The following is a 218,422-nucleotide window of genomic DNA, read 5'->3' as shown; positions in this document are numbered from 1 at the left end:
TTTAAAATTGTGGCATGTCCTGAAGTAAACAAACAAGGGACAAGAGTAGACGATTAAGGTGACAGGGTGTTGATGCAAACCTCTCTCCAAGGAGGGGATATTTTGAGACCTAAAGACTGAAGAACAACCCAAGGGGCAAGTGCAGGAAAAGATCTCAGGCAAAAAGCTCGAGAACAAACCAGTAAAGCTTGGAGCTGGTGAGAAAGGGAGGAGTGATGAGGTCAGTGGGCAGGGCCAGCTCCTCCAGAGCACACAGGAGCCACCAGGGGTTACAAATTAGGGAGTGATTAGAGACCAGCTAGGTTTTAAATTACTTTCTGCTGTGCGGAAAACTGGTTGGAAAAGGCTAAAAAGTGCAAAGCACGTAAGTTAGACTTCCACTGCTTTCTGCCACCATTTGTCTTTTCTTTTAAAAATTAATTCCTCAACACTCAAAGACATGATTTTCATCTACCTCCAGTTTCTGCACGCCCCAGCAGACAAACTGAAGCCTTATCTATTCTAGTGACTCAGTTTCCAAATAAACCACAGACTGGGGCCTTAGCTTGGGAGCAGGTAAATCAAGGAGCACGCAAACCTTCTCTTAAGTGACTAACCTGAAAGGAATTTAGGTCGGCAGTTTTGGTGAAGCCATAGTCAATAGGCTTATCTGGGAGTGGGATTTTTGGAATTTGTCTGAAAAGCTGTTTTAGTAAAACTTCTTCACAAGACCTAAGCTAGTATAGGAGGAAACTGGATTTGGAAAACTACTAACTAGTTAATCTTTGCATGGGCTCATTATAACTTTTGCAGTTGTGCTTCACTCTGAAGCTTACCACGTTCTTACCAGACAGCACCTGGCCTGTTCCTCGGTGAGTCAGCAGAATACTGCAGAAAGTAAGAGCGCTGGCATGCGGGGAGGGAAGCAGCACAAAAGGCGATGTTAAGTGTGCCTGTAACACTCTTATTTTAAAAATGAAGTCCTAAGGCAGATGTGACAAATGTTCATTGTCAACTCTGGGTGGTGGTACATGGTACATAGACCTTTGAATTCTTTGTACTTTGCTGTATTTTTTAATGTCTGAAAATAATGATAAATCAAAAATCAGCACTGTTTTCCAAAGAAGCAAAAGCACATTGATCTGGATAGTATCACATCTCTTCCAGACATTGTTTTCATAAGTGATTAGACATGTATTAGATTGAGGCTCCCAGTCTTCAGCCTCAGATATTTGCAGAACATTGTAAAAATAAACAGGAGGAGGACTTCCCTGGCAGTCCAGTGGTTAAGAGTCCACGCTTCCACTGCAGGGGGCATGGGTCTGATCCCTGGTCGGGGAAATTCTGCATGCTGTACGGTGCAGGCAAAAATAAATAAATAAACGGGAGGAAGGATTGTAATCCAAACGAGTGAATACCACCTCATCCTGACCTAGCTTGCTAGAGGCATGCATATGCCTGTCTTCTGGGATGATGAAGAATGAAATTAGTGGAAAAACTAGTTAGATGAGAGACACAAGCCTACCATCTGGTTCAGGTGATTAGACTACCAATCAAATTGCGATCAAATGCATGGATTTCTGTCGCCCTGTTAGGTTTACTGTTTTGTGGCTGAACCCTTCCCTTATCCAACACCACCACTTTCCTCAAATACGTGTACCAACTTGTCATATGCTACAGCGTCCACTAGCACAGCTGGACAATAATTTGGCATTTGTATTAAGAGCCTTAAAAATGGGTGTGCCATTTCCATTAAAAGGACATGCAGTGCACTGAGGACACGATGTCACACATGTTCTTCTGTAATGCAGCACCTGAATGTAATTATGAGGAAACTATCAGATGAAACCCAATTGAGGGACTTTCTACAACTGGCCATTTCAAATAACTAGTACTCTTTAGAAACGTCGGTATCGGGAAAGACAAAGTCTGAGGAACTATTCCGTATTGAAGGAGACTAAAAAGACAAAGTAATTAATACAATAGGTGACGTTGGATTGGATCCTGGATCAGAAAAAAAAATATTGCTACAAGGAATACTAATGGAACATATGGCAAAATTTGAATATGGACTTACTAAATTTCCTGAATTTGACTGATATACACCCTTAGTCTTATGAAACACACACAACTATTTATTGACTCATGCAATTTTATATATATATATACACACATATATATGCATATATACATATGAAAGAAAGCAAATATAGCAAAATATTAATGGTGAATCTAGGTGATGGGAGTTTATCGCACTATTCTTACAACTTATATTTGAAATTTCTTCAAAATAAAAAGCTAGTAATAAAAATGTGTGTACCCTTTGGCCCGTAATTCTATTATTAGGAATCTATCCTAAAAATAAGTTTTAAAAGTATTTTGTCTTTATAAAACGTGGGCTCGAATTTCTCCCTTAATTTTCTGAATAATTTTCTGTAAGTGGATCCTGGTAATGATGTTGAAAAATTCACATGCTCATTCAGACTTACAAATAAATTCTGTAGGTCCACCCTAAAGAACGTGGAGCGTAACTCCTCACTCCTTAAGTGCGGGCTGCACATAGTACACCTTTCCAAAGAGTAAAGTATGGAAAGGGGAAGAAAAGAGTAACTTTACAGTGGAGAAACCTGACAAGCACTGCTTCAGCCAAGTGATCACGGTCAACAGCAACAGTCAAAAACCAGGCTGACAGCATGAACCCGTGATGTGATGTGATGAAAATGGCACTTTCTCTCTGTGCTCTTCCTCCCCAAAACCCACAACCCCTGACCAATTATGTGAAGAGCCCCAGAGGTGCATCTGTAATATACCTAACAGTATCCCTCAAACTGTCAAGGTCAACAAAGAGGGAAGTTTGAGCAACCGTCACCCCCAAGAAGAACTTACGAGACACGTCAACTAAATGAAAAGTGGTAACCGGGATGGGGTCCTGGAACAGGAAAAGGGCATCAGGGGTGTCACCGAGCAGGACCCTGTGAGGCCTTCCCAGAATAGACCCTCACCCATGTCTTCCGCCTGCCCTTTGTCTGCAGAAAAACTTCAGTCAAGGAGTACATTTAATCAGACAAGTGGGAAAATGCAGAAAGGCAAACAGTCAAGCAAGACAAAATAATAATACGTTAGCCATTACAGTCAAGGACTTTTAGCTCTCCCTCAGGGCTATACAGTTAATGTTCTCAGCCGGGTCCTTCCAGCTGTTCTGCAGACACTGAAGCCCCCACCAGGTGGGAGAGGTTAGCTGCTCGCTGCCCACAGCACACAGGCCTCAGACCGGTTGGAACTAGAAGGTTGATGATGCTGATTCCCGATGACCTCACCAGCAACCAATCAGAAGAAGCTCCACGAGCTAATCATGCCCTGTTCCTGGAACACTGTAAGACTCCTCACCACCCCCTCCAGGTGGGACACACTGTTTTGAGGGCATTACCCTGCCGTGGCCCCCTGTGCCTGGCAAAGCAATAAAACTATTGTTTTCTACTTCACCCAAAACTCCGTCTCCAAGATATAATCCGGCACTGGTGTACAGAGGCCGAATTTCCGCAACAGAGGGAAACTAAGGAAACTGGTTAAACTGTGGGCTTTTGTCAACACATTAGCCTCGGTTAATGAAATATAACAAATGTACCCCAGAAAGGGAGGAGGCTAACAATATGGGAACCTGAGCTCAATTCTCCGTAAATGTAAAGCTGCTCTAAAAATAAAACCTGTTAATAAGTAAAATATTGACGCATTTGCTTCCATTAGGGCCAGGAAAGTAAGACAAATTCTGGTTGGCAAAAGTAAACTTTTTTAAAAAACGCAAGGGCTACAAATCTCAGTTAAAGTCAGGGGCACGACAACAGACGTCCCTCGCGCCTCGGAGCGGGCTGCTGGGGAAAAGCCCGGGAGAGGTCACGAGACGTCACGAGTGAGCGACAGGAGGCGAGGCGGGGCGTGTGGAGGGGCGTGACTTCCGGGCCGCTCTCTCCCCACTGGCTGGGCTGCCCGGCGACCTGCGCAGGAACCGGAAGCTGCGCTCACAAAACAGAAGAGGTCGGAAGCGCGTCTGGCTTTCGTCTCCCGTTCGCCCGCTGCCCGCGTCGGTTCTGAGCTTCGGCCGGTCACCCGCTGCCTCCCGTCGCTTGCACCATGGCCCTCAGCGATGCCGACGTGCAGAAGCAGGTGAGCGCCGGGCTGGACCCCGAGAGGTGGGCGGATGCCGCCCCGGGCCTGGGGGAGCTCCGCGGCGGCCTCGTTGGCCAGATCTCCCCGTCCCCGGGACCCCGCCTCGGGACTGTGCGGTTCGAGGCCGCGTCGGGCTTGGCGGGCGAGCGGCCGGCCTGGGGTCGCGGCGTTGCTCGGCGCTTTGGAGTTCGCGGGCGGCGGGCGTTGACCGCCCAGGCCCGGACTTCGGGGAAGGGCACTCAGGCCGCAGTTTAGAGAACTTGTCTCTTTCTGGCAGAAGTTCTCGGAAAACCCTGACTAACGCTCACTCAGTGCCTTGTGAGCCTTCTTAGATGAGCAGTACGGTGTTTTTTCCTTGGATGTTTCCAGTTCCTTTAAAACGATTCTGCACTTTATTCGTTAGGTGATATGCTCTCGGAAGCGTGGTGGTTCTTCCTTTTAGGGGATCTTAGGCTGATCACGGAGGGTAACAAAAATAGCGTCTGTGCGGCACTGTAGGAAATCTTACCGTATGCTTACAGAACAGCGCGGGTTTTGAACATTAATCAGCGCTGCGTCTGAGTTTTACTGTAGGAAAAAGGACGCAGTGCGCTCCACGTAGTCCAGCGGTCACACCCCTAGTACCAGCTCTCGTCCTCCTCTTCTCCTTCGTTTTCCGCCTTGTTGTGATGTATTGAAAACTAGGGCTTCCCCAGTTAGAATACACGGCAAAGGTAAAGCAGTGAAACTAGGCCAGAACCACGTTTTCTTTCTGTAAAATAGTAAGAACGAGGAAATGTATCGTCTGTACTCCTCCACACTACGCGCGGTCCCCATCAGGGCGGTGCCTGTTTTCCCCGTATTCCCGGCAGTGACCAGGCCTGAGTATCGAGCACCGAGTAGACGTCTAGAAATCTGGGTTTCCTTCAACTTCCTGCTCTTTTGGAGTTAGTAAAATCTTAATATAGTTATTTCCTGCTTTTCATCACAGTTGATTTCTGGAAACTACATTGCAAAGCCGAATGGTGAAACTGTCTTTAGTCCTCATGCAATTTGGGTCAAGTCAAATCTTGTTACTCTCTTTGCTGTCAAGATGTCTGCTTCAGTAAAGCAAAGTGCTGATTTCTGTAAACATCACTGCTTTTAGAGCTGGGAGAATCTGCAGACTTTCATGGATTCTGAGACGAGGGGGAAACATAGATGTTTTTCAGGCACCATTAGGTGTGGGTCAGTGAAACCCTAGGATGCTCTGTGAGATTGCACTGGAGCTGCCAACAGTGCTAAGCCAGTGTCCTGTAGGAGATACATTGTGTACATACATCAAAAATGGAGTGCTGCTTCTTGTTGGTTTTTCCGTCACAAGTAGGTAATGTATTTAAAAAGAGCCCCCTAGAATCTACTAAATCTTCTTAAGGATGAACTTGAGTGCTGGAAATAAAATACTAATACTTAAATGTAAAAAGAAAAAGAAATCCTGGGCTTCCTGATTTCTTCTCCACTGTATTAAAGTATTTGTGTATGTTGCTTTTTTTGTGTGAGGAGTATGGTTATTTATTTCATCAAACTTTCAAAAGAATCTTGACTCCAGAAGTGTAGAACCCAGTAGCTTTAGCAGGAAGAAGAAAAGTATATTTTAAGGGCAGATTTTTCTGCCTTAAGGGTGGAGTTAAATGTCCTGAAGGGGCTGACTTTTCTCTCGTTGGAACTCCTAAAGGCAGAGTGTGTTCTTGTTGACTGTAAACGGGTTTCTGTGACCTGGGCTCCAATGAGCGTGTTTTGCTCTAGGCTGTGCTGATCTCGTCAGATCTGGTTGCAGAGGGTCCGGCCCGAGAGATAGAGGCAGGTAAGGCAGGTTTGAATGAGGGTTCCCCTCTAGAGGCCAGTGTCTTGTAGCGTTTGTAAGCACCTGAGTTGATTACTGTCTTTAAACTACTTTTAAAGTTCCAGACAGTGCAGCGTGAGTTTGATCTGAGCTTGTGACGACTCCATTCCACAGCACAAACAGAAACACACACACAGGCACAGATGTGTGGAGGTTGATCCATTTAGCAAGTTCACTGTGGTTTTTCTTAACAGTGTAGATTTGGGTTAGGCACCCCAATTTTTCAAGGCTTGAGATTTTATAAGTATTGTATTACCTATAAAACGGGCTCTGATTGTCGTCATTATTTTGGCTCCTCACTGGTAGAGAGCTCCTAAGAATTTTGACAAAAAATAAGTCTTCGCTTCTAAAACCGTGCTGTGTATTTTCCTCAAGACTTTGATGCCATGAGGTTGTATTCTTTTTTTTTCTTTTAAAGCACCTGCTCTGTATTTTCCCTTTTTTAAAAAAAATATGTTTTGGCTGCGTTGGGTCTTCATTGCTGCACGCGGGCTTTTTTCTAGTTGCGGCGAGCGGAGGCTACTGTTCGTTGCAGTACGCGGGCTTCTCATTGCAGCGGCTTCTCCTTGCAGAGCACGGGCTCTAGGCACACAGGCTTCAGTGGTGTGGCTCGCGGGCTCTAGAGCGCAGGCTCAGTAGCTGTGGTGCACAGGCTTAGTTGCTCCGCGGCACGTGGGATCATGGGCTCGAAGCCACGTCCCCTGCGTCGGCAGGCAAGCAGATTCTTAACCACTGCGCCACCAGGGAAGTCCCTAGGTTGTATTCTTAACTCACTTTTTTTAATTGTGTAAAACACATTACGTGAAGTTTCCCTTTTTGACCATGTTTTGGAGTATAGTTGCCCTACAACGTCGTGTTAGTTTCTGCTGCATGAAGTGGATCAGCCACACGTATGCCCGGATCCCCTCCCTCCTGGACCTCCCTCCCACCCGCCCCCATCTGGGTCACCACAGAGCACCAAGCTGAGCTCCCTGCGCTGTATAGCAGGTCCCCACTAGCTATGTCTTACACGTGGTGGTGTATGTATGTCAAACCTAATCTCCCAATTCATCCCACCCCCCCTTCCCTCGCTGTGTTCACATGTCCATTCTCTACATCTCCGTTTCTATTCCTGCCCTGCAAATGGGTTCATCTGTACTGTCTTTCTAGATTCCACACATACGCGTTAATACGCGATATTTGTTTTTCTCTTTCTGACTTACTTCACTCTGTATGACAGACTCTAGGTCCATCCATGTCTCTACAGAGGACCCAATCTTGTTCCTTTTTATTCCATTGTATCTTTATCCATTCATCTGTCGATGGACATTTAGGTTGTTTCCACATCCTGGCTATTGTAAACAGTGCTGCAATAAACATTGGGGTACATGTGTCTTTTTGAATTATGGTTTTCTCAGGGCCTTTTTAACCATTTTTAAGTGAATGATTTAGTAGTGTTAAGTATATTCACATTCTTGTGAAACAAATCTTAACTCACTTTTGTACAGACTCTAAAAAGTAGTTGGGGTACCTCAGAAGGCTTGAAACTCCCAACAGATTCTCACTCACTCACAAATGTTTATTGAGCACCTACTGTGGGGGAAGTAAACCCTTAACCCCGTGTCCTGGGTTTACGGTGGTGTTTACCTTTATGCGGGACAATTAATACGTGAAATGAGTTAATAACCTAGAGGCTCTACATTAAATTTTTTTAAGCTGCTTTTTTTCCTTTTTAATTCACTATTCCTTTCAGGTAGAGCCCCTATGAAATGAAACTACCAGTGAGTTTGATTAGCTCTGTTGCTTGTATATTCATTTGGGTATATTTTACATCTGCCACTAGAGACAGTACTCTGTTTATGAGTATAAATTAGATCAGTCACCCCAAGCCCCATTCAGAAGACTTTGGGGACTTCATTCTCCAATTGTAGCCAGAGATCTAAAACCCTTTAGCAAGTTCCTAGCCTTATAGTTTAGTTGAGGAGAGGCACAGGCAAGCAGGCAATTAGGACTGTGTGTTTAGGCGGAGAAGTGCAGAGTGTCCTGGGTGCAGATAAGTGAGAGGTTCAGGAGATTTTCCAAAGGAGGTGACAGTTAAGCGAGCTGAGGCTCGAGAAGATAGCTGGGCTGGGGGTGGGGGAGTGTTCCAAGTGGAAGGAACAGCATGTTTGAAATCTCCAAAGTGGAAAGAATGGCGAGCTCAAGGAACTGAAAACCTGAAATGAGAGTAGCATGGGGACCTCCCTGGTGGCACAATGGTTAAGAATCCGCCTGCCAGTGCAGGGGACATGGGTTTGAGCCCTGGTCCGGGAAGATCCCACATGCCGCAGAGCAACTAAGCCCGTGCGCCACAACTACTGAGCCTGCGCTCTGGAGCCTGTGAGCCACAACTACTGAGCCCGCATGCCACAACTACTGAAGCCTGCACGCCTAGAGCCCGTGCTCCGCAGCAAGAGGAGCCACCGCAATGAGAAGCCCATACACCGCAACGAAGAGTAGCCCCTGCTCGCCACAACTAGAGAAAGCCCGCACACAGCAACGAAGACCCAACGCAGCCAAAAATAAAATTAATTAACTTTAAAAAATGTAGGATGACAGGAACTAGGAGTCTGAGGAGTGGCCAGTGGTGGAGGTTACATTTCATGTGATGCTGGAGAGATGAGCAGTGACCACATGGCAGACCTTCTAAAATCTCTGCACTTTATCCTAAGGGGGGGTGTGGTACGTGATGAGAGGGACGTTTGTAAAGGATCTTCCTGGTTGCCAGGTAGAGCTGGTTAGCAAGGGAACAAGACTGAGGGCCCGGAGAAGATATGGACACTGTTGCAGTAATTCCGCCAGGAGATGATGATAGCAAAGATGAGACTGTGCCTGTGAAGGTGGAGAGAGATGGACAGATTAAACAGGTGTTAGAAGAGAGAGCTCGTAGGACATGGTGATTGGACCTGGGGCCTGAGATACGGGAGGGGACTACTTGGTGTTGGTGCTGGTCATCAAGGCAGAGGTCAAGGGGGACGTGGGAGCAGAGCCGTCAGTGTTCTTTACGGAGCGTGTGGGATTTCAGTTGCCGTGGGTAGGGTCTCCTGAAGGAGCTGTCTGGGAGGCGGAGGAAGAAGTGTATGGCCTCAGAGGAGGCTGAGGAGGAGAGCAAGGAAGTGGCGGGAGCAAAGGGAAGCACATGCTCAAGAAGGGTGGTGGTCAGTGTACCAGGAGACGCTGCAGATGCAGTAAGATAAGCGCGAGGAGATGGCCGTCATCTTACAAGTGATTTCACTGGGTTGCGGGGAGGGGAGTCAGGCTGGAGTGCCTTGAGAGTAGGAGGCTGTCTGGTACACTCCAGTAGAAATGGAGAAGGGGGAAGGACGGTCTGGCTGAAGGAGGCCGGAAGTAGAGGAGGACGTGTATTCAGTCCTTCCTCCCCATAGCCTCCAAGTTCCTTGAGAGTAGGATAATGGCCTATTTACCTGTGTTGTTGAATATTGCATCGGGTCCATTTGCTGGAGTAAATTCCAGATTGTAAGTTACCTGAGAACAGAAAGGCATTCCATAAATGACTGTTGGAAGAATCAGAAAACGTAGATATTTTTTCTTGTCATATTCTAAAGGAACCTTTTCCTTCTCCTTATAGATTAAGCACATGATGGCTTTTATTGAACAAGAAGCCAATGAGAAAGCAGAAGAAATAGATGCAAAGGTGAGATTCCACTTCCTAGGTGTAAGAAGTTATCAAAGTTTCGTGCTGTCTTGCTTTGCTAATTAGTACTTGGTAAAATTGATTAACAGAGCGTTCATTGCATAGGACCAGTAAGAATTTCTTTAACGTTAAAAGTAAATTTTCCTTTCTAAACATTCTTTAATTTTTTGGCCTGCGCCACGTGGCACGCGGGATCTTAGTTCCCCGGCCAGGGATCGAGCCTGTCCCCCTGCAGTGGAAGCATGGAATCCTAACCACTGGACCGCCAGTGAAGTCCCAAAATTCTGATTGTCGATAAGTGTCCTGAAATTTTATGGTAGGGAGTAGAAAAGTAAGGGATGGATTAATTTTCTCATGGAATCCAAACTCAGACATTGAGCAACCGCGGCTAATTGATAGCTGGTCAGGGGAGGATGTAGTATTTTCTCATTGTTATGTTGCTTTTTTATTTGTGCTTGCTGCAAAAAAGGTAAATACACAGTTTGGCATATGTAAGGCATAAAATGAAAGCCCCTGTCCATCACGAAGGCGGCAGTCAGCATCTAGAAATTTTACAGATATTTCGAGTTGCACAGTGTTTCTGTACAGTATATAAAATTGTTCTTTTCTCTAGGTATAATCATGGCAGGTCAGAATATATCACCTAATACTTTATTTTCACTGTCCTTTTACTTTATTCTACAGTGGTTACATTTGTTACTTAACGGTAAAGCCTTAAAGTTGTGTGTGCCTGGTATCCTAGGGCCAAAACTAAACTTTTGAACTGTTTGAGTAATTTATCATCTAAGAAAGAAAAGACTTATTTTGCCTGTCACTGAAGTGAAACAGTTGAGAGGGTATTGTTTTATATATTTTTTATTGAAGTATAGTTGGTTAACAATATTACATTAATTTCAGGTGTACGGCATAGTGAGTCAGTATTTTTATAGATTATACTCTATTTAAAGTTATTACAGAATAATGGCTGTATCTCTCTGCTGTACAGTATGTCCTTGTTGCTTGTTTAACATTGTTTTGATGGCCTTAGGAGCACTGCAGTTTCTCGTATGACTAGTTTCCTTATTTCTCTCTGGGACAAATACAGAACTTCTATTTCAGTTGGTAAATGCATTTCTATTTAAACGAGTCTTATCTCATGTGATAGGTACAGAAACAAGCTGTTAGGCATTTATTTTAGAATTTGAAAGTTCCAGGGTCTGTGCCAAGCATTCAACATCTGAATCAGTAACTTTAGCTAGCTTCCAAAGTCATAATTTCTTACTGCCTGAAAATCACAGACGGCTGATATACTAAGATACCCTTTGTAAAAAGTGACCGCTCAATACTTAACACTAATAGAACTAATAACTCAAATTCATGTGGTTTATGATGTAAAAGGACTGTTAGATTTTGACCTACAAGGGAAAGAACACTATTTTTATTTTCTTATTTTATAAGGGAGGACACTTAGACAGATTACTTGACCAAATTTTTTAGACAGTAACTCATATCTTCTGACTCCAAATTCTGTGTCCTTTTCATTAGCCCTCTATTCAACAGATGGATCAAATTTAAAATACATAATTTTTTTCATACACAGAATCTTCTGATTCTGTTCATTGAAACTTTGTTGGTGGATACTAGGCATAGAATAAGGTGAATATAAGCAACCACCCTGGTCATCAGCTGCTTAAAATAAAACTGTCAAACTCTGTATAATGAAGTAATAATAATAAATTCCTTGGTAGGCAGAAGAAGAGTTCAACATTGAGAAAGGTCGTCTTGTGCAGACCCAAAGACTGAAGATTATGGAATACTACGAGAAGAAAGAAAAGCAGATTGAGCAGCAGAAGAAAATGTGAGCTTTGAAAATCACCGGGACGAGCGGGTAAAGCAGGTGCTTTGGAGCCAGGCAGTTACGGGTTCCGGTCTGAAACGGACCATTCACTGATTAACTAACCTTGGTCAAGTTACTTAACTTCTCTTTCCTCATTTGGGAAAACGGAAGGCTCACAGGATTATTGAAAGATATAGTTGAAATAACTGATAAGAAAGTCTTGCCACTTCATAAGCATTCAATAAATATTTCCTTATCTTTGAAAAGAAGTGGATAAAAACCGCTACATGTATTTCAGGGAGTTCTCTTTTGGATCTGTACGAAGAGAAGTGTTTGCACATATGTAGGAGGTTGTACCTTTCTTTCTCTACGTTGGTTGTTTTTTATGCTGTAATGATACTACTTTTCTGTGCCTTTTGCAGTCAGATGTCTAATTTGATGAATCAGGCGAGGCTCAAAGTCCTCAGAGCGAGAGATGACCTTATCACAGTGAGTAATTAGCCCCTTTAGCTATAGAATTATAAAATGTTTATTCATGTGTCTGTTACAGAGAATTCACTAGTTAATGTTAGATTAAGGAGCTGATGAATGATTTTGAGAGAGAAAACATTTGGTCGGCAGATCATTACACTAGGTATTGTAATAAATACAGAAATGAATAAGATGTGTGTCCAGTCTTCAAGGACCTGCTGCTCTGACAGAGCATGTAGCTCCTGGGTATATAGCACGTGATGGGGGGACCATACAGTATCTGAGGGCGATGGGGACTAATAAGGCTAGAAAGGTAGGATGGAGTTACTGTGGGGCCATGAGTGCACGTGAAGAGCTTTGCTTGCTTTCAGTAGAAAGCTGTTGAAGGTTTCATTTTATTTTATGAGGCCTGTCATAAATAGGGTTCATGATATGAGGACGTAGACTAAATTTAACAGAGAAGAGGTTAGACAGAAAACCATGTGGGGAGTATTGTCACCCAAAGGAGAGGGCAGAAACATACGTTCGATCCCTGGTCGGGGAACTGAGATCCTACAAGCTGTGTGGTGCGGCCAAAAAAAAAAATTGAGAAACCAAGCGGAGGCCTCTGTTTCCACTATTACTCATTGTTATTGTGGAGGCCCCAGATTTCTTACAAAACGGAGAGACAAGTTATATAAATATTGGGAAGGAAGAAACAGTTATTTTTTTGAAGATACAACTGTATATTAAAAAAATACAACATCTGAAAATAACTAAGAACTAGTAATTAGTTCAAAAAGGTGACTGGCTACCAAGAGAATATACAGAAATTGATAGTTTTACTGCATGCCAACAGTAAGCAATTAGGAGTAAATGTTGGTGAACAGGAACTATATGGAAAAGCTATAAAACTGAAAATATAATACTTGACTAAGCAGAAGACATACCATCTTCTTAGATGACTAGAGAAACAAACTAATATTGTAAGATATTGGTTCTTGTCAGGTGAGCCTGGCATGGTGGCAGCAAGGACTGAGTTGGGTGTCAGTGGTGACATGTTTTATAGGAGGAAGCCCCGGACGTTGGCTACCGACTCCTCCACCTCCTCTTCTTTTTTTAAAAAAAATTATTTTTGGCTGTGTTGGGACTTCGTTGCTACGCGCGGGCTTTCTCTAGTTGTGGCGAGCGGGGACTTCTCTTGTTGTGGAGCACTGGCTCTAGGCGCGTGGGCTTCAGCAGTTGTGGTGCGCGGGCTCAGTAGTTGTGGCTCGTGGGCTCTAGAGCGCAGGCTCAGTTGTTGTGGTGCACGGGCCCAGCCGCTCCACGGCATGTGGGATCTTCCTGGGCCAGGGCTCGAACCCCTGTCCCCTGCATTGACAGGTGGATTCTCAAGCACTGCGCCACCAGGGAAGCCCCTCACCTCCTCTTCTAAGGCTGACGCCAAACCCTGAGTTTCAGGCCTGGCTGCCTAGGAGGGTGGTGGCTCCATTAACATGATAGGAAGTCAGGAGGGCGGGCTCTTTTGAGAATAACCACCAGATCACGTTGGACATTCTTTGAGGGGACAGGAAGCCTTCAGATGGAAGTGTCTGCCAGGAGGTTGAGTGTGAGGACACACAGAGGTGACTCACTAACATAACTCCCATAACACTTAATAGAGCCCAGAGTAGCCAGAGTTGATCTGCTTCTAAAATTGTCGCAACTAAATGTCTCTGCTTTCGATACTAACTTGATCTTTTAGTTTTTACTCTCATATTTTCATTTCATAACTAGCTGGGTTCCTTTGGCAGTCAGCCGTTTGGACTGCAGGGTTTGCCTGTACTGGTCCTGCACTGGTGCTCAGTGCTGTAGGAGTCTGCTGTCTAACTGGGACTAGACCAGAGACTGTATCTATACGGCAGCCTTTTGAGTGTGACTGTAAAGAATGTCATTACCTTGGAGACAGGACGGAGAGAGCAGCCTGAAACAAAAACAGAGGCCTGGAATTGACAACACGGGCAGGAAGTGGAATTGTCCAGGAGAGCGGGGAGTGTAGGAACTGAGGCTGGAGAGAGACACTAGGGTTCAGTTGGAAGAGCCTTGAACGCCTGCTGAAGAGTGTGGGACAAATCCTTTGACCAGCTCTCTTAACTCTAATAGGCACAGAGATCACCTGGAGGGCCTTGTTAAAACTCAGACTCCTGGCCCCATTGCCAGAGATTTTCTGTATTCTTATCAGGAATAAACAGCCCAGAGTAATCTTGTGGCAGGAGGTCTGAGAACCACACTGAGAAATACTGCTTTAGCCTTAGATTTGTTTTGGAGAAAGAGAACTGGTGACTTGGGGAGGGGAAATGAGGTTATGGCTTAACTTTGACTTGCAGGTCAAGACCACATGGCAGCAGAGGACATGAAGCGACGGCATCCACAGATGCTGAAAGGTGTGGTCTGTGGGACTCGGTGACTGCAGGTTGTGCGGCGTCCAGAAAGACCTAAGCTTTCTCACCAGGTCGCTAGGCACTTGGATAGGTGATGAGGGTTCGAAATACAGGGGGAGGAGCAGGTGGGGAATGGTGATGAATCTTGGCATTTGAATCGCCTTCGGAGTCCAGGCGAACCTAGGAGAGGCTGGGGCTTCCACTCAGAGAGCACACAGGTCCCACGTGGAGCTGCGTGGCATGGGTGAGCTCGCAAGCTTGTGGATGTAGAACTACAGGGCCAGGGGAGCAAACCGAGAAGCCTTCAGCTTACGGCAGGAAAAAGAGCTGCTAAGGAACATGGGGGGAAGCAGTCGTGTTAGAGGAGAAGTCGTGAAGGAGAAGCCAAAGGGACAGAAGACTTGAAGAACAAAATGGTAATCGAATACAGCGTCTCATGCTGCGGCGAGTCCAAGGGGGAAGAGCGCAGTGGTCTTTGGAGTTGGGGATCGAGGTTTCTTCTGACTCGTACTAGAGCAGCGTCGTTGGGCTGGTAGAGACAAAGCCTGGCGGTGAAAGCTGGACAGGCGAGCACGCGGTGAGGGGCTGAAGGCAGCGGGCGTGTGAACTGTCGGGGTTTCTTGTTTTTCTTTTATTTTTTCTCATTTTGTTGAACTGTCCGTGTTTTGGTAGATGGCAATGCCAGTTATTCTGTAGCGTGCAACTCGGTTTCAGAGCACAGCCTGAGCTTTGGTTTTGCTAATGTATAATGAGAATTTTGTTAAAATAAACATTTCTATAATTTCAGTTGTTCTAAAGCGCTTCTTTCCTTAGTCCTTTGCGGCCTAACATCTTGCCATCAGGTGATGTGCTGTTTAGTGAACCCCAGTAATGAAGCGGCACGGAGGGTGAGGAAACCGGCTGTGAGATGATGGGGGACAGGGCTACATGTGCATGTTTCTGTGGATTTGGCTCTTTTAAAACGTTTAATTCTCCAGCTTTATCTGTAGAATAAGAAACTGTGAAAGGAAGGGGATTTGTCAAGCAGTTGGCTAGAAAAGGATGTTGACAGAAGATAGAAGGAAGGAGGAAATGCAGAACCAGGATGAAAATGAAAAGCAAACAGGCAAGCTATTCTGCTACCAGAAGTGCACGGTTGCCCATAGTCCTTTAGTTACTTTTCTCAGCTGTCTACCCTTTTCCCCTGCCTGCCCTGAGGCTCTCCAGGTGTAAGAGCCCATGCTTTGGAATCCCTGTGAGGTGTGTTTCTATTTCACCACTATCTGCTGTTTGGTGGGCGAATTTTTTTTTCCTAGTATTTCTTTATTTATTTATTTGGCTGCATTGGATCTTTTTTTTTTTGCGGTACGCGGGCCTCTCACTGCTGTGGCCTCTCCCGCTGCGGAGCACAGGCTCCGGATGCGCAGGCTCAGCGGCCATGGCTCACGGACCCAGCCGCTCCGCGGCATGCGGGATCCTCCCAGACCGGGGAGCACATGGGCTCTCTAGTTGCAGCGTGTGGGCGCTCCAGTTGTGGTGCATGGGCTCTAGAGAGCGTGGGCTTAGTTGACCTGCGGCATGTGGGATCTCAGTTCCCAGACCAGAGATCGAACCCGTGTCCCCTGCATTGGAAGGCTAATTCTTTATCACTGGACCACCAGGGAAGTTCCGGCGGGTGAATTTTTTAACCCTTTTGAACCTTCCTTTTGTAAAATGGGGAAAGCATATACGTGAAGCTTCTTTAGAATTAAGTTGGTCCACATAGGAAAAGTGACGGTGCAGTGCCTCACACAGGACAGGCCTGGGGTAAGTAACAGCTCTTTACCGTCACTTCCTAAACCTCACACTGTGTAAGGTGTTGTTGAAGGGAGATAAAGAACAGACCGACCTTTAGAAATTCTGATTTGCTGGTCCTGAAGTAGAGGTTTCTGGTGCTGCGGTTTAAGAGACGAAACAGAAATGTCTCTGTGGGAGGCGCCCTGACTCTTCACACCGGGCAGGAGCAAGGAGACATGATTTTGATGTTGTCGTCATAATCGGGTTTTAGTTTCTTGCTTTCCAGGAGCAGAATCTAATATTTTCCGGATCCTAGAGGCAGTTAGGTTCAGGTGGACAGATAATGAAAATGCCCTTCTAGACTCTCAAAATACTGATCTGTAGGCTGACACGTGAACGGCAGTAACCTACACCCCTCCCCACGGGGAGTCAGACTACAGCCAGAAAGCTGAGTTTAGAATCAAAGAGTGTCACTGGGGTATTACTTAAGTTACCTTCCTGACCTGTGGGGCATGTCTCTTAGGTGGACAGGAGTGATTTAGACAAGGGACAATGCAGTTTATGTCGATTAGGTTCCAGCTCTCTTGGCTGGAGTTCAGTTTATTCCAAGTTCCTACTCCCTTGATTGGAGTTCTGGGTGGTGTTGAGAGTCCTCATTTGTCCATTTCCAGATTTCTCAGTGGGTTATTTTCACAAGTGGCTGGCATCACTCGTTACAGCTTCACTTGATGCGCACTCTTTTAGAGTAAACCTGTCTCCGTACTGTTTGTGTCCACCCCTACCGGCATGACCAGTGTGGACAGTCAATTCCCGCACAAAGAGGACTGTGCTTGAGGGGTCTCTTGGTGAGGAGGCGCTGAGGTTTCTTTCAGCCAGATGTCTTATATCATAAATGCTTCAAATCTTTGTGCCGTAGCGTCCTAGATTCTAAAGGCTTCAACTGCTCGGGAGTGGTTCCGGGCTGGGTGCGGGTCCAAGGGAGACTCTCAGAACCAAATACAGGGCCACCTCCTTCTCTCCACCCTCACTCCTCAAATCCTGATTGGTTTCTGAGCGAGCATGTATGTTCTCCCTCTTTAAATCCCCCAAATCATTCCAGAGATCATATTCAATAAGGGAGACATGTATGTGGAAGATTTACTAGGACGAACTGTTCTCAGCGGCGTTGGGTGGCCAGCAGTGGGATTGAGAGGCTCTCTCTCTGCTATTTAAACGACCTCGGTCCTCTTTTACCAGTAAGCCTGTGCGTGCTTACCACGTACGAGCAGATGCCAGCGCGCTCTTCTCAACCACGTGAGATTTGTCTCCGGAGTCCCTTTCAATGTCTGCTTTCGTTATAGAAGCCAGCGTTTACTATAGACCATTGGAAAATACAAACTAACATAAAGAAAATGGAAATCATTGATAGTCCAGCCTCCCGCAGGTAAACACTGATGACACTTTGTTCTCTGTGCAGAGGCTGCTTTTTCTAATAAAAAATGGAAGCATCTTGCCCAGCTGCCTCAGTAGCTTGCTCTCCACGGCTGTGTCACGTGGCTCTTTCTGTGTTGGTCAGTCGTGATCGGTAACCTGGGCGCTTCTGCCTGAGCGCGAGTCCCCTGGGAGCCGCGGTAGCGCTCTCGCTCGCATCTGTGTCCTTCGGGCAGCATCTGCTTTATCGTACCCCTCAGAGAGCGCGTGTGGAGAGAAAACACGGCCGTAAAGTGAGAAGTGATTGGACACGGGCTGGGCCAGCCCCACGTGGGTTCCAAGCTGACTACCCAGGTGTGTAGATAACTTTTTCTTTTTGCACTCTTTGTAGGACCTACTAAATGAAGCCAAACAGAGGCTCAGCAAAGTGGTAAAAGATACGACCAGGTACCAAGTGCTGCTGGATGGACTGGTCCTCCAGGTAAGTTTGTAGGTCGGATGCACCACTGAGAGCCACGTCCCTGCAGAGTCGACAAGTGGGATAGAAGCCAGCTGTTTCTCCTGTGTTCTCATTTTAGCTCTTCTCCTTGTCTGGTCGGGAGATGCGTGGGAGGACGGTGGTGTCTGGCTGGTGGGGGAGACTGATGTTGTCTCACTTGTCCTTTGTAACCTCCAGCTGTAAACTTTCCCGATTTAACTTTACCACTAAAATGCTTGCTTTAGATATTGAGGTTCAGATCACAGGCTGTATACATTTTAATTGTTTGCTGTTCAGCTGTTAAGTACAATACTTGTCCTCAACCTAGTTGATGTAAGACTCCCGTATGAATTTCGTTCCCATCACCAGAGCATTGGGTATATTTATCTGGTTTGTGATATGAAGATCTTGCCATGTTCTCATACTATGTAGGCCATCTTTGGGGGAACTTAATTAAACAAGAGGACTGCTTTCCCAAACTAGATGAAAGAGTTATGAAGACATTTTATTTACTGCTGTTTTATTTTATAGTTTGCAGTTTTTACTAATTGTATCTGATTGTGCGTTAACAGGGTTTGTACCAGTTGTTGGAGCCCCGAATGATCGTTCGTTGCAGGAAACAGGATTTCCCTCTGGTGAAGGTAGAGCTTGAAGAAATCCTTTTTCTTTTTGAAGATCAAAATGTTAGGGATGAAATGCACGCTGTAATAAATGACAGCTCAACTACGGAGACTAGAAGAGTCTTAACATGTTATAGATACTAACTTAAGTGTACCTGAGCCTCTTACTTATCTTCTTAAACAAATCAAGTTGCCATCTGAGTTAGTACCCTCCTCCCTTTCTGGAGAAAACAGTACCTACTGGATTGGAGCAGAGGATAGGCAATACCATCTAAATAAAAGAGACAGAGGCGGGGGGAGGGGCAGGTGGAGACGGTGTTTAATGGAGACAGTTTCAGCTTGAGAAGGTGGAACGTTCTGGAGAGGGATGGTGGGGACAGTTGCACAACAATGAACGTACTTAAAGCCACAGGACTGTACACTTAAAACTGATCACGATGGTGAATTTCACGTGCATTTTACCGCAGTGTTAAAAATCAGTGAGCTGGGAGAAGTGGAGGTGTAGGACAGATGGAAGAGGGTTCCTCACGCTGCACTGCACTGAATGTGGCGTGGAAGTCCCATCTTCGGACAGCACTGTAGGCTCCAGGAGACACGTGAGAATGTTTTCTTGAAGGAACTTTAGTCTTTTTCTGACACGATTACTAGTTGAACAGATTGACACATACATTGGGGCTCAGACAGTATCTGTGCTTGTGTGACGGGCTTATTTCACTTGGCAGTAATGTCTTCAGGGTTCCTTCACGTTGTAGCGTGTGTCAGGACTTCTTTCTTTAAGGCTGAATCCTGTCTATAGACCGTGTTTTATTTGTTCGTTTATGTGTTAATGGACACCTGGGTCGTCTCTACCTTTTGAGTATTGGGAGCAGTGCTGCTGTGAACACGAGTGTACAAGTATCTGTTGGGTCTGTGCTTGTACTTCACTTGGATAAGTATCCAGAGGTAGACTTGCTGGGTCCTGAGGTGATTCTGTGTTTGATTTTCGAGGGACTACGATACCATCTGCCACAGCGGCTGTACCGTTTTACATTGCCACCAGCAACATGTCTGTTCTTTTACTTGAAAAATACGTAGGAATATCTTTGTTTGTACAGACTGTTGGTTTTATGGATACCTGCTCCACAGTTTCTGATAAAACCTCTCTTTTTTGTGTTTTTCCAGGCTGCGGTGCAAAAAGCAATGCCCGTGTACAAAATCGCCACCAAAAGAGACGCTGATGTCCACATTGATCAGGAGGCCTTCCTGCCTGAGGAAATGTAAGGAGCATTTCTGCTTTTAACGCCTGAGCTGCTCTGGGCGCCCCGGGCAGGACGGCGGTGTGGCCATCCACGCGTGCCTCGTGCTGGCGCCTGTTGGTCTCCCCCTTGTTAACCAGCTTCTTACGGCTCAGCTTGCCTAGAAGCAGCATGGATTCTGTACCCAGAACTGGAACGTGGGTCCACGTGTGTCCTAGGTAGTGAGAAAGGTGATCGCTCCCTCTGACAAGGAAGTAGCCATGTCTGGCTGGCAGATCCCTTGGTGTGGAACGCCAGCAACCATGGTGCTTCTGCTGAGTGCCGGGAGACTTGGCGTGGTCGGGCGGGGTGGTAGGAGCTCCTGGCCGGGGAGAGCCCGGGGCATTTTCCCTGTGCGCCTGCCCGCTGATCCACCCCATGGGCCAGCATTGCGGAGGCCTTGGGACACATGAATTTCGGATTGCAAGACCTAGTTCTGAGTCCCGATTGGCCTGTTGCTCGCTGCAGGACCTCGAGCCCACATCCCATCATCTGTCAAAGGGATCAGTCTTGCTTGCTTCATAAACTGAGGATCAGAGGTAGATAGGGTATGTGTGTGACGGTGCTTTCAAGCTGAGGGCCTGTGGGAGCGTGAGCATTATTGAGCGTTACTGTCAGAGCGAGGTCTGCTTCTCCACTCTGCCAGGTGTTGGCCAGGTAGGGTTGGACTAGTTACTTAGTCTTCCTCATCTCTGACCTGGGATAACAGCACCCGCCTCACTGAGCTCTTGGGAGCTGAAGTGGGCTCATGTCTGTGCAGCACTGACATCAGAGCTCAGGATCCACAGTGACTCTGCTGGCGGGTAGTCCGCGTGTGGAGACCATGCAGGACTCGGCAGTTCCAGTCAGGACCACTGTGCCTGGTGCTTTGTGTTCGGGTGCTTAGAGAAGCAATCCCGTACGTGCCCTACGTGTTTGAATGGAAGCAGGAGCGCTCACACCCGAGAGGGAGTTATGCAGGGACACCAGCCGTTTGCTGACAGGTGACTGGAGCCCAGTTCAGGCTCTGGAGCCACTTGAATTAGGTGGTTCTGTTTTCAGAGCCTTTGAGATTCAGAATTGCAGGTGAAGGACTCTGCAGATTTAAACTGGAGTTTTATTCAGTAAATTGGTCCTTTTATCCACCTCTTAAGCCTGTTTCCTGGTTTATAGGTCCCTGGGGAATAGGAGACACAGAAGGGCCTGGACTTGGCGTTCAGGAGTGCCTGGTGCACAGCAGACACCCCCCTTCCCCTGCTGCCCGCGTGGGGACAGGGGCTGTTCAGAGAAACAAAGAGGAAATGGGGGAGGAGGATGGAGTAAGAAAATAATATTCACGTCAGAGCCCTTTGAAATTTTCTAGAGAAAATTTGCAAAATTTTTCCCAGCCTTTGCCTCAGAGCCTGCTTATTTCAAGAAATATTTTGTAAAAAATTGAATTGTAATGTAGCTAAAGAATTTCATACCTGAGGCTCCTTGTAGTAGGATGTGACCTATCGGCCTTGCACCACTGAGGACTGGGTTTGGCACCTGCTGGGATGGAGTCTTTTATCTGAGACACAGGCACTGAGGAGGATTGCCTGTCAGCACCCCTGGTCCCTGCAGCACTGGCCTTTAAGAAGCATTCAGATGAGGACTGTATGTATTGATTTGCAAACTGGGACGCAGTCTTCCCCCTTTTCGTCCAGTTGGGGAGGGCTGGTTGTTAGAGTAACGTAAAATCAGATTGGCACATAGTCACTTGGTAATGAGTTATTATCAGCCTCTTTACCTTGAAGCTTCAGAAGCTTCTGAATTAGTTTCAAACTTATTGCATATGTTTATTGCTGCTAAGAGTGTTGAGACCATCCACACACCAAGACAGCTATTCTCCAAGGGAGGAAGGTAATTGTACAACGTGTGTCTGTTTCCCTCAAATCTATGAACGTTGTTTCCGGTGTTCTTTGTAGAGCTGGCGGGGTTGAGATCTACAACGGGGATCGCAAAATCAAGGTCTCCAATACCCTCGAAAGCCGGCTGGACCTCATAGCCCAGCAGGTGAGTGTGGGGACACGTCTCATCAGTTAGTTGGCCTGTCGTTACCTTGAGGAGGTGCTGCGGAGAACATGTCAATTGGCCATATTTGGACTTGGTTGATTCTTTCTATGTTTTTTGACATTTTCTTAAAAGGAGTGGGGATTCAGGCATTTAGTGCCATTTGCTGGGAGGATATGTTTACATGAGGGTGGCCTTGGGGTCACAACGAGGGCTTTGTGTGTCTAGGATTTTTTTTTTTTTTTTGGCGGTACGCGGGCCTCTCACTGCCGTGGCCTCTCCCATTGCAGAGCACAGGCTCTGGACACTCGGGCTCAGCGGCCATGGCGCACGGGCCCAGCCGCTCCGCGGCACGTGGGATCTTCCCAGACCGGGGCACGAACCCGCGTCCCCTGCATCGGCAGGCGGGCTCTCCACCACTGCGCCACCAAGGAAGCCCTGTGTCTAGGATTTTAATGTACCTATTTTACTGCATGTGGAGATGCTGACCCAAAGCCCCAGAACCCCAGACCGCAGCAGGAATGATGGAAAGTCAAGCAACTGCTCTTAAAGGAATTGCCACAGGGCGCCAGGCTCTTCAGGTGTTTCCGGGTTTACAGGAAAGCAGCCAGAAAACTTGAGTTGCCCCGAGTGCAGGGCCTCTTCCAGGGGTGTGGTCTGCTGCCCCGACCTTCACCATCGTCTTCTGGTTACTTACACCTCAGAGCCATGCTACCCACCAGCCACGCGTGGCTAATTTAACTAAAGCTAGGTAAGGGGCGCAGTTCGCTGCCTCGGTTGCACTGGCCGCACATGGCTGGCGGCTGCGTCCTGAGGTTGAGTGCTTGGGCTTCTCCAGTTGCTGCGGCGCCCCTCAGCACAGACCTGCGCTGTCAGCTTTCCACCCGGCGTGCGCTCAGCACCCGTTGAAAGAACGAGTGTAGGTGCTCCAGAACGTCGACTCTTCTCCCCATACCGGAGTGGGACGGAAGCCTTAGACGGCCACGGTGCCCGTCATTTGTTCTCTTTCCCCTTAAGCAGTGGCCTTAAGCCCACGTTTGCGATCGCTCAGTCTCTTGGTCGGACTCGGGTGGTGCTTGGCCAATTACTGGGCTTCGTGACTTCGGGGCGGGGTTGAGGCGCGGGGGACGGCGCCGCCTCACGCAGGAGCTTCTTTCTTCACAGATGATGCCCGAAGTGCGGGGAGCCTTGTTTGGGGCAAATGCCAACAGGAAGTTTTTGGACTAAGCCTGAGGGAGGTGGCGTCCACCCACTGCGTGACGTGGACGTTTCTGACAGTTGAAGAGACAAGATGGCCTGCGTAGCTTCCTCTTTGCTGTCCTCCTGTCCTGTCCTGCATCTGTCAGTGGAAGCCCTGCTGTAGCTAACACCCCGGCTGGTGGGGACCAACGGGCGAGAGTCTCACTTAGTGCGATCAGGAAACCTTCCTCTGGCGTGTCTCAAAGTAACACAACTTCCCGCTGTTCTGCAGCACAGAGGCGAGGGGTCAGGGGGTGGGTGCATGAGTGTCCCCAGGCCTCCTGCTCTCCTGGGGTCCAGCCTCGGGGGGGCGGAGTGGTGGGCTCTGGGGTCAGGTCTCCACTCTTTGGGCTTCAAGTGCATGTGGGGCCTCATTTCTTCCAGCAGCAGCAGCTTCACTGTTAACCTGTTTGGGCCTAGAAATGTCTGTAAATGTGATTTAAGATCGAAGCCGTGAATATGCTTTATTTATTAAAACGTAACACGTACGTGGATGTCACTGATTTATTACACAAGGCGCTCCCTGCAGGTTGTGGTTTGGTTTGAGACGGTGAAGTTCCCAGGCATCTGGAAAGAGGAAGCGTTTTCCAAACCCCTGGAGCATTTGCGGGCTGACAGCCGTCAGCAGTTGAAACCACGAACCCTCTCTGTGTCCCTCAGGCGCATCTACTCCTTTCTACCAAAGCCTCACCTAGGGGCGCCCTCCCAGCCCCTTAAGACTGTCCGCACACAGATGTTCCCTTCCTCCCGGGCCCCAGAGCACCTGACAGACAGTCATGTGGGCCCGGTCCCCGCAGAAGGGCCTAGACCAATCTCCCAGGCCCGACCCTGCAGCCCTGCCCGGTTCTGCCGTCCTGAGTTTGAACATCCTAGAAGAGCACAGAGGCCCCTTGGGGAGCCGTCCCTCTGGCCTTGGGTTCCTCTCCCTGTTCCCTGGGGCCCTTCTGTGTCCAGCTTGGGGAGAGGCCTCACCTGAGAAGGGCGGCTCCCAGCCCCCAGGAGAGCCCCACCAGGCCCTGGGTGCGGAGCAGCTCCCTGGCGATGAGGGCCGCGGCCGGGTGCCTGCGGGGGGAAAGGGGGCCCCGCGGGGCAGGGCTGGCAGCGGAACCCTGGCATTGGGCTGTGGGGAGGGAAGGCAGCCCCTCGGGCCCTGCCCTTCCTAGAGCTGAGGGTTGTCCTAAGGTGAGGACATCAGTTCTTGGCTCCAGGGAGCTCTCTCGGGCCTGTATTATCTAGTAGGATATCCCTCCTGCTTAGGCTGCTTCCCAAGGCCACGGCCACTGCCTGCCCGGCTTGCTTTATAGGAAACTGCGGTAGGACCCCCTCCTCCGCCACTTCCTTATCCTCCTGTTAAAACTGTGTTTTTGATCTTTCTTCCATTCCTCAACCATCTCTACACTTATCTGCATAGTTTCACGTGACTTGTACTTTGGGACACAGGAATCCCCGTATATCTTCTGCGTGATTTGTAGACCAGCAGATTATCTTTGTTCAAAAACTGCCCTTCAGACTTAAGGGGTGCCTCCTTTCTGTAGAATTCCAAGACTAGGGGAGCATGTCCCATTTTATGGAATGAGATTCTTCAGACGTCAACCCTTTTTAGTGGAGTAATTCAGAGCACGTGATCTGATGAGTCAAAGTTTTCCCCCTGAAACTTGGTTATTGATGCAAGCGTTTTGAATGTGGGTGAGTCTCATTAATGACCACAGCATTCGATGCACTGAAGTTGTGTGAATATTAGTTTTTTAGATTCTCAGTGTTTGAGACACTTGGCCTAGATTTTAAGCCCTAAAAGGAAACTACTTCTTTTGCCTCAATTTTGACTGGTATCCAGCAGAGCAACAATGCATACTAAGAAGGTACTTGCTGCCCCTTTTACCATATTTCATGGGGTAGAAATCTAGGCACAGGTCTCAAACGAGTAGCTTTAAGAAGGTGGTCAATCAGTAAACAGTATTTTGCACATTGTCTGCCTTAGATGTACATAATTTACCCATCCATCCGTATCCTGAGTTTTACTTCTTTTTGAGTGTTGGAGAAGTACTAAGACTTCTCGTCCAGGATGAAAAACGAAACGTGACAGAACCTTGCCCTTTGCAGATCGAAACACAGCAGGGCTTCCAGTTGTCTGGACTTCACTCTTTCTGCAGTTGTTTGCTTCAGGCTGGCCTGATCCAGCCTGGAAACCTGGCTAAATTCCAGCTCAGCACGTGTGGCCAGCTGGTGGGAGGGGAGACGCACACCCAAGGCCTCACAGGTGCTGTGTCAGTCCCGTGGCCGACACGCCTCGCCCTGAGGAGACACCCTCCGTGCCCCCCACTGGCCTCCTTTCACGGGACACACCCCTGTCCTCGATAGATGCTTTGATACCTGACCACTGTGTCTTTGAGAGGACCCGGATTTAGGAAAGGGCCAAACTCCTTTTCCAGAGAAAAGCAAAAGAATAGGAATGGCCCTCTTCTCCCTCACTGCCTTCCCGCGGAAGGCCAGCTTCCATAGCAACACTGAAGTGTGTGTGAGCAGGCCACTGACGTTGCTTAAAATCTTTAGGAAATCGGGCCTAAATGTTAAGGCAGCAGGACAGAGCTAACAGGGAAACATTCTCTCCCCCTCCCGAACTGAGTCTCATCCCTGCTGTTTGTCCTACAGCTGGAGGTGTTGAAATCCACAAAATAAAGACTTCTGCTGACCTGGAGCGCTGACTGGGTCACAGTCTGGCGGATGAGTGCGAACGTGGGGAAATCTGTTCTGACAGCCCCTTATCGATCCTGCGCGAAGGTGGGAGAGGCCTTACCCAGGCGCTGCAGCAGAATCTTGAGCATTTCCAGGGGACAGGTGACCACCGCCTGGCACAGCCCAGCCCCACACCCGGCGAGCATCTCCAGCCTCAGATTCCACTGCGCCCCGTGGGCCGGCGTCAGGCCAGCCCTGCTGCCCCACCCAGGCCCGTCTACCCTCCCTAGGTATTTAGTCCGCCTGGGCTGGCTGCCACTCACCCCACTGGGTCAGTAGTCAAGCTCAGTCTCCTTAATGACAAGAGACTAAATTTAAAACAGGCTGCCAGGGAGGCTGAGACCAGGACCATGAAACAACCCACTGCAGGACTGCTTCCTTCCTGATCCCCCAACAACTGTCACTGGGGCAACGGGAAGCACAGAGAGAACTACAAAGTGTCTGCAGTTGATCTGTTTCAATTCATCAGCGTAAAAACAGACAAAGAAAGATGGACCAGAACCCAGAGCCCAGAAATGAACTCCTGCATAGACGGTCACCTAATGGTTGCCAGGAAAGCCAGGGATACTCGATGGAGAAGTGGCAGCCTCTTCAAGGAACGGTGCTGGGAAAACCGGATATTCACATGGAAAAGAACGGAACTAGACCTCTATCTTATACCACTCACAAAACTATCAAAGTGGATTAAGGACTTACATGTGAGACCTGAGATCATAAAACTCCCAACAGCGGGAGAAGTTCCTTGACATCGGTCACCTAAAGCACAAGCAAGAAAAGCAAAAATAAACTAAAAAGCTTCTTCACAGCAAAGGAAACCATCAACAAAATGAAAAGGTAGCCTACTGAATGGGGGGGGAAATAATTGCAAAAATATACCTGATAAGGGGCTAATATCCAAAACATACAAAGAACTCATACAACTCAATAGCAAAAAAAATCCCAAATAATCCAATTTAAAAATGGGCAAAGGACCTGAATGGATATTTTCTGAAGAAGATATTCAAATGGCCAACAGATACGTGAAAAAATGCTCAGTGTAATTAATCACCAGGGAAATGCAAATCAAAACCTCTAAGCTATATCACCTCACACCAATTAGACTGGCCATCACCAAAGACAACAAATACCAAAAGTTGGTGAGGACATGGAGAAGAGGGAGCCCTCATGCACTGCTGGTGGGAGTTTAAGTTGGGTATTTTCCCAAAGAAAACAAAAACAGTAATTCAAAAAGACTTACGCGCCCCTGCGTTCACAGCAGCATTTTTTACAGTAGCCAAGACGTGGCAACAACCAAAGTGTCCATGGATGTACGAATGAATGAAGCAGACGTGGTGTGTGTCTATTTATTTATTACATACAATGGAATACTACTCAGCCATTTAAAAAAAGGAAGGAATTCTTGTCATGTGCGACAACTTGGATGGACCCTGAGGGCATTACGCTAAGTGAGGTAAATCACACAGAAAGAGACAAATACTATATGATCTCACTCATGCGTGGAATCTATAAAAATGCAAACTCATGGAATAAGAGTTTGGATTTGCGGTTCCCAGAGGCAGAAGATGGGGACTGAGTGAACTGGGTGAAACGGTGCAGAGCTGCAGTTACAAGGCCAGTGCGTCCCGGGGACATGATGCACAGCATGGTGACTGGAGTTAACGACACGGCTGTGTATGTGAGGGTTTGCTAAGAGAGCAGATCCCAGGAGTTCTCATCACAAGAAACACATCTTTGTAAAAAACAGAAGGGGACTTCCCTGGCGGTCCAGTGGTTAAGACTCTGCGCTGCCAACGCAGGGGGCCCAGGTTTGAGCCCTGCTCAGGGAACTAGAGCCCACATGCAAGCTACAACTAAGGAGCCGGCGTGCCACAACTAAGACCCAGCGCAAATAAATAAATATTTTAGAAAATAAAAGAACTCTTAAAAAAAACCATTTTTGTTAAGTCCGTGAGCGGATGGGTGTTAACTACATCCTTTTGCAGTATATGGATGTCAGGTCGCCAGGCTGAACACCTTAAAGGTACCCAGCGCTGAACATCAGTTGTCCTCAATAAAGCTGAAAAAAGAATTCGTCTGCAAAGCCACCGCAATGAGAAGCCCGCGCACCGCGACGAAGAGCAGCCCCTGCTCACCGCAACTAGAGAAAGCCCATGTGCAACAACAAAGACCCAGCGCAGCCAAAAATAAATGATTTATTTAAAAAAAAATTCGTCTGCTGGTTGATGACGGAACATATAGATCCTATACGGCCTGTCTTTCCAGGTTAGAAATCACTTTCCATCTGCCAAACCACACCAGCGCTCAGCCACCTACGCACATTTACACACTTGCTGACAGGTGAGCCAACACGTGGTTGCCACCCGCTCCCGCCACCTTCCAGAAAAGAGCGCGATGCACCCGCCCTCCGGGAGCTGCTGCCGGAAGTCACTGGTTGCCACCTTGATGGCCTTCTCTGGGGTGACCTCGGTCAGGTTCACCGCAGCTCCTGGAAGGAAACCACGAGGGTGGGGCGTCTACAGCCATAGGGACCCAGCCAGTGAGCTTCCGGGATGAGTGAGGCCCCTGGGAGTCGGGGGGCTCCTCTGCCTATTTCCCAGAAACGCCCTTTCTTTTCTGCCGCCCCGCTAGGACTGCGTGTGCCCAACGGCTCCTTCGTGCACTTCCCACAAGTCACCTGCGTCTTGTTCGTGCCACCCACCCCCCGACAAGTGACCAGTTCCCCAAATTCAGCCTGATCGCGAGGTCCTGCGGGGCAGGGCTGGCAGCCGTGTGTGTCCCAGGGCTTTGCCTTTACGCTCGGGGCCACTGGCGCACCAGCCCCTCTCAATCCAGCCTCGTGTCCATCTTGCAAGGCTCGACAGCCACGGTGTGCGGCCCTGGCTGGGGACACTGCGGGGGCGGGACCAGCAGGGGCTGGTGCCGGGGAGGAGCCCCTCCCTCTGCAGCTGTCCCGGCTCTGGGGCGGGGGGAGCAGAGAAGATGAGGCTCACTGGCCTCCACCGCCACACACAGTGGTACCGGGACGGGGCCCCCGCGCCTCACCACATGCAAATGTGTTCCCGCTCCCCTCGCAGAAGCAAGGTCAAGCCCCCCAAGTTTGTGCCAACCCGGGTCCTGAGGAGCCCGCTTTGGCTCGCGCCCAGGAAGCCCTCCCGCCGAGCTGTCTTCCCCGGTAGCCCACTGCTGTGGACGCGGAGGCCAGCAAGGTCAGGGTGAGCAGGCAGCCGCCCCGCCCTGCCCAGGCCTGCTGGGCCCCGCACCCCGACGCACCCCTGGCCCCCAACATACATTCCTTTGTAGATTTCCTGTCCACGCTGGTTCTGTAGCCGAGCCTCGGCCAAGTCGATGGGAAACACACGGGTCACCCCCAGGAGCCCTGGCACGCCTCCGTTGATGAGCGTTGCTGTGACACTAGGCCCGGGGTCGGGGGTGGGCACAGTGGGGGAGGCTGGCCGTACAGCCAGGATGGGATCAGGGGACCGAGGGCAGGACGGAGTGGGGAACGGGCATGAGAGGCTCCTCGGCCCCTGCCCCACAGGTGTTCAGAGGCCACTCTCCTCAGCCCGACCAACCCTGCAGGGCGAAAGCACCTCCCCCAGCCCCACGGGGAGCCAGGAGGCCGGGCGGGGGCTTCTGGGAGGGAGGCCAGCTCCGCACCCAGGGGGTTCAGCTCCTTCAGGGCTGCCTCCGGGCTCTCTGGCCGGTCCCCACCCTGGAACCACGTGTAGAAGTTTCAAATGATTTTTCAAGCAGTTTTATTTCCAGCTTAAGGTCAGGACTGAGTGTGAATCCTGGCCGTGCTGTTTGCTTCAAGCCGTCACCTGCCTCTGATCTCTCACCCCCAGTCCCCCAGGTGAGGCTGGCCTCACTCCAGGGTTTGTGAGGATAAAGAGGTTATGTGTTTGGTAAATGAGAGCCACAATCAACAATAAGAACACACGCTTCTGATAAAGGAAGAGAACCAGGGTTAGAGCTTGAGATGATCTGATTGTGGCCAAAAGGAAAGGAAGTCACACTATATACACGGTGAGGTCCCTCGTCCTTGAGTTTGGGGCCTGAAAGTGGAAAACGGCTCCTCGGAACCTAGCACAGAGTCCCTCTGTCTCGGGCAGAGGGAGATCCTTGGAGGTAGATGACCTGAGAGAGGATAACAGGACGTTTTCCTCAGGAGCGGACCTTGATACACAAGCCAGAAACGGAGGCAACAGACAGACTGTGACTTAAGTTTTGCAGCCTGAGAAGATGCAGGGCCAACAATTACCAGTTCCGTGGCGTCCAGGGCACCGGGGGACAGATGCTCTCCCTTGGGACCGGGAAGGGAAGCCGTTCACCTCAAATCCTGGTCGGGGATCATCGGGAAGCTCCCAGGGCCGCGGCTCCAGTGCAGGGGGAGGTCGGTCGCCTGGGAACCCGTGCCAGCTGCCCACGTGCTCAGTCCGCTCTCTTCCTGGACCTCTTGGGCCTTGGGATCAAAAGGTCAGAAGAAAGGGGGTGAGGATGCTGGCGCTGGGAGGGGAGTCCCGGCGTCTGGAAGGCCCGTCCTCGTTCCCGGGCAGCCGACACGGCTCAAGCGTCTCCAGCGATTTTGTTTTGGGGAAGAAAAGAGATCGGCATCTCTCTTGGTGTATATTGTCCCTTTCGGAAAAATGGACTGAGTGCCAGGCGCTGGGTGCCCCAGGTCCGGGCGAGGACGCTGGTTATCAGCAGCCACACGTGAAGGAGGAGACAGGCGGTAGCCAAAGCAAATCCTGGGGGACAGCCAGTGACCTGCCTCTGCCCAGAAAGACACAGCAGGGAAGGCGGAGACTCCGGGACGGGGAAAAGGCGACCTGAGGCCCCAGAGGGCGTGAGGGCGAGGGCTGCGGGTGTCCGGGAAGAGCATCCGGTGGGGCAGGCGCCGTCCCTGCGAGCAGGGACACCGAGTCACGGAGGTGGCGGGGCCGAGGCCTGACCTCCTGAGGCCTCTTGCCTTTGGCTTTTCTTCTGAAAGAGTCCACTGAAGAGTGCTGAGTCTCAAGGTGACGGGACCACCGGCCGCTGCGTGGAGAGCAGATGGCGAAGGTCAGAGGTGAGGGCGGACAGACAGGATCCAGGCCGCACGGGAAGGTGGGCGGGGTGCGTGGGTCGGAGCTGGGACAGGGAGGTTGCAGGCACCGGGTCTGAGCGCTGGCAACATGGGAAACTGGGTCTGTGGGAGGAACAGGGCTGGAGGAGACTGGTGGGGGGGATGCTCGATCCCTGCCCTCAGGATCCCTCAGTAAACGAGGTTATTAGCACTGGTTTGCAGTGCTCCGGCCCAAGAGCCTTAAATCATCCCCGACATCAACAAAGGGACCGAGCACCTGCCAACCGCAGACCCGGGCCTGGAGTTGGGGAGAGGAGGTGGCCGGCGCCAGGACTGGAGCCTTAGGAGCCCTAAGGCCAGGAGATTAGTGTCCTGGCTGTCCTTCCAGACACTTGCTAGGCTGTGGAGAGGACGTGTTTAATTCCAGCTGCAGGAAACAACGGGCCGCACGGAAAACCCTTTCTGTGGGAATCCAGACATTCAAATAATTGAGAATCTTGCAGCCGTATCCCCTGCTGTTTGTGGAACTAAATTACTCGTTTATAAATTGTGGTTCACTGCCCACTGGAACAGAGGTACCTAGAAGCCAGAAAACCCAAGGGCACCCGGATCCCAGGGCCAGTGGAGCCGCAGGTGCCCCTCCACCAGACGACGGGCCCATGTCCCCAGCCACATGCAAGGAGCTATGGCCTGGCATCGCCCTCGAGCCGTGAAGGCAAGGTTTGTGGGTGGTGAGTGGATTGTCAACAGTCAGCAGAAAGAAAACCGGCAGCCAGGGCTGCCCTGGAGTCACGTCCCACAGATGCTCAGCCCAGGGCGACCGAGGCCCGAGTGCCTGCCGCTCTGCCAGAGCTTGTTGGGTGCCTGCCTGCCGTGTGCACGGAGGACTCAGCTGAGAACAAAAGCAGGCCCCCCCCACCCGCTCCCTGGCCCCAGGCAAGGGCAATTCTTCCAGAAAGCGGGCCTGAGGCACCCAGGGGCTCAGTGTGCACTGCAGGGACAAGGCCGCCCGGGTGCGGGCGCCTCCCTCACGAGAACCTTTCACCCCTTTGACTTGCAAGGCCCCCCAGCCTCCTGGGACCTGTGTCGCTGGATCCCAGTGCCCTAGGACACCCCTCCCTCCGCACACCGCCTGTCTGAGCGGCCCAGCTCCCCCGTCAGCATCCTCCCCGCCTTCTGGTCATTCCCTGCCACTCAACCCCCAACTCCCCAGCCCCCGGTGGCCTCTCCCTCCCGTCCCCAAAGTCAAGCAGTCTATGCCTTCAGGCTTCCTCCGGAAAAACAGGGCCACGCACATGCTGGGCGGGGACTCAAACAGAAACTGGGTCAGTGTTGAGAAACCTTTATGGCACCTTGAGTAATTTCATGTTTTAGAATCTAACAATAAAGATGTGCGCTTTTGTTTTTTTAATTCTATTTTTCTAGTAATCCATTTTTGCTGTATCTCACAAAATTACTGGTCCACAGTAGGCTGGGGGGAAACAAGCCGCTCTTCATGGGTAGAAATGCTGCCCAGAGGCAGCTCCCGGCCTCCGCCCGGCACCCAACCTGCTGCTCACAGGACCCTGCCCCTGCCTGGGGTCCGCCTTACGGCACCCCCGCACCGTGCCACCCCTGAGCCCCCCACTCACTGTCCCCCCGATGGGACGGAGGTCCTTTGGGCCTCTGCTCCCCGCATCGGCCCTTTCAGCCGCTCCAACCTTGGCCTCTGTGGGCCCACCTGACGCCCAGGTACAGGCCCAGCCCTGGGCTCCAGCCACAGTCCGCGGCTGGCATCCCATCCAGATGCTCGGTCTTGGGGAGTGCCCCGAGCCCCATGCTGTGCCCCCTCCCACGGCCCTTGGCTCCCCAAGCATGCGAGGTCCTGACCACCTGCTGGAGGCCCCCAGGGCGCTGCACTTCCACGTGCTACGGTGCCCGTGCAGCAAGGGAGACGAGGCCGTGCCACCGCCTCCTGTCTGCCAGAAGCAGCTCCTCTCCTCCTCACTCTAAGCTCGACATGGACAGTCACCCACCTTCAGTCAGAGCTTCTGCCTCTCTACTCCCTCGACAGAGGCCAGATCCCCGCCCGCTGTGGGACGACTGCTTTGCGAGACCCCCACTTGCCTACAGCAGCCCCTTTACCCCGAGCCATCTCCTCTCCTGTTTCTCCAACAGGCGGGCTTGAACGAAGCCCCAGAGGCTATTACTCGGGGGCGGGGGGGGGGGCAGCCCCACCTCCCCAGAGGCCTGGAGTTCAGGGAGGAGGACGAACAGCACCGGCCTGCAGGCCTGTTCCGGTGCTCTCTCCACACAGATACCTTCTGTCCGTTTAGGGGGACAGGGCACTGCAGGCTGGTTTGCAAGGTCCCTGCACTTTCACGAACATCACAGCTGAGCTGGGAACTCAGTGCTGCCCTAAGGATTCTTCCAACTCAGGGGCTGGAAAGCTTTAGAGAGGAATGTGATGGTCTTAAAGACCAGCTTCCCGAGCAGTCAGGCTGCGGCTCCGGACGCAGGGGACTTGTTGCTCAAGTCAGCACCCCCCGCTTTAGCCAAGTGATCTCACTCAGTGCGTTCCGTCTCCACGTCACAGCCCTGCTGAGGACCACGCAGGGCAGCGCGGCAGAGTAGGCTTTGCAGTCAGGCTGCTTACGAGCTGCATGATCTCATTTACCACTCACTGGCTGTGTGACCTTAAGCAAGTTACTTAACTTCTCTGTGCCTGTTTCCTCAACTATGAGACATACTCCGACGTAGAGAACCTGGCACAGCACCTGGCACATACGAGGCGTCCACTTAATGATACTGTCCCTCCCCTTCCTGGTGGCAGTGGATGCTGACACAGGGTGTGAAGTTGGGTCCAGAGGGCACAGGCCAAGGACATTACGATAATCCAGGAAGAGGCAGGAGAACCTGCAGTGGGAGGGAAGGGATGCGAATGCTTTCTGTGAAGCGGCAGCATGGCCAGATGCCATGTGTGAACCCCCAACCAGCAGGAGGGGCATCAGGAGGGCTGCGGCGGTGAGGACACGGGGCAGAGAGAAAAGCCTGGCTGTTGGCATGAACTTAAAGCATCGCCACAGAAGAGACACCATCGCACACGAGCTAGGGTGCTACAGACAGAGCTGGAGCTGCTGGCTGGGCCTGGCGCCCTGTGGGTGGAATGTGAAGTGGTGCCGCATCCGTGGGAAACAGGATGGCGGCCCCACACGAAGTTAAAACCTGAGTTACCTTATGACCCAGCAATTTCACCCCTGGGTGTGCACCCAGATTTGAAAGCAGCGTCTCGGACACGTAACTGTGCACCACGTTCACTGCAGCCAGAAAGGGGAGCAACCCAAACACCCATCGACGGGTGGCGCCTAAACACAATGTCGTCCATCCACACAGTGCAGTGTCGTCGCTCGGCCTCAAAAGGACAGAGCTTCTCACACCTGCTATGACACAGACGCACTGTGAGGGCACTGCGCTCGGTGAAATAAGCCAGTCACAGAAGGGCAGATACTGCATGAGCCCACTTATCCGAGGAAACTGAATCAGTCAAAATCACAGACACGGAGTGGTAAAGTGGTTCCCAAGGGCGGGGGGTTAGTGTTCAATGGGGACAGAGCTTCAGTGTGGGATAAACTTCTGGGGCTGGATGGCGCAGAGGCGGCATGATGCTGCGAGCATGCCCAGTGCGGCCACAGCACACACTTAGCAACAGTGAAAATGGAAGATTTGGGTGTATTTTACAGTAAGAAGCAAAACACAGAGGTGAGTAGAGAAGGTCTTAAATTACATTTAAACATGAATGGGGGGCACTGGGGAGCGGAGGAAGGTGTCCACATTAACGTGAATTACGGTAAAATGGTTAAGAAAGGGTTTTATAAACAATATACAAGGTGTAGGAAATAAAGTCTGGAAATAAAATTGCAAATTGTTTACTAACTGAAGAATTTAAAACACTGGCAAATGAAAAATTACCAAACAGCAGCAGGACACATGGGTGTCAAAGTCCAACAGGAATTTGGAAAGGGGATCAGCGTCTCAGAATTGATGGAAGCACCAGTCGGCTGCAGTGACAACTGAGGTTACAGGTAAAAAAGTGTGGTCGTCTGGAGGAGGCGTCCAGAGGAGAAGGGGTGGGAGTGGGGTGAGATGGGGCAGTGGGACAAGCCTGGGCCGTTCCGGGAGGGGCTGATGCACTGCCAGGGGCCACGGAGGAGCGGAAGGCTGTGAAGTGGGTGTGGCCAAGGCAGCAGCTCAGTCCCCACCTCCAGGAAGGGAAGGAGGAGCCAGATGCCAGGAGAAAAATGCCAGGTGAAGAGCTGGGATGAGTTGGGATGAAGGTAAAGACAGGAGACTGGGGCAACGTTTATGGCGAGGGGACCCAGGGGAGGAGATGGGTGCGGCCAGAGGACTTGCGGGGGGTGGGGGGGGGGTGGAGCGAGGACAGTCCGGCCCCATGGACCTCGGGACGCTGCAACCCAGGGCCCAGGGTCTGATCTTAATGAGCCCTCACGGGATGCCTGTGCGCACCGAAGCTGCAAGTTGTGGGGAGTGGTTTGCAATGCTGACGGTACAAAGGTCACCAAGAGAGCTCTGAAAAACCCCGATGCCAAGGCTGCGCCCCAGACCAGGGAAAAACTCTGTGGGGAGGGCCCAGGCATCTGCTTTTTTTAAAGTCCAGGTTTTTAAACCCCTAATGGGTGGCCTAGATCGGCAACCACTGGTCTAGGGCATTGCGAAGCCGAACATAAGGTCACTAAAATTTGCTGAATCAATCACAACAGCAGCGGCGGGAGACGCCACAGGGAATAAACGGATGGACGGCAGAAAGGACTGGACAGCAGGTCTGCTGGGTTTAGACCCCAAAGCACCCACCAGTCCAAGGGTGGGACTCGAAGCAGAGACAGGAGAACGGGGGGGGGGGGGGGGCGGGGGGGGGGTGTCAGGAGGGCGGGGCCGGGGATGCAGGGGCGGCAAAGGGCTCATCAGCCCTGAAGCCACGCGTACTCTGCACCCTGCCTCAGGCCCACAGGCGCTGGCTGAGGCCCAGCTCGCTGTGATTTCTCAAGTCTGGGACAGGAAGCCGGAAGCTGCACTTCTAACGAAGCCCCAGGCAGTGCTGTAGCCCAAAGGCACACTGGAGCCCCCTGCCTGGGCCAAGGGACACACAGGACTCCTCCCAAGGCCAGCTCCACCCCTGCGCCTTGGGGATCACTTCCAGAGGCTGTTTTCTGTACTGTGTCACCTTCACTGCAGTTCAGCCTGGCTGGGAGCAGAGCCGGGGTGAAAGGGGAGAGAGGGACTCAAGCCAGAACAGGGCTCAGAGGAGACAGAACGGAACAGGCCTGAGAGGGCCTGAGGCCCTGCCCCTCAGGGTCTGGCCCTGCGCCGGCGTCTCTCCCGACCCACCATGGCAGCTCAGCACTGCGTTCTGCTCATATGTTGCTCTCGTCCAGCCTTTCTGCCCTGCTTTTCTCCCTTTACTGTGAAGTCTGCAGACAAAGCCGTATTTTTCCTTCTGTCCTGTTAGTAAGTACGCGAGCGTCAGGCGCACAGAAGGGGTTTAATAAATACTTACTGAGAAGGTGACTGCGAGTTAGCCTGTTTTCATCTTAGTTCCTGGGGCTGGGCCACGTCCTTGCCTTCCTCCTGCCGACTCAATTCCTCCCCAAAGCAAAAGCTGTGGACACGCTCCAAGGAACCAACTGCAAGGCTCTAAAAAATAACACCCAGCCTTAACTGGCCAGAACAGCTCCGCCATCCTGCCACTTGCTGTCCGGAATGAGGTTCAGACCCAAGCAGCTAGGAGCGGGCAGTGCTTTTCCAAGTCGGAAGACATCTCAAAGGCACCTGAACTGGTACCCACGTCAGGGATGCAGAGGGAGTGGGGCTTCAGAACACAGCCAAATCGGGAGACTTTCCAGCTGCCTCCTTGGCTAGTATATCACCGTCCATCTTTCACTCAAGATTTTTGCTAGAATTGCCTAAGGAAACTAAAGGAGTGAACCCTGGTAGCAGAAAGGGAACAAGAACAGGAGCACATATGTTCCCCTTTTAAAAACCCAAAGGGAAACCATGAGGCCAGGAGACGGATCTCCAGGATGCAGTTGAGGGGGAGGGGACAGGGTGGGCTGCGGCAGCCTGGACACTCAGCCCGGACATGGCCCAGAGGCATTTCTCCCAAAGTCCTCTCCACAAAGTTTCAGGGTGAAGGTCGCCTCCAAGGGCCCGACCCTGGGTTAATCTCACCCTGGAGGTGCCACTTGTTTATACAATTAAGACGTCTTCCCTCCCAATGACAGGAATAGGTTTAGAGACAAAAGCCATTACTGTCTAACAAGACCTCTGGATGTTTCCAAATGTCAAAATGGAAAGTTCTGGGCTTCCCTGGTGGCGCAGTGGTTGAGAGTCCGCCTGCCAGTGCAGGGGACGCGGGTTCGTGCCCCGGTCCGGGAGGATCCCACATGCCGCGGAGCGGCTGGGCCCCGTGAGCCGTGGCCGCTGAGCCTGCGTGTCCAGAGCCTGTGCTCCGCAGCGGGAGAGGCTGCAGCGGTGAGAGGCCCGCGTACCACCAAAAAAAAAAAAAAAAAAAGGAAAGTTCTGTCAGTATTTTGAGACTAACCCGCATTTATCACTCATGGCTGGCTTCCTTCCTTTTCCCTAAATCTTCCCCACCAGCTTTCTTTTCACGCTCCCATCTATCTAAAGTAAGCACGGGTATGGTACCCATGGGGCTTAACAAGTGTAAATGTCAAACAATGATTCTGTAAACAGGGATAGATTAACACCATCTGATGGATCAGGTTTTGAAACAGAGTTGACCAGTGGAAGACACTTTGTTTTGGTCCCAAGGAGATAAATCTGGGAAACACCCTAAAGGCATTCAGCTAAGAGCTAAGTTCCTACTAAAAAGTCAATCTCTGGCTAAAACTGTCTGAGCATTCTGGCCTTCATTTGGTGAGGAATTCATGTCATAGTAGGAGGGGTTCCAGTTGGGAATCCAAAAGTTAGAAATCAAACTTTACACACACGTATTCATACGAGCACACACAGGTCCACACATCAGGATGCATAGGGGGCCAAGGCCAGGGTCCTGGCCACCTGCCCCCGGGCCCGCCCAGGCTGAGGGGACTGAGAGTCAAGCAAGACAAACACTCCGACTGGCATCACATCAAATTCGAGGTTTACTAACAACTTCCACTTTAAAGTTCATTGTTGGGGGGTTTCAAAAAACACATGGAAATGCAACTACTCAACTAGAAAATGTGATTGACATAGTGTTTTATAGGAAAAGTGTTTTGTATGGGGGACTGACTGCACTGTGAACACAGTTCTTAAAAAGGACAAGGGCTGAAGTCTCAAAAATATATACCAATATATCAATGGGGATAATGTTACAACAAACAACTGAAGGTCATGAAGGTCACGGCCCAGAAAGTGATAAACCAGAGGGGGAACAGATCTGGAAACTGGGACTATCTGTGGTAGCATTTCTACTGAAAGGTATTACTTACAAGGATAAAACAGGCCAGGAATGTTTGTGACCTAAGACTCCAGCTAACTGATAATAGGCGGCTCCTCTTCATCTCTCCTCCCCCTCCCCCAACAACAAACACCCTCCCAGGAACTGGGAAGGAAAACTAAATTGGGAGGGAGGAGAGCACCGCCTAGTGTCCAAGCCTCCAGCCCGGCGCAGGCGCACACTTCACTTACGGGCCGGGTGGTCTGGGTTTGGGTGAGGCGCTGTTTGTGCAAGTGCCTGGGCTGGTGAGGGTGGCCCCGGGCTGGGCCCAGAAGGTGGGGCCCACAGGCCTGGTGGGAAAGAGTGCGTGATCCCCAGACGCCGCCTGGACCCACCAGCCAGCTTCGTTACTGCTCAGATTCTCTGCAGAGCCCAGTCACCGGCGCGGGGCCCACCCCGTCCCCACGTCCCCACCCCGTCCCCGCCCCGTGCGTGGCCTGCGGGGACCATGTGGGCTGAGATGCGGCTGCCTTTTTAGGTGACGGCCCTGGGGCCTAATTCAAACCTGTCCTGATGGGAGTTTGCCCCGATGATGAAAGTGACACAGGACACACACAACTCACACATATCACCTTGCTATTTTAAGAATGTACTTTATACAAAATAACCAGTTCATATGGAAATAAATCTACAGACCTCCAAGGATCAAAAAGCTTTTGAAAAAGTTCTTTTAAAAAATTATCCAACACACAGTATAGAACTAACTATTGAGGTAAGTGTGGCTCTCAGTGAAACAGGGAATCAGCAGACCAGACAAAATATACACAATATAAAAATAAATAGCATTCCCCTTTCCAGTACTGGCCAGGAAAGCCCACGGGCTTCTGCAGCAGGGGAGCCGGGCAAGAGCGCCAGCTGGGGAGAGGGGCAGCGTTCAGTAACTCACTCCCGAACCCACCTAACCTTTTCAAAACCACAGGTCAGCTAGCCGGTTTGAGGCGTTTCTACATCAGCCCCCAGGGCAGAACGAAGGAGAGACCAGTGGGCAGGCAGCCCGCAGACGGACTGCTCGGCAAGGGCCTGCAAAGCAGTGGGGATGAAGAGCGGCCAGCCTCAGGCGAGAGGATGCAGGGCAGGAGAGGCCCGTGTCCCAGCAGAGTCCAGTCACGGGCTCAGCCCCTGGCTGGGGACCCCGCACCCCAGCAGCCGCGGCCCGACGCCCCAACTCCCACACGACCCGATTTCTGAGGTGGGCATCCCAGTCCTTCCGCTGGACTCTGAACACCCTGGATGCCGCCGTTCTGTGACGGTCCCTGCCTCGGGGCGACTGGGTTAGGGTTTCACGGGAAATTTCAAACCAGGACTTGAGAGCAGTGTGTAGCTGTAGATAGGAACTTCCTTTAAAAAGTGAGAAAAAAGCTCAGCCCAGGTGACGCTGGCTGTCCTGGACAGCACGCAGCCCACTCCCGGACCCGGCAGGAACTAAGACAAGTGATGACCCAGCAGATAACCCGCACGACAGAGACCTGTACGCCCAGTCACGAGAACGCTGCCAGGCTCTGTGGGCCAGGCTGGCTGAGGGCCGAAGGCTTTCAAGCAACATGTAAGTTTTCCTGTTCAGAGGCACCCGGGGCCCCAGGTAGGGCGTCCTGCTGACAACAGGCCAGTGTGTCCCCCACCCCTACTCCCCTGCAAGGGAGAGGGTGCAGCAGCTTTAGTTTCACTTTTAAAAGGTGGGATGAGAAAAGTGTTACGAACAGGATCCTGTGTGTCTGTCCTTACTTAGTCTTCTTATGTTTTTACTGTAATAAATTTTAGCCAAGAGCTAATTTTAAATGGACAGACTGAGGGGAAAAAACCCCAGGCCAGACACCTTCCAAAAGGCTCTACTTTTCTCTCTGGATCTTTTATTTCCCTGGGTCCTGGGAAGACAGTTTCTAACCAAGGTCAGCGGTGGACACGAAGTCCTCCTGGCCCCTGACAGGCGGCAGTAGCCCCAGGGGAAGGTCCCTCTGGGACCTCCTCCCAAGCCACGTTCCAGCTGGGAGGAGCGCAAGGGCCCGGCCGGGGACGGCCCTACCGGCCAAGGGACGCAGCCGGCTCACCACAGTAACCACGTGGGGTTCCACTCCCTCCGCACCTCCTCAGTGTCCACTCACCCAGAAGGGAGGCTCCTGTCCTGTCCACAGCTCCTGGGGCAGCGGGTGATGGGGGAGGGGCTGCGGCGGGGGGGCGGGGGGGGGGGAGCAGAGCGACCCGAGGCTCCGAGGCCCCCAGGCGGAAGGAGAGGGCGGAATCGCTGTGGTCCCTCCTGGCCCTGCCCTGGGCTGGTTCGGCTCAAGGCAGGGGTGCCCACAGCCTCGCATCCAAAGCAGCTTCAAGGCCGGCAGGGAGAAGGCTCTGGGCCCAGACCAGCTACACAAAGCTGCGGTCTCCCCTCCCAGCTGGCGCACAGACACGCGGGGAAGCACAGTGTCCTGGGCACGGTCCTTCACAGCTCGGGGGCCAACCTGGACCTGCCCGCAACCCTACCCCATCCTTCCCAAGGGACGACGCTGACCTCCCCACCCCGAACCACATCACGCCCGTGACAGGGTTCTAACAAGAACCAGGATCCAATGAGAACACAGCCCCCAAACTCACTCCATCTAAAAGCACGCCACATTTTAGTCTGGTAAGGAAAAATTCGTGTTTCTGTACAGCGTGTCTGGGAGGCGTCCACGTTCCCAGCGCTCAACCTGCCCAAGCCTCGTGTGCCCCGCAGGTCAGCATCCACGCGTTTGGAGCTGGTGCCTGGGTTCCACGTGGACAACAGGGATGTTTCCAACTTGTTTCTTTTCCTGCTGAAAGCGCAGGTTTATTCCAGCTTCATCAAGGACGCCAGGACTGGAGGCAAGGTTTTCCCGGCCTCTCACACAGCTGAATTTATAAGAAACAAGTGCAAATCAACCAACCAATGTTTTATGGAAGCTTTTCTACTAACCCAAAGGCATGCTTGAAAAATACACTATTCTTTACAGAAACCTGTTAACTTGAGGGCATCTTCCTTAGTTGTTTTTTTTTTCTTTTTTCCTTTGTGGGATATTCAAAAGTTTAAAACATATGAGTCCTAACTTTGGTGGCATCTCAGCTAAAATCAAAGAATGCTAAACAGGGAGAATCCAGTGTCGTTGGCTTCTAAAACTGTAATAAAGTAACTTAATACTGTAAAACTGTTTTCTATCACAGACAAACAAGTGATTTCAAGAACTTGCTCTTGATAGCTATTTTAAATCACCATGACTTATTTTACTATGATTCACATAAAATGAATAAAAACTATATATACTGAAATATTCCTAAATTCAAGCTGTAAATCTATAGAATACATTTTCCTATTAAAAACTGTGCAGCTTCTTTATTGATACTAAACATATACAAACCTGAGTAGTCACTGCCACAAACTGGGATTCGTGCCAGGAAGCTTGTGGCGTCTTCTAGACCACAGTCCCGGCAGGCCTGCGATGGGGACAGGTCACCTCACCTTCTAACGAGCAAATGCTCCTGATACTGGTTCACAACTACCTGGCGGGGCAGCTGGCCAACCAGGAGGGGCGCCACTGTGCTGATCAGGACCTGGGCGCCAAGCCAGGGCGCTGCCCCTCAGGCTGCCAGGAAGAGCCCGTCAGAGGAAACACGGCAGCCTTGCCTGCCCTCTCCTCCAGCTCCCAAATGTGAGTGGGTCAGGGCTGTAAACAGAGGAGGGTCAGCAGGGCTGCAGGCCCACCAGCCAGACTCCATCCCCACCACCCGCCCTGCAGGCTTTATGTACAATACATTCACCACCAACGACAGAAATCATCTTAAAGGCAACATGAAAACTCTGTAAACTGGACCCAGCTCCAAACACATCCAACACGAGTAGTCCCTTCCCCAAACGTATACCTGAGTGCAGCTGCCATGACAGCCCACCAGCACCGCCCCCCCAGGTCAGGATGATCTTCCCTGAACAAGAGTCTCAGGGTCTGGAAAAGCCACCAGAGTCCAGCCCATCTGGTCTCCACTCTCGCCCAGGACCTCGCGAGCAGGTGCGTCGGTGAGGAGGGGCGTCCAGGCTCTGGGACGCAGGAAGTGATGCCAATGACGGGAGAGGTGGGTGGGGCTGCGCCCCCCTCCTCCCCATTCTCCACCCTCGTCATATGCAGCTTTCTGTTTCCCTGGGGCTTGTTTCCTCCTTGGACTAGCTCTGAGGGAAGCAAAATAAAGACAATTTAAACAAAATTAACATGTGTTAACTGTTAAAAACAATCAAGCTCAAGCACTCCTCTCCATCTGGGGAAACAGCCTGATCTGGCTTCGTCAGCCAGTTCTGCTGGAGTGAGGGCTCTGAATCCTGGACCGCCCGACTCACAGCTCAGCCCTGTAGCGGCCAAGGACTCCTGCCTCCAGGGAGGCCGGGTCGGGGCAGGGGAGAGCGAGCCGGCACAGGCAGCTCAAGGCATGGCGCCCAGCACCGTGGACCAGCCTCTCCCAGATGAAGTAGGTGGGGAGGGTAAAACAGACAAGGGATCGTATCCAAGAAATGCTGGCAGCCAGTCTGGGAAAAGGGAGTTTAAATAATCCCCAAACAGCTGGTGCCGTAAGAACAGGAATAAGGGACTCGCCAGTACGGGAGGGAAGCTGCTTCCGAGGCCCCGTCAGCTGGAGTGCTTGGGCCGGGCCCTCCCCGGCTGCCCACAGGACACAAAGCCCTTTCTGGGAACAGTCCCTGCATCGATAGCAACAAACTCAAGTCCTTACTTCCTGCCACCTGGAAGAATGAGAAGACCTCTGATATTTCAGCATTCTGACCTGATCGAGAGGAAGTGTTGGGGGCTTATGTGGTGGCAGCCCCTCCTGTGGCGCTGCTGGTGCCGGCGTCTTTGGGAACGAGGGCCGGGACTGGGCCGGGTGCATCTGCAGTCTAGAGACGTAAGTAAGTAACGGTTAAGAATGAGCGAAGACAGACTCAGTGCAAAGGAAAAAACCCTGCATTGTGAAAAGTCTCACACAGACCCTGCCTTGACTACCCAGGAGATCAACACTGCACACTGACACAGGTGCTTCCAAGTGTGGCGGGTGAGAGATGCCTGACACCACCTGTGCAGGACTCCTGACAAAGGTGTGCAATGTGACTCTGAACGTGAGCCAACAACGAGAAGAATCCAGGGTCTGGGGCACTCTGACAGCAGAAGTGGCCTCCGGACTTTGAAAAACAAAGAAAGCAAAGCCAACGTTGTAAATTAAGAGACTACACAGGCACAGCAACCGAACGTAGATCCATGAACCTCGAATGAATCCTGAATGGGGAAAAAAATCAAAAAGAAGCAGAGCTACAAGGACACTCTGCGGACAACTGAAGAAATCCAATAAGGCCTCCATCAGACCGGCTGACGCTACTTCCTTTGCTGGGGTAATGGCCTGGGGCTGTGCTACAGGTATTCAGAGAGGCATAAAGCAAACGCGGAAAGGTCTTCTGAGGCTGGCCCTGGGAGGGACACTCGGGTTCTTAAGGTGGATGGTGCTGGTTTTATGGTGAGGCTTTTTCAAGACATTTGACTTGAAAACTTCCTAGATGACAGATTACCCGGGTGGGTCTATCAGAATTCTCATGGGGACAGTAATGTAACTTGCCCTAGTTCTGGATAAACCTAGTTTTTTCATTCAGTGTTAAAGGAAGAAATGAGAGGCAAGGAGTAAGCCTGGGACACCACCTGTGACCGCCCACCCCAGGTCTGAGACCCCTTCACCCAGGTGAGAGCCTCTGCCTACAGCTCCCAAACGCTGGCCATCAGGTGTCCAAAATCTAACTGAACGGTCACTTAAATGCCAATTCACTTTCACGAGGGAAAAAACCACCACAGACAAAACTGGACTCCAAAGCTAGCACCTTCCCAGTAAGTCCCCAGCACCCACAACCCACACGCTCTTCCCGCGCCCACACCACGCACACCACCTTCATTACCAAGGCCGTTTTTCTTTGTTAAAACTACCATCTACTTTTTTTCCCGAGAAAACAGCCCTCTGTGCAGCCTTACCCGGACGGTCTGTACATCTCCTGGAAAGGCACCCTCACCCCACTTCCAGGGCCCATCTGTTCCATCATCACAGCCTGGAAGTGGCCCAGGCCCTCTTCTGGATAGCGGTAGAGGGGGCACTCGGGGGACAGGCCATTGGGCTGGGCCACCACTGGGCGGTGAGGTGGGTGAGCAGCCGTGGGGGAGGAGTAAGCCCTGGGCTGGAAATGCCCGGCCGGCCGCTGCGGCGGGTAAGGAGGCCCCGCGTGCAGCATCACCCCGTGCGGGGGGCAAGCAGACGAACCGAAGCCCACCCCCGAGCTCAGCGGTGCGGGGGGCGTTCCGTAGAGATACTCGCTGGCTGACAGTGAACTCTGCCGCTTGGTAGCTGCATTGTGGTTGTCCAGATCTAAAAATTCTTTGGGACTCTCTGGCCTCTCCAGAGACTCATCCTGCTTCTCCTCCGGGCCGGGATTCTGCCCATCAGCTGTCTTGGCGACCACGGCGTCCACCCGCGCGGGGGAACTTAAGGCAGTGCTCAGTGCCTCGCAGCCCTGCAGCCCGGCCCCAACGCTCTTATCGAGGAAGAGGGGCCTGGCAGGGGCAGGCTGAGCCGGCGGGGGCCCGCTCGGGCTTCCCGGGGCAGGGAGGTGTCTCTGCCAGTCTGAAAAGCCCTGTGGACACGAGTAATAAGGAGTCCGCGGGTAGTGATGGTAGGAAGGCTGAGGTGGCGGCTGGTAGGGGTACCTCATTCCCTGGTGGGGGCGGTACCGGGGGAAGACTCCAGAATGAGGGTCGTGGGATGGGAACGCCCGAGGGGGAAAAGGCTGAGGGTGCGGGGCTGAGGGCTTGCCACCCATCACGGGGCCCACGGCCTGCAGGCCTGGGCCGACATGGTACCGTGCGGTGGAGCTGGGGTACTCCAGGCCAGGCGCGTACAGGGGGGCGCACGTGGGCTCGGCGGGTGGCATGGCCTCTGGTGGCGCTCTGCCCTTGCCCTCGGACCCGCACGGGGAGGCTTCCACCCTCAGTCCGTTTTCAGGCAGTGCCCCCGGGTCAGCTAGGGCGCACCCCTGGGCGGCCGGGCCTGCGAAGCCGCTCCCCGAGAGCCAGGCGCCCCTGCCCGCGCTCACTGGGCAGCTGTCTCCAGGCTCCGAGGACTCGTGCCTGAGCTCTGGGCCATCCGAATCCCTTCCCTGGGGCGAGCTCCGCCTGGCACAGTCGGCCTGCAGTGGGGGCGTGGGGTGAGGTAGCTGCTTGAGGAACGCCCCCTCCAAAGCACCAACACTGGCTGGTTTCTCCTCGAGCCCGGGCAAGGGATCTGCTGCAAGAAAAACGGAGACAAAGTTGCACCTTCGGGAGCTGAAGCCTCAGCATATAGGATGGGTCAGACAATGTGGGCGTGGGGCCCCGGGGGCTGAAGCCTCAGCACACGGTGGGCAGTGAGACAATGTGGGCGTGGGGCCCCGGGGGCTGAAGCCTCAGCACACGGTGGGCAGTGAGACAATGTGGGCGTGGGGCCCCGGGGCGACACCGATTCCCCCAGCCCAGACCAGGGCTAAGGCTCTGCAGCTCCGGCAACATCTGCCAGAGGCCTCGCAATCCCTTCCGCACTAGCAAGGGGGTGCAGTCCGTGAGCCTGACTCCAAGGACATGTGAAACACGGAAGGAGGGTGCGCTGGCGCTGGAACTGCAGGCCTGGTTGGGAGGCTGTGGCCTGACAGTGAGAAAGAGGGACCCGGCATGAGGACACCAGGAATGCCGGAACCCGACCTCTGCCGTCCGGACACCTGCCCCAAGGGAGTAGGGACTAGGTTCTGTTCCCCACCACACACTCGGCCATTCACACAAAACGGGGCTCAATCAGTATTCGCTGAATGGATGAAAATACACGTCTTGTCTGGACATCTTGAGAACAGGACGCCGACAGTGTTAACACTCAAAAGGCATCTTCAGCATGTTACAGAAATTTAATAAACAACCAAACTAAATTACTAGACTCAAATGCTTAATTACAAACTCAGAATTCTTTTCCTTGCTATTGTGTTTAGCCATAAACACGTCTTATTATCATGATCTCTGAGGTAGGGCAGAGTTGTTGCCCAGAAGTGGTCACAATACGATTCTGGTGAGACCTTAAGGACAAGATCAAGAATTCATGACTTAAGATCAACTAGGATCACAGGCTCCTGATAAACTAATGCTGGCTTTAAAGATCAAAGGTACAAGCTATACAACGATAATGAAAATGTGCACTTTTCATCATTCAGTCAACATAAAACATGGCAACACCTCACACCACACACAAAAATAAACAATAAACAAGTAGGACCTAATGAAACTTACAAACTTTTGTACAGCAAAGGAAACCATAAACAAAACGGAAAGACAACCTATGGACTGGGAGAAAATATTTGCAAATTATGCGACCAACAAGGGCTCAATTTCCAAATATACAAACAGCTCATACAACTCAACATAAAAATAAACCAATCAAAAAATGGGTACAAGACATAAATAGACATTTCTCCAAAGAAGACATACAGATGGTCAAGAGGCACCTGAAAAGATGCTCAACATCACTAGTTATTAGAGAAATGCAAATCCAAACTACAAAGAGGTATCACCTCACACTGGTCCGAATGGCCATCATTGAAGAGGTCTACCAATAATAAATGTTGGACAGGATGTGGGGAAAAGAGAACCCTCCTACACTGATGGTGGGAATGTGAATTGATGCAGCCACTATGGAGAACGGTATGAAGGTTCCTTAAAAAACTGAAAATAAAGTTAACGTATGATCCTGCAATCCCACTCCTGGGCATATATCTGGAGACAACCATAATTCGAAAAGACACATGCACGCCAATGTTCGCTGCAGCACTATTTACAATAGCCAAGACACAGAAGCAACCTAAATGTCCATCGACAGATGAATGACTAAAGAAGATGTGGTACATGTACACAATGGAATACTACTCAGCCGTAAAAAAGAAGGAAATAATGCCATTTGCAGCAACATGGATGGACCTAGAGATTGTCACACTAAGTGAAGTCAGAGAAAGACAAATACCATATGATATCACTTATATGTGGAATCTATAATAGGACACAAATAACCTTATCTATGAAACAGAGCCACAGACATAGAGAACAGGTGTGGCTGCCAAGCGCGAGGGGAAGTGGGGGATAGGTGGATTGGGAGTTTGGGATTAGCAGATGCAAATTATTACATACAGGACAGATGACCAACAAGGTCCTACTGTACAGCACAGAGAACCATATTCTATATCCTGTGATAAACCATCATGGGAAAGAATGTATTTATTTGTGTAACTGAATCACTGCTGTATAGCAGAAATTAATACAACATTGTAAATCAACTACACTTCATTAAGATAATAAACTGCAAACAAAACAAACAAAAATCCATGGCAACTAACAGACAGACTGCTCCAAGGTTTGGTCCTGGGACTTTTCCTCCAAAGCTGTGAATTCCAGACATGTCTGAAATCATTACTGGAAAATTTTGCTAAAGCTGGTATTCACGGAACGGGGCTTTCCTCCAAAGAAACACTAAACGGGAAGTTTGAGTTCTAGGTCCACCCCCAACTTTACAAGGAATTGTCACCATATTTTGCACAAGTCCAGGTGTCCCCCACTCTCTCACATGCAACACAGGCTAGATGTCTATCCCAGAAACAAGCATTAAGCACACAGAGCAGTCCTGTCACCTTTCTCCTGCAGTTTTACGTTTACTCACTTAAATGGCATTTCTGAGAAACCCCTTCAAGACTGGCTGCTCTCACTAACTACTCTTCATTCCCAGCAGCACAGACACGCACCCGAGGAGAGCAGAATGGAGAGGACTGGACGTGAAGTAAAACACTGGAAATGTATTTCCCATGGGTAACTTTCAGGACAGCAATTTTTAAGTGGGGCTGGATAATGCAGGGGTTGAGGACACAAACGCTGGACCCGGTGCGTCTGGTTCAAACCCCAGGACCCACCCAACCACCCCTGTCCCCAGAACTAGATGAAGGCAAATAACCATCTTTGTGCCTTGGAATTTCTATCTATAAAAACGACGATGATAATAAAAGCTCCCTCAAAGGCTTGCTCTGAGCATTCACAGGGTCAGTCTGGGTAAAAGTCTCAAAAAGAGCCTGGTACAGTAAGCAGTGCCCCTGTGCAGCGATGGTCACCACAGAAATCCTTCTGACCAGGCCTCGCTCAACCCAGCGTAACTTAGGACAAAGAGGCTGGAGGCCAGTCTACATCTTGTACAACAGTCTGTGTTAAAAGGTGAGCCATCTTGAGTTGAGTGTCCTGTGCGGAGCTTCGGCGCACGTCCTGAGCTGAAGTGTCGGCTCAGCCATTTCACGAGGAACTCTGGTCTGAAGGGCCAGTGGCAAGGCCTCTGCATGGGGCCCGCTATGAGCAAGCGAATCAGACTCATAAGCACAAAGGGAGAAAGGTGATGGGCCAGGCGTGAAGTGAGACGGCCAGATTCACATCCTTTCCAGAGGAAATGGGATCCTCTCTAGCAACAGGAGGTGTGGAGAGAGAGGACCTTCAAGATGGCAGGGGAGTAAGACACGGAGCTCACCTTCCTCTCCACAAATATATCAAAAAATACATCTACATGTAGAACAACTTGTGCAAAATAACTACTGAATGCTGGCAGAAGACGTCAGACTTCCCAAAAGCCATGTGGCCGACAGGGTCTTCGTGCTCTGGCCAGCTGTCAGGACTGAGCCTCTGAGGTGGGAGAGCCAGGTTCCGGACACTGGACCACCAGACCTCCAGGCCCCAAGTAGTATCCACCGGCGAGAGCTCTCCCAGAGATCTCCATCTCAACACTAAGACCCAGCTCCACTCAACTAACAGATAGCTCCAGTGCTGGACACACTATGCCAAACAACTAGCAAGACAGGAACACAACCCCACCCATTAGCAGAGAGGTTGCCTAAAATCATAATAAGGTCACAGACACCCCAAAACACACCACCGGATGCAGTCCTGCCCACCAGAAAACAAGATCCACCCTCAACCACCAGAACACAGGCACCAGTCCCCTCCACGAGGAAGCCTACACAACCCACCGAGAGCAGACACCAAAAACAACAGGAACTACGAACCTTCAGCCTGTGAAAAGGAGACGAACCTTCAGCCTGTGAAAAGGAGACCCAAAACACAGTAAGTTAAGCAAAATGAGAAGACAGAGAAACACACAGCAGATGAAGAAGCAAGGTAAAAACCCACCAGACCAAACAAATGAAGAGGAAATAGGCAGTCTACCTGAAAAAGAATTCAGAGTAATGATAGTAAAGATGATCCCAAATCTTGGAACTAGAATGGAGAAAATACAAGAAACGTTTAACAAGGACCTAGAAGAACTAAAGAGCAAACAAATGATGAACAACACAATAAATGAAATTAAAAATTCTCTAGAAGGAATCAATAGCAGAATAACTGAGGCAGAAGAATGCATAAGTGACCTGGAAGATAAAATAGTGGAAATAACTACCGAAGAGCAGAATAAAGAAAAAAGAATGAAACGAATTGAGGACAGTCTCAGAGACCTCTGGGACAACATTAAACGCAAAACTTCCCTAATATGGGAAAGGAAATAGTCAATCAAGTCCAGGAAGCGCAGAGTCCCATACAGGATAAATCCACGGAGAAACACGCCAAGACACATATTAATCAAACTATCAAAAGTTAAATACAAAGAAAAATACTGAAAGCAGTAAGGGAAAATCAACAAATAACATACAAGGGAATCCTCATAAGGTTAACAGCTGATCTTTCAGCAGAAAGTCTGAAAGCCAGAAGGGAGTGGAAAGGCACATTTAAAGGGATGAAAGGGAAAAACCTACAACCAAGATTACTATACCCAGCAAGGATCTCATTCAGATTCGATGGAGAAATTAAAACCTTTGGAGACAAGTAAAAGCTAAGAGAATTCAGCACCACCAAACCAGCTTTATAACAAATGCTAAAGGAACTTCTCTAGGCAAGAAACATAAGAGAAGGAAAAGACCTACAATAACAAACCCAAAACAATTTAAAAAAATGGTAATAGGAACATACACATTAATAATTACCTTAAATGTAAATGGATTAAATGTTCCAACCAAAAGACACAGACTGGCTGAATGGATACAAAAACAAGACCCGTGTATAAGCCGTCTACAAGAGACCCACTTCAGACCTAGAGACACATACAGACTGAAAGTGAGGGGATGGAAAAAGATATTCCATGCAGATGGAAATCAAAAGAAAGCTGGAGTAGCAATTCTATCAGACAAAAGAGACTTTAAAACAAAGACTATTAGAAGAGACAAAGAAGGACACTACATGATGATCAAGGGATCGATCCAAGAAGAAGATATGACAATTGTAAATATTTATGCACCCAACATAGGAGCACCTCAATACATAAGGCAAATGCTAACAGCCATAAAAGGGGAAACTGACAGTAACACAATCATAGTAGGGGACTTTAACACCCCACTTTCACCAATGGACAGATCATCCAAAATGAAAATAAATAAGGAAACACAAGCTTTAAATGACACATTAAACAAGATGAACTTAATTGCTATTTATAGGACACTCCATCCAAAAACAACAGAATACACTTTCTTCTCAAGTGCTCATGGAACATTCTCCAGGATAGATCGTATCTTCGGACACAAATCAAGCCTCAGTAAGTTTAAGAAAACTGAAATCGTATCAAGCATCTTTTCCGACCACAACGCTATGAGACTAGATATCAATTACAGGAAAAAGCCTGTAAAATATACAAACACAAACAAACGGAGGCTAAACAATATGCTACTAGATAACCAAGAGATCAATGAAGAAATCAAAGAGAAAATCAAAAGATACCCAGAAACAGGGCTTCCCTGGTGGCGCAGTGGTCGAGAGTCCGCCTGCCGATGCAGGGGACGCGGGTTTGTGTCCCGGTCCGGGAAGATCCCACATGCCGCGGAGCGGCTGGGCCCGTGAGCCATGGCCACTGAGCCTGCGCGTCTGGATCCTGTGCTCCGCGACGGGAGAGGCCACAACAGTGAGAGGCCCGCGTACCGCAAAAAGAAAAAAAAAAAAAAACACAAACAAATGACAATGAAAACACGACGACCCAAAACCTATGGGATGCAGCAAAAGCAGTTCTAAGAGGGAAGTTTATAGCAATACAATCCTACCTCAAGAAACAAGTAAAATCTCAAATAAACAACCTAACCTTACACCTAAAGCAATTAGAGAAAAAAGAACAAAAAAATCCCCAAAGTTAGCAGAAGGAAAGAAATCATAAAAATCAGATCAGAAATAAATAAAAAAGAAATGAAGGAAACGATAGCAAAGATAAATACAACTAAAAGCTCATTTTTTGAGAAGATAAACAAAATTGATAAACCATTAGCCAGACTCATCAAGAAAAAAAGGGAGAAGACTCAAATTAGTAGAATTAGAAATGAAAAAGGAGAAATAACAACTGTCACTGCAGAAATACAAAGGATCGTGAGAGATTACTGCAAGTAACTATATGCCAATAAATTGGACAACCTGGAAGAATGGACAAATTCTTAGAAAAGCACAACCTTCCGAGAATGAACCAGGAAGAAACAGAAAATATAAACAGACCAATCACAAGCACTGAAATTGAAACTGTGATTAAAAATCTTCCATCAAAGAAAAGCCCAGGACCAGATGGCTTTACAGGTGAATTCTATCAAACATTCAGAGAAGAGCTAACACCTATCCTTATCATACTCTTCCTAAATATAGCAGACGGAGGAACACTCCCAAACTCATTTTACGAGGCCACCATCACCGTGATACCAAAACCAGACACAGATGTCACAAAAAAAAGAAAACTACAGGCCAGAATCTCTGATGAACACAAATGCAAAAGTCCTCAACAAAATACCAGCAAACAGAATCCAACAGCACATTAAAAGGATCATACACTATGATCAAGTGGGGTTTATCCCAGGAATGCAAGGATTCTTCAGTATATGCAAATCAATCAGTGGGACACACCATATTAACAAATTGAAGGATAAAAACCATATGATCAGAAAAACATGCAGTAAATGCTTTTGACAAAATTCAACACCCAGTTATGATAAAAACTCTCCAGAAAGTAGGCACAGAGGGAACTTACCTCAACATAATAAAGGCCATATATGACACACTCACAGCCATAATCGTTCTCAATGGTGAAAAACTGAAACCATTTCCTCTAAGATCAGGAACAAGACAAGGTTGTCCACTCTCACCATTACTGAACATAGTTTTGGAAGTTTTAGCCACAACAATCAGAGAAGAAAAAGAAATAAATGGAACCCAAATCGGAAAAGAAGTAAAACTGTCACTGTCTGCAGGTGACATGATACTACAGATAGAGATCCTACAGATGCCACCAGAAAACTACTAGAGCTAATCAATGAATTTGGTAAAGTAGCAGGATACAAAATTAATGCACAGAAATCTCTTGCACTCCTATACACTAATGATGAAATATCTGACAGAGAAATTAAGGAAACCCTTTCATTTATCACTGCAACAAAAAAGAATAAAATACCTAGGAATAAACCTACGTTAAGGAGACAAAAGACCTTATGACAAAAATTACGGATGACACAAACAGATGGAGAGATATACCATGTTCTTGGATTGGAAGAATCAATATTGTGAAAATGACTATACTACCCAAAGCAATCTACAGATTCAATGCAATCCCTAGCAAACTACCAATGGCATTATTCACAGAACTAGAACAAAAAATTGCACAATTTGTGTGGAAGCACAAAAGAGCCCGAACAGCCAAGCAATCTTGTGAAAGAAAAACGGAGCTGGAGGAATCAGGCTCCTGGACTTCTGACTATACTACATAGCTACAGTAATCAAGACAGTATGGTACTGGCACAAAAACAGACATACAGGTCAATGGAAAAGGACAGAAAGCCCAGAGATAAACCCACGCACATCTGGTCACCTTATCTTTGATAAAGGAGGCAAGAATATACAACGCTTAAAAGACAGCCTCTTCAATAAGTGGTGCTGGGAAAACTGGACAGCTACATGTGAAAGAATGAAATTAGAACACTCCCTAACACGGTACACAAAAATAAACTCAAAATAGATTAAAGACCTAAATGTAAGGCCAAACACTATAAAACTCTTAGAGGAAAACATAGGCAGAACACTCTATGACATAAATCAGAGCAAGATCCTTTTTGACCCACCTCCTAGAGAAACGAAAATAAAAACAAAAATATACAAATGGGACCTAATAAAACTTAAAAGCTTTTGCACAGCAAAGGAAACCATAAACAAGACGAAAAGACAACCCTCAGAATAGGAGAAACTATTTACAAATGAAGCAACGGACAAAGGATTAATCTCCAAAATGTACAAGCAGCTCATGCAGCTCAATATCAAAAAAACAAACAACCCAACCCAAAAATGGGCAGAAGACCTAAATAGACATTTCTCCAAAGAAGGTATACAGATTGCCAACAAACACATGAAAGGTGCTCAACATCACTAATCACTTGAGAAATACACATCAAAACTACAATGAGGTATCACCTCACACCGGTCAGAATGGCCATCATCAAAAAAATCTACAAACAATAAATGCTGGAGAGGTTGTGAAGAAAAGGGAACCCTCCTGCACTGTTGGTGAGAATGTAAACTGATACAGCCACTAGGGAGAAGAGTAGGGAGGTTTCTTAAAAAACTAAAAACAGAACTACCATATGACCCAGCAATCCCACTACCAGGCATATACCCTGAAAAAACCGTAATTCAAAAAGAGTCATGTACCATAATGTTCACTGCAGCACTGTTTACAGTAGCCAGGACATGGAAGCAACCTAAGCGTCCATCGACAGGTGAATGGATAAAGAAGGTGTGGCATATATATACAGTGGAATGTTACACAGCCATAGAAAGAAACGAAATTGAGTTATTTGTAGTAAAGTGGATGGACCTAGAGTCTGTCATACAGAGTGAAGTAAGTCAGAAAGAGAAAAACAAATACTGTGTGCTAACACATATAAATGGAATCTTAAAAAAAAACAAAACGATCTGAAGAACGTAGGGGCAGGACAGGAACAAAGACATAGAGAATGGACTTGAGGACATGGGGAGGGGGATGGGGAAGCTGGGACGAAGTGAGAGAGTGGCATGGACATATACACACTACCAAATGTAAAACAGCTAGCTAGCGGGAAGCAGCGGCATAGCACAGGGACATCAGCTCCACCTAGAGGGGTGGGATAGGGAGGGTGGGAGGGAGATGCAAGAGGGAGAGGACATGGGGACATATGTATATGTATAGGTGATTCACTTTGTTATACAGCAGAAACTAACACACCATTGTAAAGCAATTATACTCCAATAAAGATGTTAAAAAAAAAAAAAAGTGAGTCCTTAATTAACAGCTTAGAGAGCCAAGGGGCAGATGAAGGTGAGCCTGGGAATTACCTCGGCCGTTCTCAGGCTCCAGTGTTTCCCTGCTGTCTTGTGTCCGCCCAGGGTCCCCCGAGGCAGGCTTGGGGGCCGCCACGCCCACTGGGGGGAAAGGGCCAGGTGCAGGGGGCGGCACAGGTTGGCGGGGGCGGTAAGGCATGCCTGCCGGGCACCCCCGCGAGGAGAGCTGCTGCATGGCGAGCATCTCTGGGCTGTCCAGCATGGAGTCCCCGCCCTGCATTCCCCGCAGGGCTTGGGCCGGTGCTCCAAAGAGAGAACCTTGCGTTGGTGCCGGAGGGGGCTGGAACCGATGTCCACCAGGTTTACAGGGTGGTCGCATGTACCCCGAAGAAGGAACTCCGTGAGGTAGGAAGCCTGATTGTTCTGGCCACTGGTTTGGGGGGAGGGGGGGTGCTCTCATCACTCGGGAATCTATCATGTGACCCAGAGTACGAGGCTGGTGAGAGGGTCCTGGCCCCATGGGGGGCTTCTCCTCTGGCCCCAAGGGTCCTGGATTTGTAGCACCGTGATTCCCATTCCAGACTGCAGAGTGTACTCGACTCAGGTACTTGTAGGATCGGTACATGTGGCTGGGAGGGATTTCTGAACTCTCAGGAAAGGCTGGGGGTCGGGCCGGAGCCCCGCCGTGCCTGGGAGGGATAAAGCCTGGCTGGAAATGAGCTGGAGGATACCCAGTCCCCTCCTGGCTGGGGCTGCTCAGGGGCCCAAGCAGCGGGGGCCCAGGACGCGATCCCATGTCAGCGAGGGGCGCTAGGCCCCCACACACCGGCTCCTCGTCGGGGGGGCCTCGGTGACGGTTAACTCCAGCTGGAGGCTGGCAACAAGAAAAGAGATGTGCTTACCACAAGGTCATGGCAAATTACAAGTCCAATTTAACCTGGGGAGAGACTGTATTTCTGAAATGCACCTTTGCACCTGTGCATGCTGAGCCGTTTGCTTACCTGCACTGCTAAAGGCTGGGGATGCTGTCCAGGCCCGCCGGGGTGTGGCTCTGGGGCTCCAGAGGAGACACGGATGGTGGCAGGATCCGACCCTCGGAGAGGACTAAACGTTCCCTGTCCTGCTGGCCTCTGGAGGGCACGGAGCAAAGGCAAGAAGAAGAAGAGAAGAGGCACACCCTTCGCATCCGGACGACGAACGTCCTACTGGAGGACAAGGCCGCCACCTGCTCCGTGCAAACACTCACCACACGAGGGCCCAGAGCAGGGGCTTCCCGTCCTTGTCTCTCCCCAGAGCCGCCGCCGCCAGTGTTCTCCCCAACTGCTCCCCTCGTGAAGGGTTCACTTACATACTGTATGTACCTCTGTGCCTTGAACTTAGGAGGGGTTAATAATGCCCGTGTTGAGAATGTGTGGTTCAAATGATTTCGGAAAAGAAGGATTTAAAATAAAGGAAGGATAGAGGAAGGGCAGACAGGGAGAAGAGAGCACCCATAAGCAGGAACACCATGTTGGGAGAGGATCTATTGAGAAGGCTTCACGCCCCGCCCCAGCCCTCAACCAGGGGAACCCACAACGGGACAAAGCTGCTCCTCACCAGCTGGCTCGCGAGGGGCGCCTGGCTGGGTCCGCCGTAACGCAGGGGTCCAGGGAGGCTGCGGCTGTTCGGGGTGCCCACCTCGCCAGGGGGCGGCGCAGAGCCACTGCTCTCACCGGCCGCGGAGGATGCAGCGCGGCGCCCAGGGGGCAGCGACTTCCCCCCGTTCTCCGCAGGCTGCTGCTTCCGGCCAGGCGCCTCCGAGTCCCGGGAGCGGGTGCACACGTGGCTGCGTGCAGCCCGACCACGCCTCTTCTCCCGCTTCTCCTCCTCTCTGACCCAGAATTCTTCGTCCGTGTCCCCATCCTCACCAGGAAAATGCTTCAGCATCGCACGGTGGAAGCACCTCTCCAGGTTGTCCGACATCTTGGTGTACTCTGCGGGGGACCGAGGCCTGAGCCCCACTGGGCAGGCCCCCAGACCTCCGCCCACAAACATGCAACGGGGCAGCCCCGGGCTTGACTGTGTGGCTGCCTGGGCTGCAGCGCTTCCTACGTTGTAGGGCTACGGACATGAGACCAGAACAAGAAACCAGGACACGGTTTTCTGGTCTCCAGCCTGTGTGGCTGGGACAGTGAGCCCAGTACCCCAAACCGGTAAAAATTGAATTCTTTAATGCCAAACCGCAGAAACATTAAGTACAATCACTGAATCCGTCTAGTAAAAAAAAGAAGGCATCGTGAGCTCCAGTTTCAGCACCTGGCGCGACACGGGCTGTGCCATCAGAGGTCTGCTGTGTGATGCAAAGGCGGCTGACGGTGGGGGCCGAGGACAAATATACCCAGGCGAGCCTCGGGGAAGACGAGGACCCGGGCCGCCAGTCACCGCTGCCCCTCTGGCCGGATGGGGCGGGGCAGGGCCCGGCACGCCCATCCCACAGTGTTAACACACATTCTCCTGATGGTCCCCAAGGAAGGTCTGAATCTCTGGAAGGTGTGTTTCTAAAAGAGGGGGTGTGTCACTCTTGGTCCTACTGGTGTGCCAGTGTGAATCCACAGCCACCCCTCTTGTACTTACCGCTACTTTCCCCATTATATTTTCGACAGTTCCTGAACATAGTCTTCATGTCATTCACAAACTCCTCCTTGGAACAGTATAAACCTCCATTCAGTTTCTTCTCCATGCTTGAAATATCCATGGGGACCTACAACAGGACACGCTAATTATCACAGGCTGGAGAACACAGCACCCTGCAGGTCCTGCGAGGCGGAGCGATCACAGCATTACGAGCTGCTCAAAAGCCTGGGTGCACCCAGCAACCCTGACCCTTGAGGGGCAGCAGGTGAACTTACACAACAACACAGACCACTAAAGATGCACACACCACAGTCGCGTACAGCTGACAAGGCCACCTCTACCTTAATAATCTGGTAATAGTTAGGGGCATACGATTCATCCACTGGTTCCAAAAAGGGCCAGGAATCCTTGTGAGCCTTCACCACGTCCAGAACTGAGGGCCAAAGAGGAGAGCTGGGTTAACACACCGACGTGGGAACACGCTTAGGCAGAACACGGGAGCTGAGTGTGGGAACTGACCTTTGTACATGGCAGTGAAATCGTCGTCCAGCTCAAAGCTGTAAATCAGAAAAGAAGAGATTAGCGGTAGCTGAGACCACCTTCTCTCCTCGGAGCTCTTGCTCCAACCTCACACACAGCTCACTTGCGCCCAGGTTTGGAATAGTCCCAGTACACCTTTGTTAAGGAAAGTCTGTAACACTGAGAACGCCCCTGACAATGCGACGAGGATGAGGGCCAGCATACGTCAGCTGAACAGGACCACCACCTTTTCCATCTACAAAATGATGGTTTCGTGGAACTCATTTATGATTCTGTAACGTTCGTGATTTAATAGCACACTCTTTGCCAGGTTTTACTCTACTCTAGTAAGTACTTCTGTGATCTAAAGAATAATAACCCAGCAAGTCAGACAGCAGCAGAAAGAATTCACGAGCACTGGCCACGACCCTCACAGAGGGCTGTTCTAAGGACACGACGAGGCAGGCTTGGGGCCACTCAACACTCACGGGTCTCTCGTCTTCTTCTCTTCCCGCGGAGGGGAGGGAGGGTCCAAGTGGGACAACTCGGGCGGGAGCGCCTTGCCCTGAGCCAGCAGCCAGGCCCTCTCTTCCCTGAGCTTCCTTCTCTTGGCGCGATCTGCGTGAACACAAAGCACAAGGTGCGTCAGGGGCTCCAGAGGGGCAGACATCTGTTCTGAGAGAAGGAAACAGATCACCAAACGCTGACTTCTGCTCCCTTTGAGTCCTCTCTGCTAATTTGGGTGGTGCTAGGGATGCAATGCTTTGTGGACCCACTTCCTCTTAGTCCTACCAAGTTCAGGTCGGGGGGTGAGGGAGGAAGGCGGCCCCGGATGGGGACAGGGAAGACCAAGAGAGAAGGAAAGCAGAATTACAGGGACAGAGAAAAGCAGAGCACTGACTGAGGGTCACCCTCTCTGAGAACCCCAAGGCCTTCCTAACTTTCCAGCAAGAAGACAACATCCCCTTTTTAGGACCAGACCTCAATCCAAACACACCCAAGACGGTACAAGCCCATCGCAGCTCTCGCACCAGCTATCCTTGCTCGGCGGCCACCCCACCTACGGCAGCTGGTGCACCCTCGCCAGTGCAGGAGAAGGGCTCCTGCGAGCGAGGGAAGAAGCCAGCTGGATGGGCCAGGAGCTGGAAGAGGGAGGGCGTTTTCTGGCTCCCAGCTGTGGCCACAAGAAACATACCTGACAGTGCACTGCTGGCCTGCCTGGCCCTCGTGCCAGCAGAGCGGAAGAGAGGCAAGGAATGCAGAACACCATCAGAAGGCAAGACCCAACGACGGAGAGAGGCCCGGGAAGGTGCCCGGTGGGAGCACGACACAGCCCTAAACCTGCAGACAGCGTGCTCTCACCAAGCTCCCTCTGTTCCTACTTCATGCTCATTTATAAATAAACTTTTAAGTGTAAGAGAATCTGTATCTGCTTTAGTTAATCAGAGGCACTTTGCTATAAACGACGTTCAAAACTGTTCTTTAACAAAGAGAATGATTTCAAGCTTAAAGAGAAGTATAACCAAATTAACGAATATCCACATACCAAGCTGTCAAATTTTAACGTTAGGACTCTGATTCTTTGCATCGTAAGAACCACCCTTTCGAGAGAGGCGCCTTCCTGAGCACGGGTGAGCCCTCCAGGGTCCACGGCAGCAGGGGCCTGCCAGGTGCACTGTGGAGCCTTTAAAGTCTCACAGCTACTCCTTCACAAGTGATGCAAGCGAGCTACCTCACTCTCACATTGAGGGGTAAACTTTTAGCATTTTTTCTAACCTGATACATATGACGTGGAATTCTGATGTTCCTGTTTGCCTTTTCCTGATTGGAATGACACAACGTATTTTCATGTTTATTATCCTCTTCTGTGAATACCCTGCTTATATACTTTGCCTTTTTTTCCCTGTGGGTTGTTGGATTTCTAAATGATTTGGAGAAGTGCTTTTAAATAATGTGGATAAGAAGTCTTTATTAAAACTATCTTCTTCCATACCTGATTTGTCTTTTCACTTTGTTTAAGGTGTTTTAGTCATTTGTAAATTTTAAACAATTATGTCATCGAGTATATCAATCTCCTTCCCCTGTAGTGTGTGCTTTTGTTACTTAAATTCTTTCTGTCCTAGTATCTTAAAGACCCTCACCTATGTTTTCTTCAAAAAGCTTTTGGCCTTTAGTCCATCAGGCGGCAATGGTGCTGGCAGCGCCTGGTGAGGAACCAGGTCTGTTTCTGGCTGTTCACTGCCAGGTCCCACTACCCATCTCCAAGCCAGTAACACTCTCCCACATTCACGGCGGCTTTTATTCTGTTATCTGGTAGAATGAGTGTCCCGAACATATCAATTTTTAAAATTATCTTGGCTATACTTGGCCCTCTGCTCTTCTGTACAAATTTCAGGAACATAAAATGATTTATTTAATATTTAACATCAAATACTGAGTCAAGGTCAAACTTACCCACTTGTTCAATAATTTTAAGTTGGTTTGTTCAAATCAAATCCAAAAAGGTCCAGACAGTGCATTTGGTTGGTATGTCTCTTAAATTTAGTGGAATGTGTAACAGTGTCCTCTCCAATTTATCTGGTGGAGAAATTGGGTCACTTTGTCTTGGTAGAATTCCCCACGTTCCGGATTCAGCAAGTGGCGTCCTCATCACGGTGTTAATGTGCCCTGTGGTAGTTCTGCTGAGGGCCTCTGACCAGACAAACGGGTGTGTTTCTTGGCAATGTTATTACATAGGTGATGCTTGTACTTCCTTTTTCATCACCTCCGCAGACACAATATATGGTTACCTTTTCTTCTGTGGTGTTAAATTCCATTAATGTTTACCTGATCCTTCCATTATAAAGTTCCTATACTTAAAGATCAAACACAGTTCCACGACAGAAGTAAACTGTAGAGAAAATTATTTGTGTGATTGTTTTCTCAATAATTCCAAGGTATATACCTAGTACTACGTGTAAATATATATGGGACAGAAGTTAACTCAACACATGTAATTGGATGCTTTAGGGCTGAGCAAACACACACACACACACACACACACACACACACACACACACAGAGTTTTATAGAAACACAGCCCTGCATGGCCTCCAGGGCCCTTTACAGAAAGTTAGCTGATCCCTACTTCAGGGCATTAGGACTCAGCGGTCTCCTGGAAGCTTGGTTGAGGAAAGCTTTGTCTAGATCCACCGTTTCGTTACTTGTTACTCTAATTCTAGTATTTCTGCTAAATTTATTGACCGAATTCTTTTCTCATCAATTATTTTCATATTCAAAATAAAACATAAAGAGGAAACAAAATGCTTCATCCTTCGATTTTTACCAGTTACTGTTTAAAACTTTTATTCCATTCATTTAAACTAAACAGACAGACGAACATAACCCAGTTCTCTCACTTCCCCACCAACACCCTGCCTCCTGTGACCAACAATCTGTTGTCTAATGAGCTTTTTTCTTTAGAGATTCCACATATAAAAGGGCTCATCCTGTGCTTGTCTCGCTCTGACTTATTCCACTTGGCATAATGCCCTCTAGGCCCACTCCTGTTGTGGCAGATGGCAGGATTTCATGCTTTTTTTTTAATGGCTAAACATTACTCCATTGTGTGTGCACCAACTCTTCTTTATCCATCTAGTGATGCACTTAGGTGGCTTCCGTATCTTGACTATCATACATCTTGCTATGAACATGGGTGTACATTTATCTTTTATTATAATTAGTTTTGTTTTCTTCAGATAAATACCCAGAAATGGAATTCCTGGATCATATGGTAGTTCTATTTTTCGTTTTTTGAGAAATCTCCATAGTGGCTGCATCAACTTACATTCCCACCAACAGTGTACGAGGTTTTGCTCTAATCCACATCCTCACCAACACTGGTTATCTCTTGTCTTTTTGATATTAGCCATTCTGACAGGTATGATGTGGTATCTCATTGTGGTTTTGACTTGACATTGAGCATCTTTTCTATGTCTTCTTGGGGAAAATGCCTATTCGGGTCCTCCTCTTTTTTTTTTAAAATAAATTTGTTTATTTATTGGTTGCGTTGGGTCTTCGTTGCTGCACACGGGCTTTCTCTAGTTGCGGTGAGCAGGGGCTACTCTTCGTTGTAGTGCGCGAGCTTCTCACTGCCGTGGTTTCTCTTGCTGCAGAGCACAGGCTCTAGGCACATGGGCTTCAGTAGTTGTGGCACGTGGGCTCAGTGGTTGTGGCTCATGGGCTCTAGAACACAGGCTCAATAGTTGTGGTGCACGGGCTTACTTGCTCTGCAGTACGTGGGATCTTCCTGGACCAGGGATCAAACTCATGTCCCCTGCGTTGGCAGGTGGATTCGTAACCGCTGCGACACAAGGGAAGTCCCAAGGTCCTCCATTTTTTAATTGGATTGTTTGGGGTTTGGCGGTTTTCTTTGTTTTTTGGGGGGTTTTTGCTATTGACTTGTATAATTTCTTTACCTGCTTGGAGTATTAAGACTTTATTAGGTATATGATTTGCAAATATTTTCCCCCAATCAGTAGGTTGTCTTTTCATTTTGTGTATGGTTTCCTTTGCTGTGCAGAAGCTATTTCGTTTGCTGCAGGCCCACTTGTTTATTTCTGCTTTTGTGGCTTTTGCCTTTGTAGTAAGATCCAAAAAACCATCGCCAAGACAGATGTCAAGAAGCTTACGGCCTATGTTTTCTTCCAGGAGTTTTATGGTTTCAGGTGTTACATTCAAGTCTGTATGTCATTTTGAGTTAATTTTTGTGTATGGGGTGAAGCAGTGGTCCAGTTTTTTATTTTTATTTTTTGGCTGTACCAGGTCTTAGTTGAAGCCAGTGGGCTCCTTAGTTGTGGCACGTGAACTCTTAGTTGCAGCATGCATGTGGGATCTAGAGTTCCCTGACCCGGGAGGGATCAATCCTGTGTTCACTGTGTTGGAAGGCAGATTCTTAACCACTGCACCACCAGGGAAGCCCCAGTGGTCCAGTTTTTCCAAAACCATTTATTGAAGAGACTGTCATTTCTGCATTGTATATTCCTGGACTGGTCCTAGACTTTTGTTTGTAGGAAGGTTTTCTTGATGACCAATTCAATCTCCTTACTAGTAATTAATCTGTTATGGTTTTCTATTTCATCATGATTCAGTCTTGGTAAGTTGTATGTTTCTAGAAATTTATCCATTTCTACTAGGTTGTCCAGTTTGTTGGCAATGTTAACTGTTCTCAGTAGTCTCTTACGATCCTTTGTATCTCTCTGGCACCAGCTGTAATATCTAGTGTTCACTTCTGATTTTATTTATTGGAGTCCTCTTTTTTCTTGTGAGTCTAGCTAAAGGTCTGTCAGTTTTGTTCATCTTTTCAAAGAATCACCTCTTGGTTTCACTGATCTTTTCTAATTCTTTTTAGTTTCCATTTCATTTATTTTTGCTATGACCTTTATTTCCTTCCTTCTAACTGTGGGCTTCTTATGTTCTTCTTTAGCTGGTTCCTTGAGCTGTAAAGTTGGTTTGTGTATTTGAGACTTCACTTTTTTCTTGAGGTAGGCATTTATCCAAACTTTCTTCTTAGAACTGCTTTTGCTGCATCCCATAATTTTTGGTATCTTACATTTTCATTTTTGTCTTAAGGTATTTTGATTCTCTTTTGGATATTCTTTTACCCATTGGTTGTTCAGGAGCACATTGTTTAATCTCCCCATGTTTGTGAATTTTCCAGTTTTCTTCGTGTTATTAATTTCTAGTTTCATACCAGTGTGAATGGAAATTATTATTTCGATCCTATTAAATTTATTAAGATTTTTTGGTGGCCTAACGTTTCATCTATCTTGGAAACGTTCCATGTGCACTTGAAAAGAATGTGGATTCTGTTGCTTCGAGATGGAATGTTCTGCAAGTATCTGTTAAGTCCATGTCTATCTGGTCTAACATATAATTTAAGGTTTGTGTTTCCTTATTGATTTTCTGTCTAGATAATCTGTCCATTGATGTCAGTGGGGTATTAAAGTCCCCCACTATTATTGTTTTGCTGTCCATCTCTCCCTACAAGTCTGTTAATATTTGCTTTATATATTTACATACTCTTCTGCTGGGTGTATAAATACTGGCAAATGTTGTATCTTCTTGAAGACTGACCCCTTTTTCATTATATAAAGCCCCTCTCTATCTCTTACTACAGGCTTCATTTTGAAGTTTATTCTGTCTTATATATGGACAGCTACTCCAGATTTTCTTGTGGTTTCCATTTGCATGGGTATCTTTTTCCATCCCATCACTTTAGTCTGTGTGTGTCCTTACATCTAAAGTGAGTTTCTTGTAGGCAGAATATAGATGGATCTTGTTTTTTCTTTATCCATTCAGCCACTTTGTGTCTTTTGACAGGAGAATTCAGTCCATTTACATTTAAAGTAACTATCAGTAGGTATGTACTTATCGCCATTCTGCTAACTGCTTTCTGGCTGCGTTTGTAGTTTGTTTCTTTCTTCTCTTGCTCCCTTCCTTTGTGGTTTGATAACTATTTTTAGTGATATGCTTATATTCATTTCTCTTTATCGTGTATTTACTGTAGGTTTTTGCGTTGTGGTTACCAAGAGGCTTACACATAATAACTTACATCTACAACAGTCTATTTTAAGTTGTAACAACTTAAATTCAACCCCATTCTAAGCTCATCATTTTTACTCCCCACTCCCACGTTTTATACTTTTGATGTCATGTTTCACATCTTTTATCTTGTTTATCCTTTAATTATTATAATCATAGTTATTGTTACTACTTTTGTCTTTTAACCTTCATACTAGCTTTACAGGCAATTAATCCACCACCTTTATTATGTATTTACTTTTCCAGTGAGATTTATCCTTTCATGTGTCCCTGTTACTAATAAGTGCCCTTTCTTTTTAATTTAACAGAGTTCCTTCAACATTTCTTACAAGTGGTGATGAACTCCTACACTTTTGCTTAAATGCAAAGCTCTTAATGTCTCTAATCTGAATGATGTCTTTACCAGGGAGAGAATTCTTGGTTGTAAGTTTTTCCTTCAGAACTTTGACTGTATCATGCCTGCAAAGTTTTGCTGAAAAATCTGCTCACGTTCTTATGGGGAGAGGGTGGGGTTTCCTTTGTATGTGACAAGTTGTTTTTCTCTCCTTGTCTTTAACTTTGGACAACTGAGCTATAATGTGCCTTGGTGTGGGTCTCTTTGAGTTCTTGGATGTCTGTTTCCTTCCCAAAGGTCAGGAAGTTTTCAACCATCGAGTCTCCGCCATTTTGGTTATTGTATCTCAGTCATTTTGGTTATTGTATTCTTCAGCTGAGACTTCTCTTTGGCACTTTTAAATATTTTCCTTCTCTGTTGAAGTTCTCACGTGTTCATGCATTCTTTTCCCCAGTTTGGTGAGCATCTTTATGACCATTACTTTAGCTCTTTATCAAGTAAATTAGTTCTGTCTCATTAAGGCTTTTTCTGAGGTTGTAATCTGTTCTTTCATTTGGAACATATTCCTCTGTTTCTTTTTTTTTGCAGTACGCGGGCCTCTCACTGCTGTGGCCTCTCCCGTTGCGGAGCACAGGCTCCGGATGCGCAGGCTCAGCGGCCATGGCTCACTGGCCCAGCCGCTCCGCGGCATGTGGGATCTTCCCGGACTGGGGCACGAACCCGCGTCCCCTGCATCGGCAGGCGGACTCTCAACCACTGCGCCACCAGGGAAGCCCCCTCTGTTTCTTCATTTTGCTGGACTCTGTTGACTTCTGTGCAGAAAAGGAAACAACCACCTCTCCCAGTCTTGAAGGCCTCATGTGGGAGATGAGCCTTTTTGTTCAGCCCTTCCCAGCTCTTGGTCGTCTCCCAAATCGCTGTGCTTGTCCAGGCAGCCTGATGTATTTTAGTGGCTCCCAGCAGTTGAGGGTGTGCCGAGACCTCTCAGTGTCCCAAAGGGGAGGGTCTCAGAACCCAGATTCAGACTGACTGGACACTTTCCTCTAAAGTTCACAAACATACAGGGCTGGGGGCAACTGCAAGCCTGAGTCCCACTGGCCACCAGAGTCAGGGACCTGCAGTGACCCCTGAGTGGCAGGCACAGACAAGTGTATAAACTCTCTTTTGGGGGCCCACCTTGGGGAAAGTGGGAGACGGCAGGCACTCAGCCTCCAACCTATGAGAGCAGCTCTGCACGCCCAACCTAAGCCTGTCCCTCAGGCTGAAGCTCCAGGACAAGCAGGGTGGCCTCCATCACGTGACAGCATGGAGTGTGCCAGCCTGTCCCAAACTGGCCCTCCGCTCACCACAGTCCTGTGGGACCCAGGAATACAAGCCCCTCTGGCCACCAGAGCCAGGCATTCAAGGTGTGAACCATGGGTGTCAGATGCATGTAAAGCCTCCCTCCAAGAAACTTGGGCTCTGGAGGGCCCGCCCTCTGACATCTCTGGAAAGGATTCGGGGGCCCCTAGATGCAGGCTTAATTACAAACCTACCCCTCAGGCCGCAGCCATGGTGATCAGCTAATAAGTCTCCACCAGAAAGACTGAGCTCCTGGTCTATAGTCTTTTGCTGTGCCCTGGGGGTGAAGAACCTGCTGTATGAAATAAATAAAATTTAAAAAAAAAGAACAAAAAGGGAATCCTTCTGATGTTTCCCTATTAAGTAGAATGTTTGCTTACATTTAAGAAAATAGATATTGGTTTAAGGAAGTTCCCAGAGGAAACCAGAAAAGAAGGAACACAGGAACCACCAGAAGCTGGAAGAAGCACAGGAGAGTATGACCCCAGAGCCTCACCAACACCCAGATTTCAGACTTCCAGCCTCTAGAGCTGTGAGACACTTACCTTCTGCTGTTTTAAACCACCTAGTTGTGGTAATTTGTTATGGAAGCCCTGGGCAACTAACACAAAATCCAGTCCCATTTCCTCCTGAACCCTACTGCTGCTCCTGAGAAGTCTGCTATCTCTGTTATAGAACATTCTCTTTTCCCAACTGGAAATGGGCCATGTGTTCCATGATTCGGTCCCTTGGGTCTGTATTCTATCCAGTTTCTATCTCATCTCTCAACCACTCATATCTAATATTTCCTCTGCCCCATCACTTGATCCTTCCATTTTACAACAGCGGACAGACACACCCTGCAGCTCCGGACTGTGACCCGTGAGTCAATTATCAAGCAGTTTCCCCACTCTCTGCCGGCTTTCTATTCCGCCACAGGGAGCACTAGGGGGGACGGGAGACGGCGGGAAGTGGTGGGGGTGGATTTCTCCCCCCTGGGTGCTCTTCAGAAGCCCACCAGCTTGTCCCTCCTTAGGAAGACGTCCATCACTGGGAAGGCACAGCTGGCAGTTCCAGAGCCGGGCTGGTGCCTGCCCTGAGACTAAGGTCCAGCTTGCGAGACCCTCCTCACCTGCAGGTCTGATGACCCCAACCCTTCTCTTTATTCCCCCTGCCTCACACCCTTTCAGCTTTTGTATTCCTCTAACTTGCATTAAAACAAAGACCCACGTGAAACTCTCCACTGAAGCGTCTCTGTGACCGCACACTGAACGATGGACCAGAGGCAACTTCTCCCGCCACGTCAACCCCTTTATCTCCGTGATGCGTTCTGCACAAGCCCCACGCAGCTCTTCCAGTGTGGTTCTCTCCTCAGGTCTAACTAAGCTTTAGAGCCCAGTTATCAAGTTATTATTCCAATTACCATATTTACATTTCTAGAAGTTCCTTCACTATTTGTTTCCTTTGAATCTGCCTGCACCTTCCTCAAGGTTATTTCCTCCTGATGTTTCCAATTTCTTCTTTTTTATACCTGATAATGCTAAATATTTTTCTCTTTTGTCTGCTGCACCTACTAACCGCTGCTCACAGTGGTGCCTCCTCATGTCTATTCCTCTTCAGCACGGGTTTATCCATGGTCCTCCTTCCTGGGGCAGAGATTCCCTAGACGGACCACTCCCCACCCACAATTTGATCTGACAGTCTGTTTCACTAACTTACTGCTGTTTTTAATCCCCCTAAAAGCAGCTTCTGATAATTTTCCTTACTTGGTTAAGATTTCAAAATGTTCTTAAAAAGGGTATTTACACAATATCAGACAAAGTATTATACTGAATAGCAAATAGAATCTCCACGTAATTGAGGCAAGAAGAATTTTTAGGTTTCGCATCAACCACACTGAGAACAAGGAAGTCTCAATGTCCCCTTCCATATGGGCTCATTTCACTCAGCATGAGTATCTGTCAGACTCCAGTCTTGTAACATCCTTTTTATACAAAGACAATCCTAATAAATCGCAGTATATTTATTTGGCCTTTTCCTTTTCTTTTTGCTTTTTAAAAATTTTAGTGAGAAATATAAAAATGTACCTTTTTAGCCACTTTAAGTGTAAGATTCAGCAGCATTGGGTACATTCACAGTGTTGTACAACCCTTACCGTTATCAACCTCCAAAACAAAACAAAACGAAACCAAACGCGCAGATAAAGAGAACACAAAGAAGGGGGGCCGGGGTGGGCAAAATGGGTGACGGTGTCAAGAGGTGCAAACTACCAGTCACAAAACAAGTCAGTCCTGGGGATGTGATGTACACTGTGGTGACCACAGTCCGTAACACTGTACTGTGTATGTGAAAGCTGCTCTCATTACAAGAAACCAAATTCTTAACTTACTGTGGTAACCATTTTGCAATGTACATAAATGTCGAATTGTGTTTACTCCTGAAAATAAGGGAATGGTGTACGCCAATCGTACTTCAACTTAGAAAAAAGTCAAATGACAATGGTACCTAATAAGAACTCCATTGAAAATTACAGAACTCTGTTGAAAAATATTTAGAAATAAAAGCATAGTTACTATTTTGAGGAATTTAAATCTAGCACTGGAAGTAAATTATGCAAAATCTCAACGTATGATATACCACCAAATGTGGCACAGGCTACATTAGTAGTTTAAACGCACTAAGCGTTCTAGAATGAAGAAATGATCAAGGTCAGAATAGGGTTAGCCTATTAAGAATCAGAAGGCAGGGCTTCCCTGGTGGCGCAGTGGCTAAGAATCCACCTGCTAATGCAGGGGACACGGGTTCAAGCCCTGGTCCAGGAAGATCCCACATGCTGCAGAGCAACTAAGCCCGTGCACCACAACTACTGAGCCTGCGCTCTAGAGCCCACGAGCCACAACTACTGAGCCCACGTGCCACAACTACTGAAGCCCACGCACCTAGACCCCGTGTTCTTCAACAAGAGAAACCACCAAAATGAGAAGCCCAGGCATCGCAACAAAGAGTAGCCCCGTTCACCTCAACTAGAGAAAGCCCACGCGCAACAACGAAGACACAACATAGCCAAAAATAAATTAATTAATTAAAAAAAAAAAGAAATCAGAAGGCAATACCCTAGGAATGAGAGGGGAAATCACATGATAAGGCCAGAATCCTTTAAATTTTACAGCCAAAATGTGTTTAAAGTTTGCATGTTAACACTGCATTAAAAAGCCAAATCTGGGACTTTCCCAGTGGTCCAGTGGTTAGGACTTGGCGCTTCCACTGCAAGGGCCCAGGTTTTATCCCAGGTCAGCGAACTAAGATCCTACAAGCCATGCAGTGTGGCTGGGGGAAAGAAAAACAAAAAAAGCCAAATCCATGTTATGCTACTATTTTATTTAAACTTTAAAAAAGTTCAATAGGACTTCCCTGGTGGCGCAGTGGTTAAGAACCCGCTTGCCAATGCAGGGGACACAGGTGCAAGCCCTGGACCAGGAAGATCCCACATGCCTTGGAGCAACTAAGCCTGTGTGCCACAACTTCTGAGCCCACATGCCACAACTACTGAAGCCCACGCACCCAGAGACTGTGCTCCACAACAAGAGAAGCCACCGCAATGAGAAGCCCGTGCACCGCAACGAAGAGTAGCCCCCGCTTGCCACAACTAGAGAAAGCCCGCGCGCAGCAACGAAGACCCAATGTAGCCAAACATATATAAATAAATAAATTTTAAAAATAAATAAAAAGTTCAATACATTTACTTAAAATACTGGTCTGTATTTAACAAAGCCAAAATGCTCTGCTATCCAGTGATTTATCAAGTTCAGCTTATAAACACCACTGCATCTAACATGTGTGTTTTAAGTACAAAGGTTAGAAACCCCGCACACCCGCGCACACCGGGCAGAGGGAGGCTTTTCTTAAGCACGTCTCCGCTATGTGTAAGCTTACTTCTGCGAGTCACCTTTTTTCAATTGCACACGGGGCCGCGGCGGAGCCGAGAGTGAAGGCGGGGATGGAAGGACCCCAGGACGGCAAGGGCGAGGGCACTGCCGGGCCGGCCCCGAGCCAGCCAGATGGCAGGGCTCCCGGGACACGCCCCCCCTCCCGCCCCCCGTCAGACAGCCCTGCTGCCGGAGCCCTGGGCAGAGCCCTCCTACCTTCCACGGCCTTGACCCTTTCCTCCAGCTCCCGTTTCCTCTCCTCCTTCAGCAGCTGCTCCTGCTCCTTCTTCTGCACCGCCAGGAGGATCTGGCGCTCCTCCTCCTCCGCCCTGCGCTTCTGTTTCTCTATCCTGCCGAGCACAGGGGTCTCCTGCGAGGGGCCAAGAAGTTCAGTCAACACACAGTAAAGCAAGACCACGCCTCTGAGTAAAGATTCCACGTTCTCTATTCAGCACACAGTGCCAGACAGCTGGGTGACTTTCACCCCAGCTACAAGTTCATCTTCTCATCTGTACAATCAATGAACGGACGCAGACACACACTCACATTAAGACACACAGTGGGGATCAGAACAGGTGAAGCTTGGCCCCGATGACGGATCTAATTTGTAGTCTTTGGGAGATAATCTGGAGAGCAGACCGGAGCAGAGAGGCGACATCACTCTTAGATTTAATCTTTGATAAAAGTGGTATCTTAAAAAGCACCTTCGGGCTTCCCTGGTGGCACAGTGGTTTAGAGTCCGCCTGCCGATGCAGGGGACACGGGTTCGTGCCCCGGTCCGGGAGGATCCCACATGCCGCGGAGCGGCTGGGCCCGTGAGCCATGGCCGCTGAGCCTGCGCGTCCGGAGCCTGTGCTCCACACGGGAGAGGCCACCACAGTGAGAAGTCCACGTACCGGAAAAAAAAAAAAAAAAAAAAAAAGGCACCTTCATCTATATAACTAAGAGAAGGATGAGCTAGCACAATTTCAATAATGTGCACGCCTTCGAAGCTCCCAACTTTTGCACTTTTCTTTACTAATCAAACAGTAAATAAAATGGAGGGTTCGGTGGGAAGGGCCACCGTTTTGCCTTAAGATACAGAAGAGATGAAGGTGACGGCACAGAAATGCACTGCTTCCCTCAGACTGGAGAGCTTTCCCCTTGTTTTTCAACCCAAACAGCATTAATACATAATGATTTCAGGTGGTTAGTGCGAATGCGATTGCCTAAGAAATTTAAGGAAAGAAGAGGAAAACAGGACCATTACCATCATAATTTCTGAAAGTTTTACTCTGGGTATTTCCAGCACAGCTAGTTCTGAGCCATTCTGTAGCCCAGAACACGCAAACTAGGACTGAAATCGTTATTTTCAATTTCTTCCCTTGACTTCTGTGCTGATGTGTAAGGTAGAAGTTTTTCTTTTTTAAATTGTTATTGAAGAGGTAATAAGTGTTGCCTGCAACAGAGAACACCTGTAAGTTGCACAGACACAGAAAAATGAATCAGGTGTCTACGAAGGGAAAATGCCAGTTCCCCTTACAGAAAAGATAATGCTGATTATCCCACGTTAGGTAAAACTAAATCAGGAATATGACTTTTTCTTAACAGATCTTTTCAGTAGGAAGAAGACCTACTAAGAATCTTCTAAGCTAGATATCTGTATTCTGTGGAAATTACACAAGTGGTCTTAACGTTGGGGGAAAAAAAATGACAGCTGACTGCCCTCTATATAAAGTCATAATTAAACACTGAAACCACTCTCGTTGAAATTTTCTACTATTTTTTTTATGGTCCTTAAAACTTGTTTCGATTGTCATTTGACTCATAATTAGGAAAGCAGTCTTCCCTAGATAGTAGACCTTTTGAAAGTCAAAGGTTTTACTGTTCAAATTCTGAGCCTGACTTTAAAATTTAACGGTGGCTACTTGACAAGGTAAAAATATGAACTAAGAGAAGAGAGATGAAAATGAAAAAAATGTTAACCATTATTACTGCACACATGACACTGTACTCGGCCACCCAAATAGAATTAAACAAAGTTCCCTAAAATCTCTCTCCTATAACCAGAGTGGGCAGTGCACACGAGCTAGATGTCCTTTGTGACACTGGGCTGCCGCTGGCGTCGCACACAGACAAGCCTCCTGAGGCTGGGGAGGCACCTTCCGTCGCTCTGCCCCCAGCTCCACAGGTCCCTAATTATTCCAACTTTTGGGCAACATCTTTACCTAGTTGAGAAGTTACAGTGGAGCTACTGTTAACAAAGCAAAGCAAACCAGAAGAACGCGCTTTTCCTCTTTTCAGCTGTACAGTGACTCCAAGCAGACGCCCCTAAGATGTCAACTGATAAGGTGGCAGAAGGGCAGGGCATAGGGGAACACAAGCCTCGCCAAGCGAATTATTTCATTCAAAGAAAAGGGCACTGCTTTCTACGCGTCAGACCCAATGAAAAAGCAGAAAAAAACAAGCACATATAATAACCACTAGCTATTTACTGCATACAGTGATGACAGCAATGTGTGTCCTGCCCCTGCCTAACAAAGGACAACATGAGAAATGCTCTCCCTTCGGCGAGGACAGAGACATACCAGAGAGGACCTGCACCTTAGTAAGGACTGAGGACACGCAGCCCCAGGGCTGCTCACCAGAGTCACCTGGTCAACACACACGAGAGGCACTCACGCGTGAAGACAATGGAAGGAGGGGAAAAGGGAAAAGTAGGCAACTGCGCACATCCTAAGAATATCTACACAATTTTTTCAACAAATACAACGATGTACTATTCTTAATATGGGAAGATGTCTTACAAAGCAGTTAACAGTAGCCCCCACCAAGAAAATGAAACATGAATACAAAATTCACAGAAGTAGGTAAAACACGTCCATGATCATGAGGAAAAGCAAAACAGCCTTTTCACTTACAAAACTGTACAAGATGAAACACGTAACACGTCTGCTAAGACATGGCAACGTGGACTCCCTTAGTGAGCTGGGGACACAGATCTTCTGGAGGACAAGATGGACACACGTATCAGGAACCCTGAACAGAGTAATTGCACTGCTGTGACTTTATCTTAAAAGTGAGACAGCGAGGCAAAATATCTCTGAGTACATTAAAGTCAACATTATTTAAAACAGTGAAAAACTGTAAATATCCTAAATGTTTACAAATAGGTAAAACTACATAATCATGATGCAATCATTAAAAATTGTTTTTTCTGAGGAATATTTAATGAAATATGAAAAGGCACCTTGATGTTAAATGAAAAACACATGTCACAAGACAACAGTCAGTGTGATCCCAGGTTTGTAATAAACGCCTAGAGAAAGGGCCTGAAGCAAACACGTGAAACTGTAACTGTTACCACGTCTCCTGCACTTTTTAAGAGAGTTTTCTGTAAGAGCGTGTAAATTCTTTCGGACACAGAACAGCCCCTTCCCAAATAAGCTGGGGAAATCACCTAGTATTACCTGCTCTAAAACGACCCAATTTTTATTAACTTCTTACCCCCACTACCATGTGATCCCTGTTAAAAGTCTAAAATTCAAAGGTTAAAGTACCAAAAGGTTACTATCACGTACAGATTTTATGGTGAGGTATTAAAATTGATTTTAAATAGCTTAAGATATTTCGATAACAATGCAGCAGGAATTTTTTTAATTAATTTTTTTATCGGAGTATAGTTGGTTTACAATGTTGTATTAGTTTCTACCGTACAGCAAAGTGAATCAGCCATACACATGTCCACTCTCTTCTAGACTCCGTTCCCATATAGATCATTACAGAGCACCAAAATAGAGTTCCCTGTGCTATACAGTAGGTTCTTATTAGTTATCTTTTATATATTGAAGCAGGAATTTTAAAACTTAGAAAATTATAAATGCCAAGGACTGCTGCTAAATCAGAGATTCTGCATCATTCAGAAATACATGTAAAGATACTGGAGTGAAATTCACAGGAAATGAACAACTTTAAGGTGCATAACCTTAAAGGGGCATTCAGTATATTCACAACGTGCGCGACCACCATCTGTGTTAAGTCACAGAACATTTCACCACCTGAAAGAAAGCTCCGCACCCAATAAGCAGTCACTCTGCATCCCCCACTCCCCAGGCCCTGGAGACCACCAAGCTATTCTTTCTATGGATTTACTTATTTTGGACATTTCACATAAATGGGATCATACAATTTGTTGTCTAGTTAGTTCTTTTTTAAATGCATTAATATTTATACCAAGCACATAAGATGTAATAATTGAATAACTTGAATTTACGGCATCTTAAAAAAGCAAACTGTTATAACAACAGTTAACAAACAATCCTGTGAAAAAATGGGCAGAGGATCTGAACACTTTTCCAAGGAGGACATACAGATGGCCAACAGACACATGAAAAGATGCTCAACATCATTAATCATCAGAGAAATGCAAATTAAAACCTCACACCTGGTAGAATGGCCATGATGGCCATCATCAAAATGACAGGAGATGGTAAGTGTTGGTGAGGGTGTGGAGAAAAGGGAACACTTGTGCACAGTTGGTGGGAATGTAAATTGGTGTGGCCACTATGGAAAAGAGTATGGAGGTTCCTCAAGAAATAAAAAACAGAATTATCGTATGACCCAATAATTCCACTCCTGCGTATCTTTCCAAAGAAAGTAAAAGCACTAATTTGAAAATGTATATGGACTTCTTTGTTCATTGCAGCATCATTCACAACAGCCAAGACAGGGACACAACCTAAGTGTCCATGGGTGAAGAAGAGGTGGTGTATATACAGTGGAATATTACTCAGTCACAAAAAGAAGGAAATGCTGCCATTTGTGACGACATGGATGACTTGAGGGCATTCTGTTAAGTGAAGTAAGTCAGAGACAGACAAATACGGTATGACCTCACCTGTATGTGGAATCTAAAAAAACTGAACCCACACCAAAAGGGTTAAAGACCCAAAATAAGACCAGACACTATCAAACTCTTAGAGGAAAACATAGGAAAAACACTCTTTGACATAAACCACAGCAAGATCTTTTTCGACCCACCTCCTAGAGTAATGGAAATAAAAACAAAAATAAACAAATGGGACTTAAACTTAAAAGCTTTTGCACAGCAAAGTAAACCACAAACAAGACAGAAAGACAACCCTCAGAATGGGAGAAAATATCTGCAAATGAAACAACGGACAAAGGATTAATCTCCAAAATATACAAACAGCTCATGGAGCTCAATATCAAAAAAACAAACAATCCAATTAAAAAATGTGTGGAAGATCTGAATAGACATTTCTCCAAGGAAGACAGATGGCCAAAAGGCACATGAAAAGATGCACAACATCACTAATTATTAGAGAAACGTAAATCAAAACTACAGTGAGGTATCTCCTCACTCTGGGTCAGAACTGCCATTATCAAAATATCTAGAAAGAGTAAATGCTGGAAAGGGTGTGGTGAAAAGGGAAGCCTCCTGCACTGTTGGTGGGAATGTAAGTTGATAACAACCACTATGGAAAACAGTATGGAGGTTCCTTAAAAAACTAAAAATAGAACTACCATATAACCCAGCAATCCCACTACTGGACATACACCCTGAGAAAACCATAATTCAAAAACAGTCATAGGGCTTCCCTGGTGGCGCAGTGGTTGAGAGTCCGCCTGCCGATGCAGGGGACACAGGTTCGTGCCCCGGTCCGGGAAGATCCCACGTGCCACGGAGCGGCTGGGCCCGTGAGCCATGGCCGCTGAGCCTGCGCGTCCGGAGCCTGTGCTCCACAACGGGAGAGGCCACAACAGTGAGAGGCCCTCGTACCACAAAACAAAAACAAACAAAAACAAACAAACAAAAAAACCAGTCATGTACCACAATGTTCATTACAGCTCTATTTACAACAGCCAGGACATGGAAGCAACCTAAATGTCCATCGACAGGTGAATGGATAAAGAAGATGGGGCACAAATATACAATGGAATATTACTCAGCCATAAAAAGAAACAAAATCAAGTTATTTGTAGTGAGGTGAATGGACCTAGAGTCTGTCCTACAGAGTGAAGTAAGTCAGAAAGAGAAAAACAAATACTGTATGCTAACACATATATATGGAATCTAAAAAAAAAAAAAAAATGGTACTGATGAACCTAGTTGCAGGGCAGGAATAAAGAGGTAGACATAGAGAATGGACATGAGGACATGGGGTGGGAGGGGGAAGCTGGGGCAAAGTAAGAGTAGCATCGACATAGATGCACTACCAAATGTAAAACGGTTAGCTAGTAGGAAGCAGCAGCACAGCACAGGGAGATCAGCTCGGTGCTTTGCAATGACCTAGAGAGGTGGGTTAAGGAGGGTGGGAGGGAGGCTCCAGAGGGAGGGGATATGGGGACATATGTATGCATGTGGCTGATGTGAAGCAATTATACTCCAATAAAGATCTATTTAAAAAAACGAAGGTGGTCAAAAGGTACAAACTTCCAGTTATAAACAGGTGACCGTAGTTAATAATACTGTACTGTGTATGCAAAAGCTAGTAAGAGAGTAGATTTTAAAGGTTCTCATCATAAGAACAAATCTGTAACTGTGTGAGGTGATACATGCTAACTAGACCTACTGGTGATCATTCTGCAGTGTGTACAAATATCAGATCATTATGTTGTACACCTAAAACTAATGTTATAAGTCAATTACATCTTAAAAAAAAAAAAAAAAGTCTGTGATTTGGAGAACTTGACAACAACAAAACTCAAAGCCCCCAGAGTGCCTAGGAGCAAGAAGGAAGGTCCAGAATCTGTGCTGCAACGTCCTGACCGCCCCCACCCGCAGTGGCCCTTCTCCGGGGTTTCAATCCCTGCCTGGTCCCCAAATGCTTTCTCCAGACTGCCCCCACCCTGGGTTGCCTGCTGGCATAAAAACACCTCTGCTTAGTGAGATACCTCTTTGCCTCACAATTTCTCATGCCCCTTTCTCCTGCATCATAACGTGTTATAATTTCAGCAGTTCCCATCTGATGTGAATTCTGAACAATTATCATTTTATACAAATTGCATCACACACATTTGGGAAAAAATATGTACGTGGTGCACCAAGAGTCTGTTTTAAATTTCCGTGCTACTTTTCAGCAGTGGATGGGACTTATGACCTGAAGACACCTGTGGCAGTTCAATAGTTTAAACTCCAGTAGTTTAAAGAACAAGTACATACAGTCGAGTCAACAAAAACCAAACAAAAAACTAGCAGTTAAAAAAAAAAATCTTACACTGTTTTGCACTGCAACTTTTTTTCTTTAGAAGGGGTCAGCTGCAGACGGGGCAGGGCTGTGTTTAATGCTGTGCAGAGAAGAGGCCTGTGGGACCAGGACAGGGTTTCAATGAGAGGCTAATTAGAAACAGCACTTTGAAATCCTCTCAACAATTACAAATAGAATCTGGCTGAAGCTGAGCCCAGGACTCCCCGTCCATGCCCCCCACCCATCCCCAGCACACATGGGACCCGAGCTCCCTGGCAATGGCATGTCCAGAGTCTCCTGACAAAAACAGTCCAGGAGGTCAGGGAGACAGTGTCCCTTCACTGCTATTTCCCCAGGAGTCATAATTAAAAGACTTTCTGAGGCACTAGGATTGGACTCCTGGGTGACCAGAAACCCTGCCTGTAAGCCATTAAAGACCTGAAGATTTTCTGCTGTTTAAACAAAAGCACAAAACTCATGCCACACTGAAGGCCTTCTCCAGGATGTTCAGCACTGTGACTGACACCACAAATCTCTTCAATACCACGGTTACTCGTGTCTAAGACCAAAGAGCAGCATAAACAAACAAACAATGCTGCAGATAACCTAAAACTTTAGTGTTTGAAGCCAGGCTTCTGCTGGCAGCAGTGAAGAACCTGCCTATCTGTATTCAGATTACTCTGCAACCAGATGTAAACTAGGGCATTTAGGACTCAGCCCAGGGCAGTGATCAGAAAATGGGAAGACTTTCAAGGAGGTGGTTAACTAACTGTCCAGATACAAAGGCAGCGAGAGCCCGTCAAGGGGAACAAGGCAGAAAACCAGTTGAGAACTACAGCTGGACAGCCTGACTGAGGCCACCTCCAACCAGGGCCTCGAGGGAAGGAGAGATTGGGGAGACCTGCAAATCAGGCACAACAGGACTGCCTCAGTTTACCTCCTGGTACAGACATACTTATGAGCTGAAGAAAAAAGACACAGAGGATAAGTCCAAATATACTGGAAATACAGAGATTTATAAATGAGCTTCTCCCCTCTCGCGGATCAAGGTAGAATGCACTCGGTTAATGGCCAAGTCCCTGAACACACAATCTTGCAGTCACATCAACGGCCGCGAGGCCGCAGAGGGTCCACACTGTCACAAGCCAGCCAGACACGGCCTCCAGGGGAAACGTGCTCTGACCACTAACTGCTTGAACAGCCAATGGGATGGATGCTAAAAGGAGACAAGGCATTAAAAAGTGGAGCGAGTCTGGGAACTGGGCAGCAGGGGAGGCGGGGAGTGCCCCCTCAGTCCTGCCCGTGCCCCCCTCCCCCATCCAACCACTGTCATCAAACATCCCCGCCCCCTGCAGTCCAGGTCCCTCGGGCCTCATTCCGCCCCCATCTGCCCACTTTTACATTTCAGTAAATACAAACAGCAGTTTCGTCCCTTCCTACAACTGTAATGCTGAACAATGTCACAGACGTTCCCAAACAGAGGTGGCTCCCGGGGACTGCTCCCCCCGAAGCATCTCTTCACCAAACACTGTCTCAACTCTTACCCTGCCCCTCCCAGTTCGCGTCCCCCTCCAGGACATGCGAGCGCCCCTACTGCACAGGGAGCTCCGGAAGCCCATGGACGTCCTGCTCCAACTAAGGAAACGGGGCCTGAAATGCCGAGAGCTCTCCTCACTGTTGCTTCCTCTGCACTTTGTCACTATTCCTTTGTTTTCTTTCATGGCCAGACTTCTCAAGAGGTCAAACACCACTCTGACCAATAACTCCTCTTTTACTCACTTGCAACACGACCTTCATTCCTATCATCCTCTAGTGAAACGCTCCCCCCAGAGGCCATCCTCCCCTCTAGGCCCACGCTTCCAGAGCAGGGACCCTACAGCTACTTGCTCACCTTGCAGTTGCTCCTGATGGGGTCTGACCCCAGGTGTGTCTTCTTGAAACAAAGACCGAACGACATAGCCTCCGACCACTGCCTCCCATGGACAAACAAGCAGGGGACGGCCAGGGGACTCCAAAGTCTGACTGTTCCAGCCCAACCGCCACTCTGAGTCACAACATATCTTACACGCCAGCCACGACCCAGCACACACGCTCTCCGACTGTACCGCACACGACCCTGCCTCTGTACTTCTGCTTGCCTTGACCCTCCGCCCGCACTGCCACCGTCAAAACCTCAGCCACCCTGCAGGGCTCAGACGACACAGTTCTGCTGCTCCAACTCTCAGCCCCAGTTCCTTCCATCTTTGCCTATTGTGTTCCTATTACATGTGTGTCTGTTACGGAACGCATCATTCTCCTCGGTATTACAGTAAATAACGAGGTGAGTATCATCCCCGGAGATTAGGGGAGCCCAATAGTCAACTTACGTCTTAGTTTTACAACTCCTTCTCTTTCTAGAAATGCATCTTATATAAAAGAATACTCCATAAAGGCTTGAGGTTTTAAAAATGAAATCAAGGTAAATAAAGAACTTGGGATAGAAGGAGTACACGAAATAAAACGGGACAATCTTTTCTGAACAATCTTTTTCTGTAAACCCTTCTCTCTGCTCCCTCTCACACACTCACCTATTGCTCAGTGGACTTGACGGACAGGTGGTCAGACCTCCGCCCAGGCTGCAATCCTGTCCGTGTCCTCTGTGGACGCTTCCCCTACAGTTACAAGTGAGGGAGAGCGAGGACAAGATGGGTGAGGGTATCCTCAGCTGCTGCTGTTGCTGCCACTGCCACCAGTCGAGAGGGGCCTGGAAGGGCCAGGTGAGGCTCTACCTAAACAAGGGCCTGTGGCACCCCAGGCCAGTCAGCAAAAATGACAACTCAGCTCTACAAGGCCCCAAGCAGCCTATTCACTTAAAAACGTTCAAAAAGCTCAGAGATACCATGTGTCAAACTCCCTGAATGGTGTTAACACTTTTAACAAGTTTTGTCTCATATTACCAAGGAAAAGCCAGTTTCATCACCTCGGGCTGCCGGGAGCGGCTCTCAAGGTGGATTCCGAGCAGCAGGAGGGCAGCTCTCCTCTAGAGGCGGTTCTGTGGCCCGTGAGGCTGGAACAGGTAGGAGGACGAGAGACAACAGGCTCAGCCGTGAGGGATCCCAGAGCTTCCTGGGGGTGTGAGACCCCCAGATGATGTCAGAGGCTTGGCAGCGGCCGTTACACGGAACTTCAAAGGCCAACGTCAGTTTTGGAATTTCTGTGGACTGAGCCCCAAAGCCTCACCGTCATAACCTCGTATTGAGAAACGGTAAAGCAAGGGCTGTACAGGTGAGGCGAGTACGCTCTGTGGCGTCACATCAGCATCACATACGTGTGGTCTGGCACCACTTAACTGAAACACTTGAGACCTGTGGCATCAACGAGGTAAAGCAACGAAGGATGGAAAAAGCTCAGTGGCACTAATGCCACTAAGTGGAGGTTTATGCAACCCAAACGAACCACAGAACGGCAGGAGATCTGCTGAGATGGGGGATCTAGAAAGCTTTTCCATTATGAGAATGACCAGCTTCAGTAGAGATAAAATCCCAACCGTCAAAGGGGAGCATGACCCCCTTTACCCCAAAAGCTACTGCAGCAGCTCCTCAAATATGCCTATGAGCGACTCCTTCGGACGTTCAGGCCCAGGGGAAGAGCCCTCGGGCCACGAGCTCTCTCGGGGGACCAACAGCAAAGGGGCCAGGGGGCCACCTCCACCTCTGCCGAGTGAGGCAGGTGCTGGGGCCAGACAGCGCTGCGGTTTCCCTGTCCTCACAACCATCTTCTATGTGACTTATCAACTTATCTGTTAAAGACCTGATACGTATGACACACCTGACTATCACTGTCTGTAACCTTAGCTAAAATGCTTTCACTAGTCTACACCCCCTTGACTTTAATCTTGCCATAAAAGTTTAACTTTCATGTGGTCAAAGCGGCCTTACCTTCTGGTTCTTTCATTATTTCAAAGTTTACAGGACTATCATACCTCCATGAGTTATCCCATCAGCTTTGCCTCTCTGTAGATTTGCAATTATTTTGGTAAGAAACGTGGATTTAGTTTTCTATCAAAATTCCTCGCCAGTTACAAGCCGCCATAAACAATGGAGGGACCAAGTGTCAATCCATCGCTAAGTACTAGGCCAGGTACTGGACAATGGTCCTTCCCACAGAAACTGGGAAGTTATAGTACTTCATATTTTACTAATAAGAAAATCGAAATTCAGAGCTATCAGGAAGCTCATCCAAACGGGCAGCTAGAAGAGGGCGGCGCCACACCTACGGGGGTTCCTAGAGGAAAGCTCACGACACGCAGCCCCCCAGACCCTGTGGCTCTGCGCTTCTCATACTGCACTGTAGCCTGTAACGGTGTCTATTCTGTTTTACTGGATGTGATTTCCATTTCACACTCAAATCATAGGTGCGTTTATTACTAGAACAGACCCCTTTCGGCCAGTATAACTTGGATGGGTACTGGTAGGTACACACAGTCACTGTCAAAGGAAGAATCTACACAGTGTGTGTGTTTTAACTTAATGTATAAAAATGTACTGCCATTCACTAGTCATATGATGCAGGCCCACTGAGGGGGTTCCTGGAGATTCCCTCCTACCCTCTTATACCTTTATCTGCCCTTCCAGTTTTCTTTTTATAATCGCAAGTGAGATGATAATGATACTTGCAATCCAAATACCGAAACCATAAGATTGTAATGAATTTTTTTCCTTACATTTTTTACTATTTTATCCTAATTTGACAGTCAACCTTTCAGAAGCAACTCATCTTTGTTTTTAATAAAAACTTTTTATAGAAAATTTTATGCCCTTATTTTGTCTCATAATATTTAATTATGTGAATTCAGTAACGAGAACAACGGACGCACACAGGTCTGTGAAAACATCAGCAGGATGCCCAGCTCGCAGGTTGTCATTTCCCGTGGGTGGCCTCTTGAATGAAGACCCCCCGAGGGTGCTACTGATGTCTGGCCTCTGTGCCAGGACAAGGCAGTGCTAAAATGAGTCACCCCACTGCCCCCACCCGCAATATGTACGTTCACCGGGTATGCTCGAGGAGACCTCTGTTACGCTGGGACTTGGCTAAGGCGACAACAAACCTCAGTTTATCTTGGTGACGACTGACATCTAAACTTTCCTTCAAGAAACACAGAGGTCTGGCATCCTTACTCGAGATGTGAAGATACACGTCCTCACAGCTTTGTACCTTCTTCTCTCTCATCAGTTCTGCACAGGCACAGTCAGATTCACAGCAGCACCTGTTTTGCTGCGGCGGCCAGTAACTGTTAACCTTTAGCAGGCATAGGAACGAATCACAGAGCAACAGAACTACCTCCAGCCATCCTGCCAGGCTGGGACGAGAGCAGCGCGCGGTCCAGGTGATGCCCACGCAGGACGCCGGGAGCCAGCACTGCTGTGAGCGCTAAGTAACAGACTTCGTTGAGTGCAATTCTACCCCAGACGAAACGCTCGAAAATTCTGCCTCGTACTCTCTTCTTACGTCACACACACAAGACTTCCAAGACAGTGTTCCCGTACCACACGTGCCACCTAACCCCGATGGGTTACGAGTTATTATTCTTTTGATGAGGAAACGGTCTTTACTTGTTAGTGCACTTTTAAAGCCTTGACATTTATATTACTGAATGAAGAGCGTATTTAAATTCATCAGGAATGGGGCACTAAGATAACTGTATCTCAGTGGACACAGTAACCAAGCCACTTCTTTCTTTATTTTTGAACTGTTCGGAAATTATCTTTCCGTAAAGGTTTAGAAAATTTTACCTGTGAATAAATCTAAATGATTCTGGAGCTTTTGATGGGATGCTTTTGTGAAAACTCTTCTTCCCTAATTACTGGTCTGCTAAGGTTTCTGGCTGCATAATTTAGATTCTGGGTTTTTTTGGGGCAGGGATCAACACCCCATTTCACTAATGCTTGCAAATTTACAGCACTGTATAGCTTTCAAAATATCAAATCTATTATTTCTTTTTTCAGCTTCTAATTTCATGGTTCTTGAAATTTGTATTTAAGGTTTACCTTATTTTAATTTTTCGTTCTCTTGCAAAGAATCAACTCCTGAAATTTTCTGTATCAAAACCATCCATTTTATGCCTGTAAAAGTTTTTTCCCTTAGTTACACTATTCAAAAGTCTGAGGCTGAATATTGCAGTTAAAAAGACAGAATTATAAAAGAAAGTTTAAGCAGATTAGATAAATGCCTTACAGATGATTTAAGGTGCTGTCATTAATCATATCAATAAAGTCATATACAAGGTTATGTAAAGTTATAAAACCAGCTCTATTTAATAGCTACTTTAAGAAAACTAGATTACGTATTTCAAGTCCTGGAAAAATGGTCACAGTGCACTGTGGAGGACAAGATCCAAGTGTAATTATAGTCAACGGGATTAAGGACGTCGACGGGGAGACGCTCACCCATGAAAATGAAATTCCGTGACTTTCTACAGTTCACTCCAAAGCGCCAGCCTGCTCAATGGTTACAAGTATCACTGAGTCACGACAGATCAAGTAGCATTATCTGTCACGTGGCCCCACCGCGGTGCTGCCGCGAGGGTTTACAAACACTTTCTCTTCAAACGTCAGGGGCAGTGCTCACATTCTTCTGTCTTCTATTACAAAGTATTAAGAATCAGAAGCATCAGATTTATGGAAACTGGGTGGCTGCCAGGCACCCACCACAGAACGGGTGTTCCAGGAGGTCACCTGTGGGGTTACAATGATGGGGAAGACATGGCTCCCGATCCAGAGTTGCTTAGACAACTCCCAATGAAATGAAGCCGGGAAGCACACCGGGGGGCGGTGGGGTACACCCTCGCTTGGGAGAGGCAGGGGAGAGCTCACAGACACCAGGTCCTCAAGTGGAGTTTCTGAGAGCCTTGGAACAGGCGGGGGCAGGCAGGGGGCAGGACGAAGCCAGGGTTCGGTGCCCTGCAGTCAGAGGGGGCAGCCAGCACTAGAGCCACAAAGAAAAGCACCTTTAGAGCCTGCTGTTAGAAGTAGACAGACCAGAAGATGATCTTTTTTAAAAAGGAAAGAGAAAAAAAAAAAAAGGCAGGAGTCTATGTACAGGGAGAGGTACACACAGGGTGCTCTGCAGAGACACATCTGGGGCTCAGGGGGTGGTTCCCAGGGGATGCTGGGGAGGAGGAGAGCTGGCTCCCAAGGGTGAAGAGCGGTGAGGACGGGGTAGAGGCATGAGGATTAAATCACATGGCCCATACTGAAGGAGAGTGGGGGCATGAGGTCCCATTTTAATGTCCCAGGTGAAGAAAGATGAAGGCTGGACCAGCTGCAGGAGAGCGTGGAGTGGAGGGTGCTCAAACCTCTAATGAAGGAACCCTTTACCAGAGCAGCTTGACGCCACACACGGAGGACAGGGACCCTGTCTGCACACCTTCTGGGCAATCATGCTGCAGATCTCGGGCAGGAAGTCCTCGCTGAGGAGCTTGTAGAGCTGCCGCTCTCGCAGGGAGGTCCTCTCCCGGAAACTCTCGGTGACCTGTCTCCACTCCTCTTCTGTCTGGCACAGGAGCCACCAGGAGCCTTGGCCTGGCCCCTGGGACCCTAGAAGAGAAAAGGGTGGCTCAGTAAACAGATCCCATGAGACCTGTTTCTTTCTATCTTCAGTTTCAGTTGGACCCTGGGTAATGATCAAAGCCAGGTAATCAGAAAAATGGGGGGCCCATTACCTTTTAAGGTTGATGCTGTGTACTTCTGATTTTCCTGTTACTATCATTGTTTACAACTAAGAGATAAGAATACGTAAAGGCAATACAAATATAACTATCGTAACCTTCATGATAGATTCTAATATACTAGAAATGCTTTCATGTGTTTACTTTTCTGCAAAAATGGTTTTGATTGAGCTTTTGCAGTCTCGCTTGTTGCACTGAGATACACTAAACTGCTATTTCTCCCCAAATTTATACAATTTGGATCCCAGAACCGAAGTCTAGGGAGGAACCCAGTACACTTCCTTATGTAGTAAAGCATTTTACTGGGCTGGCCAAAAAGTTCATTCAGTTTTAAGTAAAAATAAGACAGATTTTTCATTTTCACCAAGAACTTTATTGAACTTATTCACTAACCGAACAAACTTTTTGGCCAATCCAATACATTAAAAGAAAGCTCTCGGAGAAGCTGCTCATTCATTCCAACGTTGGGTGTCTATTCTGCTGGGCCTGGGTAAGGGGGCCCAAGTGAAAAGACCTGGTCCTGCTCTCAAGCTATCCGTCAGGGGGAGAGATGGGCACAGGGAGACGATGTGTGAAGGGTGAGGAGGCTAATCAGAGGCTACTGTAATAGTCGTAACGCTCTGCACTCGACTCTGGAAAAGGACACAAGTCAATCATGTTCATGCAATCCCTTCTGACCCCGACAAAACCCATTACCATTTCTTGTCTGCGGCTCAGATGCTAAGGAGTTTTCTTCCTGCTTTTCACTGAAACACAGGAAAAAGAGGCACCAATTAAAACAAAGACATGGGGCTTTGCTGGTGGCGCAGTGGTTGAGAGTCCGCCTGCCGATACAGGGGACACGGGTTCGTGCCCAGGTCCGGGAAGATCCCACATGCCGCGGAGCAGCTGGGCCCATGAGCCATGGCCGCTGAGCCTCCGCGTCCAGAGCCTGTGCTCTGCAATGGGACAGGCCACGACAGTGAGAGGCCCGCGTACCACAAAAAAAACGAAAAAACAAAGACATGTCCAAAATTGCTGTGCTCCCCTGTAAGGTAGACCCATGACTTACTACCAAGAGTGTGTGCTGGCGCAGAGAGGAAGGACAGATACACGGGGACACAGGAAAGGAGAAGTTCAGTGTCCACAGGTAAATGCCAAGAAAAGGGCTTCCTCCCAGACTGCACTGAGGGTGGCACTGCAGGCGAGGCGTACTGAATTGGCCCTCACAGCAGGCTGGGGTGAAGAACACAGGTTCTGAGGCCGGGCCACCTCTATTCAAGGCTTGCCACCACCTACCCTGTGACCTCAGAAAAGTCACTGAACTTCCCTGTAAAATGGGGCTATTAATAATGCCCACCTCACAGGGATGCTGGAATTAAATTATAAAATACAAATGTGCTCATCAGCCCGAGAGTGTTAAGTCTCCCTGAATCATGAATGACATTCTCTGGATCTTCTGGTCTCTTTTCAACCACCTAACCCAGCACTGCCCCGAACAGCCTCCCGGGAGAAGGAAAACGTCCTGTACTGTCGCTGTCCAACGAGGCAGCCACGGGCCACGAGTGCCTGGCTCAGCTGAAGTGTGTCAGGTGTGACTTGAGGAACCAAACTTTAACTTTTATTTATTATTTTTAAAAAATAATTTGTTTTAGGGGCTGCCCTTTCTCTTTACTTCTTCTCCCCCTTCTATACATATCTTATTGTCTACATTTGTTTTTCATCATTCTTTAAAAAATGGAGGTATAGTTTTAGATGTACAACACAATGATTCACAATTTTTAAAGATTGTACTCCACTTATAGTTATTATAAAATATTGGCTATATTCCCTGTGTTGTAGAGTATATCCCTATAGTTTATTTTACCTAGTAGTTTGTACCTCTTAATCCCCTATCTTGCCCCTCCCCTGTCCCTCTCCCCGCTGGTCACCACTAGTTTGTTCTGTTTCTATGAGTCTGTTTCTGTTTTATTATATCCACTAGTTTCACTTTTTAGATTTCACAAAATTTTATTTAATTTAAAAATACTTAAATACTGTATTGGATACAGAACTCTAAAGAATAAAATCACCAGCAGAGGGTAGCATAAGCACACATATGCTTCTTAAAATGACTACAGCCCCACCACTAAGGCACTTTAATTGTTGGGACTCACAGGGAAACTGAGAGAGTACAGAACAGATTTCTGAATGTATCAGGAGGTATAGATTGCTAACAAAATCCAGAAACAGACGTCTTGTGTATAAAACATGATTATAAGAACATTTCTCACAAATACTGGTGGGAGGAAAGCTGCAATCTGTAGTTAAAATTTCTGGAAAGTGTAACACTGACTGTTGTAACAAAAAAATCAAATTCTGACTGATTTATTCATAATCTGATTCCTAAAAATATCTCTTAGTAGTTAATAAGCAGCACAGTGAAATCTGGTTCACTTCAGGCATTTAGGTTACTTAAGTAGTTCTAAAACGCCGAAGGAAGAAGCAGCTTCTCCTGTGTTATTAGAATTTTTAAGACTATGACCTAACTTCCGTAAGTGAATAATGACAGATCTGATCCTCAAGTAAAAGGAAAAAGTATTTCTACACAGAACAGGTCAGATTCTGAAAACTCTTATATTGAGATTCACATGGTGGGAATTCCTAAAAGGCAATGACATATTAAAATAAAATTTCCTGGGACTGCCCTGGTGGTCCACTGGTTAAGACTCTGCACTTCCACTGCACGGGATGCGAGTTCGATCTCTGGCTGGGGAATTAAGATCCCACATGCCGCGCAGTGTGGCCAAAAGATAGTAATAATACAATTTCCCAATCGTAAGAGAATCTTTTTCTTTGCTAAAATTAAATATAAAATAAACACTATAAAAATGTTTAAAGTCTTACCTTTTCTTTATTGTAAGAAATTGTATTCTACACAGAACAAAGCACGTTTACTACTAAAATCTCCTTCTCTCCACACTCCTGTGAAGAAACGTGTGGTGTAGGGATGGGATTTTCAGGGCACTTCCTGCAGGCGGGCTCAGTTCTCGGTGCCGTCCACTGTCACAGTCCCCACTGTCCAGTGAAAGCGAGGGGCCAGGCAGGAGGCCCCCGAGGACTGTGACGCAGGGCCCATGTCCCCCCCGAGGCACAGAAAGCAGGATGGAGGCGAGTCCCTCCAGCGTAAGGGTTCGCGTTAGGGACCTACACAGACTAACAAGATTTACTCACCTCACTAGAGTTTCCTCCTGCAGTTTTTTCCGTTTTGGGGGTCTTCCTCTTCTTTTCCCTGTTTTCCCAGGAACACTTGAGACAGTTTTTTGTCCTTCAGTTTCCCTAAGAAATAGTACATTAAATAGAAATGTTCTGTCATAGGACTGATGCGTTACACATGATTTATCAGCTAGTGATTATGGGGCTTCCCTGGTGGCGCAGTGGTTGAGAGTCCGCCTGCCGACGCGGGGGACACGGGTTCGTGCCCCGGTCCGGGAAAATCCCACGTGCCGCGGAGCGGCTGGGCCCGTGAGCCACGGCCGCTGAGCCTGCGCGTCCGGAGCCTGTGCCCCGCAACGGGAGAGGCCACAACGCTGAGAGGCCCGCGTACCGCAAAACAAAACAAAAAACAAAACAAAACAAAAAACTGGCTTTAAGCTAGTGATTAGCTTTTCTGGCCATGAGGTTATAAAAAGGAACAAAGGCAGCAGTTACAGGGAAAGAGCAGGGTGACCTCCCATTTTCCATTGTTAAAACGTGGAACCAAGGAAAACAACATCTCCCACATGAACATCTGAGTGAGGCCTCAGGCTTCGCTAACAGCAAAGGGCCCAGCAACCGGCACGTCTGGGGAAGATGCAGCATCACTCTGGGATGCTGGGGACAAGCCCTCTTCCTCACTGAGGACATCAGCTCTAGTAGGAGAAGGGATTCTCCAGAACCCACTCTGCTGGAGGGAAAGGCCCCGGGGAGCACTTGTGCTGCTGAGAACCTGGCGGGCAGAACGGCCTCTGGGGTGGAGCCGCTGAGAGCTGGGCTAGAGATTAATTCCTTTTCACTTTTGTGTGAAATAACTCTTTGCCATCTCTTTGTAGACATGCTGCTACAGCTAATTCCTTCATGAGAAAAAATAACTTGTGCTGCGGAATTCCGATGTATTTGATTTTAACGACGCTCTTCTAACAGTGGCTATGGCAGCCCTGACCTTTAGGAAGGTACCTGCTCAGAGAGAGCTCTCCGTTGGATTTTCCTTGCACTGGGTCCTCCTTGTACATTCGCGTCCCATAGAAATACCAGTAGAGGGCCCCGGAGTTGTCCTCACCCAGCGGTTCCACACGGAGACTGTCTGCATCCAGGCCCTGGGCAGGACAAGGAGAGAGGTTTGGGCTCACAACGAACAAAACTAAAGAGACAAGTGAAATGAGGATTCTGAATTTATCCTCACATATCCCTCACATTAAAATGCTCAAGCATCTTAGGTAATTCTCAGTCAGGGTACCCGCCACACGGGACGGGGAGAAGGTGCCTGCCTTAAGAGCAGGATACGGAAGGACTTCACACGAATCCCACTGCCACCATCGCCCCTACCTCGCCAAAAAAAGAGCAACCCAAAGGGATTTTGATGAACGTGTGACATACTTGGTTTAGACATGTATTCTGTGTGTACCAACAAGAGGAAAGACAATTCCAACAGGAGAGTCTGGTGCTGTGGCAGCCTCGTCCCCCATGACGCTCTGTCGCCGCTGGCCAGTCCGGCCCGGGGCTCCCCACTCCCCCAGCCTGACCTGCACTGCCAACCCTCGGGGGGTGGAGGCCGAGACCTCAGCGAAGACTGTGCTGGGCTGCTCTGCGGTTTTCACCATGGTGCCCATCTGAGCCCACGAGCACCGTCGACGCAGTTCATCGTTTCTGACCGACCTCTCGGTGAGGGCAAAGTAGAAGACCGCCCGTGCCCTCCCTCTGAGACAGGATAAGAGGGAGGGGGGAGGCGTCCACAGCCCCACCCAGCACACATCTACAATGTGCACACGGTGTGCGGTGAGGATGGGTTAAAGTCCTTGGGAGGTTTCATAAATATTTCAATTATTCTAAGTCAAATTTCAGACCTCAGGAAATATAAAACTCAGTGACTAATGTAACTGCAATTCTGACTGATGACAGAGCAAACAGGAACCTACGATTGTTCCCATGTCAGTGGGGACTCGGTACACAGAACGAAGAACAAACCAAAGTAGAAGTTAAACCAAAATAAAATAACATGCAGTCATCTGAGCGTGTGGCTTGGATCCCCCTGGCAACAGTGGTAACAGCTGCATCCACAGATTCCCAAGACCAGCACAGCATCCCAACGCTGGCTGCTCTAACTTCTGCTCCAGGGACAGGGTGCCTGTCAGCTACGCACCTTGAGGAGATCGAAGACATCGTCTGCGTCCAGCCGGTAGTCACAGAGGCGGTGGAGGATTTCCACACGGGTGCGAAGGGGCAGGTCCTGGAAGCTGGCTTCCCTCAGGGGGTTAGGCTTCCCTTCTTCCAGCTCCCAGCGGTAGCTGATGATGTCCTCCAGGTAGCTGTGGAAGGTCTGAGGCCTAACCAGGCGGCCCCAGACACAAAGACACATGAGTACCACATAGAGAGGGTGGTGTGGAGGGCGGGGGGGTGGGGGTGGTGCTGGAGGTGGTGGGTGGCTGGACAGCTGACAAATCTTCAACAGCAGCAGGAGTGGAAAGTGCCAGGAAGGGCCCAGGGATCCCTTGAGGAAGCCCTATGTTATTACACCATCTCCTGGGACCTGACACCGTCAAGTCCCAAAGATCATCAATATTTAAGAAGGTTGCGGGACCTTCCCTGGTGGCACAGTGGTTAAGAAATCGCCTGCCAATACAGGGGCCACGGGTTTGAGCCCTGGTCCCGGAAGATCCCATGTGCCGCAGAGCAACCAAGCCTGTGCGCCACAACTACTGAGCCTGCGCTCTAGAGCCCGTGAGCCACAACTACTGAAGCCTGCGTGCTTAGAGCCTGTGCTCCGCAACAAGAGAAGCCACCGCAATGAGAAGCCCGCGCACCGCAACAAAGAGTAGACCCTGCTCGCCACAACTAGAGAAAGCCCGCGCACAGCAACAAAGACCCAACGCAGCCAAAAATAAATTAATTAATTTTTAAATAAGATTAGGTCCACAACTTAGATGGCAAACAGCAAAGAACGGCAATGTCTGCCTGGCCTAATCCATTTATAGTTCAGGTTAAGATGCAAAGGTTTGAAAAAACCTTCTCCAGAACACAGGAGGCTACTCCAGGGAATTCCCTGGCGGTCCAGTGGTTAGGACTCCATGCTTTCACTGCCAAGGGCCCAGGATCAATCCCTGGTCGGGGAACTAAGATCCCACAAGCCGCGCTGCGTGGCCAGATAGACTAATTAATTAATTAATTTTAAAAGAGGCTACTCCAACGTGTAACTATACTTTCATGTGCTGTTACACGTAAACTTGTGGGTGTGTTACGAAACACTAAATTTGAGGGCTTTTTCTATAGAAAACATTTAAGACAACTTAAATTTTTGATTAGTACCTAAATGTGCCTTGTATATAACAAGTGCTGTTTAATTGTTAGTTATTTCATATCTCAACTATTAAAGAATCTGGATATAATTTCACCTAATGTTTGATTTAAAAATATTTTTCTCAGGCTTCCCTGGTGGTGCAGTGGTTGAGAGCTCGCCTGCCGATGCAGGGGACACGGGTTCGTGCCCCGGTCTGGGAAGATCCCACATGCCGCGGAGTGGCTGGGCCAGTGAGCCATGGCCGCTGAGCCTGCGCGTCCAGAGCCTGTGCTCCGCAGCAGGAGAGGACACAGCGGTGAGAGGGCCGTGTACAGCAAAAAATATATATATATATATTTTCTCACTAAACAAAGAGCTGTAAAGGAATTATGTGTCAATATAATCTTTACAAGAGGCACTTATAATCTATGTATATTTGCAGAAAAAGTCAGAAGAAATACTCATAGAGAAAAAACAAAGGGCCTTAGGCAAATAAGAAATTAAACATTTTGCTTTTTCAAAGAGAGAAGAAACTTTATTTCCTTCCTGTTGATACCTCAAATGCGGACACTGTGAATGTGGTTACCTTATCAAAATGCAGCATTACACCTGGAAACACAGGGCTCTCAGCACCATATCCTGAGCCCTGCTTGCAGGCACCTGCGGGAGCCTTGGGACCAGCCTGGCCTCCGCCCGCAAAGCCCGTGCTACCCCTTCAGGTGGAGGAGCCGACAAAGAGCAGCTCTAGCTGACGGTGAAAAGCAGGTCGGTGGCAAAGGAGAATATGAACATAAAACGGGGTGCTTTTTCGTTTCAAGGAGTGTGAAGAAGACAACCTGCCTTTGGTAATAAACCCCTTTATCCGCCACATGCTTTCTAGGATTTCTACTGCACACCAAGTACCCTAAACAACCAGGTGTGTTCTTCCTGCAGTAAAATGAAACGTGGACTCCATGACATGAGATCATGACATGAGATCATTCCACGAGGACGCGGCAGGAGGCGAGGAAGCACAAACAGCCGCGATCTGCCTGAAAGCCCCTCCATGTCCCAATAGCTGCATGTCTGAGATTCCTTTCCAACAGCCCTATTAACCTACTCAGTCCCAATTACATCACTTCTGCTAAAAGTTTCTTAAGTCATCTCCATACCACCTTACCAAGAGATACTAACGGACTTACAATTCAAGATCACTCCTTTGCCTTGTATATAGATAAGCCTCATAAAAATCTGTATCTCTTTCTTTTAAGGGTCAGATATTCGAGGGAAAAATTTTTTGAAGGCACCGTGGTCAAGGGTATTTGAAACGAAAAGGCTCAGTAAGCCAACAATTAGGGTTAATACTTTGTACTTCGCGGTTCTTCATCTTCTCTAGGACACAAAACTCTTTCAGAATCTGGTAAGACCATGCACTCCCGCCCTCAGAAAAATGAGTGCCGTGATCCTGTGTGCTGCTCAGAGGAAGAGTGCGTGGCAACAGCTGCTACAAACTGATCCTACGTTGTAAATCTCTCAGCTCAGCTCAGGGCACTTCTTCCTGAGTTGTCACTAATCCTTTCAACAGGATGTGGGAACAAAAAAGATGGAACCAACTGGAGGTTCTGAGCACAACCAGGTCAGAGCTCCTTGTCTGAGAAAAGTTCCAAATGCTAATTATCCCTTTATTTCTTAAAATAGTTTGTACAAGAGAGAGAAAAAAAGACAGAACTATCTTTCCACAGTCGCAGAGTGAGCATCTCTTAGGACCCCAGCAGAGAACGGCTTATTTTCCTTCAGACAGAACAGACTCGCACTGTGAGACCCACATTCCCAGGGACAGCGCGGCCCGAGCGGAGCTGGCAGGACCCTGCACCACGGAGGAAACAAGCTGCCGGAGAAGATCACAAGGGAGAAGGCAGGCTCTGTGTCAGTTCTGAGACGTGAAAGTGTATGTGCAGCCCACACACAGGGAGCAAGGAGGACCTGGCCCCGCGGGTGCCATGCGGAGACTAAATGGAAAAATTTTATCTTCCCGTTTGCTATGGCTACTGGGGCAGCTAATGAAACACCCGTGTTCACAGTTAGGCCACGTTTAACACAAGCACTGGGGGACTTCCCTGGAGGTCCAGTGGTTAAGACTCCGCACTTCCAGTGCAGTGGGGGAGGGGTCAATCCCTGGTCGGGGCACTAAGACCCTGCCTGCCACACAGTGTGGGCAAAAAGCTTAAAAAAAAAACACACACACACACACACACACAAACACACGAATACTGGACTGAGATAAAGATTTTGGTTCCAAGTGAAGCAACAAATAAAAGGCTCCACAAGAAAATTTGACGAAGTGCTTATTCTTAAAGATCATAAAAAGATTCAGCCCAAAACAACTAAAATAATGTCTCTTCTATAGGACTATATAGTGCCTGCCATATCCTGAAATATATCCTGAAATCAATGTGATAGCCAGGATAAGTAAAAAATCACGACAATTTCAAATTAAAGGAAAATATGATTAAGATACAAAACATATCTTTTAACTGGGAAATATGTATATAATATAGATTTTATTTGTGTATATGAATGTTTATGTTAAGTAACAAAGAAAAGTATTAAAAGTCATCTGGGGGATTTCCCTGGTGGCGCAGTGGTTAAGAATCTGCCTGCCAATTCAGGGGACACGGGTTCAATCCCTAGTCCGGGAAGAAGATCCCACATGCCGCAGAGCAACTAAGCCCGGGTACCACAACTACTGAGCCTGCATGCTCTAGGGCCTGCATGCCACAACTGCTGAGCCCACGTGCTGCAACTACTGAAACCCACGTGCCTAGAGCCTGTGCTCCGCAACAAGAGAAGCCACTGCAATGAGAAGCCTGCTCGCCGCAACTAGAGAAAGCCTGCGTGCAGCAACGAAGACCCAACACAGCCAAAAATAAATAAATTTATTTTTTAAAAAAAAGTCACCTGGAAATCAACATGTATTAATCTTTAAATAACCCAAAAGAAAGCACTGAAGGACAAAGAGAGGAAAAAAGAAGGAAACACATGAAAAGACGCTCATTCGTCATTTGGGAAATGCAAATCAAACCCCAATAGGGTACCAGGTCACACCCACCAGGATGGCTAAAATTAAAAAGATAAGAACAAGTGCTGACCACTTGTTAACAAGGACGTAGAGTGGGAACCATCATATACTGCTAGTTGGAATGTAAAATGGTGCAGCAACTTTGCAAAAGTTTGGCAAGCTGCTCAAAACTTAAACACAGAATTACCGTATGACCCAACCACTCCACTCTTAGGTGTGTACCCAAGAGAACGAAAACATATATCCAAACAGAAATGAGCAGGCAAATGTCCATACACAGCAGCAGAACTCGTAACAGCCAAAAAGCTGAAACAGCACCAACGTCCATGAACTAACAGATAAATAAAACATGTATCTGTACAACGGAGTATTTGGGGGCCATAAAATGAATGAGTATGTGATTCACGGTACAACACGGATAATTCTGAAAACATGCGAAGTGAAAGTAGCTGGATACCTATATGTATGCATTCCACCTATAAGAGGTACCTAGAATAGTAAAAACAGACAGGAAGCACATTAGTTAGTGGGACTGGTGACTGGAGGAAGCAAGGAGTGACAGTTGATGGGTGTGAGGGATCTTTGGCGGTGATAAAATGTTCTGGAATTCAACACTGGTGATGACTACACAACCTTGTGAATATACTAAACACCAATGAATTGGACACTTAAAAACCCCCAGAACAGTGGAAAACCAACCATACCAGTAACTGCACTAAATGTAAATGGACTGAACAGCCCAGTCGAGCACTGCCTAGAAGTAAACTTACAGCTTTAAAATGCCTGTATTGAAAAGAAAAAAGGCTCATAACAAGTATTATAACTTGAGAAGAAAGAAAAAGAAGAGTAGGCTAAAGCCAAAGTAAATAGAAGAAAATAATAAATCAAAAACAGAAAAAAAAATTTTTTAAAGAAAACAGGCAAACAGTAGGTAAAGTTAAAAGCTGGTTCCTTGGGCTTCCCTGGTGGCACAGTGGTTGAGAGTCCGCCTGCAGATGCAGGGGACGCGGGTTCGTGCCCCAGTCCAGGAGGATCCCACATGCCGCGGAGCGGCTGGTCCCGTGAGCCATGGCTGCTGGGCCTGTGCGTCCGGGTCCTGTGCTCCCCGATGCGAGAGGCCACAGCAGCGAGAGGCCCGCATACTGCAAAAAAAAAAAAAAAAAAAAAAAGCTGGTTCCTTAGTAAGCATTTGAAAAGTTGGTAAACCTGTAGAAAGAATAGAGGGAGAGAGAGAGAACAAATTCCAACATCAGGAATGAAAGTGGAGAAACCACTGTAGATCCTACAGATAGTAAGAGAATATTATGAATAGTACTATGGAAATAAATGTAAAATCTTAAATAAAATAGACAAACTCCTTGAAAAATGCCTAAATTACTTACCAAAATTGACTTAAGAAACAGAACACTCAGGAGAAAAGGGAACCCTCCCACACTGTTGGTGGGAATGTAAACTGGTGCAGCCACCATGGAGAACACTTTGGAGGTTCCGCAAAAAACTAAAAACAGAGCTACCATATGATCCAGCAATCCCACTCCTGGGTATATATCCAGACAAAACTGTAATTTGAAAAGACAAATGCACACCTGTGTTTACAGCAGCACTACTGACAACAGCCAGGACATAGAAGCAACCTTCATCCATTGACAGATGAATGAATGGATAAAAAAGACATGGTACATATATACAATGGAATATTACTCAACCATAAAAAGAGGGTGAAATAATGCCATCTGCAGCAACATGGATGGACCAAGAGATTATCATATCAAGCAAAGTCAGAAAGAGAGACAAATACCGTATGATATCACTTATATGTGGAATCTAAAATATGACACAAATGAACCTATTTACAAAGCAGAAACAGAATCACAGATATAGAGGTCAGACTAGTGGCTGCTATGGGCAGGGGGAGAGGGATGGACTGGGAATTTGGGGTTGATAGATGGAAACTATTACATTTAGAATGGATAAACAACAAGGTCTTACTGTATAGCACAGGGAACTATATTCAATATCCTGTGATAAACTGTCATGGAAAGGAATATGAAAAAGAATGTATATATGTAAAACTGAATCACTTTGCTATACAGCAGAAATTAACACAACACTATACTTCAATAAAATTTTTTAAAAAAGAAACAGAACACCCAAATAGCCTTAATCTATTAAAGAAATCAAATCAATAATAATCAAAAACTTGCACACAAAGAAAACTACAAACCCAAAGGCTTTCAGTGGTGAACTGTTTGGAAGAAGTTACACAAACTCGGACTTCCCTGGTGGTGCAGTGGTTAAGAACCCGCCAGCCAATGCAGGGGAAATGGGTTCAATCCCTGGTCAGGAAAGATCCCACATGCCGCAGAGCAACTTAAGCCCGTGCGCCACAACGACTGAGCCTGTGCTCTAGAGCCCGTGAGCCACAACTACTGAGCCCACGCACCACAACTACTGAAGCCCGCGCACCTAGAGCCCATGCTCCGCAACAACAGAAGCCACCGCAACGAGAAGACTGCGTACTGCAACGAAGAGCAGCCCCCGCTCGCCGCAACTAGCGAAAGCCCACGCACAGCAACGAAGACCCAACGCAGCCAAAAATAAATGTAAATAAAATAAATAAATTTTTTTAAAAAAGAAAAGAAATTACACAAACTCTTTCAGAAACGAGAGAAGGGAACACTTCTCAACCCTTGTGCCAAAACCTGACAAAGCTTCATAAGAAAATAAAATTACAGACCGATATTCTTCATAAACATACATGGAGAAATCCTCAACAAAACAGCAGCAAACCGAATTCAGCAACAGACAAAAGGGACAGCACTTCATCACACTTGATGTCGGGAAAGATATGGAGCAACCGGACTGTTCATGTGTTGCTGGTAGGAGAATAAAGGTCACCGCTGCTTAGAAAACAAGTCAGTGTCAACTGTGCTCTCACGCACGACCCAGCGATTCCTGAGAGAAACGAAAAGACATCCACGAAAACATCCGTGCGAGTGTTTACAGATGCTGTACTCTCAACAGCCCCAAACCGGAGGCAACATACAAGTCCACCAACTAGCAGACAAAAAAACTGTCATATATTTTTGCACTGGAATCCAATGCAGACCCCCTCCCCTAAAAGGAACGAAGAACTGATACAAATAGCAGTGTCAGTATCACACAGACCCTGTGCTTCCTCAAAGAAGCTGGACACACAGAACCCACACTGCATGATCCCAGCCACACACACACGAAATTCTAGAATAAGGCAAAACAATCTGCATCAATAAAAATCAGGTCACTGCGTGGGATGCAGTGGGGTTTTGGGGGTGTGGGGAGGTTAGATTTAGTGCAAAGGGCACTAAATGAGGAGATGGAAATGTATTATCTTGAGCAGCATGGCGACCGAGTTTGTGTAATTAGAAATAGGAACCTATTTAATTTTCTAAAAACAGGGGCAAACTATGGCTCATGGGCCAAGGCTGGCCTGAATGTCTATCTTTAGCCTGTAAGCTAAGAATGTGGAAATCATTCTTCTTTAACGGTTGGAAGAAAAAAGAAATCGAAAGAATACTATTTTCTGACAAGAGAAAATGATATAAAATTCAAATTCCAGATTATGAAAATCTAAAAAAACACAGCCACAATCAGTCACGAAGCACTGCTCTGGTCACTTTTGCACTGAGATGGCAGAGGGGAGTAGTTTAGACCATGTCACCCACACAAAGCCTAAAATGGTTATTCTCTGGCCCTTCGTAGAAGTCTGCTGACCCCAGTTCTGAGACGTGCAAACCGCAACATTTAAGACATTGGCAGTAGCCTGGGTCAATATCCACTTCCTACTCCACACACGTAGATGCTTCTGGTATTTACTAAAAGCTCAAGACTGTTCTAAGGCTGTCATGAGTGAACTCATTTAATTTCACAATAAATTTAGTAATAGGTATGGTTATCATTCCCATTTTACAGATGAGGCGAGTAACGCACAAAGAGATTAAGGAACTTTGTTAGCTCCACATAACAGGTAAGCCTTAGAACCAAGAAAGGCAAGCATTCATCTGTCCAAAATCCTCTATCTTTACGGTGGGATGAAAATAAAACTTCAGAGAATACCGAGGACAAATTCACTCTAAATGTACGTGGGTACCACTGGAGGGACAGAATAGCAATCACTTTAGGCAATTTCTTTCAATGAAAAGTAAAATTCACTGTGATGTTCTCTTGTCTGAGTGATCACTGCGTAGGTGTATTCAGTTTGTACAAATTCACTGAGCTGTATGATTAAGCAATGTGCCCTTTTCTGTGTGTATTATAATATATCGACAAAAACAAGTTTTTAAAGGGCTGAAGCCTGAGCCTCACTTCAGACCAATTAGTTCAACTTGGATCAATCACACCCCAAACTTACTTGCCCATTCAGAAATTTTTTTTATTTCATGTATACTTAGCTGTTTTTAACACAATTTACAGATTATGTTTTCAGCAATGCTCTGACACCTCACAGGTATGATATGAAAAAGGGTGAAACCATCACTTGCCTCCCCGGCCCAGCACAGAACAGCAGGACCAACACTGCCACCCGCTGTCCCCAGGAAAGGGGGACGAGCTCGGAGGGCACCAGGATACCCCCACCAAAGGGGGTTGACGGGCCCCCCACTAATTCTGCTTCTGTCCATCTGAGACTCACAGTTTCCTTCAAAAGCAAAAAAGTCACAGAAGCAGCTGCCTGTAAAAGGAAGGGGAAAAAAATCTCTTCTCTCCTCCCGGTTACAACAGCATCTGAAATTTTATGACATGTATTTAACTAGGGTCATTTTTTTGTTTTTTTAAAATAAATTAACCTCTCGTTTCAAAAGAAATCATTTAGGAGTAACTGACACAGTGTGTCATAAGGAAGAAACTAGTGTTAAGAGGCCTGCCATCAGCGCTGGGGAGGGCGGGCAGCTCTGCACCGCACCCAGAAGCAGAAGGGCTGGGGGAAGACACAGAAGACAGGGTGACACGGTTGTCTGCGGGTGTCTGACGAGCCAGCACAGCTTGATGAGACAGACACATTCTGAAATATTAAATGCTATTTGCACCTCTAGCTACACACGTGTGAAAAAGCAAACTGTCCAGAACAGCCCACCCGGCACCCCATCTTAAGGACGCGTTGGGTTTCTGCTCTATACTACTTTAGGCGATGCTTTAAAACTTTTCTTTTTATTTATTTTTTTATTTTTGGTCGCGTCGGGTCTTCGTTGCTGCGTGCGGGCTTTCTCTAGTTGCAGCGAGCGGGGGCTACTCTTTGTTGTGGTGCGCGGGCTCCTCATTGCGGTGGCTTCTCTTGTTGCGGAGCACAGGCTCTAGGCGCGCGGGCTTCAGTAGTTGTGGCACGTGGGCTCAGTAGTTGTGGCTCGCGGGCTCTAGAGCACAAACTCAATAATTGTGGCACGCGGGCTTAGGTGCTCCACGGCATGGGGGATCTTGCACGATCAGGGATTGAACCTGTGTCCCCTGCATTGGCAGGCGGATTCTTAACCACTGCACCACCAGGGAAGCCCAGAATTTACTTTTTTATACTGCTAAAATCATTAATTTTATGTAAAGACGACAGAAAACAAAGAGTCAGAGTTAGAGATTCAAACTTCAGATTCTATGAGGGATGAAGATCTGGGCTCCTGATCTCTCAATTCTTTGTAGGGATTATTCATCTTCTAACCGGCTACCTAAGTCTCTGGATGTTTCCTTCCCTGTAAAACAGGACCCGGTTAGCCTTTGAGGGGATCTCCCTCTACCTCTTCTTCATAGCCTCACAAGAAGACTGAGGAAATGAAATGTGCCAAAGTGAAAGTAGATGAGTGATGGGAGAAGCCTGCATCTAAGCTAAGAATATCCTGTAGAACACCCGTTATCTTCAAACTAATTGTTTTTTTATAGGAGATATTATCAATGTAAGTACATTTATCGTGGTGGCTAATGGTAAATATGGGAGAAAATTAAACTAGGAACAAGTTAGTTATAGCCATTTACTGAAACAAAAGGGAAAATCAAAACCTCTTGTTGATAATTCATTTACATAGGACCACATGTGACTATCCAAAAATCAACTGGTTCTTGTCCAAAAGCCTAGGAAAAAAGAGAACTTATGATACGTTGTTAATAACTAAGTACACGTGATTAGATGCAAGCATAAGCCTCACCACCAATATGCAGTTTTCCTCTGGAGAATACAGTCACTATTGACAAACAAAAGCATGTGCAACAGGCCCCCTGGTGTTCACAGCCTTGCATGCTGGGCTCTCCCAAGTGGGGCACAGCCCATCTGGGGCTCGCTCCTGGTCACAAAACTGGGCAGGCGAGGGTACTCCCGCGAGCATGCCAGGTCAAGAGAGGAGACACAGCGGGGCCGAGAGGGCCGCACGGGAACAAAGACCTGGGTCCTACAGCTGCCAGGGAGACTCTGCCAGCAGCCTGAAGGACCCTGTGTCCCTCCCCAGCTAGGCCTCCAGACACGCCGAGCGGGGCCCCTGACAAGCCACGTGCAGACCCACAAAACCGACCGATACCAAATGCAGTTTCAGCTCTTCGGCCTGTGAACTGCGCTCAGCAGCCACAGGAAACAAACATGCGGCCCTCCCGAGGGCGGGCCTGGGGTGGCCCCGGTCCCAGCAGCACGGCCGGGACATCAGATTCCTGACCCACAGAAACTGATGTTTAAAGCTGCTAAGTTTTAGGGTAATTTGTTACATAGCAGATGACGAATACAGCATGAAACAGGCAGAAGCACAAACACGAAAAGGAAGGGGGATGATAACCTAGAACAACAAGAGAATCAACTTTAAAAAACCAAGGTCAATAAACTGGGCAGATTCAAGATACAAACACAGGAATATGTTAGGAATAAATCATATTCTACACTTGGCAGTACTTGTACGGTGTGTATCACTCAACTCTTAGCAGCAACACAAGTTAAAGTAACCCAGGAACGGATCTGACCTACATGAACAAAGCTACAACTTTTTACTGAGCAACATCAGGACTTTTTTTAAAAATAAATTTATTTATTTATTTTTGGCTTTGTTGGGTCTTCGTTGCAGTGCGCGGGCTTCTCATCGCAGTGGCTTCTCTTGTTGTGGAGCACGGGCTCTAGGCCTGCGGGCTTCAGTAGTTGTGGTGCAAGGGCTTAGTTGCTCCGCGGCATGTGGGATCTTCCCGGACCGGGGCACGAACCCGTGTCCCTTGTATCGGCAGGCGGACACTGTGCCACCAGGGAAGCCCGGCAAGCGGATTCTTAACCACTGTGCCACCAGGGGAGTCCCACAACATAAGGACTTTAATCAAAATAAGGAGATTCCTTATGGAATATGACAAGATTATATCACTTTCTGTAAGAACTAACAAGCAGGATTAGTTAAGAGGAATGGTATCAGAGCCAAGAGACTGGCAGGTACAGCCAGGAAGAGCCGAGTGGATTCTCACGTGTCAAAAACCTGGTAAAATGTCAAATAGACACCACATGCCAACAGGGAAGGGAAGCTCTACTCCATAGATGGTATGAGCCAACTCCTAGCTATTCAGACCTTCAACCGCAGCCTGGCCCCCATCCCCACCATCACACAGAAGGCAGGCGTGCGACACCTGCCCCGCAAATTTTAAATGGGCGTTTCTTGTGCTTGATCATCAACTAACACACCCATGGAAGACACGGCCTAAGTATGTAACAGGAAATTCAAGTCCACAAACCACGAATGTGCGCGGTTAAGGCTGGACAGACAGCCTGTCAGGCAGGAGACTCCAGGTCATCACGTTCACCCCCTAACAGGCCTTCATGATGGGCTCGCCTCTGCCCTCAGGCCTGATCTACTCACTCGCCCCTTCCTGGTGCCCCGCCCTCCCTGCCCTCAGGATCACACCCCTGAACTCGCTGCTCAGCCTACAAGGCCTACTAGGCTCCTACTCCTGGTGTGCTGTGGCCACAGGACTCCTCGAATGGCTGTGCTTGCCGGAGACAACAGGGAAAGAAGGTGAGCAGGTGGGCCAAGCAAGCCCCACAGATGCAGAGTGACAACCAGCCTCTGTGTCGAGAGCCACCAGGCAGGCTGGGGCCCTGTTTTCCCTCCAGCTGATCAGTGTCTTAGATGCTTTCTAAAAGCTACAAACTGGGTTTCAACATGAAGTCTCATTTTAGATGTTGGCGACGAACCAAAATTTAACACTCAGGGGCTAATAAGACTTTGGACTTTGCAGCTCAAATGAATCACATCTCTAAACCACATGGGACCTTCTGCTCTGCAACCCCTAGCCTCTGCTCCAGGGTGTCGAACCCCAGACACTCACCTTCCTGCCTGCAACTTGGGGGGGGGGGGGGGTCCGTCCTTCCTCCACTCACCCTCTTAATGGGCTCTGTAATATAAGGGCACTGGCTCAGGAAGCACCCCATGACAGCTCGGTCCACGGCCCCTTCTCACACAGGCCACGTGCTCTGTGGATGTCACAGCGCTTGCCATGGCAACTGCACACACTCTGCGGTGGGGCCCAGGACCGAGGGTCCCGAGGGCATCTGCCCTCCAGCACCCTGGCCAGAGCGAGGTGAGGCAAACAGACCCCCTCAGACACTGATGGTCATGGGTGAAATGGAGCAGCCCCTGGGGTGAGCGGCCTGGAAATTATTGTTGAATCGTAAGCGGGCATTTCTTTCTACGGAGTGACTGTACCTGCAGAAATTTAAGAGTATGATTCACTAAGGTGTGCAAACTTTTATGTCCAAGGCTATGTAATATAACGTGTTTATAACAGTTAAAAGCTGGGCACAAATGTTCATCTATTAAATCGGAGTATTTGACAATCCCATTTAAAGAAAAAAGTGGTTATAAGAAAAATTATCGTTGTGAGGAAAAAAATGAAAGATATGAAAAAGTGAAATTATATACACAGTATGACTACAACTGCTTAAAAACCACACAGACTCCCAAGTTACATCTCAAAAAGAAAATGGGAGAAAATATACTAAACCCTTTGTCATGGTGTTTAAGTGGTAAGATGGTAGATTTCTTTCTACTCTTTGTTTAGCACAACAGCCTGGACGCCCTGGGGACAGTCAGTACACTCGCGGAGAATGCAGGAGATGACGACTACAGCATGAAACAGGCAGAAGTACAAACACAGAAAGGAAGAGGGATGATCACTCACACGCGCACACACACACACACACACACACGAACGCCGAGCTCCACGCTCGATGCAGGAGCAGCTAGTCAACCCCTCATTCACCTTGTTACCACACGTCTACCCCCAGCCCTAACAGGCGCCCAGGAGTGGATCTACTAGAAGAGAAATATTTCAGACACCGTCTTTGTTTTTAAACCGTGGCACCCCAGCCTCCTGCCTGCACGGGGAGCCCCGTCCTGTCTCAGCTTCCCGGTAGCTGGCCTCACAGTCCAACTGTGTGGAAACGTAGTAGCAAGAGAACGTCTATCAACTCTATCAAAACAAGGGATGAGGCCTTATCGGGAAGATCCTTTATTTGCTGACAGAGATGAAATCTTGCTCCAAATTTCTGCACATCTCAATGTACCAGACAGCTGTGTACTTGGCAGCTATGGTGTGCCGGGGCCCAGAAGCTCCACGCTAGAAATGATGCTAGAGATACGTTCGGTAGATTACTCCTTTCTGCCCGTGGACACCGCCGAGTAAGCATCGTTGACGTCTCCCCGCCCCGCACTGCCGTCATGGCTAAGTCAGGGTCTCCCAAAGAGCCGCACAGCTGCAGAAGCTCTTCGTCGAAGGTTTGAGCCTTGAAACAAGCGACGCGAGCCTGAGGAGGCATTCTGAGTGGCGGGGAGTGCGCACAGACTATGTGGCGACGAGAGATCTAAGCACCAGGCATGGCAGAGGCTTCAGGGTTGTCACATACGCCACTGTGGAGGATGTGGGTGCGGCCATGAAGGCAAGGCCACACGAGGTGGATGGGAGAGTTGTGGAACCCAAGAGGGCCGTCTCAAGAGAAGATTCTCAAAGACCTGGTGCCCACTTAAGTGTGAAAAAGATTTTTGTCGGTGGCATTAAAGAAGACACTGAAGAACATCATCTAAGAGATTATTTTGAACAGTATGGGAAAATTGAAGTGATTAAAATCATGACTGATCGAGGCAGTGGCAAGAAGAGAGGCTTTGCTTTCGTAACCTTTGATGACCATGACTCTGTAGACAAGACTGTCATTCAGAAATACCGCACTGTGAATGGCCACAACTGTGAAATAAGGAAAGCCCTATCTGAGCAAGAGATGGCTAGTGCCTCATCCAGCCAAAGAGGCCGAAGTGGTTCTGGAAACTTTGGTGGTGGTCGTGGAGGGGGGTTTTGGTGGGAGTGACAGCTGTGGTCACGGAGGAGACTACAGTGGCCGAGGTGGCTTTGGTGGCAGCCGCGGTGGCGGGGGATATGGTGGCAGTGGGGATGGCTATGATGGGTTTGGTAACGATGGAAGCAATTCTGGAGGTGGTGGAAGCTACAATGATTTTGGCAGTTACAACAATCAATCTTCAAATTTTGGACCCATGAAAGGAGGAAACTTTGGAGGCAGAAGTTCTGGCCCCTAGGGTGGTGGAGGCCAATAGTTTGCCAAACCCCGAAACCAAGGTGGCTGTGGTGGTTCCAGCAGCAGCAGTAGCTATGGCAGTGGCAGAAGGTTCTGATTACTGCCAGGAAACAAAGCTTAGCAGGAGACGAGAGCCAGAGAAGTGACAGGGAACCTACAGGTTACAACAGATCTGTGAACTCAGCCAAGCACAGTGGTGGCAGGGCCTAGCTGCTACAAAGAAGACATGTTTTACACAATACTCATGTGTATGGGCAAAAAAACTCGAGGACTGTTATTTGTGACCACTGTATAACAGGTTATTTTAGTTTCTGCTCTGTAGAACGTGTAAAGCATTCCAGCGAAGGGTTTTAATGTAGATTTCTTTTTTTGCACCCATGATGTTGATTGCTAAATGTAATAGTCTGATCGTGACGCTGAATAAATGTGTCTTTAAAAAAAGAGAAATGATGCCACTGTTCACATGAACAGAAGATCCACACCCCAGGGGCCGGAGTACGGCAAAAACCTAGTGCTCATTTGTTAGGCATCATTTTACCAATACTGAAAACAAAGATCAGAAAGAAAGCCCTACATTGAAAGAACACATTCCACACTTGAATATGGTAGCTGGTGGACCCAACAGTAAGGGATATAGATTTCTGAGAGTGAAATAAAGTCAAGAATTACAATAAAATGAAAACTCAGCTGCAGAAGGAGCCAAACATGGGACCTGGGAACCGTGTGTAAATACTGTTACGTCTTGGCTGGTGATCTGCTCTGGTTTATTCCAGGAGACACGAAACATCACTAGGACTGGTTAATTCCTTCCCTCCGCCAGAAACGGTAAGATTGGGGTTACTCACGTGATATCCCTTCGCTGATAGCAGCCCTGAAGTAGGCACGCGATCAGGTCACTGATAAACTCCACGTCATCTCTATGAAGAGCTGCTTCTAACTCCTGAGGAGGAGAAGGGAGAGGGATTGAGAGCTCAGACACGGATGCAGATTTCCTAACAGCCAGCAGCTCGTCCCTTCCAGGTCGCCACCACACCACCACTGCCGTCACCGTCACGGGCCAACTGCCCTCCTTTTTGGTTTTCCAAGAGTTTACTCCCCCACTGCTCCTTACCAAGCTCCATTCCTTTCACCTGCACACACAGACACCTCTTTTTACATTGACTGTGTCAATGCAGCACAGTCACAAAAGAGCTTAACTTATATTAATATACTGTTTTGCTTTCTATTATTTTGCAAGAGTGTAAAGGAGCAAATATGTAATTACTCAGAAAGTATTCGTTTATTGGAGAGTTTCAACAGGCAAGCCAACTGCAACAGCTTTCCAGAGCCACGCTACCTTGAGAAGCGGCACTAGGAAGTGAGCAAACTGTGGTCCCCACAGGCCCGGGGAGGAGGCTGCCAGCGCCAAGGCCGAGCTGACATCACCTGAAGGGAAGTGAGGCGATGCCGTGCTAAGGGGCTAATCCCAGGGGAGGTGCACGTGCTGTCCTTGGGGTTTAGGTAGAGATGCCAAAGATTTAGCTTGACTTTGCACATACCCTGAACAAAGGTTCGTTGAGGAGCTACAGGGACAAAAGGTGACAGCGTGGAATTTTGGGAGATTCTATTCCCTTCTCAAGTTCCCACAGTGAACCAGTGTTTCCTGAGATGATGGAACATGCCCCAATCACCAGCTCCCGGGATGCAGAGAGGGGCCACGTCTGGTCCACCAGGATGCCGTCCACCCACTATGCAAGCCATTTCCCAAGGGTCCACTACGCTTGTGGTGTGGCCGGCTCATAACCAAAATTGCGAGGGTCTTATGAGTGGTTTGGAAAGCATGAGGTGTGCCAAATATGCAGCTTCTGTCCTGCCCACACCAAGTACCGGGCAGTGTACACAAGAGGTGGGGATCCACTTCTGCTGTAAAAATGGTAACGGTCTTTTTAAAGCTATTTTAATTGTTCCGTTTATTATTCTATGTTTAAAAGTTTCTAAGTTTGTAAACACGCACTCCGAAAACTTCACATGACAGAAAACTGCTAAACACACCAACTGATAGAAGCGAACAAAATACAAACTACCCTGAGAAGGAAGGGGCATAGACGTCTTGAAAGCCCAGGTGAGCGAAACTCAGAATTCAAAGACAAGGCCCAGCGTGAAAACCTTGCGTCTGCCCTACGTACAAATTCGGTAACGATGAGCATGTCTATTACAGTGGCTCTTATTCTTCTATTAGCTTACTAATTCCTTTGGGCAGAGCTCTTTTCTACATTCTACCGACCAAACATAACAAGGATTTGAACTATATTTGGTCAGAATTCATTCATTCAACAAACATTTCCGGGGCACCCAGCACTTCCTGAGCCCTGGGGAGCTGGAGTCAGCAGGGGGAGTAGACGGGACACAGCACCTCTGGGCCCGGCCTGCCGTGGAGAGGGTGGGACCCGCCCAGCTGCTGCGGCAGAGGGTGGAGATAAGGCCACTGCGGCTGGAGCAACAGCCCAGAGGAGACTCTGAGGGACTTAGCTGAACAAGACAGACAGCGGGAGGGGAGACACGCACATCCAGAGCCCAACAGGAGCACAGGAGGGACAGAGCAAGGGAAAATTCAGGCTCCTACTGAAGCCCAGTCACAGTGGGCAAGACCCCAAAGGAAACCGCAGTAAGAGAAGAGGCTGGACCCTTGAAGCACAAAGTCCCAGGCCACCTCGTTCAATAGATTAGCCAGAATTACTGACACTAGAACCAGAAGGAAAACATCCACAAACCAATGATGGGACTGTGTCATGAACCAAGAATTAAGATTAATACAACCTGTGAATCTGAGGTTTAAAAAGGAAAGAAAACAGTTGCACTGTACTTTCTGCTGGCCTCAGAACCCAGGCTTCACTGGTGACTCAACCAGTTTTCTTTTTTAATATTTATTTGTTTATTTGGTTGTGCCGGGTCTTAATTGCGGCATGCATGTGGGATCTAGTTCCCTAACCAGGAATCGAACCCAGGCCCCCTGCATTGGCGCGCAGAGTCCCTTCCACTGCGCCACCAGGGAAGTCCCCAACCGTTGTTTTCTTAACATTATCAGCAGAAAGTGAAGATTAACGCCTCTATCTACATTTGAAAAATTATCAAATGATCTGTTCTGTCCAACTCTGGCAGAGAGTCTAAATGGCACTGGTGAAAACCTATCCCCAGTGAACCTGGGCTTGCCTTTCTGGCACAACCATAATCTAGGTAGCCACTGGGAAGGCAGTTACATATGAGGCTGTGCACCAGGGATGCTGAATCAGCTCTTCCAAGGGGAACTGGACAGGCTTGAAATGTCTCTCAAATGAGTACTGAGAGGAGCTCTGATATTATGAATGCAATCCCACCCCCTGCCTCCCATTTCACCCATGGGATACGGTGACTCACAAACAGTAACTCACAAAATATACAATTGCTTTTCATATTTATTTCTATGATATTATGCTTCATAAATCAGAAGCTACCTAGAAAACAAACCAAAATAGAGGCAGGCCCCTGGTAACTTGTGAGGTGCACTTTTCCCTCTAGCTCGGCAGGGCTTCACCCACACAAGTGGTGGACAGTCCGAGGAAGAAGGCACTGCCTCTGGACAGCCCGCTGTCCTCCCCTGCAGCTGCCACACGGTGACCAGGGCACCGGGCGCAGCCTCGGCATTCATGGCCCTCGGCCTAATGTTACAGTGAGACAGCAGAGGAGAAACAGGAGAGCAATTTCAAACCCGCTGAACAAAAAAAAGTGCCGGCTTATCGGTTAAAATGTTCTCACTTCAGTGGACAGAGTTTCAGATTTGCAAAAGGTGAAAACGTTTTGGAGCTGATTCAGAACAATGTGAATATACTTAACACTCCTGAATTGTGCACTTAAAACGATGCTAAGTTTTGTGTCTTTTACCACAATTTATTATAGGAAGAAAAAACTTTATCACATTAAAAGTTTCCCTGTGCAGGGGTTGTTGTGATGATTTAAATGAGGCAATGCTTATAAAAGCCAGACCAGCCTGGCACACAGCAAATGCTCTACAGCATGTGAGCACGGCAATTATCTCATCTTCCTTAAGTGGTGGTGTGTAGAAAAAAGCAGACTGAAGAGATAGAAAGCAGTCTTTTCAAAATTCAGGTTTCTGAACAACAGAAATTCAAACTCTTAATACACGGCCTGTGTGCATGAGCCAATAAAACCATCTCCAGATCCAGTTATTCAAAGCCTTACCACATACGCCTTCAGCCGGGAGCCTGAGGCTTAGGCTAAGGCAACGAGAAATAAACACCCTTCAAGCGCCCCACCCCCACTTTCCTCCTCCCCTTTTGTATTTCCTTTTCACTGTGGGCACTGAGCTGTGAGGACAGAAATCTGAACTTTGCCAAGATGCTCTGGGGCGGGGGCGGGGGTGGTGGTGATCAGCAAATCAGCCGAGAAGGGACACGAGAAGGGCTCCTGGGCTCCCGCTCTTGAGAGGGGCCGGAGGGAGAACAGGGCTCGCCCTCTGTGCAGCTGGCGGCACAGCTCATTAGGGACGGGCCTGTTCAGCACCGGCACACGGCCCTGCCCTCGGGACCCGGCGGCGGCTGCTGGGAAAAGAACCCCAGGGTGAGCCAGGGAGGGAAAGGGGGCCCTTAGCCTATGTCGTGGAAACTCTTCGCCACAAACAGGGGGAACGTCCAGAAGAGACAGCCAAGTGCAGCACAGGGAACACAACTAACTCCTTCGACGCACGGCCGCCACTCCGCACCTGTTCTCAAACGTCACTGCAGGACTTTCTACTGTTTGATCTGCTCCTGAGCGCCGTAGAAGCCTTCTTTAATCTTTTGCGAAAGAAGGTGGTAAAGAGAGAACAACTTTCTTTCCTTCAACTTCCAAGGAAGGATGAAGATCACAGAGCTGCACCCTCCGGGCACAAAGATCCTGCTGAGTGTGCCAAAGGAGGGAAAACGGGCTAAGGCAGACAGCCATATGTGCTGTATTTGATTTCAGAAGGTTACAAACCTTTCTCACCTGCACAGGAACCAACTGCAAGGCAGCAGGGGTCACAGTCAAAGGCGGGGGGCTTCTGCGTGGGCCCCAGAACTGCACTCACACAAAGGAGATGCACAGCAGGCCCTCCGAGGACCATCCCAGCTGCTCTCCGTGAGAGACCGCCTGGAGAGCGGGCTCAGCCTCCAGAAGGCCTCCCTGACTCTGGCAGCTGATGCTTTCTAACTTGATATAAATTAATTTAATCCCAAAGGCTGCCCGGGCCAATTCAAACCGTGCGGTATACATCAGCCCAAGCGGGTTACCGCTGAGGATCCCCGAAGTGCTACCCCAACGTCCTCCCCGTGGCCGGCAGCTCTGCACCGCGGCTTCCCTGCAGACACACCTTCCTCTCGGCAGTCCACAACATGGCTGTCACTGGCTGTGATGCTGGGGAACAACAGAAAGGAAACCACAGAGCTCCCCTCAGATAGGACTGCTACCCTAGAATATTAGATTACTGCAAAATACTAATCAAAGCAATAAATGTGTAAACCTACAAGAAATTGACTTTCTAAAAAGGTATACATTACCAAAACTGACTCCAGAAATTTTTAAAAAGGCTCAGAACTTTCATGGATCTTCTCCCACAAGAAAGCCCCCACGATACACAAATAATTCCCGAGCACTGAAGAGATGGAAGCTTCGCAACACGTCCACAAAGCTGGTGCTGGATGAGCAGGGCCCTGCGGCCCCTACAAGCCTCAGACCCAGGTCGGCGTATGGACGTCATCGCAGAGACTGTGCCCCTCGGGTCCCACGGCGCATGGACGTGGCACAGCTTCCTAGAAAGCCGGGTTTACTCTGATTGTTTTGTTTTCATCGTTGTTGCTTGTTGTTTCGAAAGATTTTTTTAACTGAAACAGGAGACTTCATCAGACAATTTATGCCAAAGCTACTTCAGACGGTAGAGCTCTAGACCCCTGAGGTTAAGCAACCCTACTCCCTGCTCACCACTGGATTGGCTGGAAATTATTTTATGTGGAGCCAGTGAAATGTGGGTAGAGAAGCAACAGTCAAGTCTGGAGGGTTAATTTGGGCGCGGTTTGCAGGACACAAGGTAAGAGAGACCCAGGGTGAGAAGGTCCCAAGCCCAGCCCAGGGAAGACGTCAAGGGGCCAAAACCAGGAGGACGTCAGTGAAATGGAAAGGATGGGGTGAAACGGGAGCGTTTCAGGAGCAGAGTCAATGAGATTTTGCAACTAACTGTAGGTAGAGGGCAAAGGACAGGAAATTTTAGATAACAAGTTTTAATCCTGTGTCTCCCACCCCCCAACAAGATTATGGGATCACTAAGTGATAAACAAAAAAGCTGAAAGGAGGCCAGGTGGGAGGGACAGAGATGACAAAGTTTAAACTGGGAAACATGCTGGTTGTTGGTATGTGACCACAGCCTGGTCTCCTGAGAGCAGCACAGAAAACTGCAGGCATGACTTGGGTGTGTGGGGCCCTCCTGACCGGTCCAATCAGCTCACCCCTCCGTGGTCACGTGACAGTGTGTGTGTGTGTGTGTGTGTGTGGGAGGGGGTGTCCACAAGTGAACGGTGTCCCTGCATCTGAAGACACGCTCCACGCCAGGCTCTCTGTCTAGTGCTGAGGGTGCCAACAGGTCTGGAGACGCCCCCTCCGGGAGCCTCACATCTGGGAGGGGCAGGCAAAACGAGCAGTAGCCCCCATTCCCAGCTGTGGCTACAGACAGCAGTGACTAAGAACGAGCACTTCACGAGCACCTGTGCCAAAAGCCCTCGGGCCTCCGCAGAGGAAGGGCCGGAAAGAGCAGAGAGAAAACCAAAGACAGGAGCCCCTGGGAGCAACCAGGCTGAAGGATGAATGTGTGACTGAAGGTTTGCAGAAATGCCTGCCATCGAACAACGAGGAAATCTGGATGTCGTTATAACTGAAAAAATAGTTCTGAATTCTCACTGGGAAAAGATAAAGAATGTTCTAACCAATCTGCATGCTATCTAAAGATGTCCCCAGGTAAAGAACTGGGCTGTGTTGACCCAGCCCCAACCCTGGTGGGGCAGGACCTTTCATCAGGCAGGGGAGAAATCACCCCCTCTTCTGATTCTCAGCTCCCTGACCAGTACGTGGGCCTGGGTATTAGGAAGGTGGTGTGTGTTGAATGGCAGGTACCAATCCAATTTTAAATCAACGAACAACAAGGTCCTACTGTAGAGCACAGGGAACTAAATTCAATATCCTATGATAAACCATAACGGAAAAGAATGTGTATATATACATATAAGTGAGTCACTTTGCTGTACAGCAGTAATTAACACAACACTGTAGTTCAACTATACTTCAATTAAAAATAAATTTAAATAAATAAACAAAACACCATCGCGAGACCCTGGGCCCACTGACATTGTTAGGGTTCTGAATCTACAAAGCTGAGCACCAAATCGATCACCTGAAAGGACTCACAACAAAGCCAGCTACATACAGCCCCACCAGGGCCTTTAGGAAAGGAACACCTGAGAAGCCGTGCAGCAAGCAGGTACGACTCCTGTTGGGCTGAGGCAAAGACTCCTCAGCAAAATTCTCTCACAACAGAGTTATATAGAACGTCAATACTGACCGAGTTCCTTCTATTACAGGACACTCACTCAACTGTTTTATTTTGGGGTAAGAAATTAAGGAAGAGACAATAGCTTGAGACAACCTCAGTCAATGCCAGTTCTGGATGCCTCCAAAGGCCACTGACTGAATCATTTTACAAGGAGGCAAAAAAAAAAAAAAAACTTGACGATTCCATAATGGTTCCGCAGGTGTGATAACAATTACAAGTGTTGAAAGTCACCTTAAACAGAAACATACAAAGTGCTTATGTTCTAATGACCATGACTATATACCCATAGAGCAACTAAAAACCGAACTATCTTACTATTGAGTGAATAGGGACTTGGGACAAATTTTTCAGAAATCAGCATTAAAAGCAGATTCAAAAAGAAAGAAGTGAGGTTGAAGTATTCTAGAAAGCTGTTCTTGAGATCTCCAAAAGTGGTTCTAGTGATGATGAAAAAATTATTTCTGGAAATAAGGATGGGGAGAAAAAGCAATTACTTCTAAACTTAAAATTCAAATGTTTATGTAAAATCCCCAAAGTCAAATCTCCAAACAGAAATTTGACTATTTCATCTCTATAATTAAAGTTTAAATACACTATGATAAATCAATAGTCCCAAAGTTTTATTGAATCATCTCATTGGGAAGATGGGGTATCGTCTAAATTTAAGCATGTGTGGGAAGTTTTCACGTTAATACCACTATAAAAGGAACTGAGTCAGAATTCATAACTCCCGCTCTTTCCACTTTACCAAAAAGGAAGAGACCATTAAAGTTTGGAAAGGAGAGGGACTTGCCTGGTGGTGCAGTGGTTAAGAATTCACCTGCCAATGCAGGGGACATGGATTCGAGCCCTGGTCCAGGAAGATCCCACATGCCGCAGAACAGCTAAGCCCGTGCGCCACAACTACTGAGCCCACGCACCGCAACTACTGCAGCCCGCGCACTCTAGGGCCCGTGAGCCACAACCACTGAGCCTGCATGCTTCAACTAACTGAAGCCCGTGTGCCTAGAGCCCACACTCCGCAACAAGAGAAGCCACCTCAATGAGAAGCCCGCGCACCACAACGAACAGTAGCCCCTGCTCTCTGCAACTAGAGAAAGCCCGCGCGCAGCAACAAAGACCCAATGCAGCCAAAACTAAATTTTTAAAAATTAAAAAAAAGAGTCACAGCTACAATTAAAAAAAAAAAAAAAAGTTTGGAAACGGGAAAAGGTATGGAGAATAATACCGGACAATGACCTCATTTCTTTTAAAACGTAGCCTAACTGGGTTCACACATCCCTTATTCAACTTTCAAACAGATCAGAATCACTGCCCACCCCCCACCCTACTCCCATCCCACCACAGCCAGTTACTAACAAACATCGTCAGGTTCACTGGGCCTCACTCGAGATGCAGCTTTTTTGTCTCCAGGTCTCTCCATTGTCTTTCCTCCCGTGTCCCCTCAGCCTCCATATAAAAACTGGACTTTTTTTGATCAAGGTGATTAGTAAAACAAGCCAATATTTTCCAGTCAAGTTTTACCAATGTCTGTAGTAGGAAATGTAAACTTCACAGCAGGAAGAAGTTAAAAGGTTTTAACAAGAAAAAAAATTAGGACTTCCCTGATGGTGCAGTGGTTAAGAATCCACCCGCCAATGCAGGGGACACAGGTTTGAGCCCTGATCCAGGGAGATTCCACATGCCATGGTGCAACTAAGCCCGTGCACCACAACTACTGAGCCCGCGCTCTAGAGCCCCCGAGCCACAACTACAGAGCCCACGTGCCACAAGTACTGAAGCCCGCGGGCCTAGAGCCCATGCTCCATAACAAGAGAAGCCACCACAGTGAGAAGCCCGCGCACTGCAACAAAGAGTAGTCCCCACTTGCCGCGACTACAGAAAAGCCCATGCATAGCAATGAAGACCCAACACAGCCAAAAATAAATAAATTTATTTATTTATTTTTTTTTAAAAAAGAATTAGGTAGGAGACTTTGGGTTTGATTAACGATTTTAATGCAAACAACTTGGAGGATGGAGAAGTAATACAGGTATACAAGGTAAAAAAGACGACTACGGGCATGAAAAGGACAAAACCAAGGCACACTAATCCATATGCTTGGCGATTACTGCTGCTCTCTGGTGACATGCGTGTGTGCGAGCGCCTGGGAGCACCAGGGCAGGCCAGGACACCAAACACAACAGAACACAAACAAACAAATGTTGGAGAGCACTGCTTCATACATCCAATGAGACTTTTATTCCTCAAAAGCGTAATGAGCATTAGACAAACGGTGACAGCTGACAAAATTAACTGACATGGGGCTATGGTGAAGAGGCACCCAGAGCAGGCTCTCCTCTTCAGGAACACAGAGCAGATCAGCCGGCCAGGTCGCTTCTCCCACAGTGTACCAATCGGGAGTAAAAATAAAGGATGTGGACACCTTTAAAACTCTCTTACGGGCTTCCCTGGTGGCGCAGTGGTTGAGAGTCCGCCTGCCGATGCAGGGGACGCGGGTTCGTGCCCCGGTCCGGGAAGATCCCACATGCCGCGGAGCGGCTGGGCCCATGAGCCATGGCCACTGAGCCATGGCCGCTGAGCCTGCGCGTCCGGAGCCTGTGCTCTGCAATGGGAGAGGCCACAGCAGTGAGAGGCCCGCGTACCACAAAAAAAAAAAAAAACTTTAAAAAAAAAAAAAAAAAAAAAACTCTCTTACTAGTCAAGAAATTTCATCAGCTGTCCTTAAGCAACAAGATTAATTACCGATAGAGAAGGAACCAAGATGGCAGAGCAGAAGGACGTGCGCTCACTCCCTCTTGTGAGAGCACCAGAATCACAACTAGCTGCTGGACACTCATCGACAGGAAGACACTGGAACTCACCAAAAAAGATACCCCACATCCAAAGACAAAGGAGAAGCCACAATGAGACGGCAGGAGGGGCGCAATCACAGTAAAATCAAATCCCATAACTGCTGGGTGGGTGACTCACAGACTGGAGAACACTTATACCACAGAAGTCCACCCACTGGAGTGAAGGTTCTGAGCCCCACGTCAGGCTTCCCAACCTGGGGGTCCGGCAACGGGAGGAGGAAGTCCTAGAGAATCAGATTTTGAAGCATAGTGGGAATTGACTGCAGGACTTCAACAGGATTGGGGGAAACAGAGACTCCACTTCTTGGAGGGCACACACAAAGTAGTGTGCGCATCGGGACCCAGGGGAAAGAGCAGTGAACCCAGGGGAGACTGAACCAGACCTACTTGCTAGTGTTGGAGGGTCTCCTGCAGAGGCGGGGATGGGGGCTGTGTCTCACCTTGAGGACAAGGACACTGGCAGCAGAAGTTCTGGGAAGTAATCCTTGGCGTGAGCCCTCCCAGAGTCTGTCATTAGCCCCACCAAAGAGCCCGGGTAGGCTCCAGTGTTGGGTTGCCTCAGGCAAAACAACCAACAGGGAGGGAACCCAGTCCCACCCATCAGCAGACAAGCGGGTTAGAGTTTTACTGAGCTCTGCCCACCAGAGCAACAGTCAGCTCTACCCACCACCAGTCCCTCCCATCAAGCCTCTTAGACAGCCTCATCCACCAGAGGGCAGACAGCAGAAGCAAGAAGAACTACAATCCTGCAGCCTGTGGAACAAAAACCACATTCACAGAAAGACAGACAAAATGAAAGGCAGAGGGGCTATGTACCAGATGAAGGAACGAGAGAAAACCCCAGAAAAACAACTAAATGAAGTGGAGATAGGCAACATTCCAGAAAAAGAATTCAGAATAATGAGAGTAAAGATGATCCAGGACCTCGGAAAAACAATGGAGGCAAAGATCGAGAAGATGCAAGAAATGTTTAACAAAGGCCTAGAAGAATTAAAGAACAAACAGAGATGAACAATACAATAACTGAAATGAAAACTACACTAGAAGGAATCAATAGCAGAATAACTGAGGCAGAAGAACGGATAAGTGACCTGGAAGACAGAATGGTGGAATTCACTGCTGCAGTATAGACTAAAGAAAAAAGAATGAAAAGAAATGAAGACAGCCTAAGAGACCTCTGGGGCAACATTAAACGCAACAACATTCGCATTATAGGGGTCCCAGAAGGAGAAGAGAGAGAGGAAGGACCTGAGAAAATATCTGAAGAGATTATAGTCAAAAATTTCCCTAACATGGGAAAGGAAATAGCCACCCAAGTCCAGGAAGTGCACCGAGTCCCATACAGGATAAACCCAAGGAGAAACATGCCGACACACAGTAATCAAATTGGCAAAAATTAAAGACAAAGAAAAATTATTGAAAGCAGCAAGGGAAAAACGACAAATGACATACAACGGAGCTCCCATAAGGTTAACAGCTGATTTCTCAGCAGAAATTCTTCAAGCCAAAAGGGAGTGGCATGATATACTTAAAGTGATGAAAGGGAAGAACCTACAACCAAGATTACTCTACCCAGCAAGGATCTCATTCAGATTCCATGGAGAAATCAAAAGCTTTAACAGACAAGCAAAAGCTAAGAGAACTCAGCACCACCAAACCAGCTCTACAACAAATGCTAAAGGAACTTCTCTAAGTGGGAAACACAAGAGAAGAAAAGGACCTACAAAAGCAAACCCAAAACAATTAAGAAAACGGTCATAGAAACACATATCGATAATTACCTTAAACATGAATGGATTAAATGCTCCGAACAAAGACACAGGCTTGCTGAATGGATACAAAAACAAGACCCATATATATGCTGTCTACAAGAGACCCACTTCAGACCTAGGGACACATACAGACTGAAAGTGAGAGGATGGAAAAAGATATTCCATGCAAATGGAAATCAAAAGAAAGCTAGAGTAGCTATACTCATATCAGATAAAATAGACTTTAAAATAAAGAATGTTACAAGAGACAAGGAAGGACACTATATAATGATCAAGGGATCAATCCATGAAGAAGATATAACAGTTATAAATATATATGCACCCAACATAGGACCACCTCAATACATAAGGCAACTGCTAACAGCTATAAAAGAAGAAATCGACAGTAACACAATAATAGTGGGGGACTTTAACAACTCACTTACACCAATGGACAGATCATCCAAAATGAAAATAAATAAGGAAACACAAGCTTTAAAAGACACAATAGACCAGATACATTTAATTGATATTTATAGGACATTTCATCCAAAAACAGCAGATTACACTTTTTTCTCAGGTGCGCACAGCACTTTCTCCAGGATAGATCACGTCTTGGGTCACAAATCAAGCCCCAGTAAATTTACGAAAATTGAAATCATATCAAGCATCTTTTCTGACCACAACGCTATCAGCTCAGAAATTAATTACAGGGAAAAAAACATAAAAAACACAAACACATGGACGCTAAACGTTACTAAATAACCAAGAGATACCTGAAGAAATCAAAGAGGAAATCAAAAAATACCTAGAGACAAATGACAATGAAAACACGACGATCCAAAACCTATGGGATGCAGCAAAAGCAGTTCTAAGAGGGAACTTTATAGCTATACAAGCCTACCTCAAGAAACAAGAAAAATCTCAAGTAAACAATCTAACCTTACACCTAAAGGAACTAGAGAAAGAAGAACAAACAAAACCCAAACTTAGCAGAAGGAAAGAAATCATAAAGATCAGAGGAGAAATAAATGAAATAGAAACAAAACAATAGCAAAGATCAATAAAACTAAAAGCTGGTTCTTTGAGAAGATAAACAAAATTGATAAACCATTAGCCAGACTCATCAAGAAAAAGAGGGAGAGGACTCAAATCAATAAAATTAGAAATGAAAAAGGAGAAGTTACAACAGACACCGCAGAAATACAAAGCATCCTAAGAGACTACTACAAGCAACTCTATGCCAATAAAATGGACAGCCTGGAAGAAATGGACAAATTCTTAGAAAGCTATAACCTTCCAAGACTGAACCAGGAAGAAACAGAAAATATGAACAGACCAATCACAAGTAATGAAATTGAAACTGTGATTAAAAATCTTCCAACAGGGGCTTCCCTGGTGGCGCAGTGCTTGAGAGTCCGCCTGCCGATGCAGGGGACACAGGTTCGTGCCCCGGTCCGGGAAGATCCCACATGCCGCAGAGCGGCTGGGCATGTGAGCCATGGCCACTGAGCCTGCGCATCCGGAGCCTCTGCTCCGCAACGGGAGAGGCCACAGCGGTGAGAGGCCCGCGTACGGAGGGGGGAAAAAAAAAAATCTTCCAACAAACAGAAGTCCAGGACCAGATGGCTTCACAGGTGAATTCTGTCAAACATTTAGAGAACAGCTAACACCCATCCTTCTCAAACTCTTGCAAAAAATTGCAGAGGAAGGAACACTCCCAAACTCATTTTTTGAGGCCACCATCACCCTGATACCAAAACCAGACAAACATACTACGAAAAAAGAAAATTACAGACCAATATCACTGATGAATATAGATGCAAAAATCCTCAACAAAATACTAGCAAACAGAAACCAACAACACATTAAAAGGATCATACACCACGGTCAAGTGGGATTTATCCCAGGGATGCAAGGATTCTTCAATATACGCAAATCAATCAATGTGATACACCATATTAACAAACTGAAGAATAAAAACCATATGATCATCTCAATAGATGCAGAAAAATCTTTTGACAAAATTCAACACCCATTTATGATAAAAACTCTCCAGAAAATGGGCATAGAGGGAACCTACCTCAACATAATAAAGGCCATATATGACAAACCCACAGCAAACATCATTCTCAATAGTGAAAAACTGAAAGCATTTCCTCTAAGATCAGGAACAAGACAAGGATGTCCACTCTCACCACTATTATTCAACATAGATTTGGAAGTCCTAGCCATGGCAATCAGAGAAGAAAATGAAATAAAAGGAATACCAATTGGAAAAGAAGTAGTAAAACTGTCACTGTTTGCATATGACATGATACTATACATAGAGAATCCTAAAGATGTCACCAGAAAACTACTAGAGCTAATCAATGAATTTGGTAAAGTTGCAGGACACAAAATTAATGCACAGAAATCTCCTGCATTCCTATACACTAATGATGAAAAACCTGAAACAGAAATTATGGAAACACTCCCATTTACCACTGCAACAAAAAGAATAAAATACCTAGGAATAAACCTACCTAGGGAGACAAAAGACCTGTGTGCAGAAAACTATAAGACACTGATGAAAGAAATTAAAGATGATACCAACAGATGGAGAGATATAGCATGTTCTTGGATTGGAAGAATCAATATTGTGAAAATGAGTATTCTACCCAAAGCAATCTACAGATTCAATGCAATCCCTACCAAATTACCAATGGCATTTTTTATGGAACTAAAACAAATCATCTTAAAATTTGTACGGAGACACAAAAGACCCTGAATAGCTAAAGCAGTCTTGAGGGAAAAAAACGGAGCTGGAGGAATGAGACGCCTTGACTTCAGACTATACTACAAAGCTACAGTAATCAAGACAATATGGTACGGGCACAAAAACAGAAACACAGATCAATGGAACAGGATAGAAAGCTCCGAGATAAACCCACACACCCATGGTCAACTAATCTATGACAAAGGAGGCAAATATGTACAATGGAGAAAAGACAGGCTCTTCAGTAAGTGGTGCTGGGAACACTGGACAGCTACATGTAAAAGAATGAAATTGGAACACTCCCTAACACCATACACAAAAATAAGCTCAAAATGGATTCGAGACCTAAATGTAAGACCGGACACTATAAAACTCTTAGAGGGAAACATAGGAAGAACACTCTTTGACATAAATCATAGCAAGATCTTTTTTGATCCACCTCCTAGAGTAATGGAAATAAAAACAAAAATAAACAAATGGGACCTAATGAAACTTCAAAGCTTTTGCACAGCAAAGGAAACTACAAACAAGATGAAAAGACAACCCTCAGAATGGGAGAAAATATTTGCAAACGAATCAACGGACAAAGGACTTATCTCCAAAATATATAAACAGCTCATGCAACTCAATATTAAAGAAACAAACAACCCAATCCAAAAATGGGCAGAAGACCTAAATAGACATTTCTCCAAAGAAGACATAGAGATGGCCAAGGAGCACATGAAAAGCTGCTCAACATCACTAATTATTAGAGAAATGCAAATCAAAACTACAATGAGGTATCACCTCACACCAGTTAGAATGGGCATCATCAGAAAATCTACAGACTAGAAATGCTGCAGAGGGTGTGGAGAAAAGGGAACCCTCCTGCACTGTTGGTGGGAATGTAAATTGATACAGCCACTATGGAGAACCGTATGGAGGTTCCTTAAAAAAATAAAAATAGAATTACCATATGATCCACCAATCCCACTACTGGGCATTTACCCAGAGAAAACCATAATTCAAAAAGACACATGCACCCCAATGTTCATTGCAGCACTATTTACAATAGCCAGGTCATGGAAGCAACCTAAATGCCCATCGACAGACGAATGGATAAAGAAGATGTGGTACATATATACAATGGAATATTACTCAGCCATAAAAAGGAACGGAATTGAGTCATTTGTTGAGACGTGGATGGATCTAGAGACTGTCATACAGAGTGAAGTAAGTCAGAAAGAGAAAAACAAATATCGTATATTAATATATGCATGTATGTGGAACCTAGAAAAATGGTACAGATGAACCAGTTTGCAGGGCAGAAGTTGAGATACAGATGTAGAGAAGAAACGTACGGACACCAAGGGGGGAAAACCGCGGTAGGGTGGGGATGGTGGTGTGCTGAATTGGGCCATTGGGATTGACATGTATACACTGATGTGTATAAAATTGATGACTAATAAGAATCTGCAGTATAAAAAAACAAACGAACAAAAAACAATACTAAAAAAAAAGATTAATTACCTGCCTCGAACTGAAATGAATCAGCAGCTCATGTGCGGTGAAACTGCACTGAAGTGACTGAACCTCAGGGGTAGTTAAAAACAATCTGGCCAACATCAGTGATGCAAATGCACTCTCACTCTGACCAGTCTACTGCATCCAAGTCACATCGAAGGCCTGGGCTGAAAACAGCATGTAAATTAGCCCATTCTTTCCTCCACCCAGACACCCTTCCTCCTCCAGGCCGATTCCCTTCCCTTCCCATCTCTGCCAGCTTCCCCCCCCCGCCCCCCCCCCCCCGCCCCCGGTCCTCTGCAGACCACACCCACCATCCTGCTGAGCCCCTCCAGCCATACATACTCTGTTCCTTTCCTCAGAATCCCAGCAGACAGAGCAAACCCAGCACAAGGAGCCTGAACTCCCGATCCAACGGCCTCGGACCTGCTTCCCCTTTGGCCGCCCGTCTCCAAATGGCAGCTTTGTTCCACTGCTCCAGCAGAAAGCCTTTCAGTCACCCTTGACCCTTCGCTCATTTCATAACTAACCCAGCAACCTGCCCTGCTGACTCTCCCTTCCAAGTGGATTCAGAAACCACCCTGTGTCCTCAATGCCTTCTCCTCTGTCCACTGTCTCAGCATCGACTTCCTCAGGGCCTTCCAACTGGACCCCTGTCCGTGCACATCAACGGGCTCAAGTCCCGCTGACACTCAGCCCTCTGACCCCAGCCCGCAACAACCAGCCTCCTGCCCTCTTCTCGGGGACCCGCAGCGCTCCTGCCAGGGGCCCCCTTCCTGCATCTGCATGGCTTCCCCATCATTCCCCAATCCACCTACTGTACTTTATTTTTCTAATTAACTGATCACCTATTTATTATATGTTTATTTTCTTTCTTCCACTATTATGCAAATCCCTTGAGAAGCTTCCTGGGTTTTGCTTGTGGCTGTTTCCCTGAAATGCCCAGTGAGTATTTAGTAAATGTTTTTTGAAAGTTAGCCAGCATCCATAAGCCAAGATCCTAAACTTTCACACACAGTAAGCCCTAAATTCTAGCTATTATAAGGGATAATAATTTAAAATATGAATACTGAACAGCATATTATGAATATAAAGCATCTGAAACATTTTATGACCACTCGGCAGTTTGGTCTGAAGTCATTTAGCAATTACCTACATCTGTGAAAACTTCTCTCTCCAAAAATTTAATCTGGAAGGATTCACTAATACAGCAGGCACAGGGGTTGGTCTGAGGTCAAATTAAGCTCACAGGCTGTACAGGAGCCCTTCTGGGGTCAGCGCAGTGTTGGGTGTCCTGGTGTCCTGGGCGGAGGCACCCTCCCAGCCCCCACGGCTGCGGCACTTCTCTCCGCACTTCCGAGCCCATCTCCCACTTCTAACACAGACCATCTCCTCCGCTGCCCTGTGAGAGGTGCTCAAACTCAATTATTGTCACATTGCTTGTTCAGAGGCCTCCCAAAACTCCCGCAAACTCACCAAACTGAGACTCGCTCCGACCCGAGTATGCCATTCAAAGACCTCAAATGACCTTTTCAATATTCTCTCCATTAAAGAGACATCTTGTGGAGAACTAACCAGCTGTATTTTTCAAAAATAACAGGTATTTCCCAATCTTTACTCCTGTTTGTTTCTTCTGTTAGAATAAAGGTCCCGCCTTCACGCCCACCCATCCCATCGCAGGGGCCCAAGGCCTCAGGGGGAAGGTGGATTTCCTGTGGTGCTCAGAGGTGGCCTTCGAGCTCAGCCCCAAGGACTTCTGCTAATTGCTTTCACCTGGACGATGACAGTCACAAGAGCCCTAAGCCCATAGTGCAAGTGTGGAGGGGGTGGACAACAGGTGCTGTGCTGTGTTTCTTTTTCTGCCTGTGGCGCCATCAACTATGAATGCTTGAAAAGGAAAAGGGGCTTGAAAAGTAACATCTCAACTGACAGATTATTTAAAAGAGGATCAAGGAAATACTTGTTTTGCTGGACAACTTACTGACATCGGTGGGAGTCAATAACTAATGTCAGTAAGTTGTCCAACAAAACTAGTTGCACTGAAGGAAAAGAATAAACTCTGAACCACCGGAGGAGGAGAGACACGTTCCTCCTGTAGGATTAACTAAGACTTCTGCATAAACGCAAACTTCTGCTTCTGCTGACAAATACCAAGGGCCACCAGCACGGCAGCTCGGTTACATGACAGCGGGAAGACCTTGCTTCCTTGATGTTGGGAACGAGGGGAGCACCCACAACCAGAAGGAGGGCAGATTTCCCCAAACAGCTCTCCAGGACACCACAAAGGGCCAAGGAAAATGAAACCAAACCTGTCAACCACTGCCTGCTGGTTTGAGTGGAGATGGAAGGCTGCTAACACCGGAAGAGACCCAGAGGGGTGATGTCCTGGGCAGGAAAAGACAGTATTTGGTGCAAACGTGAGAGAATTTTCTCCTCCAAAAAGAAACATGTGATATGAAATACAGGATATAGCTCAACTATCAGGACACAGACTGAGACCCTCAGAGCAGCCGACAAATGACAGAGACAGAGACACTCTTGTCACATCCAAGACTGTCTCTCTCCAGACATGTCAACTGCAAGCTTCACACTTCAATGAGAGGGGCAAGAAAACTGAGCCCCTAAATCAGGACCCCTCTCAAGGTCCAAAATGAGACTCCAAGTTACAAGTGTAAACAGACAGATGTCATAGGTGACGGGATACCGAGGACACCGTATCGCCTTCTTGGCTGGAGGAAGAGGGTCACAGTCCCTGTAGTAAACGAGTGCTGACCTAGGTAACTTTGGAAATGAGCAGAATCTGCGAGGTTACAAGAAGCACTGCACTCAGCTGGTAAAGCTGTTTCCCACGGGGACATGTGTCATAACAAGCCTGACACTGCTGGACCCGGCACTGGAACTGGACAGTCACCTGGTGGATGGCAGATGTGGGAGCCGGCTTCTCTCTCTCTGCTGCAGCTGCACGGGGAGCTCACAGAGAAGCGAGGACGGGCCACGAAGCAAGTGGCCTGGGAGACCTCAGTATGAACTCACGATTAGCCTTACACAGCGACGGTTAATACATAAATATTTATACACCTTAGTACACACACATACGTCTCCTTGCGCTATCAGCTGAGAGAGCCCAGAAGCAAAAATAACCCAAGAGCAAAGTGCACACCTAGCACCCAAATCTCAGTTTTCAATACCATTCTCCAATAAAAGAAACCTGAGCTCCTTGGAGAAATGGCAGATTCTAGGATAGGGGTTGGAAATGTAGTAAATGGAGGACCTTTTAGTGTCTGAAAGTAAGGAAGCACTCAAAAACAAAACAAAACAAAACAAAGCCACCCCACAGGGCTTCCCTGGTGGCGCAGTGGTTAAGAACCCACCTGCCAATGCAGGGGACATGGGCTCGAGCCCTGGTCCGGGAAGATCCCACATGCCGCAGAGTAACTAAGCCCGTGTGCCACAACTACTGAGCCCGTGCTCTAGAGCCAGCAAGCCACAACTACTGAAGCCCACGCACCTAGAGCCTGTGCTCCGCAACAAGAGAAGCCGCCGCAATAAGAAGCCCGCGCACCGCAACCAAGAGTAGCCGCGCTCACTGCAACTAGAGAAAGTCCGTGTACAGCAACGAAGACCCAACACGGCCAAAAATAAATAAATTTTTTTAAAAAGCCACCCCATAGCCAAATGATATAGTTCCCAATGGCCAAAGCTGGAACAACTTGAGTAACAAAATAAACAAACTATTGGATAAAATAGCCTGGATTGGATAAAATAAAAAAGCATAAAAATGCATAAAAGAATAAAACAATAAATATTTATAAATATAAATAAATAAAAAGAATAAATGAATCCAATAAAAAACTGTGCTGTGAGGGCATCATCTGGGGCTCAGCGGAGGATCACTCCTCAGTGCAGAGAGGTCTGGACTGAACAGAGCTCAGCAGAGGAGGGGTGGGGCCGCAGCCCGCAAGGTGCGGGGTCGGGCGGCACTCAGACCACAGGCCTTCTATGCGCCTGTGCTACATGGAGGCCATAAAGGGGTCCTAGTAGTGGAGGCTTTTTTGTGTGGGGGAAATTTGTCTCCCGTTTGTTTAGGCTACTTGTGCCAGAGAAACACCTGCAGGGCACACGCTTAGTGGCCCTTTGTACAGACACCTTGGGAAGGCACGGGCTCTGCTCAAGGAGCTGAGAGGCTGGGACGCTCCTTGCCGAGGAGGTGCCTGAAGCTGCATATTTGGAAAACCCATATGAAAAGCCAGGTCTCCCGCACTGAACTTTCAGAAAGGGTGGAGGTGGCTTCCCTGGCTGCGCAGTGGTTGGGAGTCTGCCTGCCGATGCGGGGGACGCGGGTTCGTGCCCCGGTCCGGGAGGATCCTGCGTGCCGCGCGGAGCGGCTGGGCCCGTGAGCCATGGCCGCTGGGCCTGCGCGTGCGGAGCCTGTGCTCCGCAGCGGGAGAGGCTACAGCGGTGAGAGGCCCGCGTACCGCAAAAACAAAAAAACAAAACAAAAACAAAAAGGGTGCAGGGTGCACAATGGTGTCAGTCATGAAGAAGTTTAAGAATTTGAAGAGCTGCAACCAAGAGGCAGCGCCACTGCGTATCTGCCGTCACGTCCGGTTCTGTGCAGGCCCTGCAGGTACGAGAAGGAAGAGCTGGATTTAACCAGGACTGGCTGGAGGTGTCAGAGGAAGGGCAGCAGTGGTGGTGGCCAGCCCTGGCATTCCTCCCAGAGAACCCCTGCCTCCTCATCCTTCAGCCCCATGCCATCTCCCCTCCTCCAAGGCAAGCATCTGTGGCTTGCTTCTGACCCCACAAGACAGCAAGGGTCGCGGGATGACGCCAAGGTGATGCTCAGTGTCGGTGCATCCCAAGATGTCTTGGAGGAAGCAAGCGGCCACGTGGAGGGCTCCCGTGGCAAAGAATTGAGGGGTGGCTTCCCATCCACACGGCAGGCGATCGTGGCAGCAGATCCCCCCACTTCTGGAGTTGAACCTTCCGAGGCCACCGCAGTCCCCACCAGGCCTGGCCGCGGCTCAGCGGTGCGCAGCTCCTGCCCAGGGGAATTGAGGTAAGGAGCACGTGCGGCTTTAAGACGCAAAGTTCACACCCAATGCACGCTGTTACACATCAGGCTTATGCAAGAGAGGAACTATAACCGACCATGAAAATGAAAGTGGGTCAGGAAGATGCGCATGTAGGGACCGAGAAAGCTGAAGAATTCGTGTGTGCACATCCGGGGAAGGAAGTTTGCCGGAGCTCAGGTGCCGGGAGTAAAAGCTGGCGATGCTCAGAGTGCTGGGCTTCACGTTAAAGTCATGCAGGTTTTGCAGCTGTTGGTAAACGACAGGTCTAGGCTTTTTCTCACTGCGTCGCACTTACAAGATACTAACACAAACTTGTACAGCCTTCTCAGGAACTAACAGACCTGTCTTTCCCTGCTCAGCTGTGGGATCAATTTCTCAGTTCAACTGTTCGTCATGACACCCCACATGCTAAGCCCTGGCCTGCAGTACGGACATGTCGCTAAGAGGCTTATCACAAATCGTTCTGGACCAGTCATCTTGCTACTCAAACCACATCACCAGAAAACTCAGTGGCTTAAAATAACAACAAACGTGTTTTCTCTCAAGACTCTGAATCAGGAACTTGGGAGCTGTCCGGCCTCGGGGCTTTCGTGAGCTGTCACCAGATGCTGGCTAGGGGTTCCATCATCTAAGGACAGGGGGTCATGTACACAGTGAGCACACAGATGCTGGTGTCAGCCAGTCAGTCCCTCCTACAGGGGTCTCTACAGGGCTGCCGGAGCGTCCTTGCACTGTGTGACACGCGCGACCCAAGAGACCAAGGCTGAGGCTGTTCTGTCCCAGCCTCAGAAGGCACACACCATCCCTCCCGCTGGGTTCCACAGGCCACGTGGGTCAGCCTGACTCTGAGTGGGAGGGGACAAGGACCACTGAGACGTCTGGGAGGCTGGCTATTTCATACTCTTCTAAGTTGCAGTTACTGACGGCCACTAATACTAAGCTTGTCTCTGAAATCCAGCAACAACATCCAAATTTCTATCTCCCTGGTCAAATAACAGCTTCGCTCTATTCAGATGGTTTTCTTTAAAAAAAAAAAAACAGAAAAAAAAACGACTGGGGGGAGGGGGGTGATTTTTAAATGTCACTTATAATTGACAGTTTCAACAGTCCTCTCCCAGTAATTGATAGAGGTAGCCTCCTCCCAGCAAATAACTAAAAAAAAACTACACAGGATTGCTTGTTGACCAGATGGGTCAGCATTCTTATTCCTCAAACTAAAAAGAAACTATGAATATTGCTGAAATTCTTACTTACCTAGCAGTAAGAAGATAGAACAAAAGCTGACCTTTCCTTACAGTATAAATTTAAGTATAAAACTTTCTATTTTTTCAATTAAGAAGCACTTCACCGCACACCACAACAGAAGATCCCACATGCTGCAACGAAGATCCTGTGTGCCACAACTAAGACCCGATGCAGACAGATAAATAAACAAACAAACACGAAGCCCTTCACATATTGGTGCAAAATATTTTTAAAAAACTATAGTGTTTCACAACTGACAGCAACATTAGCTAACTCACACTAAGCTCTCACTACGTGGCAGGCACCACGCTGCACTCTTTACATCCATTATCCCAGCTGACCCATTTGACAAATAAGGTGAAAGAAAAAGGAAGAGCCCTCCTGAGGCAACCTAACGGGCTGACGTCCGGCACAAACTCCAGACCGGAATTAGCCTGAGTTAGAGAACTCCGGGTAGGACTCTTGGAGGAGGAGCTCAGCTTGTACAATTCTGAGGTGCAGAAAATTTCATCACAGACCAAAAATGTTATCGAAATTTAGATTCATATCAAGAAAATGTCTCTAAAATCAAACTATCATTCTTATGTCAGTCATCTCCATATCCTTTACACAGGAAGGAGAATGTAGGGTTGATGCATCCATTTTGCACACAATAATAAACTACTCTAAATGACAATGTTGGAAAGATAGCATTGGCCAAATTTTACGGAACAGTCTCATAAATGGTACAAACTCTATTAAAGGTAAGTTAGTAAAATTTATTAAATTTTCAAATGCACACCACTTCTATAAGTATGCTCACACATATTTTTATAACTGGCATGGAAAGACCTAAATATGAACCAGTAGCATTGTATGGAGGTGGAGGCAAGAAGATTTCTACATTTATTCAGTCAACAGACATTTGTGTTCTACTCTATTTCATAAACAGGGAATTGACATGATGTATGGAAAGACTTCTCTGCTTTCATAACCCTTACTGCTAGTGGGGAACACAGATAATCACAATTTTAAGTTTTTAAAACATTTACAAGACATGATGAGTCATCTCTTTTCTTCTATCTCACTCCTCCCCAACCTCAACCCCAAGTGATCTCTCATCCTTTCTCGTGGCTTTAAGAAGTCCCTATACTCTGAAGGCTCCTAGAATTATCTTTCCAGCCTAGAACTCCACACTCTTTATTCAACTTCTTATACAGTAACCAATGTATAATAAACATCTCAAACTTAGCATTTCCAAAACCTGAATACAGACAACACCCATCCCACAAGTGTTCCTCCCCAAGCCCTCCCCACCTCAGTAAAGGTTACTTTACCTCCATTCCTTCAGATGCTCAGGACAAAATCTTTAGTCTCACCCTCAACCCCTCTCTCACACCCCACATCCAACCCAATCACGAAACCTGCCATGTCTACCATTAACACCTAACCAATTCTTGCTACCTACCCTCACCACCCAGTTTCCTTTCCCCTCTCGCTCTTACGCCTGAGATCTTTAAAAAAGACCCCTTATGCCAAGACTGCCATCACAATCAAAATTCAAACTCAGGTCGTGGCTTAGAAGGCCTAGATGCCCTGCCTTCCCACAGTCTCAGGCCTCCCTCCTACTCTTCCCCCGTGACTCCCCCCACCCGCTGGGCTCACACTAGTCCCCTACACGCCAAGGCTACACTCGGCCTCAGAGCCCTGGTGCTCGTGCCCTCAAACCAAAATCCTCCATCATTTCCAGACATTTGCACCACCAACTCTCCTTCTTCCGGAGCTACTCAAAGACAGGCTCCAAGCGCCACGCTGTTACACTCTTGAAGGGAAGGCACTTCCTTCACTGCTGTATTCCTAATACAGTGTTTACTGGAAATAATCTGGGTAGCAGGAGGATAACTGGAACAGGAAGTCTAGCTGAGACAACGTTTAACCTGAGACCTAAAGGGTGTGAAACAGCCAGCCATACAGAAGGCACAAGCTAGAGGTTTCCAGGCAAATAAAACCACAGCTGAAAAGCCCTGAGGAGCTGCAGGGGCTTCTGCAAGGGCTTCTGCAAGGCAGGAGTGAAGCAGCACCTAACTGCAATGCGGGATGAAGTGTGCCTTTGTGCCTCGTAAACTGAGACAAGAAGAATCTATCTTCTTTGACAATGAACAGAAAGCTCTTAAGCGGGGAAAATTACAGGGTCTGAATGTGTTTATTACTCTAGCTGCTGGTGGTATGTGGATTAGAGATGGGTTAGAAAGGAACTCCAGACGTGAGATGATGGTGGTTGGACTAGAGCAGTAGCAGGACAAGGGACAAACAGAAGGGGAGAGTTTCGAGATCCATGCCCAGAGTCGAACCAACAGAACTGCTGGTAGGTAGAAAGTGTAGAGGGCAAAGGAGAAACAGGAGACTAAGACGACTCTGAGGATTTGGGTGTAGGCAAAACTTCAGTAAAAAATGACCTTTTTCATAGTGGATAAAATTCAATTAGAGGTTGGGGAAATCAAACTAACGCAGTAACTCACTAGGGAGAGGGAAATGTATACACACAGGGGATAGTTAGATATGCACAAAGTGTTTTTGGAAAGATACATATGACCAGAAGTTAATGAGGAGATCTTTTCATTGCACAGGCTTTTGTACTGTTTCTTTTTTTTTTAATTTCTTTATTTATTTTCGGCTGTGTTGGGTCTCTGTTGCTGGGCGTGGGCTTTCTCTGGTTGCGGCGACCGGGGGCTACACTTCATTGCGGTGCGCGGGCTTCTCATTGCCGTGGCTTCTCTTGTTGTGGAGCACGGGCTGCAGGCGCACGGGCTTCAGCAGTCGTTGCTCGCAGGCTCTAGAGCATGGGCTCAGTAGTTGTGGCGCACGGGCTTAGCTGCTCCGTGGCATGTGGGATCTTCCCGGACCCGGGCTTGAACCTGTGTCTCCTGCATTGGCAGGCGGATTCTTAACCACTGTGCCACCAGAGAAGTCCTGTACTGTTTCAATGCTAAGAAATTAAGCTAATGTATCACTTTTTTCCATTAAAAACTAATATTTTCAGATTTAGAGGTGTAACTGACCAAAAATGTAAGATATTTAAAGTATGCAATGTGATCATTAGATACACAGACATTGTGAAAGAATTCCTGCCATTGACTCATTAACACACCTGTCACGCCACCTATTTACGTACCCTCTTATGGGGGGGGAACATTTAAGTTCTACTCTCTAGAAAATCTCAATGATACAATACAGTGATATCAACTATAGTCACCATCCCCAGATCTTACTCATCTTACAATTGAAAGTTTAAACCTTTTACCAACCTCTCCCCATTTCCCCTACCTTCAGCAACCACTTTTCCACTCTCAGTTTCTAGGACTTCTACTTTATCATTATTGTTTTTTAAGATATCGTATATAAGTGAGATCATACAACATTTGTCCTTCTGTGTCTGGCTTATTTCACTCAGCATAATGCCCTCTGTGTTCATCCATGTTGCTGCAAACGGCAAGACTTCCTTCTTTTTCAAGGCTGAATGATATTCGACTGAATGTATATACGGACCACATCTTCTTGATCCATTCATCCAACAACTGACACTTAGGTTGTTTCCATACCTTAGCTATTATGAATAATGCTGCAATAAACATAGGAGGACAAATGTCTCTTCAAGATAATGATTTCGTTTCCTCTGGATCATATGGTAGAGTTCTATGTTTAATTTCTTGAGGAAACTCCAAACTCTTTTCCATAGTGTATCAGTTTATATTCCCACCAACAGTGCACAAGGTTCTCTCTTCTCCACATCCTCACCAACACTTATCATTTGTCTTTTTGGTAACAGCCATTCTGACAGGTGTGAGATGACACCTAATTGTGGTCCCTGATGATTAGTGATGTTGAATACCTTCATGTACCACGAAAATGGTCATTTGTATGTCTTTGGAATACTATTTATTCAGATCCTTTGCCCATTTTTTAATTGGGTTGTTTGGGGTTTTGCTATTGAGTTATACAAGTTCCTTATGTATTTTGTTTACCAACCCCATATTGGATATGTGGTGTGCAAATATTTTCTCACATTCCATAGGTTGCCTTTTCATTTTGTTGATGGGTTTCCTTTGCTGAGCAGAGGATTTTTAGTTTGATGTAGTCCCACTTGTTTATTTTTGCTTTTGTTGCCTCTGCTCTTGGTGTCAAGTCCAAAAGAGCATTTGCAAGACTGATGTCAAGAAGCACACCCCCTTGTTTTCTTCTAGGAGTTTTACAGTTTCAAGAAACATATTCCTTGTTCCCTTCTAGGAGTTTTACAGTCTATAGTCAAGTCTTTAATCTATTTTAATTTGATTTTTGTTTATGGTGTAAGATAGTGGTCCAGTTTCATTCTTTTGTATGTGGCTGCACTGGTATGCCAATACCATTTACTGAAGAGGCTGTTCTTTTACCATTGTATATTCTTGGCTCCTTTATCATAAATTAAGTGAGAATATATGTGTGGGTTTATTTCTGGGCTCTCTATTCTGTTCCACTGTTCTAGGTGTCTGTTTTTATGTCAATACCATACTATTTTAATTCCTGCAGCTTTGTAAGATAGTTTGAAATCAGGAAGTGTGATGCCTCCAGCTTTCTTCTTCTTTCTCAAGACTGCTTTGGCAATCTTTCATAGATCTTTTGTGGTTCCATAAAAGTTTTAGAATTGTTTATTCTATTTCTGTGAAAAATACCATTGGAATTCTGATAGGGATTGCATTGAACCTACATAGTACTTTTGATAGTATGAACATTTTACCAATATTTATTCTTCAATTCATGAGCACAGAGTATCTTTTATTTGTTTCTTCAATTTCTTTCAACAATGTCTTATAGTTTTCAGTGCACAGATCTTTCGCCTCCTTGGTTAAATCTATGGCTAAGTACTGTATTCTTTTTGATGCTACTGTAAATGAAACTGTTTTCTTAACTTTTTCTTTCTAATCAGTTTGTTGTCAGTGTGTAGAAATATAACTGATTTTTTAAAAATTTATTTAGTTTATTTATTTTATTTTTGGCTGCGTTGGGTCTCCATTGCTGTGTGCAGGCTTTCTCTCATTGTGGCAAGTGGGGGCTACTCTTCGTTGCGGCACACAAGTTTCTCACTGCAGTGTCTTCTCTTGTTGCAGAGCACAGGCTCTAGGTGCGCAGGCTTCAGTAGTTGCGGTGCACAGGCTCAGCAGTTGTGGTGCACGGGCTTAGGTGCTCTGCAGCTTGTGGGATCTTCCCAGACCAGGGCTCACACCTGAGTCCCCTGCGTTGGTAGACGGATTCTTAACCTCTGTGCCACCAGGGAAGCCCAAAATACAACTGATTTTTGTATACTGATTTTGTATCCTGGAACTGTACTGAATTTGTTCATTAGTTCTCCAACAGTTTTTTGGTGGAGTCTTTAGGGTTTTGTATATATAATAACATGTCATCTGCGTATAGAGACGATTTTACTTCTTTTCCAATTTGGATGCCTTTATTTCTCTTTCTTGTCTAAGTGCTCTGGCTAGGACTTTCAGTATTGTTGAATAAAATAAAATAATTGATTTTTTAAATTGTTTCCAAGAGTTTGTCTTTTATTGATATTTATTTTCTGTTGATTCAATTAGGCATGTAGCCTGTAATTTTGAAGCAATTCTGCATTTTACGTGGCCGAGTTTTACAAAAACCATTAATACAACGTAGGAAAAAACAATACTCAATTAATCTCCTATGTATTAACTTGATTACTAGAATTAAATTGGATAGTTTCATTCTTTTTTTTTAACATCTTTATTGGAATATAATTGCTTTATGAATGGTGTATTAGTTTCTGCTTTATAACAAAGTGAATCAGCTATACATAAACATATATCCCCATATCTCCTCCCTCTTGAGTCCCCCTCCCACCCTCCCTATCCCACCCCTCTAGGTGGTCACAAAGCACCGAGCTGATGTCCCTGAGCTGATGTCCCTGTGCTATGCGGCTGCTTCCCACTAGCTATTTATTTTACATCTGGTAGTGTATATGCCATTCTCTCACTTCGTCCCAGCTTACCCTTCCCCCTCCCCGTATACTCAAGTCCATTCTCTACGTCTGCGTCTTTATTACTGTCCTGCCCCTAGGTTCTTCAGAACCTTTTTTTTTTAAGATTCCATATATATGTGTTAGTACACAGTATTTGTTTTTCTCTTTCTGACTTACTTCACTCCGTATGACAGACTCTAGGTCCATCCACCTCACTATAAAATTGATTTTTAAATAAAAAATTTACACCATTCTTTTCCTACAAAGAATCTAAATTACGTGCATATACATTTAAGACTGGGCTTCTCTGGCGGCGCAGTGGTTGAGAATCTGCCTGCCAATGCAGGGGACACGGGTTCGAGCCCTGGTCTGGGAAGATCCCACATGCCACAGAGCAACTAGGCCCATGAGCCACAACTACTGAGCCTGCGCGTCTGGAACCTGTGCTCCGCAACAAGAGAGGCCGCGACAGTGAGAGCCCGCGCACCGAGATGAAGAGGGGCCCCCGCTCACCGCAACTAGAAAAAGCCCTCGCACAGAAACGAAGACCCAACACACCCAAAAATAAATAAATAAATAAAATTTTTTAAATGCCAAAAAAACCTTAAGACTACTCAAATTGATGTAAGAAAACAACAACGGGAAATTCAGACCACTAAGAGAGCGAGTTCAAAGAATCCTGTTTCCTACTGGTCTTATTCCTTAAATGCAGAATGATGTTTGTCACACAAGTCCAGGCATGTGAGGGTACCACCAGTTTATTCATGTTCATTTACCTTGTTTGATGTTTAAGATGCAGTGTTGGCTGAGACACGATCCTTGTTTTCAAAGAACGTTGTCTACTGGAATGCAGCTATGTACGTAAGTAACTGAAATGTGGTACCACTGACAGCAGTGTGGGTCTAGACTGGGGTAACAGCCACTGCAGGCAGGGTACTTATCAGACCACTGTAATTGTCCAGGCAAGAGACGCTTAAGTACTGAACAAGGAACAGATGAAAAAATGTTAAGAAGAACTGATCACTAGTTAAACGTATAGAACTATGACAAATGGGAGAACTAGGGAAAACTACGAAAATTCTTTCTTAACTAGAGATGGTGGTGCCAGTTACCAAAACAGAGGAGACAGGTGGAACAGCAGGTTAGCGGTTAGGGAAAATGGGTTCACTGTTAAACATGTTCAGTCTGCCATGCCTGAGGAACAAACAGGTGAGGGCATCTTTAAGGAGCACAGGGCCCAGGAGACAGAGTTTCTACAGTATTCAGGCCACGGTCTTTTGCTACTATTTAGAGATTTTACCACTCTGGGCAGAAAAGAGAATGCTAACATTTAAATGGTAGGTGAAAGAAGAGGAACCTGAAACTGAGGACTGAGAGTGGTGTTAGGAGAGGGGCATCTGGGAAGCCAGGACAGAAGGAAGGAAAGTGCTAGAGTTCAAAATGAACAGCAACTGATTGAGCATTAGGGGTCAACAGCCCTAGAAAGGACAGCTGACTCATGCAGGAGAAAGGAAGACAGCAGTGGGTGGGGCAGAGAATCAAAGTAGACCTATTTAGTCCCCAAAGTATAAACACACACACTGTTAACAATGTGAGCTGTCTCTTAGCAAAAACCTACTCTGTACAAGGCAGCGTTTTAGAGCTTTATATACTCTATTTCATTTCATCCTCAGTAATACTATGAGGTAGGTAGTAATCTAATTAACCATATGTTACAGATGCAAAAATGGAGATTCATCAGGGAAAAACCAAAGGTCACACATCTAGTAAAGGGAGGAACCAACTATCTATCGTGTAACAACCAAGTTACCTTCCCTCATACTACTTCCTTCAATGCATCATACACAGGAAATTACGTTACTACACTTACAAAACTCTAACTTAACAATGTAAGAATTGTAAAGGGACAAAGCTGGACATTACACTGACTTGCTATATAAATAATCTAACTTGATTTTTCATACTAGCACACACAGAAGTTTAATTACAGCAGTCTCCCCTTAACTGCAGTTCCGTTTTCCATGGTTTTACTGACCTGCGGTCAATTAACATCTGAAAATATTAAATGGAAAATTCCAGAAATAAGTAATTCTTCAGTTTTAAACTGTGCACCACTCTGAGTTGCATGATGAAATCTCACTCTGCCCCGCTCTGTCCCGATCAGGATGTGAATCATCCCTTTGTCCAGTATATCCCTGCCCATTAGTCACTCAGTAGCCTCACGTATCAGATGGACTGTGGTTATCACAATGCTTGTGTTCAGGCAACCTTTATATCACTTAATACTGTCCTCAAAGTGCAAAGGGAGTGATGCCAGCAATTTGGATTTGCTAAAGCGAAGCCATAAAGTGCTTCTTTTAATTGAAAAGGTGAAAGTTCTCACTAAGGAAAGAAAAACAATCGTATGCCAAGGTTGCAAAGATGTACAGTAAGAAGAAATCTTCTATCAGTGAAACTGGGATGAAGGAAAAAGAAATTCATGCTGATTTTGCTGTCGTGCCTCAAACTGCAAGTTACAGCCACAGTGAACGATAACTGCGCAGTTACGATGGAAAAGGCATTGAAGTTGACAGTTTGAGGGATAGAGACTCAGTCACATAACTTTTATTACAGTATATTGTTATAACTGTTCTGTTTTTTTATTGTTATTGTTAATCTCTTATTGTGCCTAATTTAAATTTTACTTAAATTAAATTTTATCAAATGATACAAACGATCTTATTTACGAAACAGAAACAGACTTACAGAGGGAATGAAATTACGGTTACCAGGGATGAAGGATGGGGGGAAGGATAGATTGGGATTGACATGTACACACTGCAATATTTAAAACAGATAACCAACAAGGACCTACTGCACAGCACAGGGAACTCTGCTCTATACTCTGTAATAACCTAAATGGGAAAAGAATTTGAAAAAGAACGGATACATGTATAGGTATAACTGAATCACTCTGCTGTACACCTGAAACTAACATGACATTGTTAATCAACTATACCCCAATATAAAATAAAAAACTTTATCACAGGTATGTATGTCTAGGAAAAAATGTGTGTGTGTGTGTGTGTGTAGGGTTTGGGACTACCTACAATTTCAGGCATCCACTGGGGGTCTTGGAACGTGTTCCCCCACACTGGGGAGAGGGGAGAGTTACTGTATTTGCCAACAGTAGTCATTCTAACACGCTTTTTAGAATCACAGAAATACACTACATACCTCACTTTCTTGTCTTTTGACCTGATTACATAAGGCAAATGCATAAATCATTATGGCTGATTTGATGTGAAAAACAAGGTTCAATCAAAATACAGATATTTTGCACAGCCTACTCATCTCTTAGTCTTTGAATGTATATTTGTATTTTCCCTGGGGAAAATAAGGATAGTGTAAATTCATTCCCTAAAATTAAAACACTAAAAATTTAAAGTTACCCAGAAAGTTCTCAAAGTATTCAGACAGAGCTTTCTCTGATGATGGATCTGTTCCTGTTCTCTAGTTGCACTGCCCAATACAGCAGCCACTAGCCACATAATACATAGTTACTAAACACTGGAATGTGCCTACCAGGACTCTGGCACTAATGTAAAATTTTTATATATGACATTTAAGACATAACTTACTACTAGGTATACAAATAGTCTAACAGACCCAAGTTTTTTTTTAATTGAAGCATAGTTGATTTACAATGTTAATTTCTGCTGTACAGCAACACGATTCACTTATACATATATACATTCATTTTTTAATATTCTTTGCTTTATGCTTTAATCACAGGACATTGATTACAGTTCCCTGTGCAAATCCAAATTGTTAATACGTAGAATTCAAAAGCATTTAAGAACATTAAACTAGGAAGAGAAAAACAAAATTTAACCTATTTGAGAAATTAAAGATCAAATCACTTTTTCAACAAGAAATCACGATACATTCTTTTTCATCTTAAGTAAGAATGCTTGGCGGTTTTTTGTTGAATATTCTTTTTAAGGAGCTATTGGTACTGTCTGCACCATCTTCCTAGGAAAGTACTGCTTCTATCTGACATAATTAACACAATAAATTCAAGTGCTCTCTTACTGCAAGTTTTTACCAACCCTTTGATTTTATGTAAAAGGAAAACATCTATTTTTGGTTAAACTCTTTCAGTTCTAGGCAGGGTTTAGAGGACACTTTTACTATTTCTCATTTTATATAACTTCTGCTATGGGAAACCTTATGATAGTGAGAGTGGTAGTTCAGAGCTATTTTGAGCTTCTCACCAGCCTGACAGCCCGAAAGAGTTGCTTATTCATGTATCACCTGGCACTTAAGATGCCAGCTGAGGATACTACCTGTATCAGCCAGCGACAACTTCACTGTCTGCAAGCAGCTATGGAAGCAGACTGTGAAAAGAGACCACCGCCAGGGCCTGGAGGAGAGAGAGATGAGAAAAGAGAGACCTCGGATCCATGGGGTGCCCCGTGGGTCCTGTATGAGTCCCCACAAAGTGTGGGTATGTGTACTTACATGTGCAAGTACCTAGGAGAGCACCCTGAATCCTAGAGGGTTTAACCAACCTCTGAGGAGATCTAAGGAAAAGCAGATGAACTAACTAAACAACTTGTTTGTAGTCAGTGCATTCTACTTCTTTAAGGTATGGCTGCATCATTTTTGTTATCCTTTGCCCCACATTTCAAAATGTTTTCCTAGCCTGAATCTTTGTGCCTCTATCAACTTTCATACCTGAGCTCCTGAACCCAGCCTGTCGGCCCAGGCAGGGCCTGCTACTTAAGGATTACACACCCCAATGCCTCCAGGGTTGGCAGGATGCAGGCTAAACCAGAAAGGAGACTGGGAGGAGAGGGGAGCCAACAGAGTCTCTAAGGAGAACAGAGGGGCACAGAACTGCCGGGGAGGCTCTGCTGCCAGCAGGCCTTCACGGCTCCCTTCTGAGACTTTACCCTGTTTAGCAGAGAAATGGAGCTGCTGAAGAGTCTCTTCCCTATGACAGTTTTTCTCTTCTTCTGAGTCAAAATTAGAAATGAGTTAACACCTGGGATTGAACATGACCTTCTTCCTCCCTGCTGGGGCCTCTCCACCATCCACCTGGGCTCTCAGGGAGTCTGTATAGGATTCTTATTGCTTAAAGGGACTCTGCCTTTTCTTCCTTTCTAAATCTTCCAAGATTAATTTCACAGATAATAAAACCATTTCAAATACGATTACAATTACTAACAAGTTACAGCGAAGAAGAATTTTAATAAGGAAATCACCCCGTGGAATACTACCAAGTGGCAAAATTAAACACGTAAAACTAACCTAAAATCATGCCAGTCTAACTTAACCATACAACTTTCTAGCCGCTTTGTTGTTCTTATGTATTGCAAGCATAAGGATCTGTAGAATGCTTGGGTAAGAGATTTGGTTTAAGAAAACAAGCTCAAGAAGAGAAGCTGAGAGATGCAGACAAAGGAATATGTACCACTAAGCAAGACTGGGCAACAATTAAATTAAGACCAATTAAAGAATGGAAAAAAACGTTCTTTAAAGTGAGAAAAGGGTTTTCCCGCCAAGTTTAAAAAAAAAAAAAAGGACTTTGCTGGTGGCACAGTGGTTAAGAATCCGCCTGCCAATGCAGGGGACACATGTTTGATCCCTGGTCCGGGAAGATCCTACATGCCGTGGAGCAACTAAGTCCATGCGCCACAACTACTGAGCCTGCACTCTAGAGCCCATGAGCCACAACTACTGAGTCTGTGTGCCTAGAGCCCGTGCTCCGCAACAAGACAGGCCACCACAATGATAAGCCCAAGCACTGCAACGAGGAGTAGCACCCGCTCGCCGCAGCTAGAGAAAGCCCGTGCACAGCAACGAAGACCCAACGCAGCCAAAAATAAATAAATAAATAAGTTATTTTTAAAAAGAAAGAAAGTTGGGTTCTAGCACCAGCACTGCAGTGATTAACAAGTTCTATGACTTTGTCAAGTCACTTTTGCCTCTCTGGGTTACAGTCTGAGACCACATCATCAAACTCATCACTCTTTTTAGACTGTTCTTAAGAAAACATAAAGACGTTAATTTAAGCAATGTCTTAGAGAAATATATCTCCACATAAGGTCTACGGACCTGCACCATCTCACATGGGCGGTAATTAAAAATGCAAATTGGGCTTCCCTGGTGGCGCAGTGGTTGAGAGTCCACCTGCCGATGCAGGGGACACGGGTTCGTGCCCCGGTCTGGGAAGATCCCACATGCCGCGGAGCGGCTGGGCCCGTGAGCCACGGCCGATGAGCCTGCGTGTCCGGAGCCTGTGCTCCGCAACGGGAGAGGCCACAACAGTGAGAGGCCCGCATACCACAGAAAACAAACAAACAAACAAACAAAAAAAACCCATACTGCAGCACAAAAGTCATTTCATAAACTAGAATAAAACTAGGTGTCTCATGTAATAAGATGATCATCTAAGCACGCCCCTGCCTTCCACCATGTTCCGGGTTCTTCTGCCAGCAAGGAAGGTCTAACTCATCCAACAGCACCCCAGACCCCAGCAACAGCCGGTACTGCTGCCTCAACACACACCATCTCCCTGTGTTATTAGACCTGACAATCCTCTGAATAACTACAGAATTAGAAACATAATCATCCAGAGATACACGGCACTAACTTCTTGGACATTAGTTTACTAAATAAATGTGCCAGACAACTCAGGCTGAGCCTCCGATGACTGTACACACGTAATGTTGAGCACCTCTTGGATAAGCACAGCTTATCCAAGATGCAAACACAGCAGACAGGGGCCAAGGAAGACTAGCTAGAAGTGCATAAAAATGTACCTGGCTAAATCTAGCCCTGGGAATTAAGGTTTAAGGAATAATAGAAGCTATAGCCAGTCTTGGCTTCTCAGTTCCAGACTTGGCAGGGGCGGTGGGGGGGATGAGGGGGTGGGAGAAATTCATTCCTAATAAATCTTTTGAGGAACAACTGCAATAAAAATTCTTCCTTACCACTCTTTGCTATGTACATTCCCTTCCATCTGTCCCCAAGGAAGGCCACATTCTGTAGTGGATCAGGCACCACATCAGTAATCAACAGAGGCCTGAGGAGTCAACAAGCAGATGGAGTGGTGAACAGTGGGAAACACAGGATGGACCTGGATTCAACTCAAATGTCGGTTCCATCAGTTACTAGATGTGTGACCTAGAGAGTCTTTATTTCTCTGAGGCATCTTCAGTCTTTTCCTTGAAGTTTTGTGTCATAAAAATGGGGAGAAAAAAAGAGTTCAATTTCTCAGTCAACAGGACAAATAGGACAAGTAATCAGAGATGTACATAAAGGCAAGCGTATCTGAGGACATCAAGTTCAGGTGCCAAGAAGTCCTTTGACAAATCACTAGAGTTTCAAAGCAGGAATGATGGTGTTTGTTTTTCCTTTTTAAGAAACGTTGTAAATGATTATATGTACACACACATACACATATATATATATATACAAACACAGTTTATATAAATTCAAAAAGCAATCATACTATTCATTCTGGGTGTTTCATAAATGCAATCCTCCCTTCTTTATCCTCTACAACAGTAACATTTCATGTTCACAAATATATATCCTTCCTTGTTTCTCTCAATGCACATAAAATCATATACATGATTCATGCAAATATGAATGCAGATATACACAAAAACATATGAGGGTTGGCTTTTTCTTAATTGATTATTATTACCCATACTTCTCTGCACACTGCTTTTCTCATTATCTTGTACAAATCCCTCCAAGTCCAAGGGTATAGCTCCAATTCATTCTTTTAAAGTCTACCTAGTATTTCATGATATAAGGTAATATATTGTATTCATCCACTCTACTACTGATGGACTTTCATTTTGTTTTCCATTTTTTGCTGCTTAGAACCATGTCACAATGAACTTTCTTGTCCATATGGCCTTGCAGTTGTTTTCCATTACGGGCTAAAATCCCAGCAGTGCTAAAAGACTGAAAGCGTTTGCTCTAAGATCAGACAAAGGCAAGGATGCCCACTTTAACCATTTCTATTTAACACATTCTGGACATTCTAACTAGAGTAATTAGACAAGAAAAAGAAACAAACAGCATCCAAATTGGAAAGTAGCAAAATTATCTGTTTACAGATATGATCTCATATGTAGAAAACTCTAAAGATAACATTAAAAAACGGTTAGAACAAGTGAATTCAGAAAAGTAACATGATACAAACACACAAAACTTAGCTGCATTTCTATATACGTGAATAAATTTTTTAATTACAAAAATAATTCCATTTACATGAGCATCAAAAAGTAAAATACTTAAGAGTTAACCAAGAAGGTGAGAGATGTGTACAATAGAAACTATAAAACATTGTGAAAGAAATTAAAGACGACATAAATAAATGGAAACACATCCCATGTTCACTAATTAAGACAATATTGTTAAGATGTCAATACTACCATAGATTCAATGTAATCCCTATCAAAACCCCAAAGATGTCTTTTGTAGAAATAGAAAAATCCATCATAAAATTCATACAGACTCTCAAGGGGCCACAGCCAAAACAATCATGAAGAGGAACAAAACTGGAGGACCCAGGCTTCCACATTACAAAACTTACTACACAGCTACAGTAATCAAAACAGTGTGGTACTGGCAAAAAAAAAAGACATATAGGCCAACGGAATAGAGAGCCCAGAAAAAAATATTTGCATATACAGTCAAATGATCTCTGACAAGGATGCCAAGACCATTCAATGGGGAAAGGACAGTCTTTTCAACAACTGGTGGTGGGAAAACTGGATATCCACATTGAAAAATATGAAGTTAGACCTTCACCTAACACCATATACAAAAATTAACTCAAAAGAGATCAAAAACCTAAATGTAAGACCTAAATCTATAAAACTCTTGGAAGAGAACATAGAGCAAAATCTTCATGACATTGGATTTGACAGCGATTTCTTGGATATCACAGGCAGCAAAAGAAAGACTTCTTGAAAATTTTGCACATCAAAAGATATCAACAGAGTAAAAATGCCATTCATAAAATGGGAGAAAACATTTGTAAATCATATATCTGCTAAAGGATTAATATCCAGACTATATGGAGAATTCCTAAAACTCAACAACTAAAAACCAACAACTAAAAGATGGGCAAGGAACTTGAACAGACATTTCTCCGAAGAAGATATACATATGGCCAATAAGCATATGACATTAATCAGGGAAGTGCAAATCAAAACTACAATGGGATATCACCTCACATCCATTAGGATGGCTACTATTGGAAGAAAAAAAAAGTAAGTGTTGGCAAGGATGGAGAGAAATTGGAACCCTTCGTACACTACTAATGAGAATATAAAATGGAATGGCCACCACAGAAAACAGTGTGGTGGGTCCTCAAAAAATTAAAAATAGAATTACCATGCGATTCAGCACTTCCACATCTGGGTCTATACCCCAAAGAATTGAAAGCATGGTCTCAAAAAGATATTTGAACACCCCCGTTAACAACAGCCTTGTTCACAATAGCCAAAACGTAGAAGCAAGTCACATCTCCATTGATGAATGGACCAATATTAAAAATGTGGGGACTTCGCTGGTGGCACAGTGGTTAAGAATCCGCCTGCCAATGCAGGGGACATGGGTTCGAGCCCTGGTCCAGGAAAATCCCACATGCTGCGAAGCAACTAAGTCCACACGCCACAACTAATGAGCCCACATGCCACAACTACTGAAGCCTGTGCACTCTAGGGCCCTCAGGCGGCAACTACTGAGCCCGCGTGCCACAACTACTGAAGCCCGCGTGCCACAACTACTGAAGCCCACGCACCTAGAGCCCGTGTTCCGCAACAGAAGCCACCACGATGAGAAGCCCACGCACCGCAACAAAGAGTAGCCCCCGCCCATCACAACTAGAGAAAGCCCATGTGCAGCAACAAAGACCCAACGCAGTACCTCCACCAAAAAAAAAAAAAATGTGGTTTAGGGACTTCCCTGGCGTTCCAGCAGTTAAGATTCTGTGCTTCCACTGCAGAGGGCATGGGTTCCACCCCTGGTGGGGGAACTAAGATCCTACATGCCGTAAAGCATAGGCAAAAAAAAAAAAAAAAAAAAAAGTGGTCTATACATACAGTGGAATAATTCAGCCTTAAAGGAGGAGGAAATTATGACACAGTCTACAACATGGATGAACCTTGAGGACATTATGCTCAGTGAAATAAGCCAGTCACAAAAGGCTTCCACTTATGTGAGAGGTACTTAGAGCAGTAAAAATCAGAGAGACAGAAAGTAGAATGGTGGTTGCCAGGGGCCTGGGGAGGGGGAATGGGGACTTACTGTTTAACAGGTATAGAGTTTCAATTTTATAAGGTGAAAAGAGCTCTGGAGATGGATGGTGGTGACGGCTGCACATTATGAATGTATTTAATACCAATGAGCTGTACACTTCAAAAACGGTTAGAATGGTACATTTTTATGTTATGTGTGTTTTACCACAATTTTAAAAATTGGAAAAACATAAAAATAAATAAAACCACAATGAATTATCACTACTTCCCCAACTCCCAAATCCAAGGAGTAACATCTCTGGGACAAAGAGTGAGTGAGTGAGTGTGTGTGTGGTTTTAATTTTAGTAAGATGTCAGATTATTTCTCAAAAAGGCAGAATCCCATTTTCCAACAGCAATATTTAAGAGTACCCTTTTCTCTTCCAATAACAGATATTGCCGACCTTCTAATTTCTGCCAGTCAGAAGGACATCTTTTCAGATATTTGTTGGCCATTTAAATCTGTTATTCTGTGACTTACTTCTTATTATTCTTTGCACATTGTTCCAATGGGATATTGACTCTTTTGTCATCTCTTTTGCCAATATTTTACTTTTAAATTTCTTGTTTGTCCGTTGACTTAACGGTATCTTTTGTTATACATTTTTTTAAAACTTTTATGGTCTAATGTTTGTCTTTTACACCTTAGAACAGGGGTCAGCAAACTATGGTCTGCCGCTTGTTACTATAAATAAAGTTTTATTCAAACATAGCCTCACCCAAATATTACATAGCTAGGTCACGTAATTGCAACAGACAGTGTCTGGACCTTTACAGAAAAAAAGTCACCAATGCTTGCTGTGGAATGTCAAGAAAATGGGGTGCCTGGTACATCTTCCCTGTCCGCCTCCAGGATTTAAGCTCCAAGAGAATTTTTATTTGTTTTATTCACATAAACATACTGTGTAAAACAGTATCTGGCAAACAGTACATATTAAACTTTCAGAATTAATGCAAGGTCCCCTTGCTCTCACACTCTTAATTAGAAATGTAGCCAAGTATTAGTGATATTTGAATAGGACTGTTATAAAAGAAAAATCCTTTTTATTAGCAATGTATGATTTTATTAAGTTTTACTGTGAAAATCAATGAGAACCAACCCATTACAGTTTTATAGCTGAAAAGTAGCCCAATAATAAGGACATCCCATATAGGAAAACATTTGGGGGTCACTTTGATGTTAAAAATCAATAAATTGTTTTAGAGACTCTTTATATACAGGCACCAACTCACAGCACTCAAGACAATTTACTGCTTATAAATTATTTTTCAGTTAACAAGTGTGAACAAGATGTCTAAGCATTTTCAACCTAAAGGACCTGCTGAGAAGGGGGAACACTTTCCCCACTAAACTTGATGATCAGCAACACATGCAGCTTTAGGCTCTGGGCTCGGCTTGCCTACAATAAATGCGCGACAGCAGGGTCACATCAGAATTCAAACCCTATGTGACACGTGTCACCTGGTGTACTTTTTTTCCCACGTTACCTTGTTTCCAAGCATAACTTTACAATGCCTTGTGAGACTACTATGTGTTTCATTCAACTCGGTAAAACAAACAAACAAACAAAAAAACTGTTTTTAAGCCCCAAACATAATGTACAATCCTTTCAACCATTGTGTTTGAGTGAAAGTTTTCTTAGTAAAATATTGGGGGGGGAAATGTTCCAGGATCAGAGAAAAAAATTCCCATAACCCTCGTAACATTACAGTCTCATTTCCCTTACCCCACAAAATTAAGACTGTCCTTTTAAACTATGAAATTACAGCAAACAACAACATCTATCTTTCAGTGTCACGGTCAATGAAGACAGGTTAACATGCACACTACGTCCCTGAGTCTAAGCACAGTTTTCCTTCTACTTCTTCAGTCACTCTGGAAAACATGCAAAACCCTTAGTAACACGCAATACCACTCTCCTTGTACTTTAAAGTTTGACAAACTTTAAAATCTTTTTTATCCTTATACTATCTAGATAAAAAGCTGATAATGAACAGTGTGACAGCAGGGAAAAGGACACCTGGAATACTTAAAACATATCTAAAAACACTGTATCTGGTAAAAGCAGGAACTCCCTTACTAAATCTATTCATAATGACATACCACTCAGAAAAAGGTGCGATCCTAAAAGAAGGAAGAACAGAAAATGGACAAGAAATAACAAAGAGAAAGAAAGAAGAAAAATCTATTTCCAGGTTCTCAATGACTGGGGTGGGGGGAAAGAACATAATGAAAGAAACCTCTCATGATGACATATGTATCCAGAAAATGTATGTGTGTGTGTACAGGGTGATTACAGTTCCAAGAAGCTGGAATTTAAAATAAAAGGTTGAAGCAGCAGCACACAGATGAAAGGCGGCCCCTTTAACATTTGCTCCTGGAGGCCAGCAACGCTCAGCAGTTGGCTGGAGACTAAGCTGGCCGATCCTGTGGAGCTCCAACAAAGGGACGAAACAAACTCGAGTCCCCAGGGCCCCCCTCCCGACAACGCGTGAAACAACTTGATAAATGATGGCTCTGTCAGGGGACCGGGAGATGGAGACGTCTGGGAGCAGAGGGGGACGTACCTCATTTAGAAGGCCAAGGGGGGAAGGGGGAAGGGGAGCCGGAAGAGAGGCAGAGTGGCAGAGAGAAGCAAGACCACCTTATCACACCAGAGAACCCGAAGCAGTTTGGGATGGCCAGGAACTGAAGTCCTCGGAGTACAGTAGCAAGAGACCGCTCAAGGGGCAAAGTTTTCATCTTCCGTGGCCCATTTTCCAGCCTCAAGGCCAAGCTTAAAAGCAGCACTGCTCTCAGGTTACTTCATTCATTTGGGGACGACCTGAAATACAGACTCCACCCCCACCCAGCCCGTGCCTAAAGGCTGCCGATCTGAATGGAAAACCAGAACACAGAGTCCAAAGCACAGCTCAATCCAAGGAAACATTAATTACCCTAAAACAAAACCAGGAGGAGCTCACATCTGGGGTCCAACACTAAAATCCTCCTCCTTCCCCTCCTCCAGAGTGTGGCACAACCATTTACACAATCTCCTCCTACCCGAAGACTGGTGTCGGTCCCACAGGACTGCCCTGTGTGGGGAAAACTCAGTCAACACTGAGAAGCAGGCATACAAGGGATCTCCATCTGAGAAAAGAGCTGTCGGAATTAGTAGTGGAACAAATATAGGTTTTTCAAAATCAGCTACCCAAAGAGTAATTAACTAATTCAAAAGGGACATTAATTATTCAAAAGGGACATAGTCTAAGCATCTGATGAAAGACCATCAAGCAAGTTGACTAAAATACAACTCAAAGGTAGGAACAAACAGGCAGCAAGTAAAGAATTCTTAATTGACTCGAGTCTTTTCAAGTCACTCCAATATGCTGTGATGAACCAGAAACAGGCAATGTGAAATTCTGCATATTGTTACTGAATATAAACTTTATCTAAAGTTTATCGAATTCAGCTTTGACTGTAATTAAGCATAATTAAAAGTAACAGCAAACTGTACTCCAAGAAAGTGAAATTAGGGGATTTCTCTTTGCTAATGCCCAGCCTCCTTAGGGGATTACTGATAATTCATATTCGATGGCCCCAAATCGAATTTATTACCATGTATTTCAGAACATCTGATATACTAAGTCACACGGTTAGAGACACTACATAGTCTAAGGGGCCAGGACAACCATGAGAACGTAACCATTTCGGTGGGTTACGCTGGAGGGCCCTGCTCCCGGTAGCTGCAACCTCAGTGAGCGCACCAGCCTGCACGCGGACACGGCCCACCCAGTCCAGGGTTAACACCAGGCCCGGATGCTCTTCAGGTTGCCCCACACGGAAGAGAACCAATTTTCACCCCCTTTGGGAAAACATCACCTCTTTTAGAATGCACTCAACAGTGTGTGAATGTTAACAACAACGATGAAATGATGGGGAGAATGTCAGTCTAACGCTTAACACTTAATTTTAACTTCTCTGACCAAATCAAGACGTGATTCGTGTTGATATGTGTTACCAAGTTTTAAATACCTTCATCAGTTCTCCACATCAACTTTCCCCAAACCCTGGGCATTATACTAACAGCATTCCTATAAAGTCCATCAACTGTTATTGAAACAAACACATAAAAGTATTTCTAAAGACTTTAGCAATAGCAATACTAGGCCTTCACATACGTATTGACTTTAACCAGCAATAACACTCTATCAGTTCAAAGAATTAACCTTCCAGGACTTCCCTGGTGGCACAGTGGTTAAGAATCCACCTGCCAATGCAGGGGACACTGGTTCAAGCCCTGGCTCAGGAAGATCCCACATGCCGTGGAGCAACTAAACCCATGCACCACAACTATTGAGCCTGTGCTCTAGAGCCCACGAGCCACAACTACTGAAGCCTGCACGCCTAGAACCTATGCTCCGCAACAAGAGAAGCCACTGCAATGAGAAGCCTGTGCACGGCAACCAAGAGTAGCCCCCGCTCGCCGCAACCAGAGAAAGCCCGCGCACAGCAACGAAGACCCAACACAGCCAAAAATAAAAAACAAATAAATAAATTTATTAAAAAAAAAAAAATTAACCCTGCAGTTTTCCAATGATATATTACGCTTTCCACCCCAAAGTTAAGAGTAGCACAGAAGTACCAGGGAAAACACCAGGCAGAATGCACCACATTTACAGACCACGCTAAAGCATCTCACGGTCATCCAAGCCGATATGTAAAAAGTCTATGAAAGCTATAATCAAAAAGACAGATAAAAGCAAGTGCTGGTGAGGGTATGGAGAGAATGGAACCCTCATACACTGCTGGTGGGAATGTAAAATGGTGCAGCCATTTTGGAAAAGTCTGGTAGTTCTTCAAGAGAAATGAACACCTACATCCAGGCAAAAACTTATATTATGAATGTTCATAGCAGCATTATTCATAACAGCCCAAAGTGAAAACAACTCAAATGTCCATCAACTGATGAATGAACAAAATGTGGTGTATCCATAAAACAGAACACTCCTTAGCAATAAAGGGATGAAGTACTAATACCTGCACAGAATGGATGAACCTGAAAAACACTGTAAGTAAAAGAAGCCAGTCACAAGAGGCCATATTTTGCATTATTCCATTTATCAGAAATGTCCAGAACTGGCAAATCCAGAGACAGAAAGTAGATCAGAAGTTTCCAGATGACGGGGTGGGAGACAGGAGTAGAGGGTAACTGCCAAAAAGTTTGAAATTTCTTTTAGGGGTAATGAAAAATGTTCTAAGATTGATTGTGGTCATGGTTGCACAGCTCTGTGGACATACTAAAACCGTGAATGGCATACTTTAAACGGGTGAACTGTGTGGTTTGTGAATATCTCAATGAACTGTTACTGGAAAGAAAAAAAGTCTTTGAAAAAATACCAGGAAGTGTAGTCTGGGTTTTTTGGTTGTGGTTGTGGTTGTTCTTCATTTTAAAGTAATGCTCCAGTGATACCATTCAAAATGGAAGTATGGTTTTTTTAATGCTCATATTTTAATTTACTGAATTCAGGTTGAACAGTAGTGCATAAAAGCAAAGTACCGATGGCAGTTATTCAGAATCTATATACAAATCACTTCATGCTGTGGCTCAAGATGGAATGGACTACCTTAGAAATGAACAAATTCGAGCAAAGGCTAGGAGGTTTTGGAAGATGCTCTAGACCATTAATTCACTGAGAACAGGAAACATGTCTGTATAATAATCGCACGGTCAGGCACTGTGCTTGACGCTTAACATATATACTAAGTGCAATCCTTCCAACAACCCTACAAGGTGGGTATCACTGTCTTCATATGAAATAGCCAAAACCAAACATCCTCAAGACCAGAAGACAACAGTTCAACTCAGTAGTCAAAGCTTCCGTTTCCTGATCCATGAAAGAAGCACAGTGCTCCCTACATCAGAGTAGTTGTAAGAGCTCTATGAAATAAAGTGTATTAAGAGCCTGGCATTATTTGCAGCAACATGGATGGACCTAGAGATTATCATACTAAGTGAAGAAGTCAGAAAGAGAAAGACAAATACCATATGATATCACTTATATGTGGAATCTAAAATATGGCACAAATGAACTTATCTATGAAACAGAAACAGACTCACAGACGTAGAGAACAGACTTGTGGTTGCCAAGTGGGAGGGGAGGGGTGGAGGAGGGATGGGTTAGGAGTTTGGGATGAGCAGATACAAACTATTATACAAAGAATGGATAAACAACAAGGTCCTACTGTAGAGCACAGGGAACCATATTCAATGTCCTGTAATAATCCATAATGGAAAAGAATAGGAAAAATTATATATATGTATGTATGTATAATTGACATGTTAAACAGTCACTCACATTTCTGTTGCTTTTACCCCAGCTTCAGCAAAAACAGATAACAACCTTCAGAAAGCCAGTAAACGTATATAAATGATGAGGGTTATGATCAATATTCAAAGACCATCAATACTGTCATGTTCACCAGGGTTCTCTAAGTAACAAACTAGGAAACACAGCATCCACAGAAGTTACTGTGTTGGCTGAACAAACTAACCGTTAATCTGGCATACATTTAATGATGCATGTTACCATAATTCTGCTAAATAATAATTAATTATAAACGGTGGCAGTGATCGTCTAACTATTATGACTTACAGAGGCAGAGTAATTGTCTTCAGGGTCGTCTTTTAAAAACCAGCAGAGACGCTGCAGCCACAACCCACAGGGACAATAAAGCTTGCTCTCGTCCTCCTCGCTGCACACAGCGCAACTGGAGCTTAAGGCGTAACTCCTATTTCCCCAGCATTAAAACCTGCTGGGCGGCCCAGCCTAGAGAGGGAGCTGGCAGGAGAGGAAAGGAAATCAATCACAGCCTGAGAGACAGGAGCACTGGGTGTGTGCTGGGGGCCGGGAGGGGAGAGGGTTAGAAATAACTGAGCGTAATGAACTGATGCAGGATAGATGGGCTCACAGAACCTCTTGGAGAACTCGGGGCAAAAGAAGAGTGACAGATGGAATGATGGCCAAAGGACCCATGGGGAGAGGGTCATGGACAGGGTGCAGAAAGGTAGGACCACACCAGCAGAATCCGTGTTCAGAAATCCATGCTCACGTTCACCATTTTGCTGAACAAATGTTAACACAGATCATGTGCATTTATCATACAGCACCCTACCGGGAAGTCTGACCCGTTTCACAGGCCTGACCTATGAAAAATACAGTGCAGATAAAATGGCAAACAATGTAGCAGTGGCCCAGTAGCTAGTGGTCTGACACGAAGTGAAGAGCTAGAAACGATCCTTTAAAAAGCTAGTTCCTTTAAAAAGCTAGTACAAGAGCCCCACCCCCGAACCTAAGTGTGGAACTACTAAAGTTAGGGCAGAGGCATACACTGCTCAGGAGAGATGAAATTAATCACCGTGCTGCAGTGCAGAGCAGGTGTAAGGATGCACAGTTACTGGGACCAGATAAAAGTATGTCCCATACACTGTATTAGGCTGGGGAGGATATGAAGGAATACACATGATTCTATTTACTTTCCAAGACAGGCAAATCTCATCTCTAGTGATAGAGCTCACCCCAGCGACTGCATGGGACCGGGTGTGCGCGTGTTTCTGGCGGGGAGACATCACTTGAAGGGGGATGAGGAACTTTTAGGGGAATGAAATCATCGGTATTTTGTTTGGGGTGGTGGTTACACGAGTGTATATAGTTGCTGAAACTCAACTGTACACTTCAAAATAAAGTTGATGAATTTTTTTTTAAAGATTGGGAAGTTAAATACATTCTATCTAGATTTCTTCTCAAATAAATTTAGGCCATAAATTCGTAAATAGTGGTAAACTCTGCAATATATAGTAATCTTGGCTACCCAGAAGCTCTGCTTCCAAGGAAATTCCAGGAAGCCACAATTTTACCTTTCACCCTAAGCACATATTGTAGCAAAACACTTTGCTACAAACATCTTAACGCTTTTTTCCTCACTTTTTACAAAATTTGACCAGTGAATTTATCAATGATACTTTCACTAACTACAACTTATTAAGCGGGTATAAAAATTTTTCCTTCCCTAGAACTCAAAGTAATTATTGCTTCTCGAAAAAGCAAGTACAGTACAGAAAATCTCCCATTTTATAAAGTGAAACTGAATTACCAAGAGGTGACCCTCGAAGAAAACATAATGGTAGCCAAAGGCTGCTGCTGGCCAATATTTAAATTTACCCTCTACTGAACTTCACACAACAGAAACTTGTTGAATTTATGTAAGAAAGTCCATCAGAAATTAAGTCTCAGGGCTACCCTGGTGGCGCAGCAGTTAAGAATCCGCCTGCCAATGCAAGGGACACGGGTTCGAGCCCTGGGCCGGGAAGATCCCACATGCCACGGAGCAACTAAGCCCCTGTGTCACAACTACTGAGCCTGTGTGTCACAACTACTGAACCCACGTGCCACAATTACTGAAGCTCACACACCTAGAGCCCGTGCTCCGCAACAAGAGAAGCCGCCGCGATGAGAAGCCCATGCACCCCAACGAAGAGTAGCCTTCACTCACCGCAACTAGAGAAAGCCTGCGTGCAGCAACTAAGACCCAACACAGCCAGCCAGCCATCAATAAATAAATTAATTAATTAAAAAAAAAAAAGAAATTAAGTCTCTTCCTCAAGAATCAGCATGGGCAAAACACTCACCAAACTGCTAGCTGTGTGATGAAGCAATTTTAAATTCTTAAAAGAAGTTCCTCTGTTGTGAAAGAACACATCGGAACACTTCAATGTGACATTATATGGAGAGACTTTAAAAAAGACTAGTCCTCGGGGCTTCCCTGGTGGCGCAGTGGTTGAGAGTCTGCCTGCCGATGCAGGGGACACGGGTTCGTGCCCCGGTCCGGGAAGATCCCACATGCCGCGGAGCGGCTGGGCCCGTGAGCCATGGCCGCTGAGCCTGCGCGTCCGGAGCCTGTGCTCCGCAACAGGAGAGGCCACAGCGGTGAGAGGCCCGCGTACAGGAAAAAAAAAAAAAAAAAAAAAAAAAAAGACTAGTCCTCTCAGGAATTCATCATATGGAAATAATCATAAATGTGCACATTTGATATCCATTGGTACTTTATTACTTTTTTTAAAAAAGGCAAAGCACTGCAACAATCTAATGGTCCAAACTGGAAAAGTAACTAGGTCCATTCACAGCATGACTGAGATCTGAATCCAGGCAGTTTAGAGCCCAAGCCCTTAACTAACACCCTCTTTTGCCTCACCCACTCTACCATTCAGAGCATTAATGAGGGGAAGGAACTGATCAATATTTGACAGCCAAGGAAACCAACACAAAAATCAGTAAGGAACAATAAAGTTCTAGAAAAATAAAACAATTAAAAGGGTATATATTCCATCTTCCTCACAAAATTAAGGAATTCTAAATTCAGTATTAGTAATCATTTTGAAGCACTTTAATAAAGATAAAAATCACTACTCCTTTCTTTGTGTCTCTAACTTACTTTGGACTCTACACATACCTTACTTGCCTAAGTCCAAACATTTCACATGAAATTCATCACTATTAAGGGGACCGAGTTCAAAGGTATTTCAGTAAACAGGGCACTCGACTCCCTCAGCACTAACTGCTGGCTTCATAATTTCACCATCTCAACCTCCCCAACGCAGAATGCGAAAGACCTGGAAATATTAAAAAGAATCCTAAAAAGTTTCTTCCCAGAAACCATCAGTATACTGGGCCTCAGGAAGCAGTGATGAGGCCTCAAATCTCCAGTGAATGAAATTTAAACGGAAGAAGAAAGTGTGTGCTCAGTTGGATGCTACAGATAGATAGATAGATGGATGGATGGATGGATGATTGATGGATAGATTAAAAGCTTCAAATTATTTGCAGTATACAGATAAAATGATACTGCTAAAGTCCACATTCTGACTCCAAATTCTGACTCACTTGTAAACACAACCATCATCTCAGGAAGATGTGCTACCAGGCGTCTTTCCTCTCCACCAATAAGGCAAGCCAAAAGCAAAAGGCAGAATAACTGCTAATCCACTGTGGCCTGGACTCAGATTTTCTGACTGCGGGAGGCTAGCCGACACCTTCTCGTCTTCTGCTCTGTGTGGTGGACATTTCAATGGTAGAAGGTATGGTAACTTCAATGAACTATAATACAACATATGCAGGTACAATTTTATTGAAAACATAGTTGATTAAATAATCTTACATTAAGAAATACCCATAAATATAAATAGAATTCTTCAGTACTGAAGAAATGGCTTGTAAAAGAAGATTTGTTGAGTGGATTAGTGTAGAAGCTGTGCTACATATTAAAGGGCTGTGGACCCTGAAGGGAGAACAATCTAACAAATCAGAATAAAGTGCAAGTTTCTCTTCCTATTTAAAGTAAATAAACGTTACCCTTATGTATAAAAACTAATACCATACACAACAAGGTCCTATGTATAGCACAGAGAACTATATTAAATATCCTATGATAAATCACAATGGAAAAGAATATTTAAAAAGGAATATATACATATGTATAACTGAATCACCCTACTGTACTGGAGAAACACAACACTGTAAATCAACTATACTTCAATAAAAAAATTTAAATAAAAAAAATTTATACCAGTCGATGTAGATAAACTGTATTGAAATCCTGAATGGTCACATTTCTGTTTTTACCTTATTCAATTCACTTTATTAGTGCTGTTTTCTGGTGGTATATCACTAAGGTTACCCCACCCCACTATCACTACACATCTGCTTCTGGCTTGAGGCCATCATAAATTATATATGAAATAAAAAGTCAAAAGAGGGCTTCCCTGGTGGCGCAGTGGTTGAGAGTCTGTCTGCCGATGCAGGGGACACGGGTTCGTGTCCCGGTCCGGGAGGATCCCACGTGCCGCGGAGCGGCTGGGCCCGTGAGCCATGGCTGCTGAGGCTACGCGTCCGGAGCTTGTGCTCCATAACCGGAGAGGCCACAACAGTGAGAGGCCCGCATACCGCGAAAGAAAAAAAAAAAAAGTCAAAAGACTTTGAGATAATCACAACTGAATATAGCATTTGACTTCCAAACTGCATTACATAAAATGGCAACTGGTAAAACATACTCTCCCATTCACCTAGGATGTATCACAGTTTGTTAATGTCACTAGCAAGCCAAACAGTTCTAATAAATGCACTCTACCTATCCACAACAAAACATATTACAATAAAAATCTCTCTGTACACCTAGTGGTTAGGACACAGATGCTATACACCATCAGGATTTTCTGGAATACATGCTGGATTTTCAGATTTTTACTATACTTTGATGTATTATATTATAGGTCACATTGTTTCCAAGAGTTCAGATGTATTTGGACACTAAATTATCTCCTTTCAACTGCAGCCCCAGAGAGCTCACACATGGTACTAAAAGGTAATGCTACTGTACACTAGCACCTGTGAGAAGACGAGATGACCTTTCTCTTCTATTATAATGTACAAACACTTCACTTTCCCTTCTCTCTAGTTTATAGCAAAGGGGGTAATTTCAGACACTGTACAGTACCTTAGTTTTGTACCCTGTATCCTTTTATAGGGAATTATTTCTATAGGTGAATTAAAATTTTATCTTGAGTGCCTTGAGTTTTACAACACCATGAAATAACTGGAGAACCTAGGATTTAGTGGAATTGGACACTGTAAAGTACTAACCTGGAATCACCCAGAAAATGTTGTCCATCTATGGTTATCTCTCTAGAGGAACAATATAAAATATGAAGGCAACTATGGGCCATGTCATACTGCCTGTGCTCCAATGAATTATACCCAAAGTGCCAGTCATGTCCCAATTTACATCTGAATTACTCTATTAGTTATAAAATTCTTTATTTGAAATCTATAGCAGGAAATCAGTTCACCTAATAAGCAGCAGCATAATGAATGAAAACACTGGACCAAAAAAGCAGGGAAGAATGCTGCACCTTCTAAGAAGGCAAGAAAAGTGATACTGAAGTCAGTGACTTGGACTAAAAGCCAAGTGCCTGTCAACAGGTACAGTTCAATAGCAAGAAGAAAATCATCTCATCTACTGATTCATTTATTCAAACACTTAGGTGCCCACTGCTAGGCCTGAAAGGCACCAATACAAAGAGCTTCTAAGTGAACTGAGTCACCAGCTTACACTTTTCCACCATCTAAATAAGAGACAATTTAATAAAAAGTATTTTAACATCGTGTGTAGGCAACTCTCACTTTTAAAACCACACTTCCGGAACTAATCACTGGTTACAAACAGACTCCTTAAACACGTAAGCATGCTTCCAACAGGAAAGATCACCAAGAAGGGCCAAGGTGAATGATGGACAGACTCCGGCCCCTACTAGCTGTGATTCACTCAACTCCTCACCCCAACAAGTTTTCCCCCATCCTAGAGGGTGAGAGAAAAGATTACATCTGCTCAAATTAATCATTTATGTGTATCCTTTGCCAACTAAGGTAATTCATAATCAACAACAAAGTACTTGCAATACAATTCAAAACTTGGTCATCATGAGAACCTCTGTCTTCTAGAGACCTAGAGTGATTTTAGACTCCGTCCTCCAAATGCGTGTGAAACTTGGACTAGTTTTAAACTGCACATCTAGGGCCTCCCTGGTGGCGCAGTGGTTAAGAATCTGCCTGCCAATGCAGGGGACATGGGTTCGAGCCCTGATCTGGGAAGATCCCACATGCCGCGGAGCAACTAAGCCCGTGAGCCACAACTACTGAGCCTGCACTCCGCAACGGGAGAGGCCGCGACAGTGAGAGGCCAGCGCACCGCGATGAAGAGTGGCCCCCATTCGCCGCAACTGGAGAAAGCCCTCGCACAGAAACGAAGACCCAGCAATCCATCAATCAATCAATGAAAACTGCACATCTAGCTTACAGAACATCTGGAGAGGAGGGCAGGTCCAAAAGGCCAAATGGAAAACCGGACCTAAGGTCCTGCAACAGAGACGGTCCTCTGAGACCAACCATTCCACTTTCCTGCTGCTCAGACACGCAGATCCGGACAGTGCTGGGGGAGGAGCGAGCCAAACCACAGTCGGACTAATGAGTGTGACCACATGGGGCAACCACCGCCAAGACAGACCAGTTGCATTAAGGATCCGCTTACAAACAGTTAAAAGCACAGTCTAAGCACAAACAGACACTATGGCCTCCAAGTGCGACTCTAGGTCTTGAAGGGTAAGTGCCTGGAAAAGAGAAACCTTGCAAAGGAAGAAGTCAGACCCTGCAGGCACACAACTCATTCCTGTGCTTCTCCACACTCCAGCTTCCAAGGTCAGAACTATAAGCTTCCTTTCACTGTTCTCCCCACAAGAATAATTTTCTGATTCTGACCCCTTTATACGAGGGTCCACAATCATCACAGATCCCCCTCATCTAAAACTAGCCTCACAGCTACCTACAGGCTCTGCAGAAGGTGCCCCCAACAAGGTCAACGGAAGGTCTGTGCACCCCACGCAAGGCAGTGGGGCTGAGGTCAGACCCTCGCCACCTCGGAGCAGCTTTACAGTGGGGTGTTGGGCGTTTCCCAAAGAAAACTGTGGCAACGGGCAATCAGAAGTCTGACTGCAGCCTATCAGCCAAAAGAGAACACCCCCCTCGAGGGACAGAGCGCAGGTGCACAAACAGACCACGAGAAAGGAGGCGGCTCTGGATGGCTCCGGCCCCACCCATCCCCACAGAGACACAATACCCCACTAATGGAGACTTAAGTCACTTGTAAGCTTCTCCAATTACTTCAAAGAGCTTTGAGGGATACAGAGGGACTTCCAGACACCATCTTCCAAACCTCAGAAGTCCTCACTTGCCTTCAGCAGAGCCTCTGGAAAAAAAGGTCCTCCCACTTTTAGCTGACCCCACGGCAGCATCTTCCATCAGTTACCTCTGCTGAAGACAGCAGGGATTTGAAACAGTCCTCATACCCCTCCCCCAATGTGAAAATTAGCAAGTGATACACAATTTCGGACTGGGAGCCAAAGGCTTCTTCAGCCCTAAGAATGGGAGCTAAGCCAAAACCCAGGCCTGCTTTAGGCACACACAGAAGTAGCTGCAGGGTACAGGGGCAGGACAGGGAATTAAAATGCAAAGAAAAGCCAGAAACAGAAAATGAAGTGTAGCTCTAAGAAAATAACAGCATGACTTTATTAACTGGCTTTGGTCGCACCATTAAGACTCAATGGTGACAATTCCTACTGCCTTACTTTGGGGAACCAGACTGAATACACAGAAATTACCCTTCTCCAATCGTTTCTAGTTATAATAAATAAGAACACCAAAACTGCAGCCACAGCTATGGATCATCACTCATTCAACATGCAGGAGAAATGAGGCACGCTTCTAGAATATCGGCCATGACAATCAAAAACATCACTTTAAAAAAGTCGGTACATAACCACAAGTAGAGAAATTCCACTATCCTAAGGAAAGCGTCATGTACACACATATACAAAGATGCTATCTTAGCACTGTCAGTGTATGTAAGATTGGGGAAAACCCAGATGTCCAACAACAGAGGAAGTGAGTAAATAAATGATAGCATAGTCACGTCTGATTGTAACAACAGTACAGATCTGCATATTAACATGGAAAATGTTCATTATATATTACTTTTAAAAAGAAATAAAACTATATCATATAATCTTATAATGACACCGCATATTTTATTTTTTTACTTTGAATTTTAAAATAAGTTTATTTCTTATTTATTTTGGGCTGCATTGGGTCTCTGTTGCTGCACGCAGGCTTTCTCTGGTTGCGGCGAGCGGGGGCTACTCTTCGCTGTGGTGCGCGGGCTTCTCATTGCGGTGGCTTCTCTTGTTGCAGAGCACGAGCTCTAGGCACATGGGCTTCAGTAGTTGTGGCGCGCGGGCTCTAGAGTGCAGGTTCAGTCGTTGTGGCGCACGGGGCTTTGTTGCTCCGTGGCATGTGAGATCCTCCCGGACCAGGGATTGAACCCGTGACCCCTGCACTGGCAGGCAGATTCTTAACCACTGCGCCACCAGGGAAGTCCCAGACATATACTTTAAAAATATGTGGTGGTGTCAGGGGTTGGGGGCGGGGGGGGGACTTCGTGCGCCACAATGACTGAGCCTGCGTTCCAGGACCGTGAGCCACAACTACTGAAGCCCATGCACCACAACTACTGAAGCCCATGCACCACAACTACTGAAGCCCACACGCCTAGAGCCCGTGCTCAGCAACAAGAGAAGCCACCGCAATGAGAAGCCCGTGTAGCACAACGAAGAGTAGCCTCTGCTCGCCACAACTAGAGGACGCCTGCGCACAGCAATGAAGACCCAACGCAGCCATAAATAAAATTTATTAAAAAAAAATTTTAAAATATATGTCTGCATGTATATAAATAGACCTACACAGGCTCAAAATAACTAATTATAAATAATCATTTTATTTTCTTTTTTTGCCTATCTCAATCTTCTAAAGTTTTTACAATCAACTTTGTGAGAAAAGGTACTGTTAATTTTGACATTTACTTAAGTTTTCTTTTGATAAAAAATTAAAATTGGAACCAAGGTAACCAATGTTCTGGATTTTACTAGATAAGTGGAAAGAGATGTCATAGATTAGGAACTACCTAGTCCAAGTCTTCAGTTCTATGTATCCCGTCTCTGTATTGAACATTTCCAAATCTACCTAACCTGACAATTACTTTCAGCAAAACCCAGCTTTTACATCCCACGTCCATTACATCACATTCTTGTACTCAGGGGAGGCCCAGATGGTCTTTCACACTGGACTGGAAGCAGGAAGCGATGGACTCACGACAACAGCGAAGCCTCCATCTGCAGCCTTCTGTTAACCCTCCCGGTCTCATCTGCCCTATTCCCAATTCTTGTACGTACCCATTGCACAAGTAAGCAAGATGTGCCCTCTGGTGTCTCTTCCCATAAGGCAGGGAGAAATGTAATACTAAATTAAATTAATTCTCAAATAAAGCAATGCCCTTACATTATTCTCCTAGTCCAAAAACATGACTCTGTGCTTGGTGTTAAAAGCTATGTTGGGTGGGGTGGGTGGGGGGTCGTGAGGCTCAAGAGGGAGGGGATATATGTATACATATAGCTGATTCACTTTGTTGTACAGCAGAAACTAACACAACGTTGTAAAGTAAATACACTCCAATAAAAATAAATTGATTAAAGCTATGGAAGGTACTCAGAGTACAATACAGGGCCCCTGACTACAAGGAAATTAAGAGTCCAACTAATAAAACAGAACTCATAAATATGAAACAATGAGAAAATGATTCAGTATTGTTAACTGCTAGCCTTAGGTCTCGTTTCCAATCACAAAGGAACCCACTACCTTACCATATGACTCTGGGCAAAGTCCTCATCTGTAAAACTGGGAGTTAAACCTTGATGATCTTACCTTCCACAGTTCTAGAAACAACCAATCAGGAAAAGGCAAGATAAATGTGGGCTTCTAGAATGTGTTACAAATTACCTATAAGCAGACAACAACTGAGATTAAAAACCAAGTGAATCTGGCAAGAGGAAAAAATCTCCAATCTTATTATACAAGCAGAGTGATCTGAAAGCAAATGGAAGCACAGTATACTCTCCTCCTTTCCATTAAAGAAGTCCTGCAAGAGGGTTACTAGAGTGGTGACTGCGTGTGCAGCAGCTCTATATCAGGCACAGTTAAGAAGACAAATATGGGGGCTTCCCTGGTGGCGCAGTGGTTGAGAATCTGCCTGCCAATGCAGGGGATACGGGTTTGAGCCCTGGTCTGGGAAGATCCCACATGCTGCGGAGCAATTAGGCCCGTGAGCCACAACTACTGAGCCTGCGCGTCTGGAGCTTGTGCTCCGCAACAAGAGGCCACGACAGTGAGAGGCCCACGCACCGCGATGAAGAGTGGCCCTCGCTCGCCACAACTAAAGAAAGCCCACGCGCAGAAACGGAGACCCAACACAGCCAAAAATAAATAAATAAATAAAATTTTTAAAGAAAGGAGACAAATATGCATTAAACACAGTCCCTGATGTGCAGAAGTTTATTTCATTTCATTCATTCATTCAATAAATATTTACTGAGCACCTACTATGTACACAGACACAAGGACATGTTCCAGGCACTGGGGGCTCAAGAGTCAACAGGATAGACGAAGATGCCTGCTCTTAGAAATTTCTGGGGAGTAAACAGAAAAGATAACTGCAGAAAAAGAAAACTGAAAAGAGTAGTATGACAGAGACTGACAGGAAGAGAGGCAGGGCTACTTTAAACTGGGTGACCATGAGCAACAGTATGCGTAATAGGAATTCGTTGTATTATTCTCTACAATAGTTTAAATTTTTAAAACAAGCCACAGATAAACAGAATAATCAGCAAAGTTTCACCAAGATGACATTTGAGCTGAGATTTGAAAATTAATACAAGGCATGTTCCCCTCCCTATGCCTTCTAGATAGAGGCAACAGCTGGTGCAGAGGCCTTAAGGAGCTGGGAGCCTTTATGAGAAAAAAAGGCTCTTGTGGCCACAACAAGAGCTAGGGAGAGGATGGCACAGGCCAGGCCGTGAGAGCAGAAAGACTGTGGGGACCCTCCTATACAATGGTAAGGAATTCAGAAATTACTCTAAATGCAAGAAGTAGCCATTGGAGGGTTTTAAGCAGGAATGAGAAAATAGGAATATACTTTGTTTGGGTTTGTCACTTTTTTTTTAGTTACAAAGCAATACAAGTTAGGTGCTAAATTAGGTGACCCCAAATCCATTTATGTTTAGTAATGGGATGAATTTACTTCCCTAAACACTTCAGTCTCTAATTCTGAGCACATCAATGCAAGGATATTTAGTTCAGCACCTGGGAAGGTGGCTCAGAAGCATCCTGGGTAAGAAAGAAATCAGTGTAGAATTTAAATTCTGTTACAGACATCCAACAAAAATTCTGAGCAAAAAGATTGTGGGCTAGAATTTCAGATTTTGAAGATCTCGTGTAACGCAGAAAAATATTCTGGGTACTGGGCCGGCAGCAACATAAATAAAGGGGAAACGGGGGCTTAGGTCAGGTGAACGCTTTGCCTCCATCACTGACAGTAAGAAAAGAATGGGGACCCCAGATGTCACGTCCACTCTCCTGACTTCTTGTCCAGTGTTCTTTCCAAAGCACCACATAAAGAGAATTTAGAATCCACAGAGACGTAAAAATTAAATTAAAAAAAATAAAATCTACAGAGACAGAAGACAACTAGTGGTTGCCAGAGTTGGGGCAGGGGATGGAGTGTCCTCTGAAGCGTGTGGGGTCTCCTCCTGGGGTGACGGAAATGTCCTGGAACTACACACAGATGGCAGTTGCACAACATACTGAATTTACTAAATGTCACTGAATTGTACACTTTAAAATGGTTAATGGTTAACTTTACGTTAATGTGAATTTTACCTCGATTTTTAGAAATGAAGTTGAAAAGAATGAAACATAATAGCAGCTAATGATGAGACTATGTAAGTCACTGGAAGCAGTTTTCGAGATCCAGGTTCTAATCAAAACTCAAGATCAACTGAATGCAGACCTTTGGTAAGCTCAGCAGTATTGACATTTTGAGCCAGAGGACTGTTCTGTTCTGGGGATTGTAGGATACTTGGCAATTTTACTGGCTTCTACCCACTGGATACTAGTAGCCCCCATGTCCCAACTTGTGGCAAGCAAAAATGTCTCAAGACACTACCAAAGGCCTCAGAGGGGCACATCACCCCCTGTTGAGAATGGCTATTAGACAACCACTGACTTTTCTGCATCTTAATGTCCTCAACCACCAAACGTACATCACCTTATCCAAGAACTCTTCCAATTCTGAGATTCTAGTCCATATTTTGTTCACCCTCTGTGATTTATAATCCAGTGCAGCCTTCTCTTTCACTAACCTGACTCTGTGTCTCACAGGCTGATGCAAGGATATGATGAAATAACCAAGGAAATGCTTTTACAGTGAAATCTCCTCGAAGAGTAAAACTGGCTATGTAAAAGAAATGCTGGTATAGAAGCTCTTCCATTAAGACTCCAAAAATCAGTTAATAAAGGAATATTCAAGTTGTCAGAGGACTAGTTTCTGAATCTGTATTATTTTTTGTTTTATCTTTATTTTTATTTAATATGGTCTTCTCGGGCTTCCCTGGTGGCACAGTGGTTGCAAGTCCCCCTGCCGATGCGGGGGACACGGGTTCATGCCCCGGTCCGGGAGGATCCCACATGCCGCGGAGCGGCTGGGCCCGTGAGCCATGGCCGCTGAGCCTGCGCGTCCAGAGCCTCTGCTCCGCAACGGGAGAGGCCACAACGGTGAGAGGCCCGCATACCATTAAAAAAAAAAAAAAAAACTAAAAACTAAGGTCTTCTCTTGAAATTGACTGAAACATCTTTACCTCAGAGTTTTCAAGGATTTTAGGCTCTTCTATACTCATTAAAGAATACCCCAGGCATACTGGGCAATAAAGGGTTAATTTAATTAGTTCTGTGTGCTCAAAGAATTACAAGCAATTTCATTTAATTATTCAGTAGCCAATCAGGTCGTCTCTGTGGCTGCTTCGTGCACTGATGAAATAACTTCCTCCAGGTCAGAGCTGTCATTCCAGTCAGGAGACTGCTCCTCAGCAAGTAGAAAGAGACGGCAGGATTTCCAAGGATTCTCACTATGAATTTGGGGAAAGAGAAATGAATCCATTTCTTATTTCACCCTTTTTGTGTTAAAAGATACAAAATTCCTGAACTGACATTCACAGAACACTCCAGACAACAATAACAGACTATGTATTCTTTTCAAGTACACACGGAATAGTTGGCAAGAGAGACCACATTCTGGGCCACAAAACAAGTCTCAATAAATTTTAAAGGATGCAAGTCATAAAAAGTAACTCGTCTGACCACAATGGAATTAAGTTAAAAATCAATAACAGATTTGGAAGTTTTAGCCACAGCAATCAGAGAAGAAAATAACAGGAATCCAAATCAGAAAAGAAGTAAAACTGACACTGTTTACAGATGACATGATACTATACACAGAGAATCCTAAAGATGCTAGCAGAAAACTACTAGAGCTAATCAACAAATCTGGTACAGTAGCAGGACACAAAAATAATGCACAGAAATCTCTTGCATTCCTATACACTAATGATGAAAAATCTGAAAGAGAAATTAAGGAAACACTCCCACTTACCACTGGAACAAAAAGAATAAAATACCTAGGAATAAACCTACCTAAGGATCCAAAAGACCTGTATGCAGAAAACTATAAGACACTGATGAAAGAAATTAAAGATGATACAAACAGATGGAGAGATATACCATGTCCATGGATTGGAAGAATCAACACTATATCAAATGACTATACTACATAAAGCAGTCTACATATTCAATGCAATCCCTATCAAACTACCAATGGCATTTTTCACAGAATGAGAACAAAAAATTACACAATTTGTATGGAAACACAAAAGACCCTGAATAGCCAAAGCAATCTTGAGAAAGAAAAACAGAGCTGGAGGAATCAGGCTCCCAGACTTCAGAGTACAGTACAAAGCTACAGTAATCAAGACAGTATGGTACTGGCACAAAAACAGAAATACAGATCAATGGAAAAGGACAGAAAGCCCAGAGATAAACCCACCCACATATGGTCACCTTATCTTTGATAAAGGAGGCAAGAGTATACAATGGAGAAAAGACAGCCTCTTCAGTAAGTGGCGCTGGGAAAACTGGACAGCTACATGTAAAAGAATGAAATTAGAACACTTCCTAACACCATACACAAAAATAAACTCAAAATGGATTAAAGACCTAAATATAAGGCCAGACACTATAAAACTCTTAGAGGAAAACATAGGCAGAACACTCTGACATAAATCAGAGCAAGATCCTTTTTGACCCACCTCCTAGAGAAATGGAAATAAAAACAAAAATAAATAAATGGGACCTAATGAAACATGAAAGCTTTTGCACAGCAAAGGAAACCATAAGCAAGACAAAAAGACAACCCTCTGAATAGGAGAAAATATTTGCATACGAAGCAACAAAGAATTAATATACAAGCAGCTCATGCAGCTCGATATCAAAAAACCAAACAATCCAATCCAAAAATGGGCAGAAGACCTAAAGAGACATTTCTCCAAAGATATACAGATTGCCAACAAACACATAAAAGGATGCTCAACATCACTGATCATTCAAGAAATGCAAATCAAAACGACAATGAGGTATCACCTCACACCAGTCAGAATGGCCATCACCAAAAAATCGACAAACAGGGCTTCACTGGTGGCGCAGTGGTCGAGAGTGCGCCTGCCGATGCAGGCAACACAGGTTCGTGCCCCGGTCCGGGAGGATCCCACATGCCACGGAGCGGCTGGGCCCGTGAGCCATGGCCACTGAGCCTGTGCTCCGCAACAGTGAGAGGCCCGCGTGCCCCAAAAAAAAAAAAAAAAAAAAAAAAAAAATCTGCAAACAATAAATGCTGGAGAGGGTGTGGAGAAAAGGGAACCCTCTTGCACTGTTGGTGGGAATGTAAACTGATAAAGCCACTAGGGAGAAGAGTATGGAGATTCCTTAAAAAACTAAAAACAGAACTATCATATGACCCAGCAATCCTACTACTGGGCACACACATGGAAAAAACTGCAATTCAAAAAGAGTCATGAACCACAATGTTCACTGCAGCACTATTTACAATAGCCAGGACATGGAAGCAACCTAAGTGTCCATCGACAGATGAATGGATAAAGAAGATGTGGCACATATATACAATGGAATATTACTCAGCCATAAAAAGAAACAAAACTGAGTTATTTGTAATGAGGTGGATGTCATACAGAGTGAAGTAAGTCACAAAGAGAAAAACAAATACCATATGCTAACACAAATATACGGAATCTAAAAAAAAAAAAGGTTCTCATGAACCTAGGGGCAGGACAGGAATAAAGACGCAGATTAGAGAATGGACTTGAGGACATGGGGAGGGGGAAGGGTAAGCTGGGACAAAGTGAGAGAGTGGCACTGACATATATACACTACCCAATGTAAAACAGATAGCTAGTGGGAAGCAGCTGCACAGCACAGGGAGATCAGCTAGGTGCTTTGTGACCACCTAGAGGGGTGGGATAGGGAGGGTGGGAGGGAGACGCAAGAGGGAGGGGATATGGGAATATATGTATGCATATAGCTGATTCACTTTGTTATACAGCAGAAACTAACCAATGTTGTAAAGCAATTATACTCCAATAAAGATGTTTTTAAAAAATCAATAATAGAAAGCTCTCTGAAAAATTCCCAAGTATCTGAAACTAAATTAACATACTTCTAAATAACCCATAGGTTTAGGAAGAAATCAAAAGGAAAAGGGTGAAAGTCTGAAAGCTTTCCCTCAGATGAAGAACAAGACAAGGATGTCTGCTCTGGCTGCTTCTACCTGATGTTTTATGGGAAGTTCTAGACAGAGCAATATCGCAAGAAATATAAGAGGTACCCAGATGGGAAAGAAGCAAAACTGTCTTATTTGCTGATAACATTATCATCTATGTTGAAAATCCAATGGAACCTACGAAAAAATGCTAAAAGAAGTGAGTTTAGGACAATTAGATATAAGCTCAATATAAAAAACTCAAGGGCATTTCTGTAAACTAGCAAAGAACAACTGGAATTTTTTAAAATGTACAACAGAATAAAAAAAGTATAAAATGCTTCAGGAGAAATCTAACAAAAGGTAGGACCTCAACTGAAAAATATAAAATTTTCCTCTGAGAAACTAAAGAAAATCTCAACAGAGAGAATACTAAATACTATTAAAAGGTGAATTTTCCACAAAATGATCTATATAGTCAACACAATCCCAATCAAAATCTCAGTGATTCTAAAATTCATATGGAGGGACTTCCCTGGTGGTCCAGTGGTTAAGAATCCACCTTCCAATACAGGGAACGCGGGTTTGATCCCTGGTTGATCCCACATGCCACGAGACAACTAAGCCCACGCACCGCAGCTACTGAGCCCACGCGCTCTGGAGCCTGAGAGCCACAACTAGAGAGAAGCCCGAGTGCCACAACAAAAGACACGACACAGACAAATAAATAAATGAAAAAAATTTTTTAATTCATATGGAAATGCAAACGACATAAAATAACAAAAAATGAACAAAAGAGTGAACATTACTAACATTATTTAATTTTAAGACTTATTACAAAACTACAGCAATCAAGATAGTGTGGTAACAGCCTAAAAACAAATTCAATAATGAAATAGAATGAACAGTCCAGAAGTGAGCCCACACATACACAGGCAACTGATTCTTGACAGAAGGACAAAGGCAATTCAGTGAATAATGGACAGCCTTTTCAATAAGTGGTGCTGTAACATACTCAAAACAATAACAAATTTGATTAATGCCTCACACCATACACAAAAACCAATTCAAAATGGATCATAGGCCTAAATATAAAATCTAAAACAATAAAACTTCTTAAAGAAATCGTAAGAGAGGCTTCCCTGGTGGTCCAGTGGTTAAGATTCCATGCTTCCACTGCAGGGGGTGTGGGTTCACTCCCTGGTCAGGGAGGTTCTGGAACGCCATACGGCCAAAAAGAAAACATAAGAGAAAACCTTTGTGACCCTGGGCAAGGAAAAAATGTCTTAGATGTGATGATAAAAGCACAACCACAAAAGAATAAATTGATAAATCAGAATTCATCAAAATTCTAAACTTCAGAAAAGACAACCCACAGACTGAGAGAAAATATATGTAATATAATATTTTCTGATAAAGGACTTGTATCCAGAATACATACACTTAACAGACAAACTAATTTTTAAAATGAGCTAAAGTTCCTAAAAAAAAAAAAAAAAAAAGAGCTAAAGTTCCTAATGGAAATTTCATCAAAGATATGTGAATCACTAATAAACACATGAAAAGGTACTGATCATCATTAGCATTAGGGAGATACAAATCAAAACCAAAGAGGTACCACTCCACACCCACTAGAATGTCATAATGTACAGACAATAACGAATACTAACAATGATGGGAGAAACTGGAACTGGGGCAGCCACTTTGGTAAGTAAATTTGACAGTTTATTAAAAAGTTAAACACAACTCCAATCCCACTCCTGGATATCCACCCAAAAGAAAAGAAAACACATGTCCACACAAACACCCATGAGCAAATACACAAAGCTATTATTCATACCAGCCAAAGAGTGGAAACAATCCAAATGTCTACCATCTCATGAAAGGATCAACAAAAAGGAGGAGTACATCCATGCAATGGAATACTATTCGGTCAGAAAGTATTCAAGGGACTTCCCTGGTGGTCCAGTGGTTAAGACTCGGCGCTTCCACTGCAGGGAGCTCAGGTTCAATTCCTGGTCAGGGAACTAAGATCCCGCATGCCGTGCAGCCAAAAGTTAAAGTATGCAAAACAGAAAAAATGAGGACATATCTAAAAGACACAGGCTAACGTGAAAGAACTCCCAAAGGCCAAAGCTAGAACAATTTGAGCAACAAAACTCACAGAATAAGATGAGTATCCGGAGTCTCCAACTGACAGTAACAGACTGAGGAGACAGGATAACTAAGTGTAATGGGGCATGCAGCATTGAAACCTGAAACAAAGACACACGGGGGAAACTGCAGAATCCGAATAACGTCCGAGTTTAGTTGGCAGTACTGTATCAAAGTTAACATCTTAGTTTTGACAAGTGTACCATGGTTGTGTAAGATTAAATATTAGGAAAGCTGGGTAAAGGGTATTCAAGCAGGAGTCAGCAAACTAACGCCCGCAGGCCAAATCCAACCTGCCATCTGCTTTTATAAAGTTTTACTGGGGAAGTTCCCTGGTGGTCCAGTGGTTAGGACTCAGCGCTTTCACTGCCAGGGCCCGAGTTCAATCCCTGGTCCAATCCCTGGTGGTAGACCTAAGATCCCGCAAGCTGCATGGTACGCCCCCCAGAAAAAGGTTTCATTAGAACACAACCACACCCATTCATTTACTCATAATCCATCTATGGCCACTTCTGCCTTACAATGGCAGAACTGAGCAGTTCCAAGAAAGACCACCTGTCCACAAAGCCTAAAATATTTACTATCTGGCCCTTTACAGGAAAAGTTTGCTGACCCTGATACACATGAACTCTCTGTACTGTCACAATAACTTTTGTGTAAATCTAAAATTATTCTAGGGACTTCCCGAGTGGTGCAGTGGGTACAGGTTCGATCCCTGGCGCGGGAAGATCTCACATGCCTTGGAACTAAGCCCGCATGCCTAGAGCCCATGCTCCGCAACAAGAGAAGCCACCACAATGAGAAGCCCGTGCACCGCAACGAAGAGTAGACCCTGCTCACCGCAACTAGAAAGCCCGCGTGCAGCAACAAAGACCCAACGCAGCCAAAAGTAAAATAAATAAATCCTTTAAAAATAAATAAAAACTTTTTTTTCAGTTAAGTGTTCACCCACCATGTTATCCAGCCATTCTACTTCTAGGTATTCACCCAAAAGAAATGAAAATTTATGTCTAAGGAATGGTACGCAAATGTTCGTTAACAGGTGAAGTGGATAAACAAATCACAGTAAACCCACAAAGGGGGAAGGTATTCGGCAATAAAAGGACATGAACTACTTCATATGCCACAACGTGGATGAATCTCAAGCTAATTATGCTGAGTTGACTAAGCACATCGCCCCCTCTCCCAAAGAGTACATACTGTGTGATGGCATTTCTACCAAATTCTGGGAAAATGCAAACTAATGAGGTGACAGAAAGCAGATCTGGTGCTACCTGGGAAAGGAGGGTGGGGAGGGAGAGGAGGAGGTAAGGATCACACAAAGGGGCACAGGAAACTCCTGAGGGCCATGGACACCTGGTGATGACATACAAGTGTATACATACATGCAAACTCATCAAGCTCTACACATACGCAGTTTATTGTGTGCCAACTATACATCAAGAGCTGTTTTTCAAACTGAATTAAATCAATAACATATTCTTCTGGTCTTCCAATAACAAGCAGTGCTATGAAGAAACAGACTAATCCACCATCAAAACTTCTTCAGCTGCCAATTTCCACCATCTACCCCTTCCCTTCCCCCAGAATAGTTTTTCTGTGGAGGAGAGGAGGGTTCTGAATCATAGCCACACTTGTTCTATAAGTCTATCCTGCAAGGACAAGGCTCTCCTGGGGTCCTGCCAACCACCTCTACAAAGACAGATGAGATTACAATTACCCAGATATGCAGCCAGCTACTTAGAGAACAACCAACCTCCATCCCCCTTCAGAACAACCTCTCCCGTCTCTAGCCTTCCCCGGCTTGCTGGCTCGCCTTACACCCCTAAACCTGGGAGAAAAGCAGATGGCAGCCAGCACAGGAGTCAGAATGCAGCCCCTCTTTAAAACAAGGATTTCAAAATGAAGTGACCTGCAAGAAGGAGGACATTCCAAAGGGCCTCCTAGGGGATGGGAAAGAAGAAGCGTCGGGAGGTGGTGGTCTCTGGCTACCTTAACCTCATTCAGCACCATTCAGTTACTTTCCACCTCACCATCCACAGAGAACACCCGCTTCCACCTACTCCAGCACATCTCTGTGGCTGCCTGTCACTGAGCTCTCCACTTCCCACATACCTTCCTCTGCTTTTTATAATACAAACCTCTTTTCCTCAGTCACTCAACCTGAGTTTGGCATAAAAATCGAGGGTAATCCTAAAGATGACACTGCAACTACATTCAAGGGGAAAAGATCTAGATTTTTAAACTTCAAAGAAGTTAATGTATTTTTAGGAAAAATGTGTAAATCAAACACAAATAAAACAGCATCTGGCACTTCCCTGGTGGCACAGTGGTGAAGAATCCACCTGCCAATACAGGGGACACGGGTCGAGCCCTGGTCCGGGAACACCCCACGTGCCGCAGAGCAGCTAAGCCCGTGTGCCACAACTACTGAGCCTGCGCTCTAGAGCCTGCAGACCGCAACTACTGAGCCCACACTCCGCAACTACTGAAGCCCGCACGCTCTAGGGCCCGCGTGCTGCAACTACCAAAGCCCACATGCCTAGAGCCCGTGCTCCCCAACAAAGAGTAGCCCCCACTCAACGCAACTAGGGAAAGTCCACACGCAGCAACAAAGACCCAATCAGCCAAAAATAAATAAAATTAAAAAAAAAAACTTGCTCGCCTACATTTAGAAATAAATGAAATGTTATATGATACCTAAGCACACTAAAATGTGTTTATTCTAGACATCATCCCTGTAGGTACAAAGAAGTAGTAGACACTGTCAGTGCCCTCAGAAAGTTTAAAGGAAAATGAGGAAGCTCAGACGTATGTGGAACCCAAATCTGACTTATAGATTTTTTTAAAAAAATAATACTGTTTTAGAACTTAATATAAAATATATCCAAATATAATGTTAACTTGAGAATTACAATAAGCCGAATAACGAAACAGTAATTATCACATGAGCGTCAGCATGCCAGCATTAAATTTAAAGACATGCTTCAAGGACGTGTCTCTTGAATCTGAAGATTTCTGGACAAAATTCAGAAAGGATGAAATTATACTAAAATATATTTACTTTAGTAAAATCCACCATTTCCATTCATGGTATACTCATTCCTCAGTGTACTTCTGCTGACCCTCCTACCCAGATCACCACTTACCTCTCGCACCATCCAAACCCTAAGCCTTCTGCAGAAGTAGAAGGCCCGGAACACAGAACCATAAATTGTTAGAGCTGAAAGACAACTTGCCTCACCTAAAGATGAAAAAACTGAGGTCCAGAGAATGAAAGCGACCTGCCAAGGTCCCAGAGCTAAAACTTGGAGCGAGGGACAGGGCCCAACCTGGTGGTCCACCACCGCCTGAGCCTTCTACTATACCACCTAACAAGGCCTCCTCGTTTTCTACCCCTGCTGAGTTAGACCAGCTCACATCTCTGAGCCCAAAGCTTCTCATGCTTTAAGGGGCACAGGAACCACCTGGCAACTTTATCTAAATTCAGAGTCTGACACAGTAAACAGAGGGTGAGGCCTCAGATTCTGCAAGTCTAACAAGCTTCCGAGCGATGCTGATGCTGCCAGTCTGAGCATCACAGATGGAAGAGAAAGACCTCACAGCATCTGATTCGATCCCATCCAATTTAGGCTTATTACTTACTGTACAATTTATGACTCCCAAATCTACAGTAAATCTCCCTAAGCCTCAGTCTTCTCATAAAAATATTGTTTTGTAAGGACCAGATGATATAATTCATATATTAATTTGTAATTCTTGGCACTTACTGAATTTTTGGTGAATAATAATAGCTAATCTGAGTACAACTTTTTAAGTTGGCACTATTCAGGTATTTGACTTGTTTTAAGGCACTTAATTCCCACATGAATTCAATGAGTAGGTACTATTATTCCCATTTTTAAAGATGAGAAAACCGGGTGTGAGAGCAGTCCATGTCAATGTACAATGTCACACAGGTATGGAGCAGGGCAACAGGAAACAAACCCAGGCTGGTTCCACAACCTGTTTCTTAACCACCTCACTCTCCATAAACGTTAACTGTTATTTTCCTCCTGATCTCCGAATCCATTTGCAATTTCTACCACACATCTCTACGTTAAGGTTGCATGTAAGCCCAACCTCAGCTTGCCCCACACTTACTACCTTCACCCCAGACCCAATCCTCGTCTCAATTAAGAGTAACGACATGCAGGCAGTCCCCAAACCAGAATTCTAGAACTCACAGAAGACAAGAGATTCTTCCCGTCAGACCCTGCACCCCCCTCCTCATAGCACAGTTCTGACATGCCCCACATTATCCTGATGTAAAATTCACAGATAATAAAGCCTTCCTACATCCATCATTTTTAGCAATGTGACTGTTCTGAACCAAGAGAAGGTTATACTGTTCTGTTTGGAACATTGCTGAGAGTTTTTCACCATTTCAGAACATCCTATATCATATCTTACTTATCACTGGTCATATATAACATAATTGATATATTACCTCAACTGTAATCAAGAGGAGACACAAAATGAAATATGTCATAAAATACATTTCAAAATGTAAATGCTTAAGCATGGACTCACTACAAGACACAACAGTCAGTCAATTGTTAAAACAGAACCCAAAGGTAAGAACAGAGACCGACACACGGCTGTAGTGTAAGCAATTCTACTATGACCGATGATGAGTAAGGTGTGATATAGGATGTCCCGAAATGGTGAAAAACTCTCAGCAGTGTTCCAAACAAAACACTATAAGCTTCTCTTGGTTCAGAACAGTCGCATTCCGGGACTTCCCTGGTGGTCCAGTGGGTAAGACTCTGCACTCCCAATGCAGGGGGCCCGGGTTCATCCCTGGTCAGGGAACTAGATCCTGCATGCCGCAGCTAAGAGTCCATATGCCGCAACTAAAAAAAAGGATACCACATGCCGCAATGAAGATCCAGTGCAGCCAAAATAAATAAATACTTTAAAAAGAAAGAACAGTCGCATTCCTAAAACTTTTGATGTATGTTAAAACACTGAAAAAATTATCTTGTGTTTACATATAAAACGGAAGTTTGGATTTAGATTCCAATTTTTTTCTTCACCTACGTGAAAGCTCTTAAGCTGGGGTAAGTTAAGTCCTCATTGTGGGGATGTCCTGAGCCCTGTATGACATCTAGGACGCCGCCCCCATCCACGAAACACCAGTACTGCCTTCAGATCTCTGGGACCAAAAATGCCTCCACATATTCCCGGAACACTCCCTGGGGATGACGTGGCACCGTGCGTGGGACTAGGACCGCTGTGCTAGATATTCAGCCACTATCCAAGCGTCTCCAACCCTCATATGCAGCCTCATTCGATCTAGAGTTCAGGTCCCGTCAGCTCTCACCTAGGCCACTGCCACAACCTGGTAATGTGTCTTTCTGGTTCCAATCTGCTCATTCTATATTGAGAACAACTTTTTACTCTCCATTCAATCAACAAATATTTACTGCACACAGATTATATGCCAGACCTGCTCTAAACACTAATCACATCATTCTCCCCTGCTCAAACTATAATAGTTCATCACCTACGGCAATTTTCAAACAGTGCTCCATTTTTATCTGTTTTATATATTGAGTTCCTGCATAAGATTTCCTTTTAACAAAGTGATTCACTGCTTTAAAAGTTTGAAAACCCCAACCTTCAGGATAAAACCAAATAATCTTCCTATCTAACCATCGCCTCAGCACTAACCTCAGCCTCACCTCCTGCACCCCCACCCACCGTGCAAAGATGGTCCTACAATACCCATATTCCCTCCCCTCTCTGGCACACTCTCTTCCGTGCTTCCACACGGACTGTCACCCCTGCCAAATGACCCTCTCTGTATACCTACCCACCTGCTGACTCTGCAGCTAGCCTTCCAGGCTCTGGGGAAGCTGTGAAACCTTCCCAATTCCCCTCGACAGGCTCAACTATTAGCTTTTTTTTTTTTAAGCTACTAGCTTCTGCTGTATTGTGCACACTTCCATTTTAACAAACATCTTATTGTACTACAACAGTCTGTTTGAACATCTATCTCTATAATACCTCCAACTAGCTCTTCAATTTTGTGGGCAGTGACTACATCTTTTGCCTCACTTTCTGGTACCTGTCAGTGTACAGAGCTATCCTCTCAAGGGTAACTTGATTGAGTGATGTTAGCAGGTTTCTCTTCTTCTCAATCAAAAAGATAAATTTCCTTACCCAAGTGATCAAAATAAGTATCACTAACAGTAAACAACTTGAAACTATGCAGCTTCTGATGTGAAACAGTATGTACCCCACAACACATATGAAGTAGTCTTAACAAGAATGTTTACCTTGAATCTAATCTTGAGTTAACAGAAAAATCTAAAACACGGAATATTCTATAAAACAACTGACCGAGACTCTTCAATGGGTACGAAAAGCAAAAAGTCAAGGGACTACTCTAGATGAAAAGGAATTAAATCATATCCAGGTGCAAAGCATGAAACCTTAACCAAAACCAAACCAACGATGAAGGATATTTTTGTGATGGGGGCAGGGTGAGGGTCTGAATATTAGATTAGATAATGTTATGAGATATTAAGTAATATTATGAAACAGTTTTTAATTTTCCTTAGAAGTATTAATAGTATTGTGGTTGTACAGGAGAACATTCTTATTTTTATACTATTCTTAGGCAATGTATGCTGAAGTATTTAAGAGTGAAAGATCATGATGTATGCATGACAAAAAAGTGAATATTTGTGTTTATATATAGTGTATATACACACATACAGAGAGAGAGAGGGAAAGAGAAAAGAGAAACAAATGTGGAAAATGATAACTGTTGAATCTAAATGAACACTATTTGGGTGTTAATTGTACCATTCTTTCAAATTTTCTGTAGGTTTGAAATCTTTCAAAATAAAAACTAAATTAAAAAATAAATTCACATAATCAAGTGATTTGTCTACACAACATCAAAATAATGGACTTACTGATTCCTCTTCTCCACTGAACAGACCTTTTGATGTAATTCAAGAACATTCTAATCTAAGCTTCAGATGAAGTGTTTAATCTATACACTGAAAACACCACAGTCAGGGACTTCCCTGGTGGTCCAGTGGCTAAGACTCCTTGCTCCCAATGCAGGGGGCCTGGGTTCGATCCCTGGTCAGGGAACTAGATCCTGCACGCCACAATGAAGACCCAACACAGCCAAATAAATAATATTAAAAAAACAAACAAACAAACAAAAAAACACCACAGCCACACAATGAAGTACAGGCTCCAAACCTCAAACTCTCCGAGGCTGCAAGACCTCTGCTTCTAGTTCCTGCTTCTCTTTCATGTCCTGGTTCTGTGTAACTGCTCACGCGGACAGTCAGTCAGAAGAACTAGTCATCTCACTCAACGCGGCCATTAACTAGCCAAGTAACCTTGGGCGAGCTACTTAGTCCACATTTTCGGGTGTGCATCACTCACTTGAGGGACGACCACCAAATTACCTTCTGGCTCTGAGGTCTTGAACCCAGTCTTACTTTCTTAACTGACATTTTCATAATCACAGATTCATTTGCAGTTCTAAGAAATAATACAGAGAAACTTGTGAACTTTGCTCACTTTCCTCCAGCGCTAACATTCTCCACAACTATAGCATTACCACCAGGGTATGGTAGTGATTTCAATACCATCCACTGATCTTTTCCCAATTTCTCCAGTTTTACTTGTACTAATCTGCATATGAGTGCGCATTCACAACTTTTTATCCCATTAATCATTAAGTACTGGAGGAAGCGACTGTAAAATAAGCAAACTGATTGTTTCTGCTTTGTAAATTATCTTGTACCAACTATTTCAATAAACTACTCTTTATTTTCATCATCAAATTCCTTCCTTCAGAGGAAAAGCTAACACACACAATGCCAATGCTTCTGCAGCACCACTGCAGCCAACTTTTGAGGAAAATCCCCTTTCAACAACCTAGAAGGAAGATTTGTCTTTTCCAACACAGAATGATTCTCTATGCTCCAGAATTAAGCTGGAAAAAGAAATCAGAACTTTACTTCTAAGGATTAGTCCTCTAGACTGTCCCAGACAAAACAGTTCCATGCAAATAGAGAAATACCACTTACTTCTTAGAAATTAAATGAAGAGCAATAAAAATACTTCTCATACACTATCAACAAAACATGTGAAAAGCAACTATAAAACCTCTAGAAGAAAACACAGAAGAAATTCTTGGCGATCTTAGGTTAGGCTATGATTTCTTAAATATGATGCCAAAAGCACGATCCAAAAAAGAAAAACTGGATAAATTTGGACTTCTCAAATTTAAAATGTTCTGCCATTCAAGAGACACTTTTGGGGGAATTCCCTGGTGGCCTAGCGGTTAGGATTCCGGGCCTTCACAGCTGTGGCCCACGTTTAATCCCTGGTCAGGGAACTGAGATCCCGCAAGCCACAAGGTGCGGCCAAAAAAAAAAAGAGAGCGCGAGACACACTGTTAAAAAAGACAAGCCCTGAATAGGAGAAAATATTTTCCCAGTGTGTATCTTATAAAGAACTTCTATTGCAAATAAATGAAGAACTCTCAAAACTCAATATTAAGAAAACAACCCAAGTTTTCAAATGGGCAACAGATTTTAAAAGATACTTCTCCAAAGTATTAGGGATGGCAAATAAGCACATGGAAAAACTCTCAGTACAATTAGTCATGAGATAAATGTAAATTCAAAACACAATGAGATAGCAGTGCACACCTATTAGAACAGCTTTCAAAACAACACTGACAGTAACAAACACTGGATGCAGAGGAACTGAGAGGCTCACACACTGCTGGGGGAAACACCAGAAACTGCCAAACTGCTCTCCAAAGTGAACCGCGTATTTACCAGGACTCAACAACCCTACTCCTAGGTATTCAGGCTAATAGCTGTGTGTGAATGCTTAGGCAACTTTATGTGTGATCACTTGAACCAGAAACAGCTCAAACGTTCTTCTACTGGTGAATGGATAAACAAACTGGTTTGCCCCAACACTGGAATATTATTTGGCAATAAAAGGAACGAACCGCTGACACATGCCACAACAGGGACTAGCCTCAAATGTACTCTGCCAAGTAAAAGACACCAAACTCAAAGGGCTACATACTGTACAATTCCACTTATACGACAGCGTAAATGACTGCATTTCCTAGAGGAAATGGTCAATTACCAAGTGGCATAAGGAAAATTTCTTGCAGGATGACGCTGTTCTATACATTGATTGGGGTAGTGGTTATACAACTGTAAAAAGCCACAGACATGTACACCAAACATGAGGGTGTTCATATATATAAATTATACATCAATTAAAATAATTTAAAAGGAAATTTGTTTGGAAAACAATTTGGCAGGTTCTTATAAAGTTAAATATACACTTACATACAACCCAGCAATTCACAGCTACATATTTACTCAAGAGAACTGAGAACAAATAACCACATATATACATATGTATATGTGAATATACTCAGCACTTATATTCAGTTGCCAAACCTGGAAACAACCCAAATGTCCATCAATAGGAGAACAACAGGAAATTGGATACCCTGCAGTACAGCCATACTATGGAATACTATTTAGCAGTGAAAAGATTAACCACTGAGACACACAACTATATGGATGCATCTTAAAATCATGCTGACTGAAAGAAGCCAGATACAAAGGAACACAGACTGTAAGATTATTTATGTGAAATTCTAGAAATGGCCAACTAATCTACAGTCACAGAAAGCAGACCAGTGACTGAGACCAAAGTGGGAGTCAACTGCCACAGGACACAAAGAAAATTTGGCGGGGACACAAATGTTCCATACCTTTTTTTTTTTTTTTTTTAATTTATTTTTGGCCACGCTGCACAGCTTGCGGGATCTTATTCCCTGACCAGGGATGGAACCTGAACGCACACCCTCGGCAGTGAAAGCACAGAGTCCTAACCACTGGACCACCAGGGAACTCCCCCAAAATGTTTGTGGTTTTTTTTTTAATAGATTTATTTATTTTTGGCTGCACTGGGTCTTCGTTGCTGCGCGCGGGCTTTCTCTAGTTGCTGCGAGCTGGAGCTACTCTTTGTTGCGGTGTACGGGCTTCTCATTGTGTTGACTTCTCTTGCTACGGAGCACAGGCTCTAGGTGCGCAGGCTTCAGTAGTTGTGGCTCGAGGGCTTTAGAGCGCAGGCTCAGTATTTGTGACGTACAGCCTTAGTTGCTCCGCGGCATGTGGGATCTTCCCGGACCAGGGCTCGAACCTGTGTCCCCTGCATTGGCAGGAGGATTCTTAACCACTGCGCCACCAGGGAAGCACCTCCCCCCACAAAATGTACTATATCTTGATTGGAGTAGTGGTTGTTACAAGGGTGCATGCGTTGGTCAAAACTCAAACTACACATTTTAAAAAAGGTGCAACTTTACTGTATTTAAATTAGAATTAATAAAATTGATTTAAAAACACAATGTTAATGAACAATCTGAAAATGAAAACAATTCCACTCACAAATACCATCAAAAAGAAAATATTTCAGAATATATTTAACAAAAGCACAAAAACTTACACTCAGAAAATTGTAAAACATTGTTCAAAGAAATTAAAAATGGGAAAACACCCCATGTTCATGGATTAGAAGACTTATTGTTAAAATGGCAATACCCCCTACACTGATCAACAGATTCAACCAAATCCTTATCAAAATCCCAGCTGCTATCTTCGCAGAAATTGACAAGCCGATTCTAAAGGGACCTGGTGTAGCCAAAACAATCCTGAAAAAGAACAGAGGACCCACACTCCTGAATTTCAACACTCACTACAAACCATCATTAATCAAGACAGTGTTAGTACTCGCACAAGGACAGACGTATAGATCAGCGAAACAGAATTCAGGATCTAGAAATAAACCCATATATATATCCATGGTCAACTGATGTTTGACAAGGGTGCCAAGACACTTTGATGGGGAAAGAACAGTCTTTTCAACAAATGGTGCTGGGGCAGCTGGACAGCCACCTGAGAAAGAATGAAGTTGAACCCTTACCTCACGTCATAAGTAAAAATTAATGCAAAGTGGATCAAAGACCAAAATACTATAAAACTATGCTACATGTTATAAAACTCTCAGAAGAAAACATGGGGTATAATCTTCATGACCTTGGATTTAGCAAAGGATGCTTACATATGACACCAAAAGCATGAGCAACAAAAGAAAAAATAGATCAATTTAAAGCTTTTGTTCTTCAGGGAATTCCCTGGCAGCCCAGTGGTTAGGACCGGAGCTTTCACTGCCGGGGCCTGGGTTCAACCCCTGGTTGGGGAACTAAGGTCCTGCAAGCCACGTGGCGCGGCCAAAAAGAAAAATTGAAAAAATTTTGGGGGAAAAAAAAAACAACTTCGTTCTTCAAAGGACACCATTAAGAAAGTAAAGACGACCCACAGAATGGGAGAAAATATTTGCAGATCATATATCTGATAAGGGACTTATGTCTAGGATATATAAAGAACTCTGATAACTCCACAATAAGCAGACAGCCCAATTTTAAGATGGGCAAAGAATCTGAATACATATTTCTCCAAGAAAGATACATAAATGGCCAATAAGCAAATGAAAAGACTCTCAACACCATTAGTCATCAGGGAAATGCACATCAAGACCACATCGAGATACTACTTCACACTAACCAGATGGCTAGACTCAAGGAGTCAGATAACAAGAATGTGGAGAAACTGGAACCCTCATATACTGCTGGTAGAAACAGAAAATGGTACAGCCTCTTTGGTAAACAGGCAGTTTCTCAAATGATTAAACACAGTTACCATATGACCCAGCAACTCCACTCCTGGGTATATACCCAAGAGAACTGAAAACGTGTCCACACACAAAAAAGTACACCAATGTTCACAGCAGCACTGTTCATAAAGCCAAAGGTGGAAACAACCTAAATATCCATCAACAAGTAAATACAGCACCACATATCCATGCAATGGGATGTTATCATTCAGCTATGAAAAGGAATGAAGCACTGATCTACAACATGGATGAGCCTTGAAAAAATGATGCTGAGTGAAAAAAGCCAGTCACAGAAGACCCTATACTGTATGATCCCATTCATTATGAAAACTCAGAACAGGGTATCTATAGAAACAGAAAGTAGATTAGTGGTTGCTCGTGGCTGGGGAGGGAGATGGGAAATAGAGGTGGTAACAGCAAAGGGTATGGGTTCTTTCTGAGGTACTGAAAATGTTCTAAAATTGACTGTGGTGATGGCTGTACCCATCTATGAATACACTAAAACCAAAATTATACTCTAAGTGGGTGAATTGTATGGAATATGAATTGTCTCTATAAAGCTATTAAAAACCTGTACTCAGCAATCACTTTAATCCCCGTAAGCATGTGACTGATTTTCTTTTTACAATTTTATTGCCTTTTGACTTCAAAATAAGTAAATGAGCAATCTCACTAACATACCTTTATTATTTAATTCCTTTCTTCCAAGTGATTCTGTTAAAACATTATCATAATTCAAAATCTAAAATGAGAACTTCCTAGTGGTCCAGTGGTTAAGACTCCACGTTTCCACTGCAGGTGGCACAGGTTGAGCCCTGGTAGGAGAAGATCCCACATGTCTGGCAAAAAAAAAAAAAAACTAAAAGGAGAAAAAAGGGCTTCCCTGGTGGCGCAGTGGTTGAGAGTCCGCCTGCCGATGCAGGGGACACGGGTTCGTGCCCCGGTCCGGGAGGATCCCACGTGCCGCGGAGCGGCTGGGCCCGTGAGCCATGGCCGCTGAGCCTGCGCGTCCGGAGCCTGTGCTCCGCAACGGGAGAGGCCACAACAGTGAGAGGCCCGCGTACCGCGAAAAAAAAAAAAAAAGTAAGGAGAAAAAAAACTTAATGATAATAGTTACCAGGTGTAGAAATCTGTGTGTGCCAGGCCCTCCTATGCCTCAGCTCATTTGAATCTCAGCATAACCCTATGGAATAAGCCAGTAACTTGCCAACGAAGAAGCTGAGGCTCAGAGAGGCAGCTTGCCCACACTTAAGCACAGCCTGGACTGGAGCCAGTATTATTCCAATGAACTCTCTTTTTTCCTTATTATTTCACCTAATATACTTGCAGCTTGAAATTTAAATCATTTTACCAATTTTTCCTTATTACTAGGATAAATGGGTTGGCTTCAACCTGCTTAAAAACTATCCGCCTGGGACTTCCCTGGTTGTGCAGTGGTTAAGAATCTGCCTGCCAATGCAGGGGACACAGGTTCGAACCCTGGTCCGGGAAGATCCCACATGCCACGGAGCAACTAAGCCTGTGCGCCCCAACTACTGAGCCTGCACCCTAGAGCCGGTGAGCCACAACTACTGAGGCTGCGTGCCACAACTACTGAAGCCCACGCGCCTAGAGCCCACGCTCGGCAACAAGAGAAGCCACTGTAATAAGAAGCCCGTGCACTGCAACAAAGAGTAGTCCCCACTCACCCCAACTAGAGGAAGCCCGCGTGCAGCAACCAAGACCCAACGCAGTCAAAAATGAATGAATGAAAAATTAAAAAAAAAAAACTAACCCCCTAACAACCAAACAAATGTGTGATCTGGGATAGAGGTGAGGGACAACATCTCTAAAAGTCACTGTGGGGACAAGTGAGGATGCCTGGATATGGATGTTATTACAAAATTATTGTTAATTTTCTTAAATGTGAACACGCTGATGTGGTCATGTGGGAGAGTGTCCCTATTTTTATGAAGCACATGTCAAAGTATTTTGGGGGAGAGGGAAGTAACATCACATTGCCAACTTACTGTCTAATGGTTCAACAAAAAAGGGACTTCCCTGGTGGTGCAGTGGTTGAGAGTCCGCCTGCCAATGCAGGGGACACGGGTTTGAGCCCTGGTCCGGGAAGATCCCACGTGCTGTGGAGCAACTAAGCCCGTGCGCCACAACCATTGAGCCTGTGCTCTAGAGCCCGCATGCCACAACTACTGAAGCCCGCAAGCCTAGAACCTATGCTCTGCAACAAGAGAAGCCACCGCAATGAGCAGCCCACGCACCGCAACGAAGAGTAGCCCCAGCTCGCCACAACTAGAGAAAGCCCGCGCGCAGCAACGAAGCCCCAACACAGCCAAAAATAAATTAATTAAAAATAAGTAAATAAATCAAAATTTTAAAGAAAAGAAAACATAAAGCTAATGTGGTAAAATGTTACCAACCGGTGAATCTAAAGTAAAGGTATGCAGGGCTCACCTCTATTTGTCTTCAAACTTCACTGTATGTTTGAAACTTCTCAAAGTATAAAGAAAAAATAAGATCTGAAGCTTTAAAATATTATTTCACTTTGTGAAAATTACTATGTCAAATGCTTATTCACTTAGATGAAATTTCTAAGAAAAAAAATTTATAAAATTATACTCTTATCAGACACCAGAAACAGTTTTGAATCAAACACTTAAAATCTGTGAATGAAAACTATGAATGCCAACTTATAAATGTAAAGAGAATGATGTAATTTGAAAATAACTATTTGGCAACTATGATGTACTGATTGACTCAGGCAAAGAAGCATGCAAGGATTAAAATGGGTGAAATTTTGATGAGAAACAGGATGTTTACATAGCCTCTCCCCACCAGGTATGTACTAATTATAAGAGAAAAACAGTAACTTCACAGAGGAGAGAGCTGGCAGACACCACCTCAAACCAAGCAATGAAAGTTAATAATAACCATCACCATGGGACCAAGTGACATCACGTGACTCCTGATATGATGCCCTAAGGACACACCACTTCTTTAGCACACCTGCCAAAACACAGAACCTGAATCTCATCATGAGAGTGCATACAACAAACCCAAATTGAGGGACAGTCTCAATTCCAAAAGGTCAAAGTTATGAAAGACAAAAACTGAAAAACCACTCTAGGCTAACGGAGCTGAAAGAGACCCAATAGTTAAATGCAACACATGATCCTAGATTGAAAACCCTAGCCAGCAAAATAATTTCTAAAATAATACTGTATTTAAAATCATAAAAATATATAAATTATACATTAATATTTTGGGGTCAGTTGACAATATGATATACTATTATCTAGAAATTTTATTCAGTATTAATTCCCTGATTTTGATAATTGTACTATGGTTATGTAAGAAAATGTCTGTGTTTTTAAGGCATAAAAACACAGAAGTGTTTAGGAGTAAGGGGTATCATGTCTGCAACTTACTGTCAGGGAACAGACCGGTGGTTCCCAGAAGCAGGGGTGGGTGTAATGGGTAAAGGGGGTAAACAGGCACAAACCTCCATTTATAAAATAAGTAAGTCGTGGGGATGTAATGTACAGCATGGTGACCATGGTTAACAACACTGTACTGTACAAGCAACAGTTGCTGAGAGATCTTAAAAAGTTCTCATCACAAGAAAAGAAATTTGTAGCTATGCAGTGTGGGATGTTAACTAGACTTGCTGTGGTGATCAGTTCTTAACATACGCAAATATGGAATCATTATACTGTTCACCTGGAACTAATGTTGTATGTCAATTTTAAAAAGGATAGGTGGATGCACGAGAAACACCAAGCAGTGCCTGGAGTGCCCACAGTGGGCACCAAATTCATGTTAACTTTTGTCATGAAATGCAAGATAAAAATTGACTATGAAGAAAATTCAAAACTTAAGGCTTCAAATATGAACAAATATGAACAAAAACACTAATTCTATCTTGGGAAGAAAACAATCTTTCTGTTCATGGCTGTTATGATAGTAAACAACTAAAAATAACCTCAATGCTCCACTGAGGACTGGTTAAATAAATCAGAGCATGAACGCTCCACAGCTATTAAAGTCATAACGTATGCTATGAAAGGGCATCCTGTGTCATGTAATATTGTTAACTGAACAAAACAGGATTCAGAAGTCTAAGTAAAAGTATGAGCCTACGTTTATAAAATATTTAATACACACACATGGAGAAAAGGGAGGGGGCAAGGAGTACAGAGTCCCTCAGATGCTTGGGGGTTCCTGCAGGATGGACACCAATGTGCTGGGGCTGGAGCCTTCCTATTAAATCCCCTAATGCTCGGGTCTCTCTCCAGTTTCTGCTCCTTCACATGCAAGAATTTGGTTTGCATCGAGGCTTCTCTTTTTTTTTTTTTTTTTGCAGTACGCGGGCCTCTCTCTCACCGTTGTGGCCCCTCCCGTTGCGGAGCACAGGCTCCGGACGCGCAGGCTCAGCGGCCATGGCTCATGGGCCCAGCCGCTCCGCGGCATGTGGGATCTTCCGGGACCGGGGCACGAACCCGTGTCCCCTGCGTCGGCAGCCGGACTCTCCACCACTGCGCCCCAGGGAAGCGCTCACTGTGACCTTTTAACTGCTTTTCCACACTAACTTGATAACCCTTGTATCTCCTAGGTTACAATCCCAAGAATGGGAATTTCATTGATCCAGTTCATCTTTTCTTGCAAGATGTGTCAGATTACCAGCCAGGATATAGACTTACTTCAGCCGGGAGGAGGGAAAAGGGGCAAAGTGCAGGTAGAGCAGCCAGATAACCTCCAAAAATTTTTGTAGAGCTAGGTGGCAGATAAGACAAACAAATAAACAGAAGAACTACTCCTTTCTGTTGAGCTGTCACTTCCCCAGGTGTGGGGAACTGTGATTAGAATGAAGCATCACATTGATACCTGACTATCTTATTTGTACATAAACTCCCATTATGGAAGAATGAGTCCCATTAAGTAGTAGTCATACAAATCATTAAATACTTAACAGAGAAAAACTAAAAACTGAAGAATTCCAAACCATCAATAGGTAAGCACAAGTAAATCTAAAATTCTAATGATAAAAGGGGTACATTTCTGGGCCCAGATTTTCAGTTTCATTTTCCTATATAGGAAGCTAAAATAAGGAGCAACTGGCAATCCTAGTGGGGTCACTACCACCCCACTCCCAACAATCAGAAGGGGACAGAAGAGTGAAGAGGACTGCTAGTATAAGACAGGGAGGAGAATTTGGAAACAAGCTGACTCTTCTTTAAAAAGCAGGGGATAGGCTTTCCATGCTGATAGCGCTCTCGCAAACATGGTGAACGTTCCTAAAACCCGCCGGACTTTCTGTAAGAAGTGTGGCAAGCACCAACCCCACGAAGTGACACAGTACAGGAAGGGCAAGGATTCTCTGTATGCCCAGGGAAAGCGGCGTTACGACAGGAAGCAGAGTGGCTATGGTGGGCAGACTAAGCCGATTTTCCGGAAGAAGGCTAAAACTACAAAGCAGATTGTGCTGAGGCTTGAATGCGTTGAGCCGAACTGCAGATCTAAGAGAACGCTGGCTATTAAGAGACGCAAGCATTTTGAGCTGGAGGAGATAAGAAGAGAAAGGGCCAAGTGATCCAGTTCTGAGCTTCATATTTTGTTTTGTTATGAAGGCAATAAACATTTGAGATTATCTTAAAAAAAAAAAAAAAAAGCAGGGGATACGCTGTCCTACAATTGACCTCTTCAGTACAGCACTAAAACATTAACCTAGGAGGAACTGGGGTTTCTTTTTATAATATTACATATTACTCGTGAAAAAGTTTTTCTAAAAAGTTCATTCTTGGGCTTCCCGGGTGGCTCAGTGGTTAAGAATCCGCCTGCCAGTGCAGGAGACACGGGTTCAAGTCCTGGTCTAGGAAGATCACACATGCCCCGGACAAACTAAGCCCGTGTGGCACAACTACTGAGCCTGCACTCTTGAGCCCATGAGCCACAACTACTGAGCCCGTGTGCCACAACTACTGAAGCCCACGCGCCTAGAGCCCATGCTCCGCAACAACAGAAGCCACCGCAATGAGAAGCCTGCACACCACAACGATGAGTAGCCCCAGCTCACCACAACCAGAGAAAAGCCCGCGTGCGGCAATGAAGACCCAATGCAGCCAAAATAAAAATATTTTTTTTTTAAAAAGTTCATTCTTTTCCACCATTCTCTTAAGCCTCCTAGAGAGCTCTTTTCGTCTCTCATTCCAGGACAATGTAGTTTTAGCCTTTCCCTCTTCCTTTTCCCAACAGCCTTCTCTGAAGTCATCTCCAGGCTCTTCAAATCACCAACTCAACATACAATTGATTTTCAATTGTAATTTTCCTGTACCTCCCTGCATCACTCAGCAAGGCAGACCTTGGAGCTATGCAAACCATCCTCTAACCACTCACAGACCACTGCCTGAGCGCCTAAGGACACTGTCACTGAGCAGCATACCTGCCAAGATCTTCCAGACCACGTGTTATAGGACAGTCCACAGAGTTTTTTAAGTCACTGTGAGTACAGCATTCCATTACTTGCAGCCAAAAACATCCTTACCAGATACCACCCTCTCTATGCACCCAACACTGTCAGTTACCTAGTCGCACTATTCAAAGCCAGTGACGAAGGTCCTTTCCTGTTACTGCTACCTGCAGCATTTCACAACCACTCCACTCCTAGAGTTAAGCCCAGTTACCAATACCAGACTTAATCTAAAACATTTAGTACCCAGGACATTCTTAGTCTAAAACTTTGTTGTCATTCTTGCCCAAAACTTCACTGCCTGAATAAAAAAGATTAACACAGGGGCTTCCCTGGTGGCGCAGTGGTTGAGAGTCCGCCTGCCGACGCGGGGGACACGGGTTCGTGCCCCGGTCCGGGAAGATCCCACATGCCGCGGAGCGGCTGGGCCCGTGAGCCATGGCCGCTGAGCCTGTGCGTCCGGAGCCTGTGCTCCGCAACAGGAGTGGCCACAACAGTGAGAGGCCCGCATACCGGAAAAAAAAGATTAACACGAGTGGGCCTGGCATTCCAGGCTTGCTGCAGCGTCCCACCTCCTGTCTGTCAACCTCATTTTTCACTAGCCCTCCAAATGAGAGAACTCTGATTGCAATGCGCTTACTCACTGTGACCACCCCCCCAGCCCTGCCTTCCACAAGAAGCACGTCACTCATGAGCCCTGTGGCCTCTAAGCTCCTGCAGCCATCGCTGCCACCCAGTCATTCACCCTTTCCTCCCTCACAACATACTCTAATTCCCCAGGGCAGCAGAAGAGCCACCTGGTCCCATACCTCTGCAATTATTCTGGGGCTGTTAATGTTAATAAAGATGACAATAACAGACAGAAGGGAGACTGGGATTCTAGATTCTCCTTTTGTTTGTAATTCCACTATCACTTTGAAAGCTTGCATAGTACAGAAATCCAAGTAGAGTTATAGATAATGAAGAGGGCTCCATCACCAAAAGTGATGAAACTCTAGTAGTATAAGGACACAGGCATCCTCGACATTGTTTCTGAGAGACACGTTTTCCATTATGTTGTTAAAGCAGGCATCCAGCCTCCCTTACCGGATGTTGGGGACCGGGAGGGGAACGTTCTAACAACGTGTGGGATACTAACCCAAATCATACCAGCCTAAGAGTGAAAAAAATTAAATCCCTTAATTATGGCACAAGTGAAATTTCTCTAAGTCACCTTCCCCCTATATAACAGTGTCCCCTAAGCAAAGAACTCCAGGACACCGATTATAAAAATTGTCTCCCACACCTAAAAGACTCTGCAAACACAACCTTCAGAGAAACAGAAGAAACACAATGGGAATGGGGGTGAGAAAAGGTCTGCTGAAGAAGTAGGTCTGCTAATTTAACACATTTTCTGTCAAGCAAATCACCGTCCTCAGTGCACTGCTGCTGAAACAATGACGACTCAGGGGGGGTGTTCATGAAAAGCAACTGGCCCGGAGAAAACACTCTCCGCTCCAGCTGACGAATCACGCCACTCTCAGCTGTAAGAACTTACTCCATTCTCGGCAATTATTAACGGGAGTTGATTTGAAGGTTCAGCATTAAAAACATGAAGACTTTAGAGTAACCGTGGCTCCATCGCTGCCTCTGTTTTCACTTAACTTGGGGGGTCATGGGGGGCAAAGAAGGAGGCACAGTCTGTGGTGACACCACTCACACGTTCAGTCCAGGGGCCACACTCATGCAGCCAAGCCACCCGCGGAAAGCCGTAGCGGCTCGGCCGGGGGCCAAACCTCAAGTGACCATGACAGTGTGAGACGTACCAGAACACGACCATGTGCCTGGACCAGCCAAATGCCCATCTTCCAGCCCATGCGAGATCAGGACACGGAACTTTCCATACATTTCTACATAAGCCGCACCCCGCTTCCCACGGGAGTGTGGATAAGCTGCGTCACGGAGTCACTACCGGGCAAGGTGGCGTAGGGGCCAGACCCCACACCGCCGGCCGCCGGGACTCCTGGGCGCCCGCGAGCCCGCAGCGTGTCCTGCACACGGCTCGGGCCGCCACCACGCAACCTTCGCTCCCGACCCCACGACGCGCGCGGCGCCGCATGAGCGGAGACCCCACGGGAAGGCGAGCGCCCGCGGAACAGCTACACACCTCTTACAGCCTGAGGGGCTGCGTCCCGGCAGGCGGCCGCGCACGCGCGCACGCTAGCCCCTCCCGCTGCCGTCTCCGGTCCTGGGAGGCCCGAGGGAGGTCCCCGCTTCGTCCCTCAGGAGTCGCAGCGCCCTCTCCGCATCAACCCCCCCAACCAATCCTCTTCCCCTAAACGACTCCAAGAAAAGAATTAACAAAGCATCCGTTTCCCAGATTTCTGACGTGCAGCTGCTGATGACGGCACACCAAGCACAGCTAACTCCCTCAACCCCACACATAAAAACATCACAGGTTCGCACCCAGGACGAGGACTCCCTGTAGGGAGGGGCCCCCGCCCGCCTCAGGGCCCGGGGTTCTTCGTGTGACCGCGGAGGGCGTACTCTGGCTGCACGCGGCCCCACCACTCACGCGGCTGTAGTCCGGCCCCGAATGTCACAGCGCGAGGTTGGGAGAATCCCGAGCTTGGTACCACCATCCAGCTACTCCTGTCTCGATCTAAGAACTACGGTAAAAAACCTTCCCGAGTTTTCCGGTATAAACTAGTATTTGTTAGAGGCTCCGGTAGAGAAGACATGATGAAAGGATCCAAGAAAGAGTCCAATGAAACAGGAAAATACAGGGAAGCGGAGAACAGGTATCTGCAAAGTTTCACCGGCAAATGAGAGGCAAGCCCCAGGCCAGAACCTTCAACCGGTCTCCACTCAAAGTTATAAGTGTGAATGCTGTTCAATTTAAGTGAACAAACAGAAGCGAACTGAAAAGAACAGAATTCAAGACCTTCATCCTCCTTTATGAGTTCCTCATAATCTCAAAATACAAAATCTTAGTTTGAGGACCTCGAAGACAGTGAAAACATCAATTAAGCTACCCTCAAAGTAATGTATATGCAGACAAGATCTCCACAGAAAAACAAATTCATGTAATCCACAAACACATCAAGTATGGATTTGCAGCTTCAGTTTGGTACAAAATTAATTTGTAAGACACGGACCCCAACACAGCTCATAACTTTGGTCCTAACCAGGGAGGTCGGTGACTTTCTGGATCAGATACCTGTGCCCTGCATGCTGAGAAACATCCGAAGGGAATCGTAGGCACGCTGGACAGAGGAAAAACCTAGGAATCACCTAGTCCACAATTGCCTTTTTATAGATTGGGGCATCTGAAACCAAGTGAGCTGCCTAAGATCACAGCTCCAGTTAATGACAGAGGTGGGCCCACAGTCCAGGTTTTTGGCTCTCTCTGCTTGATCCCTTTTGAAAGTATCTTCAATCCCATCAACTAGATCTAAGCCCATCTAGTCAGAAGCTGTGCCCTCTGTCCCCGGGGCTCTGTCCACACCCACTTTTCACCTGACCCGCCCTGCGCACTGGCGGGTTTCCCAGCACTCTGCCAGAGCCCCTCATGCTTACCCCCAGCCCAACACACCACGAGAATCCAGCACTCGGCTTCTCCTGATCAAAGGGCAGATAGGCGGTGGTACCAAATGCTGCCATGCTGCCAGGTCGTATTTTAGGCTTCCCCTCTGTGTTCCAGAAAATTAAGCAAGACCAAACTGAACTTCCGTGGTAGAGCAAGCCAGGTGCTAACATGGGCTGTCCTTCAGAGATGAGAGGTTATTACCCTTTCTACAACTGGAGAAGCTCCCAGTTTGAAGCTTTGAAGCTTCACATGCAGCCAAGTGAAGATGAAGAAGAGGACTTCCTCTTCAAGACACTGGTCTAAGCAGAAAAGGAGCTAGTGTTCACTTTGGGTTGAGTGACACTCTGACGGAGCAGTCCCCTTTTTAGGGTTTCAAGATCTGCCCCTCTGGAATTCCCATCCTGTTCTTGGCCTTCCTTCCTCAGAGAAGGGGCACACCCTGAGTCTTAGAAAACATTTATCATCTGGTATTTTCCATTCAATAGGTTACTCTGACAAACTACTAATTTTTCTTTTTTTGGCAGCGCCGCGCAGCATGCGGGATCTTAGTTCCCTGACCAGGGATCGAACCTGCACCCCCTGCAGTGGAAGCGCAGAGTCTTAACCACTGGACCGCCAAGAAGGTCCCACAAACTACTAGTTTTAAAATAATCTTAAATCCCCTATTTCCTTCAGTCCTGCTCAAATGCCATCTTCTCAATGAGGCCACCCACACCTAATCACCCTATTTTAAATTCCAACAACCTACCCCCTCAACTTGGCTCTCTCTATGCCAATTTGTTTATTATTATCTGTCTCCTTCCACTAAAGAGGGCAGGTATTTTTTTTGTTATGCTCACACCTGTACCTCCAGCACCTAATAAACTGCATCTAGCACATAATGGATGCTCAATAATTATTTGCTGAAAGAAACAAAAGAAATCATGAACTTGTCCCTCTGTATTCAGCAGAAGTTTTTGTTTTTCTTTTAATTATTTTATTTATTTATTTACTTTTGGCTGCATTGGGTCTTCCTTGCTGTGCGTGGGCTTTCTCTAGTTGCAGAGAGCTGGGGCTACTCTTCATTGCGGTGTGCGGGTTTCTCATTGTGGTGGCTTATCTTGTTGCAGAGCACGGGCTCTAGGCACACGGGCTTCAGTAATTGTGGCTTGGGGGCTCTAGAGCACAGGCTCAGTAGCTGTGACACACGGGCTTTGTTGCTCCGCAGCATGTGGGATCTTCCCGGACCAGGGCTCGAACCTGCATCCCCTGCACCGGCAGGCAGATTCTTAACCACTGCGCCAGCAGGGAAGTCCCAGCAGAAGTTTTAAAAAGGATCTTCTGAACCCCACGTTATTAAGAACCGAAGAACTGTACATTTGCACTGTGGAATCTTGGCCATTACTTCTATGTCTAGCCCTTCATTTTATAGATGGTGAAAATTAAAGTAGAAGCAGTGCGATGTAGCAGCAGTAGCAAAGAATTTGGTATCAAAGAACCTGAGATCCAGGTGAGTCTGTGCAAGAAACTTAGCCTCTCTAACCTTCCAATTTCCTCATCTGCAAAATTAAGATAATTCCTACCTCCCAGTGATGGTTAAGGATGGCTATGAATAAAATAACATTTGGAAAATGTACAAACTATACAAGTGTCCTTTTTCATTAGGCTGTTTGACCTGCCGAAGGTCACAGACATAGTTAGGGTCAAAGCTAGTAATAAGAATTCAAGTTTCCTAACTCCTGGTCCAGGGCATCTTGTGTTGTGAAACTAGCCTTCTGGTTCCCCTACTCAAGGCCAACTTCAACCTTTCATCTAGTTTAAGGCCTTTTCACCTTCGTATGGTTGGAATCTCTTTCAAAATTTGATGGAAGTGACAAAGTACAGATACGTACACCAACACAAAGTCTCCTATAACCCATCCTTGGGCCCCAGGCTCAGAGACCACTGATAGGCCTGATGTACTAATAAGTTACTCTCAGCAAGTTCTATCACTTATTTTCGTGTTTAATAATTCACGCCTAGAGCTCTTGATTCAAGAGGCTGGATCCAAGGAAACACCAACAGGAGCCCGAATTAAAGACACTGCCCCCAGATCACCATGCTGATGAGGTGAGGGACTTAACCCACATACAACCACAACCAGGAAGGCAAAGGATTCTGTACGCAAAGCAGGAAGCTCAAGAAAAAAAAGTAGACAGGACCATCACATTATTTTCATCATGCCGCTACTATATGAACCAGGTAATTCTACATGACCATTTTCAAAGAACCACCTGGAAGCCCCATGGTTGGTTTCTTCTCTAGAGAAAATATGCCCAAAATGTTTACGATGGGATTCCCCCCTGCAACCCACCCTATACCCACCATGATAAACTCCAGACCAGATTACTGAAGATCGTCTATCGTCCCTTACCTTACTCTGGTTAAGTAAGACAAGCTACTTACTCACTGTAAAGATCACTTGGCTAGCAGGAAAAAAAATAGTACTAAATCTTTTTTTTTTCCCTAATAAATTTACTTATTTATTTATTTTTGGCTGTGTTGGGTCTTCGTTGCTGCACGCGGGCTTTCTCTAGTTGTGGTGAGCGGGGGCTACTCTTCGTTGCAGTGCGCAGGCTTCTCATTGCAGTGGCTTCTCTAGTTGTGGAGCACGGGCTCTAGGCATGTGGGCTTCAGTAGCTGCAGCACGCGGGCTCAGTAGTTGTGGCTCATGGGCTCTAGAGCGCAGGCTCAGCAGTGGTGGCGTCCTGGATTAGTTACTCCACAGCACGTGGGATCTTCCCAGCCCAGGGCTCGAACCTGTGTCCCCTACACTGGCAGGCGGATTCTTAACCACTACACCACCAGGGAAGTCCCAGTACTAAATCTTTCGGGAGATCAATTCACCATTCTTCACTCTCGAATCAGGACAAAACATAACCAGTCTAACCTACTAGAATGTTAAACAATTACAGAACACTTGATATAAATGAAGTGGTTCTGAATTTGATAATTTTCTGAGGCAAAGAAGGTGTGCCATGAGCTTCTTTGGTAATCCATCCAGTTAAGCAGCTAGTTATAGATATTTCATAATACCAACTACTGAATTCAGTATCATTAATCTACTGTTGTCCAGCTACACCTCAATCTCCTCCTCTGAAAAATTAAACCACCACTTAATCCAGGGCACAAAAACACGTGTGAGCATGTTTGGGAATTTCTAAATATGTTAACAGCTAACAGCTTTTATCCCTGAGTTGTGGGATACAATGTTAACAGTTAATAGCTTTTATCTCTGAGTGGTGGGATTATGGGTGATTTAAGTCTCTTACCTATATTTTATATAATGATTTTCAAGTCTTATATAATGATTATGCATTGCTTTTAAAATCAGAAATTTTGAACTTAAAGCGTATCTACACATTCGCAGATTTTTGGTCTAATGATTACAGGACCCATATTTGGGGGGCAGCAACATACAAGTCCCTAAACATATCCCAAAAAACAAGAATCTGGTATATTGACTTCTAAAGAAATCCTGTACATTCAAGGCTAATTAACAGAGTAAAAAGGTTTTCTTACATGCAAAAATAAAAATATCCATGCTTTGGGGACCAGTTCTCTAAGTGGGAGGTCTTGACCTCTTGCAGAATTGCAGCATGAATGCTCCCAGACCTTCAGCTATCTAAGATATTGCCTTGCTTTAGATAAATAGAAGCCAAGTCCTTGAAGATTCTGCTTCCTAAATTTTCTATAAATCCATGGGTTTAGCTTGGTGGTCAAGGGTAAAATTAGTTCTTTCCCACAGCTGAAAACTGGTTTCCTAAAAAAGCTGATACCCAACTTCTACCACTTGGTATTATTCATCATTTCTATCCTTTAAAGTTGCAGTAAATTAAGATCTTATGGGGCCCCTGCAGCTGTCCAACCGAGCAGGAGTATTGCTTCTTGTTTGTTTGTTTTTAAGGCTCTTCCAGTGCATCATAAACTCTACCCAAGGGATTGTTTGTCAAACTTTCAGGACAATAAACTATTAGATTAAAAAAAAAATCACTTAAGCAAAATAAAAATAATTTACTTATTTAATTATACTTAGAGAATCAAAATTGACCATGTTCTCAGTGAATTCTGCACTCACGGAGTCAAACTTGCTAGAAGCCTAAAAATTACTTTAAAATTTTTAATTTCTGACAATTACTGAAAACTTTAAGTTATTAAACTTTGCATTCATCAAAACACATGTGAAAAGGATTACAACAAGAACTGCAGAGGTAAAAGTCACTATCCTTAGGTATCCATCTAGGGAACAACATCTCCAAATTATAAACAGATACGGATAATTACCAAAATACGTACACGTTGGATTCCAAATATTCAATCGTGTTTTATATACTTCAAATAGCACACATTTTAACTACAACCACCAAAAAAGTGTCACTTCCAAGAAATACTGGGCTCCGAAGAGAAAACACTCATCTCAAGTGGCCCTGATTATTCACCTGTAACAACGATTTTTCATTTCTGTTATACACACAGATTGGACCTCTCAGATCAGGTTACATTGCCTTTAGGAATTCAAGCTGCTAATACTTAGAAACCACAGGTTCATTACTTAGAACATAAAACGTTATTTATAGATTACTCGACTTCTGTAACAACTTCGGGCAAGATTACTTCCTTCTATTTTTCCGTCAGTAAAATCGGAATACATGCATTTTTGCAAGATCAAATTTTTCCACAGTATTTTTAGACGGGGTTCTTAAACTCTAAACCCGTAATTCGGCAGCACCTCAGTCCTATTACGTTTCAGGGAGAAAATGGGGCAGGGGCAAGTTTAGCGGCACCACCACGGCATTGTCACCACAACACCTCCCACCGCAGCCACCATTTTGAGCAGCAGAATTAAAGTGCTGAGGATTTTCACCAACTAAAAGGAAACACGGGGTCCTCGGGACGGTTGGGGCACAAGTCCTGACGCTCGGCATTCCCTAATCTGTCGTTTCTCCTCCTCAGGCGGCGGGAGCCATCGTCCCGCTCACGTTTTTAGAAAAAGCCGTGCTCGTCCGAGTCACGTCCCAACTTTGAAAACGGCGTGCGGCGCCGAGCCCCCCGCACCCGGAGGCCGCCGCATTGTTGCCGCCCGCCCGCGCGCACCCTCCGCCGCCGGGCGCGCCTCCCTCGGGCGGCGGACCCACGGCCCCGCTCGCCCGCCCGGCCGCGCCGGTGCCGCACCTTTGTCCGGGGCCGCGGCACCGGCCGGCCGCGCGCGCTCGACCCCAGGCGGCCGGGGGAGGGGTCGGGGCGCCGGCCAGGGGCGCCGGCCCGCTGCCCGGCCCCACAAAGCCCGCCGTCCGCTCCCCCGGCCGCCCGGCCCGGCGCTGCGCTCGCAGGGACGCCGCCGGGAGTAACGGCCCAACTTTCCCCGCCGCCCGGTCCCCTCAGCCCGGACCCCGACCCCCGCCCTCCCGGGCCGCCCTGGGGCGCTCTCCGCCCTCAGACCCCCACTCAGCCCCTCAGACTCAGCCCCTCAGAGGTCCCCGCGCGCCCCCGCCCCCCAGAACCCCACCCGGGTTCCGACCCCCGACCCCGGCCCGGCCCGCGCACCTCAATCTCGAAGTCCGGCAGGCTGAACGCCGTGCGGAAGAGCGAGCAGAAGTGCGCGATGGCCGGCACTTCCCACCACGAGCGCAGCTCGCCCAGCCCGGCCGCGCCGCCCTCCTCGGGGCGCATCTCCGGCAGCGCCGCCGCCTCCGCGCCCGCCGCCCGCCAGCTCCCGGCGCCGCTCCGGCCGAGCTACCGAGGCGGCTGCCCCGGGCCCATCGCGCCGCGGCCCGGCCGCCCAGCCCGCACAATGTCGCCGCGGCCCGCGGGGAACAGATGGGCCGGGGGCGGGCGGGGGCGGGGCTTCGGCACAACAACAACCCCGCCCCCGCCCCCGCCCGCCGCCCGCGGGCCGCGCACGGGCGGGGGAGGGGCGCCCGAGGGCCGGGAGGAGGGGCCGCGGGCGAGCACCGCCCCCCGCCCCCGCCGGGCCCCGCCCCCACGTGGCTGGGGGTCGCGCCCCTCTGAGGAGGGCTGGCTAGAGGCGCCTCGTGGGGCTGCGCGCACGTGGGGCTGGGGCTGCGGTTGAGGGGGAAGGGGGAAGGGCAAAGGGGAAAGGGGAAGGGGGGAGGGCGAGGGGGCGGACCCCGCACGCGGGCAGAGCCCACGGGCCGCCTGCTCCCCGCCCCCGCCCGGCCGGCTGAGACCGCGCCTGAAGGCGCACGTGCGACGCCCGGGGGCGCGCGGGGCGCTGCGGGCGCGTCTTGCCGGCCCGGGGGGCACCGGGCGCCCGCGCTCCAGTCCCGGCCCCGGCTCTGCCGCTCGGGGATCCGGGCGGGGACCTTCAGGCGCGGAACCCGCCCGGTGGCCGCACTCAACTGGGGCGTTGTGGAGTGCGCCTCCGGATAATTCTCTCCCTCACTTTATTCCCGTCATTTTGGTAACCTGTTTTTATAAGGCGGCATTAAAAAAAAAAACTTAAAATGTGTATTTAACTGTATGTTTCATGAAAGAAAATACTTCATCCAACACTGGAAAATGTGTATTTAACTGTATCTTTCATGAAAGAAAATACTTCATCCAACACTGGCTCACTCCGCCTCCCCCCCGCCCCCTGCCCCAAGCTTACGCAGTTCTGCTCTTCTATTACCTGGAACTATTGGCTGGTTTAAAATTCACCCTCAGATTCTACCGTGTGTTTTAATCTTTGACCAAAATGAGCCCATATCTAAACGCCCCCAGAAGCAGGGGCTGCATTTTTGTGTGTTGAACGCGCGGCTCCTCGGCAGATGCCCTGTTGACAGCTGAGGTGTGGGAAGGGTGACACCCTTGAATTAGACGTTTTCGGGACTTTCTTCCCCTGTACGTCTTCATTTCCCCACGGGTCAGCCTGACTTGCACACCTTTCCCTCTCTTTTGTGTAAGCTTCCTGCTTCCCTTCACGTTTGTTTCTAATCCATTACCTCCTGCCTCTGCTTCCCCCCCTTTTCCCGGATCTCCTTCCGGCTCCTCCCTCTGCCCTTCATCCTTGTCCTCCTTCCCTGCCTCTCTGTGGTCCGGCCGCCAGCCTGGTAGTCGCAGCGCCTAGGCTGCCACATAGCAGGAAGCAGAAAGGTGACAAGACTGGGTTACTCTCCCCACACCACGGCCCCGTCCTGGAATCCAGCCAGACTCTCCTGGAGCCGGGGAGCCCTGGTGGTGGCCGAGGCCCCCTCCTCGGCACCCTCGCCCCCAGGCTGCCTTCTTCATCTGAGGGTCGCCTCGGCGTCCACATGGGCCTCTTTCTTTCTCTCCTTCTCTAGCTCTGGTCCTCTGTGCTCTCACCGGGCCAGAGCCGGTCCTGGCCCTCCAGCCCAGAGGTCTTCTGTGTCTCCTCGGGGTTCCCCGCGCTGGGGCTCCAGCTAGAGCCTCGCGTTTGCACCCACCCCTCCCTCCTGCTCTGTTGGAACCGATACCCTGAGCCCTTGAACGTTTGCCCCACCTTTCCCCCGCGCGGCTTCCGCCTAACCTCCTGGGACATGGATCCCTAACTCTGTGCCTCCCCAGACACCGGCCTCCTCCCTTCTCCCGCGGACTCCGAGGGCTTCCTCCCACGCCTTTTCCAGCCCCGCCTACTCCTCACCCTCCAAACACCAGTTGTATCCTATCCTGTTCCCAGAAGACACACGCAGCTCATACTTTCTTTCCCTTTCTCTCTCTCTCTCTCTCTCTCTCTCTCTCTCTCTCTCTCTCTCTCTCTCGCCTCTTTTCTGTTTGTGAGCCAGCGCTGTTGATCTCAGATGACATTGGAAGAATCTCAGATGACCTTGGAAGTGCCAAAAGAAATTCTCTTCCAGATTCCCCGCCACCTTCAGTTCCATATCATCTTCCAATTAAATGTTTCCCTATAAAAACACACACAATACTTAGTCTGGCTAACTTGTTTTGCTTTTTAATTAATGTGACAAAAAATATTTGTGTTTCTCTTTGCAAAATATGCAGTAATTTCAGCTATTATGGGATTTTTATAGGTTCCTGGAGGATGGTCTAGGAAACTAACGACCGTTTTCTAACACCATTTCTTTGGGAAATACACATTCTGTAAGATCAGCTAAAAACAATTATTTGAACCTTGGAAGGGGTGTGACAAAAGTGTGGTTTCTTCCATAAGCCCCGCTAACCAGGACTAGAATTCACATCTAACTGTTCATCCAGGTGGATTACGCTGCTTCTCTCTCCTACTCAAGTTGCCCTTCCTACCCCTTTGCCTGACCACGCTGACGTCGGTGCTCCTCGTTTCAGCCCAGGAACCCAGCTGGAGCTGGAGTGACACAGAACCATTATTCTCTCACTTTAGTTGTCCGCACGCCTGAAGTCCAGGCACCTCACAAAGTCTTAGCACACCCTCACACACAGCCTCCTGTCTCAGTAGAGAGCTGCCTTCCATCGTGTACCTATTCCCACAGAGGGCTGTAAGTCAGGGTGATGTTAACATTTTAGAAATTGTGGAAAGTGAGTTATATTAGTTGGCTGTCTCTTCGAAAAGGCTTAATCTCTCACGTTTGTATTTCACCTGCGAGGAGGGGCTGAACTGATGGTCCCTGAGCCCTGTAACTTTCACCTTTAAAGGAGAGCCAGATTAATGTTCTAAAATTTCAATTCAATCATGTCACTCACCTGCTCAAAACTCTATGACCCTCCCTTGAGCGTGAAAGTCCATTCAAGTCTTACTAAAGCCACAATTTGGCTCCCACCTGCCTCCCCAGCCTCACCTGCAATCCCCACCCCCACCTCATCCAACCAGTGACTCCTTCCCTCCTGCCAAACTGGTTCACTCGCCTGCCGGGATCTTCCTCCTCCTCCCTTCTGATCCCGCCCTTTCAATTGCCTGCAAAGACAACTCAACCTCTCCAATCGTGACCCACTCAAAACTCACCTCCTTCGTATGGCTTCCCTGAAACACCCTAGCTTGGGGGTATCTCTCCAGGTACTCTGACTCAAGAAACTACAGTTTGTACGATTCACTTACCAGCCACCTCCTTGGGTCATCTTTCTGTTACTTAATTGAAGTGCCACTTAAATCTTTTACTGTAGCTGGGGGTGTCTTCTCAACCAGATTAGACTTGGGGGTGCACGAGTGGACTCCTCCCTAATACACAGCAATTAGATGATGGATTTGATTATCTAATGATGACATAAAACCATAAGAAATTCAGAACTCCTTTAAATGCCTGGTGTCGACTTGCTTACCTTCCTTCATTCCTTCCTCTGCCCTTCAGCTTTCTCCCTCCTGGACCTAATTCAGGCAGTCTCAAAGGTCATGCCTTTCTCCGTGCGGTCGTATTGTCAGGGGATTGACTTCAAGACCCCCTCGGATAACAAAAGTCACCAAAGTCCCTTTTATAAAATGATGTAGTGGGGTCAGCCCCGTATCCGTGGTTCCGCGTTTGCGGATTCAACCAAGTGCAGACGAAGAATCCATCCTCAGCTTAGCTTCTCTCCTGAGCTCCAGGGTCATTTCCCCCATATGCCAACTGGATGTTTCCCATCACCTTAAACTCAACATGTTAAAAGGAAGGAGAAAAAAAAAAAAAAAAGGAAGGAGGAAAACGAGCTCCGAATTTTTCTCCTCAAGTCACACACCCTTTATTTATTTGGCTGCGTGGGGTCTTAGTTGTGTCATGTGGAATCTAGTTCCTTGCCCAGGGATCAAATGCCGGGCCCCCTACGTTGGGAGAGCGGAACCTTAACCGCTGGACCACCAGGGAAGTCCCCCCACTTCTTTTTGACACCCCCAGTCTCCACCCCAACCAGGGTCCTTTCATCTCCCTATTTGAGAGGCCTCCTAACGGTTCGCTTTCCTCTGGTTTCTCCCCAACCTCCTCTGTCTCGCCAGCATAGCTGGATTTATCTTCTTAGAACTGTACGCCAGTTCCGAGAAGGTAAATTTAATGTTTTCTTAAACCCAGTATACCCACAATATTATAATTTCAACACGTATTATCAGTATTAAAAATATCCATGAAAGGGACTTCCCTGGTGGTCCAGTGGTTAAGACTCTGTCTGCCCTGCCAATGCAGCGGGTGCAGGTTCGATCCCTGGTTGGTGAGGTAAGATCCCCGCATGCCTCTCAGCATGGCCAAAAGACTTTAAAAAGTCTTTTTTAAAGTGAAAGAGTGAAGGAAAAATTGGGACTTCCCTGGTAGTCCCAATGGACCACCCAATGGAGCTTCCCTGGCTCCACACTCCCAATGCAGGGGGCCTGGGTTCAATCCCTGGTCAGAGAACTAGATCCCACATGCCACAACTAAGACCCGGCGCAGCCAAATAAATAAATAAATCTTTTTAAAAAAATATCAGTGATGGGCTTCCCTGGTGGCGCAGTGGTTGAGAGTCCGCCTGCCGATGCAGGGGACACGGGTTCGTGTCCGGGAAGATCCCACGTGCCGCGGAGCGGCTGGGCCCGTGAGCCGTGCCCACTGAGCCTGCGCGTCTGGAGCCTGTGCTCCGCAACGGGAGAGACCACAACAGTGAGAGGCCCGCATACCGCAAAAAAAAAAAAAATCAGTGAGATACTCTACATGCATTTTTCTTCATACCAGATTTTTTGGAATCTGGTGTGTATTTTACATTTAAATGCGCATCTCAGTTAGGACCAGCCGTCGTCTCTCGGTGCTGCATCGGGCACTTGTGGCTTGTGGATGCTGTGTTGGGCAGACAGGTCTGCGGTTACCCACGTGCCCAGGGCTCACCCTGACCACTCTGAACCTCTGGATCACCGGCCTCGGCGGGTCCACACCCTCCCTCTGCCTGCACCTCTAGGCAGGTCTCCCTGAACACTCTGGCCTACAGCAGCATTTCCCAACCTACGTCTTTCATGTATGCTTGATTTCACCGAAAAAAAATCCCAGCTGTTCCCTAGGGAACAGCCCATGGACTGTCCTCCTTAGAGCAGGCTACAAATACTTGGTCGTAAATAAGTGTTTGTGAAATAAACATATGTGTGTGTTACTAATATGTTCACAGGAAACACTAGTTACTCTCTGAACATATTTTTTTACGATGTAGAATTTTTAAAATTGAGATATAGTTGATGTACAATATTATATAAGTCACAGGTGTAAAACATAATGGTTCACAATTTTCTTAATAATTGTAATGTGTAATCTTTTTTAATATTTATTTATTATTTGTATATTTATTTGGCCACACCGGGTCTTAGTTGCAGCATGAGGGATCTAGTTCCCCAACCAGGGATCGAACCCAGGCCCCCTGCATTGGGAACAAGGAGTCTCACCCACTGGACCACCAGGGAAGTCCCCTGGTTCACAATTTTTAACAGTTATACTCCATTTATAGTTATTATAAAGTATTGGCTATATTCCCTCTGCTGTACAATATATCCTTGTAGCTTATTTATAACATATGTTGTTAACCATAAAGAAGGTCGGTAGTGGAAGATTATAATTTTTAAAGTGTCAGCATGGTTGCTATTACTGTGTTATCTAGTTAACCACCTAATTTTATGATTACTTTCAAGCGTTTCAGTTAAACTTGACTTTCTATTTCCACTTCATTTCTCTGCGTTATAGTGATTTCTATACAATTTTTTGAGATTGTTTTCCCCAGTCCTGATTTTTCCCTTTCATTGTGTTAGGCTTTTGGTTTCTGGCAACTATCATAATATTATCAAGTTCATTTCACATGACACCAAGCTAAGTACTCTACAAATGAAATCACACAGGTAAATGTTCATCATTTTCAGCTGAAGGCCAGCAACGCTGCCCTGGTATAGAGGGCAGCTCGGCAGTGAGTGAACAAAAGGTGAGTTACAAAGAGATTAGATAAAATGTCACTTTCCCTGCCACTGGTGCTTATCTTAGGTCTCCTTCATCTACCAGCAGGCATCCAGCTTCTGCCCCGACTCTCCTTCCCAGCTGCCCTGGAGCCTGTGGTTCCCACATTCTGTTCCCTACACCTTCCCAGGGAAGCTTGTCACTTTTGAATATTCTGCAAGCAAGTTTCAGAAGTGAGGACTCAAAAGGAGGGGCTGGCCACTGGATGGGGAAGAAGGTGCCAGAGGCAACAGGAGAGAGTTGACTGGGAGAGGACATGGCAGAGAGTGTAATTTAAAAAAAAAAAAAAAGTTTAAATTAAAAAAAAAAATCTCTACAGGGATTCACAGCGCATAGAGAATGGGTCAGAAATTCTTTGGCTGACCATGCTGTGCTCTGTGTAAATGTCCCTCCATTTCCAGAGGCTCCTCCAGTTAATTTCTCTTCCTAAAAGCCAGACTGAAGTGGAAACCATGCTCAAAGCAACGTGGGTCCCCTCTTTACCTGTGCACACCTTTCCCCAAGCTCCTTAGCATGGGCCCTGTTCCCGGGACTGTGGTGCCTGCACAGCAGCTGCCGGGCTGCCTGAGACCAGGGCCGCGTGAGCCACTCTCTTTATTTTTGACCTTAAGGCTGGTAATCTGTTACCGCCAGGAAACCGCAGCGTCAGGCTGGAGGCTCCGGGCAGCCCAGCCCTGAGGAGAGGAGAGGCTGCCATCTCGAGAGGATAGCTTCTGTCTGCTCGGGCTGCATCCTAGCAAACGCCATTCTAACACCACATGCAGCCGTTAAGGAGATTATTGCAAATGTTAGCTAACCTGGTTCTCAACAGGGGAGACTGAAAGGGGGTGGGGGGGAGTCCTTTCTACCGTGGGCCCGTCTTTGATTTAGGACTCAGAACCTCGCCCAACTTTACTGCCCGCTGAAACTCTTCTTCAGCTGTCTTCTAGGAACGGCGTCTAAGAATCTTGTTGCCTCCGGGCCGCTCAGTCCGTGTTTATGCTGTTCTGTTCTGAAATTCCTTTCCGAATTCCTGGCGTGTCCATCTCTGGCCTATCTTATTGTGGCATCTCCCCTTGTTCTTGACACCAGGTCAAATAGCTTTGTAGCATCTCAATTCTCCCAGCCATTCAGAAGCTGGTGAATCTTAATGAGTTCTTCCCTTAATCTCTTTTCAAAGGGACTACAATCCTTAATTTCTTTAAATTTCCTTTTTAATTATTTTAGCTCCTTGTGTCATTCCTTCGGCCTCAAACCTTCCCTACTCAGTTTAAAGGTCACATTATTTTGGTTGACAAAGTGCCCAGGGTTGTGTACATCTGGCCTCAAACTCCTTAGCCGGCCCCGGTGTTGTCCCTCCAATTTGATCCATTTGACACAGAAACATGTGTTTAGGTAGAAAGCTCAGTCTCTGGCCTCAAGGAGTTTCTAATGCAATTGATAAGATTATCTGTGTGGTATGGCACCTAAGTGCGCTGTATAATATGAAAGTCATAAAGGGGTCTAAGAAGTCGTTCAGTTCATCTGCTCCTTTTGGAGAGGAGTTCAGAGTGGAATGTATTTAGCGCGAGCTGGAGCATTTGGGGAGCTGCATGAGGAAGGTGTATCTTGAAGTGGTGAGAAACACAGCTGGCTGTCTTCATTCACAGCTTAAATCTATTTCTTTCTTTTCTTAAAAAAATCAATTTATTTATTTATTTTTGGTTGTGCTGGGTCTTTGTTGCTGTGTGCGGGCTTTCTCTAGCTGTGGAAAGCGGGGGCTACTCTTCGTTGTGGTACGCGGGCTTCTCATTGCGGTGGCTTCTCTCGTTGTGGAGCACAGGCTCTAGGTGCGCAGGCTTCAGAGTTGCGGCACGTGGGCTCAGTAGTTGTGGCTCACGGGTTCTAGAGCACAGGCTCAGTAGTTGTGGCACACGGGCTTAGTTGCTCTGCGGCATGTGGGATCTTTCTGGACCAGGGCTCGAACCCGTGTCCCCTGCATTGGCAGGCGGATTCTTAACCACTGCACCACCAGGGAAGCTCTCATTTCATTATTTTTAAACCTGTTCAACCCAAAAGTGATGCACTTCCTTAAAAACATGAACTTTCCGATTTATCTGGACAAGTTCCAAGTGAGTTATTTTCTCTGTTGATTTATATTCTGTGCCCAAATGTTTGAGATGGAGGTGGGGAGGACTGTAAGATAGATAGATAGATAGATAGGTAGGTAGGTAGATAGATAGATATCTGATATATGTGTATTACATTGGAACAAATATCGTCTTCTTGAACATGGGGAGCTCTGTCTTCCCCTGGTCTCTCATTGGGCACCAGGCATCTACTTAGTGCTTCATTGGTTTGATTGTTGAATATCACTTCATGCTGCAAAGTTGGGCACAGAAAATTGAACAAGCTGAGGGGTGTCCTATAATAGCAGTGAAATCTCCCTCTAATAGGGTATGCATGAGCCCATTCATTTATTTATTTGGTTGCGCCGGGTCTTAGTTGCGGCCAGCGGACTCCTTAGTTGAGGCTCACTGACTCCTTAGTTGCAGAACGTGGGCTCCTTAGTGTAGCACGTGGGCTCCTTAGTTGTGGCATGCGAACTCTTAGTTGTGGCATGCGAACTCTTAGTTGTGGCATGCATGTGGGATCTAGTTCCCTGACCAGGGATCGAACCTGGGCCCCCTACACTGGGAGCATGGAGTCTTAACCATAGTGCCACCAGGGAAGTCCCTAATTATTTATTTTTATTAATTTTTATTGGAGTATAGTTGCTTTACAATGTTGTGTTAGTTTCTACTGTACAGCAAGGTGAACCAGCTATACGTATATATATATAGCCCCTCTTTTTTGGATTTCCTTCCCATTTAGGCCACCACAGAGCATTGAGTAGAGTTCCCTGAGCCATACAGTAGGTTCTCATTAGTTATCTATTTTATACATAGTATCAATAGTGTATATATGTCGATCCCAATCTCCCAATTCATCCCACCCACCCATTCATTTAATTTATACAGCGTATTTTGAGTACCCATCATCACCTTCAATAACAAGATGCAAAGTGAAAGGGTGAAGAGTGTCTTAGTTGCCATGACCGTAAAAACCACTTACTGGTGTGCTCTGGATTTCTTTCTTTTTTTTTTTTTTTTTTTTAATTTTATTTATTTATTTATTTATTTATGGCTGCATTGGGTCTTTGTTGCTGTGCGCAGGCTTTCTCTAGTTGCAGCGAGCTGGGGCTACTCTTCGTTGCAGCGCGTGGGCTTCTCATTGCGGTGGCTTCTCATTGCAGAGCACGGGCTCTAGGCGCGCGGGCTTCAGTAGTTGTGGCATGCGGGCTCTAGAGCGCAGGCTCAGTAGTTGTGGTGCACGGGCTTAGCTGCTCCACGGCATGTGGGATCTTCCCGGACTAGGGCTCGAACCCGTATTCCCTGCACTGGCAGGCGGATTCTTAACCACTGTGCCACTAGGGAAGCCCTGGATTTCCTTTTTTTAAGCTTTATTTTTATCTTTTTATCATCTTTATTGGAGTATAATTGCTTTACAACGGTGTGTTAGTTTCTGCTTTATAACAAAGTGAATCAGCTATACATATACATATATCCCCATATCTCTTCCCTCTCGCGTCTCCCTCCCCCTACCCTTCCTACCCCCCCCCTCTAGGTGGTCACAAAGCATCGAGCTGATCTCCCTGTACTATGCGGCTGCTTCCCGCTAGCTATCGATTTTACTGGATTTCTTGATCTGAGTGGTTGTGGGTTTTTTTGGCTGCATTGGGTCTTTGGTGCTGCGCACAGGCTCTCTCTAGTTGCGGCTAGTGCGGGCCACTCTTTGTTGTGGTGCGCGGGCTTCTCGTCGCGGTGGCTTCTCTTGTTGCGGAGCACGGGCTCTAGGTGCGTGGACTTCAGTAGTTGTGGCACACGGGCTTAGTTGCTTTGTGGCATGTGGGATCTTCCCAGACGAAGGATTGAACCCATGTCCCCTGCATTGGCAGGCGGACTCCCAACCACTGCGCAACCAAGGAAGTCCCTGGGTGTACTTTTAAAAGAGGAATATGGAAATTAGCTTCCCTTGCTAATTATCTTTATTTTTTGGGAATAAAGAGTAAACATGTATACAGTCTAGAGTAACCTTCAACAATTACAATAAACGCTGTTATTTTATTACAAGGTCAGATTATTACTTTTTTAAGCTAACCTCATTCTTGTACCAAAAAAAAAAAAGAAAAGAAAACCAAATTTCTACTTTTCTTGAATAAAACTGTGAGATTAGCATGGTTTCCTAATTTGACTGCTCCAGGCCCTCAGTCAATGAAATGTTTATTGAGCAGCTACTATGTTCTAAGCATGGTTGTAAGAGCTTGAGAAGCTAGGGGCTTCCCTGGTGGCGCAGTGGTTGAGAGTCTGTCTGCTAATGCAGGGGACACGAGTTCGAGCCCTGGTCTGGGAGAATCCCACATGCCGTGGAGCAACTAGGCCTGTGAGCCACAACTACTGAGCCTGCACATCTGGAGCCTGTGCTCCGCAACAGGAGAGGCCACGATAGTGAGAGACCTGCGCACCGCGATGAAGAGTGGCCCCCGCTCACCACAACTAGAGAAAGCCCTCGCACAGAAACGAAGACCCAACACAGCCAAAAATTAATTAATTAATTAATAAACTCCTACCCCCAACATCTTAAAAAAAAAAAGAGTTGAGAAGCTAGAACTGCCTAGAGCTTCAAATCTATTATGTTTATGGTTTCATCACTTTTTAAATTCACAAGCCTCCCCAGTCACCTGCCTCACTAGGAAGCAGAGCTTGTGACGTTGTTGCCTTTGTTTGGCTAAAGGTCTGAAGGGAATGGGAACTCCAGGGGGAGAGGTCCTGTCATAACCACTATATGGTGTAGATTCAGAGGTGATTGCACTGCTAGGTTTAGTCACGCCAAAGAACGAGACATACCTGGTAAAACATAGACCACGCAGAAACTGGCTTTATTTCTATCCTATGCTACCAAAACACTGGCTAATACGATGGCCTCAAGAAACATTCTAATCTAAAGGCACATCCCTGATAGTAAACAACAGGAGTTAGCAAGCTTCCCAGTTAACGCAGAAAAGACAGGTCTCCTGGCACAGTTGTTACAGCTGAGGTTAGGAACTCGGAAGGCATCTCTAACCCTTCTGGGTCCATGCAACACGCGCATTGGAAACCCAAATTCCAACCAGGCTTTCTAGCTAAAGGCTGGGTGGTCAACTGTGAAAATCAAATCGACATCAACAATCCCTTTGCAGAGCCACGAGTGTCTGTCTGCACCCCAGACCCCGTCACACGGGGCACAGTGCTGCATTTCTCATTGGCACTTCTGACTGAGGCTAGAATGGGGGCAACAGACCATCTGAGGCTACTGGGGGACGCTGGTGGGATGGGGAGTGGTGGGCAACGGTCAGGGGGAGCGAAAGAATTGGACACAAATGAGAAACACTGCTGTTACTCGGTTAGGACTGGAGGCCGGTGGCTGGGCAGGTGACAGGTGTGTCCTGCCCTCTCGTGTGGAACGGTGATGGCTTAGTCTCGGTATCTGCACAACTCCCGTTCTTTCTTCATGTGCATAAGCTCTTCTGTTCGAACAGGTAGGAAGGAACCTTGTGCACCTGCTGTCTGGGGCGTCGGCACAGGTGGGCCTCAGCAGGTTGCAGTCACTTTGAGTGGCAGCTGCTCTGGCTGCTTCCCGTGGGAACCGTGTGAATGACACCAAGGGACACGTCCTCGGCGGCTTTCGATCCCCGTGATTCTGTTTGAGATGGAAGGATGGTTCCCCCCTGCTGGCAATGCCGACCCAAGCGGGGTATGGACCCTCCCGCTGCTCTTTCAGGCCCCACTGCACCACCGCCCGAAATGAGGGCTCCACCTGGACTGTTGGTGAGGGGCCGAGGGGAGCAGAGGTGGACGAGCTGGGGCTGTTTGCCTTCCTCTCTACACTGTCATCGCCAAGGTGCTCAGACCCTGGGTCATGGAACTTTGTAACTGTGAATCTAGAGCCCAGGGCTGTGCCCGGAGCAGAAAAAGTCTTCAGCACAGGACTCTGCTTCTGTTTGGTTTGGTTCAGCTCCCACACTGGGCAGCGCTCTAGATTCTGGGACATGTTGTGACAGAAAATAACGTGGAGGGAGAACAGTGTCGTTAAATCATCACAGTCAAGGTGTTAGTGAGACAATGACCATCGCTGTACCAAAGAGGTCAGCAAGATGGGGCGTGAAAGGAACGAGAGTGAGAAATGCATCCTGGACTCATGGTCCAGAGACACCCCAAAGGCCTCTGGGTCCCCCTCCCTCCCCGAGGAGTGCCACGCCTTCCCTGGTCACTCTCCGTTTACAGGATGGGGTGTCACTACATCGTCAGCCAGACCGCTCCAGGTTTTATTGATTGAAGTTATTCAGGGACTTCCCTGGTGGCTCAGTGGTTAAGAACCTGCCTGCTAATGCAGGGGACACGGGTTCGAGCCCTGGTCTAGGAAGATCCTACATGCCGCGGAGCAACTAAGCCTGTATGCCACAACTAACTGAGCCTGCACTCTAGAGCCCGCGAGCCACAACTACTGACCCCACACGCCACAACTACTGAAGCCCGCATGCCCAGAGCCCGCGCTCCGCAACAAGAGAAGCCACCACAATGAGAAGCCCGCGCACCGCAACAAAGAGTAGCCCCCACTCGCCACAACTAGAGAAAGCCCGCGCGAAACAATGAAGACCCAACACAGCCAAACATAAATAAAATTAAAAAAAAAAAAAAAAAATTCCAGGACTTAAAAAGTTCTGGAAAAAAAGAAATTATTCAAAGAAGTGCTATCTATGTCTCCGTGACTGTCTCTCAATGATTCTTAATTTAAGAGCAAGATAAAAATGTACCACTTTCTCTTCTAACGGTCCCCTGAAGATTCTAGTCATCGCCATGCTGAGTTCTCTTTTCTCCGAGTAAATACGCCCAGTTCATTTAGCCAGTATTTATTCACTTATTTATTATATTTATTTTTATTTATTTTATTTTATTTTTTGGCCGCACCAAGCAGCTTGCGGGGCCTCAGTTCCCCGACCACAGATTAAACCCGGCCCCTGGGAGTGAAAGCGCGGAGTCCTAACCATGGGACCGCCAGGGAAGTCCCTGTTCATTCGTTTATTTAGAGCAGGACCCAGACGTAGATCTTCATTTCGTAGTCCCAGGATCTAGAGCGCTGCCCGGTGTGGGAGCTGAACCAAACCAAACAGAAGCAGAGTCCTGTGCTGAAGGCCTTTTTTGCTCCCGGCACAGCCCTGGGCTCTAGATTCACAGTTACAAAGTTCCATGACCCAGGGTCTGAGCACCTTGGCGATGACAGTGCAGAGAGAAGGCAAACAGACATGTTGAGGGGCTCGGTCTTCAGTGCTGGTGCGACGTGGTGTGGAGCCCAGACAAAGAATGTCCAAACTGGAGTGGACCCAGCGAGGTCTCTCCCGACGAGGAGGTGCTCTTGGAGCCTGAAAGGTGGGAGGAGGCTGGAGCAGTGCCCAGGCTGTGGGAGAAGGAGGCTGGAGGCTGGAGGCTGGAGGCCACCCGGAGCCCGGGCAGCGGGGAGGCTTTGTGCTAAAGCATCTGGAGAAGCCACGGAGAGCTTCTGAGCGAGAGCATGACATAAACTGATTTTAGAAAACCGGCAGACGTGTGGAGGTGGTTTTGAGGAAGCAGACGGAGCACCCAGCCCGACGTCACCAAGACCAAGTCCAGGCATCCAGCCAGGTGCAGTGCAGGGTGTGGAGCGGGCAGCGGGCAGCACCGCGGGGCTAGCACCTGTGTGCTCGGAGACAGGTGTCCGAGCCGACAGGACGGCCTCCAGTGAGGACGGTCACTTTCGAAGGAAACTTGACACGGACTGCGTCCACATGGTGACCTCGAGGCCCTGTGGGCGTTCAGGGGTCACCGGGCAGGCAGAGCGCTCTTGTGGCGCCATTGGCTTGAGACTTTGGGATGGCTCCCTGGGCGGGGTGCGTACGAGCGGAAGGGAGGGTTCAGGATGCAGCAGTGGTCCTTCCCTTCCTCCTTACTCACGGGATACCGACGTAAGTCTTCTTAGAGTCGTGTTGAAGCTCTTTGCCGAGGTTCTTCTTGGGATTGTACATAAAAAACACGTAGAAAGAGAAGTGGCCTCACCAATGCACAGAACAGTGGTGCCGTGTCCCTGGATCTGATAAGCGCGTTTATATTGTGACGACCAGGACAGCTGTGGCTTCTGGGCAGCTCATCACACCGCTGGTTACGCTGAGCTAATGGACACCAGAACGTCCAAACTTTTACAGAGACTGTGAGGCCAAATCCTCCAACAATTTCTCTGGAATCGATTTTTGGAACCCGCTTACCCGATTCTCCATTTACCTACTGGAAGATGACCCTCTCCGCCTGCACTACACAGGCCCCTGCTGCTGGCGGACAAAGCTGCCACGTGTACCGTGCAGACACCGAGGGAGCTGCAGAAAAGCGTTTTAAACCAGGACCCGGAGGAAGAGGCTGTGAGACTGCTGTCTCATTGCTGCTAGAGAAAAAATCATGTTAAATGTGCCAATTGGCTCCCCCAAGACAATCAGGATTCTTCGGCCTCATCTGCTTAGAACCCTCTCCTGAGATCCCGGTTGGGGTCCTTTCGTACCCCTCACGTGGCTGTGCTACCTGCCCGCACTCACCCCAGACCCCAGCCTGGACCCGGGCTGGCCCTCCCTCTCTCCATCGGCCAACCCCTCAGCTACTGCTGAGAGCAGAGGCCCAGCAGTCACCTCCCTGGCTGCTCTTCCCCGACCTTGAACTTGGTTTGCATCCTCCTGCGTTCCTCCTCCCGGCTCTGCCGTGCTGGCCTCGCCCTGCCCCCCACCGCCCCCACCCCCGTGTTTCTGAGTTCATCCCTCTCATGTCTTCGAGGCAGGATCTGATCCTGTCCCTCTCCTCACCTCTCCTCCACCTAGAATCGCACCCCTATGGCTTTCCTTGCCTCCGGGCCCTTCCTGCCAGGCCACCCTCCCACTGGGTTTCCGAGGATCTGGTCCTGTCATTTCCCTGCTTCAGGACGTTTCCTGCCTCCCCACTGCCTGCAGGATAAAGTCCAAATTCTTAAGCGCTGCTCACAAGGTTCTCTATAAGTGGATGCCAACCTACCTGTCTAGACTCTCACCTGCTTCAACAACACAGCCCTGACACCCGCCTGCCGCTGCGTGTCCTGGAACCCTCTTCTGCATCTACACTCTGTGAACCTGTGCTCCTCCTTCAAGACCCGTCTTACAGCCGACGTCTTTGTGCTTCCTCCCGATCGATCCTCACCCTGCTGTGGACACCTCCGTTAGGTGCGCGTATTCACTGCCCCGAAGCACTGTCATGATCCGCCGCCCTCTGGTGCTCTGATGGAGCCTGACGCCGTATGAACAAAGGGGTGCCTGCATGCATACCTGTCTTTTGCTCAGCTAACCCACCAGCTAGTGTTTCTGAAGCATCTGTTACGCGCTTATTGCGTGCAGGGCACTGTGGAGTTGTCAAAAGCCTTTCAATTTGTTTTGTTTAATACAAAAAAAATTTTTGTTGAGTGTTGTTATTTGCTGTGAGAATATCAAAGAGGTAAAAGGCATGGCTTCTAATCTTGAGAGACATTCAACCAGACCTCACTGGCGGTCCAGGGGTTAAGACTCCACGCTTCCACTGCAGGGGGCAAGTGTCCCATCCCTGGTTGGGGAACTAAGATCCCACGTGCCACGTGGTGTGGCCAATATATATATATGTGTATATACACACATATATATGTATATATACACATATATATGTATATATACACATATATGTGTGTGTATATATACATATATATGTGTATATACACACATATATATGTATATATAAAAGAAGCAGGAAGTAAGCAGGAGACTGCTGTTAAAAAAAAGTTTCAACCTTCATAGGGAGATGCAACTTTGTTCCACGAAACACATGTAAATAATACCGGCAAATTCCTCTTAAAGTAGAAAGTGGGAGAGAAATGGCCCCAGACTAAGAGCTGGGGTCTTGGTTCTTCCTGCTCTACCACTTTCGAGCTGTGTAACCTTGGGTGGGTCATGCCATTATCTGGCTGAATCTGTCTCTTCATTTGGTAGAATTAATGCTTTGATTTCTTTGATGGCTAAGGCTCCTTTCAGCTCTTTGACTCTGTGTCTCAGTGCCATGGATACGTGGAAGGCAGCAGTGATTGTAGCTTAGGACTGTTGAGGAAAGCTCAGGGTGAAGGTGAAATCCTAGCTGAACTTGAACCATGGGTGAGATCAGGATAGCCAGAGAGAAGGAAGAAAGGCACTGCAGATAAACACCCGGACAGGCTGGGCAGGTTGGCAGCGAGCTTGGGAGGAGGATGGACCAGGCTCCCTGTGGCAGAAGGAAGCAGCAGGGGAGGCGGCCTCGGGCCAGGAAGGACTTAGGAGAGAAGCACTGCAGTCGGTGAGGCTATTTTAGGATACTTGCAAAAGGCAGGACGGAGGTGATAGGGTCCAAGATGAGCTTTGCAGTAGTGGGAAGGCAGAGCCACTGTCAAAGGGAAGATTCAAAGATAGAATTAGGACGCCGGCTGGGCTCTCCAGTCTGCAGGAAAGGGTGAGTCAAAGACACCATTTAGGTTTTAGACCAGAGAGAGTGAATAAACCAGCTTCTGATAGGCTCCAATGCCTCTCGGAGAGGCTGGGCCTCCCAGCAGCCTGTGGAGATTCGGGCCAGGGCAGTCCTGGCCCTCCTACACACCACACTCCTGAGGGCTTTCACTGAGAACAGCCTAAACTCAATTTTTCTTTTTTAGTAAGAATGTTTAGTGTGCTTTGAAGTTCTTTTTTTAAAAAAATATTTATTTATTTATTTAGCTATGCTGGGTCTTAGTTACAGCACACGGGATCTTTAGTTGTGGCATACGAGCTCTTAGCTGCAGCATGCATGCAGGATCTAGTTCCCTGACCAGGGACTGAACCTGGGCCCCCTGCGTTGGGAGTGTGGAGTCTTAACTGCTGGGCCACCGGGGAAGTTCCCCAAGTTTTATCTTTCTTTGATCAAGAAACTCATACGTTTTCCTCCCATCTCCTGAAAAATTAAAAGTATATTAAATCAGTGGTGTCCAAATTTAAAGATCGGGAGGAATATGAATACTGGTTTTATGTATATATAAAACCAGATTGTATTAAAATGACGTTCCAAACATTGTTTCCTTCAGGAAGGGGATCTGGGTGGCTCGCAGATAGAGATAAAAGGAAGAAATGTGTTTTATTCCAAATAAACTACCTAAAACAAAAAGTCTTAAGCTATTACAGCACACTGGAGGGAGATATTTTGTTGATTTCTTACAGTTATCAATCAACATGTATTCAGTCTTCAACTAAGACCTGTACTCCTGTCAAAAACCATGTTATGGGGCTTCCCTGGTGGCGCAGTGCTTGAGAGTCCGCCTGCCGATGCAGGGGATGCGGGTTCGTGACCCGGTCCGGGAAGATCCCACGTGCCGCGGAGCGGCTGGGCCCGTGCGCCACAACTACTGAAGCCTGTGCTCTAGAGCTTATGCTCCGCAACAAGGGAAGCCACGGCAATGAGAAGCCTGCATACCGCAACAAAGAGTAGCCCCTGCTCACCACAACTAGAGAAAGCCTGCACACAGCAACGAAGACCCAACCCAGCCCAAAATAAATTGATTAATTAATTAAAAGAAAGAACAGATCGCTCTACACCAGTAGATTTCTAATATAGACACACACACACACACACACACACACGCCCAGTGCTTACAACCCAAGGGTAACACTCATGTCATGCAAAGCTGGGCCTGCCTCATGTCCCTTATGCTTGAAAGGCAGTAAGGTGAGGCTCCCCCCGCACCACCTGTTACATAAAATAAAGGTGGAAGATGCCAGAAACTGCCGGAGAGGCAACGTGAAACTGGGGCAGGCATGATTTGGGAGGAAAGGAAGGTGGGACCTCGCTGGCAGCACGAGCCTCGGCTGTCCCCGAGGATGACCCTCCCCTGACGCGCCAGCTCACGTTTGGGCTGAGCAGCCCTGATGCTGGGTCAACAGCACAGGGAGGTAGGCAGCCCCCCTTTGCTCACAGTTTGCAGGAGGCGCCCCTGTTCCCTCCCACCTCACCCTTTACCTCTTACTGGAGCCAGAGCCAAAAGGGAAGGATAGAGTTTCAGTAGTTCAACGGATTTTCTGTTCCCGTGGGACTCAGAAGCACAGCCTGAAACCCAGCCTCTCGTCCCCAGGGAACCACCACGGTAAGATTTAAGAATTAGAACAGAACTGAAGTTACTGTGCAGAATTTGAAGATGTCTTTCAGTGAGTACATGGCTGGGACTGACAGACCAGGAACAATGCGGTCCAGCTCGGTTCAACTCAATTTAATTCTCCTCGAAAGACATAAAAGCACCTACTACGTGCTAGGAGCTGTGTGTCTCAGATATGGGCGCTGGCCTCCAACAGCCTGGAAGGTCAGGAGGAGACAGATAGGAAATTCAAATGAACTGTGAAGATCCTCTGCGAGCATGGCGGGATCTCTGGAGACGAGTCTAGTGAGTTATCCTAGATGCCGCAGGAGGTGAAGGGGGGAGGAGCTCTCAGCCCTTCTGGCAGGTCTGGGTTTTCTTAGAATCACCCAGGAGATCAGGCCTCACCCTGGCGGCCCTCCCCTCTGTAAGGGCTCAGCCCGCAAGGTGTGAAGGCAGGACCCCAGGGGCCCTTACCAAACAGGAAACGGCTTGTGAGTGAGTTAGCCATTGTCAGCCCGAGCCCAGCGCTGTCTGTTGAGTCCTTATGTCTGAGTTTCCCTTGTTTATTTTCCTGTTGGCTTCCCTTAATTTTTAGGAAAGTTCCTTTGGCAAATTCCCACTAGTCCCCAACTGTGTCAGGAGGGAAAGGAAGAGGAGTTGGTATTTTTCCACACTTGGGCCAGAGGGAAATGACAGATAACAGGGAGGCCAGGCCCTCCCTGGCAACCAGATTCGGCACCACTGGCCCAGCCCCGCGGGGGCACCAGCTGAGAGAGGGTCACCATCCGGATGGGGACTGGACGCTCCGTGATGGATGAGGTGCGGCCTCTGCAGAGGGGGAAGGGAGGCCCCCGTGGCTGCCTCGGTGGGTCCAGTCCCTAGTGCAGGGCAGTGAGGCCGAGTTCAGCGTCACTCGGCCATTTGATTAACGAGGTAGAACTTGGGAAGTAGAACTAACAACACCGGTCCTTTAAATACACTTTAGTCAGTAATAGATTTCATTTATTCCCTGCGTCTAAAGAAGTGCTATGACAGACTTGTTCCTGAGAGAGTTGTATGAGAGTCAGTCGTGTTTTATTAAACATTTGAGAGAAAAACAGATGCTTAAAATGTAAAGAAATACTGCAATTATTGCCTGGATGAGGATAATCACTTAAAACTTTCTTCCTTTACACTTTTCTACTTTCCAAATTATTCACAATCAGCATACGTGACTTTTACACTATGGAAATATTATTTGTAAACTCAAATAATTAAAAAAAATAGCCCTCTCTTTTTTTCAGCATTCTACTTTTCTCATTTTTTAATATAAGCATGTATTATTTTTAGAGTAAAACGTTTTAAAAATCACCCCAAACTTAAGTGTTCTATAAATTTGAATTTGTAAGGGTGAATTAAGGGTTACACGTGTATTAGATGTCCCTGCACATCACCTGGTTGTGTCTGTTCATCCTTAATACTCAAAGTTGACGCTGTCAGTAGGTACCATCCAGGTGTGTGAGTGGGGCTGGGGAAGCCTGGCCGTCACTTCGAGGCCAGGAACCAGTCAAGACCGGCCACCCATTGGGTCTGGGGTTCAGCCCGCATCCATACCAGGGACCGTGTGCAGCCCATCCTCCCCGCTCTGTGCCCCTGCTGCCCCCACTGCTCCCGTACAGACCCTGGCCGACGCCGAAATTGCGCGGACAGCTCCCTCCACCTGCTACCCGCTCACCGCACAGCTGCTGCACGTGTGTCCCCTTAGCCACGATCCCCGAGGTTGCTCAGCTGTGGAATTGCCGAAGTCTCTCCCGTGCAGGCGAAGCAGGTGTGTTCTTGCACCTTTCTTGTTGGTGAGGTGAGTCTGACTCAAGGACCAAGTTGCTGAGACCATTGAGGAAATAGACTTGAGGCCCAGGCACGGCAGAGTCAGACAGACGTGCAACCCAGTGAACCCAGGCCTTTCACAGGCTGTGAGGTTACAGGTCAGCTGACGCCTGAGGGCTGCACCGCCGGCTCCCGAGAGGCAGTGTGCTCTGCCTCTCTGTGTTCCCTGCTTACAGGGACTTAAGTTGGGCGACTGTTTCTCCCATCTGAGTTGCTTGCTTACTAATGTCCTTGGCTCTGTGGAGGCTTTTCCTGACATATCTCATCATGTCCCCATGTGTTACTGTTTGTCTGGCCTGCCTTTTCAAAATGGATTGCCACTGTCTGATGCCCAGACTCTGAAAGCCCAGCGAGGAGGTGGCTAGAACGAAGAGCGGTTTGGGGAAAGAACAACAAACGGGAACTCAGACGCCAGGATTGTTGGCCCAACGTTCCCCCAGTATTTTATTATGAAAACTTTCAAACACATAGAAAAGTTGAACGAATTGTACAGTGAACATGTATATACCTGCCACCTGTATATTACTCTACAATTAATATTTTGTTCTGTTTGCTTTATCACTTATCTACCCAGCCATCCAGCCATCTAGACCTATAGCACATGATCTTATTTTCTGATACACTTCAGACATCAGTGCATCTCGCCTCTGAACACTTGGACGTGCATAATGATAACTAGAGTTCAGTAGTCGTTTATGCTTCCTTTAACTCAGGTAACATTTACGTACGGTGTAAATGAAATAAACACATTTACGTACAGTGCTCTATCCAGTGAGCTTTGACAAAGGCTTACACCTCTGTAACCCAGCCTTCTGTCAAGACATTGGATGCAACCTTCATCCCACAAAGCTCCCTCCTACCCACTGCGGTCGATCTGAACGCCCACTCTCCCAGAAGCAACTGCTAGTGTGATTTTTTCACCATGCATGTTTCACCTCTTCTAGTACCTCATCTAAATGGAATCGGACTGTACATATTTTTTGGTGGAAGGCTTCTTTCATTCAGCAAGTGTTTTTGAGACTCATCTATGTTGCTACATCTCTTTTCTTTTTTCTTACTGACTAGAACCCCACTGTTTGAATACCCTGCAATGTGTTTGCCCATTCTCCTGCTTGTGGAGACTCAGGCGGTCCCCAGTCTGGGGTCATTGTGAAGAAAACTGCTGTGAACCTCGTGGCACAAGTCTTTGGGGATGCGTGCGTTCATTTCTGTTGGGATTATAGGAGAGATGTTTGTTTAGTTTTAAAAGAAACCATTACAACTTTTCCCCATGTAATTGCACCACGTAACATTCCCACTAACAGCGTTTGAAAGTTCAAGTTGCTCCTGGGTCCTTGCCAATATTTACTGTTGTCAGTCTTTCTAATTTGTTGGGCATGCAGTGGTATTGCACTGTGGTTTTAATTTGCGTTTCTCTAATGACGAATGATTTCGAGCATGTTTTCCTGTGTCTTTTATATATCTTTCTCTGTGAATTGTCCCTTCAAATATTTTGTCCAGTTTTTAATTGGGTTTTTTGTTTTTTATTGAGTTATAGGCTTTTTTTTTTTTTTTTCTTTCAGTACGCGGTCCTCTCACTGTTGTGGCCTCTCCCGTTGCAGAGCACAGGCTCCGGACGCGCAGGCTCAGCGGCCATGGCTCATGGGCCTAGCTGCTCCGCGGCACGTGGGATCTTCCCGGACCGGGGCACGAACCCGTGTCCTCTGCATCGGCAGGCGGACTCTCAACCACTACGCCACCTGGGAAGCCCGAGTTATAGGCATTTTAAAGATGTCCTGGATACAAATCCTTTGTCATATATATAATGTAAAAATATATACATATCTTTATTATATTTTTAAACATCTTATTTTGAAATAATTTCAGACTTCCAAAATATTGCAAAACTGGTGCTAAGGATTCCTGTATACCCTTCACC

The 218,422-nt window shown here is 46.3% G+C and overlaps 3 protein-coding genes, 1 non-coding gene and 1 pseudogene across 6 annotated transcripts; 4 read left to right on the top strand and 1 right to left on the bottom strand.

Annotated features, from left to right (window-relative positions):
- The first annotated feature begins 3,994 nt into the window (after nt 1–3,994).
- ATP6V1E1 (ATPase H+ transporting V1 subunit E1) lies at nt 3,995–23,140 on the top strand. 3 transcript variants are annotated; one of them, XM_065886970.1, is made up of 9 exons: nt 3,995–4,140; nt 9,612–9,677; nt 11,405–11,514; nt 11,916–11,982; nt 17,920–18,009; nt 18,579–18,647; nt 19,788–19,882; nt 21,829–21,916; nt 23,078–23,140. In XM_065886970.1, exons 1-9 carry the CDS (start codon nt 4,108–4,110, stop codon nt 23,138–23,140), a joined length of 681 nt encoding a protein of 226 aa, XP_065743042.1. In that variant the 5' UTR covers nt 3,995–4,107. The 3 variants fall into 3 exon arrangements, with proteins under 3 accessions (XP_065743042.1, XP_065743043.1, XP_065743044.1); XM_065886971.1 differs by lacking the exon at nt 9,612–9,677 and having other exon boundaries at nt 4,108–4,140; XM_065886972.1 differs by lacking the exon at nt 17,920–18,009 and having other exon boundaries at nt 4,108–4,140.
- Nucleotides 23,141–27,638: 4,498 nt separating this feature from the next.
- TRNAG-GCC (transfer RNA glycine (anticodon GCC)) lies at nt 27,639–27,711 on the top strand. The gene has a single exon. It is a non-coding gene; the product is annotated as a tRNA-Gly (tRNA).
- An 11,658-nt stretch (nt 27,712–39,369) lies between these two features.
- On the bottom strand, nt 39,370–196,258 carry CECR2 (CECR2 histone acetyl-lysine reader). Its single transcript, XM_065888239.1, is given in 20 exon segments — nt 39,370–39,465; nt 40,545–40,604; nt 43,216–43,327; nt 44,442–45,744; nt 54,927–55,746; nt 55,874–56,002; nt 56,469–56,845; nt 57,486–57,612; nt 57,827–57,918; nt 58,005–58,042; nt 58,493–58,622; nt 70,383–70,536; nt 79,924–80,007; nt 84,761–84,930; nt 85,758–85,807; nt 88,254–88,358; nt 89,235–89,374; nt 90,418–90,601; nt 106,013–106,107; nt 196,133–196,258. Coding segments are annotated over 20 exon segments (4,392 nt in total).
- LOC136131585 (heterogeneous nuclear ribonucleoprotein A1-like) lies at nt 104,302–105,264 on the top strand (annotated as a pseudogene).
- LOC136131126 (large ribosomal subunit protein eL42-like) lies at nt 185,818–186,126 on the top strand. The gene has a single exon (XM_065887859.1). It carries the CDS (start codon nt 185,818–185,820, stop codon nt 186,124–186,126), a length of 309 nt encoding a protein of 102 aa, XP_065743931.1.
- Nucleotides 196,259–218,422: the final 22,164 nt, after the last annotated feature.

The sequence above is a fragment of the Phocoena phocoena genome, chromosome 11 (assembly GCF_963924675.1).
Source record: "Phocoena phocoena chromosome 11, mPhoPho1.1, whole genome shotgun sequence".
NCBI classification, from domain to species: domain Eukaryota; kingdom Metazoa; phylum Chordata; class Mammalia; order Artiodactyla; family Phocoenidae; genus Phocoena; species Phocoena phocoena.
The sequence above is the reverse complement of the archived record's forward strand: the minus strand, read 5'-3'. Positions and strand labels throughout refer to the sequence as shown.

Coding starts and splice junctions, on each gene's coding strand:
- ATP6V1E1 (XM_065886970.1), top strand. CDS start 4,108: ATGGCCCTCAGCGATGCCGACGTGCAGAAGCAG. Junction 4,141..9,611: donor ATGCCGACGTGCAGAAGCAG/GTGAGCGCCGGG, acceptor TTCTCCTTATAG/ATTAAGCACATGATGGCTTT. Junction 9,678..11,404: donor CAGAAGAAATAGATGCAAAG/GTGAGATTCCAC, acceptor ATTCCTTGGTAG/GCAGAAGAAGAGTTCAACAT.
- LOC136131126 (XM_065887859.1), top strand. CDS start 185,818: ATGGTGAACGTTCCTAAAACCCGCCGGACTTTCTGTAAGAAGTGTGGC.